Here is a 288358-nt window from a genome sequence, read left to right as displayed (position 1 = left end):
ATCGCACACATTTTCACGCCTTGCCAGTATTTGGCCCTGACCCTAGTTGTAGAAACAACAGATGATTAATTTCAGGCTCCATGTTTTATCAATCCATCGCTTCCTCTATTTAATTTACACTCCCATGAACGATAAGCGCATCATTCTGAATCACAATGAACTAATTGCTTCTGACTTGGTGTCATTAGAATTAATTAAACCAGGTTCACCTCCCAATACTTCATTTTATGGCTACATTTTAGTTTCCAGTTAATGTCGCACTTACCGTATCCTCTACCTTTTCTTTTATGATAATGAGATGTGTCTGGATCCCCTAAACAAAGTGGGATTTATTAATTAACTAGATGCAAATATCTTTAACATATTTAACACATAAATTATGTGCACATTTTCTTTCCAATTTACACTGTATGGATCAGAGGGACTCCATTAATGAGGGTTACATGAAGTCACAATTTGTAATGTCTCAACCTTTTAAAAGAGAACATAAACACATGTATCTTTTATTGATTAAAATGTTTTACTTCAATTCAAAATTATTTGTATAACTCTATATCACAATAAATATTATCTCAAGTTATTTCACATTGTAAGATTTACAATATTTAAGAGAAACACAACATTCCCCACAATGTGCAATACAGTGCAGAGAAAAGAAATGAAAGAAGTACTGTATGAATGCATCACGTTTCTATACAAAGTATATTTATTTTACCAAATTACTTTCTTTTACAACAGTTACATTTTAGGCAGGGGAAACATTAAGATGTTTGAAGTGATATAAGTCTGGGATTTATAATATCACATCATATCACATCATGACTGCATTCAAGTCCAAACCTGTAAGGCTACACAATGCAATATTTTGAGATGTCACTTGTGGGCTCATTTATGAAACAGTGAACGCTTTTAGATATTACTCACATCAGATATATAGCTTCTATTTGAATAAATAAGGACCACAGGCAGCAGCACAACTGTATTTTTTTTAAAAAGCTGAACAGAGTATAAAACATTTAAGATATGATCAAAATGAAACTCTGTCATACTGTCTTTGTGTATTTTAGTTGTGTCGTTTGTATCAATACATTTTTTTGTGAACACATTTTTTCATAAAAACAGGAAATAATATATGTTATGAATGTGTTTTGTGGACGAGGGATCCCTCAGAAAACGGTGGATGTTATGTAAAAGAGGACAAGAGGATTTGAGCCTGTAGAAGTGTGCATGTGCAACGCAAAATCTGCAAACAAATGCTTCATAACCAGTCCCTTATTCAAGAGATGTAATTGCTTTTGCAGATCAACTTTTTTTGCGTTCACTTTTTGTCCTTGTTAATTTCAAAAAATGTTCTGCCCTCTTAAATGCGTTTTGCCTTTTTTGTTTGTTTTTTTGTTTTTGGAGTTTCCTGTGCATGTTTTCCCTTAATTGACTCGAACGCCATCTATAATCAGCATCGTTCTGCTGCTGTTATGAGACTGATGTCATAATGTTCACCAAACATCTCCAAATTAGCTGATTACTTCAGCCTCTAAACCCTGTAAAAAAACAATAAAACCATTTTACTGAGCTCAATGCCAGGGTACACAATGTTCCCAGAGCTTCACATGAGCCCAGTTAGAGGCAAGATGAGTCCGACTCGGAGAATTGAATAAAGTGTACTCATTAGAAGGCCCTGATGTGGTACACTTCATCACTTGTTTTGGCATCAAATCAAAACATTTTCCCTGTGGGTTTTCACCACAACTGTTAAACATTTTTACTACTTGTGTAAACATTTAAATGTCGGGCAAAACATGAATAAAGTATTTGTCACTATTCAAGTTTTTTAATGTCCCTCTGAAAGCTCACTTCACTGACAGCTCTTGATGGCGATGGAGCCTGCTGCCTCACTCACTGAATCAGAACTCAACTGGCTGTGAAATACATGCACAGTGGTGGGACCGCCTTCATCCTTCAGTGAGAACCACGCACGTTGGAAAAGTCATAACATCCTTTTATTGTTTTCAACACTGACTTTCAATGGAGTAAAAAGAAAAAACTGAAGCGTGAATGATCTGTTCTGAAAGATATAATAATTACATTTTAACTACATTTATATATGTGAGAAAATGTGTTGGCAGAATATTAAGGGGCAATCAGATTAAAAATTTTATAATTGTAATTAGAATTTGCAGAAATGCCTACATTTTTTATATGTTACATACAATTATGACAGCTATGTTTTATTAATCAAATCATTTTAATTATCAATAAAGAAACACACACACACACACACACACACACACACACACACACACACACACACACACACACACACACACACATTCAATTAGATGACCAACTAATCAACAGAAGAAAAAAGAAAAGAAAACCACAACTAATAATATATGAATAGATGACATTATCATAAATATAATATTGTAGGCATACATACTGTTATTGAGGGAGCCTGTGCCAGTGTGTTCAGTGTGTTGTGGTCAGCTGTGTCACATGTTTGGTTCAACAAGGGTTAAAGAGAGAGAGAGAGCAGCCTTCATAATACCCTCCCTCTCCGTTATCCTCCAGACTCCATCCAGTTACCGACAGCCTCGCGCTCCCCCCGGTAACACTCACTCACTCACACACCCTCTGCCTCCACCGCTCTCCTCTCCTCTCCCACACACACACACAGATACACACACAGACACACACCTGCTGGAGGAGGAGGAGGAGGAGGAGGAGAACAGAGCAGAGTCACGGGGCCCAGAAGAGCATCTGGTCTCCTGTTGCATCAGACACGGCGGAGGCAGACGAGCACCGGGCGCTGCGCGGCTCCAGGTAAGAACTGTGACGGCCTCAGCTGCCGCTTTGTTTGACTGTGCGCCTGCGCTCGGAGCAAGTTGATCACTGAGTGTGGATGTGGAAGCTTGTACTTGTAGTAGATGCACGTGGGAGTGAACTGGCTGCGTTTCATTGAAAACTCCAGACAGTAAGTGAGAGGCTGTGAGGTCAGCTCCGGAGCAGCTGATGTGGTTCTGTGTGCTCCAGCTTGTTCCAGCAGGGCAGGTGGCTGCTGGGGGGGGGGGGTGGACATGCGCACTGTGCCAAACTCCGGACAAACTTCCCTTCACTTACAGCACTTAGAGGGAGGAAAGTTATATCAAATGAGTTGCTGAAATTCACTGAATTGATATCATTTCAATTAAATTTAACAAAGTGTAGTTAGTGTAATTGAACAGTTAAATGTGGTCTTAATTAGAAACTTGATTTGAAAAAGAAAAAGTTGGATTTAACGTACAGATGTTATTTGCTAGTCAGCAGTTTATTATATTATATTCACTGGTAAACATGTCAGTCAGGACACTTATTCACACCTCAGACACGTGTGTGACACTCCTCCTGTGGCTCTTTCAAGCATCTCTTTGGGTTCGTTAGTGTGTTTTCCACAAATGCATGAAGCAGAACCAGTCACCAGACCCTAAGGCCCTTTTTGTCACCTCTCTTTCATCACTCACTGCAGCCTGAAAATAAGTACGCATTAACTAAAGCAACACGTGTGCTAATTAACTGGAACCATGAGATGGTGTGATTTTGCTGGGGGTAGTGTGTGACTGACACTTTTATTTAACTTTTTTCAAGGGACTGTGGGGCATTTCTGCCTTAATTATACTGTGACAGGGAAGAGGACAAGAGGGGGTGGTGGTGGGGTTTGAGACATGATTCAAAGGTCCCTGGCTGCACTTGAACCAGGAACGCTGCAAATGCATAGTGAGCATCATAAAGCCCTTTGCAACATGTGACACACCAGTGCACACACATACATGATACACACATAAAAGCATAGTAGACTATAGACTATAAACATTATATACTGAATATTTTTTGTAAAACAGTTGCTTACAATTTAATGACATATTTATCTGTTCAATACATTTTTTTAAGCCCTGAAAACTGATTTCTGAAAGTTAAGTTAATTGTTCTCAGTGTTGACGGGGTTCTTTGGATGAACACTTTTTTCGGGCTCATAGATGTATTTATTTGATTTCAATATATTTTACTACTTGATGAGGGCTCAGTTTGTTGCTCATGGGCAAATCGGCACAATAGATGGCTGGAAGTACTGAAAACATGAGTGAAGCCGAGCTGACGGCTTCAGGGATGTTCAGTGTGCAGCTGTGAGAAGACAATTACTTCTTCAAGTAAACTTGAATGAACTTGCAGTTGCAGACTCAAGGTGGTTGAACAGTGCCAATAACACAGCCGAATACTGTTGTCACACATGTATGCTTCTATAAAGTGGCATCCAGTCTTCAGTATTAATTTTACACGAAATCCTACTGTGTCCCTGAACTGTTTAAAATTCAAAAATAAATATAATCTGCAATATTTAGAGTTCATGTCTATGTAAACACAAATTCCAAGAAACAGACGTTTTCTTTCAGAGAAGCGTTAATCCTGCTCAGCCTCTAACCAAGAGAATCATACCTGGGTAAACACCAGGATTCAGAGTGGGAGGCTCACCATCCCTGTAGGGATAAATGTTGCATGCTATATACAGTACAACATGAAGTAAGGACAAAAAAATATAAATAACTGCGTCTCTGCAGGTGTAATTGACTCTTAAAGATATACAGGTGAAAAATATTGAAGTTTTATTTCATCTTTCCTTTGATTGCATTGCCTCTCTGGTTTTGATTCTTGCATTTTGAGATCACAACCCTGATATCAGTTCAGTTTGGATTATACATATATTGCTAAATTGAACACGCTGTTACATGCATTCTACCTCGTACAATGTTGATATTGTAGTACATATAAATTCAACCTCAATGTGCAATTATTAAACCCTCAAACAATTAAAAGATTATTTTTACAGTTGTTAGCATTGACGCAATGTATCAATACGTTTTGACATCTAATTAAGATACAGGTAATTATTAATATCTTAATTTGAGTGTAATAATTGATACATCAAGCTTAGTGGTAGTTTCAAGTTAATTAGTATGTTCAAATCAAATTGAGTTCATGAATTATGGTTAACATGATGACATACTATTGTGTTGGCTCTGTTTTCTTTCACTCAACATTTTTTGTCATTTGATGAGTGGTATTTCTGCAGGAATTAGAGTTTTATTTTGTAATTTTCACCATATTTTCTGTCTTTGTTTGTCTTTCAGTTCAATTTTGTTCCTTTTTCTATTCTGTTTTTAATTAATTTCTGACTGTCTGGGGTATTTAATCCTTATGTATACCTGTTTTTAATGAGATAATTTATTTTCTCCCCTGGAACAGTAACAAAGGAAGAATAATAGTAGACTGAGGCACAGTCTGTTGCTGTGTTTATGAGGTCCACCCAGCTTAAAGCAATGCATTGAAATACAACAGACCTGCAATTAATCCTGTGTTCGTCAAAGTTATGTTCCGTTTTTGTTGAAACTCAGTTAATAAGGTGCAGATACAACTATTGTGGTTTGTAAGGATAGTAAACTGCACTTTACAGTTCATGTTATTTAGTCCACCTTTATTGATAATGATGGGGTGGAGATAATAAGCCTCTGAAATGATAATAAATTTGATTCAACACTTTTTTCAACAAAAATGGAACAGTATAACATTCTTGTTGGAAGGGTTTATTGGCACATTGTAATGTGACTGCGTTCATTTCAACGTTAATTAATAAGTAAATAAACAAGTTAAGTTAGATTATTTTATGCGTTTGCATTATGTAGCTGATGATTTTTCTTGACTGCAAATATGCTACAAATCCTAGATCACTCATCTTGCAGGAAATTAGTCAATAGTCATCTTTTATACATGTATGACTTCAATGCAGCACTGTAGCAGAAAAACAATAAGATTGGGTGAAGAAACTGAAGTGATATCTGATTTATTTGTACTTTGGCCTTGGGGAGGATTATACCGGTGATGCCAGCCTGAACATTGACTAAAAACAACCTCAGCAGTCTGATCAGGCAGGAGATGTTCTCAAGGTTCACATCCCACATTATGAAATTCTGCGATTAGCTTTAAAGAAGGTCTATGCTTTGTTTGTTTCTTGGGGATTTCCTCTTCAACAAAGATGTTCTGGTCAATAAAAGAATCTCCAAAAGGAAACGTTGTGGACATTTTCCCAAGTACATATTTGAGCTTTTTCCTATCATTAAAATGTACTGTCTACTGCCAGTAATTAGTATACGTAATGAGTTTTACGTATTCTTATTTAATTCTGAGCTGTTGTATATTAAAAACTTTAAAATAGGTTCTTGCTTTGCTCCAGTGAAAATTATGATAATGGAATAACAACAGATCTATAATATCAACAAAGCTGAACGACCCATTGCGCCAACAAAAGCGCTTTAGGAGAACAACTTGATAGATCAATGCAAAGGCATGAGAACCAATAGGATCATTCACTGAATTAAATAGGAAGCAACTCAGGTTGTCATCAAAGACACCATGAAGATGGAGTGGGAGACAGAGGGTTTACTGATGAAGCTAACAAGCATACAAGCTGTCAATGAGCGATCCCCAATTGATTCACCTTCTCTTTGGTCCATGTTAGCATCCTGTCCACAGCAGCAATTTTGAAAGTATATTTTTACATACTTTATTGGATGGTGATGACTGTGGACAGAGAAAGCAGAGGAAGGGAGAGAGGAGGGGAATGGAATGCAGTCGGCCAGGAGTCAAACCTGGGACTTCCTGGTTGAGGGGCTGGATGGCCACATGGTTGGTGCCTTAACGATTCAGCGGTCACATTCTGATGCAGTTAAAGCATGATTTACTAAATGCTGTCTTCCTTCATAGAGGAGTCTGCAGATTGACATTAGAACCCAATGGACATACAGTAACTGGAGAGACAGCTCAACTTTTGTGTTACTGAAGGTAATCCACATATTCACTTATTGTAAGTCGTTTTGGATAAAAGTGTCAGCTAAATGAAATGTAATGTAAAATATTCAGTTAACTCGACATTTACCACAAAGCTCAATGACCAAAGATGATACAATTTTAGTCCAAAAGACAAAATGTGAAAGAAATATGATACAATTTTTCAGCGATCTTTTCAGGTATAACCTTTCACATTAAGACTAAATTAGCATCTTTCCCAAACCTTTATAGTTACCTTTACATGTCTTGATCTGGCTGTCACTTCGATCCAGAATGACTCCGGGCTGAGAAATAAGACTAAAGTTTCAGTGCAGTAGGAGAGCTTGAGGTACTAAATGTTAAACTGTTCAATAAGACAATGCGCAGGAGATGATGTTAAGAAGTACACCAAGTGGTACTTAGACATGGGTATGTAGGTTTTAGAGGTTTGTTTGAGAGGTGCTATTCTTGGAAGAGATGAGTCAAAACAAGGGTCTTGAAGATAGCATTTGGGAGCTTGCTCCAACATTAAGAAACCTCAAAGGAGAACCGTTTGGACTGTGACTGCGGTGTGTACAGGGATGGCAACGCCAGTTTGGTCCTCGTTGGAGGAACCTAGTGGCTGTGAAGGAGCATAAGCCTGTATGATTGAGTTGATTGCCATCTAGTGACTCTTTATTTAACTGCCGTCTGCACTTTCCACATCAAACAGTAGGGGGTGCAATTATAATGTTGTAGTCGTCATCATTGTTGTCCAACAGCAACAAAAATGTCTTGAAGGTCGTAATTTTCTTACATTTCCTAATGCTACAGTGGTCGCTGCTGTTATTACAAAATATTAAGGATAATATATATTTACAGTAGTATAAACATGTGATGTACCTTAAACTATATGGCACTTAGTGGATGATTGATCAGTGGTGGTACAGGCCTGAAACAGTGACATAGGGAATGAGTTTGAAGCACTGACCCTATCCTGTTGGCCTCAGTTGATTCAAATCATTCTGCCCGCTCTCATTGTCTGGATCAGATTCAAGGTAGACCATGTACAGATACATTTGAGATGTTTCCCTTGCCAATTAATTCTCTTTTGTGACTTAGTTTTAGTTGTCACATCATTTTCCTCATTTTCCTTTATTATTAGGTCTTCAGGTCCCGATATGAATGATAGTAACGGTTTGAGAATAGCTATGACTGTACTGACAAGGTAGATAGCCAGAAGAAACAGCCAGTATCTGTGTCTATTGGTCAGTCAGTCTCTCTGAGTGGGACAGTGGTAGTAGGAATCTGTGCCGTGTGAGGACATTTGGGTGAAATATGTCCTGAAAGCCACAGCTTTCAATATAGGTGTTACACAGTGTTAACTTATACTCCACATCAAACAATAAACTGCTTCTGCTTGAGATAGTCAGGTCTCTGGAACGTTCTTCCAATAGTGCACCTTCTCACTGATGTAAGGATGAGGTAGTGTTCAGAAATATTTGTACTACTGCTTTGTAGGCTTCTGGAAATTCAGTCAATCAGAAGACAGTATGATTAAAAAGGCCTGTACCAATATTGCTTGCTACGGTCAGCCTCAACTAAAGGGCTGAATAACAGGTAGTTTGAGATAAATAAGGTCTTAATTTGGACGATGAATAAAGCAAAGCAGCTCTAATGTAGTCCCAGAATAAAAACATAGAGCTATAAATAAGCATAATGGGTCTCCTTCAAGGCATGGTATTTGAGCTAGTAGCCCATCTCTGACTCATTGTGATACTGCATCATTACTTGTTTCTCTTGTTGTCTCTTGTATTTCCTACACCACAGAGACTTATTACTGATATGTATCAGAAAGTTTAGTAGAAGATGAAGAAACAATGAGACATGAAACAAAACATTTTACCTTCTGCTGCATAACATCAACAAAGCTCCTCAGGCCTGTAGATGAAAAATGGTCTTTGCTATTGTGTTGTGTGTGCCTCAACAGTGAAGCCATTTTCAGAAGAAGAACAGACACGTTCAGAAGATTTTCAGAGAATTGAGTGCAGAGTTTCTCATCAGTTTGCCTTTCATACATGCACAAGTTCTCTTCTCTGACGTGTTTACCAGAACAACAAATTCAGGATTCAGGCAAGATGGCAGCTCTTATCACCATAAACTCTCATGACATCTTCGTTGGTATCTACTACATGCGTGGTACTGCCTTTTCATTGTCTTTTTTCTTCTTTTTTGCATCTGTCGTCATCAACCTCCCCCACTAGCTCGCAGGGAATCGAGCAGGGGGTCTCCTGCTGTGTTCTCACATCGGACTCTTCAGACTTTCTGCGGACTTTATACCAGGGTGTCTGGCAGAGAAAGTCAGCAGAATCTCCAGAGGCTGTCACTCTGACATTTGGGATCACACATGCACTTCATCTGAAGGAGGTGCGGAGAATCTCCTGAGTTCAGTGCATGTCTGAAAGCAGCTTTGGACTGCTGGGCATCCTGAGAGATAAAGTCTAGTAAGTGGACCTTAGGTTAAAAAAAATTCAGACAGCATATTCCATGGTCAGGAATACATTTCCACTCCAATGTAGATATATTTATTATTTGTCAATAAGTCTACAAACTGACTTATTGAATTTCTGGTAATAAACAGCCATGTACTCTCTGGTTCCACCTGCTAAAATGTGAGAACTTTCTCCTTGTTACAGTTTTCAATGTAAATTGAATTTCTCTATCCTCACTGAGACAGAAGTAAAGGTGTGTTTGTGTGTGTGTGTTTGTGTGTCTGTGTGTGTTACTTTTTTATTTTGCCCTTAACAAACCCTTAACTTTTTGTGATTAGAAAATAAATAAATTCTAACAGAAGTAAATAACTGATTTGAATCACTGAATGCAGCTTTCTATCAAGGACGCTGACATCCTGCACAAATCCATGATGCACAAGACGCAGTTTAAATGAATGAGAGATGGCTGCTGAGATAGGAAGATACTGATAAATGTATTAATATGAATGCAGCTGTGCTATCCTCTTCATTTCCTGGTGTAGAGGGAATTTTGACTTTGAACCCTAGAGTCATTAGGCTGTGACACCACAGAGGGAGACAGACAGAAAGACGGACAGACAGACTGCAGGAGAGAACAGCAGACAGCTGTCTATATATGTCTCTTTATGAATATCCCAAAGGTTTCACCCAGTGTTGTGTTTGTGTGGTCAACTATTACCATTCAACAATGTTATGCAATATGGATGCCACTACATCTCAATTTTCTTTCATTTTTGCTAGTGGCACACTGGCATTTCCAAAATAAAAATTCCACCTGACACCAGAAACTTGTATTTGCAAGATGCTGGGATTCAGATGTTTCAGCAGAAGGCAACAATGCCATACTCTAGCTTTGCCCTATGAAAAACGTATACCAGTAATATCAGACACCATGATTTCCCTTTCTAGCTTACTTTATTAGGAGAAAAAGAAGAATAACAGAACTGATATTACATGAATGATACATACCACTGTGCTGTAAATTGAATGTCCAGTGTCACCCTTTGAGTATGCCAAAGAAGGGAAAAAGAAATTACAATATACCCAAGTGACAATGCACCACGTCCATGCATAAACCAGACAATATGCTAACAGTGGAAACAGATGACTGGTGAACATCCGAAAAAGGTGGTGGTTGATGGATTATTTTGCAGAGTCAAGACCAAAAACAAGAGCTGGGCATTATGGAAACAAATCTTATCACAGTATTTTTTTTCACATCAGTCGATACCGATATATATCGCGATATAAATCAAATAACCAGAAAACAACTTTTTTGCACATGTGTTTATGTACAATGTTATCCTTATGAACAAACGTTTTTTTCTTATGCAAAAAACAGATTTTACTTGTACAATCATCTTGTGCCAATGCACTTTACTAATAACATTTTATACAAACCACTACATTGAAAATGTGTATATAATGTACTAATCAGCATTTTTTTTAATTTAATTTCAATTTATTATTATTATTATTTTTTCTATTGGCTTTTTCTATTTCTTCATTCTTGTGTCTACCTCATTCTGACGTGCCTGCTGCTGTTACAACTGAATGTTCCTGGTGTTTGGATCTATAAAGTTTTATCCTATTTTATCTTAAATTCTCATTATGATTGGCTGTTTTGTTGCCTGTGTTGTCCGTCAAAACATGGATGGGATGAGTTATTTCGACATTATATCGACATGTCTTAAATTTCTATCAAGGAAAAGTTATATCGCGATAATTATCGATATATCGTTTTATCGCCCAGCCCTACCAAAAAGCCAAATTATGAACAGGAATCCAACCCACACAGAGGGGTGAGATATGATTAAAAAAAACGCTGAACAGCCACAGGGATTCTGATTTTGAATCATGATGACAAGGGGCGAAGATTAAAGCAACCATGAGAGAGTGTTCATTGTTGCAAGGATGCGATTACAGAGATGACAGGAGCTTCAGTCACAAAGGCTGCTGGCTGGTGTGTCTACAGGAACAGTGACTATACATCAATATATCCATTCAGATTTATGCAAAAGATGTGAGTAAAATGGGTCTGGAATTATTGGTGAAAGTGCACATTTGATGACAATGATGCTCGAGCATTAGTGAGATTTGTGAGAAAAAAATAGCAGAGCAACTCTTCCTCAGCGGAGTGAGAATGTCAACAGGACGAGAACAGATTTCGTCACCATGAACCCAGACACAATTGCATTACAGTGCTGCATCATTACAAAGATGAACATATATTTGAGAAGTACAGCATATATATATGTACTATGTCTGTTCTATGTGTTCTATAAGCACACACACACATACACAAATTACATTCCTTATTTTCTGATGATTATATACTTTATTTGTCTTCTTTGGCATCCTATATCTTTGGCACACACCCACACCCACACACACACACACACACACACACACACACACATATGTGTGTGTGTGTGTGTTTGTATAGTGTGTACTGGTGCACTGAAACCATACTGTATATGCAGAGAAGAAAAGGTGTATGAAGGAGAGAGGGTCCTGGGAGCCATGTCTTATTTATTGTTAGGTCACTGGCATAGGGACCCACACTGCTAAATTATGAAAAATTTAAGAATAAGTGAAAGTACATGACACTGACACACACACACACACACACACACACACACACACACACACACACACACACACACACACACACACACGCACTGCATTAATACCCAACATAACAAGTCATAAACAATCAAATCCAGGACTTAAGAGTAAGAACAAAACAAACATTCATTACTTCCTATTTATATGTTTAACATTGAACACTTCGAGGCTCCATATGTCACTCCCTCTCTTTGTCAGTCTGGTTCAACACCCAAACATGCATCCCCAATGTCCAAACTGATGTCCAGCTCACAAACATTAGAAGCTCCTCTAGGGTAGTTATTGATTTTCATCCTCTGCCTGTCTCCCACACAGACGTGGGGATTCATGTTGCAACACCCTGACACATGCAAGAAATCCCCCTCAGACGCAGTTAGAAAATTTCATGTGAGCCTGCAATGCGACTGGTTGGGTGAAAGCTCCTTTAAACTTGGAAAAAACATTTAGCATTTCTGCCATACCTATTGACATTTTTAATGTGTGTTCTTACTTCTAATCAATGTAAAAGCACCTGTCTCATACTTCACTCCTGTTTCTTGGTGACATTTTATTTAGGTATTTCTCTCCTACCTAATACAGCTGCATAGTGCAGAGTTAAACTTCAAATAATAACGTATAAATATGATAATAATATAATAAAATTGTAGGACATTTTTGACAATATCTATTTATTGGAAATCAACAGTTTTCAAGCAACAAGTGCAGAGCTGCAGATCACCGGCAAAATGGCTGAAATACACACCTCTGCTTAATGATTTAAACTGATGGTTACTGTTTATTTCCTGTGTTTTGTAGTTTACTCGCTTACAACTCTATTTATATATGGCACAATTACAATTATGTACACACTCGTATATTACACAAGGAATATAAGAGACATCAACTGGGCTGCTCCTGATGCACCACAAATAAGTGATCAACCCAAAGAAAAAAGCTAAAGTACAATCTATGCTAACTGTTACTTTTAAAATAATAAATAATATACTGTAATTAGAAAGTTAATTAAAGTTTATTTCAATCAACCACTGGTTGATAAAGTTAAAAAATATTCTTACAATTAAATAAAGTATACAAATGTAATATATATAGAAGACAATGTTTGTGCAGGGTATGCATCACCCCTTTAAAGCTTTTCATTACTTTTGTTAAGTTAGGTGTCATCTTCGATGTTACATGTTTAGTTACAATGTAAATACAACTATGAATTATATTCGTTTCCAATCCTTAGTAACATTACTCTGCCTTGTCATGTCTTTAAAAATTCAATCCTAAAAATAAACTACTGATACAATATTTTCAAAGTAGTGTTTTAGTAAAAACTAAAAGTAATGCTATACAAAGATAGTAATTAAAACATTCTGTACTATTTTAATGAAGTTAATGACAATACTGTTACATAGTTTAAGTACTCATAGTAGTAAGTTAAATAAACCACAAATAAAGTAAAATAACTACTGTCACAAATTTTCTGAATTCCAGAAATTAGTCCAATTAAATACATTAAATTAAATTACAGTAAATGCCTTCCAATTAATTGATCGTGACATAAAAAACACACACATTTTTTCTTACTTTTGTATATTAAAGTAGAAGTTACACCTTACATTCAAGATGAATTGTGACTTTCTTGAAATGACTGAAGTAGAGAAACGTAAAATTGTAAAGGTTACGTATGGGCTGGACAAATCCTGCTCAGCATAAATGAATGACAGTGCCAGTGGCTCATCAAATTTGAATAATCAAGTGTCAGGATCCATAGATGCACAGCAGTCTGGCTCTCCGACTTGGCAATATTTCAATAATAAACTAAGTGTATATTTAATGTGTTTAATATTTAACATATTTGAAGACATCTACATAATGAAGTTATGGCTTCACGAAGGATGCCGTACGACTAATTGATGGTAGTGGGCCCCAGCTTGGGCTAAGGCAGTATGATAATTAAATAAAATGTAGCCTTGTGTCTGCAGAGGTCTTCATTTCATTTTATATTTTGAGGATACTTTTCTGCCAAACCAAAGTACTACAGGGCAGACACAGTGTGAAGCATTGTCAAATAATCCATTCCAAAAATTGGAACTGACCTCAATTTTTAGCATCTAGGAGCCATATGTGGCACTGCACCTGCTTCAGCTGTCGGCCATAGTGTTGGCTATTTCCCTCTGACAGACATAGAGATGAGTAGATAATGACTGGATTGTTATTTTGGGACACAATATAATATCCACAGCCTTTGCACCTGACATTATGAAAAGCAAATATTCAGTTGCTTGAAACGTTTGCATCCTTGAGGAACTTTTTATGCTTCAGTCTTAATTGCATTGCACTGATTGTAGTCTGGGCAGTAAATGCAGCCAAAATGCCTCTCAGTGCGCAATGAAAATGTTGCTGAACATATTTATTATAGAATCTAGGGCTAAAGATTTTATTAAAGAATTTAATGATCTGTCAGAGACCCCTTACTCGACTGTGATTCAAGTTAAGAAACATTATTTGTTATGTACAGCCTGAGTAGAAACTGAAACTGAAAAGCAGCCGCTTTGCTACCGAGCAACTGCAGACAAAGTGTAATGTCGTTTGTTAATCATTAAAACTGGATTTGTCCTTTCCTTACTTAACCTTGCCTACTTCCATACTTATATCATTTTCTTTATTTTTTATTTTGGGTTGTGAGCTAATATGCAAATGTCGCAAATGTGCATGCATGTCATTTTTTAACTGAGGTTTACCATGTCCATATTGACCTTGCCTACCTACAAAAAGTTGATATAGAGGGCTGCACTAACATGATAGTTGACATTTGTAATGTGTGAACTGGTGCCCTTACCAATCGTAGGCTGTAGATAATGGACAACCATAGCCTTTCCCACTGTGACCTGCACAATAGTATCGTAACACTACCAACGTTATGACTTTGATACCTGTCTAAATACAGACAACTATTTAGATATCCCCTTTATTTGTTTATGTACATTCATCTTACTACCATCTATTGCTTTAGTTTTATTTATATGGTCCAAAATCACAAATTATCCTCAACGGGCTATAGAATTTATACATTAGACACCATCCTGTATCTATAGAACCTCTATCTGTGATTCATCCACTCCTGTACCTTTGCAGAGTTGTGGGGTAGGGCAGGGTCGGGGGGCTAAAGCCTATCCCACTACGTAGACCTAATATTTGAATGAGTCAAACTGATGATCAAAAGATGGGACAAAAAGGAAAACCATGCACTTGAAATACAAGTCGTGCTGCTCCCTCTGAAACATTGGGGCAAACTGTTTTCAATGTGTTGCCACTTAGTGTCAGTCTTTAAAACTGCTCTTCATCCCCTTCAGATTAGATGACTTTTGTTACTGTGTGCAGTCTTATCTCAACATCATCTGGAGAGCTGCTATGACAACCACGTCTTCCAAACAACAAGAAGCAAAAATCAATAAACCTATCCATCCGCTGACACGCTAACAATGTGTGCATGTGTGCTAATATTTGTGACTCCTGTTAAAGGTTAGGGATGAGGTGTGAATTGAGTTTAGGCTACAATGAACGGAAGTCAATGCGATGTCTTGACAAGGGCAGCTGCACAAACGTGTGTGTTTGTGTGTGTGTCTTTTTTACAGTTTCTTGTTTCTTTCTCTGTCCAGGCCTCAGTAGAATTATAAAATCCTACTATAAGATTGTACTCAGTGGTGGATTCATAAAAAGTGCCACAGACTGGAACTCTCCAGGGAATAGTTTTGATATTTGTGTGGATCCCTAACCAAGAGTGATGTTGTTTGTTTATAGGGAAGATATATCCACTAAGTTCTACCACGATTTGTCTCAGTAACTTCTCATCGCAGATATGTATTTTCAATCATTTCACAAAGCAACACTTAGGAAATGTTTTATAATGGCTTCGCCATGTTGGCTTTTGGTGGATGCTATCAGTATACTGCTACAGTCCCATCTAGTGTGTAATGTTTAATGATACAAGATAGCCCGGGTAAGAGTGATAAGAGTGATACGTGTGAGTGTGCTATTGTTGGTGGTTCTATTCATATCATCATTTATGATGCATAGTTACTCTAGTTCTGTGAGCAGAAGAACATTTTATACAACTGCAACAACTCGTGAATGCAGTACTGCGGATGCACCATTGAGTCGGTCATAGTGCAAGCAAGTTGCACACAACCTCTTCCAAGCCACAAAGAGACAGGGAAGTTTTGCATTTGGAGGATTCTCTGATGACAACAGAAACTCCTTGATTAAATTGCATTATCTGCAATTAGTAAATGTGAGTGCTGAACGAGGTTAAATGTGTGGTTACTAATGAATATAAAAGGAGCCTGGATACTCTTCTGTTAGGTTTGCTTGGACACCATTCATATGTCCAGACATGTTTGATGCACTCTCAAAACATAAATCCTTGCAGCCGCCTGAGAGGCTCATTTAGAGAAACACTTTCTTGATGGAGGGGGTCTCAGCTGATGAATTGTAGGGACTGTAAACCATGACCGTTTTAGCAACCCCAAACCCTCCCCAGAAAGGTATTCCTCGCATGTGGCACCTCAGAATACTGCATCCATTAGCCCCCCCTATTGGGCATACTCACTATTTGTTAGTATTGTTAATGTCCTTGTTGTAATAATTAACAGGAGACCCTTCATAGAAACATACACCAACATGGCAGGGGCTCTACTCAAACCACCCCTCTGTGGACAAAGCCATACCTGGTAAACTGGCTTTACTAAAGGTAAGGTCTCTGGCTTCGAAGACCTATATCTTGAATTACTTTCCTTTGGTAAGTTGGACTTATTTATTTTTAATTGATACATTGCTGTTGCCTGGTGACCACAGCTAAATGCTTAAGCTGTGCCCCCTTAACTATAAATATCTAGGCACGGCAGTTAATGTGCTGGCTTGGCTTTTGTATTTTAAAACTGATTAATTTGTTGCCCAATTACTGTAGATATGTTCTCAAGTTTTGAGGCCTCCACGTTTAAGATCTGTGACACACATGTCCCCTGCCTTATGACCTAGTTGATCTCGAGTTGTATTTGGAAAAACTTTGACAAAGCTATTGTTGGTGGTTCTATTCATATCATCATTTCTGATTCAACTAATGGTTTAGCAAGTGAAGTTTTAGAAATCATTTAGTCCAGCATATGTCTGTTCCAACTCATAACCATGGTCACACACTTGATATTGTTTTCACCCTTGGTCTGAGCATCAATTCATTAGCTGTGGAAAATAAAACATATGTCTCAGATCACCTCTGTATCATGTTGGATGCTGTAGTCCATGCTGCACCAAACACTCCCGTATCCTACTTGAACATGGTGCTTCAAAATTTTCTGAAACCTTTTTCTGTTCACCTCACACAAATGAAAATATAATGAGAACCCTCCAGACAGAGTGCTTTTAATTAAGACAGTGGTAGCTAGGGCAATGGTGGTAATGTGTAAAAGTAGTATTCTTTAGACGGACTTTACCCATTACTTCATCTCTTCATGGAGCTCTTTTTCCCACTTCATCCCATACTGTCAAATATCAGGTGCTATATCAGATCAACAGCGAAAATGAAGCTGTCACAAAGTGATAATTGACTCTCAGTCACTCTATATGTCGACCTAGATGTCTGTCCTATGTGATAATTGCTGCAAAGTCATATATAGCCTTTATCTTAATTTGACATTAATCATCAGCACACACTGACTCTAACACACATATATGTACATACACAAGCAGCTGCTGTCCCCTGTGTGATGCCAGAAAGAGAGGTGATAACAATCTGTCTCACACTCATTTCTCTCCGACAATCTCCAGAGCTGACAGGACACTCTCACGTCCTCCTGTTGGTTTTAGTTAACGGCTTACTTTTGATTTGTTTGATTTCTGTTCTATAACACGAGGAAAAGTATTTTCAAACCTTGATGTTGTTCACCCAAAAAAGGAAAGCATATTCTCAATTAATTTATCCAGTGGTGGAGATGGTTTTGATTTTATTTGGCAATTTACTGTGGTATCAGACTTTTGCTGCCACCCCAACGCAAATAAGATGAATGGAATTTGTTTGTGATGCTAAAAAGTATTCTAAGTATTTAAATTGTCAGTGCTTACGGACACTTGGATGACACCACACGAGCAGTATGGAGGCATTTCATTTTTCTTTTGTTTTTTTTACATTTGAAGAATCAGTCCCCAGTTACTTCAATCAGATTGGATTTGGCTGCAACACTGTTTATCCCTAAAAGTGTTTTGTGGACTCAAACACTTCACCCACCCCTCCATCGGCATAGTGGTGAGTAGATTATGAGTGAGTTTTCATTTTTGGGGGAACTATCCCTTTAAGGGACATGTTGCACTTAATTGTGAAATTGTAGACATACTGTATGTAGAAGGATTAATGGGATTCAATTCAATAGTTTTTTTAGCGCATCCACAACATGCATTATCTCAGGGCACTTCACATAGTTAAGGGAGGACCTTCGAATATTATAGAGAAACCTTTACAGTTCGCACAACAAGTAAGCACTTATCGAGAAACCTCCAGAACAACCAGACTCAGTGAGAGACCACCTGCTTCAACTAGTTTGGGGAGAGAGGAAAAGTGGGTGGAAAAGAGGGTCGAGAAGAGACAAAGGGGGAAGGAGGGGCTGAAGCAGTTGTGTGATTTTAAAGTCTGTCAGACTGGTTGTAATAATGAAAATAATTACGGTGATACTAGGTGTAAGGATGTTATTAATGACAGCAGCACAAGTTAAAGTGAGTTGTTTCTGAAACTCTTTATATTTGTGTTACGACCCTAACTCATGGGGGGAAAGGGAAGTACATATACCAGTTGGAATTGGTAGTTGAAAATAAAGCTGTTTATTTACAGAGTTCAAAATGAGGTTTCAAAGTAATGAAATAGGGCAAACAACAGAAACGAAGGCCTGAGAGTGTTGCTCAAACAAACAAATGAATATAAACAAAAGAGGACTCTAACCTAGAGCTAATGATGTTACTCAAAGAAAACAACAGATGCAAATAAAAAGCTCCTCATCTAATAACTCTAAACCTGCTCACAAAAGATTCTGGACAGGGGTGATGTGATCACGGGAGCGGGATTGGGTGAGCAGGCGAGCAGCAGAGTTTTGGATGTACTGTAGTTTATTTAGTACTTTGGATGATGTGCCATAGAGAATGCTGTTGCAATAGTTGATTCTGGAGATGATGAATGCACAGATCAAAGTTTCAGCAGCAGAGAAGGAGAGTGATGGGCTGAGACGGGCTCTGTTTTTTAGGTGGAAAACTGCAGTTCTGGTGATTTGGTTAACGTGGTGTTCAAAGGAGAGGTTGCTTTCAAACATGACTCCAAGGTTGCGTATGTGTGGTGAGGGAGAAAGAGTGGAGTTGTCGCTGTTATATCAGATTTATCTGTGAAAGTTGGTTTTCATCCATGATTTAATGTCAGTGAGGCAGAGTGAGTGGAGTGAGTAGCAGTGGTGATGGATTTAGTGGAGATGTAGAGCTGGACGTCATCAGCGTAGCAGTGGAAGTGGAGACCATGTTGACGTATGATAGTACCAAGAGGGAGCAAGTAGAGGATCAACAGGAGAGGACCAAGCATCAAATCCATGGTCGAGGAGGTGCAATTATTGATACTGATAAACTGTTGTCTGTTTGTAAGATATGATTTAAGCCAGAAGAGAGCAGTACCGGTGATGTTGAGGGAGGATTCGAGGCAGGAAAGAAGAATGTTGTGGTTGATGGTGTCGAAAGCTGCAATGAGGTCAAGGAGAATGAGGATGTTGAGGTGACCAGAGTCTGAGGAGAGGAGGAGGTTGTTTGTGACTTTGAGGAGGGCTGTTTCTGTGCTGTGTTGCTTTGTGATAGGCTGTGAGGACTAAGGGAGGGGAGAGAGATTGGACAGATTCACGTGTTGTTTGTTGTGGTGACATAATGAGGAAGTATGGGTGCGACAGGACCATAGGGATGGGATAGAATATGGGGACGTGAAGTTGTACGAAAACATGCGGCCAGAGCCTCTGTGCGGTGGATGGGGGTGGAAGACGCCAAACAGTGCGGCAAGGAAGAGTGGCAGCCTGGAGGGGCCACCAGCCCGACAGTCCTGCCCGGAGAATGGGGGCCAACCTGGAGCAGCGTAGGCCAGCGGAGAAGACCAACCCAGGCCCGCCAAACGCGCCAGGACGGAAAGATCCCGGCAGGATAGGCAGGTGGGCTTGCGCTGGCCAGCAATGCGGCAGGCATGGATTGGAAGGTCTACCGTTCCAGTAGCAGGACAATGAAGCAGCGCTGCGGGTCAAACCCCGGAGTCCTGGGGCTGGCAAAGAGATAACCTTTGGCAGATGGAGACAGCGAGCTGATCTGGTGATGCTAATGAAGTGAGGATGTTTGTGTAGTTTGGATGATAGACGGTAGCATTTAGCCACCAACATGCAGCTTCGATTTAAACGATATGGCAATGGCAATATTAGTTTCACTGAGGTGTTTCTGTGTGGAGCACGTTCTTGCTGTTTTAATGTGGGTTTTGTTTGGCTTCCTCCCACAGTCCAAAGACATAGAGATTGGGTTTGTTTTAGACTCTAAATTGTCATAGATGTGAATGGTTATTTGTCTCTATATGTCAAACCTGCCATTCACTGGCAACCTGTTCAGGGTGTACCCTCCCTTTCACCAAATGGGATTGGCTCCAGTGCCCCCTGTGACCCTCAAAAGGTTTCTAACTTCACTCTGCACCATAGACTGTAAAAAAGCACAATCTCCAGCACACAAGCAATGAAAAGGGACAGTATATTGTAGAAGTGTTTGTACATTTATACATTCTCCAAGTCAATTAGGCAAATTCAACATCATGTCTTAAACAGAAGTTACATTAGCACTCTCAAATTGTAACATATGGGCTTCACAGATAGCAACACCGAAATCCTGACATCCTCACCCTCAGCGTCCCCCCTCCCCCTCCATCTGTCTTTCAGGCAGGATCTCCTCATACATCTCTGAACTGACTTGTTATTAGCGTTGACTGTAGCCGAGGAAAACTATATTAGTCAAGTAGACAGCGATCATGTCAATACATGATCAATAAGTCAATTATCAATAAAATGTACAGACCACGCAAACCTAGAAAAACTGACATCAACCCCTAAATGGAAATCTGACCCTGATTCATCCGGGCTGCTTGGCTCCTCTTTCACAGATCTTTGCACCCAAATTGTGACAGACCATTTTATTTTATTCTATGAATGTCTCTTGCTTGTTATGGTAAACACTAATACAGATAATAGCATTAATGATAATCATATAAAGACAGAATAGTAAGTTAAGGGGGTGAATAGATATGACAGCGTATGCACATTATGAAGTGCATCTCTGACTGGCACAGTATTTGAAAGGGGGACAGCTACAATTTATACTGTGAATCTGTAAAGTTTTTCCTCTTCTACAGGATGTATTTTATCTCAACATGGTCCCACCTAACTCACACACACACACACACACACACACACACACACACACACACACACACACACACACACACACACACACACACACACACACACACACACACACACACACACACACACATTTTATGATTAAGAGTGTTGTTGAGAAGACATTTGTCTTAGGTAAGACTTGCACTGTCAGTTTTTAATTTGCGTGGCTCTGATCAGAAAAGCCCTGAAGGTTCTAAACATCTCCATGCAAATTATTTAACACACCCCCATACATACACACTTAAGCAATCCATTATCACAGACCAATGATGCACACACATACATGAACTAAGACGAAAAAGCACGCTGTCATTTTAATTGGCACACTACTCTCTCTCTCTCTGTGTGTGTGTGTGTGTGTGTGTGTGTGCTATTGTTGCCTCGCTAAATTTGACTGTGACTAAGTGAAGAGTTGTCTTCATTTGTTTTGATCTGAACCATTACTGTCCCCAGTGCCATTAGCTAGCGCCATAGGTCACACATATTAGTCTGACTGGCTCTGTGTGTGTGTGGTAGGTGTTGGGGGTGCATGTGTGTGTTGAGGGAAAGTGATGATGTTTAATATGGAGGAGAAACCTTGCTGTTTCTTACTGTTCTATTGCAGCACAGCATATTCTACTGTTCCTCATGCCAGCTGGGTGCTTTTTTATTGACCATTTGACCACTTTTGATGAACAGAGGAGCTACTCACGGAGGCAATTTAAAATACAGAAATGTCTACGGAATTGAACTGTTGTCATCAGTTGCAGAAACAGCTGTTGACGGCACAGTGGCAGTATTGGTCAGTAGGTAGTTGACCCCATCACATGAAAAACAATTTAGGAGTCACAGTGACACTACATAGTATAAACAGTATGTCTTCAGTGGCTCTGGTGCATATTCGTTAATCTATCTATAACCTGACATTGGGTACTGCTTGGAGAGAAGGGAGTATCTGTGGAATGAGATGGGCTCTATCTCCTCATGGTGAACATATGTAATGTGTGAGGATGGGTGAGGGGGTAGAGTGTTCGTCCTCAGTCTGAGTCTGTCCAGGAGTATCGTCTGTATAGTATAGTCTGTCTAATCCTAGTAGGATAATTTCTGCCTGGACTGAATCTGGGAGATGATTCCACAGGAGAGGAGCTTGATAGCTGCAGGCTCTGGTTCCCTCTCTACATTTGGATATTTAGGGACAAGTAAGCATTAAACAGTAAGAACTGTGGGAGCGCAGTGCTCTAGTGGGTTGAAATCTTTAAGGTCCTAAATCATTAAGGGTTTTGTGATTGAGGAAGAGCATTTTACAATTCTATTCTGACTCGTGGAGCCTGGTAATAGTGAAGTCTGGAGGTAGCAAGTAAAAGGTAGCAAAACACATTTTTCAGCATTTCGTGAGACATGTCATGCATGATTTTTGCAATGTTATGTAGGTGAAAAAGGAAGTTGTTGAGATTTGTTTTAAATGTGAATCAAAGGACAAATCCGGATCAACTATAACTGCCAGAATTCTGGTAGTTTCCCTGAAGGCAAGGGCAATGTATTAGAACGTTTGTTTTGTATGAATGTATTAACAGAAAATTGTGGGCCATGCAGTTTTTTATGTCCTTAAAACATGCTTGAAATTTAGATGATGACTTCTGGTTTCATGGAGAAGTACAGCTTGGTTTTCACCATTATAATAATACAATGTTTGATTATAGTCTAAGAATGAATGAAGATGGAGAAGCTGCAAAAATGCACATTGTTGAAGATATGTAAGGTTGACTGTCCATGATGATGACATGAGCCGTAGCCCAATTTAACCCCTGGGTATCATGCCGCAGCTCTAATGGATCCCTGTCCAATCCTATTATAGGAGATATGGAGATTTATTTATAGCCTAGTTCTTTCTCTGCTCTTCTGATGACATACAGCCTCTGTTTCTACTGCTTTGTACCTCAACAATTCACTCACACTTACCTACCAATAGTCTTGAAAGGAACAGATCTTCAGAAAGTATTTTTTTATCAATACGTTTCGAACATCTCTAGCCTTCTACCACACCCAGCATATGCTGTCATAGTTCATTCATTTTTTTCCTGGTTGCTTTAATCTCTCTTTCTTTTTGGCACATGCTCTTTGTGATAGATGCTTAATACATGGCTGCTGATGATTATTTTACGCATGCCTTACCACAATTTTAACACAAAGGTCTACAGAGAGATGATCGGCATCTCTTGGTTTCTTTGTTTTGTAACTTTGACATACAGAGTGAATTATGATACCTTTTACACACAGGTGTTTGATTTTCATAACTATGTCTAATAAGTTTAATTGTTGCAAGTCTAATTACAGACACATCTCAAAGATACTTAGAGCAAAGAGGATGTACCTGACCATTTCATGGTGTCAGTGCAATGGGTGTGATTGCATTATTAAATCAGAGATTTCATTTTTTTTATCAAAGTAACTTTTGTAAGTTAAAAAACTAATAATTCAAAAAACTAAAACAACCTCAACTAAATGTGCATTCTAAGGTTTAGACCTCTGTTATTACTCTTATTTTTTATACTTACAATCTTACCCTGAGTGACAGCAGTTATAGTAGTATTGCAGAATTGCTGGAATAACTTAACAAAACTCCCCTCCACTGGGTTCTTTTAGGTACTATGGGCATGGGAGACTATATATACGTGGCCCCAGATTCATTATGTGTCTGTTAGCTGAGATCATTTGATCAATTACAACTATAAATATATGACCACAATATCAGCTTAATTAATTATGGCCCTTAATCTCTAGATTTTGAAACATTTCTCTCTAAGTCAGAGCCACAATATAAAGGAATAATACAGGAACCATATTAATTAATTGTTCAATTGAGAGATTCAAATTTGACACCTAATTAACACAGTTTGTGGATACTGTAAGCTTCTCTCAAAGGAAATGAAGCGTCTGAAACATCAAAATAATCAGTCAACAATCTGTTACATAAATAGAGCAGACACTAGTCAAAATAGAAACACATATTGAAAAGATAATGTACAATAAAATGTAACAAAACATATTATGAGAATCTGGAGTACATATACCCAGGCATTTGTTACATGTGCTTTCACAAATTTGAGCCTCCAAATATTGCGGCATATTTGACTTCATCAGCTTATCACTGGTCTGCATTATTAATTAAAGGTATCCAATCAGGAGAAAACCGCCAAATTTATTTACAGGTACTGTAGATCAAATCAGATATCACAGCCTCCAGAGAGTCCTTGTTTAGCACATAACTCACCAGAGCTGAGTAAAGGTAATGCTAAAGATTGTTTACGAAACAAGATGCATAAAATGTTTGGTTATTTTTTCATGTTTTCCCACTGACTTTGGATACAGGTTGCCCATGGTTAATGCTTAAAGGGATAGTTCACCGAAAAATAAAACCCCTCATTATCCACTCACCACTATGCCGATAGAGGGGTGGGTGACGTGTTTGAGTCTACAAAACACTTCTGGAGTCTCAGGGGTAAACAGTGTTGTAGCAGAATCCAATGCAATTGAAGTCAATGGTGAGTCATATTAAAACAACAGAAAAAACAGAACATGCCTCCATACTGCTCGTGTTGTGTCATCCAAGTGTCCGCAAGCCGTGACATTTACACACTGTTTTAAGCCTAAGAGTCCACCGGAAGTGGCTAAGCTAGTGTACTTAGAAACATGATAGTGTGTCAGAGGGTCCGCGAATGCACCTCGTAGGAAGATATCAGAGACATTTAGGCTAAAAACATGATGTAAATGACACCATTTTGAGTCCAATATGAATGTTGGGGCTTGCGAACACTTGGATGACACCACACGTAGATACTCTGTTTAGCCCGGAAACTCCTAAAGTGTTTTGTGGACTCAAACACTTCACCCACCCCTCCATCGGCATAGTGGTGCGTGGATGATCACTGAATTTTCATTTTTCGGTGAACTATCCATTTAATGTCCTGTTTTACTGGTTGACACTTGAGAAACTGTATCCAATAATCAAATTTATCTCACAAGGACATTATGTGTTGCTAGAATGTCATTTTATATCCAGATAACAATTATTTCCAGAGATTTCCAGTGATAGACCTCAAGCTTTCCTCTCGTTTTGTTCTACTTCAACTCGCCTTCTTGGCTTCTGGGAGTGTGAGAAGGCCTAATGGCTCCAATGGGAGTGACACCAAACTGGTTTTGATAAATTGTTTTTAAATTACAACATAATTTTATTTGGGCTGCAATTTTCATGAGACTCCCACTGAGAAGTGATTCCAGCTACATTGGGGTTGGCTTACAAACACACACACACACATGCAGGCTCTCACACACCCCTGCAAATGTGTTCATGCACATAAACTCAGAGTCATCTGCTTTAAGGAGGATAGTGTTACATGACCTGCAGCCCGGAGGCTAACCTAATTACCACCTCCAAACTACTAAAGTAGTCATTATGTACACTCTCTCGCTCTCAGTCTCTGTATCCTCGTCTTTTGCTCAGTTGCTGTTGTTTTTCATGTTCTTAAAATGTTCTCATTAATTTCTCTTGATCATATCTATTGTTCACCCTTTCATGTTTTTGCCCGATCTTCTCCCTCTTCTTTTTTTTCTTTGATTTGTTGTGCTGGTTGCTCGTATTTCTCCTTCCCTCCATATGTTGTTTTTGTTTTTTTATCCCAATCTGTCTGCTGGTAAAAGCTTGAGATAGTTTACCTCCCTCAATATTACTACTCAAACAGTAATATTGAGGTAATATTGTGTGCATGCACCCATGCATGCACACACACTTGTGCGCACATACACACTCTCTCTCTCTCTCTCTCTCTCTCTCTCTCTCTCTCTCTCTCTCTCTCTCTCTCCCTGTTCATGACAAACAAGGTTTGCAATGTAATATCAGTGATGAATGTCTAAATGATCTGTAATGATCCAGAGGCTCAAATCTTGTTTGCCTTGGCCCACTTAGGGAAAACACACACACACACGTGCGCACGCACACACACACACACACACACACACACACACACACACACACACACACACACACACACACACACACACCGAGGTTGATTCTCCCTCATGTTCATGTCAGTTAAGTACTTTGATTAAAAAAGTATTCCTAAAAACAAAAACTCATGTTATTGCTGTCATTACATTTGGAATTTAATTTTAATTCTCATGTGAAAGTATTCATGCTTTCTTACCTTTTATAGTTTTAGTATGAAGCACTACCATTGAAAAATCACCATAAAACTGAGAATTTTTCATTTTTCACACAAGTGCACTGGTCTAACTGTTCGACATCCAACTCCTGATCAATCCTGTGGGGTTTTTAATAACAACATGACAAATCACAGCAGTTTGTTTACTTGAGTTCTTTCATTTTACTCTATAGGTTTACTTTTACCATTACATTGCTGTTCTCCTCTGTCTCCTCTCCTATGCTCACTTCTCACCACAGGGAGGAGCCTCTGGGCCTTTTAAACCTTAACCAGAGGTGATCATGCTTTGAACATTGCGACTCCTTGACTCTGGAACAACAGTCATTAAAACTCGCAGACAAATTAATGCTCATTTTTAATTGAAAAAACAATATCTCAAACACTGCTGTGTTCCCTGCAAATTATGTGCCTCTCTCTCTTTCTATGATCTGTTGTCCTTAACATGAATGAATGAGACATCATGGAATTGGAATTATTTGTTGATTTTCTTTGGTAATTTTCCCTTCAAACGTGCAAAATATTGTATACAACCAAGTAATAAATATTGCTATTTGCAGATTTCAGTAATTTCATGACTTTAGAAGACTTGCAACTCAACTTGGACTGTAACGTGGACTCATGTATTCACTTTGAATTAAGCTCTTTGCCTTAGCATGACTTGATATCCTCCGTATTAACACATTTTCAAATTTATGTTAATAAATGAACAACAATGATTATAATTAATTAACCCAAGAGTAGGCAGTCACACTGCACAAGGAAGATGGAAAGATGAGTCTGCCAGTGCACATCAGTGCATCATCAAACTCAAACTTGAACGCATTAAGGGGAACATAATTAAAAATTCTGACTAGTTTAAATAACAAATTACTCCGATGACAAATCATATCAGCTGTCAATGAAAGGCCTAGACAGCTGTTCCTGAATAGGCCCCTCTGCAAGCACTCATTGGGGAGGAGGGGGATGGGGGAGGAGAGAATGATTTTACTATGATACCATTGAACTACGATTTTGCTGGGCGCAATCACTGGCTGACAACGAGACCAAAATATATCCGAAAAAATATATATATCAGAAAACTATGATTTAGCAGTTTTGGGGAATTATTTTCCCTCTCACATGCAACACACAGGTACACAGACAAGAGAGTGGAATACAAGTAGTTTTTTCTCACGTTTGAGAAAACTGCTTTGAATGCCACTTGCATTCAGTTGCAGCTGAAACTATGAGGTCTGTCTGCTTGGAAGGTAACAACTTTGTGGATGATAGTGCAAGCGTGTAAAAGGGAGAACCCAAGCCCCAACCCGATCCCTCAGCCTAACCCCATAATGATTATGATTGATAGCAATTTAAGTAAACCTTGTTCTGGTTCCCAAAATGTTGTGGCGACTTCAGCTGATTGATATGATAGCTAGCTATAATAGGCATATACTGTACAACACTACTATAAAATCTATGGTGAAAAAAGAAATGTTACTGTCCAGTGCACATGCACCCTCACGTGGTTAGATCATGAACTGTATGTCAAATTCCCAAACAAACAAGTACTTCACATATAAAGATCCAACTAATAATCCACTCTGAACATAAACATAAATCACTATATTAAACAAAATCTGAATGAAGTGAATAGTATCATGAAATACAATGAAACAGTTCAATGCAGTAATTATTGAAAAATAACTGTATGGTGTTGTTTGAATTGTACAGCTTTGTGCACATATGTCAGTAAAAGCTGTCCACTAGCTCTGGTACTCTTATTCTCAGCCCTTACGACCCATCTGTACAGTGTTCATTTACAACAATTAAAAAAATAAAACAAACAACTAAAGGCGAGCTTTCTAAAAAAACAAGCTGAAAACCAATGCACCAAAAATTAAGGATTGTCTCAAAATCCCGTCTTCCGACCACCACACAGCCCCATCTCTCGCTGCCGTTGACTAGGGGATCGGTTCAGCTGCAGCATGATCAGCTGGTGCCACCTGGGGAGAAAAGGAAAAACGCAGAGACAAACCCAAAACATAACCAACGCACGTAACACCAGCCCTGGTCAATCCTCAGTAACTTGGATTATGTGGACATTGAAAACATTTGTGTCAAAGCAATTAGAAGTGATCCACACTGCAGTAAGTATTTGTGTGTATGTATTTACATGATTCTTGCTGTTCTGAGTTTTTTCCCCATCATGGCTGAATTCACTCGCTTTGGATAAAAGCGTCAGCTAAATGATATGTAATGTAATGTAGCAGCAACTATCTGAACACGTGACCTACAGAATCATGTTGGGTTTCAGTAAATCATCTCACACCTTTGAAATCCATCTACCACATCTCAAGGTGTACAAGCACACACACACACACACACACACACACACACACACACACACACACACACACACACACACACACACACACACACAGGAGTACAAGTGGACAACAGATTGCTATTGGAAATGTTTATGATACTGCATTAAAAATAATATGCATTGCCTTTGAGCCGTGGGACACAGTCAGCTCATTAAATGCATTGTTAACATCATTTACAGCAGTGAGTGACTGTAGGAGGTTAATTTGCCATGGAAACGCATAGATAATCAGTAACTCTCCGTCTAGGTATGATAACATTTTTCAATAGTGACCTTTATTTAGCTCAGCTGCAAATAGAACAAGAATATCACAGGCCATTATTTATTTATTTTTTTCTTTTTTATGAGTATATTGGTTACATTTTTAATAAGAAGTGTGACGGCCCTGCCTAACTGCTGAGATGCGGGTGTGGTGGACAGTTACTGTGTTTTCCCATGTGTCCTTGAAGGTACCAGAGGAGCGCACTGGTGACAGCCAGCCTATTCAGAACACCTTGGCAGAGCACTCCCATAGGATAACAGCCCAGCCGGCTTTGCGCTCTCTCTCTCTTTGTCATTTGGACTCATCCCGGCCAGCGTTTGCACGCTTTGCTTTTGTTTGACTTTTTTTATGCTTTGGCTCCACAACACCTTACACCTCACTATACTCACACACTCACATCTACATTACTGATGTTACTGACATACACACTACACGTTTATCGTAACTTCTTGGTTGTTTAATTTGTAATAAATTAACTACCATCATCCATTGTGAACATCTTCGTATTTGTCATGACCTGGAAGCCAGGCTATGACAGAAGTAATTCTGTTGTTTGATCTGCTCCTGTTTTAATTTCACCTAAATAATATATGCAGTATTTTACATCCACCCCTGTGCTCATGTAAGCATGCAGCTAAAATTACAATGGGTATGGTCAACAAGATTGACAAGTGCGTTCACATCTCTTCCCCTGCTGGGTCTGTGGCTCTATTCTCACTACGACTATGGCATCTGCAAGGCTACACTAGTGTTTTTTTGCAACTGTGTTTGATGAGAGAATTTCAATTAAAAATGAGAAAAGCCCACTTTGTGAGATTCAGAGCGATTCCCTTGTGGCCGAACCACGGTGATTTGGACCATCAGTGTCCTTTGAAAAAGGAGCTACTGGCAGTAGCTACATTTAAGTTGTGACAAGTATGAGGAGTGAGTATTTGCAGCATGTAAAGATGAGCAATTATGTCAGAATTGGAGAGTATTTCTTCATTAAAGAAGAGCAGCAATCAAGACCTGATTGATGGTGATAATAAATATAAGAATTGGCTCTATTCTGCTTTCAAAGTCCCATTACAAAATATATCTGGACATCACAGCCCATTGTGTTGCTGTTTAATCTGTTTTGAAGAGATTGTTGCTTTATTTCTGAATAGATTTTTAATTTCTACTGTTGCTTTTATTCAGATTTTCTCTTACCAACAAGATAAGAGTAGTTCTGAAATGACACGGACTGGTGGCTTACTTTGACAAAGGGGAAAATAAATGTGCACCATAAAAGTAGAAAGAAATAAAAATAAAAAAACACTAAAAAAAATTTGTGAATATTAGTGTCTTCACTCTCTTTGTCTTGCTCTCTTTATGTGTTTTTGCTGCTGCTTTATTTGATCTGAGGGGCCAATGCTGAATTCACCTCCCACTGTGTGTACTTGTGAGTGTATATGAATGGTAGCCATGTCCATCCAAATGACCTCTCCTGGGGTAATGGCTGCTGTCTCTGTTTTATGACTTGTCATAAACACACTCATGCACACACGCAAACGCACAAGCACGTACACACGCCCACACTCTCACTCACACACACACACACACACACACACAAACATATACACACTGTACGGTGAAATATATTCTCTATACATGAATCCCATGTGTGTGAGTGTGAGTACCCAAACCAAGGAGTTTTTGTAAAGCTGCAATTTACTTCAAGCAGGAGTAAGAAATATATTACTTGTTTAACATCCAAAAGATGAAGTTAGTATATTTTCAGCAGAGGAGCAGACGTGATACATTTTGTATAAAGCACTGTCGGGCAGACAGACAGACAGACAGGAAACATCTATAATGTTACACACTATAACTGCTTTCAGACATGCACTGAATGGGGGTCCAACAGTTAGCTAAAAAGGATGTGTAAGACACGTTGCTTTAATTTTACGACCAACAATGAGATGAAGTATCCGCCATGGCATAGACATAGAGAACTTCTCTGACTCAGACACACAAACACGCCAATGATACATCAGCTGGCACAATTCGGGGTTCAGTATCTTCACTAAGGACAGTTGGACATGGGTCAGAGTTAAGGTTCACATCCACCACAGCCACAACACCTCTGCTATAAAAAAGGTGACCCTTCTGCTTGAATTTCCTTTTGGGGAAGAGGAAGAAGTTGCAGGGAGCCAAATCTAGTTAGAACAGTAGATGGGGATTAACCAATGGCTTTCAGGAATACCAACCTTCCCTGAGAGTTGTTTGGATGGAACATATGGTTGTCATCATCGGCCACAGTTAAGGTTGTTTTACCAAAGGTTTTTCCTCAGACACCTGACAATGGTGCCGAAATTACCAGTCTGACCCTAGGGAACACATTCACACTGGACAACTGAACAAATGCTGAAGAAAATGAAGAGCATGCGCCTGATGTGCCTTCCTCAGAAGGCTCTTCTACAAAGAGAGGAAGAAAAGATTGCTGTTTGGTCTCTGGGTCTTAGCCATGGATGCAACTCTTATCACATATGAGAAATGGAGAGATCCTTACAAAAATTAACATGGATCTTCTGGTGAAATCACGAATGTGATTTGTGATCGACCCACGCTACCATCTGAGCCACAGTCGCCCAAACATGGACCAAACAAATAGACATATATAGTAGCCATGTTGGTGATAATTTTTTTTACTGGGCTGCCATTTTGTGGCATGACTGTGGTCTTTTTACAGATACCAGAGCAGTGGTTTAAAAGGATCCTAAGATGAGTGCAATGAGTGTTAGGACATGGAAGTAAATGTTGGTTTTAGCAAATGTTGATGTGGGGTCACAAGCCACAATGATTATATCCTGTATGTTCTAAACAAAACTTCTGATGAAAAACTATTACAAAAGTATTCAGCATCATAATACTGAACTGTAAGTAAGGTGGTCTCATCCTCATTGTTCTGACTTGTAGGATGAGTATTGAAGATGTATTGAAATGTTGGGCCTGTGTAGAAAGTGTATGAATTCATAAATCTCTACAAAGATATATTATTTTGAAAGGCCGAAATACATTTCTGGCAAACAATGACATGAGAAACACGCACAACAGCACAAAGCTCTGTTATTAACAGATGAATAGACAGAGAGGAATAGCTATTCTCAGCACGTAAGGAAAGAGGGAGCAAGAAGAATAATAGAAAGTTGAGAAATGCGAGATGAGATAAAGAGGGGATTGAGAAAAGGACAGAAGGATTTGAGGCAAGCACTGAAATCATGGGATAGAAAGGAAAGAACAGAAAGAAAAGCTGAGAAGATATAGATTTGGATAAATTAGGTATAAAACAGATAGTGGGGGGGGACACACAAACAGAAGAACATAGAAAGAGCGAGAGAAAAAAAAAGGAAAGGGTATGAACAAAGTAAGAGGAAGGGCCAGTGGAAGGAAAGGTTTCAGGGTCAGGGAGAGAGGAAGAGAAACAAGTAAAGGGAGTAATGAGGGGAAAAAGTGATAGAGGTCGAAGGTGAAGAAAGAGAAAGGGGGAAGGATGAATAAAAGAAGTGGAATGCTTTGATATGTACAAGGTACAGATAAAGGAAACAAGGCATGACAGACCTGAATACAGTACAGACCAAGAAACAGAGAAAAATTGAAGGACAAAAGCTGGCTGCAATACGTCACAAGGTGGCACTGAACTTAAACTGAACTTTTCTCATTCAAAGTCCCTCAGTCCTCCACATTAGTTCTTCCATAAAGCTCTGCATGGTCATTGCTCATTGATGGATCTTAATTTCATACTTAGACCAGAGAAAAGAAAAAAAGAGGCAATACATATACACAGCCAACAGTGGTAAGGACTGTGCTCCAAACCTTACAGTCCTCAGGGAAACAGGAACCACAATGTGACAGTTCCTCCCTCCTGTTGTTAGGCAGTGTTATTCAGAGTACTCTCCAGACATGCATATTGTATAGCTTAGAAATTCTTCTCTGCATCATTAGTGTCACCTACAATGTTGGGTGAGCCTGTTTAAGTTATTGTGCATAAATGTCTGTCAGTGTGTGTATATTTGTATCCTTTCATACAGATGTGTGTGTGCATACCTGTGTGTCTCTATGTATATGTTTATGTTTATAGGGCTGCATAATGGGTCCCTTGTGTTTGTATATCTTAGACATAGTGTGTTTGGCCTTTCATATGAATGTGAAACTTTGTATATGCAGTATAAACACATGCACACAGTGTGCTGCTGTGAGTCTACCTCACACACAGTGGGATGTAAAGTAGTGGCTTTATAAGTATGATATCACTAAGTAATTGCATTGAGGAGCCTTAGGAGATGACAACATATTAAAAACCATAAAGAAACACATCTTGATGTACAATAAAACAGCTGCCTGGTGCATTATGCATGATACACTTCTAACCACTTCACTTCCTCTCTAATATCCATAAGCTCGCTGTCCTCTGCTGCAATGCAAAATTTTAAGAATTGTCATTGTTGGATTTTATAGTGGTTAGCACTTACAGTTTTTACCCTATGACTTACCATCCTCTGACCTTTCACTGAACATTTTATTTTGTTAAAAGATCTCAAAATATTTTATCACTTTCTGTATTGAAATTAAATCAATACAACAACAAAAGATAAAGATGGCCAACACCACATTGCTGTTCATTTGCTCAGTGTCTCATTTAAAATGAAGAACCACTGGCTCCTTGGTCTCCTATTGCCACTAATACTGTGTGCTCACTGTTTCATGAAATGTTCATCATATGTGTGTGTGTTTCATTACCAATGAGACAGGACATTTATTGAAAGGCATCCACATCATTTTTCTCACGGATGCTTCCCTGACTGGATTTTTAAGGATTTCCCCACTGATTTGTATTCATAAGTTCACGGATAAGTACAAAATTATGGTCTTGCTTTGAATTTCTTCACACCCACACACTGAGTATGCAACTTATTTTGTCATGCACATGCTGTGCACAATTATGTGTATGGGTATATCAGTCATGCACATGCACATATTTACAGAGCAGCATCGAGTTATGCCTGTCTTTGTTTATACTGCTTATGCAGGATAAAGCTCACCTGATCTACTCAGCAAGTAAGCCATCACAACTAACGCTTCAATTTCTGATCAACACTGTTTTAACGAATCTCTGGCCTTCCACTCTTCCACTTTCTTCTGACTGTACCATTCGAGAGATTCAAGAATCCAGATAATACCCAGAGAACTACATCATCTACATTTATTGACATTTTGACTGTGGACTGACAGATATCATACTTTTCAAGATATTTTTGTGAAGCCTGGTTCAGATGAATCTGAAAGTTGCTCTGACACACAGTCTGGTTTCAGTTCTTTGGTAACCCTTGGGTCACTAACTCTTAACTTGGGTAAGTTTCTGTTGGGCTCATTAGCCAAGCTGGTTCACATACTTCCAATGTACACTGTTGTCTTGATACTGCCACTTTAATAGTCAGACATATTGAACAGTGTGCAAAGGGTCCCAGCATTAGCAGTTTTTATACATCTAAAGTTGTAACCATTCTTTAAATCATTTGATAGAAATGTTTAACCCTTTGTCAGATTTATGTAGGGCTGAAATAATTCCTTCGAATTTCGAAAAATCAATTACTAAAAATCTTCGATTCAAATTCTTTGCCTCGAAGCTTTGTTTAATCCATATACTGCCGGCAGTGTCTGTAGACGGGCCCTTGTACTGCTCAGTGGCCACTGTGTTTCACACATAGTAGATGGGCAGAGTTCCTCCAAAAGCGCAGACGATTGCCTGAGAAAGTTCACAGATTACATTGCCAGTCGTTTTTTTCAACACCATTTCCTGTTCTTTGTGCCCTGTGCACTACAAAGGAACAAGACAACAGAAAGCATTGTTTACAATGCAAACAACATTTACCCCATACATTTTGTTTATGGTGCTGCCTTCAGGTGCAGTCGAAAAACCAAAAACCTTCACAGAGCACAACCAAGCTAAAGTCTCCCGGTGTACACTATTTGTTCATTTACTTAAATTATTGCACCTGTATAATTAAAAAATAAGCCCCGGGCCTGTGTGTGTGTGTGTGTGCGCTGTCTGGGAGCACACACACACACACATTTTCTCTCGCTTCTGGTAGTTTACATGATGACCTGATACGATGATGATGTAACCATTCATCATATGAAAACTGATTCATTCAGTTTATCGTTTACGAAAAACATTGAAAGCAACACTGTACAGGGAGCCACTGCAGAGGGGCTGAAGAGCCGCATGCGGCTCCGGAGCCACGGGTTGACGAACCTGACACGGGTTGACGAACCTGACGAACCTGAACATGAAGATGGATCTTCACTCAGAGGAAATCAGATAAATGAATACTGAAGATTTGTAATGAATAACTTTGGCCACATACCTTGATACTTCTTTATTTGCTTTCGTACTGTTCATTGTAAAAAGTTAATTAATTTATTCAGGTTCGGGAGCAGGGCCACAGGTTAACCACAACCAAATCTTCAATCACCTGTAATGCCTACATATACCCTCTCAACCAATTATAATCTGTTTGTCTAAGATCCTTTGAAGATAGACCATAGTTCACTTGTATGTTCACGCTATAACATTTCTTCAAGAACACTAATCGCTTATAAAAGCTAAACTCATCGTGGATCCCACTGCAGGTCAACTTGCCTGATTCAGCCGATTCTGTTCGAAGCTGGTTATCCTTCAGTCACTATAAGCAGTCAGATTATGGAGTCATTCTCCCAATCTTATTGGGAATCTTATTGGGAGAATGACTCCCGGTAGACTCCAGGGCTCCACTCTTCTGTGAACAAAGGCCGATAACTACGAACACCACAGGCGTGACTGGGGACCAACCCTGTCTCTTTCCCATGCAGTCACTGGAAAATCCACCACGACATGGCAGACCCTCCTTTTTGATTTGGCCGCCTACGTGTTCATAAATGGGGCTTGACATCAGAGACTGGTACGTTGCCCACCTCCAATGACTCCTGGAACAGAAAGGCATTCCCTCCCACTAGAGTGACAATAAAGCAAAACTGTTTTATCTTTACTCAGCGTCCATAAAAAATTTGGCAACGCCATGCATCAAGCGTTCCATACTACACAACAATTTAACCAGGGAACATGCCACATTTTTGAAGACCATACAGCCCTCTTTCCCCACAGAGGTATGTGGAGCCCCTTCCTCCCTTGCCATCAGCTTGCTCATGTCCTTCTTACTTATGCACCGTCCCCAGTCTTTCAATCATCTTCAACAACCTGGGCTGTAGTCTTTCAAACTACGTCCAGCATGTCTACTCCTTCTGAGGAGATGCTCATGCCAAGAATGGCTGCCCCACAATCCATCCAAACCTTAAGACTTACAAGAACAGCACTTTGGCTAATCCATTAAGGTAAATGTCCTTACCACTACTCAAAATGGTCCATAATGGAATTTTGTTCACTTTCTCATCAATGGCTTCACACTAGTTCCATTCAGGTATAGAAGTACTTTCTCGTCCTGGTTTTTCTTTGCAGTACACAACCATTTGACCTGCAATCATCATAATCCATCTGGTGGGACACAGAGCTTGGTTTTCTAAGACAGACATCATTTAAGGTGTCTTACCGTTGGCTGCAGAAACAGGCCCAATGTCTTTGACTGTCTTTCAGAAGATTGTGTTGGATCCCATCCAACAAATACTCAGTTACATACTACATCTCTCAACAACCTTCTCATCATAACTCTATCTTCATTTCCTTAGTTTGGGCTTTGTATCGTTAGAGACGTTTTCTCAGAACTCAGTGTCCCACTTTCTGAATAGAAACCTTCAGAGCCTAGCTCGGCCATTGAGTTACAAAGCATGGAGTTAACCTGGACTCAATTTACTTTAAAGCATCTGCCCTCAGAGAAACACAACCCACCTCTATGCTCCTGTCAAACAGATGCACCAAATGCCAATTACTAGCCATTCCTGGCTACCTCATTTAAGCCATCCACGTGAATCTTCAAGACAATTTTTAATAAAAGCTGCATCTATCCCCTCTTTCCAAGATATCATCATTCTGGACAATGCATGCAAAATGTAAATTCCTGAAACGACATTTCCTTCTCTGATGACTTGATCCCTCAACCCATGGACATTCAACTTCACACAGACACAGCTCTTGCCATAGGATTCAGTGGCTGCTATAGAAGAGGATTGTTTACTTCTGCTCGGCCCTCAGAATTGAAATCTTTCAATTCAGTCTCACTCTCCTTCATCTGTACTCTATGAGCTACACCCGATCACTATAGCTGCCATTCTTTCAGGGCATTAATGGTTGTAAAGGTCTAAAATAATTTACACTGACAATTGATCATTGAGATCATAAATAATAATCATAATAATCTCTCATGCCTCAGCTATTACTCAGTTTCAGTGCAGCACAGACTCGCATTGCTTTTGGCTCAACATGATCCTGAAAGAGCAACAACATAGCTGATTATTTGTCTCCTTTATCTTCCCAGCAATTCAGGCACACAGAATTGGACACTCATCCGACAACTGTCCCACCATTTTTATTCAAACAGTGCCTCTACTGTCCACTTTCTTAGTCATTAGTCTCTCAAGCATATTGCCCCTATACCTGCAGCAATGACCTCCACCAAGCTCGAAGCAGACTTGACTCCATTATAATAAGAAAATCAAATTTAAACTTTGTTACATGGACAGGTAAAAACTACCTGCTTGAATTTACCGTTTATAAAATGTTGATAATTAACGCCTATTTAAGAGTGATAATTATGGATGTAAAGATGCTATTATTGATAGCAGCCCATATAACAACAACAACAATAATAATTATAATAAAACAAAATATTATTAATAATTGTTGAATCCTGAGAAGTGCTCAGTGGATAATGGGAGTTCCCCCAGCAGTCTAGACCTATAGCAGCATAAGGGATGGTTCAGGACTCACCTGATCCAGCCCTAACTACAGGCTTTATCAAAAAGGAACATTTTAAGTCTAACCTTAAAGTAGAGATGGTGTCTGCCTCCCAAAGCCAGAGTGGGAGCTGGTTCCACAGGAGAGGAGCCTGGTAGCTGAAGGCTCTACCTCCCATTCCACTCTTACAGATTCTTGGAACCACAAGACAGCCTGTGTTTAGGGAGCAAAGTGGTTCTATTGGGACAATACAGTGTTATGAGCTCTTTGATATGAAGGGACTTGATGGTTAAGGACTTTGTATGTGAGGAGCAGGATCTTGAATTATGTTCTGAATTTTACAGGGAGCCAATGCAGAGAAGCTAAGAAAGAAGTAATATGATCTCTCCTTCTAGTTCCTGCAGCATTTTGGACCGACTCACAGTGGAACCTTGGAGTTAAGTTTGACCAGTTATGTCCAGTTATGTCCAGTTATGTCCTAGTCAAACATAGTCAAACACTCCAAGGTACCTCACAGTAGAGCTAGGGGCCAAACTAACACCATCCAAGTTGACTATCTGGTCAGACATTGTTTCTCTGAGATGTTTAGGGCTTTAATATGACTATGCACCCAAGTACAGAGCAAACTAACTAACAAAGAAAAACATATGACATCACTCAAACAAAGAAATATCTGAACAATGCACATGGTCAGGGCTATGTGTGTGTCTGTTGTGTCTTTTTTGTGCCTCCACATGATTTATTCTTCTTGTGAATGGATTTTCACAGCAATGCATATATACTGTATAAAAACCTCTTTTGTACCTCACAGTACAGTTAATGATGAGATTTGTGTTGCTGAGTGTGTCACTGCCACTTGTACACAATGCACTGAATGTGAGTGTGTAAGTGTGATTGCACAGGTACAGATGCGTTTCCTTGGATGTGGCAGTGTAGTCAGACTAAACTGTCATGTTTCCTCATTTCACAGTACAGGGACCAGAGAGAGACAGTGAGACAGTGTCAGTGTTAAGTGCAGTAGGAAAGTAGATTGGTTTGAGAGGTATACAGAATCCCTTGCTGCAGGTGCTTCTATGTCTGCCCAAGTGTACATGTCTCTCTCTCTGTGTGTGTGTGTGTGTGTGTGTGTGTGTGTGTGCGTGCGTGCGTGTGTGTGTGTGTGTGTGTTTGAGGGAGGCCATATTCGTACATTTTCTGTGTGGTTCAAGCTTTTTCACATTATTTCATTTTGTGTGTAACTCTTACTCCATGCATGTTTCTGTGCGAGCATGTGTGATGCATACAGCTGCTCCATCAGAACAGTTAATACATGTGAATGCAAGCTCCAAATAGAAAAACATTGGCAATTTCTGGATGAAAATACCATCACACACACACACACACACACACACACACACACACACACACACACACACACACACACACACACACACACACACACACACACACACACACACACACACACAGGTAGCACTGATGCCTGCAGTCATTCTGAACGTGATATCCTTGTAGATATTGCCTACAGCTTTCTCACTTGCACTCAGGGTGCATGCGAGTAATAAGCTGAATGTAGCTGACCAAGTGTGTATTTGTGTCCGTGTGAGTGTGCACGCTCCACTGCCTCCTCCATCAGGCTGTTATGTGGCTATTTCTCATGGATGTGATTAGCTGCCGACAGGAGCCCTCTAGTCTGACACTGTAAGAACAGTGTGATATCCACACTCTGCTTCAGCCAATGGACAAGACCAAACCGACTTCCATCCAACCATATTCGTTTTAAAAATCACATTTTATTTTAGCAGCTGAGGTGCAGAAGAAAAACATCTTCAGTCAAAGCTTTATATGTATTAAGTATATATGGCTCCAACTTTCAGGGAGGAGCACCACACATTATGCAGGTAACTAGAAAAGAGAAAAAAAATGTATTATATAGTTCATACAAAAGTAATGTCAAATTAAATAGAGAAAATATGTGTATATCACCTAATCATTAACACCGTACAGGTATCAATAGGATTACATTTCAGTGTCACAAATTCTTTGATGTTTTGTGAGAAAATGTATGGTTTTATACACATTATATATATTCCTCACACAATTGCAAAAATAAATATACAATTTTTTATTCTGACATCAAAATACTATTTGAGCTGAATATAAAAACGGCAGTAAATATTTAGTATTTCACACAGAAATATGTTGAAAAACTAAAGTTCACATCACTGCAGCTCCAAAACTTGTTGAGTAAAAGGTGCAAGCTCTGCTATTGCTGCCATTATTGCTCTCCCCAGATACAGCTGAATGCAACAAGTTCAGTTGAAAGGCATTCTGGGAAATGATGAGGACTAAAATTAGATCGAGCCGGCAAAGAGAAAGTGGGCCAAGGCGGCAGTTTGAGGAAACGGTAAATCTCCACTCTCCATCAAACAATAAGTGTTTAAAAGCACTAAGGATCACAGATCGATGAGATCTAACAGAATAAAAGTGGTCACAAGGGGATTTTTGTCCTTTCATAATGTGAAATTATATAGCTGACACTACAGCTCAGTCTCTTGACACCTGTACGACACACTCAATGGGAAAGGAGGTTGTGTGGATTTCTTTTAAAACTCCAGTGGCTATAAACGGCTATTTCTAAAATATGGTCATAAGGTTTTTGAAAAATTGTTATCATAAATCATCATCATCATCATCATCATCATCATCATCATCATCATCATCATCATCACCATTGTAATCATTGTCTAATTTCCATGTATAGATTAATTAGTTCTAGATTCAGCTTCGTTAAGTTCTTTTTTTATGAGCATGGCCCCTGACCTCTGGCATAGGTCATTTTAAAGTTGCTAATTTTAAGAATATTCAAAAATGTAAATACATTTTTATTCTAATGTTTTTTTTAACTATGTGTTTGCCGATGACCATTCCTTTGATCCTGTTTGTAAGGCACTCGATTTCTGCTGCACAATTAAACTCATGATTACGTGTGTAGTTGAAATAAACACTCGTGATTGGTCAGATGCTTACCTGAGATTGACAGACAGATTTGATGGACTACAATGGGCACTCTGATCAAGTTCTATGCAAGTTCTATACGAGTGAAAGCTCAAATGAATGATCACAACAACTACATACTTCATCTTGCAACCTTACTGATGTAGGATGGAGTTACATCAGGGATAGTGTAATAGTGACCCAATATATATGTCACAATCAAAATTTAACAAATTGAATTTGGAGATGGAAATTATTCCTTGGCAATTTGCACCTCGCTGCCAAGGTAATAGTCAAGCACAGCAGTAACATCTGGCTGCTGGCTGGAACTCATTTCCACAGTTTCCTGAGCTGCTGATCCATTACCACTGACTCTCTGTTCAGCAACACTAATAAGGCCAGACTCTTACATTACTTTTAATATTACTGTTGCTAGTAATGATAAACCAAATATTCTGATATGTGTGCCATTTTCTGAGGGTATGTTATCATGGCTATTAAGTTGCCAGGAGCAACAGCAAAAACAATAGATCTTTTAAATTCAGCAAGCTATAACATGCTTGCAAATAGTCACATAACAATTGTAATTTCAAGGTGTCAAGGTTTTTACCCATCCCCACTAACACCGAGCCACTGCTGCACTTGACTCTTCCACTGCAGCTAGCTTATGCCTCCACTTACCTTACCACCTGGCTGCAAGAGATGCGTCTATCGCGGCAAAAAGATTGCAGAGTAGAGTTGGAGAGAATAATTTCCATGGAATACAGGAAACTGAGAGGCACTTGGACCCAAATTATCGTCACTAGTGTTGCATAGCTGATGCTGCTGCTTTTGCTTCTGCCCTGACCCCTACTATTCCTGTTACAGCCCTGGTTGGTACGCCTATTCTAGATGCTTCTCCTTTTCCTGCTCAAGTCTACATCCCTGAGAACACCTGGTACCAGCCAGAGACTATCCATCAACTGGATCCAATAGATTTTCATCAGCCCTGGCCTCTTGCCCCATCCTCTTGCCCCACATCTCGCGATCAATGCCAAACTTCACTCCTGTCCTGCAAGGTCTTTCATCTGCCCACTCTTCTCCTCCATCTTCTTCCACATCCCAAGCTCAAGTTGAGACGAAATCAGCTCCATGATTACGTCTCCACTCCAGTGCTATTCATTTACACGTGAAAGTGGGAAGCACTAAACTGACTTTGCACCTTGACATTGTAAAAGAGAACAATATTTTCCAGACCTTATTCATAATAACAGACACAAATCCAGGACTTTGTCTAGTGTCATTAACTGTGCCAAGGAGACCAAATGCCAACATGAACTTCTCACTGTGAATGTGACAAATATGTAAGCTTCTTCATCCACAAAATTTCTAGCATCAAGATAAATGTTTGTTTTGAAACCACTGCCAACTTTGATTCCTTTGAAACAACATCTATGGTAACTCTCACTGAGTGTCCACAGACACAAAATGAAGCTCTAATCGTGTGCTGTTGACGTCCTGCCCACAACATTTCTGAAGAAAGTATAAACCCAGATATTCTCTGCATGATTAATAACACACTTTTGTCTGGTTCTGTCCCCATGCATGTATTTTTGGAATTTCAAAATTGCCTTTTCTCTCCTAGCTTAAAAAAAAAGTTGTTTCTGAACAACTAATTGCCTTTTAAACAGAAATGGACTCTTTGAGACATTTCAGTTGTATTTTAGATCAAACCACAGCAGGGAGATAGTACTACATAAAATAATGATTGGTCCGCTAGTTGATGTTGATGCTGGAAAATCTTTGTATTTGTTTTGTTAACTATTAACAATAGCTTGATTACCTTAAAATATTTAAAAAAATTAATATGTCAAAAACTCTCAACAAATTGACATATCAAAATCATGAATGCAATAAACCTAACCCAAGTACAATAATTTAACACTAACAGTTTCAGTTACAGCAAAACACTCCAGCTCCAAACCCATCATCAAACTAACCAAACCCAGGGATGCCCACGCTGCTAATGTACTTGTCATGGGGTCATGCAAGCGTGAGTGTGGATACCCAACCCAACCCATTCCTGTCTGGACCCGACAGTACAAGTACAACTTAAGGGCACTGAGTGGTCTTGGTGGAGATGTGTGCTCTACTGAGTGTTACTCTTGTTTATTTTGTAATGATTTAATTAAATGATGACTTTATTACCATATCATTTATACAACATGATGATGAAGATACGTTAATCTGAATAAGCAGTAGATTGTATCTCTAATATTACTGGGTGGGTGCAAATGTCAATGCATCACTTCACTATATAATGGCCTCTTCCGACTTCTAATGTCATCATGACGTTCTAACATGATTTTGAATTGTTTTTCTATCTATAAGCTTCAACCCTCGGTAAATGTGTTTTTGCATGACTTCGTTCTGACTTCTTTGTGACCTTTTCATAACTTCACTTATCATAAGGGAAATAATTTATCTGATCAAGATAATCTTCAGATTGTATCTCTATTCTTTGCAGGGATATCTTGGATATCCACACACAGTGTCATCCTATCATCATATATGGACTTAAGGATCAAATTGAAATTGGATGAAAGAGTCACAATGAGCACAGATTCAGTGTTTCCACTCATTTTCAGCTTGGTCCTCCTATTTCAGTTTTCGGTATCTATATAACAGCAGAAAACTGAAATATGAACATAAGTAGTTCCTGTTAATATCCAACATGTCAACTTCTGACAGCAATTATTACCACAGACTCTAAATCCATCTGCTTTTATTCAACATGGTTGAAGATTTTAAATTTTAAAATGTCAAGAGGTGAAAAAAAAAAAAAAATGTAATGATTAGACGTCTCTCAAGATATCTTTCCTGGTGGTGCTGTGGGAATATAGGGTACATATCCCTGCTCTGTGGCCCTGTTGCATATGGCAACAAGTCAAGCCCAATCTCAGTGGATGTGAGGTTTCATCAACTTGTGAGGAGATGGAGCTTTTGAGTAAACCTTAACCAAAGACCTGCCCGTGAATTGATTATCAAATCTAGATTATCATTGATTTTAAATAATATATAATAATTGTAATTATAAAGCCCACATTGTAACATCTGAGGAAACCTTGGTCAGTACAGTTGTTATTATATTACAATATCAACATACTTCGAATTTCAAACCCAAACTCATCAAAGGGTCTGCCATCATTTCACCTAGAGTTTATTTGAGATCACAAATATTTTTTGTTGTCATATACATAAACAATGTAATATATATGACCCCCAGTGTGATGTCACTGTATTTGAAGTTGGGGTTATAATAAGAAGTTGAGTGGATGAGTTTGACTCGATATGAATACTGAAGGGCTGAATGGGATGGAGGTGAGTTGCAGCACTTCACAGTGAAATGACTGCCAACAACAGAAGAGAGAACAGATTTAAAGTTTGGCTGTAAAAATATGATTGGCTGGTGGAGATCAAGGTGAGACCCGAACACACTCAGAAAGAGAGGCAGAGAGAGTGAGAATAATTTGTGGATGGATGGGGTATAAACAGTTTTCCATTAAGTTACACTGAGCTTCATCATAACTTGCAAGGCCACTGCAGTTATTCAGTGAGAACCCTGATACAAAAATCCTTACTGTAAATGGAGAGGAAGCGATCACTCTGTCCTATAGATAACACAGAAATATAAACACACACAGAATATCACACTGCATAATGACTTGTGATTTTAGTGCACTTTACTTTATAAGTCATTCTTATGTAACATCAAATCAAAATGGGGATGAAATATACATTTTATTCCTGAGAAATGCCCGGGTGCCACGGGGCTGCAGTAGTTAGCACTGTCACCTCACAAAAAGAAGGCTGTGAGTTTGAACCTGACGGCCGACCAGAGTCCTTTCTTAGTGGAGTGTGTTCGCCCCTTGTCTGTGTCTCTGTCTCAGAGTACTCCAGTTTCCTCTCAAAGTCCAAAGACATGCAGCTTAGATTAGTTGGAGACCCTAAATTGCCCATAGATATGACTGTGAATGCTTGTTTGTCTCTCTTTAAATGAAAAGGGTAACTCTGTTTGACTGCAACTATGTACTAAACAACTAAACATTTTTTTGACATGAGCAATTGAATACTTGATAGAAACCCAGTACAGGTTTACTACATACAGGGAACAATCCTGTCTCAAGCATACCATATGAATAGAAAGCAATTTCAGGGAAGGTACCCACTTTCCTTGAAAAACACAAAAAAGAAAGAATGTGTGAGGGGAACTAACAAGATTGTTTAGTCACAGTGAGTCGAGTAGTTGTTGGCTTTAGAGGCCATGGAAATGAAACAGACAGCCAGGGACAATATTTTGTATTTGTAGTGATGTTGTCATTCTTGCTCCTTTCAGAAAAGCAGTGAGGTTTAGGCTTTTTGTGGTCACAGTCAAGGTTGGGGTTAGATAGACAGTGAATGAAGGGAATTGAATGTTCTCATTACAGCTGGCTGTTGGATGTGTGAATGCAGCAATGTAGGTGTGTGTGTTAGTGTTGTCACGATACAAAAATTTCTGTTTCGATACCAAGTCCTGAATTTCGATACCAATACTTTTTCGATACTTTTCTTAAAAATGAGAGTTGCTCTATCTGAGACCAGACTTCTGTAGTAAAAAAAATGGGTTCGAAAAATGATGGTGATAAATTTGTCATAGCCACGGGTTTAATTCGTTTATGAGGCCACCAGTGGCGTGCAGGCTAATTCTGGGTTTGAGCTTCATCACCATGAAATGCCAGACTTACAATGTAATTTATGCTCGTTATTTCTATGCTCAATAAAATTGTAGTTTATCTATTAAGTGTTTTCTTGTTTGTTTGTATTCATGCATGTAGGTGGATAAGTAGCCTTCATTTGATAGCATTAGGCTATATATATAATTTGGATTATTGTAAAGATCAAGATAATAACTTGTTAAATTTAATAACATAACATCTTATTATAGATGTATAGAAAAAAGCCCACGTCTAAAGGGAGGCACTGCAGGTTCGCCTGCATGGAGAGGAAGCAAAGCATTGAACACACAGGAATTATTCTACTAACTGTGATTAAAAATGACTTCATACAGAATGAGCTGAAATGCAATCATCTTCTCTGTGTGAAAATAAGGTGGGGACTGGATTTTTTAACCTTACATATTTTGCCACAGTTTGATTATTGGGAGCTTTTTCTGTATTTTCTCAATCAATGCAGGGCTGTGATGGACTGTACACTCTCTCTCTCTCTCTCTCTCTCTCTCTCTCTCTCTCTCTCTCTCTCTCTCTCTCTCTCTCTCACACACACACACACATACACTTGCCTGTTGCAGAGACATGCAGCCACTTCATCCACCTTGTTCCCTTGTCTGCCTCTCTATTGCCATCTGTTCCCTGGACAACCATTCATCCTGGACATACCAGAGTTGATTACTGCTCTTGTCAGCTCTGTGTGTGTTTGTCTGTGTGCGTTTGCGCATTGTTGCTGTCATTATCAGTCAAAGGAAAATTGAAGGAACATCAATTCTCCTTTGCTCTAATCTACAGAACATGTCGCAGTTTTCGTTTTCAGCAGTCAGAGTCAGGGAGGTGATCAGGGTAGAGAAGTTAAAGTAACCAACACTTATCTTGTCATTGGTTTTAATTGACTTGTGTTTGTTCTCTGCACAGTGAACCTTTCAGTCAGATGGTTGTAATCCTCATCACCAGGGTACTTGATTCAGATCTGTACATGTATACAGTACTGTATATATATACAATACATACAATACAATATTATCAATCATATCTTCTATACAGCTTGATCCTTCATTACTTTCTTTTGATTGGCTGGTTGATTTAGTGGATCCAGTGAATACCAGGAGTATCTCATTCTGTTTCAGAGTTGATCTGACATTTTTTAAACTGGAAAGAGAGTAAAACCAAGCCAAAGAGGGCACCCAGCACTTCCATCAAACAGTTGTTTGAACATATTGGATGAGCGTAGGCAGTTAAGACAGTTCTCCAGCCATCTTAATAAAGAAAGAATATTCAATCTTATCTCGGCTACAACTGTTAGTCAAGAAAAATATAATTTTAGCACTTTATGCCCCAGAAGTCTTTTACCCCTGGGCAGGAAAAGTGAATGCTCTACTACAACTTCTTGGATAGATGTCTCATGTCCTTCAAGATGCAATCTGAAGTCTTATCAAAGCTTCTGACAGGCTTCTTTGTGTGATGGATGGAAGTGCAGTATATCCTAGGAAGAAACTGAAATTGTCAGCCCCCCTCCACTCTCCCCTGTAAGTGCCTGTGACTTAGATATCGGCAGCCTGAAGCACATCTGGGCCCTAGTGATGAGCTTCTTGAGCCCTTGAGGATTTATCAGACTGGTAGTACTAATGTACTTCACAACCATGGAGGCTCTTATGTTAAGACAGACAGACAGACACACACACACACACACACACACACACACACACACACACACACACACACACACACACACACAACACACACACACACACACACGCACACACAATGTATAAACCCAGAGGTACATCTGAGTCAGTATTACTTAAAGTTCTGGCATTGACCGTCAAAGAAAAAGCCCTGGGACTACGTTCCTTAGCCTCATTATCCTAAGAAGAAGAAGAAAAAAAATCAAGAATCATCTTTTAATCACGGGGTTGAAATATGTTCATAATTACATAAGGGAAATGTATTCACACAAATGACTGGGAGGCTAGTCAGCTATCACAGACTTCATTATAATTAGGGAATTTCATCTTATTATTAATAGGTGTGTGTGTCTGTGTGTGTGGGTGTGTGTGGGTGTACCCATGTAGCCGTCTGTTTTTGTGGGTACTGTAGATGAATTTGCTTGTATATGCATTTATGTGTATGTGTGTGCGTGTGTTTTGTCTACCTAGTAATTACAAGTTCAATTAGCATTTAAATGGGAATGTATGTAATAATAATTATGAGTCCTGGGTTTTATTACCATGACCCCTGGCACCACTTTGGGGGAAGGAGGAAGGGAAGAATAGATGGATGGAGGTTGATGGATGGATGTAAAGGGGTTTGGGGGGAGAAAGGAGAAGATATATGAGTTAAGATGAGATGGGATGGGATTAATAATGGTGTTGTGGAAACTTTGATGTCCTTGTAATATTAAAAGTGTCGAAGTACAGATTTGATTTGCCCTCCGCATAGAACATAGCTTCACCTTTATCATATGTTGTCCCTCTTGAAAGTATAATGAAATTAGTGTTTTATGCCTCTGCGCTGGCGACAGACAGTTTTCGGTTTGTGCGAAAACTGACAAATATTTGTTTTAAAGATATTTGGGTTTGGTTGGTTATGTTCACCGGTCACAGTGACCAAACCTCCTTGTGCAGAGCATGCAATTGATAAGAATGGGTTTCAGAGCACAGCTGTGCCACTGTTATGTCTGAATTGGCCATCAATGTGCCCCTTTTTCAAGCTGTTATATCTGTTTTGTTAGTTTTCCGATATGTTACATTGTCATCAGATCTTTTATATCATCAACCCATGTATACTAGAAATATTAGTTTATACTCTAAAATCATGTTGTCATGGAATTTCACAATATGTTATCGATCAATGCAACAGATTCATCTGACACTCAAGTGGGTTTGTGGACAACAGCGTTAAATACATTTTAATACAGATTATTGATTCAGGTCCACTATCTGTGAATGTTTCTCACTTTCAAAAAGATTGATAACTGCTGCTCCATTTCTTACCTATTTGATACATGATATTTGTCGTACTGTCATTTAAACCATTTATGTCAGTATCTAATTCATTTGTTGTCACTGCACAAGAACAATAAGATTGAATATCAATCCTTTTTGTGAAACAGGCAATTTCGAAGATTGTATACCCTATGCTGTTTAAAAAATAAGTGGGTATACGCAGAATACCTGAGTAGTCACTGGACTACACAACTAGTAATATGTATAAACAATCAAAAGCAGCCAGAGAAAAAACAGTTGAGATAAAAGAAAAGCTTATATGAGGGTTAATCAGGTTAAAAGTGAGCAATGAACAAGCAGTCCATTCAGACATACATGGAAGTGAACTAATTAAAGCTTAGACATATTAGCTAACAGACTGTCTTTGTAGATTCCAGCACCTGTGGTGCCAAGTGCTCTGATCATAAGAATAATGTACTCCCTCTACCTTCTTCTCTAATTTTCAGCTACATAATACCTTAAATTACATGAGAAACTGAGAGAAACAGTGAGAAAAACAAGACCTGGGGAGAAACCTGAAAAGATAATTTCTTTCCCTGCCCTCTGGTTTTGCTCTTTGCTCCTGATGGCAGCCTACAAGACTCCAGCTGCCCTGCAGCCCATTTAAAGAGCATTAGAGGAGGGGAATTGTCAGAGTCAGTCCAGATGGGGTCACACACCATAGAATGTGAGTTATTCTGTGTGTGTGTGTGTGTGTGTGTGTGTGTGTGTGTGTGTGTGTGTGTGTGTGTTCAGCAGTTTCTCCTTAAGGTTGGGTATTGTAAGAGAGAGTAGAAAGCCAAAAGGCAGAGAAAATGAGAGCTCTTTTTATAGTTCAACTGGTTTCACAAGACCTGAAAAAACCCACTAATGGTGAGAGCTCTGGTCTGGATTAAATGCTAACTTTTCAATGGACTTTCATTTAAAGCAAACTGATTGCTGTGTCATTGTTGCACTGCTTCACAGGGGTTTACTGAACCGCTGAGTGGGTAGTCAAGTCAATGCAAAGAACATAGTTATTTACATAATTATATTTTATATTTTCAATAACAGAGGCCAGAACTTGTTAGGAACACATGGTGGCATGATCTTCATTTATGTCCATATGACTAAAACATACTCCCAGATATTAACAGTGAAATTAATGAATGAAAAACATCAGAGGGGTAATGCATGCCCTGTGCATGTGTTGATACCCAAATCAGACAATGCTTTCTGTTTTTATATAGCAATAATGTCATTTCATAATGACATCATCATAAACTCATTTGTACCATATGCTGGTGAATGACTGGTTAATCTAAAGCTGTAGATTGTGTGAATCATAACTCAGATTTCTGCCTCATTTTGGTACCTGCCCTGCTCACTGGCAACAAACGTCACATTGTGTGTCTGGTTAACAAAACATTTAACTCTGGTGGCAACATACTCTTTACTTGGATCTGGCAGAACGTAACGCTGGTCAACAGTCAGCTGGGAGCTACCTTAAACTAGAGTCGACATGACAACAAAATGCCTAAAGCTAAACGGTCAAAAGTGTGGCAGTATTTCACGTGAAAGTATTCCGACAGCAGCACGTGCAGCAAGTGTTCAAGCAATAGCCGAGAGCTGGAAACCGAGAGCCAGGACCTGACAGCTGCAGCTGCTAGGTCTCGAGAGCAAAAGCTTGTAGAGTTGGTGGTAGTAGACCAAGAGAAGGAGGAGTAGGAAGGGAGGAACACAACACATGTATTCAAGCATCTGGCATTGGATAGATCTGAGGAACAGGGATGCATAGTGTTTGACTGCTTGCCTGACCCCATGCCAAGCACATCAGCTGTGGCAGTGTGGGGCTTGAGTATTTTCTTGTATTAAGCAATGAAACTGTTATTTCGTGGTTATTTATTGTAGTTGGTTTGTTTATTATGTTATTTTGTTACATACATTTGTTTATATTTGTAGATTTAAGTTAAGTGCACTTTTATTAAAAGTTAATAGATAATTTAAACTTCCAATTGACCTTAGCTTGCAAAGACAGCAATTCTTCCCTTGTATCCAACTCAGCAATGGCCCCATGCACAATGATGGCTAGTTGAGTGGTATTTGTTGTCTGCTCTTTTGCCACAGGCCAGGCAGAAAAAGTCTTAACTGTGTCCTTCAGGTTTTTTTTTACATCTTATATTCTAGTAATCTGCTTGAAAGAGTTTTAACTTTGTATATCCAAGAGTTTTTGTCCCTACATCTCCTCCATTGTAGTTGTATTTTTCAGCTGAAATCATGTCCAAGATTTCCATCACTGTGAGCATGTCCCTGCAAACCAGACATACTGCAATTTCTTTTAATTTAACAAAAAATAACTCTTTGTCCATTTCTCTTGGAAATTGTTCATTTAACATGTCACATCTTTAAATCTGGGGAGAGCTGTTTCTGCTGCACTGGAGGTTTCCAAAAGTGGCCTCAAAAAATTGATAATGTAACAACCAGGACTCCTATATAGACACAATATTCATTGCCACTATGTTGCACGAGAACACAACCATCTTTGACTGGAAAAAATGAAATCCATCAATCACACCTCTGCCCTCCCTTCATCCACAGCTTCCCCTTAGTAGTCTCAGCCAGGTGTTTTAAAGCCCAGTGAAAGCAGCCCCCTAAACATACAAAAGACTGACTCTGGTCTGGTATAGCCCAGCTCTCTGTCAATTTTGCAGCTTTTTCATTTTTCATCACTTCAGGCCATCCTTCATCTGGGCCTCTTCCCATTACTTACATGGAGCATTGGTAGTAATACAGCTTTTATTTTGTGTAATTTCTTTCCTCTTTTAAAGATAGATAGAAAAATATAAATTTGATTGGGTACATATTTAGTATGGTTAAAAACAATTTAAAGCAGAAAATAAAGCGCAATGGTTTAAATTCTCTAACTTAATTCTTACATCTGAATGGAAGTGCAAGATCATGATTTTGGGACATAAAGAGTAGGTGTTAATTGTTGGTGAAGTATATTATTCTAACATAGGGTAACAGTGTATTATTTTTGTTGGAAGCATTTTGGTTTTTGCTTTATTTATCAGCATCCTTGGGTCTTTTGAAAGGCGCTATATCAATTTAAGCTATTATTATTATTATTATTATTATTATTATTATTATTATTATTATCAGTTAAAAAAAATACAAACAGCTATACGTCACATACAGAATGTGCAAGTAGTTTAAATAGTCTGGGAATGATGCAGTGATAGACAGGCAGAGAGACAGGCCGACACACGTGGCCAGGCAGAGATGATGTGAACGTCTCCATAGAAATCCTTTTGTCAGTGATCACTTATTACTGTGCCTCCCCTGAGAAATTAACCAGAGCCATTACACATCGCTCAGACACAGAGACAGAGTGAGAAAGAAAGGGATCATGTTGATGATCAGGAGAAAATCATTTTTATTCCATGACTCCATTATGTCTCTGTCATGTGAGCTGTTGGGATATCTTTGAAGTCTTCGCCACAGACAGAGGCAGCAGTGGAACGGGGAAATGAATTAAAGGTGCTTTGAATGAAATATAAATCATTGAATCTGAGTGTTTATATAGTGCTTGCAAATTTCCCCATTGTGGGACTAATAAAGGGTTATCCTATCTTATCTTCAGTTGGAATGTGTGTTAACTTCAGTTACCACAGAAAAAGGTGAAAAGTGTAAAAAAATGGTTATATATATATATATTTACGAAACTATTAACTAAAAATATCTAAATGTCAATTTAGATTTTTGTTAAAATATTCTGTTTATCATAAACAGAATATAAAATATATATAAAACAAAAATGTTAATATACCTGTTTCAAATGATTTCTCTCCTTTGCATGAGTCACTTTTCAGCAAGTAAAATGCCAGTTTTTATGAAGTAAATCAAACAATTCTTAGGCAAAATACCCACAACTAAGTCATCTAACTGGTTGATAATGGTGAATGTTACTTGGGCATTGTGTTTAATTAAAAAAGTTAGTCTGAAGTCACACACACTTAAATATTAGTGTTCATTGTATCCATATCTTTTTTTGAAACAAAAACAACTGAGAGCTGTGGTTTGATGTTTCACATAGAGCTGCAACAACTAGTTGTTAAGTCAACTGACAGAAATGAAAGGAGTTATAAAAGGGTGCATTTTGTATTTTTGGTTCTGAACTGTTGGTCAGATAAAACATTATATTTTAAGATATCAACTAAGAATCCGAGAGATTGTGATCGGCATATTTAATTTTTTTTAAAAATGTTTCACGATAACTAATTTAGAAAATATTTGACATATTTATTGATAATGAAAATAATTGATAGTTGGAACCTTAATGTTATGCTGTTTCTCAACACAAAATAATAAAATAAAGAACTTTAAGGAACCACATGAAATATGCAAAGAACCATCTCATAGAAATGTTCTTCAATCGATAAAGAGTCTTCTGAAGAACCATTTAAGTACCTTTTTTTTCTGAGAGTGAAGTGTCTTGGAAAACTTTCTGTTTAAATAGAATGAAAGTAATGGAGGAAACATCTAATCTGCCTTACTTTGCTGAATTATTGATAACTGCCAATTATTATTATTTAGTCGATGATCACATACTGTACAGGAACCAACTAGTTGGTCAATGAAATAACTTTATTATTTATCATTTATGTTCTAAATTATCTGATGGCTGAATCTGCAGTTTTCACATATAAGAACGAATGTAATTCCTGAATTGTTCTTGTTCAGTTGATTTGGACATTCGATTACCCAGCTGATAAATAGTTGTTTTACTTTGTGAAAAAAGCTGCTTCCTGTGTGTGTACCTCTAGGTGGCAATATTATCACAAGCACAGCAGGAAAAAGGCCCAGCTTCAATGTACACTTGTGATCTGTGTTATTCTCAAAGGAGGGGAGTAGCGTTAACTGGAAAGTTTTCGTCTCAGTGGCTCCTCTACTTAAACCAGAAGGGATTTCTCTTTTTATCTCAAAAAACCAAGTAATCTGCTTTTGTACCAAAATAGCATGAGACTTTAACTTAGCTGAAGGGAGCTGAGGGCATGTGTGTTAGATATTCCAAAAAGAAGGCACTGCTTGTACGAAATTCTAGCGAATTGAAATTTAATTGGCAGGTCATTGTTTTCAATTATGTCATATTTATTTATTCATTCATTCCATACCTGTCTGCAGTGTAGAACAGGCGATATCGGCCTCAGCCAGTTACTGTTGGGGTAGCCTGCCCCTGGTGCTTGTTTACAGGACTAGATTAACAACTAGGTTTATGAAAGCTCCAGTTTACTGTGTCAACTAAAAAAGTTTGTTTCACAAGTTATTTCATAGTTTTTAAGATTTTTTTAATTTATATTTTGTGCTTACACAGTGAGTTGCATATTCCAAAATTACTGTGAAAATAGGGGGCCTGTGGCTCAGGAGGTAGTGGGTCAGCACTAACCAGAGGGTTGGCGATTCAGTTCTGTGTGCCTTCGGACCGAACTCCAAATTGCTCCTGACGGCTGAGCCGGCAGTGTGTGAGTGTGTGGCAGAGAAACTGCTGCACATAGATGCACTGTATGAATATGTGTGTGAATGGGTGAAGGGGAACACTGTACTGTAAAATACTTTGAGTGGTCATCCAGACTAGAAAAGCTCTATATAAATACAGACCATTTGCTATTTGATAAAATAACCACACAGCAAATATTGGGCTAAGTAGCATTCTAAACTACAGTCTACAGAGATCAAAGTTGTAGCTAAATTGTCTGTCATTTTAATTTGTAAAAGTATTTTGAAATGTTGGCACTAACTGTGTAGGTATGATATGGACATTTGAAGATATGCAAGGTGAAATGGATATATATATATATGTATATATTAGGCTGCATGATATCAGGAAAACATGCAATATGCAATAACCTTGAAGAATATTGCGATAACGATATGACTTGCGAAAAATAAACAAATACTCAAGTATACGGTTTTAAAGTCTTTCAACTTTGGTTTTCACTGCTAACATAGACCACAAACAGTAAGTAGTCTAGGCAGACAACAAAAGCATTATTTCCATTCCAACAACTTAAGTGTTCATTTAGGGTCTTTTCATACATGTTTGGACTGTGAAAAGTCTTCTCTTTTTAGTTTTTTTTTACAGTTTTTAGAAGCTCTGTCAACAACTGCTCCTCTCTGTGTCTCTATCATTCATGTTGCGCACTGCGCCAACTGCATCAAACCAAACCGAGCACGCTGCCATTTCCTCCGGCTCTACATACATCTAAGTTTACAGATCTGTTGTTTTCACCCAGTCAGAGTTTACACATGTGTCCGATCACGCTGTGTGTGTGTGTGTGTGTGTGTGTGTTGTGTGTGTGTGTGTGTGTGTGTGTGTGTGTGTGTGCGTGTGAGAGCAAGTCAGAGACATCAGCTGAATCTGAGAGAGAGAGCAAGAGAGAGACCATCAGTGTGTGTGTACGTTACTTTTGCTCAGGTTCTGGCACAAACGTGATCACAGAAGTTTCCACAGTAGAATTTAGTGGGGTGGAGGCGGAGCAAGATTTGACGGAGCCACCTCGCAATTCTCCTTCTCTCTCTATTCTCTTCTTCCGACTATTCAATGAAGGAAAAAACCTGTCAATGATCTGAATATCTTCAATTTATTATCTCCCTCTGATTGGCCAAATATATTGACATGCAGAGCTTGAATGCTTGGTACATGGAACAGAATTTATCGCACTTCAAGCAGTCTTTTGCGATACGTATATCGCGCATGTTGATTACCGCGATAAATTTTCGATATATCGTGCAGCCCATATATATATGTATTGTATATATATGATACATGTGTATCATAGCAGTTTTAGGGAGGGGGAGTTTTTTTATTGTCTATTATAAGGTAACCTATAGTTGAGAATAGACAATTAATAAATTATAGGAAAAGATATGGGTTACTGACAAATGTCAATCGTGACACAGCACAATCTCTAGTCTACTGTGCTACATATGCCCTTCTACCAAGCCCACTTTCCCTGTCTTTCACCAAAAAGGAGTCACTACTTCCTGCTCTGTTGCAGAACATTGGCACTGGACAAAAATTGTGTGCTGCAGAATTGCCCAATATGGATGTGATTTCTTGAAATTGGAAAAAGCGTTAGGGGTGGTAGATGTACCAACAGCATGAAGGAGTATAAACCTCCCGCATCGGAATGATTTCTTTTTTTTTTACTCTGACTTCAGTTATAAGAATAATAGGAATGAAATGACTATCTGCGGTCAGTCAGGCAGGAACCTTCATCATATCAGAGACAGTCCACACTGGCTGGAACCAAACTGATTTTTTATCAAAGGCCAATATCAGCTCAAAGCTTTAGCCTAGCACAACTTGAAGTCCTCTGCTCCCCTTCACAAACCGGTGCCGGAGGCTTTCTTCCTCTGTGGTATATCTTGGAGGTTTTTATTTGACAGTGGTTCTAGTCGGGTAAAGACTTGTAAGAGGGGTCAACTACGCTTCAACTTGGTTCCTTGTTTAAACTCAAACCAAGACAACCGCAGGGATAAAATGTCTGTCATCGCAACTTGTCCAGCTCTGAGGGTCTCAAACACACACACACACACACACACACACACACACACACACACAGTAACTCTGCAAATTCAATGTGTTTTCCTTTGAGGAACTCAAACTCCTGCAGAGCTTCAACAATGTGCTTGACAAGAGGTGGCGGCCCTACGTGTATTTGTGTCTGTGTGTGTAAAATAAAACTTCCTTTTGACTCACACCCCCAACGCGTGCACCTGTTTAGCAGAGTGGAACTGAGAACAGGGCTCCACCACTGCCTCTCTGTCCATAGTTTTGATGCTTGTAGAGCAGTGGGAGTGAAGGGGCTCGCTCCACACCATTAGGCCTGGGTTGGGGTTTGGGGAGGAGGAAGCTCCCTCGACTCTGCCCCTTGTCTCTGTACTAACACCATCCCCCCATCACCTTTTGGGACAAGTGGGAGCTTGCTATGGGCAGCATCCACTGAGCTGTCACCTGCCAACAGGAGGGCCTTATTCTGAAAAGGAGATTTAAGAAGACATGAATAGCTGTAAGAGGAGGAGGAGGGGATAAACATCTCTTGATTTTTTTTATTTTTTATTGACGTGATATTGGACCAGCTAGAAGCATAATTTATGAAACTTCCAAGTATGATTTGAAGTCCTCCACCCAGTATTTTGTGCATGTAAATTAGCAGCTTGATGACCCCATGCTAACATTGGTAAGCTTTGGTGTAGCAGAGTGCTTTTTTGCTTTTGAGCCCTGAGTTTCACCACTCAGCCAAACTGTCCTAATCTCTTATGGTGATGGTTATTGGGGCTGTATGCAGACTGATGGGAAGGTTTCCAGTCACCAGAAAAATTATCTAAATTTAGAATTACCATTGATATTCTTTCACCTTTCATTAGAGTTAGGTCCTGCCCAAAGAGCCATACAAAGAATTCAAAACAGAGGAAAGCAGCAAATCTGCACATTTCGAAAATTCCTAAAATGACAAAAATAACTTTTAACTTCAATTAATTAGCACATTAATTCATCACTAAATGAAATCTGCATTACAGTTATTTTGTTTTCCTCATTAATCTTAATAATTCTGCAATACTGACAGACCTCAGGAAATTAAAGTAAATGTTGATGAGGTTTTCACAATATTCACAAGTTACACTAATACAATATACAGTAAACTGCAAATTCTAATGAATCGTTAAGGTGAGTTAAAGTAACATTTTAAGTAATAAATATCAAAATAAAACAGTTGATTCTTTACAATGAGAGAAATATTGTTTTTATTGCAGGTTTTCAAAATGAATGTATTTTCTAATGCCTTATTGAAGGCCTGATTTTCTTGTATTTCCATATCAGAAATCTGAACATTGGATAAAACCAGGTTCTAAATATTTTTTCTTTATGTTAGAGCAAAAGGTTTTTAAAGATGGATCTTTGATCTGTTTATTCAGAAAAACAGCTGTAAAAATATGCTGTACAAATCAGGCTGTGAATGATATATAAAAGCAATCCTCTCAGAATATAGACTAGAATAAGAGTGAAAAGTTTGGTTGTAAGTGATACACAAGTGGAGATTATTGGCACAGGATATAAGAAAAATCTCATTCTGAGAAAATAGCTTAAAAGCTTAAAATATGTGAGCTGTAATTGGAATCTAACGGCACAAACAGACAAAATGAAGTGAAATAAACAGCTACTGTGTATCTGGGATCTTTTTATTTCAAACTACTCTGTAAGAAAACTAACCCAAGATGTTTGCCTTTTGAGTCTGACCTTAAAGAGCTGGGTTATTTGTACCATGTGTTTACTCTGTGATATCCTCTGTCACTAGCTCCAGTCATGTTGAACTGGACAGGTGACAGACGAGCAGCTTTACTATCCCTCATCCTGCAGCAAGAGCGCCAGATAACAAACGCACCTTTCTAAATGCAGCGTAGACTGTAGGAATTGATGAAGACATTCCACTTTCCTCTAGCAGCCTTTTTATAGTCATTGCCCCGTAATGTGTTGTAATTCATTGAAGAACACATATCCATCTGCTCAGCAAAGGGTCTGTGGATTAAGCACACACATGGTTTATTGCAGTTTAATTGAAACCTTCTTTAAGGTAACATGTATTGTTCCATTACTAAAGATTCTAAAGGTCATGATAAACTGTAGATCACTAACTGGTGAAGAATTAAATCATGTTGGCTGATTTATAACGCTATTCTGCCTGGCTGTGGGGGAGTACTTCAGCAAAACGGACACTAATCACACATTCTGAAATGTGCATGTTTGAAATTAAATCAAAACATTACAACATGCACTACACAATGTACACTGGTGCCGTCTGAATTCCACCATAGGTGTGAAACAAATGGAAACTTTCTACAACAATCTGTTATATCAATATCACCCACACACAAACACACACACAAGCACACACAGAACCTCAAGAAATCCTAAAAAAAATTGTATTTCTTTTTTTAGAAGGTGTCTTGTAAAGTAATAAGAACATTCCAAGATACTTTTGAGAATAGTTACATTAATTGATCTAAATTAGATGAAACTTTACCATTAATAATTATTACAGTGATAAAAAAATTATATTTTAAGTGTACATTTGAGAGTTTAAAAAAGATGGGTTGACTCCTGGCCAGTTGGAAAATTTACTGACTCTACTACAAATCAAAATATCACAATTATAATACTTAAAACAATAAAAAGGTGGTAACCTCCATGAAATTTAATTTGTATTAAATCAAGTTATTAAGAAATATCGTCTTTTTTCAGTTAAATATAACCATCTTGAAACAGCTGCACACACACAGCTGCACACACACAACCACCATTTAGATTCAGATTTTATTGATTCAGTTTAATTTTATATTCAATAAAATTATTCAAAAGCCACACTTTTACTACAAGCCTACTTCTAACCGATCATAGTGATTGTCAGGTACTACAAAACTGCACAGTAAAATGAAGTCAGTTTCAATCTCTACCAGTTGTAGCTGTTCACGGTTGTAGGTATCAACACATTTTATATTCTTAATGAATATAAGGAAGACAAATTGAAAGGGGAATACAAGTAATCTTCCTTAAATAAGTTCTGAAAAAGATAACATGATAATCTAACTGAAATACTTACTACATCCGACATAAACCGAATATTAAAGAACATTGTGCAAATGTGCCAATAATTTCCCCCGGTCTAACAATTCCCACACACACACACACACACACTATTTGCTTAATATACACCTGATATGAGATCACCTTATGTATTTGCGATGTATTTTACAGTATATTGAAATTTCACCTGGTTTTAATGGGCATATCTTGTTTAAGCGGTATTTTATTTATTTGTATCTGTGTTGATTCAGTACTTTTCATGTGCTGTCATGTTCTTAAACTTTATATATGTCCTAATGTGATTTTAATGTAGCCTCCTCTCTACATCCTTATACTTAAGACTTAGCCCTTGAAATCTGCTCTACAAATAAAAACAATATTATTAGTACTATTGTTAATAACGTGTACCAGTGAATACTTCTAATAGAAACTTTATAATAAATAATAAACTAAATAATGGACTTCATTTTTGTAAATTGTACACACTTCAAAAATGTTAGATGAATCTTTTTTCTTCCCTTAAGTAATTATTGTAATTAATTAATACTAATAACAATACAATTTTAGCCTTTCTACGGATACAAGTCACATTTTTTTCTGTTTTTTCCATTTACCTCTTTTCTTCCTTCCTGTCTCCTCTTCATTCTTCTCCTGATACTCCTCTCTTGCTTCCTTACTTTTTTTCCACAAGTACACTTCATGTCCAAACCACTGACTGTTCTTGCTGGATTGATGATGCATTTAGTGTTTTTCATCTTTCCTTCTCTAACTGGAGTCACTGGGAGGTTTCAGTGTTGCTGTGGTTTCTTCCTTTGTGTCTGGGTCAGTAGATGGCGCAGGAGAGCTGCTGTTCATAGAACAGTCCCTGTATTACTGTACAAAAACACACACACAAGCATGCAGTGTATGTGTGTGTGTGTATTACTGTACAAAAACACACACACACATACACGCATGCAGTGTCATATTATGCACTTATTCATATATACCTTAGAAGCAAGTATACATGGTGGAATGCTTATTATAACTGTATCACTGTTTATTACGGAGCCTGTGTGTGTGTGTGTGTGTGTGTGTGTGTGTGTGTGTCAGACAGCTCTTCACCATATGTTTCTGATGGAGAGACACAGCTCTCTTCATAATACTTCATTGTATTTCGGTTCCTTTGAAGCTTAATCCTTGAATCATCCTTTACTGACATACGGACATCCAACAGTCATCTTTGTATTGCTTTATCACATTTTCAGTTACACTGAGAATAAAATAAACAATCAATATCTGAGTGCATTTCTTTCATTCCTTTTAGCTTCCAATTTTTCTATGGAATTCTTTCCTTGAAAAATGGGTGACCTCAACAGACTGCTTTTCTCTCTCCACAGCTCATCCTTCCCTCCACCTTTCAATCAGTCAATTCTGAAGTGGAAAACAGCCAATGTAAGTCAAATTTATTTCCTTCCTCCATTTTCTATTTGCATCTCTGCTTCCGTCCTTGCTAGTTTTTTTCTTTCTACTTCTTAACCTTACCCTTCAACATTCTTCTCTGTATTTACTTTCTTCCTTCCTCACTCCTCATTTTTTAATGCTTTCCCTCTTTACATCCATCATCCATTTCTTCCATTTTGTTAACCTGTTTCTTTCCATATTCCTTTTTTTCCCTGAACCCTCTTTTACAAATGATTTTACTTTTACAAATTATTAATGTTCCCTTGTTTTATTATTTCTTTCCTTCCCTGTTCATTTAATGCCATCTAATTTCCCTTCTTATTCCTCTATCATCTTTCTTCTACCTACCCCCACCCCCCATTGTTCACATCTTACCCTTTTTTTTACTTGCATCATGCTGCTATCCCATAATCCAAAGCTCCACAGAGGGGTCCAGCTCCCTACCCACCATACTCGCCCTCCTATTGGCAGTATCAAGGCGTATGTGTGTGTGTTTGTGTGTGTGCTTGTATGGGAGACACTGCAGGAGTGTGAGAGTGAGTGTGTGTTTTCATGTTCATGCTTCCAGTGGTGGATAGTGCTGTTGTTTTGTAAAAGCCAATGTCATGAGTACTACCCTCTGATATTGTCCTCAGAGGGTTGAGAATACAGTGTGTGTGTGTGTGTGTGTGTGTGTGTGTGTGTGCCTGTGTGTGTCCGAGTAGGGTTAGGTAGCTAAGTGTGTTGGGGTAAAGGCAAAATGCAATCTAGCAGAGTGATTGTACATATAATTACAGTAGCAGACGTCATGAGTTTTGCTATTTATGCTTAATTATAACAGTGATGCAATTCAAGAACAAATTTTAAGCTTAAATTTGAGTTTGAGTTTAATGTGAAGTTGAAGAAAATGTTTTTCCTCCTGACTGTAGGTGCAGAGACAAACAGGGACAACACACAACACATGAAAATATCAACTAAAGCCAATCTGTGACATCCCAGTGTAAAAGCAATTAATATAAAGATTATTTTTCTTCAAAAAATACAACATTTAAACTTACAAAATACAAGAAAAACCCATCCATCAATGACCATATAATCTGTGCTACACATATGCATAAGATAAGATGCACCTCACTGATCCTCTGTGGAGGAAATTCACAAATGTCACAGTAGCACAAGGAAGTAGAAGTGCAAGGGGAAAATATAGTAAGAATAAAAAAATGAATAAAAATAGAAATGCCGTATACAATAAAGTACAAATAATACGACATGTACAAAGCTTTTTTTCCTCAAAAATATGCAATGTGAGGATAGGGATCAAAGTTGTGTTGTTGTGCAATTCGCCCACTCTTGTATTATACAGTGTACACCATGTGCAGCAGTTCTTTCTTGAAATATAGATCGTAGTGTTTGACTGCGGCTGCTGTGGCGTTGGGCAGCCTAATGACTGATGGCACATGGCTCAGGTCCCATTTACTAAAGCGACATGGGATGCCTTATTAATGAATTAGATGCTGGGTTATCATGGCCAAATTACATGAACAAAAAACAAGACAAACAAGACACACTGATGAAGATTTGGAGAGAGGTAGAGTGATATGTTATGTCGTTTGTTTTGAATGTGATCTTCCAAACGCGCAGACTAATGTTGGATGCAAATGCAGCAATTGGTAAGGGTGTGTCCAAGTGGGTATTGCTTTGCTTTGTTATACTTTGTTGCTTCAACAATGTGCTTGACAAGGGGTGGCGGCCCTCTCTCTGTGTGTGTGTGTGTGTGTGGTTGTGTGTGTGCCAGTCACCCCAGGGTGAGGGGATTAAGTGTGAGCCAATGCAGTAAAGGTTAGCGCTTGGTCTCTCACTGAGGCCTCTATCACACACACAAATCTCTGAAAAGACAGAGGGAGAGAGAGGGGGAGAGAGATGACATTATTATGTGCCCACAGCTCTGCTACCCCAGGGATGAGTTTTCACAAAGCTCATCAAGTCGCCAAGGAACACTGATAAAATCTCCACACAAATTCTCAAGACAGAGAGTAATTGAACTAAACTGAAGATGAAAAATATTGAAGGGGACTTTCTCAAACATAAGCCAGACTTTGGAGTTCACAATTTTTTTTCTTTTTTTTTCCAACTGTGGATTATTAGTTCATTTGTCGTGGCAGACATTTTAGGATATTTTTGGTCCTGAGATCTCTCAAAATGGCGGATTGGAGGATTGCAACGAGATGAGCTATTAAGGAGGTATGAGCGTGCGGTTACAGCGTGTGTGTGGGTATTGCTGTGTCAGCTAATTTGGAAACGGTTTGGAGCAGCTGGCATCTTTTTGAAGTCTTTTGCCATGAAGTCTCTGTGAAAATCTAAATTAAAAAAGTAATTTTATTTGAAATTTTATAGGATAGCAGTTACACGCGTGATATTTCAGTTAACTTCTTTGTGGTGCTGTGATTTTTTTTCCACGCTACAATACTGACAACTGCTAATGCTATAACCTGTGCTTTTAATTTTCAGGGTAGTCTTCCACAATAATAATACCACTTCTGTAACATCTTGTTCAGTGGACTCTTACACTTGTTACTGATGCCTTCATTGCTCTAAAACAATTCTGAGATTTCTGTTCACACTATTGTCCATTTAGCATATAATTTGACATTATTTTTCACTGTTTTTGCTCCTAGTCACATTCGTAATAAATTACCATGATCCTGTTATTTAAACTGAAAAACAAAGTTGACAGAACCATGAATGCAGACATATGCCACTGATAATTCCTTATAAACCACCAATCATGATACAAACTGTCACTGACCAACACTTTTACCATACATGCTACTTTCGACTGGAAAGTCTAACCATGACCTACTTTTTCCTACTTTGTTGCATTGCAGTGATGTGGCTAGCCAATCACAGTCGCCGCTGTAACACATGCCAACTGTGCAGTGAATGACCAAGAATCAAGCCCAGTACAACAGGCTGTCGCTGGAACAATCAGGCCATAGCGTAGGCGTTGCTACCCGGAACCGATGTTATGATATAAGTGGTCTGTTGTCGAAGTGTTTTGCAGGAGGTCAATCCTGTATGAATTTTGAAGAAGTCGCTACCATGACTGAACTGCAGACTAAATGCTGTTTGAATGTGAAACAGTTTAGCAGGTGACTATTTGAGTAAGACAGACCAGAATAGAATCAACCTCAAATCGATGATCTCTTTAAATTTCCTGTGGAAACATCAGTAAAGGCCGCACTAGAGACGAATATAGGAAATGTTTTTTCAAAATGACTGTAATCAACTTATAACCTTATATGTTAACTTACCTATTTCCACAATGGATATGATGCGTATATTACTTATGGTATCAATATAATTATATCATAAAAGAAAAGTCAGGACCACCACACCACTCGTACACTGTAGAGTAGTCAATAATGTTTTTTAAATTACAGCCGAACAACATTAACATCCAACCTTTAAGTGTATGTATGCTTTTTAAATGCCAGTTGGTACTTCAGTTGGCCAAATCCCAAAAGTTACTGCATGAGAGAGTTTAGTGCTGTGATAATTATTTGTGTAGATATTTTTTAACCTATATTTAACCACGAAAAGTCCCGTTGAGCTTAAAAATCTCTTTTAAGGGAGTCCTGGCCAAGGCAGCCAGCAACACAAACAAAGTACAAGTTTAACAGGTAAAAAACAACACATACAGAGTTACAATATAAAAACAAGAATTAAGGACCGAAACAAACCAAACATGCAACATCGGTCAAAAACATCGACATCCCAGTGACTTCCTGCTCTTTTAAAATGGATTTGGTAGCATCCAATCAAATCGTGTAGTTTTAAAAACGTTTTGTAAAATATGCCAGTCTGATGGGGCTGAGTATCTAAATGCCCTCAATATAGTATTAATATAATTATAATTATACAGATTATGCATTTCTGTGTAAGAGACCAAGTGTTTTGATATACAGTATCTTACAGTTGCTGTGCATGGATGTCAACCTGCACACATATCCTTGACCACTGTGTAAGTGAGCCAGCAGAAGAGTTTCTTAAAGCCAAGAGGCCACTTGGCTCAACACATTCACTTTCCACTTCATTAGCAGTCACATTACTTTAGATTAGCAGAAAGTGGACATTTACAGGCAATGCTGACGCCTGTAATTAAAATTAATTTAAAAAGAAAGACGCAAAGAGAAGTAATTACTCCAAGTGTTAAAGGTTTTCGCCCCGGCAACTTCTCTTATCGTTTTATTGCTCTGTTCTTACCAAAGGAAATAAAAATGCAAAAGAGGGAGTGGACTTAGTGAGGAGAGAAATTAAGCGCTAGCGGACGCTCATTAATGACTTCACCTGATTATTGGGAATGGGAAGTCTCCTGTAAAGGTTGAGTAGTTTACAATGAATTTTTTTTTAATTAGAGCGGATTTGCTCTGATTGAAATGAAATATAAAGGCTCCTTAAATAGCTTATCACAACCTCTGTGATTTGCCAAGCCCCTTCACTGGCTGAAAGGTTTTCTGTGGCAAAGAAGGACGTTTTTTTTCTTCTGGAAAAAGGAGCTTACATTTGCAAAAACAATATTTATATTTGCTACAGTAACTTAGTACAAGCATGTACACCTGAAAACAAGAAGGTTCATAATCCAAGATGTTTGTGTTGTAGACACTAGTGACAAAAGAAATAGAGTAAATAAATGTATGATGTCTCCTATAAGGATTTAAATTAAGAGTATATCTTGAACTTCATAATATTTCCACTCCAGTACTTTTTATTACCTTGTGACTGAATATATTATTAATATTACAATACTCTCAAACAGAGAAACAGAGTTGGAATAGCATCCATGGAGCTAGTAGGTAGCTCTAGTAGTAGCTCTAACTTGGGAGCGGGTCAGGGTTTAAGAGTTTTACTCGAGTAGATGTCCAGTTTTGATCGCCCCTCGTAGGCTGACTTAAATGTGCAACTAGCAACTGCTGGGAACCATTTTAATTAGGATTTGTTTAGTCATATATGAACATGACTGCAAGTACTTCAATACAATCAATTTACAAAGTCTTTAAGTGTAATCAGGAAGGCTGGAAGGGTTTGTACTGGTGCAGCAAGAACTTCACCATGCAGTGGCAAGTTGTATTTGGGTAAAGAAAAGACAATATCAAAGAACCTTTGAAACAGTCAGTTTCAAAACAGAATGTAGCTGGATGATTGAGAAGATCAGAATTTAACGAGTTCACTGCCAGATGCTGATATGTTTGTGTCTGTAATAGTAGATTGTAAGTGGTATCTTAACTGAGTTATTGAAACATTGTGACTTTTATGGAGATGGAAACCGTTGTATTCTTCCTGTAGACAGTGTTCTCTAAAATTTGTGCCTGGTTACAATGCTGCAGTTACATTTTAGGTATTTTGTGCCATGGTTATAAGGTTAGGCTGGCAACACTTTTGCTATTATTGACACATCCCTAGGAAATACTAGAACAACCCACGCCTTAGTTTGTCTCTCCCCTCGATGACTTCCTGTGCCCATTCATTCCTTCTGAACAGATGTTCATAAATATATAGTTCAAATTTAAATAAATAAACAAAACTTGGGAATTTTCTAAAACCACATTTTGAAATTAAATGTTATTCGTTATTGTACTACTATTATAGTGAGAATTCAATACAAAAACAAACGCATCCCATGGTTATTTTGTGGGATTTTTCATTAATGAAAAATAAAGAACATTTCTCTCCCTATCCTTTAAATATATAGAGAAAAATGCTGACTGCTTGATTACAACATGGATCTGCATACAGAAAAGATTCTGGTCTAATGTGCATGAGGACAGTCAAACCAAAAAACTTGGGGTACAACAGAAGCATTTCAGTATTATCCCAAATGGAAGGGAACAAATAACAGACACTATAAGTCATGTCATGCTACCCTGCATCCTCATGAGCGTGGAGACTCTCTCCAGGTTCAACTTTATCACAACACCAGAGACAAGAGGGCAACTCCTAACACAAAACATCTAAAGTGTTTCTGCAGAGGCCTTCAGACCTCTCAGGGAAACCATCTGTGAGACATGACTTTGGTCAGGCATAATATGAGTCATTAACAATATTCAAGGTATTAAAAACCGGTCAATGCAGATGGCTGCCCACACTGAGTTCTACTAGAGGTTTCCTCTTGTTCAAAGGGAGATTTTTCTCTCCACAGTCCCAATGTCCTAACTAATGAGAACTATTGGTCTTCTCTATAACATTATAAGGTAAAGATGAATAAGTCACACGTTCCCTTACACTGCTGACGTGAGTGGGGCATGAATGCAGGCCACACAAAATGAATATAATTTTTTTTCCTGCTTTCATTGCATTTATTTAGTGACTTACATTCCCCCAACACACACACACACACACACACACACACACACACACACACACACACACAGCTGACTTTTTGGAAAGATCTTATTTCATCGACAGAGGACCCAGTGATACCATCCCAATGAGTGAAAAACCATCGCATGCATATTGCTCATGCCATGGAACATTTAAATTTCATATCATATGCAAATTGAAAATGTAAGCAGCTATGATGTGCTCAGAGACGTGATATCTGTAGACTGGCTTGGCTGCATTTGTTGATCTCTATGCACATATACCCCTACAGGTTCTGCTGGAGTGGCTCTTAAAATAAGACAACAGATTTGTTTTGGTGGACCTTTAAGTTGTGGCACCAAGCAGGAAATTGTACGTGACAAAAATCTTTTCAGAGCCTGTACCTTTTTAAGACAAGCCACTCAACTCTCACTGTGTGCCACATCCTAACCGAGATCCCCAAAATGCCCCCCTCTGCGAGGAGTAAGCACCGAGATATGCACTTACCCTGTGTGTGTGTGTATGAGATATTGCAGCAGGATCAGTGAACTTCGGACAGCAGGATTTGGATGAGGCGTTTTTCACACACACACACACACACACACACACACACACACACACACACACACACACACACACACAGACAGAGAGAGAGAGAGAGAGAGAGAGAGAGAGAGCAGCCTGCTCTGTGTAGATAAGCAATGGAGTTGAGTAGTCACTGAAGTATACTTTAACCAAAAAGAGAGAAAGAGAGATTGATATGTACATACATATTTACCCTGAGAGAATAAAGAGAGGGAGAGGGCAAGGGAGAAATAGGAAAAAAAGAGAGCGAGAAGGGTGCATATGATGTTATCTCTGAGTGAATATTTACTTCTCAGTGAGAAATATTTGCCTGGAGTGTGACAGCACACACACGACACTCACTCACTGCCAGGAGCTGCTTGTGTGTCTACAGTTGATTTTCAGTTGATTTTACAATCTTTCTTATTAATCAAAGTATTTTTGATCATGGTGTAAGTCCTAATCTAATGTAGAGACCTGGTGGGATTTCAACATGCAGTCTGAAAACATTAGTAAAAGCTTGTTTTTCTCCAGAAACTGATCAAACAAGGAGTGAGGTCTTTGTAGATGAAGCAGGTGAACCACAGGCAAAAATCTACTTTTGGCAAGAGCAGTTTAAACAGGGATCACCATTTCACATGAAGGGAGATACCTGACTAAAGAGGCTGCTAACTGAGACTCTCTTATCTGCCTTCAAAGAAAACATCGGAATCACTTCCTGGAGGTAACCCTCACGCCAAGCTGACATTCACTCTGTTGAATCTGAACCGAAATATATTGCTTCCCCATTGCACCAAGCAATTTAAAAAATATTTACCAGCTGGTATTGATTTAACCGTGTGTGTGTCTGTGTCTGTGTGTGTGTCTGTGTGTGACCTTGGTAAAATGTGGCCCTGGAGACACCTTTAGTGGAGAGAATTACCACAGAGGTGGTTTAGAATACTTTGGCAAATATATCTCTCCGTGTGTCTGCGTGTCAGGGGGCAGGTTTTGCCATAATGATAGCATCATAACTGTGCAATATAAAGTCACAAAAGTTTAAAGGCGTTTCGTTGAGGTCAGAATGAAGACCAAGTTTGGAGATGGGTTCGGTCCAACACATGAGGACTTAGTACTGATGTGACAAAATAGTAAGTAGTATAGAGTACTTGTGCAAACTGTCATAATAATGCAGTAATTACTAATGATTATTTATGTACTAATGTTGTTTAATATATAGTATTGACTGCTGAGTATTGATGTGATAATTCAGCCAGGACTACTAAGTTTCATGTGATAGTGTAGTCTTGATGAGTAAATATGTAAAATGTAGCATTGACTGATAATGATGATAATGTAGTATTGACTACTCAGTCTATTTTAATAATATAGTCAGGACTACTGAGTTTTATTATAAATATGTAAGTTAAGACAACGGAGACCTGATAGGACTACTAAGTACTGCTTTAATAATATAGTAATGACCACTGAGACTCATGTAACAATGTGGTAATGACTACTGAGTCTAATATAGTGCTGTCATATCGTCATGAGTCCTAACCAAGGTACGGATTTCACAGTTGCCACGTCAGCCATGGCCATTGGTTCCTCTTGCTCTGGCCACAATGCTTCGAAAATCCTTGCATGCCCTACAGCCAGCATGACCTTTGTGTTCCAGCTACTGTAGGGCTGTGTGCAGTGTTCTCTGCCCCATTGCTGTTTTCTCTCTCTCTTTCACTCTCTCAAGGCGTCAGTGGCCCATAAAAACATCAATGTAGATTTCACGTGCCCCTGCAGGCAAGCATAATTCAGCACAAACTCCATAGTAAGCATAGCCTCATTAGGGTATACACAATGTGCAAGCACAAATGCATTTTCGGGGACTTACAGTGTTTACAGTTTACAGAGCATCCTGCTTGGTGCCATGCGGTGGCATAGGCATAAATAATAATTTGTACAAAAGTTTGTGGGGCATCTTTTCACACGAAAAAGGGACATACAAATCCTTTGTGTCAAAAGTAGTAGTAGAAAATGTGCAAATAACAACTTCAACTTAAATCAGCAATAATTTTACTCTGATCTTGGGCGGCTGTGGCTGAGAGGTAGAGGTGTCGTCCTCCAACCAGAACAACAGTTCCATCCCAGTGTTCTCCATTTGCATATCAAAGTGTCCTTGGGCAAGATGCTGAACCCTGAATAGCCCCTCATAGAAAAAAAAGTGCTGCTAATAGATGCACTGTATGAATGTGTGTGTGAATGGGTGAATGTAAAACTTTACTGTAAAGACCTTTGAGTGGTCATCAAGACTAGAAAAGCGCTATATAAATACAAACCATTTAATATCTTTTATTTAGCACAACATTGCCTGTGCTCAACCGACAGAGCTCAGTCTATAAAGGTGATACAAAACAATTCCCTGCTTTCGACCACGTTAGCATGCAGGGTAAAAAAACCTCAATTCAATTCAGTTAATGAATCAACCAGAACCTGTTTTTTAGTGATAAATGAAGAGGTTACGGTAAAAATATGCAACATTTTCTTTTGTCCTGCATTTATATCCTATGTTGGTTTTGATAAGATGACATTTGTGAAGTATGTGCTGCTGGTAATGTCAGAAATTCCTGTAGGCCAGATGTGGAAGGCCTGTCGTAAAATGAAGAATGAATTTCACCCGACAGTTATGGAAATCAGCTTCAATATTATTGCACTGGCAGCTTTTTCAAAGCTGTTGGAAACATCTACTTTTGGTGATTTCTGCAGTTTTCCTTTGACAGCACACCTTGTTGAGGTGGGGAAATCAGAAAGCACTCATCACTGGAGTAAGATAAGGTGGATGCAGAAAAGTAGTCAATGAAGCTACAGCAATCAATAAAGAGTGGGGCATATCTCCAGAAACTAAAATTCAGCAATATCTGTCATGACATATCATCACTGAGTTTGGGAAGGTGGTGATTTAAAGGAGGAGGAGTTTGGTCCAAAGAACTTGCCAATAAGAACGGGAAAACATTTTATTTATTTATTTATTAACATTTATTTGTTAGCACTTTATCTATAATTGTCATTCTGTGACTTTAATTTGAAAAAAATGTAATATGTCACTGTGATAGAATGTGTCACTGTGTTTCACCAATTGCTCAGGCTGTCCCACAAATCAAGGGAGTGCATTTTGAAGGTTGACCACTTTAATTTTCCCTGACTTAACTTTGATTCATAGGAGTCATAATTTTCTCTTGCTGTCATGGCAGAAAGCCTTGATGTAATTATAATCATGATGCTGGAAGCATCTGGGGGTCTGATAAGAAAACACCATGCTGTTTAAAAATAAAATGACAAGCAGCTTATCTATGATAACCAAAAGTATTTTTCTACTTCTCAGTGTTTCCCACGCATGGACCTATTTGTGACCACTGCCACAATATAAACACTAAGCACAAAATATTAACTATAAATATGATTTTCATTTTTTGTACAGTATCTCTGTAACATTGTTCACATGCAAACACAAATCTGGATAAAACAATGCATATAAAAGTATGTATCTGCATACAAACAAAATGTGTTCTTTACCATGTAAAATAACCAATTTTATTGTAATTTCACTGTTTAAAGCATATTATCACATTTTAGTTACACATTTTTCATTCATTGATGTTGACCAGGTATTCCACTTTACATATCCATGTCAATATCAACAGGATGGGTGAGTTACCACTGTCAGGGCAACAACCAGACACAGTGTATTGGTATTCACCATGTAGCTAATAAACTGTAAGGACGAATTAAAATAAAAAAAACATGTAGTGTTTTACTATGCTCCAAGGTTACATAACCAGCAGTTTCCTGTTTTGACTCGGGTTCCAATTAAGTTTAGCCTAATTTCAAAGTCTCAACATACTCTAAACTTTGCATTGCACTGCTAAGAGTGCCACGGAAAAGGGTCTGAATAATGTGTGAAGATTCCGCTCTGGATATCTAATGTGTCAAGTGTTGCTGAGACTGTGGAACAGGCAACTCACATTTTATCCATCTCTGTACCCATTATCACTATGATGAAGTAAGAAGTGGAACAATAAAACATAACTGACATATGTTGATTGGCCTGTTTATTGTAACCTCAACAGGCCTTTACATCAAGTTAGTGTTTTGGCAATGAGAAATGGAAATAACTGTTTCTCATTTATCCAGTGCCTCATAGGATTAGACTAACTATTCTCTGATGAGGAAAAGGTCCTCATATTGGAATAGTCTGTAACAAACCAGTATATGTTTTTCCTTGCCTCTGAGAAGAGAAATGAATGTCATATTTCTGGCATGGGCTGTCAACCTCTGGACTAATGCTGAATCAGTAGTCAGGTGACATCTGCATTTGTCTGGTTTCACATTTCACAGAAAATAAAAGTAACGAGGAATTTATGTTTTAACAAGGTGTGACATCCTCTGCCCTTAACCCTCAACAAGAGTAAGGAAAAACTACACAAAAAAGAAGGTAGAAACCTCAGAGAGAGCCACATGTGAGGGATCCCTCTCCCAGGACGGACAGAAGTGCAATAGATGCCACGTGTAAAGGAGAACATCAGAAAGATAAGAGTATTTGCAGCATTGATTAGAATAAACACTTTGTAGCATAATGGAAGGTAAATTATGTGATAGATTATTGTCAGTAATGGTCGAGTATCCACCGACCTTCTAGACCTATAGCAGCATAACTAAGAGCAGGTCTAAGACAAGCCTGGACCGGCTCTAACTATAAGCTTTATCAAAAAGGAAGGTTTTAAGCCTACTCTTAAACGTACAGATGGCGTCTGCCTCCCAAACTGAAAGTGGGAGATGATTCCACAGAAGCCTGAATTCTGGGAGCGCAGTGCTCTAGTGGGGTGATATGGTACTATCAGCCTGATAATGAGGAATTACAATAATCAAGTCTGGATGTAACAAAGGCGTGGACTAGTTTTTCTGCATGTCTGATTTTTTTGATATTACGCAAGTGGAAGAAGGCGGTCCTAGAAATTTGTTTTAAGTGAGAATTAAAGGAAAAATCAGGATCGAAGATCACTCCCAAGTTCCTGACTGTTTCATTGGAAGCAAGGGCAATGTCGTCTAGCAGAGCAGCTATATCATTAGATAATGTGTCTCTAAGGTGTTTAGGGCCAAGTATTAGAACCTCTGTTTTATCTGCGTTCAATAAAAGAAAATTGCAGCTCATCCAGGTTTTTATGTCCTTGAGACATGCTTGGAGTTTAGTTAATTGATTACACTCTTCTGGTTTTATTGACAAGTATAACTGGGTGTCATCCACAAAGCAGTGGGAATTTACCGAGTGTGTCCTGATAATGTTTCCTAGTGGAAGCATATATAATGAGTATAAAATTAGGCTATGCACGGAACCCTGAAGAGAATCGATCTGAAAAATATGATTTAAACCAGTTTAGGGCGGTTCCTTTAATGCTAATTAACTGTTCTAGTCTCTGTAATAAAATCGTATGGTCAATTGTGTTGAATTCTGCACTAAGATCTAACAGAACGAGGACAGACACAAACCCCTGATCTGAAGCTATTAGAAGATCATTAGTGACTTTTGCCAAGGCTGTCTCTGTGCTGTGATTGGCTCTAAACCCTGACTGAAAGTCTTCATATATATTACTTTCCTGGAGAAACTCACACAGCTGATTGGCTACAACCTTCTCTAGGATTTTAGACAGGAAGGGGAGGTTGGATACAAGTTGTTGGTTTAGAACATGAGATTATTTTGGTCAGCTGATCAAGGGTGATCAGAGAGAAGCTGTCTAAATAATTGTTAAGATTCTCAGCTGTTTCTGAGATTTCTGTTCTTGATGGTGTATTAGTGTCAACTGAGGGCAGGAGATGGTTGATTTTATTTCTAATAGTTAGAATGTTATCATTAAAGAAGGTCATGAAGATATTGCTATTTAGGGATCGAGGAATACTGGGTTCGGTGGAGGTGTGACTCTCTGTCTGCCTGGCTACAGTGCTGAAGAGAAACCTGGGGTTGGTTTTATTTTCTTCTATTAATTTGGAGTGGTAAGCAGCTCTTGCTTTGTGGAGGGCCTTCTTATATGCTTTAACACTATCTGTCCAGGCGAGGTGATTTTCAACACGGTTGTTGGAGCGCCACTTCCTTTCTAGTTTTCTTGATACTTGTTTTAATTCATGTGTGTTGGAATTATACCACGGAGCTAATTTACTATGTTTTACACGTTTCTTTTTTAGAGGTGCTATGGATTCTAATGTTAATCGTAATGAGTTTACAGAGCTATCGACTAGATGGTCAATCTCAGTGGAGCTAGGGTTTTTAAAGAATTCGTTGGTTATATCGACGGATAATATGGGGTTAAGTGTAATTGGAATTATTTCCTTAAATTTAGCTACAGCACTATCAGGTAGACATCTAGAAAAGGAATTTTTCATTAATGGCGTGTAGTCTGATAACGAAAAATCGAAGGTTATTAAATTATGGTCTGGTAGAATCGGATTTTGTGGAAGTACTATTAGATGTTCAATTTTGACACCGTATGATAATACAAGGTCAAGTGTGTGGTTACAACAATGAGTAGGTTGGTGTACACACTGACTGAAACCAATTGAGTCTAGTACTGAAATAAATGCTACGCTAAGGCTATCATTATTATTGTCAACATGAATATTAAAGTCACTGACAATAATAACTTTATCTGTGATATATAGTAAAGTATTGTCATACTTAAACTGGATGACCAGCCCGGGTAATATTCACAACACGACTTCTTTCACGGCCCCTCTTTCTTTTTATCTGCCTGCTACACATTATTCTCTATCTATATCTGTGTTTTTTGCTTCCTCTCAATCTGTCTTCATGGCTCCTTTTATTGGTGACTATTTTTCTTCCTCCAATCCTTCAATCCATCCCTATTCGCTGCACTCTTGTTGCAGCTGAATGACTGATTACAATGGAGGACAAAGGTGGCTGTTCATCATATCAGTATCACTTACATTCATTCAAGTCAGCACCACCCAAGGTTACTTTTTTCTTTTCCATTGTCTCTTCATTCTCCTCATAAGCCTTTTTCAAGTTTCTGAAACTGCAGATTCTCTTGCACTTTTCTTTAATTCAAGGCCAAGGCCAATTGTTTTTGTACATTGGTGAAACCAGTTGTAACACAAGACAAATATTGATGTCGAGGACCTGGCATTTATAACAAATACGTTTTAAATAATCTCATTCACTCAGATCCCTTTTAGACATAGTAATAAAATCCATCGTCAGTCATCTGGTCACATGTGGACAGGTCTCAGTACACAAGTTCACACCTGTGATTGGAATGTGTATTCACAAGTGTCTCCAGTGATCTACTGGTGATCAGACCTCACTTGCAACCAAACCAAACACATGAGTGGTAATATTGTGGTGGTGGCTACAAATATCAATGTATGGGAAACACTGAGAAGTATAAGACATTTTTGATGAAAGGTCAGAGGAGAAAGCTCCGATTGTTTGAAGGTGACAGAAAAGCTACAATATCTTGGATAACCACTCTCTATAATCGTGTGGAGCAGAGAGACATCTCATCCAAGAACAGAAATCTGATGCTGCAGTCGACACAGACTCACCAACACCTGACAATCAAAGATGAATAGAGAAAACAACATTGCATGATGGGAGTCCCCCAGATGTCTAGGCCTATACGCTTTATCAAAAGCAAATGTTTTAAGTTTAACCTTCAATATAGAGATGGTGTCTGCCTCCCGAACCCAGAGTGGGAGCTGGTGCCACAGGAGAGGGGCCTGGTAGCTGAAGGCTCTACCTCCCATTCTACTCTTACAGACTCTAGGAACCATAAGTGAGCCTGTATGTAGGGAGCAACGTGATCTATTGGGATAATACGCTGCTCTGAGCTCTTTAATATATTATGGGCTTTGTATGTGAGAAGCAGGTTTCTCAATTCTATTCTGAATTTGCAGAGAAGCAAAGACAGGAGTAATATGATCTCTTCTTGTAGTTCCTGTCAGCACTTGTGCTGCAGTATTTTGGATCATCCTTTTGAGACAGGCGGTTTCATGATATTGTGCAATATCATATGAAATCAAAAGCAAAAGGTGGAGCTACTGCTTGTTCCTAATGAAATGAACATAAAGTTCCTGTCTATAAAAACTTTTTTTTGGGGATTATTGATGTCTCAGCAGCAGCCATCCAGGCCAAAATGTTGAAACTAGCAGCATGCACTAGTCCTTCATGAAAACGGCTGGATAAGGGCAACAAGTACATAACATAACATCTCTATGGAATAGCCCTTCTTTATTACCCATCTCTCTTCCTGTCTTTTTTACTCTGGTATCAAACAGACCTGTTAGGATGTTGAGGTTACAATAAACAGGCCAATCAACATATGCCATTTCTTCTCTCTTCCTCCTGTCCATCTCTTCCTTTCCTCCTTTCTGTGTCAGCTGTAGTGGTCATTCTCCTGATTCAGCCCTGATGTTCCACTTAATACTGTAGGATATATATATATATATTTATATTAAGTTGCATATGCTGGCGATGTGTCTATGTGTACCTGTGTTTTCAGCACACTTCTGACAATATTTCACTGCATTTCAGCAGCCGTTGTGCTTTTTCAATATTGGTTGTAATTGATGACAGGGCAGCTGCAGATTCAAAATCAATCAATCACTAATCAAATGTGAACGTGATGCTGATGTGACAGCAGTAGGGATCTTGGAGGTAGTCAGGAGATGTGATACTGAGGCAATGCTTTTGCTTTTACATGTATTAAATGAATGTACATTATATTTAGATTAAGGTAAAAAATTCATTTAAAAACACCCTCAGAAACCATTTTAAATATGAAGACATTCAAACATCTCAGCTTGTCTGATCAGCTAATTAATTATACATTGTTCCTTATTTCTAACAGAACAATATTTTTTCTTTCTAATATATTTATCAGTTCTGGAAAAAATTGCCTGTGCTGAATCTCTAAAAAGTTAAAAAAATGCTGATGAATCATTAATGTGGTTTCAAAGCCTGATTTTGCAATTCATTTGACAGCACCAGCCAGTTAACACAATGGCTTACCTTGATTTACGAGAGAGGGGAATTGGGACACACGTAGCTAACTATTCACAGACAGTTATTTTGGCAAACACATGTGCTTTATTAGGGCTTTTAGCAATGGTACTATCAGAGAATTAGCATTATGTCTCCCTGTTGGCTGCCAAAGCTAAAGGGTTGGACCAGTCTAGTTTATAATAACCATAATTAAACTTCAGATAAAATAATGTTAGTCAGTAAATAGCTGCAATGCAGAGATATTCATGGCTATGCTGTTTTTTATTAAGTACTTTAGGTTTTGAGATATTAGGTAATTTAAGCATATATATCAACTTAAAAAGCAGATGGTCATTATGAGATCTTAGGCAAAAGTATTTCTCATCCAAATTGTACCTATGTTCCCTCTTTTACCATCTTTTGAAATTTGGCTGATCTTTGTGAAGAAATCAGAATCAGAGAAACACAAAATAAGAATTAGGAGGCAAAATACAGCGTTCAAAAAGAAATTCAATGTTATTGTATTTTGCAACTAATGTGAAGTAGGTGTAAATATTGTGACAGGCTTATTATTGCATGGAGATGGTTGTGGCTGTTTGTCTCCGACTTGCCAGTAAAAAAAAAAAATCACTTTTCATTTCATAACAAAATACATCAACTCCGCAATACGACGTGCAGCCTTTTATGCCAAGGGTTTTCATGAATGTCCACAGGCAGCAAAACACACAATGCTCCACCAGTCTTTATGCTGTGATGACATATTTTGGACTGGTCAAGGCCCCCAGTTTCAATGTGGGCAGGTAGAGCTACACTATAGGCAGGGGAAGTAAAATATATCAATGATTAAACACAACAATGCAATTTTTTCTTCTATGACTGTCAAGGAGCCTAAAATGATTGTGTGTTCAGACATTTTCAACTTTCCAGAGAAACTGCTAAAATGATGGACTATGTTCTCAACATGTCAGTTTAAGCTCGGTAACATTTGATTGGAGTGGACAGTAAAAGCTCTCCACTCCTAACAGCTAAAACAGAGACTTTTCTCAATGAACATTGCAATTAAACTCAGACTAGATGATGATATAGTTTCAATGCAAAATCAATATGCTCTAAAATAAAAAGAAAAAAGAAAGAAAACCAAACAAAAAAATGAAATAAAACAAATCGCTGACATCATTAATGTAGATATAAAATATGACCACGTTACTCTGGGGGAGATTAGTAGCCCAATACTACAGCTGATAATATCTGTGCAAAATCAAAGAGGTGCCTAATGAAATGAAGGTGCAGAAGATGTGTATCATCCCACCTAGAAAAACATCTGCACTCAGCCATGAATTTAGGGCCAATATAATTACCCTGAAACACCAAAGTAGAAACTTTTACTTCCTTCCTTCAGGAGCTGCTATAATGACTACATGATATGGTAATTAAAGATGATTAAAGATTAGGAGTTTCTGTAATTGCACCTTGAACCAAACTAATGGAGCAATCAGAGAAAAGTTTAAGTTTTTTTTACCTTCTGCACTATTTTAGCTCAGAGTCATTTCATATCGCTCTGTTTTTTTCTTTAAACTATTATTTTCTACTTGTTCTCTAAAAGTCAAAAGAGAGACAGACGGAAAGAATTGGTGTAATTAGAGGGGAAATTCAACGAGTTCTTCATGCAACTCTTCACTTCTTCTGCAAATACTCAAGTGAAAAAATGGATCATCTTCAAGTAGGTTTTTTTCTTTTTCTTTCTAAAAAGTTTGACATCTATGCTCACACACACACACATGCATGCAAAGACACACACATCAATGCACAAAACGCCCTCTATTGCTATATTTTTAGAACGCTAGAATGACAAAATGAACAACGATGTCAGCCAAACAGTCCAGATCATATATAGTTATTCTCTCTCTCACTCCCTTTGTCAAAAGCACACACACACACACAGCTATGCACACAGACACACAATTACTTCATGTTCGGTGTGAGGGGATTAGTCATTGTTCAGTGTAACATAAAGCTCCATGACAGGCTACTGAAGACTTAATGTCAGGGCCTGGCCTATTAAACTGTACCCGACAACACAAATGCATATCCATGCGCACTCACACACACACACACACACACACAGAGGCAAGGAGGCATGGACACAAAGACACAAAGACACAAAGACCTGATTCATCATATATAACGCACAGTCTCAAACACATGCATTTCCACACAGACACGCACACAGGGATTGTCAGATTTAGAAGGTTACTGACATTATGGCACTTTTTCTCGTCTTGATGACCACTCAAAGCACTTTACAGCACAGTTTTTCAGTGCATGTGTTGTCAAATTGATAAAGATGTTTTCTCCATTTGAGGTTGTTTTGTCTATATATATGTGTTTTCTTAAATTGTAGCCATTGAGCTCTTAAGGAAACCGTAGGTTTATCCTGCAAAAACATTCAAACTGGCTCAGTTCACAGTGGTGGCTGATCAATAGGTGCAAGCACACATTCCTGGCAGTTCATGTATTAATATGAGCTTTCTACATTTTACCTAATTATCAATCATTAAGAATTACAATGAAATAATTGCAGCAGTGACACAGTGATATTGATGTAATTCAGAATTCACATGGTTTAGAGCAACATGGGACATTAAAACTCTCCACTTGAACGTACCACTAATTTAGTTGGGAGGCAGTGACTGAACTCCCAACATAAACAGCCAGGAGATTTAAAGCAGGTACTGAACTGTCAATAACCAAAGATATCAAACAGCATGAATAACTTCTTCCAGGACTTCATATAACCACAGGCTTTATGGATATCATTTCTAATATGATCACCCTGGGACAAAGGAAATGTATAACAATAGACAAATGAGGAATTAAGGCTGAGGCTCTGAAAAAAACCTTGGTGAAACTAATAAATTAGTTTCCATTTACTTCTGTTAAGTTTGTAGTTTTAATACTTCATACAGTACTGTATTTAATTACAATTACTTCTGGTAAGTTACAGGTAGTCGGGGGGACTTTTGTGGCATGATATCACACTTCCCTTCATTCTTAATTAATTTTTAAAATGTAATTGTCATATCTATAAATTGATTGTGCTGATCAGTTCAATATATCTTATGTGTTCAGTGGTGGTTACTGATGTCACTGTCCCTACAGTGGAGCTGTACACGTCCATGAAACAACACAATGTCGATTGCATCTTGTTCAAAGTAATTAGGCCACCGCATTGTGGAGTTGAAAACATTGGCACACAAGGTAAAATTGAACAGTTAACATTTTCTGAATATTAAATATTGTACAATGATTAACTACTACGTACACAAACATATTATATACATGTATAGCCCTAACTTTACATCTATTATATTTGCTCTCACATCATAATCAATATTAGCACTTCAGAGATCTTCAATCCACACAATCTTCAGACCCAAGTTCACAACTTAATTCAGATATAAAGTACGTAAAAAACGGTGCACATTCTCCTGTCAAGTTTGTTTTAATAGATCCCAACATTTGCGTGAGAATTGGCTTGAGCACAAAATGGGGTCTGAAAGATGCGTACGCAACGGTTATAAATGAGGCCCTAGGTCTAGCCTTTACAACACCTTTTGGTTTTGTGGGCCAGGACACTCACAGACCAATTGCATTGTAATTCAATCTTTGTATTCCAATGAGCATTCCAACAGTCGGTGAGCGAGACACACAAAGCAGAGACAGACCCCGGCAGGAGAGAAAGAATATACAGTTAGAAGTGAGTCAGAAAACTAAGAAGAGTATATTTACATGGTGTGTTTGAAAAGAAAATATAGGCAGCAAAAACTTTTGAAAGACTTTTATTAATTATTTTATATATTCTATTCTATATTCTACACTCTCACCTGTGGATGTGTGTGATTTGTTCTTAAAAGCGCTTTGGAGTGTTCTTAATTTAATTTGGTAATAATTATAATATTTTGGTCAATGCAATTACAGGCAAAAACATAAAATATATGTCTTTGTTAACTTATAAATATACTATTCAACAAATAAGGACAATGAAGTTAGTAACATATCAATATTTAATGTGGTTTTATTTTTTTCAGATTTTTTCAACAGTAATTGAAATACTTTAAATTCCAAACCTTGCTTTGCCAATATAATGTCCTGGTCTTTATTTAATCACGATGTTAGGTTGTGTTCTGCACTGCTTCAGATTGCTGTCTCATTTTTCTCTAGTTTCCCTAATTTAGTTTTAAATATTTTGAATGACAAAGGTATTTAAGAAATATAAAAAAAAAATTTAAAGTGCTATGGTACTAAGGTATAAATATAATGTATTCTACAGATGTGAAATAAATAAATGTACAAAAATCCAGACCAGTATTTTTGGAGATACTGCACAAACATGTGACTGGTATTTTTATATATTTTCTTAGATGCTGATCTTTTGTTTTAGGATGTGTCAGTTTGGACAATTGATTTCAAAATATCAGTTTGAATAAATCGAATCCAGACAGACCGAATGTTTCCACATTCAATCTGCCAGAGTTCACGAAGCATCCTTTGTTGTATTTAGAAAACTTTGCCTTGTATGGTCTTTTCTCCACAAGCAGTGACACTCTGTGTTAATTCAGTGAGCCTCTCCTCCACGTAGGATGATGAATGTTGGCCAAGTTGCCCCAGTGCTCTCCTGTATAACCAGCCTCCCTGCCTCTCCAGACACTTCTCTATAAATGCCGACCCACTGGGCTAATTTAATAAAAGCCTTTTCTATGTTACCACGGAGACACACCAGGTAATTAAACCCACAGGCTAGCCTGCACGCACATGTTATTATGGGATATAAAATTGATCTAAGTGTGCCTAGGGGTTGCCACAGGAGACGGATGGCCACCACCAAGTCTTGTCTCTTGTGGCTGTGGAAACGGAAGGTAAACGAGCACATTAACAAGGCGTCCGCTAACAGTACCCTCTACACACACAAACACACTATTGAAAGGACAGTTTAGCTAATTTATTCTGTAATCGAATAATGAGATTAACAGGAGACAAGACTCCTTCCTGTCTCTAACACCTGTTCAAACAGCATCCACTTCATTTCAATCCACAAGTCAACACAGTCACTCAATTGATGGGCCTTTTAGACGATGAGAAAGATTGAAGTAATGGAAAAGAGCAATAAAGAATGAGGGAGGGGAAAAACATGCTGCAACGTTTAAAAGCCTTCATTTAAAACCCTGGTGTGTTTTTAAGCGGTTTCATTATTACGACAAGGTGGAGGGGGCCAGTGAGGATATGTGTGTGTTATTTCATTATTAGTAGGGGAGAAGGGAGCGGAGTCAAGAGCAGGAATTGTCCAAAGACTTTTAATTGGATTGCTAAAGCACTTTCTTAATTGAGTTCTGTATTCTTGCTAATATAAAAGTGTACATCTTTATGTTGTGTTGTACTAACACACACAGACCCACACACACAAATGGGCTCACACCTAAATTGAACCCAGGGGGTCAGAGGTAGGAGGAGGAGATGAGATTTGATGATGCCGGACGCTTCAGTAAAAATTCAATTTAGACAGCCTTAGATTGACTGGTTAATTTCTAACAGCTTACCTATAATAGCCTTTCTTACTGTTGCCTTAATTAAGTTTTCACATTGATGCTTTAGCAGGGAATCTGCACACTTTAAAACCTGTTAACACACATTTCTCTGGCGGTCCGAGCCCCCCCCCCCCACACACACACACATCTTTGTCTCTCTGTGCCTGCTTGCGCACACCACGTACACACACACAAATTAATAAAGAAGGTAAAAGGGCCTTGTGGAGCAGCACCTGATAACACAAATACAGTCATCCATTGGATTCCTAAGATATTGGGGCCACAGCACATACTGTATGTTGTTCTGTCAGGACAAGCCAGGACTGCTCAGGAAGTTTCAATCCGAATGTGCTTTTGTTCCCTGCTTGAAAGTGACCACAGAGAAAATGCTGACACTGAGAGTTAACTTCCACTTCTACCTGTAGGCGATACAAGCAGACATACATCTGCCACAGTTTGCTTAAACATGAAATCCAATCTTGTAATGTGGTTGGAGTGGTTGCAATATGGTTTCTTTGCTCCACTGAATAGATCAGAGTGTGCAGCGTGTGAATGCAGCTGGTTAAAATAACGTCTGAAAGTAAAATAGACTTAAATGAATTCCAATTGCTTTTACTGAAAGAGTTTGCAGTGCCCATTTGGAATCTGTTGTCAAGGTGTATTAACTTTGTATCACCACTTTACACTTAGGTATATGAATAGAGTGGATTTAATGTCTAGCTCTTTTTGTTCCCGGCACATCTGCACAGACCAAGGGACTAGTTTCTCTACATGTCTGACAACCAAATGTAATTTAAGAATGTGATGTTCCGTCACTTGGATTCTGTAATGCTCATCAGGTTTTTATCTAGCATGTGAATGCTCTCTGCTGACTCTGCCATAGCTGATGGCTGTTACACAAATGCTGAGAAAAGCTGAACTTCATATAAAATGCTTGATTTCAATTTTTCTACAGATATATCAGTCAGTTTCCATTCCTGAGTTTAGAGCCTCGCCAAAAAGTCAAAACCTAATGTTCTACAAATTCTAATTATCAAGCACTTTGTCACGGGGCTATAGTTCATTTGATTGACGCAAAAAGCTCCAATGTGGCACTATGAGTAATATACTTAACATCAGGATCTGGTTCATTTGTCCCCAAGGGGAAATCTGTTTTGGTATCAGTGCTACATTTTACAATAAATTATCAAATTAACAGCACTGAGCAACAAGACAGGCAATAAAAACACGCATAACATTAAAAAGAAAACACTCTAAAAACCCACCTGTCACAGGGAAGATAAAGTATGAAACAGCATACTTTTCAAAATGTTTTTTTAATTGTTATACCTAAATATAAAAAATATGATGCTATTTCGAAACAATCCATAACAAACTAAATGAAATGTCCTCATAATGTTAGCAATAGCTGCTTAATGCTTCAGTGTGCACATTCACTGACCAAAGCACTATTGCTCTCTTAACTCTGCACAACTAAAGCTACACACACAGTATACAAAACTAAGTACACGTTTGTATGTAAGATGCAGTTAAGTTTGAGATTTTTTGTATATTTAAAAACAAACAGGTTAATTCGACCTCACTGAAAATACATACTCAATGCAATACAAGTGACACATGGGATTTCTGATGCCATGGTCAAGGTTATAAAAACATCAATGAACACAACAACCTCCTCAGTTGTGGCCTGGGTTGTGTCTAATGCAACATGGATCTACATGGTGGGGACGTTTCTTAACAATAAGACACTAGACTGTAACATTTCATATAGATGGAGAGCACATCAGTTTAAAAAAGACAATACGTGCCTCTGATTGAAGTAAAGTCGGTTTACCTGTGACCATTAAAAAGAAGTGATTACACATGTGTGAATAAGTTTTATTGCTTACGATGAAGAAACATATTCAAAGAACACGTAAGGCTAATGATACACAAAATCGCTGTTAAATTAATTAACTAATTAACTAATATACTTCAAATGAATAATTACTGTTACATCTGAAATTGAGGTTCCAAAAACAGCTCTATATTTAAACATTTTGTGTGTTTGTGTGTAGGTGTGTAGGTGTGTATGTGTGTGTCAAGTCATAATATAATGTTCTACAATACTGATATATGTCTGATTATCAAGCACTTGGTCTTGGTGCTATGCCTCTTCTGATTGATGCAAAATGCTAAAATATGGCACAATAAAGAATTTACTCAATATCAGGATATAGTTTATTTGTCCCAAGGGGAGTGTGTGTGTGTGTGTGTGTGTGTGTGTGTGTGTGTGTGTGTGTGTGTGTGTGTGTGTGTGTGCGCATTGTCCATTGTGTTCATTGAGCAGTGAGATGTGAGAAAAGCCCCATCCTCTGTGCTGATATACAGCTGGAGGACAGGAGATATATATGTGTGTGTGTGTGTGTGTGTGTGTGTGTGTGTGTGTGTGTGTGTGTGTGTACGTGCGCACCCTCTCTGCACTACAACGATACATCAACAGCCTTGACCGAGTCAATTTGTTCTGCTCTCCCGACAATTTATCTGTTCCATTTTGACATGCAGGTAATTCACTCTGACAACTCTTGGAGTTGTCAGACACTTGCACTCCAAGTGTTTGTGTGCTTACATGTGTAACCTAGTGTGTTTCTGTCAATGTGTGATGTGTGATGAATCTAATGGGCCATGCAAGTTATTTATATGCTTCACAGTCTGCAACTGAAACATATAAATGGACTTGTTTTTGATTTTCAACCAGCAAGCCCCGCTGCCACCCGCTCATTGCCTTGATTAAGGCTGTCATGTCTACTGGTTGACTGATTAACACTGTCACCAGTCCTCAGCTCTCAGCACCCGTCTACACTCGGAGTAAAGTACGCCGCTTCACACCATCACAGGTGATTAGCATGAAGCAACCACATAATGGTGCTATCAAGTGCCTTTTCTCATGCTAAATAGGAATGATTTCAGAGGATCTTATTTTTCAGATTTTAAACCTTTGCCTCTTGTGTGTTCATGCAGCCTACTATGTTAACTTTACTTGTCTGTGCCGTGTACATCAATGACTTTTGGGTTATCTAGGTTATATAGAGAACATATGTTTTACAGATTAAAGGTTTTTTTAATATGCATGAAAGTCAAGGGCAAAACAACACCTGTTGTTTTCTATACAAATTCTCACACCAGCGGCATCTAAACATGCTTGTTGGGGCATGTCAGCACATCAGGATATGCTACTGTCCTATTTCTCCTGCATCAACACACATCATTGCTTCAGAAAATCTGCCGTTTTGCCACATCCGTTCCTCAACACTGCACATTGAGGGCAATCTCACTCCCAAGTCGTGATATGGACGCTTGATTGGGAACCCTTGGTGCCATTTTTTTTTATCCCACTGTGTTCCCATTTAGTGTCATTTTTCAATGTGCAGGCTAGTCAGACTGTGTTCTTGGCTGAAATTGGATGCATGAGTCAAGCAGAGTTCTTCCTGTATGTATTATTTTCCAGACTGTAACATTGTGCTGCTATTATGCATAATTGTAATTGTAGGACCTGGACTCTCATTGGTGGCTGATTTAATGTAGTGGCCTTGCCTCAGTCTTTAAACGACCTGACACATCCATTCACTCGCAGTTCACTGAGATCAAAGAACTTCCACAACACTGACACTTCTCTTATCTGAAAAGATATTTTATAACGTGGCAGTGATACTCTCAGTGCAAGTAGTCAAGTGATCTCGCACACCACTTCAGTATAATTGGGACAGCTGTTTTGTCCTTGACTTCATTGCTTGCCTCCCACTATAAGTGTGTTTACGTATGATGAGAATGAGACTCTGCGTTTTCCAGATAAAAGATGATGCTGCTGACCCTTTGTTTCCAGAGGATACACTAATGTAACAACAAATGTGCTTACCTGCATGTAAATCAACAGTCACACAGAGAAACAAGGTTAAAGTGGTATTCATGGACCGTGTAGGCATTACTGTAAATCCGTAGAATCTATACTTCCTAACATGACATTTCTATTAACATTTGCCACATTAATCAAAAGGAAATGGAAGGAAAGACTCTCAAATGTGCAAAACTGAGACTGTGGTTCCACAACAGGACACTGCAGTACAATATTTATCACATTTTGTTATTATTATCACAAAACTGAAACCTTTGATACTCTCAGAAAGCCAGAATCTGAGGGTTGACCTTTCGGACACTATAGTATTAGTGAGCTTTATGGTTGCTGTTTCTCTGTGGTTGCCATACTGATGTATTGTATGCTGCCCTGTTCACTACACTGAGCCAACTGCAATTTTTTAAATTATGTAATCCATACCACGAAGCTTTATCTTCGTTTCCCCGAGGACAGAGAGGGAAACAAGAGAGAACAGTGCACCCCAGAATGTTCTAAGAATCAAAGAGGTGCCCTGGTCATTTGTGGATGACAGGGTTGCTAAACATGCATTTATGTACAGAGAAGTAGAACTGGTCAGTTGGTTTCTGGGAGAGCCAATGGGATTGTCATATTCTTTTCAGTGTGGTGATTGGCTGTTCTTTGAAAAGACTCTCCCCCACTTCTTAGATACACAGCAGCCAGTCACATGAGGATTTTATGAAAGCAGCGTATGGCACAAACTCAAGCTGCTCCCTCTTTGTCTCTTATCATCTCTCCAACTGTCTCTCTCTCTCTCACACACACACACACACACACACACACACACACACACACACACACACACACACACACACACACACACACACACACACACACACACACACACAGTTCAGTACCCACTAATTGAGTGAGATTAAGAACAAGTGGCTTCCTGTACATTCATTTAGATTCATGATGAATCTCCATGGTCGTTCTTTACAATGTAGCAGATATGAGTTTTGTGTGTGTGAGACAGAGGGAGAATCCTATTTTAAGCAAATATTTATCACCAAATTAAATATCAAATTTGTACAGTTTTTTCTGTGCAAATAGTCATTCACAATTAAAATTGAGAAAAAGTCCTAATATCTCTGAATTAAATAAATAAGGTTTGTGTCCTCAGCCTATATCTGTCTTTGTAATAAATGTGTTAGTAAATATGCGCAATAACAAAGTCATCTCTGGCGCTGCCAGCTGTTTTGCATTGCAAAGGAGTTTTACACTCCCCTGGACATTACAACAAGTGCAATAATAAATTCAGAATTATATTATCATTCAAGTTATGGAGTTAAACAGAATGATGTCAACATAATAATGAGGTGTAATTTATATATATTTATTTGCAATTGCTGAAACTAATTTCACTCCTACGACAGGTCTAGACTACTTGTAAATTATTTTTGTATCTGTAGAAATTTTATTTAAGAACAAATCAGTCTGTAAAAATTGTTCCTGTATGAGGCCCCTTGAGATTACAACATCTTCGAGAGTCTAGAGAGACTTTGACTTTGCTACACACCACAGCAACATAATGATAACAGTTAAGAATAATAAATACAATAAGCATTTTAATCCTGCATGCATTTACGTTTTCATTCATAACCCTGTAATGTGTAATAAATGTTATGTGTAACCTTATATGTAAGATATACAGACCACAGTGTTTTTGAAGACTTCAGAACATCTGAACCTTCAGTAATGTGATATAAAACCTAAAAATGGACTTGATTAACAAAAATGCACTGATCTACCACAATATTTATTGAACTGTATTAACATTGAATCAATCGTATGGGTGATCAGTTAATCCCATAAAAACTTGTAGGCTACTATGCTGAATATTTTCAGTGTGCTTGTATGTAAATGGAGATATTTACATCTTGTTTCTCTGTGAATTCCAAGAGGGACAATCTGTTTAAAGTACCTTAGTTAAGGCTCAAAGTTCAACCCAGTGTCGGAGATCTAAAGGGACAATTTAGCAGCTTCTTGTTGTGAAGTTTCTGTTGTGTTCATTGTGTTTCACTGAGAATTGGTCCTGTGGCGGACTTTCTGCATGACACTTCATGATGGTTGTCACTCACAACCAAGTTAGGTAAAGCACACTATTTTCTAGAGTTGCCTACATTGTAGAGACCGGCTGCAGTGTCTACATATGTCAGAGTGGCTGATGGAAGGCCCCCCCACCTTGAGCCAAATTGTCCTGCAGTTTGGCTAAAACTCGTATCTGGCTCTTCGTCTAATATCATTGAACCATCCAGTATCATTAAGTCTTATCCTGTACTGTGCAACTGTTCTCCCAGGAGCAGAGCAGAACAAATTAACCAAATGTGTTTTCCTCTCCTGCACTAATTTAATGGAAGGTGCTGCATATTTGCTTGTTCTGTGCAAGGACATCAGTTTCCTCAGGGGAGAAGCTGTGGTGATTGAAGAGAATGGTCCTGTTCTGCTACCAAATTACCAGAGCACCATGGCACAGAGTGCAGTGCTTTTAAAAGGGAGGGAATGAGGTGATTTGATTGGTTATATATAAAACCTCAGCAACCGTTAATGTATTTCCCCCCTAATCCAACTCCTACTGGGTTAAGAAAGGCATGCAGTCAATGGAGGGCCCTTAGAAGTCTAGTTATACAGATGTGTTTGGGTTTCCCACTGTGTTACCTATGCTTCACCCAGCACTCTGCTGATGTGTAGAATACTGATGAACAAAGAAAGATCAATGCACTTTCATTACAAAGACACAAATACATTTCAAAAAATCCTCTCAAGGAACTCCCTTCTTCCTGCCAAAGATTTTTGTTTTTCAATCTGCCCACACACACACACACACACACACACATCAGACATCTCTCCTGTCCTCCAGCTGTATATATATATATGAATGAGAGAGAGAGAGAGAGAGAGAGAGAGAGAGAGAGAGAGAGAGAGAGAGACTTGCATTCATTGTGGACAGCCTAACCAAAACGTTATCCCTGACCATAACTAAACTAATCACATTTGACATCTTAGCTCCAACCTTAACCAGGACCTCAGAAATAACAGTTAGGATTTGGCAACTGGTCCTGACAAGGGCAGGGTTCATATAGAAAAAGGTCCTTAAGAGGTAACACAAATGAGTACACACACACACACACATTAGGGGGTTCATAACTGTTTAACCAATATTCAATAATAATTTGGATGAATCTATACAACAAACAGTACAGAAAAGTATAAATATATCTTAATCAGACACACTTCCTTTAGCTGGCCCTAGCAAGGCACTATCTCTGCATTTCTGGAACATCCATAACATCTGATCTTTTTCCAACGTCACAGTTGGCTATGCTGAGGACCAAGGAAGACCATGCCTGTTAATGGGGGTAGCTTGTTGTGACTGCTGATTGAGGAAGCAAGAAGTACTCTCTGTTGTTCACTGAGTGACAAGAGTGGTAAAATGTTATGCAGAATTCTACCTGTTTAGGATGTTAAAAATTGACACCAGGGCTAAGGGTGCTGCACAGGGCTCTACAATCAATTGTGCAAATAATAAAAAATATTTGAATCTTGTTGGGACAATGGTTAAAAACATTAACCAGTTTAACAGATAGTATTTATGCTTTTAAAATGATGATTGTTTTAACAATCCCTAGTATTCTGAACATCCCTGATATTAAATTAATATTAGAAAATAAGAATAATAATGATAAAAATAATAATAGTTTATTTGTATAGCACTTTTCCATACAAGTAACAAAGTGCTTTACAACAAACACAACAAACAATGTTAATCTCAAACAATTAGACAAAAGAAATACTGATACAGATAATAAAAGCTTTTTTAAAAGATGTGTCTTAAGAAGTGAGAAAAAACTGGTAAACGATTCTGCAAGTCTCGACTCTTCTCGCAAATTCTTCCAATTTGAACACATATTGTATATTGTATTTAGGTATTTTTTATGAATCTTCATTTATTTCCAAAACGATACCAGATATTACACAATGGCAGCCATTTTACCTGCATTAAGAAAAAATGTGTTCTTAAAATGTAATAACTTTAACAAACCAAATGGTTTGAAAATCAGTTGAAAATTTAGAGTTATGAATATTTTAATTGTGGATAGACCTCCTGCCTTACATGTTCATTAGAAGATGCGGCAGCCGTATGATGGTGGCCAGAAGCCCCTTCCCTCTCTCCTCCTCCCTCAGCTAATATGGAGAAGGGAGGTGGGGGGAGCTGTTCAGAAAGACACGTTTTCAATCAGATTCATGACAAACCAATATAATCACTTGGAGTAAAGACAGTCATCTCTATTACCTTAACCAGCACAGCACAACCGTGCCACATGTGTGTGAGCAGGCGAGTGCTGGTCAGGTCGCACATCAGTTGTTGTGCGTGCATGCATATATGGTGTGGGTGTGTGTGTGGGTGTGTGTGTGTGCACACGTTGTTTTTAATTAATTTGTTTACCTCTTTAGGACCTTTCCCAGCAAAAACACTGACCTTGTCAGGGCCAGTGCACCTCATGGAGACCAAAGCTTGTTCCGCATGGAGCAAAATTCTTTGCTGACATCCTGGTTCGGACTAAGATGTAAAATATGGTTGGGTTGAGGTTAGGCATGTTTTGGTTAGGCTCTGCACAATGAATACAAGTCAAAGCCAAGTCCTAATATGAATAGCTGCACAAACCTGTGTGTGTGTGTGTGTGTGTGTGTGTGTGTGTGTGTGTGTGTGTGTGTGTGTGTTCTAGTTCAAAGGCAGCAGCAGTCAAAGGCCTCCTGCTGAGTGTGTCAAACTAAAAAATCTCTCTGAACTCCGAATTAACGGCATCTTCCTATCGCTCCTCTTTCGTCTGCTCTACACCTCCGTGCCTTCTATTCTCCTTTCCCACAATTCTCTCTTCTTTCTTTCTGTCCACCTCTCTCTCCTCCTTTTTCATTGCTTTCCTCATTTCTTTACCTGTTTTACCATTGTAGGTTGATTTTGTTTGGTGGAAGCACTGTGTGAGTTGGAGAATGGGTAAATGTAACCTGTAGCATTTAGTGGTTGTTAAGACTAGAAAAGCACTATAAATAAACCTTTTGTCACTTCTCTGCCTTCATTTTCTGAGAACAATTTCTCTTTCTCTTCTTTTGCTTAATGTAACATACTGTGCATTGTACATTTATTGAGGAATTATTTTCTGCTCATCCATTTAAATTGCTTGTTATTGTCACCAGTTCTATTTCACTAAGTCTTTCTATCTTCTCTTTTACCAACTTTTGTTTCCATATATAACCACCTTCTTTTTAGCGCTTTTTCTTTTTTCTTCTTTTCTCTCATTTCATTTTGTTGCCATGACAGCCTGTCCATGTCTGTCCTCACTTGCCTTTGTGTTGTCAGTCAGTTGGGCATTTATTTTAAGTGCAAACAGCAACAACCATCACAACACACTCAAGATGAGGGAAGGGAGATGAGGAATGAGAAAAGCAAAGACAACAGCGGTGAGAGAGGAAGATAAATAAATACAGTTAAATTATTATTAGATATTGAAAAGGCATACAAATCAATATAAAGAAAAACATGACCCCCATTGGAACACATAGAGAGCAAAATATAAAGGCTGCGAGTCAGCTTTCTAAATAATCTAGTCTCAGGAGGAGATATTATGACCCTGCACCAAGACAGGGCCCAAATGTCGATGCTGATGTTCTCATCAGGTTTACAATCATTCTATGCGGACTTCCATTTAAAATTGTGCTGTTTAAAGTTGTGTAATGTAATACCAGAACCACTGGTTATCACAGTTATCACATTCAGGTGACACTCTTGGGAAGATATGATCATTTTTTGTTTTGTTGTTTGAATAATGCGTCTCAGACCAATGTACTGTGTTAATCTGTGATGTGAGTTAATAGAACAACAATGAATCTGCGACATTTCCTTTGCCCTCTGCTGATCATCTCTGAATTGAAGCCACTGGTCCAGCCTCCCCACATAAGATCTGAAGCCAAAGAAGCAAAGCAATTCACAAACTTTATGCAGCTGCTTGGAATCTGCCCCCACCTTAACAAAATAAAATACATGCTGTGAGCAACTTTCTTTACCATAGTGTCTAATGTGAAGGTATCAAAAAAGGACATTTGATTATTTAAGTTAGATAAAAAGTCAAACTGGTCAGGCTTTCAGAGTGAATTTGGCATATGGGAGCATGTATGGAGATGCTAGTTTTTTTTTTAATATCTTTAAATATTCAGCGTCATTTGTAGCCCCATGTAAACGGCAATATGTTAGAATTGAACTTCTTGTTGGACTGGTATATGGACAGATGGAAACTTGGGTAGGCTCAGCATTGTAAATGCATTAACCAGATGGTATGGTTGTCTTTAAGACATTCCCCAAGTTTAAATACATGGTTAGTTTCATCTTGCTTCATGATGTACTCTAAATTCTGACTGAAAATGTTCAAACAAAGCATTCCAATACAAAGAAATCGGATAATTGGTCTGCAGCACCTTTCACGAAGATTTTAGATATGATGCTTGGATATCAAATACCGAGTGAGTGCAAAAACAACTCTACTGAATCACAAACAAAAACTACAAACTGAAAATCCTCAGCAGTACAAAGCTGTTTAGACCAACAGTAGTTCACTGAATAGTAGATCTTTTATGTATTTCCCTTACAGTAATACCTGCCATTCAGCCCTCCTGACTCACATGCACACACACAGCACAATCAGAATATACAACAAGCAGTCAAACCAACAGAAAAATTGTCAGACTAATTGTCTGGCACATTTTTCAATGATGGAAAGCCCAAAAATGCTTCTAAAAACCCTGAACACACAAAATGCAGAACATAAACCAAATATACAGATTCATAACATGCACAAGGTTATAGCCTCGATTTTTCTCACCTCCTCCCATGTCAGGTAGAAATCCTGCTGAGCTACTCACAGAGAAAATGGAGATTACTGGTGTGTGTGTGTGTGTGTGTGTGTTTGTGTGTGTGTGTGTGTGCATGTGTGTGCGTGAGTGCGTGCGTTCGTGAGCGAGTGAGTAATGAGATGAGTAGGGTGGGAAATCTTTGTTGTGCTAATCATTACATTCTCAGCTGACATCAGTCGAGTTTTATGTGCAACACACGCTCTTAAGAAGATTCACCTATGGCTTCCAGCTGTTTCTACGCTTTATACTTATAATATGACTGGAATATATATGTTTTCATACTCAACATACTCAACTCAGTGAGTTTTCATACTCAACATTGTATTTTTGTATTTATTTACTTTTACAAAATTACATTTAAACAGTGACTCTGCCTCGGCCAGCGGAGCTTGTGCGAGACGCCTGGCTCCCACTCAGTCACTCGGCTGGTGGAGAGGAGCACTTGCTCCGTGTGCGTCTAGCCGGGCTGGGTGCACTCTGACTTGGCCAGTGGACGCTGAGAATATATGATCATAGATAACGATGTTACACGTCAGTATCCCTGTGGACAGAGTGGCTGTGACAACGACATGATTGTGTTGTGTGGCGCAGCAGCAGTGACCTTTATATAGGCTCTGTGTAGGGGAGGAGCTCTGTGTGCGGCTGGCCTATCAAGGAATGATGTGGACGCAGCTATCCAATGAGGATTTTCATTCATCACGAGTATGGTCCCCGTGCTCGTAAAAGTATATTATCCGTACCGGATACTGTGTCATTCAAGTATTCGGCTCAACACTAATTGTTTCATTTTAATGAAATAATTTAGAGCCGAATCACTTAAAACCCGGTTGGCACTACACCTTTATTCAGTGTGAGACCTATTAAGAAATAGTCCCTCAAGTGATGTCCTTTTCAAAATCAAAGTGTGAATTAATGATGTAAGTGACCTGTATCAGATTCAGGGCACATTTTTCTTTTTTGGCAAAAAGAACACTTAAAACTGTGCCATTTCTCCTCTGGGTATGGGATCTCCATTCTTTCTTCTGGGGTGGTTAGAAAACATTTTAAGGATTACAGTAAGGTATAGTATGCTGATCTAATGTGTACAACAGATATTGGATTAAGTCATAGAAGTCAAAATGCTAAAAATGTCCCACATTGCCCAAATTCGCTCTACATCGCATTAAACCAGTGGGGACGGCAGATGACTGCCAAACCCACATATTTTAACAGTTGCTGTAATAAAACATTAACTCAAAGCTCTTTACAGTACAGTTTTGACATCCACACTACTGGCACATCTGTCAGTGGCGTTTTGGGGTTCACTGTCTTGCACAAGGACACTTCGGCACATGAAATGGAGGAGACAGGGATCAAACCAAACAGCTTTATGTTGGCAAGCAATTCCGAGTCAAGAGTTTGCACAAAAGCACAAATTCCATCTAAGAACAAGGATTTGCTAAATCTAATGTCATGGTTTAAAAAAATGCTCACTTCAATATCTGCACAAAAGCTTTGGTCAGGTTATGGTTAGACGGACTGTGTTAATGGCAAATAGAATATGGTTAGTTAAACAACAAAAACATGCAGTTAATTAAAGAGGCAAACATCAATGGCAGAGTAGGGTATATTTAATTTTGTCGTACAACATAATAGAAGGTGGATCCTGAGCCTATCAGAAGCTGTCTGGCCGTGTTGCCATTTACAAGGTGCAGGGTAATTAACTGCATTGGGCTTAGGTTTGCCCACAGAAAACAGAACGCCCTTTAGTTTAGTTTCTACTCTCTTGGATTCGCTTTGGACAGAAATATGGAGCTTAAACTGATCCCTGCAACAGAGCGTTTAGGGTCTGTAACATAAAGTGAGTTCAAGTTTTATTTATTCCATGCTTTTCAACTTTACTGAGCCTAACTTCAGCCATCCTGGATAACTTGTTTAACAAAGCTGGTTATCAGCTGGCTCTTTTCACTGGGTTTTCCTATCCAGCTATGGTGGGCTCTTTTGAAAGAGATGGAGTAGTTTTATAGTTGTTTACAGCAACACTGTAGATAGTGATATCCCAACAGGGGAAATGTAAAGAATATAATCCCATATGGAAAATTTGTAGAAAGAGTAGTATAGATTCTTCATTCTGAAAATGCAATTATGAAGCTATGTCAACAGTGTTCCTGTTGGCAAGGCAGGGATCTAGGAGAGGAGACAGGGAGAGGGCCTGATGAAATCTGACAGGCATGTTGCTTGTACAGTCATGGGAAAATATAACTGTGTATTTACATTTTCTCCAAAGAACAGAAGGTCTACTTTTTGTTTAGTCTTAGTAATCTTAGTCTTTGTACTGTAGCTGGTAAACGGATATACAAAATTATAATTAGTACTGCAAGGACAACTATAAACACTGGACTTGTGGTAAGGGAACTCCTGTTCTATCTATCCTTCTTTCTTTCTTTTCAATTCTCAGCACCAAAGTCTGGCAGCCCACTGTATCATCTTGGCCTTGAGGTTTTACTTTAAATATTTAAATTTTTTTGGTATTATTTTTAGGTCTCCTGAACCTGAATTATTACATGCAACACAATTATCTGTGATCCTTTGAGTATGTTTGTTGATCTGAGCAGTTTTTGGTGGCTGGTTTGTGTTACTGTTGTCAATGTTTATTATTTGTATCACTTTTTTTCTTGTGGAAAATAAACTACTTGACAAATCCACCATATCACTCCTGGTCCAAGCTGACCTGGCTTTTAATGGGACACTCCAAATGGTTCATTGTATGTTCCACCCACAACACACCCATAATTCATTAGGGGGCTATATTTGTTTTCAACAATGCGACTGGCGCAGCTAACATTTTTTTTGCTATTGCAGAAAGAAAAGTTTATTTTGTCACAAAATGAATGCACTTGAATGCATCATTTAAGTATGTAAATTACGTAAATTACCTTTAACCAGTCATGCTGGAGATGATCCCTAATAGTCCATCACACATTCTTCTTCTGCCCTTATATTGATCTGTATGTCAGTAAGGGCTGTTTAACATAACTTGCTTGAGAACACCTAATACAATAATTACTTCAATATTGATTTTTGTTCTTCCATCTTAGATGATTAGTTTCACAAAGAAACCAAATAATAGCAAATATGTTTATCTTTTACAGATATGAAATATGAGCACCAGAATACACATTAAATTCCTTGAAATCTAGGAAATGGAATAATGGGCTAAAAGTGTATTTGTACTTTGCTATTGACCTAAATTCTAAGCTGTGGCTGACGGGGTAGAGCGGTTGTCCCCTAACCAGAAGCTGGTGGTTCAATCCCAGTCTTCCCCATCTGCATGCTTAAGTGTCCTTGGGCAAGATACTGAACCCTGAATTGCCCCTCATAGAAAAAGTGCTGATCATAGATGTACTGTATGAATGTGTGTGTGAATGGCAAACTGTACTGCAAAGCACTTTGAGTGGTCAAGAATAGAAAAGTTCTATATAAATCCAGACAATTTACCATTTTAGGTTGAATTTTGGTTCTTCAGCCAGACAGCTTAGACTTGTGTGAATTTCACACTGTGGACAGACAATCATCAAATTATGTCATTTTACTGGGTAATGTGACTTCTCATTGTGCAAAACCTTTGGAAAAATGTGACAGAGATGAAATAATTTTATATTCTGTTTCTAATATTTTTTGAGGATGTCTTGTTTGAAGAGACATCACAGTTCTGCCTTATTCCACTTCTGTTTTCAGATAAATTCACATGAAAGACAAGTGGTGTCTTCTAACTTCCTTGGCTTTATTAATATAATACTGGAGTTTCTGGAGAGTTTCAAATTCATGTTCATCTGAAAATTGAGAAATACTGGCCACTGCGTGCAAACCTCAAATACTTGTGTTTTTAGAAGTGTTATTCCAGCTTCAAACGCTTTAACATCATCCAGAAATATGTACGAAAGACTGCAGGAGAACACGCTTCACAGACCCTCCTGTCAGCTTAACTATGTGCTCTCCACAAGGATTCACTTCATGTTTCCAGCCTACTTATCAGGCTAAAATAGTAAAAAGTACATGCTTCAGGTTTGCTCATGTCGAGAATCTCACATAATCAGCAGAACTTACTCTGATAAAAAAAAAAAAAAGCCAAATCAACGAGTCCTTCTAATACTGAATCTGATCTCTTACTTTTTGCAGAAGCTCCTAAAGGGATTTTGTTTTTGTGCAGTGATAGCTGCAGACTTTTAGATGTGTGTCATAGTGTGGCACTCAGTTGTTCACACAACTCACATAAATAGTTGTGTAAAAAGCTACTTGAGGAAGTAGTTTAAACATTGCTTTCTGTCTGACTTCCAAAAACCTGGGCAATTATATATAAAACAAATGCTGCCCAGTTAGTCAGTGTTGAGGCACATGCCAATTATATAACTTGTCCACCGACAACACCCTATTCATTTTTATAGACATAAAACTTGTTTGGTTGATCATTGTGAATTAATGGTAGCATTTTTGTCACTAATTATAAATACTGAAAATGCTCTGTTACGTACACGGGCCGGGCAAGAGAATATTAACCAAGCTCGACCCAAGCCCAATGCAGTTACTCTGTCCCTGACACACATCGTTATTGCTCGTTTACCCCGATTACAGTCTGTGTAGTGTAAAAAAAAAAAATCTGCCCAACCTTTGTGACTAACTTGACCCGAAGCCCAATATCATTTCAAAATGTATGTCTAAAGTTGCAACCCGACACACATTGTAGTTTGAGATAGAGAAAAATGGAGCGAAAAGAGAGAGGTGCAGAGTGCTGTAACCTTTACAATTACGCAACAGCACAAAACTGCTTGAAGATCTTTAAATGAGTATGAGAAGTAGACCATCAAACTCTGGATAATTAAACGGTGCACACAACTTCAAGTAGAGCAGAAGTGGAAGGCTTCTCACAGGGACGTCTAACGTTATCTCACTCAGTAAACACTGTACAGGCACTGAGACATCACACGTCTTTTCTTGTTAAATGCCTTTGTAATTGGTAACAATGGTCATATCACGAGTTTATTACTTGGTGGGAAAATTTCCACATCATGATATTGCTAAAACGTTTACTGTTTTACAAACACAAACATCTTTTTCTACTATTACATGTGAAAAATGTGGCAAAAAGGAAGACAGACCCCACCACGTAGACCCCACCAGGGCATCAGGGAAGGGTGCTGTGTGAGCTGGGTAGCAGGCAAGGAAGAGACCCTGCATGTGCTAACCCCCCTCATTGCAGACTAGCTCTAGGGATGTCTAATGTCACCTCTCTGGCAGGGAAGGAACCTGAGCTGTTGTGTTAGAGCAATACCAGCTATATATAATTGGCCTCAATGCACAGCGTGGGTTCTGGAACCAAACTCCTGGAAAAGGGAATGGACTCAACCCTTTTTCCATTTTCCCAGGGTGTTAGGCACCAGGCGGGAGTGCCGTTATGTTCGTGTGTTCTCTGGAGAGCAAGGGGGAGCCTCTTTTAGGATCCAGATTGCCACGGGTAACAACTGGCTAATATGTATGCTTACTCAAACAGCACCTCATGGTAACCACCCTATCTGAATCCCTAGGTGGCATCCTGGAAAGGGTACCACATTGGTGTATAAGTGTAGGGGATTTAAACACTCAAATGAGCAATGATTTGAAAAAACCTGGAGGGGGATGATTGGGATGAAGGTCCTGCCTGATCATAATCTGAGCAGTGTCTTGTAATTAGACTTCATGTGCTTGCCATGGATTAGCGATAAAAAACACCTTGAGGTGGTTCGTAAGTGTACGTGGAACACAAATACCGGAGGTCGATGATTGACTTTGTGTTTGTATCAGATCTGCAGCAGTATATTTTTGACACTCGGGCAAAGAGAGGAGCAAAGCTGTCCACTGAGCACCACTTGGCTGTGAGATGGATCAAATGGTTGGGAAGGCTGCTGGACAGACCTGGAAAACCCAAACATACAGTGTGGTTGACCTGGGAATGTCTGGCAGAGGCCACTGTCAACTCTTCCCCCCAAAAGAATTTGTTGGAATCCAAGTGGGCCACTGGGGAGGTGGCTCAGAGAACACCTCCAGCCGAACCTGGGAGAGTTGATTGGCAAAGCTGAGATTAGTTGGCCAATCAACTCTCCCGGGATTCAAAAGTTTGCAGCAGATCTGCCACAGGAGAGAAACAGGGAGAGACACATGACAGAGACACAAGGAGACCAGGAGAGACACATGACAGAGACACAAGGAGACCAGGAGAGACACATGAGAGAAGCTCATGAGGAAAAGAAACAGACTTGAGAGACTGCTGGACAATATAAGTTGAATCGTTCGAATTTATGTTTCTTTCCTGATTGATAAATAAAAGATGCTGAAAAGCAAATAGTTTGTTTCAGGCTGTTGAAGGGAGACCCCAGTGGCATTGTCTATTGCCACAGCCATGTTTAGGGCCTCCATTGCATAAAGAGCAGATAGTGACAGTGGCCTGAAGGTCCTGGTGCCTGTCAAGGCGGCAGCCCTAAGAACCAGCAGTGTTGAATGAAGCTATCAGGCTGGCGAAGAAGGATTTTCTTGCTTGCTTGCCCTAGAGGTCTGCCAAGAGGGCTACAGTTTCTGTAGGTGCAGAAACAAAAACTTTCGAGAAGGACTTTCAGTTAGTTCTCGCAAACCATTTGGCGGTTTCAGGAAGGGAAATCAGGGCTTTGCTCAAACTATGTACAGGCAGGGAGGGCCACCACTTCCCCAGACTGGGGACATCATTGCACGGTTGAAAGAGCACTTTGAGGAGCTTCTGAACACAAGCCGTGCTCATATCCCTGGCAAAGTTCGCTGGCTGTAATAGCAAAGAAGCTGCCTCAGCTTCAGGTGTGGATGAGATTTGCACTGAGATGCTGAAGGCTCTGGAAGATTTTGCAAAAGTGGGGGCAGAGCATGTTCTCAAAGTATCGGGGCATCACACTCCTCAGCCACCCTGGGAAAGCTCAGGGTCCTGGAAAGGAGGCTCCAGACAGTTATCGAACCTTGGATACAGGAGGAGCAATGCAGATTTGGTCCTGGCAGTGAAACCCTGGAACCTTGCTGAGGTGCTGAGGGAGTAATGGGAGTATGACCACCCAGTCTACATGTTTTTTGTGAATTTCGGACCTGTTAGATCCCAGTGTTTTTGTTTATTTGTTTATTTAGAAGGATCTCCATTAGCTCTACCCTAAGACAGAGCTACTTTTAGTGGGGTCCACATTTAAAACATACAAACAAATATCAAACATTTAAAACATACATTACAATACCAATATCAAACATTTAAAACTAGTGGTGCACCGATGTATCGGCCGTATATCGGTAGCGGCCGATATTCGCCTTGTTTACTGCTATCGGCGTATCGGTAATAAACTTGACTTTCACCGATAACATTGGCCGATATTCATTGGTATGTTTTCTGCAGCCTGCCAATCTGGCATCCAGATTATGGTACACTGACGCTGGTTTACACGGGCGCTGAAGCCCCCCCCAGCGCAGCGCCAAGGAAAGCCAGGCGCCTCCCATCCCCCTGTTAAACCTTTGTGCGGTTCACATGGGCTGCGATGCGCCGCGCCCCGCCAGCGCCCTTCACCGATGGTTTCGGCGTGCGAGCGAGCGTATCGCGCCAGGAAACTGATTTTAAACGATATAAATGACATATTTGATATGATATAAATGATCAAATATGCATCCCATACTTTGTATTCCCCTTCTGTTGTCCTGGAGTTTTAATTTTCCCAATTTTCCCAATCACATAATTAAATGTCCCCTCTGCCCATCCACTACAGCCACACAAGCAGTCATATAGATAAAAGAGAGAGAGGGGCTAAAGGCTTGCTTGGAGAATACGTCATTTACCCCGACACCCGACATTGCAGGTTACATACAACAACAAGCGGAGAATCACGGGCTGACCGATGCGGAGAAATGCGGGTCCGGTGTGAACAGCCAGGCGGCTGCGCGCTTGAGAATAACGCTGCGCGGCGCGGGGCGGCGCTTCAGCGCCCGGTGTAAACCCGGCGTTACACACCAAGAAGGCCACATGCAAGTAATAAACAAATATTGGTATCGGTATCGGCTATCGGCTAGATTGTTGTTTTAAATATCGGTATCGGTATCGGCCAAGAATTTCCATATCGGTGCATCCCTATTTAAAACATATGTTGCATTACAAATGTCAAAAGTTAGAATACATAAAAATAATGATCATACAATTTTACATTACAAATATCAAACATTAACATAATGGTTATGCAATTTTACCTTTGTCATGATATAAAACACTGATATATCCAATTCCATAGAAGCGAAAACTGCAAACCATGTAAGAGAATACTACACATTTTTATGTACAGTACATCACCATCTAGTGTCACAAGTATGCTGTACCCAAGTGTTTTATTATTTGCTTTTTGAACATACATTTACGTGTCACGTTTATAATTTCTGTTGGTAGTAGGTTCCATGACTTCATGGCTCTGTATCCCACAGTGCGTTTAAGAACATTGGTATTAGCTCTGGGGAGTGAAAACCTACCTTCTATTACTCGTCTAGTGGCATAGTTATGTGAGGCTACATTTTTATTTAGTTGTCTATACTGATCTGCTGGCGTTTTAGACTGCAAGAGGCGCCATGTTGATAAAAGAAGTGCAGCAGCCATCCTGTCTTCAACTTTTAGCCAGTGGAGACTGGCATGCATACAAAGCGTGCAGCCTTGTTCTGTACTAGCTGGAGTTTATTCAGCTCTTTCTTGGTGGCATTTGCCCATACTATCTGACAATAATCCAGCTGTGACAGAACAAGAGAGCTAACTACCAGTATTCTTAGATCAGGTGTAAGATGATTTCTGCATCGTCTGACTACAGCTAGTGCTTTGCCCATTTTATTGACAATAGTGTCAATGTGCTTTGACCAGGACAGTTTATCATCTAGGGTGACTCCCAATAGCTTGGTTACCTTTACTTGTTTGATGGATATTCCATCTATGCACAGTCTAAGCTCTGGCTCTGCTCTAAGAGAATGATTAGACCCAAAGATGATGCGTTTTGTTTTAGCTAAGTTGAGAACCATCTTGTTTTCAAGGACCCTCTTTCCAATGGAACTTAGCTCCCTGTTTAGGATGACTGCCAGTTCTTCTGCTGTTTTTGCGGATGCATATACAGTAGTGTCATCTGCGTACATACTTAGATTTGCACTTCTTAATACTTGAGGTAAATCATTAGTGAAGATAGAGTACATTAGTGGGCCTAGACAGCTTCCCTGTGGAATTCCACTTTCCACCAGCACACTGTCCGAGTGACTTCCATTAAAGAAGACTCTCTGTGATCTATTTATTCGATAACTTTCCATCCAGGTAGCTGCAGATGGTTTAAAACCATAGCACACCAGTTTTTTCCAGAAGAAGCTTATGTTCAAGGACATCAAATGCTGCTGTAAAATCCAGAAGGACTGCTCCACATAACATTTTGTTATCTAGATCTCTGTACCAGTCATCTGACATTTGCGTCAGTGCTGTGCATGTGGAATGTCCCTTTCTGTAAGCATGCTGGTACTTTGTTAACAGATTATTTACTGAGAAGTATTCCTGTATTTGATCAAATACAGCCTTCTCAAGAATCTTACTCAGTGCTGGTAACAGGCTTATTGGACGACTATTTGGGCCACTAAATGATGTTTTCTTATCTTTAGGCAGGGGAATCATTTTAGCGTCTTTCCAGGCTTGAGGAAAGATTGATAGTTTCAGACTGGTGTTTAGTATATGACAGATTGGTTGTGCAACATAATCTACAGCCATTCCAATCAGTTTACCACCTATCCCATCCATCCCTGGTTGTTTGTCACCACATGCCACTTTCACCAGCCGAACCACTGTTTCCACTGTTAGTTCGCTAAACTCAAACTGGCAAAGTTTGTCCTTCATATAGTCTTGGATGTTGACAATGGTTGAACTGTTGTCAGCCCTCTGTGATGATTCTTTCCTTAATTTATTTACCTTGCTTCTGAAAAAATTATTGAAGTGATCTGCAATTTCTTTGGGTTTTGTGATAAAAGTACCCCCACTTTCAATGAATGTAGGTTGTGGAGAGGTTTTTCTTCCCATTATACCATTAAGCATACTCCAAAGCGTTTTTGGGTCATTCTTTGTCCTGATTAATTGCAAAGCATAATATTGTTTCTTTTTCCTTTGATTGAGTTTTGTAACTTGATTTCTCAGTTTACAATAGTTTTCTCTGTCCTTAGTACAACCACTGTTCTGTGTCTTTTCCTTGGCCTGATTACGCTGAGACATATAGCCCTTTAGTTCCACATCAACCCATGGCACCCTACAAGTCCTCACTGTCACTTTTCTAACAGGTGCATGTTTATCAATGACTGGTACAAACTTTGCAAGAAAAAGATCTAGTGCTTCATCTGGTTCTTTTGCATTGTAGACCTTAGACCAACATATATTACTAACCTCTTCCAGGAAGGCTTCCTCAGAAAAACCTCTGTAGGACCTTTTATAGATTACTCTAGGTCTAGCTTTGGGAACCTTCATTTTCCTTGCTACCACTACAATATTGTGGTCACTACATCCTATTGGGACTGATACAGCCTTGGTATATAAATCATCTGCACTCAAATAAATGTGATCAATACAAGATGCTGTGTTGATACCCTTGTTGTTCATGTTTAGCCGTGTTGGTTGTGTAACCACTTGTTTCAAACAGCATGCATCAGTTATGGTGGTCAGTTGGTTCTTTAAGGAACAGTTGGGCGATAGCCAGTCAATATTTATATCTCTAGTGAAAAAAATGTCCATATTCAATTCACACACCTTATCCAGCATCTCACCCATGGCTTCTAAGTAGTGTTGATCTGAACTTGGTGGCCTGTAGCAGCAGCCCACCAAGATAGGTTTAATATGGGGCAGGTTCACTTGAAGCCATAGCACCTCAATTTTATCATGCATAATATCCTCCCTAACTTTCACTGGAAGATGGTTTTGAACATAAAAAGCAACACCTCCCCCATATCTGTTTCTGTCCTTTCTATATAGATTATACCCTTGTATGCCCACAGCCCCATCCTCAAAAGTGTCATGTTATGTTAATTGAGTTTAACACCAGCAAGTCAGTAATTTCATGCACTTTGTTCCTTAAGCTACAAATATTCAGTTGAGCAATCTTCAAACTTTTCTTTGGGAGTAAAGCAGCAATAGACATGAAATATGTGTGCCAACTCTTATTTACCCTTCCCCCTGTTTAAGCGTCACTTCTCCTTCCATTCGCCTCCTGTTTGTGGACAATCAGCTTGTCATACCTTAAGACAGCAAAGTCCCCTCTTTCTCTTGCAGCTTTCATCTGAGGAAGCAGCTCCCTCCTACAGTGTTTCCCCAGTACAGAGGTGTCGGTTTGAGTTCTCTCTGTGAAAGGGTTAGAGTCTGTAGCACTGAATAATATTATTCTAATAGGGTTTCTAAAACTGATCAAGCAGATGGCAGGGAGACTTACCTTGCTTCTAACTGCCTAAACTGCTTCGACTGATGAAGCACCTGAGAAATATCTCATTGAGTTACATACATCCATAAATCACACAGCTCTCCTTTTATAGCTCTCAACATTTTTGTATTAAATCGGTAGGATTTGGTTTAGAGGTCCATTAAGATCCCAATGATATATTTGATTTATTGGCTAAAGTAAACTTTAAGAACCATTACAGGGATAGTTCACAGAAAAATAAGAATTCCCTCATTATCTACTCACCACTATGCCGATGGAGGGGTGGGTGAAGTGTTTGAGTCCATAAAACACTTTTGGAGTCTCAGGGGTAAACAGCGTTGCAGCCGAATCGATACAATTGAAGTTACCGGCGACCTTTACTTCAGACGTAATAAAACAATAGAAAAAACATAACATGCCTCCAAACTGCTCCTGTGGTATCATGCAACTGTCCGGAAGTGTTTTATGTTGTCTGAAGAAGAGGTTGCGATTGACTTCAATTGTATTGGATTTGGCTGCAACGCTGTTTACCCCTGAGACTCCAAAAGTGTGTTGTGGACTCAAACACTTCACCCACAACTATCCCTTTAAAGCTGTTATTTACACATCTACACATTAGTTGTACAATCTTGGAAGGTACACAAAGTGAACATCAATACAGCTCAATCAGATACTGATACGAGTTTTTGATTTAGATAAAAATAAAAGATAACATAAATAGTTGACATTGAAATAATCTAATGCTTCATTGAGGGGGGAGAAGTGGCAGCCTTTGTATCTACCCCTAGCCATGGAGCCTAGGAGATCAATGGAGGAGCTGTAAATAGTAAATGCTCTGTATTTATATAGCGCTTTTTTAGTCTTGGTGACCACTGAAAGCGCTTTACAGACCAGTTTTTTGCCATTCACCCATTCATACAGTGCATTTATGGGCAGCACTTTTTCTGTGCGTGACTCCATCCAATGTCTGGTGACCCTCATCAAGATTCTATGTCATAGGGATCTCAACTCTGCTTGTCAGGCCATGTCTGTACAACCAAAGTGAGAGATCTGTCCGTACCAAAGTAGAACATGTACCCAGTGAGTGTGTGACTGGACCAGGGTTGTCCTTTCTCACCAATTCAGTTCATGATTTTCATGGACAGATGTTACTTTGTGGTTGCATATGTTAATAACTAGTATCTGAGGTGTGTTGGAGAGACTATGTCCAACACAATTAAGATTGAACTCTCAGTCCGATTGGACCATCTTAAGTGTACACATTTCCATACCATGCTGTTACACAGATGATGCATCACCAAGCTGACCCCGTTGGTAATGTCCCAACAACAGCCAGTGACGAACCATCAACATGTTTATTCGTTAACAGAAAAGGCAAACATAAATTCAAATAACTAAACATAAATTGTTCAGCAGTTTCTGCTGGCATCGTGGCAGCTCAGCTCTGGCATGTGTCAGTCTCTTCCATGTCTGTCGTGGCTGCTCTCCTGCTGCCTTTCTAATCCAGGGAGAGTAATTGGCCAACTAAGCTCAGCTGTGCCAGTAAACTCCCCCTGGTGCAGCTGGAGGTGTTCTCCAAACCCGTGGCCACAATCCTATAGCACTATTTCGCACTGATTAACAAATAGAGATATATCTAAGACCTCGTACTCCAGTAATCTAGTACTGGCACACAGGCTTGTATCAATGATGCATATGTTTGGAAACTAATGTTGCAAGGGCCTTGACTCCTTTTGTGAAGTTCATATGTCCATCTAAATACAAGACAAGATACTTATATAAGTCTACATAGTTTAGTTTGATTACAGGTACTTTTCTTAAATACATTTTTTCCATTTTCTTTTTGTTAATAAACACTTTCCATCTTTTACACCAATTATTTGTGTAAGAGACTAAGCTGCATTATATCCTTTAATGGTGACAATAAACGTACATAACATGCAAACAAAGGGAAGCTTATCATTCACACATTATCGCACAATTGAAGAGTTACATTTATTTAGCTAGATCTCAATACAAATTTGATATCTATTAAAGTCTCACTGTAAAATAGATTTTTGAAGTCTCTCTCCCACCCATGAATGACTTCAGATAACTCAATCACAGAATTGCCACCGTGACCCAACACCAACATGGGTATTTTCCAAAGCCGCCTTGGACCTTGTTTTATTTATTTCAGACCAAAATATCTTGGGTTTTGATGTGATGTTTTTTCCAGTTATTTAGTATTAAATTTATTTTTTAAATAACTTACTAATATAATAATGTTAATCTCCAGCTTTATCTTCTACTTACTACTGCATTTGAGGAAAGAGGTTGGGTGACTAGATTGAAAAACTGCATAATAATGATGAGCCTGAGTCTTCATTAAAAAATGTAATACAAATAAAAAATATCTGGAATTCTGTGTCTCTACAATAAATCGATAAAGATCGAAAATGTGATTTATTGATTTGGAGCTAACACTTGAAGGGGTCCAACATTTGAAAGGAATCATATTATACTGGTATATTCAATCAGAATCAACCAAACCTTCCCCCTTTGAGAGATGAAGATTTATAATTGTTGTTCAAGGGGCATATCCTTCCATTAACAATATATAACTTTGACTCTTTTAATAATTCATTCATTGATTCTCCGTATTTTTTTAAACAAAATTGTCAAAAGAGGCTCTATGGGGCATCTCATCTACTTACTTTAAATAATCATCAAAAGCAACAATCCTGCTGTCAAATTCTCCAGAGACAAAAATCGCCTCAGTACATTAGCATAAATAACTTTGACTAAAGATAATTAAAGAAAAATACAGCCATCCTTTCCCTTTATGAAGTGGCAGGTGGCAGGTATGATGTGAAAACAACAAATGTATACCTTGATTTCAAACTAACACCTGTTCGTCTGTTATATCAGTTGTGTATATTTCTAACAGCTCATTCTTAAGGAAAAAAACAACCACTTGCTTCTCTGATATTTTCTTTAAATGTTTGCATCCATATTTACTGACTTTAAGTATTATTCTTAGCCTTTGTTGGTTCTTTTTTACTGCCTTTCTTGGTGCATAACCACCACCTGTTTATCAGGGGAATAGTTTTAGTAAGTCAATATTAGTTAATTTACTTTGCTTGTTTCAGACTGATGCAGCTGCTATTTTCCTATGCAGCACCTATGATGTTCAAATAGAAAATTGGGCGTATTGGTATTGGTGTTGGTTCAAATGGAGGTATCGTCAGTGGAGTTATTGGTACATTGGTATCTATTAGCAATACAAGGCGATTGAGCTTTTAACCAACAAAAACCTGGTCTGTGCTGCCATTTTTCACTCATAAATTAAGGCCCATTATTAACATAGCAATATGATGCTACATAGCGGGTGCACAATGTGTGGATACATGCTTGCATTTCATGCACAAGCAGTGTAAGCTGATTCCAACCTAGTGAATATGCTGTTTAATCTCCATGTACACACAAAATATGCAGATAAGGACGACATGCAATGGGCATTGCATCACAGCAACTTGTGTCTTTTTATGCATTTTTGAAAAAGCCATGAGCCTTAGGCACTGAGAGCCACAACCATGAGCCAACATGCAAACCATCAGTCTACTAGGCTCCATCAAATCCATCAGCTTGGGAGACTTTTATTAGTATTATCAATAAATGGGCAGCATGTTTCCTTTGCTGCCTTTTATGTGGATCTGTAGTCTGTCTGAGGAATAGGGGTCAGTTTTATTATTACACATGTCTTACATCATGTGTTTCGAGTGGTAGTGAGTGAGACAGTTACCTAGAGAATTTGATGGAGGATATATTGCACACTGTAGCTCCATTCACAGAGAGTAAAATGACATTTTCTCCACAGAGTGTAACACTGTTTTCCATGACAGGCCCCTCAGTGAAATCTTGTACACCCCATGTGACTTTCCAAGCACAGTAATGTCAGTGGTCAGAAAACTGCAGCCCTTGTTGAACTTAGTCTTTTTTGAAACCCCAGCGTTTCAATATCCTGTAATGACCTCCTATCCTCAAATGTTTACCGCAGCTTGCACAACAAACCCTGACAGGGGAAATGTAGTCATAACAAGAACATCAGTGCTACTAATGGTTACACTATAAATGTAGGTGTTGGATGTTTGAAAACAGCCAGCCGTTTCACTGTCAGACATCCACAATAAAGACAAAATTAAATTGCTATATATTTCAGTATAAATCAAAAATGTTTGTCCTGTGTGCTTTAAGCATTTCACCAAATCAAAGTAGTTGCAATATACAAATTCCAACCATGAAAGATACAGCTTCTTTTGTATCTCTGGTTCCTACCATCTGTCCAATCAATTATAACCTAAGCAGAAAAAAAACAAGTTGACAACACGAACCTCCCCTGAAGTTCTAAAGTCTTTGGTGTTCTTGTTTAGCGAACTTGTGTAAACCCATATGAAACCTTTTGATTATACGCGTTTCATCCGAAAAAACATTTCTGAGGAACACACTTAATGATGCAGGCAACTAAAGCTACAGCAGATCTCAGAGAAAAGAACACTGACATCATTTAGGTGTTTCAATGTGCTTGAGGAGCTGAACTGAGGTCACCCTTGCTGGCCTTGTGTGCAAACTGCAGGGAGTCTATATAAAGATCCACCACTGGCAGGATACTGTCTGACAAGCTAATCCACTGTGGTCTGCACTGTAGATGTTACTGTGACTGTCCTGAGGAACACAGGGTGGGAAACCACAGAGTGCTTGAGGGAAGATACTTTGAAGATGTATCCAGAGAGTACTTAGTACACAGCCTTTGTCAAGTTTAAATCTGATGTTTAAGAGATGGACATTCAGCTCTGAGAACAGTGGAGATAAATCAGGTTGTGTTCTTTCATAGATTAGCTTTGTGTTTAAACGTAGTAAGTAAACGTTGTTACCTATCCAATGAAATATGTTAAATATATCATCTTCTAATAGTTTTACTTGTCACCATCTGTTTATGGAATCAAATCATGACCATAATTACCTTAATTAGATTGAGTGTAGCAACAAAGTAAATTTGGCCAAATTACAAGTGTTAAACATGAAATGTGTTGTGTAGACTTTGTTAGACAGTTTAGTGACTTCCTCTGACTCTATATGCAATCTGACTCCCCATCAGAGAGCAAGGGAGGGAGTCAGGTTGGAGATGTTGTGGCAGCAGCTCGGTGAATTGCTGTGGAGTGAATGAGGGGGAGACTATATTGCTCGATGCACCACTGGTTAAAGAAAACTTAAAGCACATAACAGCCCAATTTCCTCACAGGGGTAAAAAGCAATATAATGAATAGAAACCCAGATATTGTCAGTGGAGAGACAGGGTAGATGCCATCTTACGCAGACTCCAATGTATCAGAATATATCTTTCTTTAAATGCATCATCGCTTGAACAACCGCTATAGGACAATGGCAAGACTCCAGCAGATGTGGAAGAAAATGTTTTAATAGTATAACATGCTGGATTCACATATTCAGAGCAACTTATATGAGCCGGCCTGGAGTACAAAGGAACTACGGCGTAATGAGAAGGAAGAGGCTCCCAAAGGGCAGAGTAAGGTGTCACCAGCCTGTGAGGAGAGCGGTGCAGAACTGCCCTGCTACAGGGACAACGAATGCTGCTGCATTAAACCCTGAAATCCTGAAAAAGTAACTGAAAAAACAAAAAACAAAGCCTGCAGGTCAAAATGGATACCTTGAGCACAGAGACAGAGCAGTGTTACATTGTAAATGGTTTTGTGTTTATATATGTTTATGACCACTCAAAGCTCTTTACAGTACAGTTTTACATTCACACACACATTCATACAGTGCATCTATTAGCAGCACTTTCTTGTTCTACGAGGGGCAATTCAGGGTTCAGCATCTTGCCCAAGGACACTTCGGCATGCAGATGGGGAAGACTGGGGATCAAACTGCCGACCTTCAGGTTGGAGGACGACCGCTCTACCACTCAGCCACAGCTGCCACATTGTACAAACATACAATACACATCTTTTGGTATGCCTGGTCAAGACTAACATAACACATACACTGGCATAGTTTGTTACCCACCTGTGCTATCAGAGTGTAGCCAAAACATAGTAACTCAGACTGGCTCTTTGTAGTATCTGGGAGGTGCACACCAACTCATCTGAAATAGCTGCAAAACACAGTTCAGTCTTCATCCAAAAGAGCCAGGAAGCCAAAACCTGTTGTATGTTATAGTTCTCCTAATAATTTGACTATACTGTGTTAGCGCAATTTCTAGTAATATATGCTGTCATATCCAACAAAGTCACAAAGAAAAGTCTGCAAAAGGCTTCTGCAATAACAACAGGGCACTGGGAAATAGTGGGAAGAAGCAGAGTAGGTCTGCCTCCAGTCAGTCTGGACCAGTGAGAGGACGCCGTTTGAATTCAATTTTCCACATAGGTCAGATTGACAGGATCTGTCACTGTCACACCACAACGCTCACATAGGAAACCCTGAGTCAAGACACTGGGTGTCATGTAGACCTGCAGTACCTCAAGGAACGGTGCACCAACACAGTAGGTGCCGGTAAGGCACCTTGACTTTGGTGCCACCCGTCAATAAACCGAACAAAGAAGGAGAATAACATTCCCTTAGATCCCAATACCTTTGATCTAAAGAAGGGAGCAATTTTATTTGTAAAATAAAACTAAGATTGATGCTTTCAGATGTGTGTTTGGGTGTAAACAAAACTGAATTACATTACACCTGACACTTAAGATTGCAGGATTTAATCTAGTTGCTAATGTTAAATATAGAGTCCCAGATTAAAACGAGGATAGCCAGTTTCAGACAAAAGATGATACATAATATAACATAAAGAGAAAAACACAAGACATCCTGGTAGGATTTAATATAAAGCTCCATAGTGAGATGACTAGGTGTTTGGGTATGACAATAGAAAGCCTTGCTCAGTATGAAAATGTAAATCCCTTAACTTAAAATATCAGAAGGAAAAACTATTCCAACCTGTCTGCCTTCTGTGCCCTGTTCGTTTAGCTTTATACCCCCCACGTCCACCCCACCGCTGTCTGTCTAAAGTTGTTACAATGTGAGCCCCAGGTCATGGAATCCCTCCTAATGCCTTGATCCGTCTGCACTCTGTGAATGAATGTATAATCTGTTGTTGTGATAAACTTGCATGGAAATACAAACATTTTTAGCACTTTCTTAATAATGTGCCAAATATTTGTAACATTGAACGCACCACAGTTTAAGTTATATTATATAGAGTAAATAATGTTTTCTAGTTCAATAAATTAGGCTGTAGGCTTTGATGAGCCTACATCTTTCTGTCCCACATGGTCTGATCCAGCTTTTTGCTACATTTAAAATGTTTTGCATTAGACTATATGGTATTGTTTTGTTTCACAGATGAAAGATACAAATTCATCCAAGTAAATTTAACATATTCACTGAATGAACTAATACTTTACAGTGCTCAATGTTCAATTGTAACAAATGCATGATCATAAATTGACAGTGGTTTCCATTATATCAACATAAATAGTGTACAAATAACTATTAAATATTGTGGCAATAGGTAACATAAATGTTTTATCCAAAACCGACCTAATTAAAATGACACATTCAAGATACATTTTTTGACATTTTTTGTCAACAAACAATATACGATGCATACTGTTTTAAAACAGATTTAACAATTGAATTGCATTTAGGATGATTATTTATTAACTTATTTCCTTGTCTTTTTCAACAATCAAACTAATGTGGTCCTAATTATAAAGCAAGTATAGATACAATTTTGTTTTAGTTTTGTTAACATATTGACTTGGAAAACTTTGTTTAAGACAAACGTCCTTGAAAGAACCCTGTGTTTCCAACATTTATTCATTGAAATTCATGTTGAATTCTGTGCCTGCCCTTAGAGGAAGTGTGCATTTTGCATGTTAAGCAGACATGCTGAGAAGTGACTTAAATACACCCACACCAAACATATGTGTTAGTATCACCTGAACTTGACCAGACCAGATTGCATAGACTAACTCTCTCTCACACACACACACACACAGAGACGCACACAAAAAAACATGAAGCATTCTTAATGGTGAAACAACACTATAGCAACCGAACAAAGCCTAAATTGTTTTCTTAGGTCTGTTCTAATGGGTGAGAGAGGTGTCAGATGTTGTTTACTTTTTATTTAGGGTAATTCAGATTATTGACCTGCATACTCCAGTTTGAGGGTGATATTGGGACTCAAACCAGCCTTCCTTTAATCTGTAACCCATGTTCTAGAATAACGAGTTCTAAAATGGTTTTCTCAGTGGTGTCAAAGTCAGCATGAAGATCAAGCAGGACTTTACAGAGAAGAGTCCATTGTTTGAGGCCCCAGGAGGGATATTGGTATTGTTTGTGCTATGATGTTCTTTAGGGTGGTACGATATATATATATATATAGTTGGCTAGAGTTTTTTATATTTAGTCGTACACATTTTATCATCCCGTATGTTGGTCCTTTTATTGTAGGTGTTCCTAATTCTCATTAGATTGTTGTATAACATCTCTGCATCTACTTTTGATTTAATTAACTTAGGAGGTCAGGGGCAGACAGATATTGAATTGGGTTTCGGGTGAGTGACTGCTATAATAGAAGCACAGAGAAGCATGTAAGACTGCAGCTCTGTCTCCTATCAGGCCTTCATGGTAGAGTGGCTATACTGAAGATCTTTTGTGCAAACAGAATATGACAGCCAAATCGGAGTTTGTCAAACACTATTTAAGGGACTCGGAGGGCTTGAAGAAAAAATTCTCTGGTGGAATGCAGGGATGACACACGCAGAAGGATCTTGGTCTGAAGCTGACGGCCTGCAAGGGCCTTCCTGTGTTGACTTTGCATGTTCTCCGTACGTCTGTGTGAGTTTTCCTCGGGTACTCTGGCTTCCTCCCGCAGTCAAAAGACATGAATCATGAAAGGTTAATAGGAAACTCTAAAAAAAACTCAAAGGTGTGAACATGAGTGCACCTATTGCCTATTGCGAGCTGGGATTGGCTCCAGCCCCCCCTCGGCCCTCAAAAGAAAACTGGTATAGAAAATGGATGAACAGATGGTCTAATATGACAAACAATTACATTTGTTGGCAGGATTTCAAACACTGCTCATCACTTGGCTAACATTAATATTTATGTGAAGCATAGTGGTGGCAGCATCATGGTAGGGGGCTTCGGGGGGCAAAATTGAGGGAAGGATGAATACAACCAAATAATGGATAAGGAGGTACAAAAAAGAGGTTTTCAGACTTTCAGTTTTCATGTTATTTTTCATGCTAAAATGTTGTGATACAGCATTCGACTCTGCTGTAAGGCTCACAGGGGCCCCTCTCTTTCTGCTTTTCTGTCTATGTCTGTTTCTATCTTAATCCTGAGAGAGCGTACAGGCAGAGGCTTGACATGTTGGTGAGGTTGTTATACTCACTTGTCAGTTTGCGTATCTGTTTGTCTTTCTGTGTCTTGGGAGATGTGTGAGATTGAGAGTCTGTCATTATCTTCACTATCTTATGTCTCTCTTTCCCATCTTCCCCTTTGTCTAAATCCCAAGTATGGGCAGAGCTAGACATGTCAGCTACAAGAAAGTCACTTGTTAGGTTTCCATCTAATCTCACCCCTCCAGCCTGTGAGCCTCTGGTGTTTGTTGGTATCGATTGGCAGCTTTTCACAGGTCAATAAACTCACCTGTTGGCTTCAGGGTGTCGGCAAGTTACATCAAGGCAACACTTTTTAAGGCCAGGTATAATGACATAGAAAACCAAAATCCACTCTGAAGAGTTTGTAAAAATGATGTAACATAAGACAGCATGAGTGAGACCTTTATACAGGACAATAATACTGCTATAAGACTGCATTTATTTTTTTACATTATGCAACATGTCCACTTGTAAGGCTTTGAATTTAGAAAACCTAATTTGTCTTCTTCACTACTGAAACTTAAATTGTTAAATGTGCATATTTGGAATCACTGCTTTATTCTTTCTACATGTTTTACAAAAACATGAGACAAATATTTCTGTAAGTGAAGCAAAAGCTGCAGCATCCTACAGAAATAATCTAAAACTAAATTGGTTTGGAGGGCAGAATAATGGTTCATTTCAATTTGACTTCACTGAGATGCATAAAAAGGAAACCAAACATTCGACCCCAAGAGTTATTGTACATTCAGGGTTTGCATGCAAGCTGATGAATTAATAATGAACAAAGATTCTGTGGTCAATCAGTATCTCATACAGAAAATGTGCTAGCCAAGTTGGCAACGGTAGTTGGTCCACTAAAATGTCTTGACAAATATTACAGCAATTGCTATAAAATATGTTATATTTGTGATCTCTAGAGGATGAATCTTATTGCAGTTGCAGTCCTCTGACCTATCTATGGTGCCAAAATATAGAGTGCAATGTCCTGACAGCTGTTACAATAGAACTGATAATAAAGGTCCCCAGAGGATTATCCTCAATGTTATTAGGTCCATTTTCAAATAGTGCAACCATAGGTCAAAAGTAAAGCATCCACAAAATATCCATCATCTGTAAAATGTATCCGCTCAACATTTGGTACAGGCTCAATGAGGACTTGATTTAACGCCTTGTTGATGCCTTGTCTTGACGATTTGATCAAGGGAAAGTGCACCCTGTATTGAGAGAAATGACATGCAGATTTGAAGTAGCTTTAATTACTCTTACAGCCATAAAATGTATCCCCTTCACCTATCTTTCTTTCAGCAATAACTTGAACTGTGTTCCACACATGGCTACATGCAGCTTTAAGACATTTCTCAATCACAATGTACACACCTGGTATTAACATGTGGTTTTTGTGATCTGATCTCAAGTGGACAGCTCTGTGCAGATGTGAAAGCACTCTGATCAGATATAATTATATACAGTATAACCTTAACATTTTAAGGTCTTGACCTTCAATGTAAAGTGCCTTGAGATAATGTATATTATGATTTAGCGCTATACAAATATAATATAATTGAATTGAATATAGATCCGATCCCGCCAGACCACATTCGGAGGTGGTCTGGGTCACATGTCTCCACATTCGTTTAACAGTGTGAACGCAAAATCTGTCCTGGGCCACATATGAAGGACCTCCTACTCAGCTGATGTCCTCTGATCCGCTGCAGTTTCACTATGAATCAAACATATTTTTTCTCTTCTTGTTGATTTCTGTGTGACCACCGCCACAATATCAACACACTCAGAGCTGTCCACTTGTGATCGGATCACAAAAACCACATGCTTATACAAGGTGTGTATTGGGCCTTAGACATATAAAATCAATCATCTATACAACTTATCCTTTTTTAAGGGTAAGGGAGAGCACAGAAAGATTTGCTGCCAACTGGAATTCAAATCAACAGTTCAAACCGCTGCTGCATCGTGTTGCCCTGGTGATGCAACCCATGCTTTTTGTAAGGACATAAATTTCACGCATAGTACATGTGACAAATTTTTACATATTGTGATATTTGTTTTTTGGATAGTTCACTTGAAACATATTTTTTAGATTGAAAATGTCACAAGTGAAAATTACATTTTATATAGAATTGGTATTTTCATGCATTAATTATGTCCCTACAAGTGAATTTAAAATATTTTGATTGTTGTGTATTAACAGAGCAGTGGTGCAGTCTCTTTACCTTTTACAGTGCACTGTGAAGGAGTGAATCCAGACTAAGATTGGCAGATGTTGTTGTTATGATCATCATGTTATCATCATCATTATCATCATCATCGTTATCATCATCATCGTTATCATCATCATCGTTATCATCATCAACAATCTTCTTGGATCTGTTCTTGTAATGAGCTCCTAGCATCATGAAAATGATTGCATAGACTGACACACACACACACACACACACACACACACACACACACACACACACACACACACACACACACACACACACACACACACACACAGAACAGCTGGCATCTGTTCGGGTATGGTATCTTTATTGAAGGGGACATCATATGCCTTCTATCTCTACTTCATATATATCTTACTCTGTATGTCTTCATCACCACTCTTTCTTTCCATCTCTATTATCCACATGCCACATCATCTTGAGTCTACCTACAGAATACACACACACACACCCTTAAACTGGCTCTGGTGTTTCCAACTACCCCCACTGTCACCTCCTCTGTTTCTTGGCTGCCAAACAAATGCCCTCTAGTTTACCATCCAGCCATTCAAGGATACACACACTTCTTTTCATGTCTGCTTCACAGAGTTGACTTGAGAGAATATCAAAGATCCCACCATTCACAATGATTCTCCTGTATGAAGATAGCTTTCCTGGGTATTGAATGTTTGCATGTGTACAGGTAAAAAAAAAACAAGAGAGGACTTTTTAAGTTTGTTCATGCCATAAAGAAGAAGAAAAAGATGGGAAAAGCTGCACCAAAACCTTGTTGGCCTCCCCCATCTTCTTTAACTGTTGTGGTTAAAAAATCTCTCTTCTGTGAGAACAAACAAGCCTTTATTTCCTGGTATCCAAGTTGTCTGTGGAATGTTCTCAATACCTTTGGAGAAGTAAATGCTCTTAAAAACGTAAAGTTCTTTGGCAAATCTTTCGAATAGCTTTTTCTGTGAAAAAGCTGTGGTAGAAGGCCAGTTAACTTATAGTAAGCACATTCACAAATCACAATTTGTCTCACAGGGCTTAACAAGACATCGTCTGCCCTTAACCCTCAGCCAGAGCAAGGATAAACTACTAACAAAGAAAACTAAAAACCCTATTAACAGTGAGGACATTTTTTTTTAGAAACCTCAGAGAGAGCCACATGTGAGGGATCCCTCTCTCAGGACAGACAGAAGGGCAATAGAAGGCTCAGGTAACAGGGCTCATCAGCAAAATAACAATGTTTATAACATTAATGAGAGAAGACAGCATCTAACATAAATAAGAGTTGTATTTATGTTTAAAACAGGGGTCTTCAACGTTTTTCAGGCCAAGGACCCCCAAACTGATGGAGAGATGGAGCAGGGACCCCCTACTATATATATTCTATAAAATTGTTTTTTATATTAAACTGGGCCTAGTGCCATGTATAAACATAGCTACCCTGTTATTGTGCATTCAATACTAAGCTATTCAAATAATACACAGGTTCATAAAGAATTGTCTAATCAACCAAAAAGTTTGCGACCCCCCTGCAGTACCTGTTGAAGACCTCTGGTTTAAAGGATTTATACATAAGAAAATGCCTGACAGAGATGAAGGGAGCAGTAATGACAATTGCAATGATAGGTATTCAAGTAATTGTAGTATACGTGAGTAGGCATATGTATATCCAAGCAATAGTTGCTGCCACCACCATCACGATCCACCGCCACGATCAGCTGCCACCATGATCACGATTACAATCCATTATCAATCATCACGGTCACGATCTACAATCTATGATTCACAATCCTCCATCACAGCCACCATCATATTTTACCATCAGGACTACAATCTACCATCACAGTCACAATCCATGATCTCGATCAACTATCACGATCCACAATGTGGCCGCAGCAGCCATCTTGGATCTGCAAACGATAAAGCACAAGGACCTCGGGGAAGAAGTCAAGTCAGTAACATGTATTGATGACACATTCATGAGATGGAGAGGTAGAAGAAGAATGGGAAAAACAACTTCAATATTTCATGTGTCCTCTTACAATCTAGGCCTATAGCAGCAAAACTAAGAGCTGGTCCACCTGAACCAGCACCAACTATAAGCTTTATCAAAAAGGAAGGTTTTAAGCCGACTTCTTAACACAGAGGGTGTCTGCCTCCCGCATTGAAACTGGGAGATGATTCTACAGGAGAGGAGCTTGATAGCTGAAGGCTCTGGCTCCTAGTCTACTTCAGGGGACGACAAGTATAATCAAAAGATATGAGAAAAAGATTGTGCCACATTAACTGACCGATTGTCTGCACCTTAAATTCCAGATGAATTCATATGAATTTGTATCTGTGAACATTTTGAACCAAATTATTACAGTCCCTTTTGTCTCTCTCCCTTGATTCTATCCCTATAGTTTATTGATCTCTGAAAGTATGTTTTTAGTTTATGGCATTTGGACAATTTGACACACATATGACAGAGAGTCAATAATAAGAATATCACATTGTCGTTGATTTGAGGGCGGATAAGGGAGGATTATACCCCCCTTTAACTTGACACCTGCCGTCTCCATCCCTTAGAAGAAGAGTGAGTGCAGTGGCAGAAGCTTTGTTCAGTTAAGTAAGTCTCGTCCGTCTGAATAACTGATTTATGAACTTAAAGTTTAAGTTTATGACATTAAATCTCAATTGTTTTAAATTACTGTTAAAATGCTGAATGTTCACATCCAGAGAAGGACTAAAATATGTTTGGCTTACAGGAGTTCTGTGAAATCAAAATCATAAGCACAGTTCCCTCTATTGAGCCCCCCTTCACTGTAAGAAAATGATTTTTTATTTTATTTTATAGTTTTATTTGTTTTACAGCTATACTGACAATATCAAAGGCCTTAAAAATGATGTTATATTTAGGCGCTTAGAAATTGAGTGCCCAGTATCAGTTGCTTTGATTATATTTCCACCTGTTCATATAAACATCCCTCTCACTCAATTCGACATCAAAAGAAGGCATCATACTGATTATCTTGTTTCTAACTCAGTGCAGTTTACTCTTTTCAAGTCTTTATTGTCTTCATATTCTCTTTTCTCCCTGGCTGTGGAAATTTTTCTGACCTTAATCTTTCTCTCTTTCTCCCGTCCATGCCTGACCCTTTTATATAGTGAGTCGCGTCTGACGCCAAGCTGTACAAAAGGTGCTGTCACACACAAAACAATGAGCAAACAGGGAGATGTCTCTGTCTGCTCACACACACAGACACACATACACAAACAAACGGCCGACCAATGCACTGAACACCAAGCTTAATGTGTTTAGCTGCAGCTGTCTGTATTGATCTGTAAAGCCGTGCATTGAAGAAATTCTGTTTTTTTTTACTGTAGTCTAAAATATGATATATAAAGATATAAGAAATATTATGAATATATGTATCGCAAAAAATAGACTTACATCTTACATCTGATCAAATGATTTCCCTTTCTTGTTTCTTATTTTCTTTTCTTCCGTCTTTCATGAACATTTTATTCATAATGATCTATAAATACATTCTGAATAAACAAGAAAATATTGCAAGCCTTTCCTTTTAAATGAAAAACTTGATAAAAATAGGATGATAATAAAAGCAAAAAATAGTCATAAAACTCAAGAATCTTCCCAAATGCATTTTCTGTTAAAAATGCTTGTCATAGTCATGCTGGTTATCCAGTTCATACAATACATTTTATTTATACAGCACCTTTCATACATAAAATGCAGCTCAAAGTGATTCATAATGACATCAAATAAAATAAAAATCAATAAGAACACGTTAGCAAGAAAACTAAAAGACTTAGGATAAACAAATTAAAAAAAACAAGCAAAAGGTATAATAATATAAATACAATAAAGACGTTGGTGTTAAAAAAAGAATATGCGATTATTTAAAAGCAAGATCATAGAAATAGGTCTTGAGTTGTTTCTTAAAACTATCAACAGAAGAAGCTTTTCTGATGTGTGGTGGAAGTTTGTTCCAAACCTTTGGTGCATGGCAAAAGAAAGCTGCTTCCCAAAACTTTTTATAGTTTGTTTAGGGGATATTGAGCAAGCCCGCGGTAGAAAATCTAAGGGAACGGTTTGGAACATACTCTGATAGACACTCAGAAATATTTGAAGGGGGGCTTACCATTAAGAGACTTAAAAACAAGTAAAATAATTTAAAAAATCAATCCACAGTGATACTGGAAGCCAGTGTAAAGATGCTAAAACCGGAGTCGTGTGATCTCTTTTCATATTTTTCGTTAAAACCCTGGCTGCTGAATTTTGTACAAACTGGAGCCGATCAATGTTTTTTTTATCAATAGTCTGGGCGAGAAAGTATAAAAACATGAGTCAACTATTTGGTACCTTCCAAAGAGTAAGCCTGAGTGAGGTACGGGCTTATTCTAGCAAAGTTTCTTAAATAATAAAAGGCAATCTTTGTGACATTGTTTTTGTGTGAATTAAAATCTAGTTCTGAGTCAAGTGTAACATCCAGGTTCTTTACCTTTGATTTGTTTTGATGCACCAGACTTCCAAGTTTGCTAATAATGTTTTGTCTCTGATTATCAGTACCAACTACAAGAATTTCTGTTTTATCTTCGTTTAATTAGAGTAGATTGTTGCTCATCCATTTTTCCATTTGGAGCATCAGGGTCATCTGGCGTTACATGGTAAATGGTAAATGGTTTGTATTTATATAGAGCTTTTCTAGTCTGGATGACCACTTAAAGCGCGTTACCACCCCTCATCCACAGCCTCTTAGAGATAGATATAATTGAGTATCATCAGCATAACAATGATAATTCACACCATGGTCACTAATAATATTTCTCAGTGGTAACATATATAAGCAAAATAGTAAAGGACCAAGAATGGAGCCCTGTTGAATGCCAAAAAGGTTATCATGCTTTTGTGATACTTGGTCACCGAGGCTAACAAAATATGCTCTGCCAGTAAGGTATGTTTTGAACCAGTTTAGAGCTGTGCCTTTGATACCGATACAACCTTCGAGTCTGTGTAAAAGGATCTTGTGATCTATTGTGTCAAATGCAGCAGATAAGTCGAAGAGCATCAGAATAGATGCATTTTTCTTATTTTCGGTTACTCAAAGGTGATATATTATTGTCACACCAGTGCTGTTTCAGTGCTGTGTCCCTTTCTAAAACCAGACTGAAATCGGTTGTGTTTATGGTTCATATGTAGGAACTCATCCAACTGTTTAGATATGGCCTAGATATGGAAATGGGTCTGTAGTTGTTCAGCATAGAGGAATAAAGATTATTTTTTTTAGGAATGGGCTTTACCAGAGCTGTTCTAAGTGCATCTGGAAAGATGTCTGTTTGTAGTGAGCAATTTAAAATGTCTAAAAGATCGAGAATAAAACCTCTTTAAAACTAGACAGAATTGCATCCAGTGAGCATGTGGAAGACTTCAATTGCACAATACTGATTCTTTTAAAATAATTTAAAGTTGTCTGGAAAGAGGTTGGGGTTGAGTTATTTGGTGTTCCTTGGTGTTTTACAATACTGGCATGGATACTTATTATCTTGTTTTCAAAAAATTCCGCAAACTCTTCACATTTTGATTGTGAGACAGGACATGTATCTTCCGAAGGCTGTGACGGATTTAAAAGGTGATTGATTGTTGAAAATAAAAACCTAGGATTGTTTCTGCTTTCATTTATAACCTTAGAGAAATATGCCTGTCTCTCACAGCGCACAGCTTTGTAGTAAGTGAGGAGCGATCTTGTAAAAATCTCTCTGTGGATTTTTAATTAGCTTTTTATCCACATTTTGTCAGCTCTTCAGTAGGCATATTCTTTCATTTTTCCATGGCATTAGTTTGGTCTGTGATTTATTTTTTGATTTTTCATGTCGAGAGCTGATCTTAATTTAGAGTTAAAATAATTTACTTTTTCATGTATAGATTTAAAATCCCCGGAGAGAGCTTGATTTTGCATATGAGTACAGAACTTGTCAGCTGAGGATGAACATTGATAGCGTCTGTTAATGTTAATTTTTTCTTGTGCCATCTATGGTCACATCAGAAAACAAACATTAGCGATCTCACAGGTTGGTATCAACAATCTTTTAAACTAAACAGATAACCAACAACACAAATATTTATCAATCCCAAATGACAGAACGTAGCATTAGTGGTCATTGCTTCACAACTACTTTGAAACCTGGATTATTAAGTTGCTGTTTGTATCTTCCTGACATGCAGTCATGGTTACCTGAAAATCAGCTTGCCTAGATTCTGTGGTAGAAACATTGCCTTTTCACTGTCATTTGTCAATACCCAAATGCTGTATATTAACTACTACTTACCTTGCAATTTGATTTTGTATTATAGTATAACCCATTTGTGCATGAAATCTTGAAAGATTTTCTTTTCTGATGACATTTAGTCCAGTAGTAGGTAACATCGTGGGATCAAATTTGAGTTTGTTTGGGTGAGTGTGTTGTTGTGCTAGCTAGCTGGCTAGCTACATTTAGAGAGGCTTGTCACTTCCTTTCCTCCATGGCTACTGTTAGCCATGGGTAAGAAGTTCTAAAGCGAGTTAAGGCAAAACAGAGCATCACGACAGGTACGAATTTGAAAAAGCACAACATGGAGAACGATTACTGAGATTAATCAGGCAGAATGTAACAGCTCAGTCGGATAATATTTTGAATTTGTGTGTGTGTGTGTGTGGTTATGTACTGTTGAACTGATTCTTAAGGTTCATATTTAATTTCTGTTTTATTTTAAGTGTTTATACTTTTACCATTTTAATTGCTACAGATAAAAGATACAATAAAAAAAAACTTTGACAGTTATAAATTTACATAAAAAATGTATGCAGTAATGCCTGTTACAGTAGTCTTATTTGGTTTGGTAAAAGATTGTTATCTGGGTGTATAAGTACTTCCTTATAAATAGATAAATGGCTTTTTGTCAGCATTATTACAGCATTAAATACGCACTCAAGGTAGTGGAACACTCACTGACAAAACAATGATGACAGCTCTCTGCTTTGAGAAAGACCTGTGTTTTGTTTACTCATTCTCCTAGTTCTCCAATGCAGTATACATTTCACCACCCTCCCCAGATACTTCAGGCATTGATGTGGCAAATCTGGCCTTCTTGTGGCCCGGACAAAGCAGAAGTGAGCTCTAAAGTGGCCCACTTGTAAAATAGCAAATGTGGCCCAAATATCCCATAACTAATATGGGCCTTTTTGGCAAACATGAGGTGCTCTAGGCAAGGTATAATCTGGATGTAAAACCTAAAATGGCCCATGTGGAAACTTGTGAATATGGCCCAAATAGAAAAAAAACCAAATTCAGGTCACCTTTATTTGACATGCGGTGTTGCTATGGCTCACTTGTGGCCCAGATCGGGCAAAAAGGAGCAAACCACCCAAGTGCCATCATTCCACACGGTATGTTAGCCAGAAGACACTATTCCGTGGAGGTCAAATCTCTGTCAAAACAATTATTTTATATGGGACTGTTATGACCTAGAAAAGATAATCATAATGTACATAATGCACTATCCCCCATCTTGATTAAAATGGGAATTGATCTGTAAATAACCGGCAGGGAAGGAAATCAAAGGGCCTGTAATTGTGTCTGGCACTCCAATAAGAGGATTTGTGAATGGCCTAACCATAGCAACTTAGACATTTTGAAGACATTTGGCCGCTTGGCAACATGGGTAGGATTAAAGGTCAAATCAATGAAGTCAAGAATCATGGCGATTAAAAATTGGAAGTGTCCAGCAAATTCCATAACCAAGTCCTGGGGAGGTTATACCATTAATTAAGGAAAATCCTATTACATGTCAAAACAAAATTGGGAACCAATGCATAGGGAGACAACCACTTCCAGCACTGGGAGAAAGCAGGCAAAGTGCAGGGAAGTGAGATGATTCAGCTGTCACACCTGTGGGAGCAAGGGCAATGAGCAAGGCTATGGAACTGATAAAGTGTTACAGTACCTGACAAAGCAGATGATAAGGATTTGAGCTTTTTGTATCTTTCTTTCATGCTCCAGTGAGTATACAACACTCTTCCAACCCTAACAAACCTGCACAGGTAAGGAATAAGGGAGGATCCTCTGTACAAGTTAAGCAGAGAGAGAGAGAGAGACAGTGAGGGCAAGAGCGGCCAATTGTTGCACATACTAGCTAGGAATCAAATCAAATCAAATCTTATTTGTATAACCCATATCAACAAATCACAATTTGTCTCATAGGGCTTTAACAAGGTGTGACATCCTCTGCCCTTAACCCTCAACCAGAGTAAGGAAAAACTACTAAAAAAGGGTAAACGAATGTAGAAATATCAGAGAGAGCCACATGGGAAGGATCCCTCTCCCAGGATGGACAGAAGTGCAATAGATGCCACGTAGGAACAAAAGTAAACTTTGCCACGGGATATAATAGTGGCAATCCAAGGTCTTTAGAGCACTTACTGTGATCCTGGGCTGAGGAGACAGTAAAAAGACATATACATGTAAGATCAGATCCATCCGTCAGCAAGGAGATAAAGCCACCATCTCCCAAGAAGATCAAAAAAAGCCCCCTGCAGCTGGTACAATAATGGTAGAGAAGGTTGGACTTGGTGAGAAAACTTTTTTTCCCAGCGCCCAAACATCTCTGAGGCCTAACACAGTGATATGGTTGGAGGAGGTAAATAGGATAAGGAATAATATGCTGATTAATTGGGCAGTGCTGTGGGAAGACAGATGTGAGGAGGCCTCAGAGAGGAAGGCAAGATACTCAGACCTAGTCAAACCATACAGGGAGGACAGGTGGTAGGCCCAGGTATTTCCATTTAAGGTTGGCTGGTTTTCTTGTGGTGTTGAGTTGAGCTGGAAGCCAGGAGAAGGGCCATCACTGCCGACCTGCAAATAGAAAGATGTTGTAGTTCAAGGTCAATTTATTACGTACTTTTTAAAAAAAAACTAAAGTTGTTAGTGTTTACACATAAATGAGTACATGTATGTTTCCATACCCACATACCATACCCACTCCCAAACACGCTTACACACTCAGCTCTATAGTAGTAGTATCTAGATTTGTATACAGTGTTGGGTATTGAAGATTAATTTCTGAGGTCCTGGTTAAGGTTAGGCTGTTCACAATGAATGAAAGTCAATGCAAAGTCCTAATAAGGATAGGATAAGGTGTGTTTGACTGTGTGTGTGTGTGTGTCTCTCTCTCTTTCTCTCTTTCTGTGTGTGTGTGTGTGTGTGCACACAATAGAATAATGTGTCTTATCCAACAGAGAGTCTATGCTTATCTCCTTTCACACACTTCATCCCTAGGCTACTTAGACTGCTATCCTGCTGCTCTACACATGGACGTACAAACACAGGTGTGCACATACACGCAAACACACACGCACACACACACACACACCTCTTCCAGTTTTAACAGTAGATTTTACATTCATGGCTGTATTAGAAATTATTATGGTGACCATTACGGAAATGGACAAAAAACTATTTAAACACAGATGGTCTGTGCATATTGTGACGGGTGTCAGAAACTGTTGGGAGTAGCACCTGAAATTACAGAATTCTGATTCAGTTTTGTCTTGTTCTGAATTTAATCCACAAGGTTTGACAAAATGATTACGGTCCACACTTTATCTTCACTAGAATGTTAGCTGCAAGGTACATTTTAATTACTATCCAAAGAAAAAAACTATGTACCAAATTTGAAGATTTGGAATTTTTACGGGCCATAGGGCAAGAGCGCTTTCTGAATGGTTTATTGATAATGGAAGTCACCAGTCACTTCTCAGTCACCAGATCTCAACCCAGTTGAACACTTTTGAGAGATTTTGAAATCTTATTAGATAGCGCTCTTCACCACCTTTATCAAATAAGAAGGAAGGAATGGTGTTCATTTATCATTCTCTTATCCAGAGACTTGGAGAATCTATGCTAAAGAGCACTGAAGCTTTTCTGGAGCTACTCTCTGTTTAATTTGTCACCCATCTGTTTATATATATTTATATATGAGGTAATGAAATAAACTTTATGTAAATTGAACCTGTTGCATTCCGATCACCATGGCTTAGTTACGCAGAGTTCTATCTAGACGTGTGAACTTTTGTATATTTCAACACAAACACATAGATTTAAGTTGGTGCGTGTCCAGTCATATGTGACTAGACTTGGGTATCATTTTATCTATTCCAGTTCAGATTCTGCTTATCCATTCCAGTTCTTAATGATTATGATCTTTTATTCCGACATGGTCAATAATTGGTCAAATGTTTAGATAACAAACATTTCAGAGCAAAGACACATTAACTGCATCAAAGAAATTTAGAATGTTCACTGCTTCTCAGAGGTTCAGAGTGTTTGAGTCCACAAAACACTTCTAGAGCCTCAGAAGTAAACTTTGTTAGAGCAGAATCCAATACAATGGAATTCAATGGTGAGTCCTTCTTCAGACGTAATAACACAACAGAGTGAAACATAACATGCCTCCATACTGCTCCTGTGGTCATCCAAGTCTCAGGAAGCCCCGACATTTAAATCTGATTCGGAACAAGGTCATTCACATCATGTTTTAAGTCAAAATGTTGTCTGATATCTTTCCACTAGGTGCATTCAGGGACCGTAGGAAATGCTTACAGCCACTAGCTAGCCACTTCTGTTGGACTTTTAAGCTTAAAACACTGTGTGAATGACCTCGTTTCGAGTCGAATATGAATGTCGGGGCTTCCGGACGGGGCTATGTTTTTTTCTGTTGTTTTATTATGTCTGAAGATAGGTCACTAATCAGCTACACTGTATACCCCTGAATCTCCAAAAGGGTTTTGTGGACTCAAACATTTCACCCACCCCCCCATTGGTAAAGGGGTGAGTAGATAATGAGTGAATTTTCATTTCTGGGTGAACTATCCCTTTAACTCATATTGTTATCAATATTGAGGATAGAACTGTGATTAGATAACTATGGAGGAGGAACAGAGCTTTAGAATAATATGAGAACCATTTCTTTGTGACCTATATTAAGGGAGATATGACCACTGCCCCACAAAAGTTGTAAATTTGTAAGCCCATATCTCCCTTGATTATGATTCCAGACACATGGAATTTTGGCACCATAGTTTTCTCACATGACCAAAACAGCATGAATTGTTTCATTAATATCTGTGACTGTGCTGCCCAAAAGTGTCATGAGAGGCAGAACTGTAGGTGCTTGCTGTGGCTGAGCAGGCTGACACACTCACACTCGCAGTCTGCAAGATAAGAAACACAGTACATTGCTCCAAATCAAAGCCATGCTGCCTTAAATGTTTGGCCAGAGGAGCAATCCAACTTGCAGCTAATGAAGTCCTTGTTAAAAAGTACTGTCAGACTTTTGATCATTTACCGGGGTCCATCTTTCACAATGCTGCTTTCACGTTAATCATGCATGCTAAGTGCCAGCTCGTATCAAAACACAGGTTCTGTTACATTGATTTGTGATGAAGACAGACAGGTCCTGGCAAGGGAATAAAAAGCTCCTTGTAGGTAGAGATGTCTTATATTGCATATTGCATTAAATATATATATATATATATATATATATATATGGCATTTGCCCTCCTTTTTAATTTGGAACCAGATTTTGATTCCCAACCCAATTTGTGATCTTATCAAAGAAAATGAACTGAAATGTAAGGAAGCCAGCCATGTTCATCACTTCAATTTGTGAGGTTGACGAGCATTTCAGAAAAGGAAGCGTTGGGCTTTTTTTCTCATATTTAGAAGATTCAAACAGCTCCTATCTCTACACTACTGACACTTTCAGGTCAGTTTACTCAGTTGGGAACCTTCCTACTAAATAATGACTGTTTGATCACACACCAAGACTCAAGTCTGCCATCCACCATGACACCTAAAGGTTAACAGCTCAACATGAAGCACCTGCATATATCACACTGGGGCTGGTGGAAACATGCACAAGCTACCGGTCTCTCACTGTGTCTGATACACACACTCACATACACACAAGCACAGGCATCAGAGGGTCTTTGTAGTGTGTGTGTGTGTGTGTGTCGGTGTGTTTGTGTGTGGGGTATGTCAGATTGACAATGCAGATGTTAAGCTCAGCCCAGGTGACTGACTCACTCCCTTTCTCTCTGTCCTCCACAATACAAAAATCCATAATTCAACTGTCATTGCTGTACCCCACAGCAAACCCTATCACTGTGTGTGTGTGTGTGTGTGTGTGTGTGTGTGTGTGTGTGTGTGTGTGTGTGTGTTCATTGTTTTCTGACAACATTTTCTCTCACTCTCTCCCCACCAGGTAATACCCTGCCAGCCTTCTCACCTGCAGTACACTAAAAGTAAGAAAATCAATACTTGTGATCTGTGTTTCTTTCTGTCTCCCCTCCTCATGCCCTTGTGCTCTGTCTTTGCTCTGCGGTTTTACACACACACACACACACACACACACCAACGGCAATCACATATGGGACGGACATTTTTTTTATACCTTTATTCATAAGATCCATAGAAAAAAAATGGTGGATAGATGTGTGACTGAATTTCTATGTTGTGATGATATGACCATGAGTACTTTAATGTGGCATTTCAGTAAGCGAAACCATCACCCTCATATTGATAGTTTAGCAAGTAGGCCAAAACATGATACACTAGCCTTCAAAAACTCCTGCAGGTTGATTTAGTGCTGACTAAGTCTTAAATCCTGTATGTAAAATGCAAATCCACAAGTTTAAAACTGAGATGCACAAAAGCCTTTTCAATTCCCTGAAAAAAATTATGCACAAATGCTTGTTTGGAAGTTGCAAATGTTAGGAAGCTATTCACACACAGTTTTGGTTAATTGAATCTATTCAAAACTGTAAAACAACATCAAAGCAGAAAATGACTCTGAACAATTCTATATGGAATTTATGCTTTTTCAGATCAAGTTGTGTTTTTTATATATGTGGAAGGTGGTTTATATATACAGATACACATTCACACGCAGATTGTCTATCTACCCACTCAGAGATCTTGAGGGAAATCATACGGATTAGCTATGCATGATGGGGAAGAGTTATCATGTGATGCACCTATCTTAACCAAGTGGGGTTGGAAAGAAGTAAGGACCTAAATACTAAATAAATGTGTTCATTCACATCACCTTTGCCATTTTAGTGTTATTTCCCTGGGTTGGACTTGTTAAGCTGTCAGTTTTTTTCATGCAAAGGAGCAAAAGCCTGTTGCCTGAATTTCAATCACCTGGTTAAACCTGTAAAGAGCAGGACCTAAACAAGGAGGAAAAAATCGTGAAAAATGTATGTGAAGAGGGTCTGTAATTCATCTCTGCCAGCCTGACGTTTAAGGATGTTTCTGTCAGGATGCTGACAAAAGGAAAACAGAAAAAGATTCAAAGAAAGAGCAGAATAGAAAGGAAAAAGAAATTAAACCATCCAGGCCTTGGTGGCTTAATCCACCTGAGCTGGTTGTAGAAAGAGGGGTGAAAATAAGGAGTGGAACAAAGTGACATGCATAGAAGAAATCCAGACAAAGAGATGGTGACAGGAGAGAGAAGATGGGCAGTCAACCGTGAGTCCAAAAGTGAGAGAGAGGGACTGCTAATCTCAATTGACCTTCATACCCAGAGACCTCTGTGTCAGTCAAAGGATGTAACAGGGGTTTAAGTGATGACACTACTTCATTTGGTGTCTTTAGTTTTTCGGGCGGGGATTTGTTCTCTAGGATTTTGTAGTTCACATCTTAGAAGGTACAAGGAATCAAATCTAACATTATGGTAATTTGAACACATGAGCAATAACTTTGAGCTCATTGTAAACATTTTATCCATAATTTTTCATTTCGTCACTATACTCTGTTGACTCATATAGTATTTCTTTTTTTTTAAGGTCAATGAAACCTACACAAAAACTTAACCTTTATATAACCTATACAAATTTGCCAAACAACAACTCTGTTAACTTCATCAACCCTAACTGTAATATATTAAAATCAATACTGGACGAATAAGTAAAATACAGTTGAGGTATAATTTTACATTTACAAATAATCTGTTGTTTGTTGTGCGTTTCTCTTGAAGTGCTTGTGATTGTATTGAGTCTTTGTGTTATTGAGTGATTGTGTTGAGTCTATTACTGTAAACTAAATGTAAAGGATAATCTACTGAAGTATATATTGTCATGTTTAGAGTTTCGGGCAGACCCCAAAGCAGAACAAAACGGCAGGACAGGTATGGATTGTGAAATTTAAACAGGCTGGCTGCCAAACAAGCAAACAAACTACAGAAAAATAAGAAGACGAACTGACAACGCAGAGCGGGGACCACAGAGACTGTTTACACAAAGGAGGCAAGGATAATAGAATCTAGGTGTGACACATTAGATCAGGTCCACACAATCACGTGAGCTCGAAAGTCAGTTGAAAAAAAGAGACACACAAGGAAAGAAGCTTCTGAGTAAGGTGCATTGTAAATGTTTTGTATTTATATAGTGCTTTTCTAGTCTTGATGACCACTCAAAGCTCTTTACAGTACAGTTTTTTACATTCACCCAATCACACACACATTCATACAGTGCATCTATTAGCAGCACTTTGTTGTTCTATGAGGGTCAATTCAGGGTTCAGCATCTTGCTGCAGATGGGGAAGACTGGGGATCGATCTGCCGACCTTCAGGTTGGCGGACGACCACTCTACCCCTCAGCCACAGCCGCCCTTGTGGGTGTTGTAGTATCTCTACCTTTTAGGGAGAAGAGAATACCTTCTTTAAATACTTGCAGTAAACTCTATTAACTTGACTGGACTCAACTGAATCAAGTCTAAAAAGTTGGAGAGGAGGGCATTTTTTTTGTTAGTTTTTTGTAATTGACCATGATAATTTGGCATAAAATATTGATGGCTATATTAATACTGTAGAACTATTTAATTTTGTATAAGAGCATGCTGACCCATACGGAAAACAAAGAAATTGCAGACCTGAACCACAACTGAATTTTGTCAGTAATTAGAAAGCTGGTCCCAGATCCATGCAGAACTATGACATGTTGGATCTTAACACGGCACGGAGACACAGATCCTATCTTCCCGGATTTAATAACTGATTGGTATTAACATGTAACAATAACTTGCTATGGAAGTTAGTCACCTTCTCTCCTGTGCCTGGCTGTGAAGCATATAATCCAACCTCCTTGCCTATAAAGTTGGTCAAATACACCTTGGTTTTTCCTTCATGCCAGCCCACTCGCTATTTCAGCCTAAAAGTAACTCGCGGTCATGACCATGGGTGACATATGTACTAATTAAGAATCTGCATTTTGCTTTAAAAAGTTAACTTTGACTGTTTGCTCTTTGGAACTACAGTAGTAATATTGTATGCATTGCAATGGCTGCTAACATTACTCTTGAAAATGTTGAATTTTGTGAGTTCTCTATAGCTTGGTACCAACTTGGGTCCACAGATTTACTTTGCAGAGTTGCAGTTTTCTTGCAGTTGCTTATGCACAAAGCACTGCCATCACGAGCAGCACTGTCTAGTATGGGCCAGCTCTGCTTGGATCAACATATAATGAAACATTAAAAAGAGACTCTGACGCATTGGCCCCTAGGTCCCAAGGTTCAAGTGGACCTGACATGAAATTCAACCTTGATGACTTGCACTTAGCTAATGGGGACTAGAGACTCAACAGGGACACAAGGTTTCATTCAGGCATTGTATTGTATATTGTACTGTGTTTTAGTAATGAATTGTGTACTTGTATTGCATATAAGAGTTTGGTGACTGAAATAGCTCCTGAAGTAATCCCTGGCATTCTTGTATTCCTTGACAATATGGACATCATCAGATCCCTCAGTACATCAGTACACTTCCTGTTAGTAGAGTAGAAGTACCTAAGATGATGAGACTGAATAACATTTGCCCATCTATACGTCTTTGAACTGCTGACATACACACACAAATGTATCCACATACATGTTTCAATGTGGCATTTAAGTAAATGACATGGAAATAAAATTAGAAATGGAGCAGCGTATTGAAAGGCCCCTTGACATTTGCAGCCTGATGTGGGAGATTTACGATGCAGAGTGAGGGCTTTTTAAATATAACTGTTTCACAGTTAGACCAGCATTACAGCCATCTTACTTTAATTATCACGTGTCTTCGCCATGGCATTACACTGGGTCACTCAGCTCAACAAGAAATCCAACTCTCCTTGGAAGACATTGAAAAATAAAAGTAGAGTTTAATTCTTTAAGAGGTAACACTTAAATCTGTCTGTCTATTTTCGATGAAATGTAATTGTAAATTCAGAAACTTCTTATCAGGATTATGAACACCAAAGAAAAAAAATAGCCATGATTTATTTCAATTAATTGATCTTTGATAAAATTTGACCTATACAGTCTAATTGCTGACCTCCACACTACACTGTCCATTTGTTGCTACAGTTACATGAAAGCCATAATACAATATAAAAATGGAGAGGGAAGAAATTGATGGTTTACTGAACATTTAAAGGTTGTTTGTTTTATCAAACTCACTAACATGATGATTTTCTTCCTTCCTTCCTCACATTGCCATACGGCTCTTCCCATATGCCCCATCCCAGCAGTACTTCTGCTACAAGCAAACTAGGAAATATGAACAAAACATGGTATTGGCTAAATGAGGAATAGTGTGAATTAATGATCTCCCCTGCAAGCTGTTAGAATGTTTAATCGCCTCTATCTCTGACAGCATGCTTTCAACAGCAACACCTGTTGTAGGGCATTGGCAATTAGTTCCATCCCCTCTAGAAGAGAGATTTATGAGCTTAAACCAGCAGAATTATGTTTATGGTGAGCAGTGTTCCACAGTGATAGACATTTTCACACAGGGGCTTCAATTCCAGCTCTATATTCATGCCAGCAGTAATAGATGTATAAATAATAACAGTGAACAGTGTTCAAAACATCCAGCACCTAGATCAAACGTTTTTGGGGTGATCTAGTTGAACTTGTTTTGAGTTGGGTTGGGGTGAGGTGAGGTGAAAGGAACTTTACAAAATATTATATGACTTATTATATATCTCAAACTAATGATCAGAATTAATAGAGCTGATGTGTGTTTCCTACGTCTCAACATAACATTTTTTAAATATATGACCTGATTAATAGAGGCGTGAAAACATTAATTTAATGTTCTAAAATTATATTTTGCATTTGTCAGATAAATATATATCAGCAAAATATATTCATTCAGCACATGCAGCCTTCCACATACAACAGTTTCAAGAGGTATTACTCAGAAATGAGCCAGAGGCAAAAACATCCAGTGAGCAGCAGTTACTGTATGTGAATGGAAACGCCTCACTGAATGGTCAGGGTGTTTGGAGCTGCCAGAAAGGATGAAGCAACTTAGACCCCCCCCCTCTTTTCTGTTATTCAATTTGGTTTATTTAATCAGACAATGTTGATCATGAAATATTGCTTGTCTGCAGCAACAGCTCAGTTGTTCTGAATGGATATTTCTTCATCTTCATGTGGAGCCTTGCAGATGGAAAAGAGAACATAAATGATTTACTTTAAATTAAGGAGATCAGTGATTTGTGTTGATTAACAGTGATCACAAAAAGCAATCAGCATGTGTCGTCAATTGTCAGTAATTGATCTGATCGCCAATCAGTAGAGCATATGGTGTGTAGGACACTTAAAATTAGGCAGTCAACCACAGTCTAAAGCGGCCATATGAAAAATGTAACACCACAGTACGTTACAGTACACCCAGTGAAAAACACACAACTCCAGCAACAGCAGAATGTCAGTGAAAATAAAGTGTTCACCGGTAATTGTTTCAAATTACCTGTAATACAACTGGTGATTACGATATGAATACAAACCATTTACCATTTATTCTCTACCAGTGACTGTTTCTTAGCAACTGCAGGAATTATGAGACCTTTAAATATTGGACAAAGGAAACACAGAGCTATAGTTTTCCAAATGGGACATATGGAAAATGAGCTGGTTCTGACTGCCACAACAATAAGGGAAACATCCACCTCTGTTACATTTATATAAAGATATTTGAAATAGTTATGTATTCTAAAATGTGTTTTCACTTTATTATTGGTTATTGAGTGTATCATGAAAGTAAAATGAAATCTACATCATAGTAAAGAGATGTATTCCCAAAATGACTAATTTACAATACTCTATGTAAATCAAATAAAATAATGAATGAAATATGGTAATGTTATGTAACAAGTTATGTTAAACATTTTTAATATTACAAAATACAAGGAGATATTACAGCATTTTATGATTCAAGATTTGAAAAAAAGATAGAGTAAGCTGTAAAATATGACAAATCTACTCGTCAATTCTGAAGTCTTGTACTTTCAGAGAAATTATTTTTTTAAAGAATATTTGGAACACACACACACACACACACACACAGACACACTCGTCAGAAATTGCCTGAAAAGTATAGATGGTCCTGACGGAGAGCGTATTGATTAAATCATTACACCACTAATTGACTGAAGGCATTGATCCAGGCTCAACACACCTTTAAAACACAACACAAAGCGACACAAAGAGGGCAGATGCTATACTTCCTGCTTTTGTGTGGGGTTTTCTAATTGTCCATTTGCCTACTGCCAACACAAATGCCCCATATAGCTTCATTCCATTCTTTATTACCATCACCGTTTTTGTCTTTTTTCTGTCACACGCACACACACACAGGTCATTCATGCGTATGTGAAAAGCACACTCTGGAGCCTTGAGACCCACCACAATTTAAACATCCATTAATGCTTAATGAAAGCCGTGAAACTGATGAAAATGATTGATTAGATTTTATTAGCTCCTCTGTGGGAAGGTGAGAATGGCCTTTTGTTAACTGATTAGATTGCAATAAATAAGTAATTGGATCGGGGGTAGAGACAACTTCCTTATCCAAGGATTTGAAACTGAATAAATGTAGTTTCTTTAGCCTCAAAAAACCTGTTGCTGTCTCTCTGTCGTGTCATCCTTGCATATAAATCCTACTATCTTACCAGTGAGGTTACAAGCTTCTTGCAAGGGGCCTGAGTGAGCAGTGACATGCAATTGCACAGACGATGCTACTCCGGCTGTCTGTGGTGGCCTCTGCTGCTTGACTTGGCTGGCAGGGAAGCAGGTGAGTCTGCCAATTTGTTTTGCAGTGTAAAGGCCTGTCCCTGCAAAGTTTTGAGAAAGCATAGCTTTTATATGAGCTTTGGCCTTCATCCACGAGTAAACGGCTTTGTAGACTGCTGAAAAGTGAGGTTTTGCAAAACTACATGCGGTTGAAGATGTTTTCAGAGTTGCAGTCGTGTAGAATAAGTAACACTCTTGGTCTTAAAATCCACCAGTAGGTAAGTAGCAGAATATTTCATGTATTAAAACTGTGTAGCACTAAAACCACTTTGCACTGAAACAATTAGCTGAATATTTATAACAATAATAATAATAATAATAATAATAATGTTCCATCCAATTTGAAGCCAACTTTTAACCCTGCTCACAAATAATGTTTATTGTTGAAATCTAGCACTGAGCATATAGTGTCTGACCTCTGGCATTATTATCTGTGATTGTATTTGGTAACGTGTCTGACCTCTGGCATTATTATTTGTGATGTTTCCCTAAAGGCTGACCATTGGAAAAGCCCTTTGAAGTCTGACATTTAGAGAGGATAGTCATCATTTTGTTTTATCTAGATTCAGATGTGCATGCAAACACACACACACACACGGGCGCATACACACACACACAATTTTAACCCTTAAACATCCCTTTGAAGATGTGAGGACATCTCACATTTCCGAACAATGCCAAACAATCTTCACAAGGATGGCTTTGAACAACAATCTTCCTGCCTAACCATAGAAAGACATACACACACACAAATGAGATGATTTACACCCACAACGGGGTAAATTTCACGTCATCTTTCTCAGCTGCACAGAAAAAAAAACAACTAAGAAACCAAGGTTAATTTTTGCAGCACACAGTATGCTGTATACAGTATATACATGCACAGCTCTGTGCCTGCTAACATAGGTGAAACAAGGATATATAATGCACACATATAAAGAATAAAGAGAGTAAAACGGATTTACAACATGCAAACAACAACACCAGCACACCTGTTGATGCTGTAGTGTTGAGTGACTCCTAGTTTGGACCAACTGTACACGGCTATACACAGCAGGTGGCCAATTAGCAGCAACCTGAGGCGGGACCTCCTGCTGGGTTTATAGCTCCTGGCCAATTAGAGAGCTTGATTTATAGCAGCAATACTTATAAATACGCACATGATTGTATAAGCTCTTTTGCACAGGTATATATTGTGAGAAACACATTATACACAGAAAAAAAGAGGCATAAGGATTGTGGCAAGTGCACAAATACACATGTTAATACACACTGCCCCCCATATGTGCTATAATCAGCAATTAGAGCCTTGAGCAGGATCAGTTGTACGTCAGTTTGACCAGCTGTTGCTGTATCAGCAGAGATAAACCTGTTCAATACAGACCTTCAAATGTGGATGGACATGAATATGGTGCACTCAGCCATGAAGCCACTTTTTCCACTTACAGTATTGCAGCAAAAGCTCCCCTGCGACCCCCTGACCAGATAACCAACATATTGAATTGTTACTCTCTGTATTATGTATTTCAATTCCTTGGGCTTTCACTTCTATGATAAAAAAGGCTTTTGTTTGTTTTGAATAATGTATCCAGTGTAGTGTTTAGAATTACTGATAAGTAGAAGTACCCCTAGACATTTCTTGTGTGTATTTTAATTTTGCTCGTCATTTAGTTTATAGAAGAGACTGTATCTGCTGAGAGCTTTTGTAGTACAGGGGAGACTCCTGAAGTCCTTTTGCCACTCTATGATGGCATTAGCGATTTACTTTGGAGCAGTGTGTTGCGGCTGCTCGGTCCTGGGATACCCACTTGACCCAGTGGAGAGGTGGGACAGAGGAGAATGAGAGCTAAGCTGTCATCTCTGATGGAGAACCAGTCCCACCCCCTATCGGACAACATCACAGAACTGGGCAGCTCCTTCAGTGACAGATTGACGACACCTGATTGTGTCTGAAGGAGAGGTACTGCAGGTTGTTCCTTCCTACAGCTTTTAGACTTTACAACCAGCTCTGCTCCCAGTAAACAACACACACTAATTCTAGGGTTGCACTATAAAATCTACTAAAACTAACTAATTTAATTTTGCCAAACTCATTTCAATCTGTGCAATTCAAAGTCTTTTGTGCAATCCCGTAGCGCTGTATAAATTCTGATTAAAATATTTTTTAAATTCCTTGTGCTCATATTACATGTTTACTTAAATATTACTTTTACATTATATTTTCACTATCCCCTTTGCTACTGTAACACAGCAAATTTGATAGTTTGTTATCTGCTTGTGCCAGTCTCTAATCCTTTGCCACCGGCGACTTTCCTATTTTAACAGCAGCTATATTTATTTTATGGCTTTAACTGTTTTAGAGTGGCAGAATTAGAACTCTTGGATTATAAAGGGACACATATGTCCAGTTTGGGGTAGCAAGAGCCAAGGACACCACTGGCTCCAACTCCAGTCTAGGTACCAGTGTAGATGGGCAACTGGAGTTGCCTGAGATGGTACAGCCTGCTCCATTTCTTTCTTTTGATTTAAAGATTTTTTGGGGCACTTTGCTTTTATTGATTGTACTGAGTGCGCAGGGAAGACATGCAGCAAGCGGCCAGGTGCAACCAAATCTGCAGTCGATGAAGGAGAGCTCAAGCCTCCCTGTTGCTGCCATGTGAACTAGCTGTTTCTGCTGCCATTTATATAAATAGATCCTTACTAAGCTGGTACTGTAGGTGGGTGGCTGTGGAACAGGAGGACATTCACTAATAAGAGGGTTGGTGGTGTGAGCCATGGTCAACTCATCTAGTCCACAAGGACACTTTGACACTGAATGTGCTATCATGTGTGAATGGATGATTGACAGCTAAGCACTGTATACAAGTACTGTGGGAATGTTAATGTGAAAGTGTCAATGTGACCGGCCTTGTAAACTGCTTTCAAGTTTGTTGAGATTAGAAAACTGCTCATTACTTAACTTGATAGTTAGGATAATATTTGATTAAAATTGTAGGTCTCTTTCAAAACTGGACCTCAACAGATCTTATTAAATTTCCTCAGAGTGTGAAAAAAAGGGTCAACCTCTAGGCAACAGGGATTTCAAGAAAGGTCAGAGGTTCAGTAAATACTGTCATCCTCAAAAATTATCCACAGAGCACAATTTGCCCTGCTGGCAGTAACAAAGAAACAGCCAGGGATGTCACTAAATTCACAATGAATTGAACTCAGCGGCTGTGGCTGAGGGGTAGAGCGGTTGTCCTCCAACCTGAAGGTCGACAGTTCGATCCCCCGATCCCATCTGCATGCCGAAGTGTCCTTGGTGCTGAACCCCGAATTGCCCCTCATAGAACAACAAAGTTAATAGATGCACTGTATGAATGTGTGTGTGAATGGGTGAATGTAAAACTGTACTGTAAAGAGCTTTGAGTGGTCATCAAGACTAGAAAAGTGCTATATAAATACAAAACCATTTACCATTCCCTTGTGGGGCTGTGAATAGTCAGTTTTGATAGGTAGACATTAGCAGCTTGAGGGCATTCAGTAGCAAGCCTTTTAACTGACATTATATTCCGCATTGGTGATGAGATTGCCTTTAGATAGAGCAAAACAGCATCATAAGGTACTTAAAAACCCTTTTGGACAGACTTAAAAGTACACAGTGACAGGTGCAATCAAGTATCTGCCATACTCTATGACTTGGCTGCAGATTCTTTTTAGCTAAAGCAAAATTATATGAGAAGGTGAAATGATAATTAGTTTGGCTACTGCTCCTGAATGCAGACTGGCTGTTTCCAATGCTAATGTAGCTTTAGGTATAGGGATAGTTCACCCAGAAATTAACAATCACCCATTATCTACTCACCCCTATGCCGATGGAGGGGTGGGTGAATACAATACAATTGAAGAAATTAGTGACCTATCTTCAGACATAATAAAACAACAGAAAAAACACAACACGCCTCCATACTGCTCGTTTGGTGTTATTAATGCCCCGAAATTCATATTTGACTCAGAACAAGGTAATTTGTTTTAAGCCTAAAAGTCCACTAAAGTGGCTAAGCTAGCCAAAACTTGGTGTAATCATATTTTTACTGAAACTGGATATAGTAGTCCTATCGTTGAATAATTTGGTACCTGCTAGAAAACTTGGAATTGATTCACCCCGAGTATTGCATTTGAGTTACACTGGTGGATTGGTGCAAGAGGAGCAATATATTGCATAGTACCAAACTGTCGTGGTGGTGAGGGAGCCGAGTCTGCAGACAACCCCCAAATCAGTTTCCAGACACCCATGAAGATCCCTGCGTAGAAACCTGCATATAAGGGCACAGTTTTGGTGGATCAAATATTCCGATAGGGGTGCTGCTACACTCAGACCAAGATCTAGGTTATATATCCCATCTGGCAAGGGAATGTCTGGATCTGACAGTAGCTGACAGCATCTGGGAACTTTGCTGCAACTATGACTTATACAAGCAGCAAACAATGGATGGGTTAATCCTCCCATGTTAGTATTGCAATATTTCTTTAGTTCTAAATTTGAAGACATTCAGTGCATTCTGACACCAAGAATCAAAACTAAAAAGATTCTCACAAAGATTTGGAACCCTATTCCTGAAGCTCATATGAACTGGAGCTTCTTCTTGTCAGATGTTGTTTCTGTAGGTGTTTTAATTAAATCTGAAAGATCAGAGTAGCTGTTCTTAACATGTTTAAACCCAGGTGGATAAAAGTCCTAAACAACAAGCGTGTTGTATCTCATGAATGTAACATATCTGACTTCTTTGTGTAAAACATGGCAACCCAAAAAAGAAAAAAGAAACCTCCAAGGGTAAGACTTGACAACTGCTTGGCACTCCAGTGAGAGGCCCAGGACAAAAAATGTGTGTGTGGGTGGATGTGTGTGTCTGTGTGTGCAGGCCTCATTAAAAGAGCCTCTTGTCAAGGGTGCTGTGTCTCACCCCAGATATTCTTGCAGTCAGTTACACGACTGGGATGTCAGTCTGTCTATTTGTGCTTTTGACATTTAGCAATGTATCTTTGATTACAAAGTCCGCCCTCTCCTGGACTTTATTCCTTATTTTCTGATTCTAATCATGCTTACACTTTCTCCTCCTTTTATCTTTGTTACCTCTTCATTTGATCGTTTGTTACCCTGTCCTCCTACGTTGCAGTTTTCTCTCAGCCTTTGATTGTGCAATCCTGCTTATGTTGGCCTTTAACATCCACCTGCAGACCAATTGATTAAAACCACAGTGAAACCAAAGGCAAGAAATCTCTATGGAATCACATGCATGTCCAAGTGTGTGCTTGTGCATCCTCAGGAGCATGCATGTGAAAATCCACACTAACCCGCTTGTAGAAAACAGCTCCAATAGTGTAAGAAGAGGCCAAAACTCCACAGAAAACCTTTAATTGCCAAATGAACGTATAATTAATTTCCCAAAAATGCAATATAAGTTTATCGTTTCCTCTAAATATCAGTGATACTTTAGCTGCTTTCAAATATGCACTCAGCATTGAATACTCTCCTGAGATATTCAGAGGTGGGGCTCTGGATATTATCTGTAGTTTTCTTCCTGCCAACCCCCTTGTAAGAACTAAGGATACTGTGCAGATGAACACTTGTGAGAATACAGCATTATCCGCCATTATCTGGATGATTCACTGTGAGCTACTGGGTGTGTTGATGACATTTCTAACACCAGACATCTAAAAAAAGAATGACAATATCTCAGGATTAAAAAAAAGGTGTTATAAAGGCAGAAGACACAGAGATGTTAACAGATGAAGAGATTTGAGACTTTTTGGTGATATAGGCTGTTGCAGTTGTTGATGTGTCGTAAACAAAAACACACTACAAATGCTGTGCCACCCCTTGCCTGAACGCTCCAGAGATCTTCCTATTGTTGTGAATGCATCTGACAGAGAATCTTCTACTGCGTTTTTCACATGTGAAAGTCAAACTCTGGAGAAAGTCTGGACCCCATTGTCCAAAATTTGTTGATTCAGACATGAAATCCGTTCATGTCTGAAAACGGCAACTCAGTCCTCCATGTAAAAAAAGAAAGTATATTCACTCACTAAAGTATGGATCGCTCTTTTATGATCAATCAATTAAGACCAGATTTAACATATGAGCTTATTTGTATCCTCTGTGTATAAGACATGCAACCATAAAAATACAATGTGTTTTGCCAAATTTCATAATCGGAAATAGATTTTAAAAAAAATGTAATTCATGTTTCAGACAACGTCTGATGACCTGAGCAAAGCGAGCAACATAGACGTAGAGTACAGCAGTTAGATGGATAAATAAAACCATTGGAAAGCTTAGATATATTTATAGAAAAAAAATATTAGAAGAAAATCAATAAACATTAAAATAGAAGAGTTGACAATGTTAAGGTCCTTGTTGTTTCAGTCACATCCAGTTCTAAAGGCAAAGACATTGAGCCTCATTCACCAACCGTTCTTAAAACCTAGTTTTCATTGACATTCAATGTTTTCTCATCTGGGATTTGTTCTTCAGTAAGAACATAATCTATGCACACTGAAGAGCACCCTTACCCTTAAAATGTTCCACCCAAGTGTATCCTGATAATTCTGAAAAACAAGTAAGTAGCTATTTTTGATTCTGAGATTAGAGAAGGCTCAGGAGATTGTGCAACACACCTGACTGCGCAATGCACCCAGGCCTTCTGTTCTGCGGGAAAACCTGACCTGAGCCCAATGCAGTCAATGTAGCTGCACAGAGTTTGTGTCACATCATAAACATGTGAAGTATAAAAATTCAGCACAGTCAATGTGACTGATCTCTCTCTCTCTCTCTCTCTCTCTCTCTCTCTCTCTCTCTCTCTCTCCATAATATTTCTGTTGACTTCAGATTTGAAATCAAACTTATTTTACATCAACTGTGCGATTTTCTCCCGATACAACTTACGCTGAATACGTAGCTGTATCCCATGTATTCTTTTGTTTTTTTTGTTAATTTGTATCCAATGCTGACACTACAAAATTGAACAGCGTTTTTTACAGTTTGAGTCTGGTGCCCCAACGTCTTTAGATTTTCACTGAGACATCCTTGACTTCTTAAATATCCTTTCCAGTGTGATTCCTGTGTGTGCATACAGCACTGCTGTCTCCTGACTATTTATGGGCATTGGCTATGCTAATAGGAACTTAGGAAGACATGGCATTCATCGATGCAAGAACACAGGTTAAGACAATTCTGCAGTTAAAGAACACTAAATTAATCTGGAGCTCAGTTTTCTTAGGAACCATTTTAAGATCAAACTGAAGACAAATCGAATGAAGATATTGGTGAATTAGGCCCATTGATAGTAAAAGCCAAAAGGTGTAAGCTCTCAAATGGTTGGATACCTTGCCCCTCTCTGTTTGTTTATTTGTTTGTCAGCAGTATTACAAAAAAACTACTGACCTAATTTCCACTAAACTTAGTCGAAGGATGGGCCAAGAAACAATATTACACTGGATTTTCTTTTTCACTTTCTTCTTCACCATTGTGAGATTTTCATTGTGACATTCTATGTCTTCACCAAGTTCCCTGGAAGTGATGCATGGTCCAGCTTGATTGAATTTAAGGGGGCTGTTTGGCCTTGGTGGTGGAGCAGCACTGCTGAGTGCCATTGTAGTATTCAATGTTTCTTTCAGCGGGTAAGAAATAAATGTTAACGTTTTTCAGAAAACCCTGAAGTTATAGGAGGCTGCTTTCAAACAATGCTTACGTTTTAGAGGGTGTATTGGGTCTGAATGGCTTAATAACACATAATGAATTAAAAAAGCTATAGTACTACTATATTTAGGTGCTTATTTGTCAATAGGATAATACAACAGCTATTAAACAGACTTCCACGAAACTTGGTGGTAGGATACCAAGAAAGAACCCAATGATTTCTGGCAGATCCCAGACTTTTATTTCGCATTGCAAGATTGCAAGGTGTTCTAGAAAAAAGGCATATTTAGGGGACTGATATCTATGAGTGTGTGCTATATGGTGCAGCTTGATATAATTCAAGGGCACTGTCAGGTCTTGATGGAAGTATGCACTCTACAGACTCTACAGATTGTATCACTGTGTTGAGCCATACCCATAATGTGTATCTGCTATTAGAAATTACCAGTTGTTGACAAGAGCTAAAGATAGATACATTTGCAACATAATGTGTTGGGATTGGACCTGTTGACCTCCTGGCCATGTAAGCACTGGGTCAAATCCACTGGAGACAAAAAGTGATCCAGAAGACCAGCTGTCCTGTGCCCTGCTGCTGGCTTGTATACCTGGTATTCTAATAAAGCATTTACCAGAAACCACTGTTCATATGACTGCTTGTCTGTGTACAGATAATTATTTTTGATATAATCAGTGTCCTCTTCTGTGTGTGTGAGTGGTGTCTGCCTTTGTTCAAATTGCACCTGGGTCCCTGCCATTCCAACATGAGTCCTAAGCCCTGAGATGAAATGCAGCCTAGCATGTCTCACAGACACACACAAACACACACACACACACACACACACACACACACACACACACACACTCATACACGTAATCACACAGAGGGTCTTCCTAGTATGCACCCTGCATAATGAAACACAGATACACTTTCATACATACAACCAGAGAAACAAAGTGTCTTTACCACACACACACACACACACACACACACACACACACACACACACACACACACACACACACACAGAAACAGGTAGCCTGCCTGCCTCCCATGCCAAGTAGAGGATTACAGTGCAAATCAGAGGCTTACCTGGAGTGACTGTAATGTAAAAACAGACAATCCACCATGATGGCCATCTGGATACACACTAGGAGGGTGGGTCAACATTTCGATGTTTGAGTAACATGGACACAACAGCTGCAAAGATGTGTATTTAGATTGGTTATTTAGCCTTTTCATCTCTATAATCAATATACAGTAACTGGTGCAGTATGAACTCGTAATCTATTGATTTTAAGATTTTGAGTGCTTTTAAGCTGATTTGACTTTCCTACATGGTAAATGGTCTGTATTTATATAGCTCTTTTCTAGTCTGTATTTATATAGATCCTTTCTAGTCTTGATGACTACTGTACTCAAAGCGCTTTACAGTACAGTAGCCATTCACTCATTCACACACATTCATACAGTGCATCTATTAACAGCACGATTTTTATGAGATACAGAGCTGTTCTTGGATAAGATGTAAGGAATGACATTGCATTCACTTACGTATCATTTAATTGATGTATATTTCTAGATCAGGTCCTGCATTGCTTGACTTGCTCACCATAACGGCACGCCACAATTCAGCATAGATACAAAGCAAAGCATTCTATGTATATATATATATATGAACACACGCACACACATTATGCAATTTGTCCAACCAGTTTAACTTATATAGAAACTAGCTGTGGAGTGAGCTACTGACTTGTTGAAATGGAATTTTGTCACCAGATTTATTCAGACTAAGTTAAAATAACCACTTGCATGACCCTTGATGTTTCAAAGAATAATAAAGCAATGAGGTTTTTTTTCTTAGAAAGGCATTAATGTTTCTAATGTTATTTTAAGATCCTACAGTTTTGACTATCTGCAACTCTTCTTTAAAAAGAATAAAACGTTAAGTATCCTATAGAATAGTATTTAAGATGATCATTCTATTTATTTACATAGGCCTACTTACTTTTAAAGTGTACAGATAAATGAAAACATGCTTAAAAAAGAAATAAAACACATAGTTATATACAAGGTACCATTATGTGGACATGATGTGAAAGTCAATGTAGGTTAGAATTTAGAGATGCCAGTTTGAGAAAATCCTTGCTGGCACTGATGTTGATACTATGCAGGGTCTGGCCACAGATGTTAGACTTTTATACCCCATTTTCCTGGTCTTCCACCAGGGCAGTGAATCTCCACCCTGGCGATGACAGACTCTCTCAAATAGCCCCTAATCTCCACTAAGGCATCAGAGGTGGTATTTTGATTGGTGACTGCTCAGCTTCTCTATCATCAAAGTCCTCCCAAAACAAAGGTTGCACTGAGGGATGGTCAGCTGGGCTGGCAGTCTCTCCCAGTGGTAAATCCACCTCCCCACGGGACATCCCCCTCATGGCTCTGACTACAGTTTTTGAGGCTTCATCTGCTGCCAGTGAATCATTAAAGCCCTGCTGCTTTAACCGGGGGTCACGCAGGGTTTGCCCGGCCAACAGACATATTCCACACTGTGGAATTTGGGCCGATGTCTTGAGACAGTAACCTCATCACTTCCAGAGCTGGGCTATGATCCAACACACCTGAAGAGCAAAAAAACTGAACAGACCACACATTCTGAAAATATTTGTGTGTATATATATATATATATATACATACATACACATATATACATTGCCTCACCTTTATCCGATATAATCACTCATAATGCTGTTATTTAGCATACTCTTTAGATAAATATGCAGCTGGAAAAGACCATATGAAAACATTGAGAAAACAATGAGAACGATTTGTCACTGACATATTTAGGGAGACATGAACAGCAAAAACCAAACATTTCAAACTTTGTTAGCCTATATCTACCTTAATTAGGATCCGGAACACATGGAATTTTGTTTGAATATAGGTTTCTCGTGTGACCAATTCACCATGAAAACTTTCATTTATATCTGACAGAATTTGTTTTATGATTTGACACGGAGTGACCTGCAAATATAAACCATGAATAAAATGTATATTATGGGGAAACATATTGATCATTTATTATTATAAATATTATTTGAGGGAGCTCCATTTTATCATAGAGTCAAACCAGATTCATGACAAACTAACATAATCACTCAGACTCAGCATGTGAAGGCCCGCTCTAGACGGAGACAGAATAAAAGCAAATGGCAGTGGCTCTATATGAGGCTTCGTCTTAAAATAATAACCAACAATATAACGACCGACATGTGACCTCAAGTGCAGGACGCAACACAGGTTCAGGTTCTAGAAAGGTCTTTACTGAAGTAATGGTTTGGTACAGTCAAGGCAAACAAAGGTATCTAAAAACAGGCAGTCATAAAGTAGGAGTCAGATACAAACAGGGAATATTGGATTGCTGACAGGAACATTGACAAGACAATCTGGCATAGAGTGAGGGGAGGGCCCCGACTAAATACTCTCTAGTTGAGGGCTCTAACAGGACATAGGAGAATGCAATGAGGGCGAAGCAGGTAATCAAAGTGGTGGGAACGGAAACAAGGGCAGGAAGTGAGGAGGTGAGTTTACAAAATAAACAGGAAATTAACTAAAAAAACTACTAAACTAAAGATGTTTGAACAATTGTTAGAAAAAAATCTAAAAGGAAATTAGACTCAACTTTATTGGAAAATCACTTTTCTTTTCATGCTATCACTTTACAACACTCCTGTCTGATTTTGTTGTGGAAAAGAAGAGATAGTGATGGGAATGAGCAAGGGAGAACATTAGGCATTGTCACATGGTGTGTGTGTGTGTGTGTGTGTGTGTGTGTGTGTGTGTGTGAGCGAGCGAGAGAGAGAGAGAGAATGTTTATGACAGTATTGTGCCACCTACTGCTGTGATGCTGCATTTTAAACAGAAATACTATCAATAAGTAATGACAATAGCAGCAAAGGGTATAATGAACACACACACACACACACACACACACACAAACATACTAAAGCTGTCAGATGCACCGTGTAGAGTGCTTGTTAGAACCAGGCAACTTGTAACCCTCTAGTTTGCTTGTTTGTGCAGATTTCTGTCATGATAATGTTTATACCAATAATGAGAGGTGATGCTCTTTCATACACAAACACACACAGAAAGAGAGAGAGAGGGTTCCTTGGTTTTTGGAGGAGTGGCTGAGAAGAAAGAAGAAATTATTTTGTATTTGTTGAAAATATTGAGTAAATTGAGATGATTTCTCCTTCCTTGATGTCTCAATCTTTAAGCCAGAGTGCCCCTGGTACACCCATAACTTTGCTATTGCCAGATAGTTTAATGTCTCACTCAAAAATTATTCCATATTGGTTCCCTTCTTTGTAGTTTGCGCATGGTGATGCATGCATGGATTTGGAGGCTATTCCTCGATTATTTTGGCTCTATCGAATCTAATCATTTAAATTGACGACCCTGCATATCCTCAGCTGATCCTGTGTTGTGTGACTACGAGCTCAGTTGCCACTATGCTATACTATTCAGAGAGCTTTGATGACAGTTTCATTGATGAACAGTTGTATTCAGACTAAATTAATACCTATAGTGAAATATAAGAATAAATTTGCTTTGCAGTGACAAATCTCACTTGGCAAAAATCGCACACATTATGTCAAAATGGCCAATTTGTTGATACACCTAACATATCTCTACTAAAACCCCTGTCTGCATATTTTTTATTATTTTATTATGATTGTTTATTGGTGAGGATAATGTTAAGATGCTATTGACTGGGAGAGGTGTTGGGCTACATTACAAAGGGGATATTATCTCCTAACTTGTAGACCTCTGTTTGGTGGAGATTAAATCTTTAATTTATGTTGTGTTCTATCTTCATTTACTCTGACCTAGTAACATGTATATATTATAATAATAATATTTATAGTTATTTCTATAGACCTTGTTGTTGCAGAGATACACTATTAGTTTTAGCCATGTTTTTGTTGAGAAAGGGCCTGAGGAAAGGGCCTACATAAAAAGGGCTTTGGTCTTTCAACCATTTTTATGTGGTGTTGGTTTTGCACATGTAGGCCTTAAAACATATATATATTTTAAATGTAGCTATATCATGTTTTATCTGTTCTTAATTGTGCAAGGTAAATGCATCCATGGCTGACATACACATACCTACAGGTGCTACTTGGACAAGTCTTCAGTAATGAACCCGAGGTCATAGGGTGTTTCTGGTCTTTAATCATCAGACACCCTCGCCTGGGCGACCCAGACGGGGTTGATCAGTCCCTGACTTGTGTCCAAGTGGCTACACCACAGATCCCAGATACCTCTTAGGCCTGACACGGCCACATAGCTTAACTGGAGAACCTTATTCGCTCAATAAGGTCACTCGGAAATGACGATCCTATGTGACTTTAATCTTGATTGATTGAACACGTCAAGGAATTGTTCATTCATTTGAAAATGTCTTACCAGATTACTGGCATCCACAACCATCGTGAGGCCTTTTCGGCAGCCTCCAGGATGCTCTTTGTGGCTCTTCCACGCTCCAGTCCTTTTACTCCAAGGATTTTCAGTGTCTTTATTAGAGAGTGGCCGGCAAAGCCCCGGACCCAACTTCGACTGGCTCAAAGCGGGATTTCCATCCATTGGTCCTGCATTCTGCAACAAGATCTCTGTACTTTGCCCTCTGCGTTCATTGGCTTCTTCGATCCGGTCTTCCCAGGGGACGGTAAGTTCCATCAGGACGACTTGCTTTGTAGACTCCAATGTTAACACCATGTCTGGGCGGAGCGACGTGGTTGCAATGTTTCCTGGGAACTTGAGCTGCCTTCCTAGGTCGACTTGGAGCTGCCAGTCCCGTGCTGTGGCAAGAAGCCCTCCTGCAGAGCTAGGCTGATGGTGTGCTTTCTCGCCCGCACTGATGAAGGTGATTGATTTTTGTGGGGGTGCTGGTTCTTGCTGCTTTGGATCGCTGTGGTGATTGTGTATGCCAAGGACCGGTCATGGCGACAGCGGTATCTCCCTTCCCCCAAGACCTTCGGACAGCAACTGAGGATGTGTTCCAATGTGCCCCTCCTCTGGAACAGTTAACATGCTGGTGTGTTGGCCATGCCCCAGCAATGTAGGTTGGCTGGACTGGGGAGAACGTCATATCCTGATGCACCATGCTCCTGCTTTCCAGAGCTCAGTCCAGGTGATCTTGCAGGGTTCTGCCTGCTCTCATCTAGTCCAGATGCCTTGCTTCTACATGCCAACTTTCTTGCTTCTGCATTCTTCCTCCACCTCAGCTCGTATCTCCTCCTGCACCAGTTGACGCGTCTCCTTTCCCCTGGCTTTGTCATAGCGTGGTTTGGGAAAGCTGCCCAGTCCCACCCGTCCCACCCCCAACATGCCCACCAAGATGGTGTGCCGCAACCGTGCCTCTGCTCTGTCGACATCTTCCTGTGCCTGCCACTTCCTTCCTGTCTTGACACAGATTCCTGCTGAAGCTACTTTCGCATCTGCTGAGTCGCGATACACCATGACCTCCCTGGCTCAAGATACAGTACCTTGAATTCCTCCGCAAGGCCGCTAAAGGGGGGCTGCAGCTTGGTGGAGTGCCAGTACAGGGCAATGCTGCTTAGGGACCGAGGAAGCCCCAACCACCTCCAGAGAAACTGGCTACTGGTCTTCTCCAGTGCCTCCCCTGTTGTTATCAGAACATTGTAGACTAGAAGTGGCCAGATTACTCTTGGCACGACTCCGTGTTGGTACACCCAGGCTTTGAACTTTCCTGGCAGCCCCGATTTGTCAATTGTGGTGAGCCAGGTTGTTAAGTCGCTCCGGGTTTGCTGAAGTACGGGTGTGTCCTTCCGTGATATGTCAAAGATCTTGCCCAGGCTCTTGAACGGTTTGTCTGTCACCGCCGAAATCTTGGTCCCTCCCAGGGTAAAGCAGAACTTGTCGGCCACTCTTCCCTTCTTCAGGACTAGAGAGCTGGACTTGACTGCTTTGAAACTCATCCTTGCCCATGAAATGAGTCGTTTAAGCCCTAGAAGGAGCCATCTGCACTCAGCGACAGATGTTGTCGTCACCGTTCAATGAATGCTTCTCTACATTCCACCTTCGCTGACTTGACAATCATGTTCATGGCCAAGGAGAAGAGTGACACTGAGACTGTGCAGCCAGTGACCATCTCCTTCTCCAGCCAATGCCAGGCTGATGTTGGGGTTCCGGATAATGTCTGGAAGATGCTGTCTTGTCAGTGTCACTTTTTTACTCCTCAAGCAGGCCATCTTAGTCTGGTGGATCTTCAGACCTCTCAGGTTTTTGCAGACCTTGTCGCAGATACAGACTGCGCTCGTAGTCATTTGTCCATTTGCATGGGTCGTTGCCAATAGGTCCTTCCGATTGGGATGCTCATCCTCCCCCCTCTCGGGCATCCCTGGGGTTATTTTTCCGAAGGGTTTTTCATAGCTTGCTTGGGTGCTCCCTCACAGGACCTGCAAATTGGGGTGCTAGCCCTTGCTGCCCCGGTTGCCATCTTTCCTGTCTCTCCAGCAGTCACCATTCAGTTCATGGACATCATTCAGTCTTTCCTGGAGGTCACTGGCTTGGCCAGATATGATAGTTCTACAATACACCAGAGGTCATAGGGTGTTAAAGGTCTTTAATCATCAGACACCATCGCCTGGTCAACCTAGTCGGGGTTGATCAGTCCCTGACTTGTGTCCAAGTGGCTACACAACAGATCCGATAAAGGCAGATCCTTTATCGATAAAGGCAGATCCTTTATCGTGTTGGCATCAGATACTGGTGGTGGACCACGACCGAGGTGGCAGCTGATGATGGATCCTAATGGCGGCAGTGGACAATGACTGTGGACTATAGTGGCATCCGATCTTGATGGTGGATCATGATCTTGCTGGCTGCTGACCATAGACTATGATTGCAGCAGGACTGCTCGATACATAGTATTTCTCCTCAGACACTTGACCATTAATGACATTAATCCACCAATTCACTGACCTTCAGTTATACTTCAAAATGTTTACCCTTATCAATGCTACTAAAACCTTTATCTTGATGTTCTCCTTTACACTTGACATCCATTGCACTTCTGTCCGTCCTGGGAGAGGGATCCCTCACATGTGGCTCTCTCTGAGGTTTCTACTTTCTTTTTTCCCTGTTAAAAGGTTTTTAGTAGTTTTTCCTTACTCTTGTTGAGGGTTAAGGGCAGAGGATGTCACACCTTGTTAAAGCCCTATGAGACAAATTGTGATTTGTGAATATGTGCTATACAAATACAATTTGATTGATTGATTGATTGATCCCTCCTCTTGTTCCACAACCATTGTGAGGCCATAGAATCATTAAGAATCAAATCCATTTGAATCAAAGCAAATAGAAAATAAATGCCCTAACTGACTTGTTTAACGTATCATTAGTGTAGTTTTGGAATGGAGCAAATCATGGAGAAATCGAAAAGAGGCCTTTTTTCAAAAACTGTAAGCCGACAAGAGGAAATTCAGTTTGATGCATATGCTTTAGTTCAGTCCAAATCAAAGTCACCAACTATACAAATAAAGTCTTACCTTTGAAAGTCTCAACCTGTTGCACTGGCTGAGTTTGGTTGCAATGGACACTAAGTGATTAGTGACTGGCAGCACATCTGCCTCAGTCTTCTGTACTACAGCAGATGAGTCACATGTGGAACATGTGTTTGTCCTGTGATTCATTTTATTGCTGCTGATAATTAAATTTCTTAATTAATTGCATCCACATGGGTAATTAAAGTATTGCAATAATAATTTTATTTTACTTCCACTACTACTGTTTTTCCCTGCTCTGTAGACAATACAGGTATTCCATATGGAGTGTATGATGTTCTTTTGTTATGGACCTATGCCAGTCCAATGAGGCCACCAGAAATACATACATATATATATATATATATATATATATATATATATATATATATATATATATATACTGGGGTCCTTCAGTTATTCCTAATGTATTTATCACCTAAAGTATTTAAACGCAATGGTACTGTTTGATCCACATTGAATGTGGATCCACATTGAATGTGGATCAAACAGTACCATTGAGGTAGGAAATACCTCTTAGGCCTGACACGGCCACATAGCTTAACTGGAGAACCTTATTCGCTCAATAAGGTCACTCGGAAATGACGATCCTATGTGACTTTAATCTTGATTGATTGAACACGTCAAGGAATTGTTCATTCATTTGAAAATGTCTTACCAGATTACTGGCATCTACTTGCGGCCCAATCAAAAAATAGTTAGATCTACATTAATATATCTTAGCTCAACCAATAGTATTAATAAAGTACATTCCAGGGGTGTTTTTGATCTTGGAATATGTTATCACTGCGTAGTTAGTTATACTCATTCTTTGGGGTGGCTGTGGCTCAGGGGTATACGGGTCATCCTCCAACCAGCCTTAACTTCACCTTGACTTCCAAACCCAGGTCTGCTGAAACACCATCTTCTTTCCTGCAACTCAGCTACCACCATTCCATTAAATTCCGTGCATCTGGTTTCGTGCAAGTGTTACAGCTTGTTTCAGGATCGGACTGACCGGTTTTAGCCAGACCGGACTATACCAGCCTACATTTTTTGTAAACATTATTTGATTTTGCCAGCTTGCTTCCATGTATTGTTGACATAGCAAACGCTCCTAGCATCTTTGTAATATCCTTACATTTTATCTCTGTAGCAGTATCATACACCTTCAAAAGTCTTCCCAGGGGAGTAGGCTCTTGCTGCATCTGCCATTCAGACTCCTGAGGCTGCACAATACCATCCACCCCTGAACAACCACACACACACTGAAGGCCATCATTATGGTCTACTGTGCTCATAATAGCTATTTGAACATTACCTTTAAGGTACATAAGAAGGCTAAGAGCAGGCTAACCATTGTGTTGCCACACAAAAAAACATGATTTAAAATGCTTTTCTTGAAGGTCTTAAAGGGGACATAGCATGCCCATTTTACCACAAGTTGATATGGTTCCTTGGGGTCTTAATGAAATGTCTGTAACATACTTTGGTCAAAATACCACAAGGATCATATAAAACAGCACCCTTTTTACCCTGTATAAAACAGCCCTCCACAGAGCGACCTGTTTTGACTGCCTGTTCCTTTAAATGCTAATGAGCCAGCTCCCCCCTCCCCCCTCTCCCCCCATGATTTTAAACGATATAAATTACATATTTTATATGATATAAATTATCAAATATGCATCCCATACTTTGTATTCCCCTGTTGTCCTGGAGTTTTAATTTTCCCAATCACATAATTAAATGTCCCCTCTCTGCCCATCCACTACAAGCACACAAGCAGACAGACAGAGAGAAAAGAGAGGTGGGGGGCTATGAAGACCATCATTTACCCCCGAACCCCGACATTCAACGGGTACAACAACAAGCGGAGAAAGCAGAATCGCGGGCTGACCTTATATGTACAGTCTATGGGAGACCATGTAGGGAGACTTCCAGTGTATTGTTACGACACAATACCCAGGAAGCGCAATCGAGTCGCTCAAGCATGACGTTTCTGACTTAGAGGAACTATAACAAAACGCGCGAGTGTTTTTTCCCCAGAGTTTTTGGGTTGGTAGACATGCCAGATACCCACATTAACCTGTAGAAGCACTAACAAAGTGGAATTTGCATGCTATGTCCCCTTTAATACAAAGACTGGATCTATAAATAAGGGCCAAAACACATGTTTTATTTCGCTAATGGGTTGAATCCTAAAGCTTAGTTGTCTTGGTCAGAATGTGGAGAATTCTTTCAAAGAATGACTGAAAATGCATAAGTGAGTCATGTTGTTGCACTATGACATGTTATTTCATTACCATGAAGCACAAACACTTGTCTTTGTACGAAAGGTCCACAGTTCAATGGTAGATCCTCAAAGATCAGTGACTGATTGTGAGCTGAATGTGTGATGAAGTTATATCATTGGTCGGCTAAGTGCCCAGTACTTACTGAAGTTGCACAATTTGTTGTCTTGCTAAGTGTTTTCCAGCTTCCCCATTGGCCATTGGTCTTTCATAATGGATAGCAGTGATTTGATCAGCAGCGCATTTACAGTGTTGCAAACTGCCTGTGGATCTGTCACCAGACTTTTCAAACCTCTATTGTGACTTATTTTTTTCTTCAAAAAAGCACATATTGACAAATCTAGCATGTTATTTTACAGTAGCCAGCACTGGACAAACTAAACACCTTTTGAGTATTTATGACAACTGAAAGCTACCACAGGTTCTCTTTCATGTTTGGAAGGAGAGGGTGAGGTGAGGGGTAATCGGCTGCAACATGCAACTTCACCACTGGATCTCGTCACTAAATTCTACACACTGAACCTTTAAGCCAACTGTAGCTTGGCTGAACACTTCAAGTGGCCTCAGACTTTGGTATGTCATAGCTGGATCTGAACCATTTTCTCACAATAACAAATTTAATAACATTTTAGGCAAAAGAAATATTATTTTCCTGTCCTCAGGTTAGAGCAGACACACTGCCCTTGTGAGCCACGCATCTCATGCATGTGAGTCGTACTGATATTCCAGAGAGTTGCGGTCTTGCCTTTTTTTTCTTCACATACTGTACATGGCTCACAACAAAATAAAACAGTGCAAATTATCTTACACCAAAGCTTCAAAGTTTCTGTACAGTAAAAGTACTCTAGTGTCTCTGTTGACTAAATCCAGTCAAAGGTTTTTATTGCCAAATATGCACAGCTTGAGTTGAGTAGATAGGCTGACTCTTTTTCAATAAAAAAAAGTCGTACCAGAAACCTCATGTTGCAGCTCTCTGCAGGCACACAGCAGAAACGCTACCTGTGTCAATATGACGCAGCAGATCAGCGATTCAGCCGTTATGCCTCACACGCACACACCAAGTGTGGCTCAGGCGTACAGTAAGATACGTTTCCCATTTGAAAGGAGGGTAGTGCACTGCAGAGAAAAGATTGATATACAAAAAACACATACCAATGAGATTTGGAAGTAAGGAGGGAAGCAAGGGATTAGGCAGGTGCAAATAAATCCAAATCAAATAAAAAGTGAAATCCGTATGAGTCTCAAATGAAACAACCAATAGCAACCTGCTAGTAAGTAATTCTCCTTTAGGTGAATGGGCGGCTGTGGCTGAGAGTTAGAGCGGTCGTCCTCCAACAAGAAGGTCGGCAGTTTGATCCCCAGTCTTCCCCATCTGCATGCCGAAGTGTCCTTGGGCAAGAACCCAGAATTAAGGATCGATAGTGATGGACAAGTCTAATCAGCATAAACCATTATGTGTTTTGTTAGAGAAAAGCAAATTTTTATGTCACTGTGGAAAGAACCAGTAACTAAAGGGAAATCGAGTTGCTGCTTGGGTAACTCCAGTATGCATGTTTAAGGTGTTCTTGGGCAAAATACTGTGTCTGTTAAGGGGTTAGTGTAAAATGCTAAATTATTGGCTCATTTAACACGGTATTTAACTTTATAAATAAGGCAATATTGGAAAGGCTAACGAGGCTGTTTTTACATTTTCAAACAAGGTATAGAGTCCAAAAAGTGCATTTAATGAGGAGTTAAAGAATTTTGTAGAATTGATCACTGCAAAACAAAAATAAAACAGAAAACGACTTTCAAAAATAATGCAAATTATGTTTTTCCTTCTGTCTTGTCAAAATTACTACATAGTTTTCTTTTTTAATTCTTGCTTATTCTACCTTCAGACTTCTAAATGTGTTGCCATGACAGAATAAATAGTGAGAAAAACTTGCATATTCATCACCCTGGCATCCTATGACAGTTCTATTGTCAGAAGTGGATGTAACCTTTTAACATTTCAAACATAATGATACCACAAAACACAGATTGATGACTGTTGAGTCAAAAGGGAAAAGGGAAAAAAGTAGTTGGCTACAACTCGCTTATCTTTGTGGTACCGATACAAAAACTGTTGTGGGGTATGTTGCAATGATATGAGAAAGGTTTAGAATGTTGCAGTTACAATAATAAGGCAAGGTGGGGGCCTGTTAACAACAGCAAGTGCTGATCTTGAGAACCATTGACACATCACAATGTCATTTTTTGAATTTTTGCATCTTTGGGTAAATGCCCAGTCCTTGGTATAAAGACGTTTCAGAAGTTATGTTAATGCTACAGCCTGTGCTGTAAAGTGACTTTGGATGAAAGTATTTTTGATAACAGGCCTACTGTGCCTGTGAAGTAGACTAGTTAGCAGTTAGCCAGCATACTGGCTCAGTGTGTTTCCAGTTACCATAACCTGCTAGCTCAGTATGTCTCCTTCAACACCTTGACTCTGTGCTAATTGGGACAAACCCCCCATGGTGTAACCCTCAAGGGGAGCCGTTCTGGTGTGTGTGCGTTTGTGCGTGTGTGCGTGTGTGCGTGTGTGTGTGTGTGTGTGTGTGTGTGTGTGCGTGTTAATCACAACATGAGGAAGGAACAGAGAAGCGATGCTGTTAGCATCGATAATCCTCACATTGAGCATTTCTTTCCATTTCCATATCCGATTGCTTTTCCCAGTCGTGATGTTACACCAGGTATTGGGCATGCAAGGATTTGGTCATGAAAACAAAGGTTACTTGACCCAGATAAAAAAGTTCCTTACTGCAGTTACTGTGGGTGTTCCCAAGGAAGCGTCCCACAGTTTTTCAACCCCTATGCCAAGCAATGCTGTGGTTTTCATGTGTACATGTGAGTGTGCTTGTGTGTGCTGCATCATTTATTAATGTTGTTGCATCCTTGAACCAGTTTCTTCACAGAAGTAGATGTCATGCTGGGTATTGCACCGGCACACCCTCCCATGTCCTTGGCAATGGTAGTTCAATACTTCTCCTTCTCCTCTCTGCACTCATTTCAACCTATTTAGAGTTGTTTATCATTTATCATAAGACTTAGCACTGAATGAAAGCTAAGTGGTACTTTTTATTATTTACTAGTGAGGAGGTACTTTGATTTGTTAGTTTCTTAAAAAGAAGAAATAATCCATGGATTCATAATCTTTCCGTAGGTTGGTGTGTAATAGGCTATTATATTATTGACTGTCAAGAGCCAAAACATCAAATAATATGTTAAAACTGTTAAATATTCACCAAATGATGATGGCATTTTATATTCATGTTGGAAACATGTATTATCATTTCTGTATATAAAATATACATATGTTCTGATATCCCTTGTCGGTTAGTTAGTATCCCCCATTTTTTGATTTAAAAAAAAGCAGTGGAATATTTGTACCAGGCTTAAATGTATTTAAGGCATTCCTGATGTGAACTCATACTTCATAATGTATGTGGGCTCATACAAAAACTTGATTGTAGCCAATATATAATCATAACAGAGTGGGAGTATGAAGTGCTGAGCTATAATTAAGCAGCAGGTTTTGTTAAAGATATTGCACATTCACACATATATATACACACACATTTTAAAGTATAAGAAGGTTTAAGAAAAATGAAACTTCACTCATTATCTACTCACCACTATGCCGATGGAGGGGTGGGTGAAGTGTTTGAGTCCTCAAAACACTTTTGGAGTCTCAGGGGTAAACAGCGTTGCAGCCAAATCCAATACAATTGAAGTAAATGGTGATACATTTTTCAAATGTAAAAAAACATCAGAAAAAAAAGATAAAACACCTCTGTATATTTGACCTCTAGATTTACAATATCAACACCAACTATGCTAATCTCAAGCTTGTTCAAAGAAATCACTCATTGACTCTTATTAAAAGGGCTAATATAGTAAAAAGGTGAATATGCTACAGGTGCTGTGACATTTTTAATTGTAGAAATAAATATATGTTTTCATTAGTTGAAATACATTTTGAATTTATTCTTTGACTTCTTTGAAAATGCAGATTATCATCACTATCTCTGTGCTGCCTTGATTGTCCAAATGCTCTCCTTAAGATTTAAAATCTGAGTAACCACAGCAAAAACTGAATCACAATCATTTGTTTTCCCTGGAGAAACCGTACATATCAAGCTGTTAGCAGGCCTCTCCTACTGTAAGGCTTATTATTTCCTCTCACTCCAATATGGTCAGCCTTTGTAGTAGTGCTTGTGATTGAGTTAAGTCTTTCAGCAAGTGCTGACCCTCTCCCTTCCCAAAAATTATTTAAATGTAGTCCTCAGCACTTGAAATAATAAGAAAGATCTTAACATTACAACAGTCTGGATATTAATAGCACCATTTTAAAATTTTTATATATGCTCCCCTCACCAAACAAAAAGGTTGCTCTTATTCTTCACTCCCTCTAGCAATAACGACCAGTGAAGGAGTTATTAAGGAGCAGTGTAACTTTCCTTAGTGGTTGGATTGTGGATGGAAGTGTTTGATGGGTAAATTAGGAGCTGTGGGCGCTGGAGACTCCACAGCCTTGAATCTCAGCGCCACGCCAATGCCGAACAATCTGTAATTGGCACCAAATAGAGACACCCAAGTGTCACCCATAAGGAGAGTCAGGGAATGAGAGGAATAGAAGAATCTGAATTATGAGATGGCAAGACCAGTGAGGGATCTATTACAAATATGAATCCAATCATTCTCTTCTGTCGTTTCTTTCCTTTACATCTGTTTGTCCTACTTTTCTCCAAATGTCTTTACTGTCCTATTATATAAATTTGTTTTCCAATAAAATCCCCCTTCTTTCAGGGCTCTCTTTCCATAGTTTCTACTTAATTTTCTACAAACTATCATTTTATATACACTAGAAGTTTTCCATCCATGTTTTTTCTTTTTTCCTTAATGTTTATATCTCTCCAGTTATATCATTCTAGTGTTCTTCATATGTCCCCAGCTGCAAATTTCCTCCTCTACAAGCCAGTCAGGTTTAGTAGTGAATATTGAGTTGTTTCTATCTGTCACTCACTCTGTGTCATTACCTGTATACATTATGTGCATACGCTGTCTGATAATGTTGTACGAAAAAAAGCATAATGGAAGTGGCGTGATGCAAGATATACAGTGAGAGCTTTATTGATTTTGTGAGCAAGTTTATATACTGTTACTGGGTGTACAATTTAAATCTGTGTTACCCAGTAATAGGGGGGTGTATTGTTATCGGTTTAATGGTTTGTATTTTGTGGGGCAATTCGGGGTTCAGCATCTTGCCCAAGGACACTTCGGCATGCAGATAGGGAAGACTGAGATTGAACTGCCGACCTTCTGTTGGGAGGATGACCGCTCTATCCCTCAGCCTCAGTCGCCCATGTCTGTCTGTCACAGTAAGAACTTGGGTAGTCTTACTGCATTTGAGATTAAACTTGACAGGTTGGTTTGGGGGTGAGGTTAGGACCTCTGCTTGTGATATATATATATTTTTTAATCAGTCAAAGTTCAAGGTCACAGCATGGGATCTACGTTTTAGGATAATGCAAATGCATTAGAATACACGTATACATTCGGAAACAATTCAGTGTAAAGCGAGGAACATGACAAACTGAATGAAGTAAATACATTTGAAAGCAGAGGGATGCATCATATATAACTGCTTGTGTGACCCTGGCTGCGGGCCTCAGTTGGCAGAACTCTGAAGCTGCTCCACCAATGCTGCACATAGAGCTGTTTGGTGAAGCTTCGCTGATGTCGTACTGCAGCAAGTGGATGTGAGCTGGAGAGTAGATGAGAAAGGTACAGATTACTGACGAGGCAAAAACAACGCAGCAAGATCAAATGTTGAAGTAGCAAATTCACAAAACTGAGCCAGAGAGCACAGCACCACTGAGCTGGTGGAACAATCCTGAGAAGAGTGACTGCAAGGACTTAAGCTTTAAGTACTGGCGATGATGGGTAGATGAGATGCAGGTTAGTCCACTTGAGTGCACCTCAGCAGAGAGAGAGAGAGAGAGAGAGAGGGAGAGAGAGAGAGAGAGAGAGAGAAGCCACGCCCACCAAAACACACAAACAGAGACACAAGGGAGACAGCCAGTAGACATTCTTAAAACAGTGCGGATGCCTTGACAGTCAGCACTGACAGACAAGCTTCAACTTCTCTTTTAAGTAGTGGAGGAAACATCAAAGCAAGGTCAGGGTGGTAAGGATAAAGTAGATACTTGCTATGGCCAACATGTTTTCAGAAATAGGCATTTGATGTATTTAGGGATTTCACCGTGTGATAGGTTTCAAATTCCTTTACACCTACATAGGGTTTTTTCATACACTTCATATTGCAGTCTGAATTTGTCAGTTGAGCTCATTTAAGTTTTGACTGACCACCGTTTTTATTTACTGGTGAGATTTACCAAGACACTGTAGCAGGATACAATCTGTGGTTGTCCTGGCTCTGTGACACTCAGAAAACATCCAATCGGAATAGAGATTGTAAGAAAGACAAAATGCCCTGGTCTTGCTAAAACTACAGCTACCATGAGATGGATTTATGTACTTCAACAAAAAATATATCAAAACTTCAAATAAAATAAGTGTCAGATATGTGACATTGCAACAGAAAAACACGCTCACTGATTCAGCCGTTAACCACAGGTGTTGTCCACACAATCAAGACTCAAATCTGAAGGATTATAATGCAAGTACCAATTGATTTGCAAAGTATTATCCAATAATTTATTTAAATTTTCATTATTGCAGATTTTATGTTCAGTATAAAAGATAACATACTGTAGCTAAAGTGCATTTGAAGAGGTCAAACAATGCTCAATGCTCCAGCTGTGGTTTTTTCTTTCTTTTTGGTAGGATTCCACCTTTAAACCTAAACTAGTTGTAATGGGCAAGTGTATTTTTAAGCATTCTGCTAACACCTTGCAGCACACCGGGATGATGGCTACATGCAGCCCCAGCCGTGTGCGTGTGTGTGTGCATGAGCACTCAGTACTCCAAAAGCCCCCCCACAGTGTTTCGCCGTAGGTGTGCAGATGAAAGGGCTGCCAGGGAGTGTGTATCGACACACAAACGCACACACACGCACACAGAGACAGAATGTTTGAAGTGGCCCCCAGCAGCTGAGCTGAGTAGTGGTCTTCTTCAGTTTGACATCTGGCTAAAATCATCCTGAGATCGGCACATACAGGCTTGTGCTTGCTCCCTCGTTCTCTCCCCTTCTCTCCCTGGCTCACCATGTATAAATCCCACCAATGTTACACAACCACAGCCATGATTGGCTATGAACTGTAGTGATGTCACCAAATTGAGTTGTTCCTGAGTAAAACAGCCCTCACACAGCCTGGTGTGTGTGAGCTTGTATTGGACTTTGTGTTGAGTATGGTTTTGAACCTGTATCTACACACCACCCAGTGATGTAATTTCATCTGGAAATGAGATGTACATGTTCACCCTAAAATTTCAAAACCCATTTTTCTAAACTAGAAGGGCGCTCTGACAGTGCACAACTCCGCCAAGGCTAATGCATGATCTAGCCATGTCAGGGCAGAGTTTCCCATTAATCATCGACTGTGGCGGTCTGTCATATAGTAATTTGCCCTGCCCCACCTTGATATTGAATCTTTTTTTATTTTTACACTTTTACACAGACTGCAGACTGTGGCGTGCAATGCAGTTCTCTGCCAGAACTTCTCTTTCACTCTTTAGTCTGTGTACCTGTCAGTCGAAATATGTTGTGCATGAGAACAATGTTGATGGGTGTGCACAATTATGGGGGAAACGCGGCAGAGAAAGTGAAATTAAATTCCTGGATCTGCCAATTTATTCGGATTCACATTAAATTTGAATGGGATCTTTCCTGACCCATACCGCATCCTTCCACCAAGTTTTGAAATTATCCATCCAGTAGTTTTTGCATAATTCTGGAAAGTAGCAGACAGACAAACAAAGGAAAACTGTGGTAATTAGATAATTATTTGATTTAGAAATTTAGAAATACAGGATTTTAAAATTAAAAAATGTGAAGATTTTAGGAATTCAATTAATCTCTGACAAATAAATATTGATGTCCACTGTGCATTTACCATCACTTCATTACTACATTTTCAAAAAGCAAATGTTTTGGATTAACAGGCCATTTTGCACATTTACAAACCTTCTTTCCCCAAAACTGGCAAATTTCATTACAGAACCTCATAAAACATTGAAATTTAGACTACAGTTATCTACATTCTGCTACATCTACTATACATCTGACATTGCAAAGTACAAAAAGAATAATCACAACCATTGTAGTTGAAGACCTGCTCCGTTGTATTGCCTAAAAAGAAATGTTGTGATCACAGGCAGGAGCCAGCATTGTCTTGAAGTGCTTCCAATGAGTATATCCCTTTAATTTGTTTATCCAATAAAAACATAGTTTACTTGTTTCTTTTATACTTACAAAATGTCTGAAACTTTGTGCATTTTGGAATTACACATACAAAAAAGTATTCTGTATTCCTATTAGCCTCAGGTCCATACTATAATACGGTAATAGATACATAAACTGTGTCCCAATTCAGGGACCACATCCTTCAGAGGCTGCACTTGAAGACCGATTGCACCGCAGCAGTATGAACAGGCTGTCCCAATTTGAGCATTTCTTCATAAATACAACTGGCAAATGCATCCTTTCATTCTTGAGCAACAAAGGATCCAACTCGGAATCCTTCACATGACAACCTTTCCCAAAATTCCTTGCGTCATTGATGATGAGCTAGCCATGCGGGGAGGAGGCTGAGCTGCAGCCCCTCAAAGTAGCTTATGATGCAATGGTAAGAGTAGGAAGAGCTGGTGATGCAAATATGAAATCTACCTAGACCAGACTCAAGTACCCTGTGGGGTGCAGCCCCTGAATTGGGACACAGCTTTAGAAAAGTTATGTCTAGCCTAACGTAAAGCTACCACATGGTGTGTGTGTATAATTTATATGTATGTAAAAAAAAGTTGGATTCAATTATTCCCTTGTTGGAATAAACAGATTTTCTGTGACAAATAAAGTAGTTAAAATTGACTGAAGCTGAACAAAATGGCACTGGACAGATATTCATAACAAACAATATTTTAAGATGTAGTTGTAGTTGTGTTCTCTTGTGGTCTGGGTTTTTCTGTCATCTGGGCTGTCAGTTCTGGTTGTGTAGTAGTAGTTGGAACTCTTCACTACCCTAAGAAGTCTGTTGGATCTTTTTAGGAAACATGAATTCTCACTCCATTTAAAAAAAAAACTTTTTTAAGTCTCTGTAGGTGCTTAACTACAAGTAAATTCCTTAAGAGAAACATTTAATTCCATATTTTATCTAATAACATTTTCTTCATTCTACTTTGGTTCTTAGATCATTTCATTTAAATGTTCATGTTTTAGTGAGACTTTTTTTGGTGTGTGTGTGTGTGTGTGTGTGTGTGTGCGTCCAGCTTTAATCCAAAGGAGTTCTTTTGAAATTCACCAAACTAAGTTATATCTGCTGGGACTTCCTGCTGGGTTGGCATTTTTTCCTTTTACTTTTGTGTGACCATGTGTGCATCGATGTGTGTGTGTGATCTGAAGGCCTACCTGTGATACCTCCAGCAGAGTTGGTAATGAGCTCTATTGATTGAAGCTGTTAATTAAGACCAGTTTTTAATTAATCATGTTCCCTGAATCAGCCTGTTATAAATTATTCCTGACAGATAGGCACTCGTTTTCAACATGACAGATGTCGTCAAGTCGTCAGCCAGGTTTTCAGTAAAACCTCATGAAGAGATGTGAATTTTCAGCCAACAAGTCTAAAATAATGTTTTCGATGAAAGAAACATGGCCAATGCACAAAACCAAACAGTTCAACCTACAGTGATCAAACTACTCATTGTGTTTCCTCCACTCTGCTTTGTTTGAATTTCAAATAAACTAAAGAGCTTTTAAAACTTTACAGAGTTGAAAAGCATTTCTGGAAAAGAAGCGGCTGGATAACGATGGTGTATGTGCCTCATTCCTGAGCAAGCAATTTCACATTTGTAGCAAAGAAAAATATTTGTTACAAGCACATAAATTAAATGTTGACGATTCAAAATAAATGTAGGAAAAAATAATTTATATTATGAATTTATCATATATATTTTTAATTTATAATATAATTTATAAAAACAGGACTGTATCCATGATTGAAGAAATACTCTAACATGTTCAACTTAATGGTGTTATAAAGTTTTAAATTTAAACAATGAACAACAAATACTGGAATTTTCTTTTCAAAAATCGAAATTTTATCACATTTTCTTTTTTACCCGCTCAGCAGCCGAACACTTGTGACATTCTTTCCACAATGGAAATCCAATATTGTTCAGAGCTTTCCATTTCATCCAAAACCAGCTCCAAGTCAGTTTCTTGTTTCTATATAATTTTGTCTGGTGAACTTTCAGGTTATTCATTGGAGTCAACTGCTTAAATAAAATAAAAAAAATAGGGTTCTCCTAAAACTTAATAATTATACAATTGTTGTTTTCGCATGCATTAAACTGTTAGACATTGTGACAACATTGTTATGGACAATCGTCAGCTGAATGAATAAACAGTAATCACACTGTAAAAGACAGATGTATTTTGTAAGGAGATCCAGGATATTGAAGAGGATAAATAAACATATAGATCTGTAGTTGTGGTAAAACCTACTGACGCACAGGACTCCTTTCTCGGGCAAACACAAAGATGGAAAGCATTTGAAATATATGAAAACAGTTCTTTTTGTTTATCTGAGGCTAAATGAAACTGGTTTGTTCTGTTCCTCAGTATGACTGACATGTTTACATTGAAAGCTTTCATGAAGCTTTTCTGTTTTCTTCCCTCTTTTTATCTCACTTTGTTGTGTTTTCTGTCCAAATGAGCTTTTATTGGTGAATCAGGACACAACACAGTCAGGGAGTATTTACCAAATAAAGGGAATGCCCCCCTCCCCTTGTATGACATGTCCTTGTGCCCCCTGTATGATTCCTTCATGTCCTCTGACCTCAGCTCCTCTACCCTCCCTCCCTCTACACTAATTTATTTCTCTTCTCCACGCAGCTTGCTTCCCTTGCTTTCATTTCCTTTCATCTTTGGGATCTGTTTTATTTCCCCCGAGCAATACTACACCACAACACACACTGTAGCAGCCAGTAAATAGTTTAGACTCAACTGTAAGCAGTTCTTTGGTGCTGTAATGACACCAATAAGCAAGCTCATCGAGCATAGACTCAATAATTATTTACTGTGGTGATGGAGGGCTAGTCTAGGACATCAAAATCATTTAAAAAAAACTAGAGATGTGAAAATGCTGTGAAGTGAATACATCCAGCAAGAGTGACCTTCAAAAGTCATTTTAATTGTAGTTGAAAAAATTTACAGTATTGATCTGCATCTTCTGGAGATACAGTATGTCTGTATATTCAGCATATTGTTGCCAAATTGAAGAGAAAATGGACTTATGTTCACAGATTAATGACCATATAATCTATTTTCTCTTTTTTTGCTGTAGAATTTGATTACTGAGAAAGATTTAACCAACTATAGATAAAGACATTGGAAAGATACCGAAAAATCTTATTTTGGGTAGAGGCATATAGATGAGGGATCAAAAAAATATAATAAAAAAAGCTGTTAGGACACAAGGACAAAGCTCTGGACAACCATTTACACTTTCATGGTAAAGTAGGCAGAATACTCAAAGTCTTAATTAGAAAGGGTAAGGAGAAGGTTTCAGTCAGTCTGTGTGTAAGACAAACCTTTCCTGTCTTTGTCGGCATGTGCAGACGCTTAGTGAGTTTACATTCCACAAACAGCTGTGCGTGTGTGTGTGTGTGTGTGTGTGTGTGTGTGTGTGTGTGTGAGGCACCAGGTCAGGATTGGCATGGCAGTGTCTTGTGTGTCAGGGAGCAAACGGCCAGGACATTCACTGCAGCAGTGACATTATTGTTGCAGACTTATAGTTGGGGGACATTTGTCACACTGGTAAATTATGTTAATTCCACTTCAACCTCTCTATCTCTCACAGTTCTGCTTCTTGTCAGCGGCTGTTGAGCAAATCCTATTTGGATACTTTACCCATAGTAATAGGGCAGCATTAATGATGGACCCTCATTCTTCTGACCTACATCAGGCAATCCTAATTTGATGTGTAACTGTGGAGGTGAAAAAGCTACCTTTAGGGAAACTATTCATACAGAGAGCCCTGTTAATGTTTTAAATCTGGTAACGCCTGTGACACATCTGAGTGTGTTTGGTCTCTCAGAAAGCCGACTGGGGTGAATTGTATAATCTGAGTCACAATGTAAAGGGATGTTCCAGAAGGACCAAGACCTGATCGAGGAAAGTCACATTACATTAAAACACTGGTTAAGACCAGTCCCACTAAACAAGCCTGTGACTAGTAGCCTGAGCAGGGGAAGGTTGACCTTTGCTATCAGATTTGTTTGCATTGTAAAGGTTCAACAAGTAGCTGTTTGTCCATTTGTCAGTCATTACAGACTAAAATGCATTGCAGCAGTAGGTGCGTAAATTTGGAGAGATACCAAATAAATTAGGCTAAGATATGGAAAGATGTAGGCAAAATGATCACAAATACATCATGAATATGTTCATCTGATTGTGCAGCCATACGTATGTTTTAATATTTTACTGGTGTAGGCTACTGTTACTTCCTAATAACCTCCGGTTATTTTGATTTTTTTTGAAAGAGCTGTGTGGTTTACCACAAATTCTTGGGAAGAGAGTGTCACACTGGTAAACTTGCAGTAAATTAGTGTAGATGAATTGCAAACATAACTTTGATTCAGGGTATGGAAGATCAGATCTACCTGTAAATGAAATGTAAGAAAACCAGCTGAATTTCTGATTTGTCTGACTTTTCATATTTCTAGCACTATTGGAATCTTTTTACTGATGTTGCCAGTCTCTAATGATGTTATTATTATTATTAGTAAAACCAGCGGCAGGAATTATGAAAACACAGCTCAAGTACTAGGCAGATAATAACAACAGGCATGGGACACGATGACTGGTCATGCAGAAAGGATGTGTAAATAAAATGCTTCTCACCGTGATTTCACAAAAGAACAGTATGCCCAGTGCCCACTGGTCACCTCATTGAGGCTGTGAAGAGACATTTTCTTGGCAGAGTTTTCTATGATAAAATACATGAATTGCTGAGAAGGGTGATTAGCATTATCGCCTCCCAGCTAGAAGGTTCCCGATTGGAATCTCGATTCAGAAAAGGGTCTTTCTGCGTGGGGTTTGTTCTTGTACGTGTCTGCGTACGTACAGATAATGGACGGATGGATCTATTGCTGAAATAACAGGATGCCATAAATTCTTAATAATTTTATCACACTTAATATTGGGTTATATGTATGGTATGTGAGTCTTGTGTTTTTAATTGCTACTGGAACACTGTAATATCCCATCTGGGATGAATGAATATCTATCTATCTATATGAAATATTATCCATTATTAATAAAAGCTTTATAATCATGTAATCTCTGTGCTGTTTTAAATAAGCATATTTTTTTTTAGTGGCAAATGATATTTTATTTATTATTATATAATATCTCTACAAAATAAATCGTCCAATAAATTAAGTCTTCCTCCTGCTCTCTGAAACTGTAAACGGCCCATGTTATACAGTAACATTCAGAAATATTCCTATATTTATTGTTTCTTTTATTTAGCCTTCATTAATATTGAATTAGCGGTGGAATAACAGCAAATTTATCCTCTTTGCTGCTTATCTAGTCAAAGTAGGTTTGGCATGCACTACAGTTAGCACGGTTACGTGGTCTACTGGATATGCATCCGTTATGAGACCTGAGAAGCCCGTTAGCTCACCAGCCTACTGCTCTCACTCACTAAGACGGGTCCCCTGAAGACATGGAATTTTGATTACATTGATTTCCTCTACCTTCTATATTCCCTCTTGGGATATATGGAATAAATTTAAAAAACAGAACAAATTGTGATTATGCCTGATCAGTTAAATACCACAAGAAAATCAAGCACTCAAGGGTTTTATAGCATTCCAGTCAAACAACAGGAGCAGTCTAAGTGCATGGTAGTCATGGATGAGCCATCAAATAAATGCATAGCACATCGATGAAATGAGGTCATTTATATTAAAGATGTCATGAATTAGGACCAAATAGTCAAGGGTTGCTCAATGAATAAACTGGTATCTAACTGCTGAGCTCGCCAATAGAAGCTACCGAAGAAATGGAACAATGAGGTTGATGTAGTGAGCAACTCATCAGGATTATGTATAATTTTATTTTCCCATGCTTTTGAAGATTACAAGAATGTAGCAGCGCAAACAAAAAAAAGAAGGTGCAACCTCACAAGTGGTGGGGAAATGTGGTTATGGCAAATAAACAATGGTACACTTGGAAACCACGTAACATTTTACAACATAACCAAACACATCTGGAGGCAAAAGTGTCCAAAGTGACCCCAATAAGACTGGGTGTAAATTACAAAACACAGCACAGTGTCTAAGGTGTGGGTGGGGGGGTCAGGCACTGAGTATCTGGCATGAACCTCAAAGAAAGCTAAACACCTTGTGGTTAGAGACTGATGCGCTCTCCTATCTCTCATGCAAATGTTTCATACACTACACACCCCTGAGTCTGGAGCTGCACATCTTTACTTTACACCACACTAGAAAAAGAGCACACTACTGCAATGAGACTGAACATTGGCACTGGATGTGGAACCTTTTAATTTGTTGTGAAAGCTCAGAAATAAAAGCATTCCGCCGTTTTCTATTTACACAATAGGACAACTGTGGCTTTTTGTTCAGTGATGAGATAATTCCAGCAAAATCCTGTGTGTTAGGTTCGTGGAATCCTCCAGTATTTACAGTGTGTGGTGTGAAATACTGTCCGTTTTCATTACGGAACACGCTTCTGAGCTGTGGACTGTGTGTTGAGCTGGTTTAGCAGACAAAAGTGGAAGGCGTTAGGGGCATGTTTTGATAAAATGGGACTGTTGAGTGGTTTCCATCAGGATCTGTACAAGAAATGATACATTCCCCATTTCACCGAATTTGCGTACACACACACACACACACACACTCAGAGCTCCTACTGTTAGCAAAGACAGGATTACCCCACTCACCCCCATTTTTCTTTCTTTCTCCAATCACTGTCCCTCTCTGTTTTTCTATCATCCAATGTCTTTGTCTCTCCTGTCAGCACATTTCAAAATACATTCACATTTTTCCCCCCATTCTGTTCCTGCTTCCACAGCTACACGTATACATGCACCCTCCCCTACACCCCCAACACAATCCCCAGGGTGCCATAGTAACTCAGTGGGAGGGGAGCGTCACCCCAGCCTTACTTTTCTCTGCAACCACACCCCCATCCTCTTCCTGTTTCCCCTCCAATCATGTCCTGTTTGCTCAACTAGTCCAATACCAACATCCCCTACGCCTGCAGGTTGTCTCCAGCTCTCAGCCAATAGGAACTGCTGGTTTCTACGTCCCAGCAGGGGGTTCAAAGCTGCTCAGCAACAATGAGGAAAAAAAAGAGATCGTAGTAAAAACGATGACCTACTTTTTTCTTTTCTTTTCTGTTTTTTTTCCAACACCCCTACCTTTAAATTCCCTCTCCTCTGTACTTGTAAAAACCCTCTTCAGAAAACACCGGCATGCTGCAGAGATTCTGTCCAGGCTAAGTAGTATCAGCATAGAGGAAGGTTTGATTCAAATGGGTTTTAATAAGGTGAAGCATACTCTATCAAACAACATCAGATATAAATATACCATTAAATTGTTAGGCACGATATTTAGAAGAGAATAATAACCATAACCATTTATTTTGAGTAATTCACAACATTTTGGGATTTGATAATGAATGTATAAGACATAAAAAGATCCAGAGAAGTAACAAAAAGACACTTGCACATTTAAAAGTCTTTGATTCACTGGAATTAGGGCCACTAGATTCCACTTGATATTGAGGAGGACTGGGGTGTATTACATATTCCTTAACTATGGGTGTGTTAAAACATGGCAAAAATGAGAGGAGAAGGGAAATAAGAACACAAAGGAAAATAAATTGCAGGACTTGGACAGATCACTTGTTTGCACTTTCCAATCCTTTGTTAGCAGTGACATTTCTTAATCATTATTAAATGTAGAGTTTGGACATTTAAGACCAGTGCAATTTTTCATATATAAGCATATACAGAACAGAAGGGGCGTGGCGGCTGTGGCTCAGGGGTTAGAGCGGGTTGTCCTCTAAACAGAAGGTCAGCAGTTCGATCTCAGTTTTTCTCATAGAAAAAATGTATGCATTGTATTAATATGTGTTTGAATGGGTGAACTTTACTGTTAAGCGCTTTGAGTGGTCATCAAGAGTGTGTATTTTAGTAATTTTCTGATTCATAGTGTGTACAAGCAGAACCACACACACAGACACACACACACACACACAAAGAAAATCGGGAAGTGGCTTCTTGTCCTCGCTGGGTGCATGTTGAAGGCACAACCAGCAGCTTTGATTTCAGTAGGGAGGATGTCATGATTTGATACTGCTCACATAAAGGCAACCAATGCACTAGTTCACTTTTGATAGGCAATACTAAACACCAAGCTGTTTCTGATCTGGTTCAAATGTCTACTCAGTGTTTAAAACGTGTTGATAAATGTCTTCATTCAAAGCCATAGCTAATTCAAAACCGAAAGACGCAGGGATTGGTGACTTTGATGTGAATCTGAAATGAAAACCCTGTGTGGTAATGCGTGCAGTGCCCAGAGAGGTGCCTTTGAGATTGGCAGAAAATTGTGACCCTGGAACTTGGTATCTGCTCGTAGTCATTACACAGAGTCTCAACAGGGCACTGTGCCAAAAAGGCAAAAAAGTTGTCATTAAAACTCCTTACTTTTTGGAGAAGAGTGGGAGTGCTTTGATTTAGGTCACAAAAAAGCGGACTTTTCATGAAATAGAGACATACAGAGCCGCCCTGAAGTGCCAGCTTGGCAACATACCGATGATTGAAAACGCAGATATGGTTTTGATGTGGCTCAAATGGTGAGCCATTGTTAAAACAAACTCTGCTTTCTTTGACTATATTTCCTGCCAACATTTCCACAGAAAACCCCCAGTACCCTTCCATATGGCACATGGAGAACCAGTTCTCTTTGAAACAGCTTGATTTTTAGAGAAGGAGATTGTGCACTTTGATGCTGATTCAAAGAGAAGTGTGTGATTCAAACGTACAATGGCCCACTAAGGTGCCAACATAATAAGTGCAGTTTGAGGGTGGCCCAGACCCACACAGATGTAAAATGCAATTAAACCTTAGACAGTTAAAAACTACTGTAAGTATAACCCACACTCAAACTGACCCATTGCTGAAGTAATGGGAAGTTACAAAGAAGGGATCCTTTTGTATTTTTCTGTAATAGTGTGTATAACAACATGAGCAAATTGATTAGGTACGACAACGGTGTCAATGTGCTGTCATCCAAAAATAGGTGATCTACGCTACCTCCTGCCTCTGCATGCTGTGCAACCCCTCGCCTAAACACTCCTGAGTATTCTGTGTTGGTGTGAAAGCGTTTGAACAGAGAATATCCCGCTGCATTGCTCATGTGAAAGGCAACCTCGTGGGTTACCTTGATCATGTAAGAATCCAATGGCAATGGAATCCATCAAATTACTGTTGAGAATTTGTTGAGACAATTACTACCTTACATTGCTATCCCTACAAATACGCAGATAATATTGATGTTTTTGACGCAAGAAATAGAGTTACAGACCATACAATAACAGCAAGGAGATTTGGAGAAACAGTTTTCTAGCATATTCATAGATACCATCAAACTGTCACCGCTATATTATTTAAAGAGAAGATGCTATATCTGCATTTAGTCACATCAGCCTAACGACATAAGGGACATAGTGAAATCACTTTAGTTGACTTTGCTCTCTTGTGAACAGTGCCCTAAATTCCTTGTAAAAATGAAAGGAGGAAAATGCAGCTCTTTATATGTCACATTTGAATCCAAACTACATTACACACACTTGGATTTCATTAGTTGACTCTCAAATTGTTACCATAGTGCAGGGGTGGGTGGGGGTACTGATGAATTTTGAATTTTAAATGTCAGCAACACAACCACACCTACTTGGGCAATTCAGAAAATTGGCAACAAGTCATCTTGAGCACAATTAAAGATACTTCAGAAGGTTTTCTAAGTTTAACAGTTTTTTACACTCACTAATAGTATTAAAGTGCCATCTGTGCCCGGATGTCTTTTATCTATATTTGAGTGCAGCAGGTTAAAATGCACAAAGTAGTGGGGAGCACATGCTGTAGCACTAAGACAAGATTACTCTTCTAAATCCATGTTCCTATTCAGTTGAACTAATATAATACGTTATTTATTTTCCTTCTCTGAACTCCACAGGATGGCAACACAGCACAGTATTATTACTGTAACCTTGATGTGGTGGATCATAAATATTTTGGAATGGGAAATTCTTTTCTTTACCAGTGCTGGAGCAGTGAGATAATGATTCTTTTGCATATTCATTAATGGATTGGAGTGACTGTTCCTTCTCCAGGTGGCAGGGAAAGAGATAGTTCTTGCTAAAAGCTTTTGTTGTGGGTGCCACAAAATATTAATTAAGAAAAGTTAATATGAGGGAAGGCATTGGTCATAATGAGAGTTAGCTAAGTTTCAAGCATTTCATCTTCAGATGATTCATAATTGAGCCGTTGTGTCATGTATTAAAATGATTGTTGCAAAATGAATAATCAAAATACAAATAATAAGTGTAACCTGGTTTAACCCCAATTAATTTTTATTTAGTCCTGTTCTGGAATATATCCTATTGATTTGAGTGAAGTAGTAAGAACAGAGCTTTTGAATGTATCTATTTGAATGGGGGAAAGTCATTTAAACTTATAATGCTGATCTAGAGCAAAAAATTGTCTAGTTCTTTGAATTGTTCAAATAATATTTAATTGCATCAATAATGTGATTTGTTTTGCTTAAACTTAAACCACATTATGTTTTTATTCCACCTTACTGAATCTGATGGGTAATACATATTTTAATAAAGCTATTTATCTCTCCTTTCATGTATTTGCAATATTAGTAATATAAGTGGTACTAGTGTATTTAACAAGGATTATAAAGTCTTCAAAATGACTATTGCAACCTTTGCTCTTTAGAATCTCAAAGAAACCCAATAAAAACAGCTCCATATGTAAGGTGGTTGAGATGATTTGACTTGTAATAAAAACATAACATTATTGTAGAGCTGTGTGCAGTGCTCTTTGACCTTCGCTCTCACACACACACACACATTAACACGTTGGCCTGGCTGTCAACTTGGACTGGACAGAAATCCTGACGTGTCAGTGTGCCGTCAACGGGTCAGTGTAACAACCACGGCTCGATGAGCAGCATCAGCTGGTAGTCAAGATAGCTTCCAGAGACAATATTTTGGGCAGTAAATATCTAAATGAATTCAAACAAGCAACATCTGATTATTGGACAGAGCACTGTTCTAAGATCAGATGTAAGGAGAGATATTGATCTTTGTATCTAAATCAGTGGTCGCCCACCCGTCAATCGCAATCTACCGGTCTATCTCGACAGCCTTCACTGCCGATCCCAGTAACTCTCTGGATTCACTGGCTGTGGTTGCACCGCAGATCAGCTGTGTGTCGGTTGTCTGTTCAGACATGCTTTGTGTCCGCTACTGGCGGCGGAGCTGCTGGTTTATCTACTGCATTTCCTTTAATACAAGTCGGATTATGTACTAAATAAAATGTCAGGACTCTACGGTATGAAGCCATGTTAGAACAAATGAATGGATTCAGAAAGTTAAACGCTGGAGTGCTTTTACTTTGAAACTGGTTTGGGAAGTGTTGGAAATAGGTTTGTGTCATAGACAGATAAACGTTGTGTTTCACTGCAGAATAAACAGAGAAAATGATCTTTCACCTGAGTTTTAATGTTTATCTGTTGGATTTATGTCACAAACATAAACGGTTGCAACACTTTCTTTATGCGTTTAAAAAAAAAAAGCACTCCAGCATTTCTGTTGACCGAAGTCATATTTACAGCCATATTCAAGGCAAAGCCTATATGTAAAAACATTGGGCCGCAGTAGCAGCTCCTCCGCAGAATATATTAAGCTGAGAAGCTAAATATTGTGCACTGAACAAATAAATATGTAATTGATATTAATGTGAAAATGGTGCATTGCATTGATAAAGTTGCATACCTGCCTTTCTTTGTGTATATTTATGCTCGTAGATTCAACCTTTAACAGAAATTGCAAAAAAATAATAAACATGACCCTCCTTTGTGGGTCTAAGTGATGTTTTGATCTTTTAGCTAAAACATGTAAAGTACTGCTTGACTTGCATGCTCTGATAGCACACCAGTGGTTAGTAGTCACATATGACTTCATTTTGAAGTGTCCTGGTTCATCCATGTCCTTACTTTTCACAAATTAGATTTTAGGTCTTTAGCTTTTTACTTTACATTTATATAAACTATATATTTATGAAATCTACATAGATATGATATATTGTTGCACTTTGCTAAGTAGAAGATTTACATTTTATTCCCTTCAACTCCATATACCATAATGTCAAACATGTTTATGGAAATGTTATGCAAATTTAATTAAAATCAAAAAACTACATCTTCAATTTTATGAAAGAAAGCCCTTAATTCATTGCTTTGTAGAAGCATGTTTGGCTGCAGCTACAGCTTTGAGTCCTCTTGTATAAGTCTCTACAAGTTTTTCACTTAAGTTTATCCCATTCTTCCTGGCAGACGGTCTCAAGCTTTATGTCCGTTTCAGCTCATAGTTTTTGCCAAATGCTACATAGTCAGTGTTAGCTTGAGCAGCTGTGCACTTACCAGTCGGGCAGAAACGACTGACTTTCTATTTATGGACTGCTTAAGTAAGTAAGTAATACCTCTCCAAAAGACACAATATAACATATTACAAGGCCGAAAATGAATACTCAAAATTGAAGCAACAGACACCAACCTTTGAACCGTTCCCCAAGTGCAATTCAGTAACACAGTAGTGCCCAAACAGTGGATCAGCACCCCCTCTTACTACATTTTTCAGCGGCTTTTTAGCAGTGATGGACATGGATGTACTTACAAATGTAAAGCTTCAAGAATTATTATCGCTGTCAGTTTAAAAGTAATTGAAATAGTTTGTCTAGCTTATTTTACCTATCAACCACAGGATAATGTCTCAATCAGAGAGACATTTTTTGTTGTGAAATACTGGATACTTAGGCCTTTTCATGAATCTAAAAAAAATTTGACACTGTTATTAATGTCTAGTCTTCAAACACAAACAAACACCTGCTCAATGTCTGACAACAATCTTTATCTGATGTTGGAAAGCTCCTTTCAGAGCCTCGGATGTCTTCAGACTTCTCCATTATGACTTTATTTTATTTTTATTTTTTTATACTTACAGTACAAAGCCATATATGACACAGCACAAAACTGAAAGGAATGTGTGTGAATGAAGACAAGGCTTTCTGTGTAAAGATGCAAAGGGTAGAGAGAGCAGAAAAGCAGAGACAAATATGACAAAATTCACCAAAGGGAGAAAGAAAAGAGAAAAAGAAAAAGAAATGCAATGTTATTAAAGGGCATCACTTGTTTGGAACTAATGACAGAGGGGAGCCGTGGTGGATCTGGAGGTGAACAAGAAAAGTTAGGTCAGAGCAGCATTATATTTTCAATCATTTAGTTTAGTCACTTTCCCCATTTCCTGTTTCACTCTCTTCCTTAACTTATTTCCTCTTATCTGCAGTCGGCACCAGACCCCAATTTCATTGATACTAGTAATATTAGTGTTGTACAGTATCCTGGATAATAAGTTAACCGGCATATGGGTAAAATCTGTTAAGTTTTAATTAAAAAAATAAATAAATTAAGGCAACATTGAAATAAATTGCAGAATGATGTTTATAACTCACAAAGGTCGATTAGGTTGTGTTAGGTTTATACTGTAATTGTACACATTTTAGTGAGGCAGGCAGGTAGGGATTATTGTCATTGTCTCTGGTTCTTTGTTTTGTATTCAGGGTCTGACTATTGTGAAACCACACAGAGGAATGATGTTAGTGATAATCATCGATTTGACAGAGTCTAGACGTTAGGTGCCATTGAAGCTGACAATAAGGCTTAGTGAACAAATACACAAACACACACACACACACGCACATGCACTCACACACACAAAGGGAGGATGCATCAAATTAACAGTAACTTTTTGACATCCCCTCTCAATGGAGAGAAAGACACACAGGAAACAATTATTGTTGATTGGCTCATGTTTTACTTCCACTCACACACTCACACACTCACAGACACACAAACCAGATACATCCACACAGGAATGTGGAAGTAGCAGCCAATCAGACCAGATGGAGCTGCTCTGCTGATGCCATTTACATAATGATAAAAACACAATTTGAGTGCCACCCTAAAAAGATTGATCAACACACACACACACACACACACACAGTATAAAAAAGAAAGGAAGCCTGGACACACCACTGTCAGTTTCACTTTCTTGCAGTTGGTTGTGTGTGCGTATGTGTGTGTGTGTGTGTGTGTGTGTGTGTGTGTGTGTGTGTGTGTGTGTGTGTGTGTGTGTGTGTGTGTGTGTGTGTGTGTCCGTGCGTGCATGAATTCCCTAGATTACCGGAGTGTTACAGTGGCCAGTGAGAATACGCTCTACTGAACCCTGTCACTGAGAGCGACATGGAGGCAAACACACAGAGAGAGAAAAACTGAGAGGACAGGGAATAGAAAAAATAAGAAAGTGAGAGAACAAGAGTAACCAATTGAAACTACAGGGAACAACTGAAAGACGGGACAGAGAGAGAAGAGAAAGCAGTGACAGTACTGTGTCTGTGTGTTTATGGGATTATTTTCAACTTCTTATTTATGTAGGGACCGTGATGAGAGAACCATGTTCTGTTTTAGAACTGTCACTTTCTGACACTTTATCTATTCACATCAAGTGAACGTGGCTCATGAGGAAGAGCAAGCAGTCCACTAATCAGAAGATTGTGGTTTGAGCCCCAACTGCTCCAGATCCTATGAAGTGTCCTTGGGCAAGACACAGAACCCCAATTTCAGACAGACAGGCGTTCTTGGAATAAGTAGGTAGAATACAAGATTCTCTTTTTTTGATCAAATTTTTATTCAGGGCATATCACAAACAGTACAGATACAAAAACAACATACCATGAGAGGAAAAACATACATAAAAATGCTCTTGACCTTTCATCGCGGGTTCCATCAACTTTGATGATGTACAGTGAAAAACTCTATTATGTCAATAAAAGCTGAACATATCATATGTGTCAGCTGGTCTGCATGGACAAGAGTGCTGATCTCTGTTCTCATCTGTCTGCATCTTTTGTACTCTTTCCACTCAGTCTAGTATCTCATGTGATCTTTAGAGAAAATATGCTTGTTCAATGACTTGTCTCAGTCACATGTTTCTTATCAGTAAATTATTTTCATGCTGAATGTTGTGTCCGAGGGATTTACCTTGCTATAAGCAAAGCAGAGCAACTGGTTTGTTTTTTTAAATATATAAATATTATTTACATAGCGCTTTTCTAGTGTTTTATTTGACAATATGAATTAATGACATTTCTACTAATAATATCCAAAAGGTAATATTGAGATTGACATGCGTAAAGCAAAGTGATTTGGGCTTTTTTAAAGTGTCCCAGATTATAGTATAATATCTCCATTCTTTCTTGAGTTTAGAGTAGAGTACCCAAATTCACCCTACTGTTATTAATCATTACACACTTAAAAATATATACTTATACACAGATGACTTGCAACGTTCTCATTATCTTTTAAATGAATTGAATATTGTTACATGTGATACAGAATTTGATAAAACAAATCTCAGAATACAGGTAGAAAAAACTCATTTTTGGCAGGACTGTAGCAGAAAGGAGGAGGATTTAAAGGCCTTAGTGGTCATGCTCAATAAGTGTTTAGAACAGATTGTAAACTAACATTTAAACTACTCTTAACTACACAGCTATATTAACCCTTTGATACACAACCTGGGTCAAAAGTGACCCGACTCAGTTTTTATTTTCTATATCTTTGCAGTAAATTAATTCCGTCATTCAGTATTTCAGGTGTTCCTCAATTAACTTGTCTTTGATCATCACAAATCCTTATTTACATTTTTTTTATTGAATCAAAATCATTTTTATATCACTAGCCTTCTAATTCATGTTATTTCATGCATGAGTGTTTCTTTGCTATATCTTTGAAATAAATGTATTATATCATTTAATATTCCAGATTAAATATCTTGTTTTTGATTGACACAAATCATTATTTTCATTTTTCCTTTCTTACTTTATGAACAAACATACATTTTATATTTCTAAATCAATTTTACACACATGGGTAAAAAGTGACCCGTATTAATTTCCTATGTAATTTGATGCATGGCTGAAATATCTTTGCTATATCTTTGAAATAAATGTATTTTATCATGTTTTAAATTACCACAAATAATAACTTTAATTTTTCTTTTCTTATCTCTTCATCAATATTACACACATGGGCCAAAAATGACCCATACAGTGTGTATTCAATACGTAGCACCTGCCATACATCTCACACAGCTGCTTTAGCACATCTGATGCATGTAAGTATTATTTTACAATCCATTACTAGTGAGAAAGAGAAATATGTACAATACTAGTTAGCTGTTGACATATTCTTTTCTAACTAGCTAACCATGACTAGATCAACAATATATAACTCAGAATAGAACAGTATATACTAAATAGACTGATGTGCATTTGAAAATATTCTTTGCTGATCATATGCTTTTGATGTAGAGCAGTGGTCACCAACTGGTTTGTCAAATGTTCATAAAGATGCTGCATGAACATGAGGAGCCAATTCTTTGTCTTGATTCTGGGTGTGAAATCTCTGATGCTGATGACCTAGACTATGCTCCACACTGTTGTTTCGGTCGCACTCACCAGAGTACACTACAGTTCACTACTACTGTAATATATAATGAATGACATGAACTACATGTCGTCCACCACAAGTACATACAGCACCTCAGGATGTTGTAGCTTCTTGTTCTTCCCTAAATGGAGGGATGCTCGTTCCAGTAAGACCCATTTTTACTCAATCTATTGGACCGGGTCCGAGTTTCCTCCTTAGAGGACTCATCAGATGAGTCTTCTATGTCATCAAAGGTACATTCTTCATTTAGGAGAGCTGGATTCCAGGACAAACCCACAACTCCAGCTTGATCCTGTGGAACATAGTCTAGGTCATCAGCATCAGAGATTTCAGACTCAGAATCAAGACCAAGAATTGGCTCCTCATTTTCCTCATCCTGTTCTTCATGCAGGATCATTATGGCCATTTCAGAATATTTTCAATTGCACATCACTCAGTCTATTTAATATATACTGTTCTATTTCCAGTTTTATTTTGTTGATCTAGCTATGGTTAGCTAGCTAGAAAAGAATATGTCAACAAGCTAAAAGCTAACTAATATTGTACATATTTCTCTTTCTCACTAGTAATGGATTGTAAAATAAGACGTACATGCATCAGATGTGCAAAAGCAGCTGTGTGAGATGTATGGCAGGTGCTCCGTAGTGAATACACTGTATGGGTCATTTTTTAACCATGTGTGTAATATTGATGTAGAATTACAAAATAAACGTTTGTTCATAAAGTAAGAAAGGAAAAATAATGATTTGTGGTGATCAAAAACAAGATATTTAATGAATATGTGGAATATTAAATGATAAAAACATTTATTTCAAAGATATAGCAAAGAAACACTCAGCCCTGCATCAAATTACATAGGAAATGAATACGGGTCACTTTTTACCCATGTTGTGCATTAGAAGGGGTTTGCATAGCTTGTGTATCAAAGGGTTAACAACCACTGGTCGTCACAGACCCATCTCGGAAATGTGTATGGTAATTAAATGGTATGCACTTTAACTTGTATATCATTTTAATGCACCAAAAAAGACAAACTTTTGAAAGAGGTCAATGTAGCTGACTGAGCTACTGATTTATACTGAGACTAAATAGCTAGTCCCTATTTACAAACAATGTTGCAGTTTGATTAAGAGAGAGAGGCAGAGGGAGAGAGAGAAAAAGAGAAATAAATCTTGTTGGTGATAATTATTGATTTGACAGGGTCTAGAAGTTAGGTGCCAGTTGTACTGAGAGTAATGCTGAGTGATCACACACATACACACACGTTTGTACATCTATCTTAATGAGGAAACTCATTGGCATAATGCATTCCCTAGACCCTTTCCCTGACCTTAACCATCAAAACTAAATTCCCAACCCAAAACCCTACCCCAAATAAAGCTTAACTCTCAGACAATTCATTAGAAGTGGGTCAGAAAATGAGGACTGGCAAAAAGGTCCTCACTTTCCCAAAATGTCTTCACACTGTATGTTTGTAGGCTCAAAATGGTCCTCACAAAGACATTTCTACAAGTACACACACACACACGCAAGCTCTCTCTCTCTCTCTCTCACACACATACACACACACTCACGTTTATACAAAGACAAATCATTCTCTTAAAATTAAGGAATGCCTGTTAGACTGTGTGAGTGCATGTATGCATCTGTGTCAGATACATATTTGAGGACATGAAAATGTTAAGGGCTCCCTGTGCAGTGGACCATTTGAGTCCAGTGTTTGTCAGTAATTGTGTATTTGGCCAGCCAGTATACAGACAGAACACTGTGATGTATTTTGACATCCTCTTTCCCTTGAGAATACAATGTTTTCACGTTTATTCATTCTTGACTATCTCTTCCATTAGAATGGGAAAGTCAGTCATCAGTTTCAGATTTTTGTGTTGACAATGTGTCAAGAGGGCCCATTATGTTACAATTATTGACCAGACTCCACAGGATAACATAAAGGGCAGTGGCAGCATGATCAGGACCACAGGATATTAATATCCATATTTTACCATGCAAAATAAATATGTGCCAATTTTACCAGATGTTTTCAAAGTAAAATCATGAAACATGTCACTAGTTTGAATGGGTCATTCAGTTTGACAACATAATTATCTTTTACATTTATGCTATTTCTCACACCTCACTTTCATTCATTTGTGAGCTGCATAAACCAAAAGATGAAAATCATGAAATAAGCCTGCTCAAAATTCACTGTGCCACATTTCTGACAATATAATGACTAAAAGTGACAAAAGACCAAACAAATCAACTGACATTTTGTGATTGTGCTGGACACTACTTGTTTTCAAGTTCATGCTCGATTCTGTATATAGATCATCCAGCCTAAAAAGATCTAACGGAAGAAGAGTTACACCAATAGAAGTTACACAGAATTACACAACATGTCTACTAGATGAACCAATGAAGCTGCAGAAAAACAGTCCTTGGCTAGGGGTGGAACGGTACACCTATTTCAGGGGTCGGCAACCCGCGGCTCTGGAGCCGCATGCAGCTCTTCAGCCCCTCCTCAGTGGCTCCCTGGACAGTGTTCTGCATGAACAATTATATCTTTCATGAACAATGAACTGAACGAATCAGTTTTCATATGATGAACGTGAACATGAGTGAACGTCGCTCACGTACATTTTTTAAATCATCATCGTATCAGGCCATCATGTGAAATACCAGGAGTGATAGAAAATGTGTGTGTGGGTGCTCCCAGACAGCACACACACACACACAGGCCCCGAGGCTCCGCCCCCACTCACTGGCTCTGAGCGACACATGCAGTGAGATCAGAGCTCGATCCGGTGAAGCAGCCGGTCAGTGACTTTGTAGAAGAACAGTGGAAACAGTGAAAACACAGAGTATCTCTGGTCACAGCTGCTCAGTGATCAGAGCAGAAGCTGCAGGTGGTTTGTACCAAGCTGGAGTTTCTGTGTCCTCATCCACTCGACTCTCACTTGAACTAATAAACACTCATCACTAGTTATCAGGACCTGATCAGTACATGTCTATGAGGCTGCATTTAAACATCATGAAAAATGACTCGTCAACATGTTGTGCTCAGCACAACTGGAACAAATGAATGTGAACTAGTTCAATTTTCATCTGCATGAACTGAACTTTGAACTCATGACCTATTTGAAAAAAATTGGTTTGGGCCACTGCACATGTGGAACGTTATGTTCATAGAACTCAATTTGAAACTTTGCAATTCCCCCCAGCAACGTTATCAAAGGACCACATGTTCATGTGCTCAGCACAGCCTCAAAGCTTTGGTGAAGCCAAAGAGTTTGAAGACCCTCCATTATCACTTAAGTCTGCCGTTCGGGAACACTATGGTTTCTTAGTAAACTGCAATGATGATGGTCAGATAGCTGGATTGGACAAAAAGCAGAAGAAAGCGATATATCGGCATGGCTATCGGGTATGTACTGGTAGCACATTGAACACATTTATCACTCAAACATGAACTTCAGTGGTAAAAGAAAAAAAGTAATTTGTCATTAGGTAAGGATGGAAGAGGAGGTCACTGAGGTCTGTAAAACCCCTAGTAACGGTAAGTTGGAAATGTCCCCCCCCCAATGTTTAAATATGGTCAAATTGTCCCCCCCAATAAACTGGCCGATGAATAATAATAATAAAACTGTTATACTATGACACCAACGGGAACCAGGTTCCAGTTCCGGGCTGGTGCTAGTGCTCGCTTTTCCACAGGCCAGCGCCGTTCAAAGAGCCACGTCATGACGTCACTGTATACGTCTGTATTCCCAGCTGATGCTAGCGCTAACTTTAAGCACAACAACAAAAACAGCGGCAGATATATCGTATTTTAATGAGTGTTGCTTGTGCCTTTGCTTTCCTGTTTTCGAGCATACACAGACATCCAAACACAACTTGTCCAGCATATGTTTGCTGCTCGTCGCGATCGCTACGGAAGCCAATCAACCCTCAGAAATGTTGGCAGTCATTAACGTCATTAACATCGAACCCGGTGCTACTACTTCTGGTTTGAGGACTGTTTGCACAACTGTTTCCGGTTCAGGACGCCAGTCAGTGACAAGACAAAAAACAAAATGATTTTCTATACAAGTTGTCTCCAGGATCTACCAAAGATCACAATTAAAAACAATCATGTTCACTGCTATTGCTAACGTTATGCTGCTGCTATCACGATCCAGGTCTTTCCACCGGAAACAGTTTAGCTCACCCCGCATACCTGGAAGTTGAGAGACGCCATCTTGGGCAATGGGCATATTAGAAGCCACTCATTCACCCAGCGACCAACAGTAATGCGCATAAATTAAAATATGAATTATATTATATTAATATTAATATTGTTGTTGTTTTTATCAAAGATTTAAGTGAGTGCCGCCATGTCGAAGAGAAAGGGTAGCAGTGATATTCAGACGTTTTTTGGGCCTCAAAAAAAACAAGAAAAGTGAATTCAGAACAGTGTGGAAATGAGTACCAGTAAGTTCATTACTAGTGCACAAGATGTGTCAATGCTTCTTGATGCTACTTTAATGATCATTGCTATTCAGACCAGAAATTTTAAATGATTAATTCTGGAACATAATGGCCAAAAACACCACCTATTCACTGATAATATTTCTTTCATGTTCAGTTTGGTGTGTTCAGAGTAAAGGAGAGAATGAGGATGCTGTCAGGGCAGGGAGAGCAGGTGAAAACTTTCGTTTTTTAATGTCTTTTAAGTTCTTAAACTAAAAACACTCAATAGGCTCCAAATTGTACAGACTGGTTGTTCCTGAGTCAAGGATGAGGACAAGGGGTGACCGTGCGTTTGCTGTCAGGGCTCCTCGACTCTGGAACGACCTGCCTGAGGAGCTCAGGCTTGCTAAATCAGTGTCTTCTTTTAAAACACTTCTTAAACACTTTTATCGAAAGTCCTATCCATAAATGAAAACTTTGATATTTCAATTTTCTTGGTGTTTTAATTTCCACTGCATTTTACATTTCATATATGTTTTATTGTGTTTATATTCTATAGCCGATTTATTATTTTCTTTTTCTATTTTCTTTTGATAAGTGCTTTATAAATAAAGTTTATTATTATTATTATAATATTTCATTCATATTCACTGTAGTGCGTTCAGAGTAAAGAGAGAGAGGGAGATAGCTTGGTTGCTGCAGGGAGAGCAGGTGACAAGGAGGTGAGTGAGACAAGGATCCAATGTTGATGTTTAAAACCAAATAAGGACATAATTTCAGTCTAATGTATTTGTATTAAGGCTGTCAATCGATTAAAATATTTAATCGCCATTAATCGCATGATTGTCCATAGTTAATTCACGATTAATCACAAATTAATCGCACAATTTGTATCTGTTCTAAATGTACCTTTAAGTGATATTTTTCAAGTTTGTAATACTCTTATTAACATGGGAGTGGATAAATATGCTTGCTTTATACAAAATGTATGTTTATTATTTTTGCAACTATCCAAAACAAAGACAAATACTGTCCAGATTATTCTCCAGAATACCCTCAAAGGTACTGTATGCTCAAAAAATATGCTGAAAGCATCATATGGCAAACTCAAGCCAAACAAGAAACAACAGCATATTGACAATGTTAATCTCAATGTTCATCCCATTTAGATATCACTGTTGAAAGTTTGGTGCTTGTGGAGTTGTCCAATGCGTCTCCGTTGCAACCTATCCAGCATGGTCTGCCTTTGGCGAGGGGCAGGAGGGCTCTCTGTATCAGCTGTATGCTTGGCCAGCAAGTTGTATCGAAGAGTGGACGTACTCTGGTGGTGACTCATTTCACATCGACAGTAAATGCATATAACTTTGGTCTTGTCGAGAGAACCATGTGGCTTGGCTTTGAAGCTGAACTTGACAAAGACCCTTTTCCTCATCCATTTGAGGCCTGTTTCTTCTTGCCATCCACAACTTTACCGTCCATCACTTCCTGATTTTACAAAATACAGGGCGGGCCGAGGGTCATAATCACAGAACGTGCAGGCGTTAATAAAAATAAGTGGCGCTAAAAGGAATTTGGGTTAACTCTTTATTATAGTGTTAACTTTGACAGCCCTAATTTGTACCTCAATATTTTACACATTTATGTATGTTATATATAATTTGATATACTTATGTAATAGTATTTTTAAAAATATGAAAAATTAATATATAAAGTTATATAAAATACACATAAACATGTTTATATTACCAAGCACACATTAGACTTACAATACAGTATCATACATTGTTTTAAATAGCAAAATACATACAAATTTATCTCGAGTGTTAACAATGAGTTGTGAGCTTTTGGTCCCCCCCAATGTTCACTTCATGACTACGGCCTTGAACCACACCATCAGTTTCAATGATACTGCCTCTCAACTGTGAAAGAAATCAAAGCTACCATCAGAGGGAGCCTGAGAGACAGATAAAGTGACAGTGCTCTTCAGGACATCCTACAGTCTCACCACTGTGACGGAGGCCATTAAAGAACAAGGAACTGAACTCTTTTAAATGTTGCATTATGCTGTTGTGCATAAACGCCACCATTGCTTAATTTGAAACATTTTATTGGTGCTACAATATTAATTGTATTAACTTAAAATATATCATTATTTCCGTCATGTCAGCAAGGCCCCAGAGACAACAGAAGCCAGGTTAGTCCCAGGGAGAGCAGACCCAGAGGAATCCACAGAGTCTCCTCCTGTCGTGGCTAAACTGTTTGACTGAGGAGGGAAACAATTAAGTTTTCTTTACAGCTGAAAGAAGAGTTTACTCATACATGATTCCTCCCTGAATTCTAAGCACCTTGCATGGTGCCAATGAACCCAAATATCCTCATGTAGCGATGTTAGCAAAGCGTTACCTGGCTGCGTCTGCATCATGTTGACAGCGAAGCCAAACATTTCTCGGGTCATTTGCAGTTTTAGTTTTTAACGGGGCCATCAGAGGAATTCCGTCTGCTTCGAGCATTTCTGCATTGGCTTCGGCCTTCATGTAGATGCCATCTTGAAAACCTTTATAACAAACATTTTCCAAAGACAAGACAGATCAAAGAACAGTTTATAAAAAACTGAAGCATGATGGAAACCATACAAAAAGTAATACCCAACACTACTCAGTTACTGCATATCTGTCCAGGGTGCCACCTGGGACAATATCAATATACACACACACACAACTGCTGTGTGCAAAATTCCCCCAAGTGGTAACATCCTCACTGTTGAACAGTCAAGGGAACCCTACATTTCTAGTATCACTACTAAAGATGGTGTAGGATTAGCAACACGTGTCAGTATGCTGTTGAATGTTCATGCATCTACAATACAATACATTAGAACATATCATTCTGGGATGTGATGACTGTTGCAGTCTTATCCTTTGGTCTAAATGTGTTTAACTGCAGAGTTTATAACAGAATGATACCAACTGGCACTTTGTGAGTGTGTTGCTGAAAGATACCTGTAATACACAATAATGCACAGGTCACCCGCCTCCCTTTGGACTCTCCTGGTGTCCAGGGAGGACAGAGCGGAGGGCACTGGGACATGTTGAGGGCTGAGCTGGGCCCTCTTTGCTCCCTAGCTAAGTTGCAGCCCCAGGCAATTGTAGAAATCCAGGAGAATTGTCCTGGCTCGTCCAAAGAGCATTATGAGCCATCTGCAGCCCCTGAGGACACACTGTCTTTTAAACTGCTCTGTTGCTTACAGAGACTTACACAAGCCTTGAGAGTATCATTCTATTACATGAAAGCACATTTTGTCAATTGTTGAGTTGTGGTTAAATGTGTTGTTCAAATTGTTATTAGTTGTGGCATATAAATACATAGAAGCATAGAGCATAAAATCAACACATTTTTGAGAATGTTGAAGTGTGGAAATCTTTGGAAAATATATGTATGAATGCTCACTCATACACATTCATTATCTCAGTGTTTTAAACTATGTATCACATCAGTCTATCAGTGTTTTCTCCTTGTATTTCACTGTTTCTCTTAAGTTTGTGTGAGAAATATAACTTGCTGTTCAAGTTCCATCTCTGTATTTTCAAACTGATCAAAAATCTTTGTCAAAATCGTTTTTACAACTATTTCTATTAAGAAACAGATCAAGATAGCCTGCACTCTAACTTAAAGGTGTGTTTGGAGTTGAAAGGAAGCTTAACAGCCAGCTACCTCTTATTAGTGAACTCAACCTCTTTTCAACATAGTTATTCTAGTAGGCCAGCCACAGACTGAGTTACATACCATGAATTGGAAACGTAAGTGCTTTCTGCAGCACTCTTTCTCTTTCAAGGCCAGAGATCAGCAACCATTTGCCATGGAAGGCAGAGTGTCGGTAGCTTTTCATTCCATCCAAACACTACATCAGAGACCTTTTGGAGAAAGGTCCAGTGTGTGCAGCTGTGCCTGTGTGTCGGAGAAAGTGTCTAAAGCATTATCGCAGTAGTGAGTGTAACAGACTGAGAGCCTGTTAACAGATATTTCTGTAGAGCTCAGCTCAGCAGGATTTATTTAACAATTAAAATACCTATTTTGCTCTTTCTGCATTTTTTTATTTAGGATTGTTTACAAAAATCCATAATATCCACTAACAAAAAATTAGTACAAAAAGTTTTAACAAATAAAACACATTTTTCAACTTCTTCATTTACCATTTAAATAATACTGAGTTCAATCAGCGCAGTAATGCATTAACAAACCATCAATCCTTTGACTGAGCTAGTCATTTTATTTAGGCTCCAAAATATAATTATTAGTAATGCAGAATTTCTAAGTTCTCACATCATTTGACCTCACTTATATTGAAAAAAAAGCTGATTGGTAGGAATCATTCAATTCAGTAAGATTGCAGGAGCTTAAGACTTTCAAAGTCTAACCTTTCAAAGTATTTACAACCCTCAAAAATGCAAAAAACTGTAACACCAATTACAAAATAATTCTAAAATTATTATAGTGCCTGCTAAATGTCACAATGTCCAGGGGACACACAACTCAATTTGGTCTTCAATACAGCAGGTCTGGCCCATTGTATGATAGCTAAAGCAATCAATCATAAAATTATCAGACATATTTTCTAACTTAGAGCTTGATTATAACAGTTAGCTTGCCTGAAGAATTAACACTGAATTAATATCCACCAAAATCCTCCCTTATTGTCCTCCATAATTACTCACAACTTTTTACCTGAAAACAAGATTGACATCTATTTTAATGAAAAACTCATCTATGGTTTTTGGTACAAGTGGAAGATGAATAAATGTCCATTGTGATATAATTTTAGGCAGACTAATTGGCACTGCCATTGTGAAATCTATTGCAATTTTATTGAGCTGACAGTTAATTTAACTATGACTTCCAGACTTCCCTTCTTGGTTAAGAATTGGTGTGATCCAGTATGACAAGTTTGATTGTGTTGTTCAACCGGTATTTAGGGATTCATTAGCAGAAACTTGAGGCAACTCTCACTCTTTTCAGTCATGCTTACAAACATCCCAGCATTGCATCTTGATTAGCAACAGTGCTTTTAGATGAATTCATTTGTTGATCTGCTCACTGACATCACCGTTTATCCATCTAATCTAAAAAAACAAAAAGAGTTGACACGGTTCCATCCACCTATGACAGTAATTTCCAATAAAGCTCAGGCTTTTGCGATAATGATTTCAAAACAAAAAGTATGTATGTAAAGTACTGTAAATGCTAGTATATCCTCCACCCACCCACATGCACCCACACACACACACACACACACACACACACACACACACACACACACACACAAATACTTGCTCTTTTATCTTTTAGAGGACACTTATTTGCATTATGCATTCCATGGCCCCTTATTCTAACCACCTTAAATCATCACAACTTTATGTGCAACCTCAACCCTTACCCAAACCTAACAAAACCTAGTTCTGAACCCGAAAACCTTCTGAAGGTGTGTCAGGAAGTGAAGACCAGACAAAATGTTCATCCTTGTCCTCATTCTGTAAGGTCTTAAATTCAAACCGGTCCTCACAAAGATAGTAGTACAAATACACACACACAGAGACACAAAGTCACACTCACAGCTTGATGAGCGCATGATGTGTCAGACCTGCCAGTGACCCAGAAGATTGAAGTGAAGCACTCTGACAGAGCGTGTGTATATACGTGTGTCTTTGTATGTATGTGCGTGTTGGTGTGCGTGTGTGTACCGGTGTGTTTGACAGTGGAAAAAGAGCATTTGAGGGCAGAGAAGGCCAAATAAGAGCTCACCCTCCTCTCTGTCCTCTCCAACACACACACACACATACAGAGGTGACATCTGGAGTGTTTCTGCCTCACTGCTATTGTTGCTCTCCTGGTTGGAGTGACAGTCGGGCTGACTCTCTCTCTCTCTCTCTCTCTCTCTCTCTCTCTCTCTCTCTCTCCCTCCCTTATTTTAATTTTTTTTAAATAAAAGCTCTGTGTATTCAGCCACTGATGCGTGTACCAATCATTCATAATTGCTTGCCCTAGAAAGTGATCTCTTTAATTTATGGATGTGTGTCTGCCATTAGCTTAAGGACCTGCAAAAAGTTGTTGATGTGCCATTCGACTGTATTTGTGTCACCTTCAATTACATACTTAGACCACTGAGCCGGCATGTGACATACTTGAGGAAGGACAAACACAAACTCTTTTACCATCTTACAGTAACCACACATCCCATCTGACCAATACAATATTGTTCAAAACCAATCTTACTTTTACAATTTTTCTTAAAAAACATTTAGTTCTGTGCTAGTGTCTGGAATTTGTGAGGAACATTGATAACTTGTCAGAAAACACGTTCCTGGAGGATGGTGCACCTAAATCTGATCCAGTCAGAACATTGTATGTGTACATTCATACATTAATGATGAGTTACTTGGCATGAGTTGAATACCAAGTAGTGTACAAAGTTCTAACCAACTAACTTTGACTACATCCTATATCTGATATCGTCAATATTCTTACTTTGGCTTGTTATCAATTATGTAAAATATTACAACACATCAGTTTTGTTTTATTAAAATTTGATTAGATTTGGACAATTTCTTTCAACCACATCACTGTTGTACTTACTATTGTACTCAGTCAGTAAACAACCAAAACCACTATAGTATTCTGTATGCAATGATTATCCACCCAAATGTTTCTGTTCTAGTGTAAGTGTTTTTAACATATAAATCAAAAAAGGCATCTTTCAAATTATTTTCTTAGATTCGCAACACTGTGGGGACCTAATGACATGAATGCACATGTGCATACACACAAACACTCATCAATAAATCAATCAAATTTTATTTGTAGAGCCCATATTCACAAATTTGGTCTCATAGGGCTTTAACAAGGTGGGACATCCTCTGCCTTTAACCCTCAACAAGAGTAAGGAAAAACTACTAAAAAAAAACAATTTTAACAGGGGGAACTAAAACATACAGTAGAAACCTCAGAGAGCCACATGTGAGGGATCCCTCTCCCAGGACGGACAGAAGTGCAATAGATGCCACATGTAACTGAGAACATGTATTTGAGTAGGGATATTGTATATCAAGCAGTCTTGTGGCGCACACAGTACAGAAGTGTACCTACAGTAGGGTGTGAAGCATCGTGTATGTGTTGCTGAGTTTTATACCATTCTAGAATAAAGAAGTGTAATCACATTACTCACTTATGTAAATAAATGGTTGTGTAACAAAACTGACCCCCATGGTCAATTTGAATGTAGAGGGAGAACATTGAAAATATGATATTTCAAGGGCTTTTACTTTGAAAATCTATTGTCAGACTGAGACTCTGTGGAAACTGGTAGTTTCTCATTGACAGTCTGTTATTTTGTTGCTTGTATTTAAGTTTTTCTTCTTGGGAAAGTTTTACTAATTAATAATTGAATTAATTTCTTAATTCTCAAATGTCTGTGAAATAGTTTCACATTTCATCTCATTGATTTTATTTATTAAATATCATTGCTACATTCAGTTAAATAAATGTTGTGTTTTTTAATTAATTAATTAATTTGTTACCTTAATAATTCATTGATGCATTGAGAAACTGAACAAATGTGACATCCCATCGACAGGAAGGTTGCTTTTATTTTGAAATCAGTAGAAATGATGCATCATGAAATGAGTGGGGGCTAGTTTGACCATGTGTTTCGTAGTAGTTTCACCAATACCACAATGCAGCTTTCACCTCATGTTGTCAGTGTATTCTGCCACCAGAATATAAAGTCCTATTTATGCCACAATGAACACTTTACTTCTGTGAAGTGTTTTCCTTGATGACAAAAGCAGTATAGGAGAAATGTGATTCTTGATCCAAAATTTGCAAAACACTTTTTTATGGTCTGCCATTCAACCCAGAATCCAGAGAAAGTGTGCACTATCATGACTATAACATGTTCTTGTAGTCATGGTTCCCTTCCCTTTCTTTGAATTGTAAATATTTTAACAAACCTGGAAGATACACAGTTGTGAGGTATGGTGGGGTGGTCTTAGTACAGGAATTCAGTGGTGGGCAATGGAACTTGAGTTCAGTTAGCCCATTGTCACAACTTCCAACAGCACATAAAAAAATAACTTTAGTTCTATTTCATTTTTTATTTTATTGGAGGGATGTATATATGTACATATAATATGCACACAATTTATGTTATTCACAAATCCTTAGACGAATAACGAATAAGAGATAATAGGGTGAGATGATGTTTCCTCTTACAGTGGCCTTGAGGACTGATTGTCCTCATTCTGCTTTGTTTTAAGATGACAGAAATCACTAAAACAAGTAAAACAGTTTTTAAAACTTAGAAGTAGTTCACCAGTAGAATTATTAAGGATTGTAAGACTGAATGTATCCTTAATAACTTGTTCTTTTTTTTGTTTTTCTCTTTTTAACAGATTTATCAGATACAAGTTGGAGGGCTGTTACCCAATGAGATTAAACCGAGCCAGTGGACTCCAAATCCAGTGGAATTCACAGAAAGACACGAGAACAGAGGTATGCATGTGCAAACACAAACATGGCTCAGAAGTTTGAGCAGGTTGTCCACTTATCAGAGGGTTGGTGGTTCAACCCCCAGCTCCTCCATGCCAAAGTTTCTTTGGGCATGACACTGAACACTAATGATGTATGATAGGGCACTAAGCAATCAACCCTATTTATTATATACATTACCTTCCCCTGCTACACTGGAAACAATACAGTTATCCATTTATATGTCAGACCACAAGCAAGAGACTTCCATGCTATTTGCTGAGGTCCATCGCAAAAACAAATATTCAGATCACAATAAACCTTATTTTATAGAACATTGCTAATTTGTTTACTGGTTTAGTGTTTAGAGCATCACTGACCATCAGTACAAAGACAGAGGTCCTTTGCCCACTTTCTTCAAATATTATTGATCCAGAACACAAATGAAAATGTAGACTTTGTTTGTACAACATATCAAGGCTGAGCTGTTACCACAGAAAAATATAGTTCATAGCTCTGTCCAGATAAGTGTTTAAGGTCTATATGAGATCAAATGTATTTCCTTACTAACATGCCTGACGTATATTCAGTATATCATGCATATATATCATAACTTCATGTATACTTATCATTTGGTGGCTTAGTTGCAAGGCTTTGCTTTCACTGCTGGTATTGGAGTCAATACTGATAAGAACCGATCTGGAAGACAATGTGGGTTTCTTCGTCATTGTCTCTTTTAAGGGCTTGAAAACTTCAGTGTAGTGAGGACTCCAGGTAAAATTGTTGGGAAAAGTCAGTATTTAAACAAAAGAACATTGTGGATGTAGCCTTATTCAGAGCAGTTTGCAGTGGTTTGTAATTTACCTAGCAGCCATTTGTAGGTGGCTGAGGGGAGATGGTATCCCCTGTAAACCAAAATTACCCTATTAGCTAAAACACCCGAGTCAAGAGTGGGCTTTTTAGGGGGTTTAATTTGTTTAATTACTGCTACATTTCAGAGTAATCTTTTCCTTAAATTTGTTCACAGTATTATCTGATAAACATCCACTATAGTAGAAGTTTAAACCAAAATCAATGTAGTTGATGATTGTAAATGCCAATGTATCTCAAGAAAAGTGAGACAGAGGAAGGTTTTGTGGAAGTTTTATAAAATGTTCCATTTCTATGCCATATGTCAGAGCAAGATCAAGAGTACAATTAAAATGGTGAATAAAACCAATTGAGTCTATTAGTGCAATATATAATAATAATGTATAATAATAATAATGTAATAATAGTAATGCCAATCATCTGCATTGGATTATTGGCCTGCTAATTAATTAATTAATTTTGTGTTCATTTTTCTCCTTTTTGTTCACTCAAGTTGAACTTGTCTCCGAGGCCCTTGGATAAACCAAAGGCGCTGTTTGTCAGATTATTAACATTTTATTGTAATTGATATTGATATTAATAATTGTAAAAATCGGGTTAGGGTTATGCATATGGTTAAATCGCATATGTTTAAATCGCAGCAAACTCTACACTGCACTCATTTCGGAACATATAATGTCGAAGCCAATAAGTGAGCTGAGAAAAAATAATCATCATTTAGCTGCAATTTACTTTCTTACCTTTGTATTTGCACATCATATTTTAATGGCACAATATTTTGTCCAATTTATCCACCTGACAGTGTAAGTATCATACCCGGCACAAATCGCGATTTTTAAAATTTGTATTTATTTATTTATCTGGCTGTAACAGTTTAGTCCGGACACATATATTGGACATACTGTTCTTGCCTCTCTACCTACTTATGTTTTACATTTTTGCATTCTATCTATCTATCTATCTATCTATCTATCTATCTATCTATCTATCTATCTATGTTTAGCGGAATTCTTAAAATATGCGAGCCACGGACAGACAGACAGACAGACAGACAGACAGACAGACAGACAGACTGACAGACTGACAGACTGACAGACATAGATTTATGGAATTAGATGATGTAAACACATCTCATTACGATGAAATTCTGATCCTTTTGCATCTCTGCAAATCTTTTTTTTTACACCCCCCATTTTTCTTTAATCCAATTCTCTCTTGCTAATTAAAATTTCTTCCCATCTTGCTCTCTGAGAATACTCTTATTTTATTTCTTCTCTCTTTTTGCCACTACTGAACAGGAAACCTGCTGAGAAACAGTCCCTCAAAGTGAGCCAGACCTTTGAAAACTGGCCTTTTTTTAAAACAATTTTTATATTTGAGCACACTGCTGTGCTTTTAACTCAAAATGTATAACTAACATGTAAGTAAAGTAACATTTGTTCCATCAAACAGTTGTATAACCTTTTTTTTCAAACCTTACATCACACAATATTATAGTTAAGAAGTGAATAGAACGGGGGTAAGGCCTTGTATGGTCACACTCTTCATCTGCTGAATGTAAGAAGTGGACCAGTTTCCTTTTTGTCCTCTCAAGCTTGCCTTCTCTCTCAACCCAACTTTATCTCCAACTAAGCACTTAACTTGAAAAGCAAATGGGTAATCATTCATTACAGCAAAGGAATAATCAACAATCATGATGATTGAGGATCAAATGTGGTTTAAAAAAACATTTTTGACGTATAAAATGTATTGTTTCAGCATCATACAGTTCATAAAGAATATAGAACATGAGAATGTAGGTATTTTCAGAGCAAATGTTATCAAAGGTTTCTTTAAAGCATAATGGATTTATTATGTTCCCTCTGTCCCATTCTGTCTTCATTAATTCCTCAGATTTCCTTGACATGTTCGCATCTGGCTGCCATGTCCTTTAACATCATCCATCAGCCGCTACTGTGCAATTACTGTAACTATTAACCTATACGATGATTAACGATTTACGTCTTGTTGCTCATACTGAACAACTCATATTTCTTATCATGCCAATCCATCTCTAAGTCCATTCTAATCAAAATAATTATTCAACCATATGTGATAATTAACCTATTCAGTCTGTGTTGATAGATTCATCAAAAGCGTCTGGGTGATGTAGGCTTATTTATTTATTTTAGATATACATGCATCATCATGGGTAATTGTTTCATCATCCTCATGTACCCAACCATACTTGAGCTGCGATCTGAGGCTGGTCCATTTCCTGTTCTCGATATAGGTTGCTATCTGTTTGCCTCGGGAGTGGATTCCTTCAACTGTGCCTTCAAGCACAATTTATCCCATTGTATCAAAAATAGCAATTTTTCCTTTGGATAGTGGTTTTGAGGGGTATTGGTTTCATGCCAAGGTATAAATGTATATTAAGGTATGAAATGCTGAGATTTTGTGTGGCCACTCATATGCTCTCACCTTCTGTTCATCATCTGCTTTAATAATTTTTCTAGATGTTCCACAGCATACTTATGCTCGCTATGCCATTGCTAGCCTTTATTTGTTTTATTTTTCGCTGCAATCTTCCTCTTCACCTGCTGCATTTTTTGAATTTATTTCTGGCCATCAGGGCTGTGACATATTTCTCAGAAGTAATGCAAGTATTGTGGGAAATTGCCAATTCCATGTTTATCTCAGTGTAGATTTACAAATGTGTGAGGAACCTTTTTCCTATCATGGGCCATTTCAATATGTATAGCATCCTTCATTTGTGTTTTTATTTTTTTTGTGATGTTTAAATATTACTTCAATAAGACATTTGTATTGATGTAGGCACTGATTTGTAACTGTGAAAGTTGCAAAGAAACTTTGCTCACTTTACTTGCTGTATGAAACTAAACTCTGAAGCGATAGCAGGAGCTGCTTCTCTCTAGTGAAGCGTCAGAGGGCCGATCATGGTAGTTATATGAACATAATTATGGTGCTAGTCAGCTGGTTATAACCATAACAATTTGCACAAAGAAATTCTCACCTTTGGTCAAAGCATTGGTTGCAAAGACAGTAATACCTCCCCAATTTTAAGATCAGTCATAACAAACATCACCCAACTATTTATGTGTGTGTAATCACTGCTGTTATTTTAACACAATACCGAGTGTTGATATCAGCTATTTTTATTGGTGCACACCTAATACCACACAAATGTCCATGCCACCCTGGCAATTGTTGCCAAGCTGTTCTGGGTCATGGTTCTTTTCAGATTTTGTTTCTTTTTTTTAATGTATGAATTGTCTTGTGGACCTGATCAAATTGTCCCAGTTGTCCTAGATCAAATTGTTACTGGGTGCCACACCCAGTTGAGTCATTCTCATATATAGTCATAAGGATTACTTCAAAACTACTGAACACATCTCTGATAGACCCAAAGAAGAAACCATGCCATTTTGGAGGGGATATAGGTTAACAGGCAGATCCAGGAATTCTCCTTTCTTTGACATGACAATATATGAGATTGATTGTATGCATGAGTTGCAAACATTTAAGGAAGCCTTTACAAAAACAACCTTTATTGTGATATTTGCTAAAACTGGGACTATGATCTGACAGTAGTGTATGAGGGAGATTATCTAAGAAAAGTTCTGGTTCCTCTGACGTCTTCTGCTGTGCAATTTGGAAGAATCCAATGCTTTGCTAAACTTGTTCACTGTGTAGCTTTAGTTAGCCACGTGTCTGCCTCATATGCAACAATCCCAGCCAGCAGCAGTTCTCATGTTACTGTGACGCAGAATCTTAGCTTGTTTTGGATTATAAATGTTGCTGGTGGCATGTTAATGCATTTGCAAAATTGATGAAAATGTCATTTAGAAATGCCCTATGTTGTTTTTTTCTGGTTGCTGTGGTTACTTGTCCACGGGGACTGGCTTTGGAGACGGTAGCTCAGCGGAAGGAGGGGTCTGGCATGTTGTTCTAGTTTAAATTCTCATGTAGTCTTTCTATCTTCTCTATTTCCGAAAATCATATCTGCTGCTGCTTTAAGTTGAAAGAGTCTGGTAGATATGAGAGATCATATCAGACTTGGCCATCAGCAATTAATGATCAATCTCCTAGTCCGTTTTTTTTCCCCATATTGGTTGTTAAATAGTCTCTGCCAGACCATTTGTCCCATGATATTCAAAGGATATCGCAACCAATACTGCTAATTTCAAGGGAGGTGAAGTTCCCCTGTGCTTCTTAGAGTGTGAACATTCCAGGTGCCAATATTAATGTACTGTTTGTTAAGTCATTGCAACACTGGATGTGTCAGACTTTGGGGTTCCTGAAAAAATGATTTCCCCCAGAGGTACATGCAGTGCAGTCAGCCGCTCCCCCAGTATCACCGTCACCATGGTCCCACTTTTCGAGGAATGTTTTTTTGTCATTTGTTGACCGTATCATAGAGTGACGGTTCAGCCGCCAGTGCTGTCATCTAACACCCTGCTGCCATTGTCTTCACGGTAACGGTGGTCAAGGCGGCTGACAGGTACTAGTACTTGCACAGGAGACATCTTGGAAATCTTGCAGCAGTTTAAAGGCACTCAATCATCAATAACTGGTCAGATGCAGTTTTACATTTTGCCCAGCGCAACAGATTGGGCTATGATTGGGCTATACGAATACACCAAATTCCAAATAAGTCAGCCCAGTAATTGCCTTTTATTAAATAGTAATGTCTGATCACATTGTGAAGGAGCTATGACTAAGTATTATCTGTTGATACATAGCTGGTAGCATTAACAGCTGTTTACTTTCCGATGTGGGATGAACATTCATTTCTTTACCTGCCATGAGGTGTCGTTAGAGGTGGAAAACAACACCAAAGTTTATTCTTGTTTTACTTTTATTTTGCCTACATTTCTTTGCTTTTATTGGATTTAGTATTACTAATATAAGATGCTCTTGGGCAATTAACAACCTTTTTTAAAATCCCATGGGTGGCTGAAGCTAACCAACCACCACAAGTTTATAACAAGAAATTAGTGTTATGATTAATTTGTACTACGTATGAAAAAGGGGCACCAGCTCCTATCGAAGCAAATTTATATAATTTTATCAATAATCAGTGTCAGGTTATGAAAGTCATAAATTCTTGATTCAATTGATCTTCATTTTCTACTTTAAAAGAAGAGAAAGGCATCAACCAGATACAAAATATGAGATTTATTGACTAATATTGAAAAAACAAAATTGGAATAAATTAACCATATGGATTTTTAGCAATGGAATAGAAAGGTGATCATTTGGGTAATTTTGGCAGTTAATATGTAAGAAGAATTTTACCGTGATAATGTCAACTATAACTATGAGTGAATGAGTGAGTGAATGAATCAGAGGCAAATTTAGAGATTATAATTTTGGTAAAGACATCATCCAGTCATTAATAGCAGCATTGGATGATTGCCTGGTTGTTTGGCTTTGCACATATTGCACATGAGATGACTTATAAGATATTCTGTAGATAAACGTTAACGGTGAGACATTTTAAAATGTAAGAGGATAAGAACAAGGTGCCATAACAAAAGTAAAGCAAAAGTTTAAAGTGACAAAAGTGTGGAAAAAGTAGGGTCACACTGTGGTCTTCACTTTGGAGGAGAAGTAATGAATTTGTGTTGTTTAATTGTGTTACTTAATGTATAAAGGGAGAGGTCTCATTCGGGGCTCCACCATGCAGTTTTGAAAACCATCTAATTAAGCAATGTAAGGCCAAAGATGAATTACACAAAACATTTAAAGTGTATTCTACAACAGTGCAATCAATTGTCATAACAATAGTACAAATTACAAACATTTTAAAATGAATACAGTTATATGACGAGGAAAATAAAACATTACATAGCTAGTTGCAGTATATTTAGATTTAAAAGCATTTTAGATTTAAAACTGTACCGCTAAGTTCTCAATGTAACTTTCATTAAATCTTCTTTCATGCATAGGAAAAGAGATCGGTAGCTTCAGCACATTAGCCCTACAAATTACTCTTGGGGTATTATGTGGAATTCACTTACAAAAAAAAGCTAAATTAATAAATATATCACTAACGGACAAACAAACAAAGCAGAGGAATCTATCTGTGCTTTGGGACTTGTGCAGTTTTCTTAATGAATCTCATTGCACACATTCACTCTGCTGGAATCAAAACCAATTACAGTTCTCTTCTCCTGGCTGAGCTGCGCCAACACTGTCTTACAGCACCATAAACTGAAACCACCGAGGCAAGTTTCCCGAGAGTCTTGTCCTCATGTTCATGTGTTATAAAAAGGTGCGGTAAAATATTTTTTATTTTCCCTGATTGATGTGGATGATCTTGATTGTTGTGCAGAAGGGGGGTTTCACATAGAGTTCATCAAATGTCAAACTGTTGATTTCGACTGGACAGACTGTGGCAACTACTGTCTGCGTCACCTGTAAGTAGTCCACTCTGTAGTACAGATTTGAATGTTTAAATTGTCTCAGAACTATTCTAAAAGATTATTTTTTGATTAATGAGGTAAGATTTTTTTTGCCAAACACTTAGACCCAGGCCCATTTGAAATATAAACAGGTAGTGTCTCCTCTCTGAGTCAAATGTATGGCTGATAGTTAGAGCTATAGTCCTAGATTTGGAAGTGTTCGGAAGTTATATGGAGACTACCTTTTGTGAATCATTGCTCAGAAGTCATACCCAATATAAGAATGTTTCTATTGGTAATTTATTATCTTAATATTTATAAATTAACTTTTGGGCAAATACTAATAGCTTATAATGGGAATTCTGGACAGAAAAACACTTTTTGAGTGGCCAATGAAATGACCCATGATCAAGGACTGGCATTTTGTATTCAGTGTATTTTGTTCATCAAATTGTTATCACTCAGTGCCCCTCAGTGGGATCTTGACACCTGAATACAGTGGTCCCAGCATGCCCATCACTGCACTATATTCAACAATAATCCTTTTTTAAATATTGCATTCAGCTGCCTCTGGCTGGGAGTTGGCCTACTTCTCATTCAGTTATGTGCATGAGGATACTTGAGGACAAAACAAATCAAACACACACACACTCACACACACACACAAAGATATATACCTTCCCACTAATTCCACAAATGTCTGTCTTTCTGTCTGTATTTGGAACGCACATCTCGTGAACCCTTCATCTTATCGACCTCACACTTTTGTATTCTGAGTGGTCTAGGGATGTGCAGTGCCAAACTTGGAGCAATTTGGACACGCATTACCTATCAATATGAATTCAAATTTAATAAACAGGCGACCGGCACTCTGTAGCAGTCAGTCGGGTATGCCTCGTGTTTTCAGACTGAGTTCAACATGTCTTACTCTACCTCCTCAAAAAAACTACAGCAGTGGTTGACAACTCGGTCAAACCACTGGCAGATCATTTTGATCATTTGTTTTTTTTATATTACACCATATTGGACTGAGACAGACACACAGTACAGGTGCTGATCTCCATCATGGCACATTTATGGAATCACTTCCTCTTTACCAAGTTGTCTTTAAAATAAAAGCACAATGCTCCTTTGTTGCCATAGTGCTTTTTAGCAAGCCAAATTATAGAGATTTATTTAGAAAAGTTGTGAACTTTGGTCTGATGATTGCGTTGATTGTTTAAAAGACCTCTGAATTAGCCTACATTCAGTGTTTGAAAAAATAGCACCAGTTCAGTTAATCATTCAAACCTTTGTTATAAACCACACAAGTGAACAATAAAAAAGCAGATTGCGTTTCATTTTATGAAAACCATTGACTACAAAATATTCATTGCAGATAAAACATGTAAGATGAACACAAACTTCCCTCTACAACGTAGACTGTTTATAAAAAGCTCTGCACACAACTCCCAGTGCAGAAACATAAAAAAATGAGAGTATATTGTAGACTTGTCTGAAGAGGATTCACCAATGACAAGGAATTATGAAAACTATCTCCGGAGCATTACCACAGGCCGTTCCAAACAGGCATGTTAAGAACGGACTGTGCACTACATCTGGACAGTTTCCAGATGCAGACAAAAATATGGATCAATGCCAGTATATTTATCACCTTCCAGACAAGATATAGAGCCCAAGGATAACGTTTGTTTTTTCTCTGAAAACAGTAAATACAAACAACAGAAGGAAACTAATAAATCTTCAAGACAGCCCTGGGTATAGGCTGATATAATACAGTTCTCAGCCTAACTGGAGCCTCTCATTCTAAGATGCTTCTACTGTAAGCCTTGTAGGATAAAAAGTGTGGCCCAGATGGCTGATATTTATGTTCATGTACGATAATTGGAGTGATAAATGCAACTTTTATCTGCTGGCTTGGCATGTGTTTTCCAACAAGATGATGAATGGTTGGCATTAGACTACTTTCTTAAAAGGCCTCTCTAGGAAAATCCATTGGCTCTGGTAAGTGAAATCATCACTCTAAAAAAATGAGTTCTGCAGAGAGTGTGAGGGAAAAGGTTCTTTACAGAACCATAAGTGTTTGAAAGTCCATGTAAATTTACATTTAAGTCTTTTTTATCACAATATACTATGTAAAGAACCTTTAACAATCAAACAATAACTCCCTAATGACCTCATGGTAAATATTCCCTCTCAAAGGGTAAAGTTAAGAATATTCACTTTTCTATTATTGTTGTCAAATCCCACCAAAAGTATTAAAAATTGTATCTGTTTAACAAGTTATCAAATGTCTCTGTCGTAAAAGCCTGATTTAATTTTGCTTCCACTCAGCCAATCAAATCTGTGAATTCTGATGAGCAATCAGTGAGTGAGACACACACCATGAGAGGGGGATGCATAGACAGAGAAAAGTAAGGGTGGGATAAGAGGAAAGGAAAGGAAGAAAAAAACAGGTGTTGAAGCTATTTGTTTATTAAGATTTGCAGAAAATGTTAAAGAAATTGGTTGAGACTGTTCATTAAAAATTTGTAACAAAAAGACTAATCCACATTATTTGTTCTAAAATCAAGCACAAATTGATAAAAGGCTACCTGTAAAGTATTTTATTTGTAGTTGACATGAGATCTAGATAGGTTGATAGGAGAACATGCCATTATGTTCACAACCGGCAAATTTTACAGACAGATTATTAACAAGTTCTAGGGCATAATTAAAACCAGTGAGCTGTTTAAATGTTGTGGCTGGTCGGTATATCATGAAACCATTTTAGCATCATATCAACCATTAATCCTGATTTCCTTACAGCCAACTAACACATATCCTGTTTTCATAAAATTCGGTGTAGAATGTTTGTGAGCTGTAAATGTTTTGCTGATGCTTCCCACTCTGACAACAATACAAATAAAACAATAAACCCAAAAGAAAATGGACACAACACAAAAATGGTCCGAGCAACATCTGACCCAGAAAACAGAAGTCAAATGCAGCACATGACATCAGTTTGAAAGAATCAGAGATTAACAGTGAAAAGAATGGAGCAAACAGGACATTGGATGGTACTTTTGTGCATCTTCTCCTCTTCAGTGTATCCCATGCTTAGGTCAATTGATACAAAAAGGAGTTTTATGCACTGGTCAGAAGTTACTTTCATTGGCGCCATCCAGTCGCACTCCACCAAACCATGCACTTACCAAAAGCCCACTGGTAAAGAGGCATTCAGCCCCATATCTCCCCAACTTCCCCCCGTAATTAGGTGATTAATTATTAACACACCAATAAACTTCCTGAATAAGTAATGCCGTTAAGGCTTATGTGGGGTTTCAAGCCCACTACCCAGACATTTGGTCAAATATTTGTTGTTGGTGTCTGTCGAGAAAGCTGTCTTGTTTATTGGCTGAAACATTTAGCTAATTTTAATTTTGATCATGTCATTTACTTTAGCCAAGGGAACAATGCTATTATTTAGGGCTGTTAGTCAGCAACAAACTTACGATGAAGCCTGAAAAGACATGCGGGCATATGAAGACTGAAGGGTTGGGAGTGGTGAGTATTTCTGTTTTCTTTTTTGGCTTGTTATCTCTTTAGGATGCTTTTCTGCCTTCATTTCCTTTTGAATGCCCTCTAATTAAATTCCAGGTCAATTCTGAAATTTCAAGGATGCTTATTTTACTAGTTTACTATTCAAAAACAGGATATTTAGTCCGGGGCTAAGCTGAAAGACTTAAGCATCTAAAGTGCTCCCTAATACAAGAAAAAGAAAAAAACAGGAGACGTCCTGGCTGCATCACCAACAACAGTAAGGCCCAGACTGTAACCTCCAATCATAAGGATGAAGGCTGAAGTATTTTACACAGGTTTTAAATTACACCCTCTGTTGAAGAATGAAAAAATGACTAGCTGCAACAGACTTAAAGGTTGAATTTTATTGTATTGTATCTTCTAACAAGAAACTGGATTCGTTAGTGTCTCTGAAAGATTCCTTTCAGTTTTGCACTGGGCCAGTGGTTCCTGTTCATGTACTGAAATGTAGACCTTATGTTCTGTTATTCGTCACAGGTCTAAATACAGTAAGTGAGATCTCTCTGTGTAAAGTGATCAAACTTGAATGGAAACAGATGTTTGTATTGTTGCACAGATATTTTCTGCATACAGTAAGTCATTCTAATTTTGGGTGTAGTCATTAATAAAACCTGTTTTAAAAAAGGTTCTCCAAAAACAAACACAAAAACCCTATCGACATGTTATCAGAAATATTACAGTGTAGGTGCATGATATTTTTTATTTATGTATATTTACTTGGACATTCGCAAAGCATGGGGTAAGTCCTCCCACCCACTTCTATTTTTGAATAGTAAATAAAGCTAAAATAATATTGTCTAATGAAAATTGCAATAGATGGGAAAGGGTCAGTGTTTCTAGGAATGCTGAGACAAGGAGGCTGAAGTAGGTGATGCATTTTTGTATCTAAAACTAAAATCTTGCAGAAGAAAAAGCACTTAATATAAATTGAACTGTGTTCTCTTATGTTCCCCGACGTTCATTAGAATCTTCCGTAAGTTTAGAAACATAATCCCAATGGTAATAAAAATGTAGGCACAAAGACTTGTGCAAAATATAAAACTTAGCATATTATGAAAATATGTGGCATGAGGTGATAGAAATAACAAGAGAAAAAGGGAACATTTTAAAGTTAAAGTCATTCTTTTCAAGAACTCTCTTGAAAAACACATAAATAAATACAAACACTATAAATTAAATTATAAAATAATATAGTATGATGTTAAGGGCAAAAGTACTTTGCACTCAATTACATTGTAATTTTTAGATCAATTCAGGCACATTATACTTTATGAATATGTATTAATATGTATTATATGGGGTATTCTACTGAGGCAGCTTCTACAAGTGCCATTAGATTACAAATGTGTTTTTCTGGAATTATGAATCTCAACACTATTAAAGGACGGTTGACCAAAAGGAAACAGTTTTACTAGCTCTATATTTGACCAAATATTACTATGATTGTAAGTAGTATTATTATTAGTAGTAATGGCACATTGGCAACTAAATTAGAATCTCCAGAAAACCGGCTTGAACACTCTGCTAGATTTGAGTAATAAAAAATTTGAGGGGACTTATCTTTTGAGGTTCTAATGTTGTTATTAATAAGGCAGTAAAATTGTACATTCAGAGCAACATTGTACAAAACATTAAACAAAAGTTAAATAATTGTAATGATTTTAATACTTGTGTGGTGAGTACCTGGAAGTTCAAAAACTGGATGGAAGCTGCAGTCTGATTTCTGTGCACGGTGAACTGTAGTCATCAATGAAAAAATAGGGAAGATGATGAAATCAGTTAGTTTGTTTTTTTCTCTCTGACCTGTCAAATTCTTCCAAATCACAAACCAGTATGAAATCAAAGTGTAATATAACGTGGTGTTTTCTACACTATATCACTAGACTTTTAAATTGATCGAGTAAAACCACAATCTATTTTCTATTGGTGAAATATCAGGGTTCTGTGAAGTGTTATTAAAACATAATTCAAAAAGGAATTAAAAACCTTCTTCCTTTGCTTTTTACCTTTTGTGTTATTCTGCCCACACACTCACACAGATTTTAGTTAGTTTCGTCTGACTTGTGCACATACAGACGGCCAGTCCTCTCCCTCATTCAGCTAAAAACGACCTCATTTGCAAACTCTCATCACATAATAAATAACCATAATTTTTGTTCAAAAGAAAATAAATTAGTCTGATCGCCCCATGTGAAAAACAAGTTGCTTACAGTCAGAGGCTTTGAAGCCAAACTGTAGAAATGTGTTACTTTGTTTTCATCTCTGCAGCCTCTCTTGTCTGACTTGTCTATTTTCTTCTTCCTTTTTCTGCTGTTTCAAGGTTAAAAAAAAAAGAAGAAAAGTGTATATTCTCTTGGGCGTTTTAGGAGCCGTTTGAAAATGTCTGCAGTTCTTTCAGTTGCATGTAAAGGAAAAAAAATAATGACTAACCTACTTCCTGCAAATAAACTAACTACCATGCTGCCTTTTTGGTATCATTGAATATTTATAGCATGCTACAATTTGGACACAGAAAAACAACAGTTTGGTCCAAATTTGAAAAGAACCTACTGTATATTCCGACTGCGTGATAAGATTGTAACTTTGAAAACATCAGTCGTCTCTCCTCAACCACGAGGGGCAAATTGATCTGAGCCCTAATCACGACTACAACCTACCTTTGCCCCTTCCTAAACAGATCAGAAAAAACATGTGGCTCATTTAGGGAACAGTCCAGAAGACTTTGTGAAATGACTTGTTTTGTTGAGGACTTATTAAGAATTAGCTTGACAAGGTCCCTGAGAGGAATGAAGTGTACTGTAGCTACAGTGTGATTTGTACAACATCAGCCTGTAGAGGATCTATTTCATTTTTCATTTGTCATCAGGTTGACTTGTTCATTTGAGACGGGAGCGCCATCTGCCTCAGCCATCACAGCTCTTTCATCTGGCTCATGCTGAGGTGTAATAACTTCCTCTTTTGTTCTTTTCGTCTTTGTCTCTCTAGATGTCTCCTCTCTGCATTCACAACCTTGCTGCTCTTTACTCTCTGCATCTCTTTCTTCTCTACCTTCTCTTCACTGCCAGCTATTCTCACAGTTTTAAGTAACTTGCTGGCAATAATGCTCCACTAATACCTCTAGTATTCTGACTTTATTATACTTTTATGTGTTGTTGTACATGTGTACTACAGTAGCTTCACTACTCAATTATAGTTTGCAGCATATTCTTATTCTGAAAAAAGAAAAAAAGATCATTAAACAACATCAATAATGTATAATTTACATCAGTATTTTTTTTTATCTTTATATTTTAATACCACGAAGACTGCCACAGGGGTGTGTGTAGAACTGCTCCTGTACTGTCTGCCAGATGGTAACAGAGAGAACAGTCTGTGTACAGGATGGCGGAGGTCCTTGGTTATACTGTTTGCCTTCCGCAGACACTGCCGGTGGTAGATGTCCTGAATGGCTCGGAGACTGTTTCTACTGATGTGTTTTGCCCCCCCTACCACTCTCTGTAGTGATGTGCGGCTGCAGAACTGTTCTCATACCAGGCTGAGATGCAGCCCGTCAGCAAGCACTCGATGGTGCAACGGGAGAAGTTTGTGAGGCTGCTTGTGTTCATTTGAAATGTCCTCTGTCTCCTTAGGACATCCGCATTTTGTACAGATACCATAAGTCAAGCTGCTGTGCAACAAACCATCCCAGTGTAAAATACTATAACTATATAAACCATTATGTTAGATGTTTTATTAATTACAAATTAAACTTACTTTACAGTTTTTAAGGAACTACAGGCAGATCTGTCACTTTGTTCACTACCACCAGTGCCTCTTCTCTATCTAAATTCAACACAATTACACATACATGTATTTCATTAAAATTACCAGGATGCATTTTAATCTATAGTTATTTACTGGAAATTATTTATCACAGTATTGTGATTTATATTTAAAAGAAAACACTTACTATCTCAATAATGAGCCTAACAACATGGGTGAAATACTACTCTTTTTTTCCCCCTTTAGAAATTCTTCATTTTATGGTGACAGTGTATCAGATTTTTAGGAAGCTTTTATTTCTTTGCTTTAGTCTCTCATCAACCTGAAGGCCCTTCTGAGTGCTAATGACTGTCTCACTGAAATATATTCGAGGTTGGCTTTCAAAACAAGTAACATTGCATATTTTAATCATTGGGAGTAATTTCAAAATCAATGAAATACTCCTCAAAAACAGAAATGAACATCAAATTGATTCAGAACTCTGACAGCTGTTGTTATTTTTCTGATGACATTGCAGTGCATTGTTTAAACCTGTAGTTAATGTCAAGTGAATGTCACATTCTCTTGTTGCATTTGCATCATGGCTTTCTCTGGCACTCTCAGTGATATTTAGCTTGACTGTTGAAAGCTAGAAATCACTTAATAAAGCGAGATATGCAGGTATTTCACACATAATTCAACACATATTTTAAACAGGATTGTTTACTTAGGATTGAAATATAACAAACACAATTTTACAGTACTATTCAATATGTTTTACCATGTTTACTGTAGCCCATCTTATCAAAAAACATCTGCATTTATTTTCAAATATGCCATCAACTATGGGGAGATCTTCATTTAAGTTCAAATAATTAACTAAGAACAAACAGATGTAGAAAGATCTAGATAACTCTAGATGTAAAGATGTTATTAATGATAACAGCAAACGTTAATATAATTATAATAATAATAACAACAATGATGTTAAATAATAACTATTATAATAATTGTTGTTTTTGATCCTGCAGCATTGGATTCAGAGACACCTGCAGAATATGAGACTATGGGAGGGAAAAAAACACGAAGTTAGTCAGTCAATGTTTTCATTGGTGTAGTTTTTTGCTTGTTAGTTAACAGGACCAAAACTACTGGTGGATTACCACAACACTTTGTGGAAGGCTGCACGGGTCAGATCCATGGGTCAGATCCATGACCTCTTTTCACTTTCTTTAACATTGCGAGGTAGGCCATTCTTCAATACTTTTATTGACTTCTTAATGCGTGTGTGGATCCAAGTTTTGCGTGGATCCAAATAAAAATCTGGATCTAGGGAAATTAAATATGGTTTCATCAGGGTGTAGTCTTTTCATGAATCACTCTGTGGTAACAAATAGGGCACCTTAAACTACAACCAATGTATAGCTGAGAAATGAAATGTGGCTTTAGTTACAAGGCTTGTTTCAAATTCAAGTGGACTGTAGGGCCTTGGTGGAGCTCAGAGCTCTCCTGATTGCAATTCTAGTTACCTTAACCAATGAAGTTATGTTTTTTTTCGGTGTTTGTTTGTTTGTTAAGGAGATTATGTTTTTGTCTTCATTTGTAAATTAGCAGGATTACACAAAAACTACAGATTTCCATGAAATTGTGTACAGGGGTGGGGCATGACCCTAGGTGTGGACCAATAGTGGTACGGATCTAAATCAGGGGATAGTTCCAGGTATTTATTTCATATTTCTTAAACAGTTTCACTGATTTCCCAGAGAAGAACTCATATATTTTTCATTCATGAGTGTGCAATTTATTGCCAATCCAAATAAAAATCTGGATCAGGGGAATTTAAATGTGATATCATCAGGGGCTGCTGGAACTTGGCAGATGGAACTCATTTTAGTTTGAGTAATAGATTGACTGCCGTACCATTGAAGAATCAAAGCAACAATAAAAAGCACATCTGACAAAACAAGATATAAACTAACCTTAATCTCTGACTTAATTATTTAACAGCAAATCTTGATCTATGATATTGTGTGTTCATGTACATTTAGTGTATTTTTCTATAGCTAGGATTTATTGTAATTTTGTGATGTTCTCTGCCGTGTTTCCCCACTGCTAATGAGCATCATTTAGCAAACACGCAAACAACAAATTAGTTGTGATTCCCACCTTATTACCTGACTTCAGACAAATTGCTCCATGCAAACTATCTCATTTGTTTGCTTTGACAAATTCAAATTGAGAACAACCTCTTTTAATATGCCCTGGCCATATGGGATTGTTAAGGGGCGCTATTCAATTATGAAAGTTTCCACATTGGTAATTAGTCAGGGTTGCAACGTATTGTTTTATGGTCTTGATTGTGCGTCGATGTGGGGATTAGATGTTTTTAATGTGCGTACTGAGAGGATTTTGTTTGTTAATGTGATGAAGCTATGCAATCTAAAAAGCAAAGCGGGTGACGAAGAGACGACTTCACACTTCAACATTTCCTCTCTGTCTCTCTCACACACGCACACGCACACAAACAGATCAGCTGAAGGCCGAATGATCTTAAGAGAAGACTTTTATGATTTTAGCATCAATATAAAGACCCTAGAAGTCTGATTTATGAGGAGAGCATATTTGGGAGAACTTGTATAAGTATTAACACAAACCATGTTTTAATTGATCACAGCTTAGTCTCTCTGCTATAGTGCAGAGGGATGACTCAACCACTTCTCTCACGGTCTAAATACAGAATAAATGTTGTTCTCCATAATCAATAGGCTGCTGGATGGATCTGTGTACGATACATTTATTGAGTAAATTTAGAGTATTTTGGGTCATTTTTTTTCCAAAATGAATGCAATTAAAAGTCTGTGATAAATGCAAGGCTGTGTTTACAGGTTAAGTAGTTTATCTGACAACAGTCTATGTCTGAAGTTATGATTGACCAACTTAAGTCTGAGTGGCAGTGATTCACTTTTATTTTATAGTACATAATGAAGATAGAATGATGTACCTACATTGGCAGCTACACAGGGAACGCACTCTCTGCTTGGTACACACAGATTCTTTTCCCGTACACAGCGTCCCAGCGTTCTCTCTTACCAGCTGAAAAATCACAATTCTAATAACTAGTGCAGTGCCTGTTTGCTCGGCCTGTGGTAATGCTGGTTGCAGCATGTTATGTTCATGCTTTAATTAATTGTTAAATTATGACAATACATTCAGCATCAATTGAAAAGACATTTAGAAAATATATTACAAAAAATGTTTGAATAAGGAGTGTGTGTATTTGTGTTAAATTTTATAAACAAATTAATATATCCTACACCCCAATGCAGAAATGATCGTGTCAATGCCAAATTGTTAAAAAGAGGCAAAATAATAGAATAAAACACATACACACACACAACCACAGGATGTAGTCGTTATATAGCATCAGAGTTTCTATAGCCAATTCATCAGGAGGCCAAAGTTAATTATTTAAAAAAACAGGATAATAATACTCAGAGGAAAACAAACTTCAATTTGTTCTCTTGCTTCTGAGAGAAATACAACTTTTAATGCTTTTTAAGATTCAGGGATTTCTGTAAATCCCTCTTTCCGTTGCCACTCTTCGTATTTGACTTACTGCACTTGTAAATCCAGCTGTCTTTCTCTCTTTTCAGCCCCAATGAGTCTTCATCAGTCATTACCAGAAGGCTGTATGTAATCAGTCGCCCATAAACACAGGGGTGAGAATAGGCGATAGAAGGGGGGGGAAAAAGGAATAGAAAAGGGGGTGGGGGGATGAATCCTCAAATCTGTTGATGAAGTCCATTAAAACATGTTACCCCTGGTATTTAAATCCACTCTACCTGCAAACCATTTCACTTTTCCACAACTATAATTACTATTAGTGCGCAATGTTTTTCAAGTGCTGTTGACCCATGTGTGTTATTTAAGCCCCACTAACAATGCAGCAAGCGGCTTAATTGGCCAGTTATTAACCAGCCACAGGTGTGGAGTGTGTGGGGGGTGATGAAGAGTGATAATATGCAATTGGCTAATAATAATACAATTAATAATAGCAATACTACTACTACAACACAGACTAGAATCCAAAAGTCCGGCTCGTGGTCTGTGGGGTTCAATAATCATTACAACTTCACATCTTGAATAAGACTGGACATGTGACTTTTTTAATCTTAGAGCCTTGCAGGGCTAAAAGTTTAATGAAAAAAAAAAATTATTAGAAGGCTATGGGGTCATACAAATTAAAATAGCTTATCTTCTTGGGAACAAAATGTCCTCAGCAAATTTCATAGCAAAGTTACACATTTTGGCCAGTGGGAAATGTGAGAGAAAAACTGATAGAGTTAATAAATGGAGAAGCTTCATCCTCTGGAGAGTATGACATGACAGTCACGGCTTCCCATTAGTTGTGTTTTTTTGTCTCTGTGTTTTTCTTCCTGTGTGTGTGTGGAAACCATAAAGAATTGTCCTGAAGGAATGACTGAACAGTGCGGCATCCTATGAGAGGAACCCTTAAGCTTCTGCTCATGCAGTTTGTAATATTCTTGGTGTTACACACAACATAAATATGCTTTGAGCAAGATCTATACCTAAATAGTTATCGAAGAAAAAATAAATAATAGTCATACAAAGACTGACACTTATACATCATTCTATAGCACATGAGATTAAGTGAAGTATGTTTCACTTGGAGTATGAGGACATTTATTTGGTGTGGGTTAGAAAGTAATACCAATGAGAGGAAGCTCTGAGAGTTTTTTTTTTTATTATTCTTCCACGCATCTCTCATAAAATAATTATGTTTGATTTAAGCTCAGTCAAAAAGAAAACAGGTTTCAAAAGAGGCATGGGTTTCCTAACAAGAGTTTAGACAAGAGTGGTATGTTCTGGCCCAACTGCAGCTTTTATGTATCTCTCTTTTTGGCTTTGGCCAAACAGTGTTTGTGCCCAGTCTGGTATAATAATGACCGTGTACAAGACAACTGGAGACACATAAAGTAAAGTAGGCTACACTTGATTCCAGAAAATCCCTGGAATCACTTCATTGGTATGTGAAGTGGATGAAGAAAATGGATGGTCCAGGACAAAGTAATGAACACATGCTGAAGCTGGAGACTTTCATATTGTCCTTTTGCTACAAGGTCTGGGATGGGATTCAGAGACCCTTCCATTCTTGGCTTTGTCTAGGTCTAAGTTTGGAGCTCAGAATGAAAAATTGATTGACTCTAAGGAAAAATACAGGCTGTAGCAAGGAGAACAGACGATATTAAAGAAGAGTGCAAAGAGAAGCGAGGGAAGTGGGGGAATAGAGTTGAAGAGAGGGGAAGAAAATAAAGGAGAGGATAAAAGAAATTAGTTCAGCAACCCTGTCCCCTATAAATTATGTTTCTATACAGATAAACTGCAAGTATTTGGAACAACAAGTATAAACATCTATGTATATATATATATACACAGTATATAAACACATATGTAATTACTATGCATTAAATGTTCTCATTATGTTAATAGAAAATTTAATCCAGTCATTTCCTATCAAACTTATTTTACTTTTGTGGTTTAGTTGCATAAAACCTCATATTTTGGAGACAAGTCTAAACAGGGAGACAATAATGGAGGGTGAACAAAGAATAGAGAGGAGCAGATGAAAGACAGGATGACCACACGATGTAAAAGAAGTGGGGAGACAGGAGAAGATAAGTGGCAGAGCAAAACAAAATAAGGAGGAAGATGAGAATGTTTAGCAACCCCATTAAAGCACACAAGCTCACACACCCACACACACACCAGTTGCAGTATAATAGGATTAGCGCGCCTCTAAATGGAAGAAAGAAAGCGTCGAGACACAAACACACATTCATCCTCATGCAAAGCAAGAAACATCCATTAGCAATGAACACGCACCCTCCTTTCACACTATCTCACGCCCCTCTGCATGCTTATTAGTGTATAAGCTCTCTTCCTCTCGCTCACTCGTCTACTGTCTTTATCAGAGGTATGAGTTTCACCAAGTATTTTTCACACATTCACATCCATTTTATATGATCATCCCATATTTAACCAATTGTAAAAAATCCTGTTATTACAGTGGAATTCATGTGAGAACTCTTAGAAACTCTCTTACCTGCACAAACATGTCGGGGAATGAGCTTTAAAGTTAAACAACCTAACAAGTCTCCCTTTGTTAGAAGCAGGGAGTCAGGGACGACGTACAAACTCTGAGCAGGGAACTAATCGCAGTCAAAAGCTCAAGTCTTGCACAGTGCTGCCGTGAGGTTACAATTCCTCTACTTATGATTTACTGCTCCGTTAGAAAATCAGGAACCATCACCAGAACTCAATCAGAATTTTGCCAGGCTTCAAATGGAAAACATTACACAGATTGTTCCGGTATTTTCTCTTTTAATTAAGAATGTGTCGTCTTATCAAGTGCCAGGGTTGACAAACCACAGTGAATTTATTTGTTACACTTTAAAAAGACATTTAAAAACTTTGCGTGAAGCGGTTACATTTACATACCACTGTGTACAAGATAAATGTGGGGACTGTGTGTGTCGTCTAATCCTAAATTAGGACCCTAATTTAGTTTGCATGTTCAAGATGTTTAACGCTCTACTGGGAAGCACAGTGGAGAAAAATAAAAAAAATGATTAAATGTTTTCACATTCTTTTGTACTTATATTCAAAATATTATATTTTTTCATGTGTTATAAGCACATTGGCAATTCAATTTAACCTGCATTTAAAATATATATGAAATGTATATCTAGTCATTTAAACAAAGAACAGTTGAGGCTGTTCAGGAAAGTAAACCCGAAATATGACCACAGCTTTTTACACCGAAACAAGAGGTCATAAAAAGCCAAACAGCAGAGTTGTCTTTTTTATAATTCTAAATGTTATCGATGAAGTGAATCAGCTCTGAAGCTCTGTAAACCTCTGACTGTCTGAAATAAGAGGACAAACAAAAGCTCAGTTTGTGGGGGGGTTGGAGTGACCTTGCATTTCTATGTCAGAGCAGAAATGCATGTAAGGGCAGAACCATGCAGTGCTTCAGAAAGTGCTTTACAAGCAACCAGATTTAAAAGCTTGAGATCTTTTGATCTTGTGAGAAGCCTTTCTACAGCCAAAGACTGGGGTTAACAACCTAAAAGGAGAAACAGATCAGGAAATTAATAGCTTTTAAGCATAGTTGGAAAGATGACCACAAAAAATTGTGAAACATTGTGGTTATTGGTTATTGGTTATTATTTAAAAAAAATTCTTAACTTTGTGCACATCAGCCCCTGAAACTAAATGTGTGAGTCTGTCAGATGTTGTTTCATCCAAGTTAGAGTAGATGGTATTGCTGAGTTTGATGGCAGGAGTGCACAGACACTGACATAGAATTCATTCAACTTGTAAATAACTTCTGAAATTCAATTTTTTTTTAAAGTGGCATACTTGTGTGTATCATAAAATATGTATTATGCCTGGATGAAATAACATTCCTAGGGCTTAATCCCTGCTGGTTAATCTTTATTTATAAACGGGCAGAATTGTGCTTGTGGAAAAGATATAAACAAGATGGATCAACAAGGAAAGATATATTGTTTGATACATCTTTCATTATCTTTTGTTTTATTAAATACATCTATGTCCTGATTTCTGCTCTGACATTCAACATTGCATCATGGCTTCAGTTTACCTCAGCATGCCATGCTGGGAGAATTGGTGCTTCTTCGGAATGTGTCTCGGATCATCTCCTTTTGAGTTCAAAATAAGGAAGGGGGGTTGGTCTGTGATGCTGGGTATGCAAGTTAGGAGGGAGAGGATAGACTCAGGGGGTGATGGGAGACAGTGATGTATGTTGCGATGAACAGCGGCAGGGAGCAACAGAAGAGGACACAGTAAAGAGCATGAGGAGTAATGGAGAGGTAGATGTTCATTCTTAGCAGCTATTCATAAGCTGTTTTGTCTCCTCATATGTCTTGTTAAATTTACACAAGCTGCACAAGCTGTCAGTGAAATTATTCCCTTGTCAAGCATGTGCGGGCTTACACCAGAACCGTGTAAAATCAAAGAGTTTACTAAAGGAGAAATCACTCAAACAGTAAAACAGAGAGAAATGCTGCAGGTTAGAAAAGTCCAGCTGAAAGGATCTGGAATCAAACATATAAAACACGGCTGCAAGTCCAAAGCTGCCAGCTCCATGAGTCGGATTGGGTACAACCAATTTGCTTGGCAGCAGTCCCTCGGCCAAGTGAGTACCTTTGGTGCTGGTGTCAGACAGACTGTCCAACAACCGGAGGGGCCACATGTTTGTCTCCCATTAAAAAAAACATATGTATTTCTTTTTAAAGGGACATTTCACCTCATATCAATCATAAAAACTGAGTGAGAAATACACATAAGTAGAGTGAGGGAAGCTAATTTGTAAATTTACCTTCCATTACTCTGATAATAATAATAATAATAATAATAATAATAATAATAATAATAATAACGTACTTCTACTCCTTTACATTTGAAGGGAATATTGTACTTTAAACTAATTATTAATTATTTACTAATTTCTGCGTAAACTACTTTGCAGGTTAACATTGTACCTAGGAAACAAAGCTATGACACACTGCACCTGTGAGTGGTGGTGCACTTGGAGTGTGTATTATAAAAGGAACAATTAAATGGTCATGGAGGAAGGGATTTCAGACACACCATCAGAACATCAGCTTACATCTAATTACATGCTAATGATTACCAAATTATGTGGCTGTAAAAATTATACCTATGCATTCAGTTATATATCAATTCCTTTATAGTAAATTATTGGTAAATCATAAAATATTTTTTTACCTCTGCTATAATCACATAACTATATGACAGTGGTTTTACATAACGTTTTGAATGCAACATCTATTTCTAATGGAGTACCCTGTTTTTTGCAAAGACAGGCTCTGAAAAGGTACTGGCACAACTAAATGTTGTAAATTAATCTATTTATTGATTGCACATTTTAATCAAATAGTACTGCTTATATTAAAAGTAGAGTAATCCTCACACTATTAAATTACTTGTTCTTATTTAAATCCTGTTTTTAGACAGGGGAACACCTCTGCAGCAGTAAAACTAAGTTTTTCTATTTTACACCATATCCAGGTTTTGTGGAATGGGGGAGAAAGTGGCCCATTGTTTTGTTAGGGGGATTTTTTGTGTGTTTCTTATTGCTGGAGCTGCAAAATATGGGTCCTCTTACTATGTCTGCTCTCATCTAGAGAGGGAGGAGAGAGGGTTTTATTATTTCAAAGGGGGAGCAGCTTTGATAATTATTTCTTAAAATAATGATGGTCCCTATTACAAAGATGCATCTTCCACCATGGTCATCCCATCCTCTTTTTGCCATGAGAATACATAATGAAAAGGATTACAGGACTTCTCTCTCTTCTGTTCTTTTTGCTCTTTTTCTCTTGCTCACTCTATAGATAACTCTTTTTTCTGCCGTTCTACACCCCCCCCATGTTATTCTCCAAAAGAAATCTTTCAGGCATGTCCAATTGGCTCTGGCCACCACATGCATGTCTCCCTAGTGGGAATAAACCATAAAAATCTCTGTCTTTCTCCAACATGCTTGCGCACACACATGCACACACACACACACACGTCTAAATGAAGCTGTGACTCAAGGAATAGGTCTCTAAGAGAACATCAGACTTCTCATTAAAGGCTTGCAGCTATACTGCCCCTGTCCCCTTTATGTGTGTACGAGAGAGAGAGAGAGAGAGAGAGAGAGAGAGAGAGAGAGAGAGAGAGAGAGAGAGAGAGTTTCATGTGAGCGAGTGTAAAACAGGGACTGATCTATGCCTGGTTATGTGCCACATTGGTCATTGGTCCTTTTTTACTGTACCCTTGCTATACACACACACACACACTCACACTCACACACACATAAATAAAGTAAATTGGATAGATTTATATTATTGCGGTTGTAAGACATTTTTTTTACTTCCCTTCTTTTCTACCTTCTTATCAGTAAAATTTTATTCTGCTTATTTTTTTTTATTTGTAGTTGCAGAAATAATTCTCCCCTTTTTCTACTCGTTGTCCTCGTCTTCCCTTCTACTTCCTCTCCTCTATTTCATTCCTTTTGAGCTTGCACAACTAATGTTGAGTTGCTGTAGAACCTAGACAGAAATATAAATCTATAAAGATTATTTTACAGTTAAATGGTATTTTGTATTCAGCCTCTGGAACTAGAGGATTTACATCATGATGGTCAGTTAAGTGGACTGGTTCAAGGCATCCCAATCTGTTGCCCCTTTTCCACCAACTGCTGGTTTGGAGCTGCTTCAACTTGGGAACCTTTTAGAACCAGATTGCATTCCCATGGGCTAGAGTTGCCTTAGAGCCACGTCATTACAACACCATATCTGTAACTGTCTACATCTCTACGACTTAACTGTAATGCAACCATGAACTGGCACTTATTATATTAAATTATACATTGATTGATTCATTCATTCACACCCACTTTTCTCTCTGTCTCTCTCTCGCGCTGACACTCAGACACAAACTGACACCGACTCAGTTGACGTCTCTGACCCCTACAGTTTAAATGTTGATTTGTTTGTAACCACCGCCACATTATCAACACTTATCAACACATTATGATCGATACTCTTCTTCAATGAGTACAATCTTTATTCATAGTGGCGCACATTCATTCTTTTATTAAGCCCCACACCCCCCTGACACCGCTGGCTCGCTCGCTCTCTCACTCGTGCTGAGACGCAGACACACACACTCACACACACTCACACCGTGTTATTGGACACATCTGTAAAATCACACTAGGCAAGACCATAACCTCACCCCCAGCCTCTGACGAAGGCGGTTGTTTCTTGTAGACCAGCAACCAGATGAAGCTACCGTGGAACCAGTTTTTCTGGCAGTTTCTCTGGTCGCCGAACACAAACAACTGGTTCCAGTTTAGGCACTGGCTCTGAACTGGCCTTGGAACTGCTTTGGTGGAAAAGGTGCATGTGTGCCTTAGTTTTACCAAGGTGCATTGCAACTGTACAACGTGAATGGTGGTGAAAAGTGTACCTCGGTTAAATCTCTTATTTGAAGTTTCAGCTGAACCAAAAATACGTTCCTGGGGTAAATTAGTTGACTCATAAAATTTAATGGACTAAATGAAGCCTATATGAAGCAGCATGGTACCAGAGGTAGTACATCTTTATAAATGTTGGTCTAGTGCTCTCTCACCTAAAATCTCCATTCCAACATTTTAGCCCAAATCCCTGCTGTTTAAAAAAAAAACTTATTTAGCTTTTATAAGTTGATGTGTTTTCTACTAGAACAGTATGTGGGGTAAAGATAGAAGATGGAGAGGAATTTGATCCAATTGTTTATCTAAGTTGGACAAGAACACAGAGACAGTTTGGAGCTGAGGTCTGTGAGTCTTCACTCACACCTCCCTAAGCTGCTGAGGTGAAGGACAAGTCATACAAATGAGAAAAGAGTGAGTTCAGTATTTTAAAATATTCACAAAAATGGATAAATTAGCTTTTATCTTTACCACGTCACTGACCTGAGCATTTGGCACAGCTGCTATAATAATAATAATAATAATAATAATAATAATAATAATAATAATAATAATAATAATAATAAACAGGCAAAAATATATCTATGCAACCAATGGAGCCAACCACCTATAATTCTCTCAGTGTTCCTGATGGCCAGTCCGAGCCTCAGGGTGGTGCATCCATGATGTACCCCAGCAGTGAATAAAAATAGATTAGAACGATCTAGCTAACGCAACATTTCTGTTTCTTCTCTTTCTTTTTCTCCTCTTCCTCACTCCTCCGTACCTCAAGCTGCTGCTGCAGCTGCACTTGCTTGCCTTGGCAGAGTGTCAGTACCAGACTTCCTGCATCCGTTGTCTCAACTTTAAAGCACTTTGCAGAGTTGTGTAATTGTGACTTCTTGACATTGCAGCTGCATCAGGCAAAAGGCCACCACTGCAAAGTCCGTGTAGTGGAAACACAGCCACAATTGTCATCTGACATCATTTTGACAACTGACATCTTACCCCAGTAAAAGATACTACCAAGACTGAATCCCACATAATAACACTACGCTGTAAGGGGTGTTTGAAGGGCTAGATGACCACTATCCCTCCATCACATAGAGAAACACTACCCCTTCACAACCACGCACAAAACGCAGGGGTAGGGCCAAGTGGTAGGGCTGAGGGATGGATTGGGACAGGCCCTTAGTGACAGTGGAGAGGGCAATACAGGTTATTGAACTCACTGTCAAGTTCATGAAACCAGTTTTTGCTTTGTCACTTTGAAAATGATCCTGCCGGAAGAAGCCATTAGGAGATGGTAAATAATTATTATCCCTGCATTATGCACCAGCACCTTTTATGTCTTAAGTTTAAGTTTCTCTCTTTTAGTAAGTATCACATTTTCTTAAAATCTTACATGCAGGACTGATCTGTGGAAAACAGCATTTGCTCAGGAGTGGAACCTGACGTGGGCTTCATGGTTGTAAAAGGTGGTTATCTTAGTGACCTGAGCCTTTTCGTCTCCTCTAACTAGTCAGACCATTCTCCTCTGACCTCCATCATCTTCACGCTGTTTCCATCCACAGAACTGCTGCTCAATGGATGTTTTTTTTTTTTTTTTGGCTCCATTCTGACTAAAACACCAATCCCAGGAGATCCCCAGCTTCAGAAACACTCAAACCAGCAGGTCTGATACCAACAATCATGTCACAGTCAAAGTTAATGAGATCATATGTTTTCATTATTCTGGTGTTTGATGAGAACATTAACTGAATCTCCTGGTCTCCTGGAATCACCTGCAGGACCTAATGCACTGTACTGCTGCAATGTAATCGGCTGATTGGAAATGCATTCATATGCAGCTGTACAGTTGTTCTTAATCCGTAGGCCTTTCCCAGCAACATCCTTTATTAATAAGCAGGCATGAATCAGCTCACTCTCTCTTTCATTGCACTGCTGCTCGACCATTTCCTCCCCTTCTCTGTTCCCACCTGTTGTTCGTTGACAGTGTTCTCTCTTTCTTGTTATCTGTCATTTTTTCTCTATCTCATCGTTCTTATCTCACTTTCATAGCTAAGCCCCCTACTGAGGTAGGGGGCTTAGCTATGGCCTTGAAGTACACTAGCTTAGATTACTGCAGCAGGCAAATCCATCTCCTTTATCCTCCCTGTTTCTTTCCTCCTACCTTCCCCTCTCATTTCACAGTCTTTTTTGAACATTTTCTCTTATTTTTTAAAAGTCAAATTAAAAGTTGCCTGCGTCAGGTTTTCCTTTCACAATCTGAATTAGGTGTATTTTGTAGGACATGTAAGTGTGACCCAATTAACATGATGAGGATATATTGTTCATTTACATATGGACAGACTAAATGTGTCAGATGGATGTCAGCCTCCTGAGACTCTCCTGCTCCTCCTCTTACTCCTCTGTCATTCTGCTTTTCAGACATGGAATCTATGTTAAAATCAACAATACTGTTACTACCATCTCTTTCGTGTGTGTGCGTATGTGTGTTGAATGGGTTAGTGAGTGAGTGAGTGAGCTTTTTGTGTGGTGAATGTTAATATGTATGGGTAAAAAGGATATTGAAAATTGAAAATACACAAATGAATGAATATCTTTGAAGTATAACAGACATAGAGACTTTTCAGACATCACCAAGTGGACAAACCTTAATCGCTTCCAAACAAAGATTCATCTTTATCCTGTTTTACTCTTCATTTTATGCAAAGGCTTTTTGACTTGTTGTGTTGTTCTTTTTTCAAACTAGTACAAGCAGAGGTTGTGTTTTTGTGCAGTTTCTGCATTTTTAATTAGTTTTTCAATATTGTTAATTATAATTACGTGTCCGATGAGGCCCCAGCAATTTTACCCAGTGTTGTGTCCCATTTTTCTATCTAATATTTCAGTTGATATTTTTCCTACATTGTGCATATTTGAACAAACACTAGTTTAGTACAATTATCACTGACTAACAGACTAAATGCAAACCAGTGGCAGGTTAACACTGGGGATAGATAGTTGAATGGCCCAGGGGTGGATGGTGCCCTAATCTAAGAGTAGCTAATGAAACAAGTAAATAAATAACTGATTTAACCTCATCACAATAAAGAGTTTATTATTATAAAATTATTATTCATCTTTAGTTAGACATTAATAAGTTAAGTTAGTCACTGTTCAATATCAGATAATCCATTATGATTAATTAGACAATACACATCTTTTGCAGTGAAGAATGTACAGACATTGGTGGTGGAAGTGCTCAAAGATAAAAGTGCCAAAAAATTGGAAAAAATGTACTCAAGTCAGAGTAAAAGTACCACAGGAACTTTTCTATTTTGGTAAAAGAAGGTAGGTACTCCCTCAAAATGTACTTAAAGTATTAAATTAAAATAAGTCTCCTTGCTGAGTGTATCCGATCGAATCCTAACCTTTGTGCAACAGTCCACCACGTTGTTACCTGGGCGGACTCTAGTGCTGTTGGGTTCTGCTGCTGCAGGACCACTTTGCTCTCATTTGTGGAGGCGGGGTCTAATGTTACATGCCCGCTCTCATTCCATCAGTGGAACAGGTTCACACCTTGATACTGATTACTTTAAAAAATATTAATAACAATGTCAACATGTAAAGTAATGCATTGTAAAAAATGTTGTGGGGTAAAAGGAAAAAGTACCTGCATAAATCTATTTAAGTAAAGTACAGATACATGAAAAATCTACTCAAGTACAGTAACGAAGTAACGTCCCACCACAATATTGGTGACATTAAGGTGCTATCTAAAGTGTCCCAACACAAAAAGTAGAAACCACTAATCATCATGTTATGCTTTTTGTTTTTTCCCACATCCATTCTTTTGTTTCCTGTACTAAACAATTATACCCACATTGATCATATGTGTATCTTTGTGTTTCCTTGTGAAATACGGACTATATTTCTGGAATTTGATGTATTGCGATTTGATTACATCTGATTTGGAATTAGCCAGCATAATAACTGGCTGCATAATTATTAATCAGAGCCCAGTGTGTGTTGAAAAAAGGAAAGAAATGATGGAGCATTTTGTGGATTTAGTTTGCTCAGGCTCCACCAGTTTATTTGACTATGTGTTAGAACATAATACATATTAAATGTATCAAATCATTCTGCATTTGTAACGCACAAAACAATATGTTCAGAATTTATTTAAACCCTCATCTGCAGAGGCTACCCTCCATTTATTCTTTCTTTCTTTTTCTGTCTTTCATATGCTGTCACTGGAAACAATTTACTAAAAATCGGATAATGTGATAAAAGATGTCATTAAACAGCTAAGGTTGAGAACTAATAGTTCCAGCAGACAGCATGAACATGAAGCCTTTTCAAACTGCTGGTGCTTTGGTAGAAAAGATAGTCACAGAAAAGAGAGAATGTCTGAAAGAACCAATATTTGTATAGAAATTGAAAATCGCCCTAGTATTTACTGAGATATGGTATTAATGTAACACTTTTCATCGTGTTAGAATTTGATACTTTTTTCACATTACATTATTTCACTATTTTCCAAGGTACTTCATGAAGATTTCATTTTTTTTTTCTGTGAGAATGAAAGAGACATAATTAAGTTATATTAAGTACAATTCTAGAGTTTATTTTTTGTTTTTGTATTCAAAATGATTTCTGCATGTACTCCATACTATTCAATACAGTCTCTTTTGCTGAGGTATGAGTGGTAGAAAGTAAAACTATACTTACTATACTATCCCTTATATACTTTAAATTCAAGTAAACCTTGTACTGTATACACCTTTATACTACATTAATCTACTAGTAGTAAAGATAGATGCTGTGGATGCTGTAGATCTATCAATCTATGCAATTGTTACCGTACTTTTCAGATTCAGATTTTACATACAAACAAACTGATTGAGCTACATACCTCATACAGTCTTGTTAATATAGGCATAACTTCAATAAATGTACTTTTGAAAACCACCCTGACAAGCACATAGCTGTCAACAACACCAGACTAATGACAGCTTTAATCCCAAACTATTAATATCAGTCTGTGCTACACATCCTCTTCACATACAGTATACTAATCTGTGAACTGCAGGCCTTCCCAACTCTCTTCCACAAGCCAGCATCATCCATCATCCATGATATAAACCTGTGTGTGTGTGTGTGTAATGGATATGTCTGATGCCTGGCGTCAGTGTTGACCATATCTTTCCCCGGTGACATTGCATTATTGTTCACGTGACGTTTTTTAGACACACACACACACACACACACACACACACACACACACACACACACACACACACACATCTTGTTGATGATAATAGGAAAGTTAAAACATTTGCTAATGTTCTTACTCTTACAACACTTTATTGGCCTCCACACAAAGCTTTTAAAAAGCATGTTAGGTGTTGCCAGTTGCATATGTAAATCATAATCAGAAAGGCACCATGGGTTTTTGGAGCAAAAGAGACAAATGCACCCTGAAGATCCTCCCCACCTAATGCATGTGTGTTCTGTCTCTCTCTCTCCCTCATTCTTACTCTGCATCCCTCTCTCTCCCTGTTCCGCTCTCTCTCTGGAGAGTGTTTAAGTCCTCCTCTCTGGGTTTGGAGCAGACATACTGTCTTCTGCTGGAACAGACTGAGCACTAATTGGCTAGAAAGAAGTTTGGAGACAGCATAAAGAAGTAGAGAGAGAGGGGCAATGAGAGAGCAGAGGAGAAAGAGAACATGCTGTAAAGTGCGAGAAAATGAAAGAGTGAGTCAGGAATGTTTAGAAGACTAAAAGTACTTTAAACCCATAATGGATCTATTTCCAGACAGGCGCCATTTAACCCCCCCTCCGCAGCCTCCCTTCCCCCAACTAACACACACACACACACACGCACGCACGCACGCACGCACGCACACACACACACGCACACATTTTTAGGCCAAAGCTGTCAAATGGACTTGCAGAATGTCTCATTTGCTGTCAATAAACAGTGGAAATCAATTTTTCATATAATAACATCTTATTTTTAATATTTTTTTCAGTATTTCTATCTAATACCACTGGAAACGACGTACCACTTAGTTAGATAAAGAGAGAAATGGAGCATTTTAAGGATTTTGTTTGCTCAATCTCCACCTGTTTATTTTACTGTTTTGTTTGAAAATAAATAATATCAAATGTATCAACTGGTTCAGCATTTTTATCTCACAAAACGATGTTTTCAGAATTTATTTATATCGTCAAAAGCAGGAGCTCTCCCTCCACTTATTATTTCTTTCTTTCACATGGTAGCTAAGGTAACTTGCTCACTAAGCAGCCAGCACACCAGTTGTTTTCAGCCCACTGTGTGTGCTCCTACGACCGAAGCAAAGAAAATGCAAATGTTATTTAGCTTTTTTTATTTTAAATAAAACATTTTTTATATACACATTTTATATCACATATTTTCCTCCAATCATGTAGCCTTGTTGTATTGTGTAATAGTGGACATCCATGTTCATTTGAACATATATTATATATAAAATAATAATAATACAAATAATGTTATATATAATAATCATCATCATCATCATCATCATCATCATAATAATAATGAAAAAATTATAAAACTGGAAACATGGTACCACTTTATTAAAATATGTTAATATCAAAAACATAAAATCAATTGCTAAATTGCAATTTACACTGCACAACCTTTTTCAGTGCCTTGAAACAATTTGAAGAGCATTTTCTTATATGCAGGTAAATAAAATCCAAAATATTATATGTAACAAGATAAAATACTATAGTTTCTACCATATTAATCATTAACAATGCACCATACAATAAGAGTTAGGCAGCAATGTTTGCAGATCGCAGATATAGACGAGAACATGACCTTTCAACGCTTTAAAATGAGCAGTTAAGTCTTTAAATTAATTGTTAAAATAACAATGAAGAGCAGCAATGATTTCTGTAATGAGGTCACTTCTCTTAACACATAAGAAGCCTGTCAGCAGTGTTTTGTATGGGTTTTAAACTTTATATGTACACTATGGCAGTAATTGAGTCTGTAAAAGAAAGGAATTATCTCATTTCTGTGAGCTGTCTTAAAGCACGACTGCACCACTCTGTTCACATCAAAAGCAACTGAGGTTGCAGGCTTCTTTACAGACATTGGTTTAAAGGGTATACCCAGACTAGAGGAGATTTTGTTCATGATGCTGGTTTACTGGGGACAGGGGGTGTAATCACCTCTGATTTTGAGTTATTCAAGTCCTTCAGCTGCAAAAGATTTTGGGGCATCCAGTTTTTTAATTCCTCCAGGCAGAAAAAAATTGTTTAAGATTGGTGGAACCAGGCTTCAGGGGGAGCTTTAAAAATAATGTTCTGTTTAGGGTTTTTAAGGCCCTAGGCCCTCCTAGCCCATAAATCATGAATAACATTTGTTTACTACTCGATGATGATTTGTGGCATTTTACAAGAATAGCTTATTGATATGATTTTGAACTGATGACGTGTTAGAGGTGAAGAGGGAGCTGAGTTGGGAGGCAAAGCTTTCAATTTATCAGTCAATTTGTATTATATTCCAACCCTGACCTAGGATCATGACCAAAAGGACACAAACAGCTGAAATGAGCTCCCTCCATTAGGGAGAAGAATTGCTGTTCTTTCACGATGAAAGGAGCAAGGTGAGGTGGTGTAGGCATCTGATCAGGATGTGCTCTTACCACCTCCCAATGGAGGTTTTGTCCTACTGGTAGGAGACCCAGTGGTAGACCCAGAACATGCTACATATCGTACCTGGCCTGACAAAACCCAGGAGTAACTGAAAGGTCAGTGGGGAAAGTAGCATCTGAGCGTCCTTGTTTAATCTGCTGCCACCATGACCCAACTCTGGATATGCTGTAGAAAACAGAGGAGGGATGGATGGACGTTGACATGATAATCAGTAGTGTTGCTGTTTTCAAATGACAATAATTACAGCTGAGTAACCACGTGTTTTTTAGAGGGTAGCCTAAATAAATAATCTAATGATTATAATAAATGTCCTTTGCTTAAAATGTATCAATTACCTTTCAGGATAGACACACATGATGTTTTGTAATACCCACAGGACATTTTGTATAAAACTGATTCCTTAATGAGACCTAAAAAATAAAGTTAGTTGTGACTCCTGCAGCAAAATTGACACCAACTCACAGTGTCATATATCGCTGTATCCAGAGCCTTCATTGAGTTAAACAGAAAATATTTCACACTAGCGTAGTTAAACTGATTTAAACTGGTAGCTTTTACCTTAACCCATTGTATTTAATTAAAATATCAGTATATCAGTTGAAGAATACCTTGAACATAGAATTCACTGTGGGGGGGGGAATACTTCTGGATTACATAATACATTATTGAATAATGTATTATGTATTCTTGTCTCAGATTAAAGGTTATTTATAAAGTTTCATTCTTCCTAATAAGATGCCAACTATGAGTTTTAATCATAAAGATTCTTAAGAATCAGTAATTCACGGCTCCGCACATAACTGTTAAGTCCTTAGTGTAAAGCAGTTTGGCATTATGGATCTTCTAATTTCATATGCAGTGATTATTACAGAAGGGAATGCTGGGAATAATTTTTGATTGGAGCCTGCAGAGTAAATGAATTGTCCTGCAACCACACAGCAGTCTCCGGGCGAGAATGAATTACACTGATTGAACACCTCAATAAGTGGGAGTAAGGCTCCACACACATTTACGTACAACTACACACATGAAGAAACACTCTCCCTATCACTCATATAATTGCACAGAGGCCCAGTCTCCATCATACACACAAACGCGATCAATTTACACATCAGGCTCTGTATTGATCAGGCTATTTGCTGCTCAGGTCCCCTGCCATGGCCTTTCAATTAAGACGGGGAAGAGAGACAGAGAAGGGAGGACTGAAATATAGATGAGCCACTAATGATTAATAAAAAGATCATCATTTTTACTTTCTTTAATCTGCGTTCGTCATCAAAACTTCGATGTTGGATATCTTACTTACATGTTTTATTTTAATTTCTACTGTAATTGAAACAAAAAAGTTGGATATTTTACTGCCAGAGCTGTTTGGGGTGTGTGTGTTTGCATGTGAGAAGTTTTTAAGACATGCACATTTAATTTTAAAGTAAAGTTGCCCTGCATGTGAGTTAACTGAATTTAGATTAAATTGTTCAACGTAATTTTGTGATTATGTTATTTAAAACTGAGCTAGTTTAACATTCTGTACTAGAGGCAGTACAAAGACAACATGTGAGGCAGCTCCCACTGACTTGGAACAGATCCTAAGCATACAGTGTTGGGACTCTGTTCAATATGAACCTTCATCGTGGTTAGTATTGTTGTCATTATTTTGTAATGATGGGAAGTGCGTTAATACTGCTATTACTTTTGTTTCTTAAAGAGGTTAAATTCATGAGCTGAATGAACTCTCTGCTCTAATTTATATTGAACTCATCATTTTAAGTCAAACAATCTTGATGTCATCTTCAAAACATCTTGATGGTTCCCTAGTGGCTGGCTGCAGCAAAGCACATAAACCCCACCTTCTCCAAATTAGCTGATGGGACATGGACCAAACTAAGTCAAATAAAATTTTGCCAAAGATTATTTTCGTCATTTTAAGGTAGTGCTGGCAACACTGATGTTCAAGTGTTCATGTTTGTGATAGGTTTTCATTTGAATACCCTTATTATGGGGTGAGACGTCATGTCACGTCTTTTTTTAAAACTACTGTGCAGAGCCCGTATCCAGTATATTTTGAATCATTTTACAGTGGAATAACATGGAGATACATTATCCATCTTTATATGCATTGTTTGATTCCACTATATTCCTGTAGGATGTTACAGTGTGGTGTTGATAGCTGTTTGTTTAAACAGAGATACACACTCACGCACAGTTACCCTATTTGTTGTCAACTTACAGGTATGCGAATAAATGCTAAACACATGCACACCAAGCACTTTCTCTCCTGCAACATTAATGCAACAGAGTTGACCCTTGCTTGAACTCTGCAGTAAAAGATTTGGTGTGTGTGTGCGTGCATGTGCAAGTGTGCGTGCGTGTGCAAGTGTGCAAGTGTGCCCTCCAAAGCCTAGTCATGTCTCTTAAACCTCCCCAGCTAACTAAAGGAAGACAGAACATCTCACATCAATTATTGAACCACAGAAAAGAGAGAGAGAGAGAGATGAGGGGGGGGTTGATAGAGAGGCAGAAAGAGATATTTAGAGATGGATATAGGAAAAAGAGATGCTTAAGTGAAATGAGGAAGGATGGATAGATGGAGTAAGACAAGAGAAAGACAATACTGTGATGTTCAACAATGGAGACACACAGAGAGCAAGGTGTGAGTCATAAGAGTGTTTAATTTATGGTTTGGTTGGGAAAAAAAGAGTATTGAAATATTAATGTCTATAAAATGTTTTTGGCTTGACCTCATCACTCATGCACGCTCAGGTCATGGTAAAATAGACTGTTAAGTGCAGGAGGTGAACAGAGCTGACGTTTTTGAACTTATTCATTTTTTTATTCATCCACAAACTGGTTATCAGCAAACAAACACATAATTCAACAAAAGTTATTGAAAATATTGAAGAAACTGCAAACAACCTACAGTAATGTGAAAAAAGACAAAATCTTGCTTTGACATGAATGTATTTTGCTGAGATTTAGAGCCTCAGAAAAGCAGTACATTCATTTGGTGGGGCCATCTGTTCCCAGCACCTCCCAAGTCACGCCTGAACCTGGTTTTCTCAGAACAGATTGTGACATATTCCTCTTTACTGACGGTGTCAAAGTGATGGAAGAACAGTATGACCAGGTTTATAATCTGTTTAGCTGTGTAGAGCTTTCAGATGCCAAAAGCTCCATACATACCGTACATACTTATTGGCTATATGTACAATGCTGAATAACTGGGCACCTCTAGTTGAAGCATGTGTGTTTTGCCATCTGTCCATGGAGAAACAAACATCTGACAACATACACCTTCTGTCATGGTATTTCTGTAAGGGCAATATTGCCAGTATTTCTTCCGTCTCGTACTCCAGTGAAGAAAAATGCACTTCAGTCAATGTCAACAATGACTACTGAGGTATAAGCTACAGCGATATTTGGGATTGTGTTATAATGGCTGAACACATTTGTTTGAAAGACTATCATGAGTAGCCCATGATCAAAGCAAATAAGCTATCTTTGCTGTACAGAACTGAAGTTTATTTTGCAGATAATGGTGAAGACTAATTTCATGCAATGTTGGTTTGTTTTGTCCATGGAAGCTGTCCTTTTAGATTAGACTGTCACATTGGAATTCTTTTTCGCCTTTGTCAATGTAGGACACAATAAAGAAACTATGCACCAATATCCCCCTCTCAAGTTATATAATGTAATTGTATTACAAACAGTATAATATACATGATATATAATAATATGGTAGTAACTGAACTTTATATGCAGCAATCAGTGTGTTCAGACTGCAATTACCCATCAATAACTGACAACATGTATATGAGTTCAGGCCATCAGACTGAAGTGCTCCAATAGTCCTGCTATAAAGCAGCTTAGACTAATGTTACAATTTTGTAAATAAATATTTTGTCTCTAGTAATTGTTGCACGTTTTGGTAAATTTGTGAAAAGAAAATGTTTTCAGGAACAGACCAGTTGACCAATGCTAGAACAGTTACGCAGCACTCGGCAACCAACTTGTAACTCACTCAGTGAATCTCTCACTCCCTCGAAACAGTTAATGATCATTTAAAAACAAATGAGCGAAATATGTCAATTTCAGGCAAAATACTGGGATGTCGAGAAAATACTGTATATTTATTATAGAATAATGAATACTGACAGTTTCCCTAACACAGCTGCACTGCTAATCTATGAGCATTTCTCCATGTACAAGAAATACCTTGGTAAATTTGTGTTTTTTTGGAGTGTTACTGTCGAGCTTACTGGTGAACGAGTGATTGTTAAGCGACTGCAGTGATGAATGCAACATTCCAACCAGATGTCTACGGAATAAATCAAGCATGCTTTTACTGTGACCTTGATAAATTACACATCCCACTTAGAAATGCGGATCCGAGCAGAAAAGCTTCATAGATAATAAACAGTGAGTCAGATAAAGAAAGACTCTGAGGGAAAGGTGGTGGTAAAGAAAGAAAACATGGATATGCATCACTGTTGATAGGCCAGGTGTGGTTTCTTAAGATGACCTGCTCATTAATCAGAAAATGAACATGAATCTGAAAACTTAGATAGCAGGATTCCACAAAAACAACTTGGTAACATGGGCGATTTCCAGCAATTCTGTTTCACTTTCTCTGCAGCATTTCCCATGAATTGATTTGTTTTATGGTGGTAGCAGGAGTGCACATGCATGTGCACTAACGTCACTCTCACACCTAACACATTGCAAGTGACTACTGAGTGATTAGAGAAAAAGACATGTTCTCGTGTGAGAGATCGGAATTGCATGCCAATTTGGGGGTAAATGCACATCTCCATCTGAAACTATGAGGCCTGACTGTATGCGTGGACGGGACCAACTTTATTTCAGCAGTTACAGATGAAACACGCAGCTAAACTGAGTGTATTGTAGTGATATTATTATCTTGCACAAAAACCTGATTCCACAAGACATATTCTGACAGAATGTTATGCAGGCAGCATAGAGAGGCTGAAACCTCATTTGGAATCAGAATTTGTGAAGGATGGTTCTTGGTGCTGCACAGTTGCTGGAACCAGACAAAGCCTAAATGTCCACTACCGGACGTAACGGTGCTAACACGCCCCGCACGCGTGCCCTTGGGCAAGAGCTTGTGTGCAGTGTGTGTGGTGTTTCCGCTGTGTGCCTGCAAATGTGAACCCGGCTCCGAGGAAGATATCACAGGACTTTTAGGCGTAAAAATTGGTGCAAATGACACCGTTTTGAGTTGAATATGAATGTCGGGGCTTGCGGACACTTGGATGACCCCACATGAGCAGTATGGAGGCATGTTATGGTTTTTTTCTATTGTTTTATTACGTCTGAAGAAGGACTCACCAGTTACTTCAATTGTATTGGATTCTGTTTACCCATGAATCTCAAAAAGAGTTTAGTGGACTCCAACACTTCACCCACCCCTCCATCGACATAGTGAGTGAATTTTCATTGTCCGGTGAACTGTCCCTTTGAAGACAGTTGTCATTATTCAGGTAAAAGAGTAAATTAATCTTTAGCCAATGGGGGATATACATCCTTGATTATTGCTTTACTGGATATATTGTTGCTTTAAGTAGAGACTAAATACCAGAAGTAAGACAGGCAAAATAAACTTATCAAAATAGGAGGGAAATAAAAAGAGTATAATTGAGTTGTCTTACTTAAATGAATTTCATAACAGTTTATATATTTAAACATGATTTGATACACAAAACAAGTCGGCAATCAAAAAAGCAATAGAAATATTAAACACTTGAAGGGCACTCAGAGGGGGCCTGTACCTCCACCAAGGCCCAACAGTCCTCAAACCACTTTTAAATTCACTAGATTAGGATTTTTCCTTGGATCAGCATCAAATTGCGCACACGCATAAACATCAGTCAAAATGAAATTGAAGCACATGCTTCATTTTTTTTTAATAAGATCCATTAATTATTCTCTGAGAAATCAACAAAACTGTTGAAAAATGCCCAAACTCCCAATGTTGTGATACAAAATTTACTGGATCTGCCCCCTGACTCTGATCCACACCAAAATGCAATGGTTATGTTCTGATCCATACCACATCCTTCCACCAATTTTTGTGGTAATCTGTCAAGTAGTTTTTGTGTAAGCTTGCCAACTAACAAACAAATGGCTAAGGCCAATGCCCTATCTCACCATCTCTCTCTTACGCGAGAAATGGATTTTCAGCCTTTTGTCTGTGTGTGTGACCATCACTGTGTGTGTGACCATCACATTGAGGCTCAGGCTACTGGCATAGATCTGATGAATTCTGTGGGAAATTCTCCATAGAAAGTGAAACAAAATATCTGGGTCCAGCCATTTATATGGATCCGCACCAATATTGAATGGCTTCTTTTGTGAGCCATACTGCATCTCCCCACCAGGTTATCCATCCAGTCGTTTTAGTTTCATCTTTCTAACTAACAAAATGAAAACATAACCTCCTTGGCAGAGGAGTGTGTGATCCAGGTTTTAATTGTTTGCCAATACATTTTCCAGGAAAACCAACTGTCTCCTTGAAAGTCTTTTATACTATCTAATTTGTTTTGTCATAATTGGTATCTCTAGCTTCTTTAGTAACAGCATGTGCAAGTGTAGGACTTCACAGGAGACCAGGTTTCCCGTGGTTATAGATTTAGTTAACAGAAGAGCACTTTGGTTAAGGTCATCGAATGATGCGGTTTTTAGTTGGTTGGTTTGTTTTTTGGAAATATGTCACTTATTATGAATGAAAAGTAGTTTCACTCTTTTCTTTTTTATATTTCTCTATAATAATGATCTATCTGCATTTAAAACCCATCACTGTCAAAAGGCAGTGGACGTGTCCCTACACACACACACACACACACAGACCAGTGATACATGATCTGTCTCTAATGTTCTTAATGTGAGTTTTAGAGATTAGATGATGGAAAAGGCCAGAATCACACAAACACACACACACACACACACACACACACACTTATGACCCCGGCCACAGTGATAGCCTCTCTGTGTGTATGTGTGTATAAATTTCTATGTGTGAGCGCTTGACGTTGATGGTTAACAAATGCAGACGAATGATCGGCGAATGACAATTCCCGTAATCGGTAGCCCCCAACCCCCACACACACACCCTCCCTCTGGCAATACATCAGTGAGAGAGAGAGAGTGAGAGAGTGTGTGTGTGTGTGTGTGCGCTCACTATCCATCAAGAGAGAGTAGAAAGAGGGGGAGTCCCGAGTGTCACATTTGTCTCGGGCAGAGAGTGGGGAAAAGAGAGCGAGACAGCAGCAGACAGACAAAGATATAAAGATTCTCTATAAACTCCCTTACTATGCTACTCTCTTTCTTTTCCATTCGTTCTTTCATGGCAGTTTTCAGCGCTCTTTATTTCACCTATATGGTTTTTGTATGTCTTTTAATATCATGACATGTGTTCCACTTATTAAGACAAACTAAACAAAATTAATTCTATATCATGATAACACAATCTTACAAATTACCCCAAAAAAACAATGTGTTTAAAGCACAATAATCAATGCACAGTGGACTGTGGATTTCCTCTATGTTTAATTTTCTTTGTCATTTACTTAATTTTTTATGTAAGCAGTGACAACTGGAAAAACACAGATTAGCAATTGCATAGTTTTAAATATTTCATATTACATTTTGTCAGTCTGGTCCTTTCCTATTTAGTTCCTCAAAGAATAATTGCTATGCAACTGTAGTTTTTTTTTAAAAGACAATATCATTTGATAATACATTTTAGTTAGTAGCAAGTCAGTTAATTAACACAAATAAAATCAGTCTCTAAATTGCAGAAAAGCATCCAATTCACAAATTAAGTTGAAACATAAATATAATAAGATAATTTATCTTCAAAACTGCACATATAAACACATTATAATTTAGAGATTCTATAATTTGCAGTGTATATTGTTTATTTGTGTGTTTCTTTGTTTTTGCAAAACAGTATTTAATTCCAAAATGAAGTAGGTCTTTCAAGGAAACATCTGAGGAAATTATTTAAAAAGTAGCTTAGTATATTCAGTTTTTCAAATAAAGGACCTTTATTCGAAAGGTAAAGATCTATAAAATGTAGCAGAATATCAGAAGTAAAAGTAGCTTCTGTGTCTTGTATTACTGATAATTTATATTAAAGTTACTTACTCAAACATTAATGTGTAACCAGCCTTTCAGTTATTTACTTTTCATCTCTTTCATATCTATTCAAACAAATAGGTTAAATCTGTAACAATGTATTTTATACTATTGACACATATTATTTCTGATTATATTATTATTATTTGGTTTTGCATGTGTTTTTTATCTGTAAGTTAAAAACAAATTTTAGTAAAAATGGATGTTTACCAGACATTAAGTATGACATAGAATGAAAGAAAAGTAATCAAATAAAGCACTTGCTAAGTACTTAAGGTACTGTTTCACCACTGGTTTAACATCATGTCTTATGACAATTTATGACAATTTATTCTGGTCTGTAGGTGTTTACAATATGCAAAGTTATTTCTCCTTACAAGCAGCACAGAAGAACATTTTTGCATTATTATAGCATTAAATAATTCTTACAAATAAATGATACACACCAATACAGATTTTTCTTTTTACATTTGTTAATTTATTCAATTTATAGTTTTCTAATTCTGCCTGTTGGTTTGTAATCCCTTTATTACAGCTGTATTTCACAGCTCTGTCCTCACGTAACATTGCCTTCATCTAATGTCAAGTAACTCTAATTGTTTCACAGAGTTATACAATTTTGTAACTATACATGACTTTAATGTCAAATCTGCAAGCTTTGGAGGGACAGTATGTAGGTCAGTTTGATCCTTATTTTTCCAACTAATGAAGCTAAATTCAAATCCTACATTTATTCAATCAATCAATATTCGTTTATGTTTTTTATAGCCCGTATTCACATATCAAAAGTTGCCTCATCGGGCTTAGCAATGTGTGACATCCTCTGCCCTTAACCCTCAACAAGAGTGAGGGAAAACGACCTCATAAAATAACCCTTTCAGGAGAGGACAAAAACATAGAAACCCCAGAGAGAACTAGATGTGAAGGATTCCTTTCCCCTTTCAACGGCATTTAAAAAGACAGTGTCTTACATAAATGGAGGAAATTGTGAATGTTTAAAGTATTTATACAAAAGACTGAGATGAAGGGAGCAGTCATGACTATTAGAGGTATTTAATGTAACAAACCAGGAAGAAGATACCACACATTAACCTCTGTAATTTTGACTTAAACTAACTAGTACGGTATTTTATGAACTGAATGAAAAATGTATTGAATAATTAATCAAGCTCAAATGTTGAGAAACATATTGACGCATCACAAAAAGCATTTATCTTTAAATGTCACAATTAACTTTCTGTCAACTGACTGACTCTGCTGTCCTGAGCGTGTGTGTGTTCCCACTGACTACTGTAGCATACATGCTGAGCAGATGTTCCATGTCTCTCTTTGTCTTTGACTTCGTCTCAACATATTATTTCTTCTTGCTGTCTCCCTTTGTCTCTCTCTCCCCACCCCCACCCCCCACACATGCACGTTGGCACAAACCTAGGAAGCAATAACAATCAAATTCCTCCCTCCCTAGTTGTCCCTGACCCAACCACCCCTCCCCTCGCTACGCCCTTCCTACGCTCCACCACCAGCACCTTTTACCCATCCCTCCCCTCATCTCTGTCCATCTAATTTTATGAGTGTCTGGGGAGTTTGTCTGTGTATGTGTTTTATTTTGAGTGTGTGTGTGTGTATTGCATGACGCTATGCGTATGTCTGTGTGACGACATTGTGTGTGTGTGTGTGTGTGCCCGCGTGCATGGGTAACTCTAGCAGAAAATGGCTGCCTGTCACATTAGTGGTTAGATGGGCTAAAAAATCACCTCAGTAATCACATTTAGATGTCAGGTCCGGTCATGTTAACCTCTTTATTTAGAGGCAGGGATGGATTTTAGGATGGTTACAGGGATGGAGGGATTGAAAGAGACCAGATGCTATTGTTATTACATGTATGATTAATTTTACTCTTTCTCCACCCCGTTATATTGTGGGTCCAACTGATCCTTAAAATTGCACGTTTCAAGTCGTGAAATTTCATGTCATACTTGAAGTCAGGGGTGGAGATTGCCATTTTCTCTGTGATAAAATATATTACAGTACACATATTCATTGCTAATTAGCATGTATAATTGTCAATAGAAAGCACTTATTAATGTTGTATTTTGCATGATGATATTCTACAATCACTAAGGTATTAACTAAGATTTTTTCTGGAATTACCTAATTATAGCTCACTAATAGTAAGGATATTGCTATGTTACAGTCTCATACTTTGCTTAGGGTATGAGGTAGATGTAATACCAGATTAGTCATAATAGGCATAAAACAAATCACAATACGTCACATGTTATCAGTGTTAATGGTGGTTATAATCTTTAAAGAACTTTAAACAAAGTGTTTTAAAATCAGAATGTTTCCCATTACAAAGTGAGGTTTTGCTTGTAACTAACTCAGTAGTCATTTGACACATGTGCTCTATAATCTACCTACAAATTCCAAAAGCGTCTGTCTGTCTGTATGTGGAATGTATATCTCACAAACTGTTTGTCAAATTGGCTTCACACTTGGCATGTGTATTATTAATGGCCCCAGGAAGTACAGTGCTGAGTTTGGTGCGATATGGATGCAGAGTACCTTCAAAATAATATGAATTAAATCAACAGGCGACCAGCACTCTGAAGCAGTCGGGGGGGTGGGGCAGTGGGCCTTCAGTCTGTGGATGTCCTCATCAACATCCTTGGATAAACTACTGTAGCACTTGGCTACTGGCCAATAATATCTTACCATGCCTGATCATTTTGATAATCTGATTATTTTTACCATATCAGACTGACACAGATATCCATGGCTACTGCAGGTGCTTATCTCCATCATGGCAGCAACATTAATGGAATTACCTCTGCAATTTGTCTTCAAAGTAAAGGCACAATGTTAGTTTTTGTTGTTTTAATGCTTTCTATCGAGCTGAAGTGCAGAGCTTTGTTTTTGAAAAGTTGTGAACTTGGGTCTAAAGATTGTTTTGATTGCTTAAAAGATCTCTGAAATAGCTGATATGCAGCGTATCAAAAAATACACTAGTTATGTTAAGTTAATCATGTGAACAGTAATAAAGCCAATTCAGAAAAAATATTGAAAGTAAAACTTAATTGCAGATAAACCAGGTAGGATATTTTCTAACTTTACTATCCACCAAAGACTGTGCATATCAAACTCTGCACACAAAGTCCAGAATATAAACCAGCAACGGCAGCTTGGACCTATCAGCACAAGGGACATTGTCAATAACACCAACTGTATATTCATGACAATGTCATCAGCAACTGAGACTCCACCTCATGGTTCTAGGTACTGAGTCAAGCTTCACTGAATAAACAGGTCTTTGTGCAGCAGCTTTAGTGGGACTTCAGGGTTCTGTGGACTGAGTCCTGAAGCTGGTCTTTAATTGCTGCGGCTCAATTACTGCAGGTCACTTCTTCAGTTTCAAAAATGAAGCTGCAACCAGCATTGCTGCAGGCCAAGCAAACAGTCCATTCAAAACAGGCAGTGTCCAGACATTGTGGATACAATAAAAAGTCAGGTGTATAGATACATCTGTAGTCCAAAGTAATGTTTCCTGAGGTCATCCTTTTCACAGCTCCTGTGATACTGAGCAAGGAATAGACCTTGCGCAGGGAACGGGCAGCAAAGCCTCTACATCCCACCTCTATGGGCTCACAGCAAGTTTCCCAGCAACTTCTCCAACACTGCTCCACCAGCTTGTGGTACTTGAGCCACTTGCGCTCATTGGCCTCTTCCATGCGGTCCTTCGAGGAGACTGTCAGCTGTACTATAAGGAGCTCCTTAGAAAAGGCGGATGTTAGCACCGTGTTTGTCCTCATGAGGTTGGTGTAACGTGGTCTGGGAACTTGAGCTACCTGAGCAAGTCCACTGGCAAATGGTGTAGACTGTGGACGTGTTTTCACCTCAGCTCCTAGAAATGAGAGTATCTTTTGACTGTTAACATGTTTGTTTTTGAAACGGCCCACTCCAAGGGCTGTTGGGCAGCTGCTCAGCATGTCAATGTCAATTTTATTTATATAGCACATTTAAAACTTTGTTGACCAAAGTGCTTCATAAGTGTAATGGTACAACAAAACAACAGTAAAACGTACTACATCATGGTCCAAGTAGTAAAAATAAAATTATTATAAAATAATTAAAATAAAATAAAATATAAGATATACGATAAGATAATTAAAATCAGCTGAGATGAAAACGTACTCAACTCGAGGAGAGAGCCAGGGAGAACAGGAGTGTTTTAAGTAGTGATTTGACGTGTGCTAAAGACGGGGCAGATCTAATGTGAAGTGGTAGGTTGTGCCACAAATTTGGGGCGGCTACTGCGAAGGCATGATCCCCTCTGGTTATGAGCCTTGTCTTCGGTGTATCGAGGAGCAGTTGAGTGGCTGATCTCAGCTCCCTAACTGGAGTGTGCGTACTGAGAAGTTCACATAAGTAAGGCGGTGCCAGTCCGTTTAGAGATTTAAAAGTTAGTTAGTTAGTAAGATTTTAAAAGAATGTGCACAAGTGTACCCTTTCCGGGGCAGAGAGGACAGGTTGGATACTCACTCTTGCCCCAGACATGCAGGTTTGCTAGGCTGGGCAGTACGTCGTTGACAACTTGGACCATGAACCTTCCTCTCCAGTGCTCCTTCCCACCTTGTCCATGCCCCCTGCTGCCACATACCCTGCTGCTCACTATCCTGCTGGTCCTCACCTCCTCGACACCAGCCCACACCTCCTCCAGGACTAGATGGCGTCTGTCCTTGCTGTGGGCTTTGTCTTTTGAGGCTGTGGGATGGTTCCCAACCCAGCGCGCCCCGTGGCCACCATGCCTATCAGAGCTTTGAGTCTCAGCCGGCACTCCCCCAGCTCCAGCCCCTCTTGAGCTCCCCACTTCCTGCCTGTTAGCCCCACAATGCCCGCTGGTGCCCCTCTGGAGTAACTGGAGTCTCAGTAAACTAATGCCTCTCTTTTGAGGAGGACCCTGAACTCCTCCTCCAGGCTGCTGATGGGAATGTGCTTGTTAGGACAAATGTTCCTGGATAATGAACGCTTTTAAAGTGTGTTACCCAAAAAGCAGCTTTCCTCTTTCTGGGGCAGCACCAGCAAGCCCCCTGCTCTAATTGTTCTACACACGTATGTTAGATTACATAACACCCTTGAATATCATTCTCAGCATTGTTTTAATTGATAAATCCAATCAAAATCAACTTTACTTTCTTTTTTACTATAAATCTACTTGTACAAGGCATAATATAAATACGGGAACTAGGTGCAAACCGTCAATAAAGGCACAATAAAATACATTATTATATATGGCATCATCCCTGACTCTGACAGACCTATATAGGGTTTATGAAATATGAAGTCTTCCAACATGTAATTTCCCACGTTGCAAGTGTGATCATGTTTATGCAACTCTGACTACTATGCCACGCTGTCTGGTGTAGTTTATTAATAGGGCTATATCATTGAATTCCAATAAGTAATGATGATATATGATGAACTTTAATTCAAATAATTCGGTTCAAACCTAATTGTTGAAGTGCTTTGCAGTGGCTATGCAGAGACAGAAGTGATCTTCTAACAGTATGTGATATGCCATTCTGAATCTATTCATCAATAAAGTATGTTATGTTTGTAATAACTCATAACCTTATTAGACACTATAATGTTCATGCTCATTTTATAAAACCAGGTTTATCGGCCCTGTGTAGAATGTGAAACAGTTCATTCGGAATTGTAATGTGTGTCTTACTGTCTGTAACTGTCCAGTAAATCCTTATTCAGCCTTCAGCATCTGTCAGGACTGAATATGTAATCAGAAAAGAGACCACAATCACAGGGGATGCTGTTGCTTCCCTGTCCCTGTCCCTGTCACTCTATCTGTCACACTTACACACTGACTCTCTCCCTTTCTCTGCTGTCAGTCTCTCCCAGGTCAGGGCAGGGACACTTTTTCTGCCTCCATGCTGTATTCACAGCAGAACAGAGGTGGTCTACTCTTTTCCACGCAGTACTTGTTTTTTAGTATCCCTTTCCTTTCTTTTCTCCTACTCTAAATACACACATGCATACTGGGACAGTTATTTGTATTGATATCTCGACTTCAGCTTTACCTCTGTTGTTTCATCTCTGGTTTTTAACTGGAATTAAAAATATATACCGTAAGTCATGATAGTTTAAGTTATGTGTATTTGTTTATGTAGTTCCTAAATTCCTCAGTTGCACCATTAAGCCAGTGAATTGTTACATTAATTCTTCAGATCATTATTTGTAGTGTTGACGATATTTGTTTATCAGTATTGATTATTTTGTTCCTATTGTAAAGCATTAGTTGCTCCACTCAATATTTAACTACTTGATAGCTGATGTTTACACAAGCATAATACAGTTTAACCTATTGGCCCTTTTCTTAGCCCAGGGCTAATAGCAGTCCTAGACTCTTACCTTAGCATACACAGAGGTTTCACATCATCCAAAAGGGTTTGACATTGATCTTAGCCTAGGGCCAGTCTAGTTCTGCTCTGAGGACACGTTACAGCTCACTCCTGAAAGTCTAACAGTAAAGATTTGTCGAAGTTGCTGCAGTGTGCAAAGCAGTCAAAATAAGCCTCAAGCCAAATTTTGGTCTCCACTTGGTTTAAATAAAGAAACAACTAGGCGGTTGCTATCAGTCAAGCACAGTGGCAGACTGCCTTGTTGCTAGGAGAATTCTGATGAATCTTGCAATTTGCAATTTGTGTATGATTTGTGCTGGTGTGCACACTCTCGCCGCTGTGTAGGAATGAATTGACTACACTAAAGTAAGGCTGTATGCTGTAAAAGGTAACTGCTTACACTGGTGTGCCTGCTGATTGTAATGGGCAGCTATGGGATTGTTAAGATTACCTTGAGCACAAATAGCATTGCTGTTGTTCCCACATAAATCCTGAACAGCTGTATGTTAAATGATCTACCAGCATAGCAGGACTGCAGTCAACGAGCCTTGACAGGAAAGCAGGGGTGCTAACTGACAAATGATGAGCAAATACTGTTTCAGTGCCAGGATCAGCCATGGTGAGGCTGGTTTACTTTGCACCGCTCAGCTTCTTTGTTCCCAGCTCCAACTTTCTGTAATTATCTGTGAGAGGTGATTTTGAAATGACACTGCTCCGATGAATCAAACTGGATAGCACGACATGACCCTGATGAAGTGGGCTTGACGAGACACAGAATCCATCATCTGCAAATTGGTTGCTGTGGAGACTGAACTATGACCTTGTTGAGGTGGAGCTACAACATAATGGAAAAGAAAGGGGCAAAGCCATGCAGCCAATACTGTATCCTGTGTGAACGGTTACTTGTGTTTACTTAGTTGAAAATGCTTATGTGGACAACAAAGAGGCAGCATCTTAACATTAAAACACTACACTGATGAGAATAACAGTGTCTGAAAGAAATGGATGGGTGAATAAAACACATGAAATCGTAAGGCTCTCATATGAGTTCTGAGATTTAAATATTTTATTTACCAATCTTAAAATCATATTAATGCAAAAAGTTAGTACAGCGAATCTTCTTCGTTCTCTAACATACTTCAGTATATATTATAGCTTAGAAACATTACTAAAATCTTGTTGTGTAAAGTTTAAAAATAACATTTTGCAAGACTTTTAACACTGAAGTATCTGAACACTTTGAACACCAGTGCAAAATAATACAACATCTTCTTCTTCTTCTTCTTCTTCTTCTTCTTCTTCTTCTTCTTCTTCTTCTTCTTTGTTCAGTGTATTGGAAGGTGGCAACCAACATCAAGGTGCATTACCACCATCTATTATGTCTTCTTCAAACTTCTTCAGAATGCTCAATTTCCCCCCAATTTTTCTTGTTCATTGTTCGGTTTATTCTTCAAAATGCAACATAATACAAACTTCTGATTTTAATTATCCTTTAATGATCTGCTGTTATTGTGACAGAGAGATGTAATTCAATCCTGTTTAATTCCACCAGTTATGGTGTCCCAGAAACTAAATGTGATGTCATAAATGTGTGCAATATAAATTTATTTCTTTTTACGGTGGAAAAGTGTCTTGAGCAGATAAAACCCAATTAGGCCATGAATGGTATTGGAACATTTATATAGCACAGTTTAGTGTTAACGACCACTCAGAGCAGGTCACATTCACCCAACAGTCATACAGCACTTTGAAACATAGCACTTATCTATCAATCATACATTCATACACTGATGGCATAGGGAATCCGGGGTTCAGTGTCTTACCCAAGGACGTGGGTAGACAAGAGGAGCCAGGAATCAAACCACCCATTCCCGGATTACCCCATTGGGGCATTAGGCCTTACCTAGGGGCATTTTAATTTTGCATGGAGTGAATATTGAGCTTTGTGACTCCAGACTAGTTGAGGCCATTAACATGGTTATGATGGTGGATCCACATTATTATAATATACCTTATTGAGGATTAGTTGCCTCCAGATGACAGGAGGTTAAACAGCCCTGACAATTCAAATACAATTGAAAGATAACTAAAGATTTTTCATTCAGTGTTCAATCCACTATATTGACAATGTGATTACAACAAGCCTGTACGATGACAGCCCAATTAGGTGTTATCAGTTCTATAAGTGCCTAAAAATGTTATAATAAGAATATAAAATTAATAATAATAATTTATAATAATAATAATAATTTATAATAATAATAATAATAATTGATACAATCTAATTCCACACATATCTGCCAGCACAGCTGCAAATACAGAAGATCAACAAACACAAGGATTTGGCCATATAAACACTTTTCCCCACCCTCATTTCAAAGTTAGTGAAGAGAATTGTGACTATAAATACTTCTAAAATAAAAAGATTTGGCTCTTGCATTTATACAATATATCACATACGTATATTTGTAATGACGATCACCTCTCCATGACAAATTTAAAGAATCAATAAAATATCAAATTAATCAATAATCCATTTTAAGAGGGTGTTCACTGTGTTCATTCTATTCCCTGAATGAAACTATTTTTTGAGCTCTGTCAAAAGTCAACTCATGTCTGCATCTCAGTTTAGTTCGCCCCAGTTTCACAGAGCCACACCGTGCTATGTTCAGAGACTCTCTTCTCCATTCGCAGCTTTTGGCAATGACAACCTTTTAACCTCCATCACTCTACAACACAGGTAGACCCCCCCCTCCTTCTTTCTGTCGCTCTTTGTCTCTCCATATTTCACGGTTTCCAGGTGGAGACACTTAGGGACAACTGTGGTGCACTTTGATTGCCCTCACTTTGTGGAAGACGAATGCAGAATTCACAAGTTCAGGGTGGGGTGTGTCAGGGTAGCTAGTGTGACCTCAGAGTGTGAATTATGAATAAGCACTATGCTCTGTAGATTTTCTTCTTCACTCACTCATTTTTAAAAATGCAGACATGTAAGTGTGTGTGTGTGTGTGGAGGGGGGGGGGGGTATTGTTAGTGTATGGGTGTAAATATAAATCTGACTCCCACATGCACTTTAAAGAATGATGTGTCATCTGCAGATCCACGTGTTAACAGTATGAAAAAGCACACTGACTCCGTGGAGCTTGTTTATCAGTTATTATTCAGTTAGGTACAGGATATCAGACACCTCGGGTTCATGTCCTGCTTCTCATGCATGGTTAAATTATTGTTACTGAAACTCACTAATAATAGAGACATCTGTTGTTCTGTTAACAATCCAAATTCTCATTATGATTTCACTGCAAGGGAATTTTATAAGCCCAGCTTCTTTTAACAGTTGAACTAACTGACAGTCAAAGGTTTATCCATATATGATGTACATGGTAAAAGGCCAGATTTTACATATAATACATTTATATTCACAGCTCTAATCATACATCAGCAGAGCAGTCATGCCAATCTGAAAGAAAGTGTTTTTCTGAAAAACATTTGTCTTTTCCACTGGTGTTTCCTTTGAAACTCAACACTTTTCACATGTGGTGTGGTTGAGTGATGATGACAGTTACGGTCAAAACATTATGTGTGAACTACTTTTTGTCCTTTGAGTGCTTCTCTTGCTGTAAACATCATCTTTCAAGTGAGGTAGTGTCGCTTAACAGCGCAAAAACTGACACTTCAGTAGAATCAATTTAAAACAATTGTACAAATCGAATAGTATTTATTTTACAAAGTGAATGTATGTCCACCCCCCACATATAATAGCATGGCCTTTATTGGTAAGCAGCCTTATTTGTTTGTACTAGTCATTTGTGAATTAAAACAATACAATTTTAATAGGTTATACTATCTCAGTCTCAGTAGAATATATATTTCTGTTTGAACCAAAGCAGAGGCTTTTTTGCCCTGGACCACTGATGTTCATCTCTTATCAGCAGGTTTCAAGTGATTGCCGTAGTTGTCAAGCAACACACTATCATCATGTGTTACTCCAGTCCTGAAAAACATAGCAAATCTACTTTAAAGCCAGAGGTGTTTGTTTCTCAATAATTATGTGTCAAAAGGCTGCTCTCCTCTTTTGTGTCTTTGGGGTAAAATCTTCCTTCCTGTGGTTGCTGTGTTCAATTTCTATGATCTGAGGCCTCATTTATAACCGTTGCGTATGGGTGGTTTGAGAAAGATTCATACACCTTCTCACTAAATAGTTGGGATCTAAAAAAGCAACATGATGGGAAAAAGCATCAATACTACAAATGTAGTATTGTTTGATAAAATCACACACATCAGTTGAAAAAACTCTTCAACTGATGTGTGTGATGATGTGATCGGAAATAAAAAATATAATACTGTAAGTCCTCATCAAGACCAGGGTAAGTGGTGCCTTTAAGGACATTGATCCAATATGCCTCTCTTTGTTTGAGGCATTTGATTTTGGCCCCGCCCCTGGCATCAGAGGTGATTCAATACCTGACACTCTTAAAGTTTTATTGCTCCCATGTTGTTGTTTTTTTTGTAGTGCTTGGCCATAGGATAATTCAGAATACCTGTACAGAGGGCATACCTATGTCCGGTGACTCTTTCCCTCAGCCTCCTTTTAGTGAGGTTTACATATAAACAACCACAAGTACATTCAAGCCAGTACACAACATATGATACTGGTGATACCCTCTTTTTCTGAAGGGTGTTTTGTTTATTTTGTTCACTGTGTCATGCCCCGACAGGCCAAGGAAAAAAACTTAAATGTGGGAGGACCTTGTCTCTTCCATTTTCTATAATATATTTATTGTGTAATGCCCCCAGAGGCCAGTTAAAATACTGTATGTTTTCACCCTGCACACCTGTAGTGTCAGTACACCCTGATGAAGGCATAAGCCGATACGAGTTGGTGTATTTTAATACTACAAGCCCATTGAAATAAAGGTCTTTTGCATATTTCAAACCACTTTGACTGTCTGGACCTGGATTCTTCATGCCAATATTTTTGAAAGTTTTATTTAAAAAAAGTATTCACCACTCTGGTTTCTGGCTACCATCTGTTGAATAAGGTGGCAGGTGTGTGTTTGATCTGATTAACACTGCCTCAAGTCCCTTTTAACATAAATAACATAAATTATTATATTATATAATCCCAGAATGGTAGAATGTATTATATTGTATATATATATATATATAGAAAAGTTGTGCTTCTTCTTGCTTGATACAATGATTCACCAGAAAAAAAACAATGATCATCAGTGTTATTATAAACAATCATAAGGTACTTTGCATTTGTCATTTATGGATGATTGTGGGCGTACATTGAATGTGGGCCTCCACCCTTCAGGTGTGTGTGCACTTGTGCAGACAGTTGAATAAATCCGATTTTATTTTTTCTTTTGTTTTTTTTGCATGCACCATTTTTGGCTTTTGTGAGCATTTACACTTTTAATTTGAACCCTACACACTCTGATATAAAGGAGCCTGTGGTCCTGTCGTGTCAAGTGTACACAAATAAGCGTTGGACAGGACAGAGACTTTTCTTCTTTTTTTCTTCTATATCACTATACTTCCTGGTGTAGTGTTATACTCTCTGTATCCACAAGAATGTGGGGGTGTGGAGATGTCCACATACTCAAAGATTTGATGTGTCTGTATCCCCGTGCGTGGGCACTATGCAGCAAGAGCACAAACCGGGTGGATTCCAAGTGGACAACAATTTTTTATTAAAACAACTATGTGCAAGCGTGGCGTCTGCAGCTGTCAAGTGTAATTGAGGCTGACTGTGTAATTTATAACTTATGTGCATTTTCAAACAACTTTCTCATTACACACCCTCCAGGCACAAGTCTCTGTTGTTTGTAGATATATTTATTTCAACACTCAACACTGTCTCTTATTCCACTTTCAGGTACTCAAATGAAATAGCCAAATTCAAGCATCTCCTGTGGTGGTTATTTCTGGTAAGTGCTCTTTCTATTTCTAAACTCTTCATAATGGGATCTAACTACAAGCATCACCTTTATAATAGGGTTAGGGTTATGGTCTATCCACCTCTTCCAGAAATCTCTGTCGGCCTGTCTGTCTGTTTGTGGAACACACATCTTGAGAACCGTTTATCTTATCACTTTCATGCCTGGCGTGTGTATTGCTATGTGATTTTTGATGTTTGCAGAACAATGCAATTTGGTTTCTTATTATTTGAAAATATAGACAATGATTGTAGTTGTTGAGGTATTATTCATAAGCAGTTGTTGAAACCCCCTCTAAATGAACATACAGTAAGTAAAACATATATTCTTTTGATCTTTGGGGTATATTACACCTGTTCTCTTGACTAAACAAACGTACAAATAACTGATGAAAAGTACAATTTTATTCCATGTTTCCCATTAGAAAAATAACGATAATTGATTTCCTCAAAGGGGGACATTGATTCAAACTTCAATATCTTATTGGGCTGGTTTTAGTTGTTCATCCACATGGTAAAAGTAATAATGTTTTATTTGAGTCTGGGCCCCAGTGAAAGACGAAATTCTTACATTTGAGCTTGCATAGGTGGATAAAGTTAAAGAATCTCTTGAAGTAAAAAAGTTTCAATGAAAAAAGAAGTAGAAACCAGTGGTCCCTCAGATATGGTCTGCTGCTTTTCTACATCCCTGTCTTCACAAACACAGAACACTGTGGTTTCCCAGCCTGTGTATCCTCAGTGCATTTGTGTGTGTGTGTGCACACACAGTGACTGAGAGTAGTGGGTCTTCAGAGGCAGTTCTGTACCCAAGGCTCATTTTAATATATGTAAAAGCTATGGCTCACTGGAGAGTCTGTACAATGGACTGATCGGCCTCAGGGATGTGTCAGAGACCAGTGTGCGTGTGCGTCTGAGATGAGGGAGACAGTGGCCGAGGTTTGGACACGCGTCAACGGTCCTTCTGCACACTGCAATCACAGCCACTGACACTTAACACACACACACACACACACACACACACACACACACACACACACACACACACACACACACACACACCAGTAGGCCCTTAGGTCAGTCACATTTGCATATGTCTGTCCACTACAGCTTAGCCCTGCAGTTTCACTCAATGCTGAAAACTCCAGAGCAGTCATTCTCTACTTCCTAAAATGTGTTGCTCAGGGGACTCTGAGCAGCGCATGTACCTTTTTTAATCTGAACAATGTGATCACTCTTTTTTGACCAATTACGGTCAAGCCAGAACGCTGCAACAGGGTTTCAAGCTATCAAGTTGTAACAAGCAAATTTTGACTTATTGACATGGGTCATATGGAATGATTTCCGGATAAATTGTTTTGAATTGTTATGGTAATTGAGTCAATGTTATTGTGTGATACTAACAGACTCACAAAAGGCCTATTTAGTTGGAACAGCAGCCTTTTCATACAATATTCTGTTGGGAGTTAAAGAGAAACACTTTTACTTTTACAATGATTTATTAATGGGTTAAATACATCAAATGACGCCTGTGTTACTCAGGTGGTTTCTTGTCAATAAGTTGTGTCGTGAATCAGTGGTGGCTGGAGAAAGAATGATTGGGGGTGGTGCAGTTTTTATTGGGGGGGTCAAACAAACTGAACCACACTTTCAGAGATGTTTAGGTCTCGCACCCATGTTGTTGTCCACAGTACCTTCGTGCCTACACCTTGAAACATCGAACAGGTGAAGCAATACAATGCATTACTTACATCACTTCCAGTTAGTCAACTCTGTTTCTCATAAAAAGAGCGGGAGAAGCAACAGGTGTAAGCTCGTCCTCATCACTTGCTGCTGAATCTGTAAATCGGGTCCAGACCGAGCTCCTTTATCCTCTTATTTTCCTGTAGGGGTGTTTTTGTAAAGGAATCACAGGATTTGCCACAGTTCCCCTGAAGCCGGTCAGCTGACTCAGTGATAGCGCATGTAGCTGAGAAGCGTCACAGGAACAAGGGTGTCCATGTTGAATCAATCAGGTCATGTCGACTTTTTCATCTTGGGCAGGTGGGGTGGTTTTTGGAGCATTTGTCAACTTATCATTATACCTTTTTTTTTATTTATTACCACTTGTCCAGTACTTATTCTAAACTTGTTAATGCTCTGGAGCTACTTCAACATTATTCCTTAAACAGTTCTACAATATACTGTCACTTTTTATTGTAAGTGTGCTTGATGTTGTGTGCAGATGTGTCTATGGTGCAGATTTAAGTTAGAAAAATGTTGTGTTTATCCTTTATCTGCAATGAAGATTTCGTAATCAATATTTTTCGGGAAATTAAACTGAATTCATGTGTGTGATTTATATATAAGTTTGAATGATTTCCTTAACTGCTGTTATTTTTTCATCAATGAATGTCTATTTCAGAGGCCTAATAAGCAACTGACACAATATTCAGACCGAAGTTCACATACAACCCACACATACACTGACTGCTACAGAGCACTTTATGCCTGTTTATTCAACATTTATCAAATATTCTTTGGCAATTTATAGTAAAAATGCAAAGTGTGAAGCAGATTAGATGAACGATCTGCGACATATGCATTCCACATACAAACAGATGTGGAATCGATAGTTAGATGTCTGTGCAGCTGCTGCCTCTGCTGGTCACCCCCAATAGGGGAGCTTTAAGTAATTTAGAATTTAGTTTAAAGTAAAGACAAGATGATGAAGTGTTGATAAAGGACAACGAATACGGTGTACTAATACAAACTAGGAACTTTTTTTCTGTGCAGTTATATCAGTTTAAATCACGACTTCTGATATAAGCACATCTTCAAATTGACAAATTTAACAGCATGTGAAGAAAACAACACATATCGTAGAACAGCCATAGAGAAGGTAAATCAGATAATCATGTGAAGAGAAAGAGATAGTTGGATTTATTTTCCTTCATCATTGTGACAGAGGACAACTGTTAGGGAACCTTACTATTACTCAGTCATGTTAGAAACAGATAAAGAACTCGAGTGTAAAATTATGACCCGTCAATAGAACAGCAACGTTTAATGGCAAGACATGAGAGATATGGACAGTGGGAAGGAAAAAAAGGGGAAACAGGAAGACAAAGACATAAAATAAAATAGCATTAAAAAAAGACTAAACTAAGAGGCACTTAGTGCACTGACAGCCATGCTTAGCTTACTGAAATTAACTCAGGCATATATGCAGAACACAGAAAAAATGGATGGATGCATGCAAGAGGCAGCACTCACGCATGTATGGCTGCACAGATGTGTGCATTCGTAGCTTCCCTTATGCACGCTGAGTACAGGGATAACCTTAATTCTATATTTCATGCCTATACATCACCTTTTATTCAAACTTCCTCGCTACAATATATTTGACATATGGTATGCAATGCCATTCAGACCCTAAGGGCATGTCAGATATTGTTAAAGCTGCACTCTCTACAGTATATCAGCCAGCATCCCTCCACCTCCCTGGGAACCTTCTAAGAAGCCCCATGTAATGCTGCACTGGGGTCAGCCAGAGGTTAAAACACTCATAAATATTTTACCTGCTCAACCAGGGGAAGAAATCAAGCACTATACTTGTCTGGTGTGCTGTGTTCACAGGAAGCACTGGGGGAGAAACCGGGAGGCATGTCACATTGTGTATTTACACTCGGAGAAAATAATTCTTAAACTGTAAATAGAAAGAAACAGCAATTTCATGATGCAAAGAAGTGGGAATCAAATAAGAGACATAAAACAATAGTCAATATAGATCAATCATCAAAATAGATGCAGAAAAGCCAAAAATGTGTATGTAATTTTAAATCACAATACTTGTCAACTGACCTTGACGTGTAAAATGTGGATTTCAACTTTTGAGTAATAGTAATTAATAGTAAGGCTATAGTAAGTTATAATCAATAAATCTGCATAGTTCATACTGCAGATTTGCATGGGGATTATTGGGGTAGAAAAAGATGCATACTTTGATCATAATTCACTCTGATTACTTCACTAAGGCAAGTAAAGATGTTTAAAGAATTGAGGGTAAATTATAATTAAAAAATTCTTATAAAATTAGAAAATGACAAATTAAATTCAAATGACAGCAAAGACGAGTAGAGCACTAGTTGCACTATGCCTTTTGGGTTAAAGGCATAGTGAATGATCATATAGTCCTCACTAGAAGGGTAATATAATTGTGTGTGTGTGTGTGTGTGTGTGTGTGTGTGTGTGTGTAAAGCACTTGCCCTCACAAGTGCTGGGGCAGCTCCAGTGAGTCACAGTGCCATGTATACTTCTCTCATCCAACATTTACAAGCCTTCTGCTCGCTCTCGCTCTCTCTCTTCTCTCTCTCCCTCCCTCTCTCTCTGCAGCCAACACATTACCCATGCTCCACCAGGTATCTGACATTGTGTTTGCTTAATCTTCATTTCACTTTGATTTTTTCATATGTCCTTGTCTTTTTTGTCTTTCAGGTTCTTGAATTTCTTTTTTAATTTCTCCTTCATTATTCCATCTTCCCATATCATCTCACATTACCTTACCTTTCCACATCTTTATTTTATAATGTGCTTTTACTTACTTATATGTTCTTGCCTGATTTCACTTTTCCTCGTCTCTTAACAGACCTTCATTTTCCTCTTCACTTATCTTTTTCACCCTCTTTCTTTCATTCATCCTCAGTTTTATCTCATGTCATCATGTTTATTTCTTCTTTCCTCTTTTTTTTTTTACTTCTTCCTTCCATCCTTTACTTTATTATTATTTCCTGTGCCTGTTCTTATTCTATCACATATCAAATCTCTTACTCCCTTTTTTCCCTTTATATTTATTTATTATTTCCTCGAAATTTAAATAAAACTTGTCATCCTCTGTATAATGACTTACTAGATATAGTAGGTCTACTGCATTAGATTGCACTGTACTGCACATGTTACTGCATCCACCCCCACAAAGCTCCCACTATTCCCACCACCAGTTTTCCTCAATAAAAGAGCTCACAATGAAGTGTTTTTCCTTTGGCTGAAGTGTGATATATACGCCTGCTGTTGTTTGTGTTTGGGAAACAATATCACATGAAAGAAAAATAAAATGATGCTTGATTATTACTTATACTTATTTAAGGAAGTGATTGTTAAATACCAAGAGTAAATACAAGTAGAGTCACCAGTGTTGACATGAGGCAAAAGCCAAACTGCTCACTGTCAGATTTCCAAATTTGCTGAGAAAGTGATTAGATTAGCTGGAGTTACTGGTTAGAATGTCTACTTTTTATCCCTCCAACGTCTCATGTAGAGTCATGACTTTTCACAGAAATTACCCTTTAGCACTAATTTATCCCACTTATTAGGTCAATTATTGTCAAAATTTCCAATCTCATGCCGGTGTGTAGCAGAGGTTGAAGGCTCATATGTAATACAGGAGGTAAAAAAGCTAACCTGAGAGTTTGTATTTGTTTTGATGATACCCTGGCCTACAGTAGCACAAGAGTAATGTCGCCCTTATGAACGTCCTACTGGCTTTCATCCAATCTCAAGTGTTTAATCTACTTTTAGTCTTGGGCCTCTGCATGATCATCTTTTACCTCACATGCAACAACATCTTCTAAACTCATCCACACCCATTCCAGCACCACAATCGCCCAGCCACTATAAGCTCTAATGCCAACACTGTGAATTGTAAAGGTCTTTGATCTCAGACAGTTTAATTTCAAACTTTCTTTCAGTATGTCAATCTAAGTTGCCAGCCTGGGTCTCCTCAAGTTATCCAGGTCTCAATAAGATGTTGTTAATGATGACCTTCAGAATGAGTGAGTTTATGCATCAGCCTGCTAATAGAGGGTAAAACAGACATGGGACGTCTGGTAGAGAGGGTTGTTCACAGAGAGTTGGTGGCTCCTCCAGTCTCTATTCAGAAGTGTCTTATGGCAAGATACTAAATTCCAGATTTCCCCTGATGGTCATGCATGTGTAATTGTATGAATGGTGTGTGTGAATGGTTGACCGCGACTGGTAAAATGCTTTGAGTGGATGGAAAGTCTGGAAAAACGCAATATAAAAATACTGTCCTTTTACAGTCCATATAATCTGCGAAGATGCAGAAAAGCTGACAGTCATTATAAACAACTAGTATTAGCATATAGATGTTTGTTAGCCATGATAATGGGTATTTACTTTTCCTGCTCAGAAAGTTAATTTGAATGTCTGTTTTGCTGTGAACTGTGTGCGGCACGCAAAGAAAACAGGCCGGATCTTGACTCTTCTGAAGAGTCACACACTTAATTCAAGCTGCTCACGCAGGCGGTATGGCCGCTCTAACCTGATAACACGGGGGCCTAAGTGAAAACCAAGACAGGTCTGCATCACACACGCTGCTAGTGAGACCCATTGTAAACTTAAACAAGTTGTTCTATCAACTGCATGTTTAGTACTTGCCACTGCTCGGTTCACATTCATATTGCCATGATTAGGGTTGAAGATTGAGGTGGAGGATTTGGTGAAAAGCACACCCACCTAGTTGCTGAGCTGATATGTTTGGTTGTGGTCATCTTTAAAAACCTGTATGATAAAAGGTGATTTTGTGACATGACAAGTGGTTAGGAAGTGTATGATGGTCCAACATGGAATTCACACATGGTTGATTTGGAAACATCTGGAGGTCTTGTCTACAAATGAAGTTATATTGTACTCGCTCAAGTCTGATCATTCATTTCGTTACTAGTATATTAAATTGTAAACAATTCTTCAGAGAGCCCAAATGAAATTGATTCAGATGAATCTTATCAGAATTCTTAATGATGTAACATATTATCTATATAATTATTGTGAAAACTGTTTCATATAGAAGTGTATGCTGTCACACCGAAACAAATAAATAATCTGTACCATGTTATGACGTGAATGAAAAGTGTGACAGTGAAAAAAATATTCCAAGGTTCACTCCAGTGCAGTGTAGAGTCACCAAAATCAATAAACACATAAATTGTGCCTTCAGACTACAACCCTCACTTTGGAAATTAAATACTTAGGCATAATTTTGAGTATTTTCACTCTTAACATTATTTAATAACTCCACCCCTGTTGGCTGGGGGGTCACTGCAAGTCAGCCAGCCAAGTCAGCCAGCAACTTTCCAGGTATATAATAGTAGCATTGCCTGAAAAACTAGCTCCAAATCCGAGGTGATTAGAACCTTTGCAAAACTCTGTAAATCGTTTACTGAAGATACTAAGTAGAATCTAAGATACTGCGCAGAACCCCTCAAACTCCCAGGTCTCTGGTGGACGACCCGAGCTTGAAGAAGACACACCACCCCATGGGGAGGGTGAGGGAGATTTTTTCTAATAGTTATGTTACATGACTTTTGGCACAAAAAAAGGCAAAAATTTAATTTCAGATACAGCAACCTATTTCAAGGGTAGATCCCACATTACAACAGCAAGATGAAAGAGACTGGACTGCCCTGTGAATACATTTAAACAATCAACTGAGAGAGAAAGGATGTATCCATAAAGATCAGTCAATAGTGCATGCGTTTAAATATCTACACAACTCTTAACACACACATCATGAATGGCGGTAGACAGGAAGCTGAGTAATGGCTCACATCAGACACTGAGATAACATGTTCCATCAGCCAGTATCATGGCACCTTGTTCTCATGTGTTGTGTTGTTTCATCATGTCTATATAAACGATCTCTTTAGTGCTAAATTCAAGTGTCTGCATAAATGTGTGTGCACGCTAGCACATCAGTGCGTCTTTGAAAATATCAAGTCTTCCCTGTAGTGCTAAGCTTCTTTCAGTGATTTTATTTGAACAGTGCGTTGTAGAAATCCACTGTGACCAGCTCTCTCCTGGAAGAGGGAGGAGAGTGTGAGACTCAAACAGTCTGAGAACATGAGAGAGAGAAAGTTATTAGGAGAGTGTTTGTCTAAAGATATGTGGACACACACACTGATGACCTACGCAAAGGCCACAGTGTGAGACAGCCAATAACCAGAAATTCAGTGGAGAATATCATCTTGAACAGACGAAATGTTGGACAACGTTTAACAGGGTTGTCTACTAAAGTTTGAAGTTATACAGCTGTCGTAGTGACACACACAATATCCAAGGTCTAAATTGTGTTAAAAGGAGAGATCTAATGGAAATGAATAACACAGTGGAAAAGCAACACGGTTTAGGCAATAAGATTCTGTCTTCTGTTATCTTAAGTGTCTTCATTTAACATAGGCCCATGTTTGGATAAGAGATAGGAAACATCACCAAGAGTGATGGTGGTGGAGTGCAGTCACATGTTTAATGGGATTATTTGGATGCATGTCCCTGAACAATGTGGAGATTGTGGAGAAAAGGAAGAGGTGGATTGTTTAATAGTCTGTCTGAAAGACAGAAGTGGTGACATCAAGATTGTGAAAAAATGGAATTGACAGCATTGGAAGGTGGAAGGACAGAACAGGTTCAGGATTATATGGTCCACATTTACCAATAGTTAGTCCACAGGCTGCCGAGATCAGGAGTAATATCCACAGTGTAACAGGCACTGAGTCTCCTGTCTGTCTGACTGGTACATGTATGAAATCCAAAGTTTCCAAACTGTGGCAACTTTCGTGGTGTTTACATTTCTCAGAGACGTTTTAGGTCTCACACCCACAGTACCTCCGTGCTGACACTTTGAAACAGCAAAGAGGTGAAGCAATAAAATGCTGACTTACACCACATCCAGTTAGTCACCTCTTTTTCATAACAAGAGTGGGAGAAGCACAGAGTGTAAGTTCATCCTCATCACTTGCCTGCTGCTGAATCTGTAAATCGAGTTGGTCCAGACCAAGCTCCTTTATTCTCTTTTTTTGTTGTTGGGGTGTTTTTGGTAAAGAAATCACTGGATTTGTCGTAGTTCCACTTCCACTGGACCCCCATTCACATCCATTTAGCCAGCGCTCCACACCAGGAAGTATATGTATTCAGACAGAAAATAACCAAATACAATTTGAAAACAACATATATTGAATACTCACAGGTGCTTACTGTCTACAGGTAAACTAATTAAATTATGTTTAACATTTTCATACAGGCTTTTTTGTCTCAGGATGCTGGAGGGGGCGACACCCCAGTGGCCCATATTAACCAGCTGCTACTGGTTGCAGTTGTTTGTAAATGAAAATTGAGACTGTCTTTAGTTTTGTGTTTTTGGTCTCAGTTGTAAATGCATCATATTAGACCTGATATGTGTAGAAATATGAAATTCATCTATCATCAGGTCATTCATTTTGCCAGCTAATAGAACCAGACCTTTAATAATTTAATATAAAGGCTGCACAAGACTAGTGGAATCCTAATCAAAAGTAGATGTAAACCTTAAAGTATTTTAAAAGTAGATGTTTAATTATGGGACACGAGACCAAGATTCAAATCCCATCTCATTCCAACAATAAGCACTGACTTCATTTTTATCATTTATTAGGAATGTGTCTACATTTATATACTGTTTTTAATTATTGCATTGATAGGGTAGGAATAATAACACCATGTTGGCAGTTTTTATACAAACATCTTTGTCGTTGATTGTGAATGCTCTCACAAAACATGTTTTTGGTCTTGTGATTGCAACATCTTGCGAGCAGTTTGGGGAATTTCTTCAAATTTGTTACAAATAATAACAATTTAATTCAAAATTTCGTATGTAATCTTACAACCATAACTGGGATTTTTTTTGTTTTGTTTCTAGTGTGTGTGTGTGGCTGACTCAGCAAAGGATGATCTGAATGTGATTACTTTAAATTACTTTAAGTGACGATTAAGTATGTACACACTGAGGTACCAAACATTACTCTTTGACATCAGGATGAAGAAGATTAATAAAGACTGATATTCCAAATCCATATAATGCGACAAATTAGACAAGGTCTCGACAAATCCAAAGAGACTGAGAGAACAGAGGTTGTGATTGATGTACACTGTAGCACTGGAATCCATTGACTTTTTAGATGATGATGATAGATGAATTTTAGATTTTGTTTGTCAACTCAGCGAGTTGTAGTCGCAGCACAGCTGAGCTTTAGTAATATTCCTTTTTTTCCCTTATTTGGAAATCTTTAATCCATACCCCTCACGCTCTTCCTGCTCCCCCTCCCCTCTAATATCCAATTCCTTGCATTATCTCTGTCTTTCTTTCTCTAGCTCCATCATTTCTCAGCTCTGTATTCCATGCTTTTCACTGCTTATGTAATAAATGTGTTTTGCTGACTCTATGCTTACATCTGTGGACTTTGGCCTTTTTTGAGCTGTTTAAATCTATTACATTTTTGAGGGCATACCTCTGCATGTTCACGTTAGACTGCATCTAGTTAAATATGAAATAATTTCAGAAATTAAACTACTGCTAGTAAGATACTAGTGAAATTCAAACATTCAACTGTATGAAAATCCAAAAAGAATTTGAGTGTATGGGGACCGTAAAATGCAGTAGTCTGTGTATGTGTGCGAGAGGTTTTGATCTGCCTCATCATCACCTGAGGATCAACATAGGGGAGATAAGTACAGTAGGGTTGGCTGTCTGAGTGTACTGTGTGTATGTATGCATGTGTGTTGTAAAGGTCCCAATCAGGCAAGGCTCACTTCGTTATATTGTGATAATGTGTTGTGAACATGCTAACGATCATGCACACCCAATGCCCAGCCAGTGCCGGCCTGTCTGCCTGTTGAGAGCCGTATGCCCATCTCAGCAACATGCACAGTGAAAGCTGCACTGAGTTTATACTGATTCATACTGAATGCTGCTTGTATGAGTGGAGATCTTATGGCTGTTTTAATAACCCCGGGTGATGTGAGAGAGAAAGTGTGGAGCCCAAACCAACAGACACAAAGGCCACAATGACCGTAGGGTGAGTTTTGGAGTATTACTGCCCGAGCCAGAAGCATTGAAGGCCAGGGCTGTCGTGGCTGCTGTGAAATTCAATCAATCCATCAATCAATCAAATTTGATTTGAATAGCCCATATTCACAAATCACTATTTACCCCATAGGGCTTAGTAAGGTGTGACATCCTCAGAGTTAGGAATCACTCTTCCAGGATGAACAATAGTGCAATAAAAGTTGCCTGTAACAGAGCAGATAAACATAGCAACAATAATTACAACATGCGTAAAGGGTGTTTGACATAAATTAAGATGTGTATTCATGTTTAAAACATTTATAATCAAAGAAAATGTCTGACAGAGATAAAGGGAGCAATAATGACAATTGGGATGACAGTGGTATTGCCAGTAATGGTAGTTTATGTGAGTAGGCATATCATATATCTGAGCAATCTTGTAATCATAATCAATGAGCAGCTGCCACCATGATCCATGATCCATGATCCATGATTATGATACAAGATTCATGATTCATGATTCATGATCCATGATACAAGATTCATCATGTGGCTACAGACATGATCTTGGATCTGTTACGATAAAGCACAGAAATCCAAGGAAGAAGTCAAGTCAGTATTATATATTGATGAGACATTAATGTAATGAAGATGGAGATGAGGACAGAGAAGCTCCATGTGTCCCCCAACCATCTAGGCCTAATGCAGCATAACTATAAGCTTTATCAAAAAGCAACGTTTTAAACCGACTCTTAAACATAGTCCTCGCGAAATAAAACTGGGAGATGATTCAACAGGAGAGGAGCTTAAAAGCTTAAAGGGATAGTTCACCGAAAAAAGAAAGTGTACTCATTATCTACTAACTGATGGAGGGGGAGGGTGAAGTGTTTTAGTCCCCAAAACAAAACTATCCCTCTCAGGGTAAACAGTGTTGCAGCCAAAGTGACCCCTTCTTCAGAAAAAAAACACAACATGTCTCCATACTGCTTGTGTGGTGTCATCCAAGTGTCCGCAAGCCCCGACGTTCATATTCTACTTGAAACGGCGTAGTTTACACCATGAATGTCTGGGCTTATGGACACTTGGATGACACCACACAAGCAGTATTTTTCTGTTGTTTCTTTACGTTTGAAGAAGAGGTCCCCAGTGACTTCGATTGTATTGTATTTGGCTGCAACACTGTTTACCCCTGAGACTCCATAAGTGTTTTGTGGACTCAAACACTTCACCCACCCCTCCATTTTCTTTTTTCGGTGAACCATCCCTTTAAAGCTCTGGCTCCTACTCTACTTTGAGAGACTTTAGGGATGACAAGTAAGCCTGAATTCTGGGAGTGCAGTGCTCTATTGGGTTAATATGAGCTCTGGTATGATGGTGTCATATCATTATGCTGTTTGAAGGTGAGGAGGATTTTAAATTGTAATTTAAATTTAATAGGAAGCCAGTGTAGTGGAGATAAATATTATCTCTTTGATATCTCTTTACACATACTGTATTATGTGGCTATTGATAGTACACGTCATTCAGCATTTTGGACAACAGTCTAAGACTTACTGGTGCAGTCTGATAATTGGGAATTACAATAGTCAAGTCTGGAGGTGACCAAGGTTTGGACTCATTTTCCTGCAGCTTTTGGAGACAGGACGTGTTTGATTTTTGTAGGTAGTCCTTGAAATGAGTTTTTAATCAAAGGACAAACCTTGTGTATTGTCTGAATCCCTGCCCTGGTTCTCACTTACTTACATCTGCAGAGAGAGGGGATGTGGACACAGTGTGATGCATTCAATATGTGAATATTTTAAAAGGCCTACCAGTAGCAAATAGGGTACTGACAATTAGGAGACAAATAGTTGATGTTGTTCAACTTAATTAAATCTTGTGCATTCTTGGACAATAATACCTAATAAACATGCAAGAACAGGAAAACAAGCTAGTTGGACTGCAACCTCTTGGTAGAGGCTCATCATAGATGGTCACAGGCCCACATTTGTTGTCAATGCTACCAGGTTTTTGGCTGTCCTGGACCACAACAGTGGCAGATTCAGACATGTGCAACATGGGCAGCCATCCAGCTATGGCTTGCTTGGGGGGGCCACAGGGAGCATGCACCAACAAAAAAAATTATATTCACATGATCACTTTTCTATGTTACCATGTGGGTCATTTAATTTTGTTGAAGTGGGTCCCATAGTTCTAGTTTATGAGCTAGGCTTCTGCCTGCTTAAATGTTAAAGGGATAGTTCACAGAAAAATGTAAATCCACTCTTTATCTACTCACCACTATGCCGATGGAGGGGTGGGTAAAGTATTTGAGTCCACAAAACACTTTCAGGAGTTTCAGGGGTAAACAGTGTTGCAGCCAAATCCAATACAATTGAAGTCATCGTGACCGCTTCTTCAGACATAATAAAACAACAGTAGAAACATAACATGCCTCCTTACTGCTCGTGTGGTGTCATCCAAGTGTCCGCATGCCCAGACGTTCATATTCGACTCAAAATGCCTAACTTGGTAAAAGCACGGTGTAAATTACCTTGTTTCATGTTGAATATGATTGTCGGGGCTTGTGGACACTTGAACGACACTGCACAAGCAGTATGGAGGCATTTTATGTTATGCTACAACGCTGTTTATCCCTAAAACTCCAAAAGTGTTTTGTGGACTCAAACACTGGTGAGTGGATAATGAGTGATTTTTCATTTTTCTGTGAACTATGCCTTTAACAACTGTCGTAAGAAATCCGACCACAAGTGGCAGCTTTATGTGCGTAAGTTCACAACCGCCATTAAGATGTGCCTCATGTGAACACTTGTGATCAGATCTCACTTCACCACTCTTTATTCAAATAAACATGTACCTCATTTGTGTCTGCGAAGACCAAATGTTGTTTTTACCCAGTTTGGAGATGTGCATCAGTGTATCAGCACAAGGGAGTGAGTGAAAAGTGAGAGAGGAGTCAAGAGGGGCAAAATGAATCGTATGCAGATTTGCAATGAAGAAAGATTTTTTTTAATTTAGGAAAGTAATGTCTGTTTTTTTTTTATTACAATATGTAATAGTATGTGATTATTTTTTGTAACTTTTTTGAGCTATGATTTTCCAGCAAACCATGATGTTTACATGAATGTGTTAATAGTAGTGTTGTTGTTTAAACCTTTTTTTAAACAAAATTCACATCACTAATAAGTCTGAGCCTGAAAATAGGTCAGTATTAACTGAAAGTCCCATACAAACGAAGGGAGGATTAAAGGTGATGAAAAGAGGGGGTATCTATTATCCTACCTTTGCTCAGCAAACACAGAGCAGTTGGTCAAGGGATTTTTTGGCAGAGGAATAGAGAAAGAAATTGGAAGATTAATGAAAAAGGCCAATTAAACAATAATGCAAAAGTGAACAGGAAGAGTGAGATCTTTAAGGACTGAAGGAGAAGTCAGTGTGTGACCGAGAGTGACACTGCAGAGGGCTTGTTGAACAGGCTCCTTTTATGCAGAGACATGGCTGCCTGACAGAGAGCTCTGATACGGAGCATTAACTCAGACACACACACACGCACACACACACACTTTAAACCAATAAACACCAAGCTAGTGATAAGGTGCATTACAGATTTCAAGCTGTTGAATCTGCAGTCAGACCAGATGTGTAAGTATGTAAGAGAAGCACAGGAGGAGGCCACAAACTTGCTGCATGTGTCCATGCACGCAAGCTCACAACACTGCAGTCATTGAGATCTGAAATAAGGGTCGATCTCATTCCTCAGCCATTACACAGCTTCAGCACTGCGCTCAACATCAACCCACATTCCTGGCTACCGAAACAAGATAGTTGATTCTTTGTTTTGTTGTTATATGTCTAATTGTTTAATTTTGAGTCTCCTTCTGCCTGGTCGCCAGTGTTACTCCTACACCATTCTATGAAACGCATTTACCTCCACCTCTTCACTCACTGTTTGTCCCTGAAGATCCATCATCTTATTTCTCATTCAAACCTTTTAATCACATAGCGTATTGGCTTGGTCTTTGTTAGTGAAAACTGTATTCAGCATATTGACAATGAGACATTATTGATTGACATCATGAAACAACTATACTACCGTCCAATACAGATGGGAAAAAAACTTGCAAAATGTCACTCAAAAAACAGAGAAGACGCAATTACAGAGAGCATTTTTTCTAACAATTTCTAATTTCATTGATGTTTTTTCAAAGAATTTATCAAGCAACTTTGTGGTGGCATCTGCTTTTCTCTCCACCCTGGTAATTTTTGGGTCAATAGTGAGGAGTGTCAGGGGAAGATCAGCTGTAACAGGCTGTTTCCCCGGCGTTAAGGTCACTAACATCCTGCACAATTTGTGAAGCAGAGTGGAATAGGAAAGCATCTAAACTGACAGTGCACCAGAACACTTTAAAATAATCTAGAAGTCATTTTGATACAGATGTTCAAAAATCAAGAGTACACATTTTTGGGACATTTTTTTGAAGAAAAAAAAACACACAAAAAAAGAAACTTTAGAGTAAAAAATGCCCAATAACGACCAATATCGTCAAACAGACTGCATTTATATTGTGCTTTACTAGTCTCAAAAGTGCTGCCAATAGATGCACTGAATTAATGTGTGTGTGAATGGGTGAATGGCAAAAAAACTGTAGTGTAAAGCGCTGTGAGTTGTCATCAAGACTAGAAAAGCGGCAAATAAATACCTTGTTTCACACAAAGCAAGAGAAAATGACTCACTGATAAGATAAGCCACAAATGTCAACGATGTTATAAAACGTATGGTGTGGAAACAAATTCTACACAGGGAACTCCATTGCATCATATAAAACATGATGCAGTGTCTGTCCTTCCTCCTGTCCTGTGTCCTTCTGATTCACTGTCGTGCAATACCACTGTTAGAGAGGGAGGGGGGTGGTTGTGCTGACTATTTATCTTGTTGACTTGTTTTTCTAGTAAAAGAAATAAGAGGCTTTAGTTTACATTTCTCCTCATGTAATTCTGAGCTCCAGTGAACAATAAAAGCAACAACGTCAGGTATTATGATGCAATAAAGAAATAGGTTTATTACCTTACTACACTGTCAGGAATTATGTTGGGAATCAAAGTATCTTTTGAATTAATATAAAACTTCAATAGTTGTGATGCATTAATATTTAGTAATACACTCCCCCTCCCTCTGTCTAAACTCTTTTCTCCCTGTCAGGATCCTGTACATTAATAACCAGCATCATAGTACAAGCCCCTGGTTGTGCCCACTGATATGTCTCCGCTCTGATCGCTGTGTGAGTCAGCGTTTGTGTTTATATGTGTGTGTATATGCATGGCAATGCAGCCCAGGAGGAGAAGAAATTCAGGTTGAACAGGAGCGGATCAAAACAAGGCTGCTCAGAGATACTCTTTAGTTTTAACATATCAAACATATGCCAGCCTATACAGGCAGTTTTACAGTCCATAGAAAATGTCTAAATGTCCGTATCCAGCTGGGGGCCACTTGTTGAATAGGCCTTTCATCGGCTAAACTTGTTTTAAATACGAAACTTGACGGCTTATCGGCTGAGTGTCACTTCTTCCTGTATCTGTCGGATCTAATTTAAAGCTTTTGTGTGTCTCTTATAGTCTTATAGTGGTTGCAATCTTTATGTGCTCTCTGTACTTAATCATTTTTCAGACTGGAGGAGCTGGAGATCAGACTACAGACCCTCTAGTTAGTGGACAGCCACACAGCTGCCCACTGCCATTTATATTAAAAAAGGTAATTACTCCTGAGATGTTGTTATCAAACCCTTATCGCAAAGAAAAGTAATCAAGGCAGGGTGATCTGTAGTTTAACCATTTTCTAACATTTCTAAGTAAATAGAGGAAACATAAATACAACCAAATATATCAGAACTTGAATTAAGAAAGTTAACATGATAACTGTAAAGAAAAATTTAAAGAATGAAAATAAATAGAAAATAAAATAAAATAAACATTATTCATAAACTGCCATTTATTATTTACAATTTGAATAAACAGGCAAACAGCGCTCTGGTGATGGGGCAGCAAGCCCTCCTAATACCAATTCAGAAAATCATTCAAACTGTAATACAGCAAAATTGTTTTTATTTTATGAAAAATACTCACTATAAAATGTTCATTGCAGATAAACCAGGTAGGATGAATACAAAGATTTCTAACCTCACTATGCACCCTAGACTGTCTGACTGCATGATCTTCCTCATCATTACTCATCATCTTGAGATTTTTATATTGTATTTATTTACACTGTATTTATTGATTGTCTGTTTATGTCATGCTCTGATTGACTTTAAACGGTTTATAAAAAGCTCTGCACACAAACAATAAAAAAGTGACAGTATATTGTAACAGGGCTCACTAATGTCAAGGAACAATTTTGAAGTAGGTACGGAGTATTACCCCATGCAAAGAAAAAAGGTTTGGGTATCGTTTAAATTTGATCGATTTCGGTTGTTATCGATTCCCCATTTCGATTCCAAAATGGTAAAAAAAAAAAAGATGTAAAATGTTAAGATAACAAAAATATCTTTATTGGACTGGACCGATGCACAGTAGCTGTGCTTCATGTTACACCGGGGCATTAGTGGTAACGCCTTGTGATAAACAGGCAACATTACAACTCATCTCAGAGCCTTATCAGACAGGGTCAATGGCTTTAACCCAACTGTGTAATAATTCAATATTAATAAACTTTAAATAGACAGATGAGCAGTGCTCTGTAGTAGCAGCAACTAGGACTCATCAATGTTAGTGTGGTCAATCACAGCAACAGACCATTCATGACAATGGCAAAGACAACTGATTCTTCAGTTTAGGGTTCTTCGTACTGAGCCTCACTGAACTTTGAATAAACAGGTGAGCAGCTCTTTGTGGCGCAGCTTGGGGGTCATTCTTCCAGTCTTCTCTTGTTGCAGCTCAATTATTGTAGATCACTTTGTCTATTTCAGACAGAAAGCTGCAACCAGCATTACTGCTGGCCAAGTACACAGTGCATTCAATGAGATATGTTCAGAACTATCATTGCAATAGTGTTTTACAAAGCAGTTGCTAACATGTTTCCTTCAGCAATAAACTGCACTTGATGTTATCACCAGTAATCAAATATAATGCCAAATCAACTAATATCATATCTTATTTGTGGCACAACCAGCTCATACGCTGCAACAAAGGGGGGAGATGTAAACAGATGTTAGCCATAACTGAGGTTTATTTAAGTAAATTACATTTAAAATAAGATGATGCTTAGAATCTGTAATGGATGAGAGTGCATGGTTGCAGTGATCAGTGGGGCGCATTTTGTCAGTGTAAGCACTAGAAAGCAACATAATGAGGAGCAGGCTGGGTGCAGAGCAAAGAGATCGGGCACACTGGCGTCTGGGTAGACCAGCTTAAGAGGCTGGGAACTCTGAGCAGGTGTTCCCAGTTAACTTAAAGGCACCTCAGCTGCAGCTAGTCAAAGACCTGAAAGACAAACAGGCACACAGTACAAAGGCCCGAGGCTCTGGAGCAGTCACTTTAGGAAAACATGTGCTGAATGTTGGTAGGAGATAAGATTTGAATCACCATCACAGGGTTCAAAGTCACATGTGTGGTCAGATTTGATGCCACACTGATGCCATTGCTGCTCAGAAAAGACAGGGATTTGTTGTGCCTCCACCACACAACACCCAAATGTGCACCCCTGAAACCTATAGCTAAATCTGACGGCCATGTTAAGACCAGGGTCAGGCCTGAGAGTGCTTGCAGTTTGCCAACAATTCTCAAATTAGCTACAATCTATCCCACAATCCACTTTGTAATGATGAAATATTTATTATCAGGGCCACAGTGGTAAATGTAGAGGTGCTGCCCACTACAAGTTCAGTGTACCATTGTCGATCACTGGGGTTGTTGTAGGTTGTTGGAATTGTGGAGATCAGGAGGAGAGTGTGAGTCAAGAGCATTAGCTAGCCTGTGGAGACAGGACATGAGTTTCCAGTCTGTTAGGGTTGAGGTCATGATCTATAAATTAAGAAGGACAGAGGATAATTCTAGCGGATAGGAAAAGAAACAGACCTTAATGGCCTGTCTTAATTCCCCCCTTAGCCCTACCACTTGGCCCTACCCCTTTGTTTTACCTGTGGCCGTGAACAGGTAGTGTTATCCCATTTCTCTATGTGATGTAGAGGTAGTGGCCATCTAGCCTTTCAAACACTTCTTCAAACATAGTGTATTCAGGACCCCGCTAAAAATGAAGGGGTAGACGGAAATTCCAGGATGCTTTACGAATGGATGAAGCAAATCAAGATGGCAACAGCGGTAAAATGCTCATAAATGTAAGTAAAACATTTTGGAAACAATCTTAGTGAGAGTAACAAGTAACATCTGTTACTCCCTTATCCCATATAGGAAGTTTGAAAAAAATGTCCTCGCTCATTTTATAAGGTTTTCAGTGCGGAGCAGAAGTTTCTATGGACAGGACTAATGTTACATGGAAATAACCAATGTAAACACACTGACTGACTGTGTATTTATCAATAGATCTATCTGTCCTGCAGTTGTCAGATGTGTTACTATTATAATGTTGGATGATAATGGTTGTGATTATAATAATGTTAGATGATATTGTTTGTTGCTGTAATAACGTTGGTGAGCGGCCGATGACATAGAGAGTGAGGTCCAAACTCCTAGGGGAGTAATTTTTAGCCCTCTCCCCTGTGGCACAATTTGGAGTGGGATACTCCTACTGAAGGGCACTTCATATCAAGCGGTAGGGGCAAGGGAGAGGAATTGGGACAGGGCCTAAAATAATGACTTGATGATGTAATGTGTGTTATTTGCCTTGCATGCTGCAGTCGAATATTCTTTGTCTGTTGCGACAGCTTACTTCTCTAGACTGTCACACTATTAAAAGCTTTTTCTACTTTTTTTTCTTTCCATTCATGTGCCATTATCTCTGCCACCTCCATATTTATATTATTTATATTACATTTCTAAGGAACATAACAGACAATCACAGTTCAAAAGTGAATGAAAAAAGGTACACAAGGACCAATAAACCAAGGTGATTTTGTCACAGCTCTTTGTGTCAGAATAATACGATTTGTATGAATCAGCAGGGTTGCTGAATGTCAGTAAGTAAAACAAGGTAAACAACCTGCAAACCAACACTTAGGATTTCTGTATTCCTGAGGGAACACAGGCACCCTCTGTCTGTTTGAGCCACACTGTGCTAACAATGTATCCTAGTTAAAGAGATCAGCGGCATTTTTGCTTTTCTAGAGTCATGCATGCAGCACTTCTCTATTACACACCCAATTCACACACAGTCGTCTTTGGCAATTTGGGTTTCAATATCTTGCCCAAGCACACTTTAAAATGCGAAAGGAGACTGAATGTCGATATGGGGTATAGTTAACACAATGAATCATGTCTATGTACACAAACTCGTCATTACACTTTAAGTGTAATGTTTTTCTGCAGTACACGTAAGGTTAGAGTAATCTAACCTTTAGATTGTGTCTGTGTCATCTGCTGAGAAATATTGAACATTTTGATTTTCTGACCATATTTCTGTTTACCTTGACCAATGACGAATCAGTTCCAAAAGATAAGAGTTTGTAGATACCCTCCCAAGTAATATTCCTACCTGGTTTGGTAAAATTCAACTGTGCATTGATATATTTTGTATACATACCCACCCACCCACACACACACACACACACACACACACACACACACACACACACACACACACAAAGGTGAAAACAAAACCCTGCTTCTGTAGCTTTGCCTTTGTGTAGGGAAATTTAAAAAATGGTGGTGGGATCTCTTAGATGCATGTGCAGATGTTAGTTATACAAACACATTTGACTGACAGTGGAAATCCAACATAATAAATCCCCTGTGATGACTGTAAAGGTTTTCTCTATCTTCATGGTGACATGATGACAAAATAAATCATGTTTCTGTCATATTCAAGGCTCTGTGAGAGTATGACCATATTGGATGATGCAAGTAATAGTGATTAAATTGTATGACTTGCTTGTTCTCAGCAATTCACAGAATTCGAAAAGCATTGACCTGAACCCCAGATTAGATTACTCTAATAATTCTATTTCATCACCTTGAACTGCTTGGTTTAAAAGGATAAAAGTGTGTATCCTTTTGAATGTGGACTTATGGAGACATAACAGGTGGATTATACAATCTTTGTTTGGAGGAACAGAATTCCTTTTGATGGAAGGTAATGTGGCCTTGAGCACAAAATAACATTTCATATTCAAAGAACAGACTGCACACAATTAGCCAAGCATATAGCCTCGAAATCAGGCATTTTGCCAGTAGTGTGTGTGCGTGTTGTATATTTCAAAGAAATTTGGAGTGTGTGTGTCTGACATTGTAAGACCCTGGCCATGGTCTGAGGATGTCTATTAGCATGAGCTGAATTAATCTAATAGCTGGGACAATGGTGCCAGTGGCTGTTTAGTGAACACACACACACACACACACACACACACACACACACACACACACACCCAACAAATGGAAACCTTTAACAGAATGAGAGCAACTTATTTTCTTTGGTGAAAAGAATGTATGCAAGTTTGAGAAAATGTGTGTATGAATTGAGTCATGGATCTTAAGTGGATCGGATTGATTACTATGGAAGCAGCCATCACAGCGACAGTGTGACTAAACAATTGTAAAAGGGACACATCTGTCCAGCAAAAGCAGATGCTTAACAAGCTCAGACCCAAGTAAAAAAACAGTCAGGGCCAAGCTTTACTCTGGAAACTATCCAAGTGAAGCCAACTGAAATTGTCCTTAACATTTGATAATCAGTAATCATAGTTGATAAATGTGCAGGCAGGAAGTTATCAGCTAGACTGCTTGTGGTTTAATATCATGTGGAAGAGAAGTTAGTTTCAGCAGGTTGGTGAAGTTTAACATTGCTGACACTATACCAGGCTTGTACAAACTCTACAAACAAGGAGTGCTGACTTGTCCCAATGAACGAGTCTTGAGAAAGAACAGAAACATGTAAAACGTCATTTGACTTGACTTTTTGGTCCACAGGAGTACCTACATGAACAATTTGGATTCTCAAATTGGTCAAAAAACTTTGTGATCAATCTCAAAGACTTAAAAGAGCGATAGCTAAGATTGAGGCAAATGGCAGATAGAGTAAATATTCTGGCACTGGTTGAATTAATTTGCTTAGCATTTGCAATTGAGTGCATTGAAAGCCTATCTTCTTAGAGAATTCCATATTTACCAATTGCGATAATTAAAAAGCATCATCAAAATTTGAAATGTTAATGGTCTTAGTGGGTTTGCAAAAAACAGACCCAAACATACTCAAAAATAACTTTTAAAAAACTCAGGTTTTTAAGAAGTCCTCCAATCCTGCTTGGCTCAGTAATATAAACTGATTTACTAGAACACATCAACAACCAGAGGTAACATTTGTAACCACAAAATGGGGTTTATGTGGCGTCAAAACATCACAAGGGGCACTGTATCACTTTAACTTACGAAACGGTTCTGCTTTCTGAAGCTGTCTACGGGTCTTTGACTAAATTAATTTTGATGAAACTTTTACCTTGTGTTGCAGCACAATTTAATGGAGCAGTTTAGCCTAAAAATACTGGACTGCAACCAGGTCGGCATGTGTTTGCATCGCAGGGAAGATGGACTCCAGTCGTGAAAAGGAATGGAGGAGCTGTCTTTGTGATCTTTGGGATAGTGAGCCAAATCATTTGATAGTCGTAGTGTTTAAAAAATGACATAGGGGGGTGGGCGTCTAAAATGTCCTCCACAGCGGGGTTCCTTTGAAACAATTACTATAAATGTACGGCAGGAGCACTTTCCTCTCCATACGAGATTTTATAACTTCGCCAATGAAGTTTGAATCGAGCCAACTAATTTGTCTGGCAAATTAGCTTTAGCATGTCTCGCAGCGTGATTCGACACTTACGACAATTGGAGTCAAATTGTTTTTTAGCATTTGTGCGTCTGGCGTCTTGATGAATGGCTCGTCTGAAAATGGGGAAGCGCTGTTTTAACTATCAAATTAAATGGTTTTTAATCAGTTGGTGTTTTTAATGGTGGCTCAATGCGGTTCAGTTGTGCTCAACACCAACAATAGAAAGAAAGTAATGCGGCAGCTTTGTAATTGAAAGTGCCGTGATACCTCAGTTAAATAGTGGTATTATGATGGTGTTATTTTGGTTTGTTCACTTGCGCAGTTTGACAATCATGTTTTTTGTTACTTGAGGGACTTTGGAATTGGTTTGTGATTGTTATAATGGGAATAAATTTGTGAAAGCATGTTGGTGTATGTGCAGTTGGAAATTATTGCATGCGTATGTGTGAGTGGTTTGGCTTTTTCAGACTTTAACTTTGAAATTGCTGGCAAACAATCAACAATAATTTATAAATTAACATAAAATTGAATATTTCATGTATTTGAAGTGACGGGACCCAAGCATATACTCGTATTGCAAAACTGCCCTGCAAATGACAAATGCAATAAGGTGCATTGCTCATAAGCAATAAAGGCATATTTGCCCTATCACATCTCTTTGGATGTAGGTGTGTGTGTTTGTGTGTGTGTGTGTGTTTTAACGAAGTACATTTCTTGAATTGCACTGTACGATCTTGACACAGGTGCACACACGAAGACACTGGCTCAGCCTTGACTGTATTTACCTAAAGATTAGGACGAACTTGTGCTGGTTAAAACACATTTACAAACCCACGTCAATCTTTGGCAGAAACTTCAATGTCATTCCCCATCCATCACAAATGCAAATACTGTGGCTATATTAATTCCACAAACTTTTTTCCTGCAGTAGTATTGTGCAATGAAGTGAAATTTCCCTTATTTTTGGGTGTCGGAGTTACGTGGACTGAGCGCTTGACAAAACAAATTATTTCTGGGTCAGAGACAAAAGAAACAGTTGATGTGTAAACACTGGATCATGTCTTTGTTTCCCAGCTGTCTACATGCATTTACTCCGAAATGATGGTAATATAATGAGTGTGAGAATTAGGTAGCTGATCAGTTAAGACACACACACACACACACACACACACACAAATATGTGGTTGGTGTGGCATTTTTAAGTTGGAAATTGTAATGCCAGTAGGCTAGATTTAACATTTTTTACCAAATTTATTTTTTAATTTTTGAAGTATATCTTTAAGTTTGATTGTTTAAACGCAACATAATTATAATTATAATAATTATATTTTTTATTTAAGGTATTTAGTATTTAGGCCATCATGTAGGCAAAATAAATATACACATAAATGTGTGGGATTTCGAAATCTGTTTAATAGAATTAGGTGTTTACATTTTTTTCTAATAATGTAAGCTCAGAATAATGTCAGTCACCTAGCCAGAGTATATCCAGCTAAATGAAAAACATTAATACAAGCTGAAAAGCTACATTTCTTAATATTTAACATACTTCTTTTTTTTCTTAGAGGTTGTTGAGAGTAACGATGCTAAATGGTTAAGGGAAAACCTTTTTTATTTATTCTTCATCCTCTCTGAACTTACAAGCTCCCATTCTTGCGTGGAAATTTTAAATGAAACCCTCTACTTTGGCCAATTCATTTAAATTTATAAATTTGATACCTAATTCAAATGACTTTGAATTCAGCATAATGATGAACTCAAACTGTATGACTTATGATAGTTAAATACAAGTGAAATGGCAACCTTATTACTACTGACACGTTTTTCTACAAATTATAAACATGCTGTCATTTTTTTTCTGTATCTTGTAATAGATCAAAGATTCAAAACCTTTTTTAAATTGCCAAATACTATAAATTTTCTTAACATTGAACACAATATCTCAGATATTAATTTAATTTAATCACCTCCACTATTGCATGATGGCAGTCTCAAGCATTTCTCCTCTATGTTCTCACTGAGGTATTGACTACTACCAACTACCTTGATTCACTTCCAGGGTCCTTATTTGAATTATTTTACATGTTTTATTATGATTTTTTTTTTTTCTTTTCATGAAAACTGCCATCAGATAACTTTTAGAATGACAATATGTAGAGTGCATACCTCCACCAAAGCCTAAAAGTCCCCATATAAAACCAGATTTATATTTACTAGATCGGAAATTGATATTTGAATATCTGCCAAATTGCAGATATAACAATACATTCCTGATTTATTTCATCAAGATCCAATAATTATTCTCTGAGAAATAAATGAAATGCTGAAATCTCAAAACATTAAAGAAAGTGAACACATCAAAATTAAATGGGTGTTTCCTCGAGTCATGCCCAACCCCTACACAGAATTCCATGAAAATCAGTTTCATAGTTTTTGCATAATCCTGCTAACAATCAAAGAAACAATTGCAAACAAAAACAGAATCTTGTCAGCTGACATAAAAACAAAAACCTGAACCCAAATTAATTTACTGATCAACTTTTGCAACCTCAACTTCCTGAGTAAAATTATTGCTAAGTATAGCAACTGAACCATTTTCTCATAAAAAACATATTTCTCATATATTCGATATATGTATGGCTTAAGCACAATTCATAGGACAGAAACTGCCCTTTTAAAAGTAATTATAACATGATGATCTTGGAGTCTTAATACTAGACCTAAGCTTGGCTTTTGTCATGGTAGATCGGGATACTTTTGGATTAAGAAATTGGGTGTGTCTATATGTTGCACATTTGTCCAGTGGATTGAATCCTACCTGTATAATTGAAATAGAATTTTCACACTTGGAGACTCTCCATCAACAAATATGAACTATTATAAATGGTAAATGGAATGCATTGATAGAGCACCTTCCTATTCTTAATAAGCACTCAAATCACTTTACAACAAGTAGTTACAACAAGCCACATAAAGCAGCTCTCACATATTCACATAGTGCTTCCGTATACTAAACTTTTCTGTCAGACATCATTCCCACGTTGTGCTGTGCCATCACTACCACTATATGTTTGTGTATATTTAAGTGTCTGTATGTATGCATGTGTCTGTTAACAAGTACATTTCACTGTTTTATTCTGTGTAATGTATATGTGGCAATAGACAATGCTACCGGGGTTTCACCACAACAGCCACAGACAAACATGTTGCTTTTTAGCATTATTTTTATTTTTACTTAAACAAACAAAATAAATTCAAACAACTCAACTTAATTTGACCAAAAGTTTCTGCTGGCGTCTAAGCTTTGCAGCTTGACTCTGTCCAGTCTCTTCAGGTGTCTGTGTTCCTCTCATGTCTCTGCTCCCTCTGGCAGCTCTGCTGCTGCCTTTTGAATCCAGGGGGAGTTGATTGGCCAACTAGCCTCAGTTGTGCCAGTCGCCTCTCCCTGGTCACGTGGAGGTGCTCTCTGAGCCACAATATGTTACTTTGAACTGCTTTTGTATGAAATAGCGTGATACAAAGAGGAATTAATAGCAGTGAGAACATGCTGGGATGTTATCACAGTTATAAAAAAAACATAATTTTCTGTGGCAACATAATGACAACTTCACCTTTCTGGTCTTCAGTTGGAACCCCCCCCATTCCCTGTGTTTTTTCTTGAATTGAGCCAGTATACTGTGTGAGCGCCTGCTCGTGGTCACAGTGGGTCCTTCGCTGCCAAATCAATATCTCATCATGCATGAGAGCAAAACTCTGGAATACAACAGAATGCATCCTGGTTTGATGGACTCAGAGAATCAAGTGTTTACATGAGAGACTGTTTTGACAAGATGAATAGCCAGAGGTTTGAGGTGACTAAAATCAATACGCAATCACAACTCAGATGTATTGAGTGCTTCCTCCCCATCACAGCCTCAGTGTAGTTTGAACACCATTTAACACTCACACATGTCATGAGCAAGATAGTTTGTTTAACTGACATTCACAGATCAGGTGCAATCCTTGGCCGTATATAATTTGAGGTGAGCAAGATGTGTTGGTGAAAAAATATGATGTTATGAAGAAATGTATGAGTTGTTTGCTTTATTTGTGATAGACCAATGACTGTATATAACGATGGACAACGTGACAGCTCCCATAAGTGAAACACCCTGGTGCCTGGCTGCAGTTCAGGTCATACACCTATGAAGGAAGTGGTATGCATCATTTATCTTTATAAACACCCATTGTGATGAACATACGTAGTAGACATGACATCTTGTTCATTAGCAACAGTCCTTTCCTCAACATGAAATGGAAAGTAATCCAAATATATTGGGCATAGAAAGGAAATGCTCTGAAGCCAGGGTTTCTTCTGTGAACTGAAGGAATGAACAGGAGACCAGCAACAGGACAGAGAAGATGGTGTGCTGGTGTGTATAGTATGAACAGCTCAAATAAATAAGTTGGTGCAAGCCTATGCAAGGGCCTTTAAGACTCATATAGGACTTCTGCCTTTAGCCAGGGCGTCCGGGTAGCTAAGTGATTAGGATGCATAGCACCAGTGAGTCCCTGGTGACCAGACTATTTAATGCATGTCATACCCATTCCCCATCACCCAAGCTTTGTCGAGCTTTCAGACTTTATACAGCCATCAGTGTTAACCTGTACATTACATGAAACAACATTCGTAAAAAAAAATAGGTCCATTATATTTACACAAAATGGTCCACAAAACATCTAGATTAATTTATTATACATACTGTACATCCCACTCCTTTAAAATCATTTAAATGCAAGTGTTACCTAGTAAATCCTTACATTAAACAAGAGCAAGACAAAAATAATCCAGAATATTTGAGCATTGTGCTTTGGGCATTTATCAGTAGTTAAATTGCAAGCATGTTGCAATTTAATAGTGCAAACAGTGCAGGTAAACAAGTCAAAAAGGTGGTTGTTATTCCACCCACTTCCTTGCCTTGTCTAGCAGAAGGAGAAGCCTATGGCAGGAAATAAAAGCAAACAGTCACTGTGGAATACAAAATCTTTTGAGAAACAGAATTACTCATATAAAAAAATCTTACTTGAGAACAATCCTAATGTTGAATAATGCAATCTTCAAATCATCTGACACAGACATGGCCGGTGCAGGATCAACATTTTTTTTAAGCTGATTCAGTTTTTTATTGTTGAAAGGTGGTGAATACTGCAAAAACACATTGATGTTATCCATTGTTGATAATGACTGAGATAATAGAGTTTGTGACTGTTATAATTAAAATGTCACAATAATTATTTGGGCTGATTGTACAAACAGGAGGTAAAGAGGTCTTGGATACAAAGAGGAGCAATCAGTGACTAGTGTGCAGTCGAGAGCTGTTGTGGAGCAAATAGGATTCAGTCAGTAGAAAAGGCCTGAAGTAAGTGCTGAAGCTTATTCCCAGACAATATTCAAAGTTTTGACAAAAAAACAAATTGTAATAGACAGACTGCAGCCATGTTTAAAGTAAGAGCAGCCAACTAAAACATCCACCTGATGCAGAGATAGGGGATGAAATAAAGACAGTTTTTTAGTTAATCAAAAATAGTTATAATCTCAGATTGCTTTATGGCGATGTTGTTTTTGGGCCATCATGGTTAATAACATTATAGGGTGGTGAGAAGACACAGGATCTACTGCATAATAATTTTAGTAACTTCTGCACAATGCATCAGCGGGTGACAAACTGCTTTGATTTGTAGTGGGAGAGACTGACAGAGAAGAGGCCACTGATGCATGTGCAGCCAGAGGCTGTAGCATTGGTGCCCACTGTTACCAGGGAATAAAGTAATCATTTATCATCACTGATTTGGTGGAAATGTCCTTTCAGCTCAGCGATGGTTTGGCTCAAAGTTAGTGGTCACTCCGAGATTGAAGTTTGAGTTGTGATGTGCTGCAGTCAGACGATAGCTGGAGAGACAAAACAAACAGCTGTGGGAGTAAAGGTGTAACGTTTGTATAAACCATGCATCTATACAGTATTTCTAGCTACTGTTTGCAAGTGTCTCCTGTCTGGGGAAACACACCAGAGATCGGAGCTTGCAGCATTAGCCTGGCTTGCACAAAGATAAGAGAAGGTTTAGGTTCTCCAAGAGGTGAAACTTACTGTTACAGGCACAAACACTAGGCCCACTGTGATGAATGAGAATCCAGCAAGTTTAGTTAGTGTAGCCATAGGCTTTCAATTGCTCAATTCACAACATCTGATGACTAAAATAACTTACCCAATTAAAGCATGTTGGTAAAAGAACAGGGTTTAAAAGTTGTATCATAAAATCATGGCTTTAAAGTGGATGAAATGACAATTTTTAACAGAGCTTGTTAACTTGACGCAAGCTAAAAGGTTGAAACACATTTTCATTTAAGGTCTAATTGCTCTGACAAAGCACATCGGAGCATGTAAGCTAGGGCTTTCATTGCTGGTGCAGGTAAACACAACTATGACAATACTACAGCAGAGGTTAAAAAACTTCTATTTTAGAAAGAACAGCTAAAATCCTGAACACATTAAAGTGACTTGCAGATAAAATGTCAATGGTGCAGCAGTGAAGTAATGATTTCACGTTTAATTTAGACCAGGGCTGACTGGGACAACATATCGGACAACAAATTTGGCCCAGACTGACCCCATCCATCCTAATCCTTCATTTGTTTCCAGAATATCACGCAGTTGGAAAATAAAATTGCACTGAGAACCTATTTGGGTAAATTAATCCAATATTTTAGAAATATCAGAACATTATCATTTACAAATGATCAAGTATCTTGGTAAAGCTGCATTTTAGTGTTAGCAAACATTGTATAAATACACATCTGACATTTGTAACAAACCAAACAGCTTGAAAATGGGTTGAAAATTCTTGGAGTTTTAGACATATTAATTGTGGAGACACCCCTTGCCTCACATGTGCTTTAGGACAGGGGTTCCCAAACTTTTCCATGCCAAGGACCCCCATCCCCATGTAGCATAAGCCTCTGGCGGGGACCCCCAGTTGCAAACTTACTAAAATTACGTGTGCAATATGATGTCAAATATCCAAAATCAAACATACAGCTTCTTAATATATTTCCCTTATTTTTATTAGTAACTAATAATCTGTCTTATATTTGTTACAAACATTCCTTGTCATTTCTGTACAGTAATATTAACCGTAAACATATATATATACATATATATTCTAGTTTTTCTATTTTGTTAGTTATTCATTACATTCAGTGTCTCTGTTCCGTTATAAACAGTGCTTGTCATTTAAGTATGTTTGTCTCTGTGTGTTCACCTGGTCCCTCACTAGTGGGAGGGGGGGCTTGGTGGCTCCTACACAGTTTGTCTATCCTAGGTTTTCTGGCTGTCAGTGCCAGACGAATGTCATTCTCCACTTGCAGACATGCTCTGTGCTTTGTTTTCAATACCTTCAATGTAGAACAGCCAGACTCGCAGAGGTATGTGGTGGCAAATGGAAGAAGAGATTTCATACCTCAGAGTTTTAGATGCCAAGGTGATATTCCGTGGTTGTGGCAATTTTGCAGCTGAGTCATCTTCAGTCTGGTTGTCTGATGGTCTTTTTCTTTTTAAAAATGTGTCCATTTTTGCCTTTAGCAGGAGGTAGCGAGCTATTTCTCAGGCACACAGGAACTTTCTGATGCAGCAGCTGCTCGATTCTGATGGCACGAGTGGTGTGTGGTTTTTTTTAGTTAAAAGATTGGCATTAGAAGAAAAAAAAGATTGGCATCCAAGGACACATAGATTTCGATATGTAGTGATTAATAACATCTAAAAAACATATTTAATTTAATAATTTTATTTTTATTATCACATTGTCCCCCCTTTTCCCTTACAGTTACCTCGACCCTCCCTGGCGTCCCCTAGGGGTCGGGACCCCCACTTTGAAAAGCAGTGCTTTAGGAGACGCATCTGCACGCACCAAGGTGACCTTGGTTAGAGTCAAGATTCAAAACAGCAAACAAGATGAGCTCAAGTAGCAGCCCAGGCCCCAGCCAATCAAATAACATTTAAGCAAATACAGGTCCCATCAGACTTCACATATGTTAATGATAATATACAACTCTCTGTTCACTAAAAATACAAGATAACGATGCTAGATCACAAAACTCCTCTTTTTTTTACTGACGTTTAGATACACGGTGACAAACTGCTCAATGTGGAGACTTATTAACGGCTAAAGAAACAATCCTCAGGTCTATATATATTGTCTTTTTTGGGGGGGAGGGGGGGCATGGTTTTACATTTATTTACAGATTTTTAAACGTTAGTACAAGGATCGTCTGCAGATAACTTACAATTCAATCAATCAATTAATGACATTTATTTGTATAGCCCATATTCAAGAATTACAATTTGTCTCATAGGGCTTAATGACTTGTGTCCTTCTATTGACATTCTGAGTAACTTACCTGAAGGGAAAATGTGTTACCCAATTGGGCTGATGTGGGCTGACCTCTAGTAAAGAAGATGGAGTCATTGACTGCAGTTACCATGGAAATTAAAGAACCACATGGCAGTCAATGGTTAAGATTCACGTGTGTGGGTCAGTGACAAATAAGGGTTGGCATCATTAGAAATTCAAAAATTTTATAAAACCATGTTTTAAAAGAATGCATCAGGTTTGTTCAATTTTGTCGTTACATTGGTTTCATGTGATTTAAAATAACATTTATACCTTTTTTTTCTTTTTTTTTTACATAAAATAATACTGAAAGTGCCTGAAAATGTCAAGTTGTGTAACCACAAAAGAATAAGAAAGATTCTGTTGTGCAATAATGCATTAAACGAGATACCATAAAATGGTGTGCCTTTCGGCATTCAATAAATTTGGTTATCAAAATAAAATATTGAATATTCATATTAAAAATATGAATATTAAATAATAACTTTAAGTTACCTCAGGGCACCACCCTTCAAAGGAAGGGAAAAGATAGCCAATTTATTGATTAAGTCTCATAAAAGTACTAACTACAAATTTGGAACTCTGATTAACCATTAAACTAATAGCTATAACCAAAATTAACATATAGTTAGCTAAGTTGAAGGATATAGAGTCCTTGACAGTGTAGAGTTTGACAAAATTCACTTATGCAACATTAATGAAAAAACATTTGTGAAAGAAAAACATTTATTATGAATATAATAAAGTATAAAAACACAAATTACTAATGGTGTACTTACTAAACAAAGTGTATGTGTATGTGAGTATACGTGTGTGTGTCTGTGTGTGTCAGCATGCTTCCAAAATGGTGGCTGGCAACTCTAAAGATAATGGACTCCCCCCCTTTGGAATGTTTACGACATGTAGAGAGATGGGTGAAGAGATATGCGTGTGTCTGTGTGTGTGCCAAATTAGAGAAAGTTACTAGATGCATGCAAGGAAAGACTGAAGAGCATAACTAACATTAACTTTCAAATAACTTGTAACCAAAATATCACAGCAACACAAATCAAACTTATAAACATCACAAGGAATCGAATAAACAGTCTTGCTTAGCCTAGTATAATTATTAAGCCCAGTTGTGTTATCCGTCCATGGAAAGGGGAAAAAGAGTTGCTGTGCTGTTCGAAGTTCTGTGAAGTCGTCTTGCTGGTTTGTGGCTCCTGCCTTTGTGGTTCTGTTGGGCTGTGCAGCTCAGTTGCTGTTTGAAGTTCTCCGGCAGGACAACACGTCGCTGCTTGGAGGTTGGTAGAGCTTGGATTACGAGGAGGTTTCCTTGGTGAGATGAGCTGGAAACTGCAACTCTCCTCCATGAAGTTGATTTGAGTTGAAAGAGTGAGCTGGACCACCACCCTTCTCCTCTGAGAGGATTCGTGGAAAGAGCGGTGTGCTCCTCTCGAAGAGGTGGATGGAAAGAGCTGGACACCCTCCTGTCCTTCTCCTGTCGAGGGTGGCGTAGAAAGAGAAGATGTGAGCTGGAGAAGCCAGGCTTCTCCCCTCGGCGTTGCATGGAAAGAGAATGAAGAAAGGGGGAACAGGCCTTATATTGGCCCGGTGACCTCACAGGTTATTGGGGCCCAGAGTGACCAATAGGAGTTGAAACTTGTGTCCCTGGCCGGTTTTCACACCTCTGTGTGACGTTGAGGCACCCTGGGAGACTGAGTTCTGGAGGCTCTGGTTTTCTCCAGAACAAAGGACATGCGGCTTTAGGCTTTTGACTACACATGTAGGCCCGAACTGTGGTTCACAAATACCATGTCCCAACAATTCAATATTTCATCCAATAATTAATTATTTCTAAAATATCACAGGACATATGCTGAAAACACCTTTGTTTTCTAAATAATCTTTAAGAAATTGTGAACAAACTATGTTTTTCCTGTATATTATCATATTTTTCATGAGAAATACTGGTTACTCTAACTGACACAAACAAGTTTCACAACCTGACCATGTAGCTTCTACACTCAAAAGCTTTTTTGTAATTTTTTTTTTGAAATCACTAACCCTTGTATGCAGCTTTTAGGATGATCATGGGTCCTCCTCTGTGGTATTATTCTCTATCACCTGGTCTTCTTGCACAAATTGGAAAAATGGTTCCTTGAATGGTGGCAAGACCACTTTGACACTTAGGGAGGTGACATGACTCACATGATTTCACAAAATTAATATTAATATTCAGAAAAAATTCTTGCATATAATATTAACCGTCTCAAATGCATGAATAGGCCCAACTAATTGATAGGGTGTTTTAAGAATTTTACTTTTTTAAGCAAGTTTAATTATTTGGTACCAGGTTTTTATGGTTACACCACATTGACATTTTTGCCATCATCCTCCAAATATTCTCTCATAACTGATTAAATCCAGAAATTTTAGACTCTCAAGAAAAAAATGTATGCAAGTAATTTTTACGTTTACTTTTTTATTCTTATCTTTTTAAATTTAACTAAACCATATGAACACAAGAAATAATCGTCATGTCACTGATACACACTCACAGACACACATATTTTTACATGGAGGTATGCAGGTAAGAAGACAGTCACAGAACAATCTTACAATGTCCAAATGTCAATGAACTATAGACCAAAAACAAGGTACATGAGGACAAAGGACGAGTATTCGTAATGTTAAGAGTCCCTTAAATGAAAGGATTTACTTATTGATTTAGTTTGAGCAACCTTCTGATTAACTTTTTTATTATTTGTATTAACACGGGTCAAAGACAATATGGTCTGTACTTATATGGCGCTTTTTCAGTCTTGATGACCACTCAAAGTGCTTTGAAGTACAGTTAGTGGACAACCTGCTCTACTTCCTGAGCCACAGCCATAAAGACAGGGATCTAGGCTGATTTAATCAGCATGTGCTGGGTGGTCCAGCTCTTTGTTTTACAAACCAATTTAGTTTGAATTAGAACTAGGACATGGAAAGGGTATGTCGACAATTCATGTAGGCTATGTAATTTTCAAGAATGTTCAAGTTATCGACATAATATAAAAGGTTATAGTACATTAGTCAGTTATTTCTGTTGCACAATATACAAGTGTGAAGTGTTCAAGGGTATTTATACAGTATTTATACATCACAGCTCACCTGTAGATGCATAAATGTATAGCTTAATTCATAGCTGCATCAGTTTATTCAAAAAAGGAAGGTTTTGTTGTTCTTTTCAACTATGATGTTGTAACAATTCACCTTGCTTAGGATGTAAGGGGAAAATTACATACGCTATTTTAAAGGAGCACGGGTGGATCTGTCACGCTGTGTACAGGCGCCGCCGCCTGACCATCTTACAATAAACGAATAATACTTCATAGGACCGATAACCTTGTCATCTGGCCCCACCACATATGAAATAATATATATAATAACGAAATTAACCCAGAACGTTGCATTCAATTATCTGTATTTTCAATAAACCTAATCATACACACGTAGCACCTGGACGTGTGCCCGCAAACAAAGTCGGGAAAGTGAACACAACCACTGAACGTAAAACAAATCACATACATCAATATTTCCCCCAAACCCCAGGTTCATACAGTCCCTTATAGTGGTGAATCCCCAAAAAACGTCCCAAAGCAAAGTTTAAGCAGCTGTGGCGTGGTGAGATTGCCGCAAACAATAATAACAAATAGTCCACGCTATTCTCACCACCTCTGACCGCCCAGAAAAAGAGTCCAGTCCTCACAGTAATCCCTGAAAGTTTCGCCCAGGCAATAATCCAGTTTATTTGGAAATAATCCCTTGTAGGTCCTCAGGTCCGCAGTTAACCCGAACGTCGCTGGTCGCTCACCGGCCCGCTCCAACAAAACAACCCCCTGTCAATGCATATAATAAACAAATACAGACGGAGGTCCAATCCCTTATCCTTATAATTTAAAGCTTCTGACAGATGGATATGCACAGACTTTAATAGATGTAGGTAACAAGAGCAGATTTATCTGTCCTCCCTAACACATTTCATGTACATATAAAGTGCACTTAGGTGACCTTTACATGTGTAACTAGACAGCAATAGACAACCTTCTCCATCTCCTTGTCAGCTCAAGAGCTGTTATCAATTGCTGGACCTTCGTCGTCAAATAACACAGACAATTCATCAGGTGTCCCATCCATCCCCCTGACCTCCTGTCAACACAGACGATGTCCCCTGATTTAAACTCCTGTCACAATTAGTTCCTACATTCGAGGCAGTTGAAACTCTCCAGACATGTCTCTGTTTAGCTCCTGACACTTTCCAAATAATTGTACATATGTCATGTCTTTTTTTCTTCACCAGTAGATCAGAGACATTACAGAGGATTATTTCATCTGTCTTTCTCCTCCCTTGACAATTATCAGAGGATTACACCATCTCCACCTTGTTAAATATGGCCTGATCCTCGACCCCAGTCTCCATGACAACAGAAAACACTGGCTGTGCAGTAGCCATGGTGATCAAAGCAGGTGGCTGCTGAGGTTTTTGGGGTGAGGCAGGACAGATTCAGGAGGGAATTTTGAGGGAATGGAGATAGTGATGGGAAGAACTAAGAAAATAAAATTAGGAATGTCTCAGAAAGGAGACTGCAAAACAGTAAAATAAAGAACAGAGGATGAAGACAGACAAAGTGAGTTAAATAATTAATGAAGGTATCCATTCTGTTCGAGATGTGTATCGAGAATGCAAAACTTAACATGTGTCTGATATTCTGGTTGGTGTTAGCAGAGGGAAATTGAAAATAGGTGCTCCTACCTGTGCAATCTGCATTACCAATGTGTCTGCATCCATGTTAAACATTAATTTGAGCACACAACACCTGTTGTTATAATTATGACTCAAGTTGAGTCTTACATTAATGGGTTGAGTTTGATACAGAATTGATGTAGTGTGTTGAGCTTGCAGGACTCCAGAGATTAAAGCTGTGTGAGCTTGTTTTAAAATACTTTCAGTAAGGTGTTTTATTGTGTTCACTGTGTACAGAATGAATCATTTTGTGGTGTAGCTGATAATATGGATATGATTTCATGTATAAAAATTTATAAACATGCCTGCAAGTGGCCAATAAAATAATCTCAGAGTATTGGTAAATATACTTAAATTATATATGATGCTTTATATGGCGCTTTCCTTGTCCCATCGACCACACAAAGCATTTTTAAGGGTGTACATCACATTCATGCATTCACACATTTATTCTCACTTTAATACACAGCACTTTGTCTATCACACAGCTGTTGGGGACAAGTTAGGGTTCAATGTCTTACCCATCAACACTTTGTCATTCGGATTGAATGAGCCAGGGATGAACCCTCTACGGTCAGGTTAGTTGCTCCTCATCTCAGCCACACCAAATAGTTTTCATATGACAGAAAACAAATGGACTATTTTGAGAGTTTGGACTTTTGATTATGATTTTTTTTTTAAAGTATTTTATGCGTGCAGGACTCCTGAACACACTCACATACTCAAGTTTAAATCAATTGCTGTCTTTGACACTTATAGAGAACATTTAAATATTGTTAGATCCTGACCAATCATGTCGCTGTCACAACCTCTCTCACATCAGAAACTCTAGTTGAAACATATGTACCATTCCTGCTAATGTGTGATAAATACAGTTGTTTAATTTACTGCATGGGAAATATCTTAGATATTGATGTTTCTTTGGGACATCAGGTCACCACCAGGTCACCACATGGATACTATTTTGGGGGGAAATGTTCAGTCACAATAAAATTTGCATTTTGATGCAGTTATGAAATTACAAAATGTGTTGCAAACACTGAAAGAGGACACATTTAACACTTTGGCCAGTTCTGTGCATGCACCACTGATGATTAAAGTTGTTAAAGTTTTAAACCAAATGCAATTTCATGCAAAAATGAACACCAAAACTGCACTACACCACCTAATCAGCATGAAAACAGCCTTGGCTGCACCTCTCTTCTAATCTCAGTTCAAACGTGTTCATTTGGTGCCATGCAATTCCGAAACAGGTGCAAACTCAAAAATGAGACCTTGGAAGATTGTGGGAAAAATGTTGTTTTACTTCGTCAATGTTATCCAGTTAGAGCACCATTAGGTTATTAGGACAGTTGTTAGCTAGTCTTGGTCAATCTGTATTACTTTATTTGGTCATTTAAATCCTGATATACTGATTGTGCATGAGTTGTATCTGCCTTTTAAACTAGAACAAACTGCTGTTGTCCAGGAATTACCAACTCTCCCAAAATTCAGAGCTACAGAGCGCTGATTAACAGAGAAATAAAAGTACTGCTGACTCATATCTCAATAGATGAAATATGGAGTCTGGCATTAATGGCATGCTGACATTTGTTGAACACCGTAATTTTTTTTCCAGAATGAATAGAGAATTATCAAATTAATCAAATCCTTGGGAGTTTAAAATCCATTTTCACATCCATTTTATTTTAGAGGTACAGACATTTATCCAAAAACTCATTGAGTAAAATCAATTTACTTCTTTCTTTCATTTACAAACATAATTTATGCTCATTTCACGTACTTGTGTGTACGTTATTTTACATATTTTAAAACTCAATAACTTAAATTTGAAAATGATCCCAAATTATATTACCAGAATTCCAACTGAATAATGTTACCCCATGTACCCCAGGATGCTTTGGGCAGTTTTATTTGTATGCCTCGGCATGGGCGACAGCCAGAAGCATTATGTTTTGGGGTTGTCTGCATGTCTGTACATCCCATTCTCATTGGAATTTGAATTTCTTCAAATTTGGTACAAACATTCAGTTGGACTAAAGGATAAGTTAATTAGGTCAAGGTCACATTGGTCTCATAAATCACACTTTTTTCCCAGTTAGCTGCTGTCTCTTCCAGTTCTAGCGTCATTACCAATTATTATGCCTTTTTCTGTTGACATCTGGGACATTTCACTATATTTAACATAACATCGGACTTAGCATTCATTCCACCTCCAATTAAAATGCAGAATCACCGAAAAAACCACGCTAATACGACTCAGCAACAACTGAGTTTCAAGGCTGACACGAAGGCTTACGCACATGCCTCTCCAAACGACTCCTCTTACTCTGCAGATGATCCAACGTTTAATTTTTGAGCTTCTGCATATGTTATCGGAGGACCAAGCAAGACATTTCACGGACATCCATAAGGAATTGTCTGAAACGAGGAGGGTCATTTCTGCAGTTGAGGAGGAATTAGCTGACGTGCTCACTCGGAAATCCAGCGCAGAAGCCCGACTCGACGGCACTGCTTGCTGGCTCTAGCCTCCGACGTTGAAAAGTAAAATGCCAAATGGTTGAATACGGGGACAGGGAAAAACGGGTGAATTTACGCATTTATGGCTTCCTGGAGCATTCCGAGGGCAAGGATGCTACATTGTTTCTAAGGGAAACACTCCCAGAGATATTCAAACCAACATTCCAGGGGGTCTGGAAGCGCGCTCACAAGGCTAGGTCTGGGGCCACGCGTTGATGTAATCGACGTCATCGATTATGAAAATACGTCGATTTGCAAAACGTGGGTCGACACGTCGTAGGAACGTTTTTTCCGTCTTTACGGTAGTAAATCCTGGAAGCACAAGGTAGAGTTTATTTCACTGAACCAGAGAAAGTGGGAACAAAGCGGAAGTTAAAGCTGTTTAGTTGTTTATGTTTGTTAAGATTGTTTATATGTGAAATGTAGTTATATATTAAGAAAAAACAACCAAAGGGGAAACTCAAACCAAATCCAACAAAACCAAATCTTATTTATTTATCAATTAAATGTATTATTATTGAATCTACACAGTGTTTTAATATTCCCCCAGAAAGTAACTTGGATTTTACTTTGGTTTGCATTTATTTTGCTGTTGGACAGCTAAATGTAGATTGATATATTCCTTTATTTGATTGGAACAAGCGCTTACACTAATTTTATTTTGGAGAGATTTTGTATGGGACTGTAAAAGGCTGATTAGCAGTTCAGACTGGGCTATTTTTTGCTGTCAGATTTGTTTGTATTTAAGAGAAGATGATTAAATATATATAACTGACACAAGTTATTTAAATTTTCTTTTGATAAATTCATTATTATATAAATCGAGTAATCAAAAAATCATTAGATTAATAAAAAGATGTATCATTAGATTAATCGATTATTCGATACAAATATAATCGATAGGTGCAGCCCTACACAGGGCATTGGCTTCAATAAAGACAGGGGGCTCCCCCAAGACCTTTCATCGTACGTTTCCTAAGGTTCCAGCAAAAAGAAAGCGTGAGAAATGTGGTCATGGAATGCTGGCAGGGAAAAGGTTGAGCTTCTACCTACATTTTTCAAAGGCTAGTCATTGCACTGATCTCTGCCTATTCTCCAAACCCTTTTATGATGGGTTCTATGACCTTTTAACCAAAGGTCCTGAGGCTCAGAATCAGGGAACATTTCTCTGATATATTTAGTGTTAAAGCCAAGTATGGTTTGGTTTTAACCAATCCCAAGAGTGTGAACCTGGAGATTGGATTTGATAAATCTACTGTACATGTGAAAGCTTTTTAAATAATATTCACATAGAGCGTCTTTCTGATACTCACTCAGAAAACCTGAATGCATCTGTTACACTGCACAAAATTGAGGAAGTACTAGGGGACATGCGCAAGGGCAGATCGCCAGGTCCAGACGGAATCCCGTCAGAGATCTATCTTGCCTTTTGGCCCATGCTCAGTCCATTGTTCTTGATAAGATACAGTTTTCAATTAGGGAAGGCTCATTTTTGGGAGATGTTAACACTGCTTTAATATCTTTGCTTCTAAAAAATGGCAAAGACCAAACAGAGCACGCCAGTTACAGGCCCCTTTCACTTCTAAATGCAGACATTTGGATTAATGCTCTGGCTCTGCGGCTTCAGGGTCACATATATATATATATATATAATGTATATATTATATAATAACCCAACAGCTATGGTGCTCACAGGCAAGACCTGCTCCCCTCTTTTTTGCCATCTCTAGAGGGTCGAGGCTGTCCTTTAAGCCCCTTACTGTTTGCCCTCTCTCTTGAACCTGATGACGTGCTACTGTTTGTCAACAATGCTGTACAGGGTATACCACAAATTCTGTATTTTTGATCGATATGGTAAACTTCAAGTTTTTAAAATAAATTGGCAGAAATCAGCTTTGTTACCTCTGAATCAGTCGATGGTCAGTATACCCCTACTTTCAGGTATTCCAGCAGTCAAAAGTTTTACACAGCTGGGGATAGAAATTTCCCTTCGATTCAGACAATAGTCAAATATAATTTTGGGAATATACTCAACAAAATTATTTCAGATTTAAATAGATGGCCTTCATTACATAATTCACTTCAATCAATCAATCAATCAAATTTTATTTGTATAGCCCATATTCACAAATCACAATTTGTCTCATAGGGCTTTAACATGGTGTGACATCCTCTGCCCTTAACCCTCAACAAGAGTAAGGAAAAACTACTAAAAAACCTTTTAACAGGGTAAAAAGAAGGTAGAAACCTCAGAGAGAGCCACATGTGAGGGATCCCTCTCCCAGGACGGACAGAAGTGCAATAGATGTCAAGTGTAAAGGAGAACATCAAGATAAAGGTGTTAGCAGCATTGATTAGAATAAACACTTTGTAGCATAACTGAAGGTCAATGAATTGATGGATTATTGTCAGTAATGGTCGAGTATCTGAGTAGAAATAATGTATATCAAGCAGTCCTGCTGCAATCATAGTCTATAGTCAGCAGCCACCACGATCATGATCCACAATCAAGATCGGATGCCACTATAGTCCACAGTCATTGTCCACTGCCGCCATCACGATCCACCATCAACTGCCACCTCGGTCGTGGTCCACCACCATTATCAGATGCCAACACGATACAGGATCCGCCTTTATTATCACTATCAGCCAGCACGATACAGAATCCGCCATACAGGATCCACCATTTCGATCACGATCTCTGATTCGCGATCCACCATCATAATCTACGATGTGGCCACAGCCGCGGCCCTGGATCTGCGGACGATAAGGCAAAGGGACTGGAAGAAGTCAAGTCTGTAACATGTATTGATGAGATATTAATTTCTTTGATGATATAAGGAGGGAGAAGAGGAAGGAGAAGCTGGGAAGAGAAGCTCCGTGTGTCATGTGTCCCCCGACATTCTAGACCTATAGCAGCATAACTAAGAGCAGGTCTAAGACAAGCCTGGACCGGCTCTAACTATAAGCTTTATCGTAAAGGAAGGTTTTAAGCCTTCTCTTAAACGTACAGATGGTGTCTGCCTCCCGAACTGAAAGTGGGAGATGATTCCACAGGAGAGGAGCTTGATAGCTGAAAGCTCTGGCTCCTACTCTACTTTTAGAGACTTTAGGGACGACAAGTAAGCCTGAATTCTGGGAGCGCAGTGCTCTAGTGGGTTAATAAGGTACTATCAGCTCTTTAAGGTATAATGGTGCCATATTATTAAGGGCCTTGAAGGTGAGGCCGAGTATCAATAATTAAGATGAACATCCTAGCCAGAGTCAGTTTTGTCAGCTCAATGCTACCTCTTCCTCCACCAATCCAGTATTGGAGTAAGGTATAGACAGCGGTAACAATATTCCTGTGGCGGGGCAAAAGACCACGTATCAGGCAACCCATAATGCAGCGGGAAAGACAGGGGTGGCCTGTCTCTTCCAAATTAAAATGTTCTTATTATTGGGCTGTAACAAACCTCTCTGTTACCGTGGGTTTCTCGTCACGAACTCTCAGGACCACAGGTATGATTTCCGTCATGCTCTCCTTTATTCTTTCAGCTATACACAATACATATATACACATGGGCAATCTCTCCAGGCGTTGCCTTCCTGCTCCCGGCGCCGCGCGTCCCAGCGCGCTACTGCTGATAAAGAGGAGAGAGTCATTAGTTGACCTGGAACACCTGTGCACAATCAGACTCTCTCCCTGGCACCGACCTGCCTCAGTGATTCCAGCACTGCGGCCATCCACTGCACATGCTCTGC

General features: G+C 38.5%; 1 pseudogene; it reads right to left on the bottom strand.

Annotated features, from left to right (window-relative positions):
* Positions 1 to 148775: 148775 nt before the first annotated feature.
* Positions 148776 to 288131, bottom strand: LOC118117054 (annotated as a pseudogene).
* Between the last annotated feature and the right edge of the window lie 227 nt (positions 288132 to 288358).

Source organism: Hippoglossus stenolepis, chromosome 2 (assembly GCF_022539355.2).
Source record: "Hippoglossus stenolepis isolate QCI-W04-F060 chromosome 2, HSTE1.2, whole genome shotgun sequence".
Classification (NCBI taxonomy): domain Eukaryota; kingdom Metazoa; phylum Chordata; class Actinopteri; order Pleuronectiformes; family Pleuronectidae; genus Hippoglossus; species Hippoglossus stenolepis.
This window is presented reverse-complemented; position numbering and strand designations above follow the sequence as displayed.